This window comes from Phalacrocorax aristotelis, chromosome 3 (assembly GCF_949628215.1).
Source record: "Phalacrocorax aristotelis chromosome 3, bGulAri2.1, whole genome shotgun sequence".
Taxonomy (NCBI): Eukaryota; Metazoa; Chordata; class Aves; order Suliformes; family Phalacrocoracidae; genus Phalacrocorax; species Phalacrocorax aristotelis.
This window is the reverse complement of record NC_134278.1, coordinates 113,869,408-114,157,765: the sequence shown is the minus strand read 5'-3', so window position 1 is coordinate 114,157,765 and position 288,358 is coordinate 113,869,408. Positions and strand designations below refer to the sequence as shown.

General features: G+C 38.3%; 3 protein-coding genes and 1 pseudogene across 5 annotated transcripts; 1 reads left to right on the top strand and 3 right to left on the bottom strand.

Moving 5' to 3' along the window:
- Positions 1–54,710: 54,710 nt before the first annotated feature.
- On the bottom strand, positions 54,711–87,330 carry KCNK17 (potassium two pore domain channel subfamily K member 17). 2 transcript variants are annotated; one of them, XM_075089135.1, is made up of 5 exons: positions 87,240–87,330; positions 69,148–69,262; positions 60,980–61,146; positions 60,241–60,409; positions 54,711–57,256 (listed from the first exon to the last, which is right to left on the bottom strand). In XM_075089135.1, exons 1-5 carry the CDS (start codon positions 87,270–87,272, stop codon positions 56,961–56,963), a joined length of 780 nt encoding a protein of 259 aa, XP_074945236.1. In that variant the 5' UTR covers positions 87,273–87,330; the 3' UTR covers positions 54,711–56,960. The 2 variants fall into 2 exon arrangements, with proteins under 2 accessions (XP_074945236.1, XP_074945235.1); XM_075089134.1 differs by lacking the exon at positions 87,240–87,330 and adding an exon at positions 82,084–82,370.
- On the bottom strand, positions 87,257–104,265 carry KCNK16 (potassium two pore domain channel subfamily K member 16). Of its 2 annotated transcripts, XM_075089136.1 has the most exons (7): positions 104,178–104,265; positions 96,820–97,135; positions 92,499–92,613; positions 91,759–91,925; positions 90,813–90,881; positions 89,172–89,337; positions 87,510–87,856 (listed from the first exon to the last, which is right to left on the bottom strand). In XM_075089136.1, exons 2-7 carry the CDS (start codon positions 97,030–97,032, stop codon positions 87,633–87,635), a joined length of 954 nt encoding a protein of 317 aa, XP_074945237.1. In that variant the 5' UTR covers positions 97,033–97,135; positions 104,178–104,265; the 3' UTR covers positions 87,510–87,632. The 2 variants fall into 2 exon arrangements, with proteins under 2 accessions (XP_074945238.1, XP_074945237.1); XM_075089137.1 differs by lacking the exons at positions 90,813–90,881; positions 104,178–104,265 and adding an exon at positions 87,257–87,345 and having other exon boundaries at positions 87,440–87,856; positions 96,820–97,822.
- KIF6 (kinesin family member 6) lies at positions 104,178–283,093 on the bottom strand. Its single transcript, XM_075089133.1, has 22 exons — positions 282,787–283,093; positions 281,766–281,875; positions 278,401–278,475; positions 262,329–262,476; positions 257,666–257,775; positions 249,344–249,473; positions 239,580–239,786; positions 233,680–233,823; positions 229,886–229,972; positions 223,983–224,086; positions 207,508–207,613; positions 206,493–206,631; positions 204,195–204,407; positions 166,433–166,535; positions 160,808–160,863; positions 140,630–140,680; positions 123,453–123,537; positions 120,492–120,627; positions 118,813–118,901; positions 111,251–111,340; positions 109,191–109,297; positions 104,178–106,035 (listed from the first exon to the last, which is right to left on the bottom strand). The coding sequence occupies exons 1-22, from the start codon at positions 282,850–282,852 to the stop codon at positions 106,019–106,021; spliced, it is 2,373 nt and encodes a 790-aa protein (XP_074945234.1). The 5' UTR covers positions 282,853–283,093; the 3' UTR covers positions 104,178–106,018.
- On the top strand, positions 150,765–160,016 carry LOC142055528 (adenylosuccinate lyase-like; annotated as a pseudogene).
- Positions 283,094–288,358: the final 5,265 nt, after the last annotated feature.

The following is a 288,358-nucleotide window of genomic DNA, read 5'->3' as shown; positions in this document are numbered from 1 at the left end:
TTCGTTTACCAGGGTCCCAGGACCCTTCAAATTACATCTATCACTAAAGCACACTTTACTCAAAAACCCTTTACACATTTAACTACAAACTGATTTCAAGATCAAAGCTTGCAGAAATAAGATGACACACAGTTACAAAAAGGGGCTGGGAAATTCCATCCCTCTCCTTGACCCCTGTGTGTACCAGTGGGAATCAAAAGTGGAGATGCACCCTGCTGTGCCAGGCACCAAACAGGATGCCCAGGAACTGCCATAGGACTGTGGCAAGTCACTTTGCAAAGGTTGATGTAAATCCATAATGGGGAACAGAAAAACATGATAAATTATCAAAACCTCTCACAGGAGGAGAGATTGGAAAGACTGGTATTTTCATAGATCAGAGGCAAGTAGGAGGTATATGAGAAAAGTATGTAATACGACAAGTGATGTGGGAAAGGGAGACTAGAAACTAAACAAAAAAACCAGGAGAGTAGCTTTGATCTTACAGCCCAGTACTTAAACCTCTCTGGAGCAGATGGATTTCCATCTGCATGCTGCAGTCTTCTTCTGCCTGCCTTGTAAACCTCTGGGATGACCACAGTCTCAGGTGGGCTTGGACTAGCTGATGTTCAATCTGATTACTCATGGAAATTCCTTTATTCTTCTAATTGAACATGGGTCTTCGTTCAAGGTTCAAATCTTATTGCTGCAGTGATATTTAAGCACAAGTTTGAATGCCTTGCCAAACCAGGGTTTATGTCGGTGCCTGTTTTGGGCACTGCAGAAGTTGCACCACTCTTAAGAACAGACTTCTGGCCACTCCGGATGGGAAAAGATGCAGACACATGACTGCTAGCTCTGCTGGGTTGATTAGCACATGTTAACCACTTGGGTGGATGTTTATTTAAAAGCATCTGCTCAGTTAATCTGTGTAACTATCTGAAACAACCACTGAGGTCCATCTTTTAAACAAAGGGATTGGACAGATGGTCAGCTTTGCAATGTAGGTGGAGCACTCCAGGTTTGAGGAAGCAGATATAAGCTTGAACTACCCACGTCTCTTGCAGTTGTTGGATTGTTAGTTGTTGCATCAGTTTCCAGGCAATGCTTCTGGTAACATAACGGTATTAATTCATGCTGCTAGTAAGGTCTAGCATCTAAGAACAAACATTAGGCTATATGCATTTGTACAACAGTCACTGCTCAGCTTCCAACTACCGCCTCACAACTAGCAGCTGCTGCCCATTCAGCTGAAGAAGCACAACTATTTGAGTGTGGACAGCCTTACACCCCTTCTAGAGGACATTTAGACTTGCCTGCTTAGTTTGCACTCCTGTGACTGTTACTATGGCTGTGACCGGTTACTGTATCTTAGCTGGAGTGGGGTGAAACTAGCCTCTGAGGGCTGCTAACTCCTTAAATTTACACTAAAACCTGAAGTTTACTGAAGATAAGAGAAATCTGACTCTGCACACTTATTACTTCCGCAGGCTTTGGCTGGGTAGAGTTAAGCCAACAGTCTACCTACCTATCTCTCATATTCTGTATTTACAAAAGAAAGTGTTAGCATTTATCTGTCCCATCTGTGGTGCACACAAGACAATGAGTAAATACACACCTTTTTCAAAAACATCCATAGAAACACAGCTTGTTCTCCAGGTCTTGCAAGGGTACCACAATTTGAACGTGGAAATCCCAGCAGAAAAGGACAAGCTCTGTCTGGGTATTTTGATTGTCCTTGAAACCTTACAGAAATGTGGGAGCCAAAGGGAAGGTAAATAGTTAAAAATATTTGTTTGGCAATGATGTTATCTGTTTACATAAACACAGAGAAACAGTGTGATTTTTGAATAAAATTTGTTCTGAGCAATTTCAACAAACACATCTACTAGATAGATGTCCAAATAATTGATTTTGTGGATTGTCAGTCATATACAAATTTGAGAGAAAATTCAGAATTTGAATCTTCTTGCCAAACAAAAATTAGAAATGGATTTAATTTGACATGTCATGTTCTAGCTAACATGATTTTTTTCATCTGAAGGATTTTCACAAAGCAGAAATATAAATATGTAGAGAGGGAGTAGTTCTCAGAACTGCTGCTGGGGAGACAGCCCTTTTATTCTGTATCTCAAGGGCTGTAGCACTTACATAGGGCATGAGCCATCCAGATTCAGCTTCGTCTTCTTTCTCCATTGCTCACATCCCAGAAAAGTGGTATAATCACCACATGTGGTTAAAGAGCTGCTCTTCAGGTATCTGCTGATGCACTTTCACTTTGGCTAAGCATTTGCAGCTCCAGCCTTCCAGGGAGTTTATCACACATAAAATGAGTCCGGGTGGAGGCTCATTCCTGGACACTTTTCTGTGATCCTCATTTTGTAGTACTTCAGTGTTTCATGCAAAGCGGAGTTGTGGTGCTAACCCAGTTTGTAACAGCCCAGGTAAGCACTCTACTCCCAGGCTGTCAGATAGATTCAGTACTGTCACAGCCTCCTTTATCTTTGTGGTAAAAGAGGAGGAGGACCAGGTTCTAGCCAAAGGTGTCTGATGAATTCAAACTGAATTCATAAATAACATCTGGATAAATAATCCAAATACATGTTACTGAAAGTTTGTCTAGCTCCAGTAATTTCTTTGCAAACTCTTGAGGAAGGAGTGCATGTTATATATATTATCTGACACGGGAAAGCTCAGAGGATCTGAGGAGATAGACTGTGGTCAAAAAGTTTTAGTTTTAACTGCATTTAATGTATGCAGTATGCAATAGTCTGCATGAATATATGAGAGTTACGTGAATTAGATATAAAATACATTCCTGGGCTGGACTGGGCAAGACAAATTGAATGTAAAACTTGTATTAAACTGACTGCCATTAAACATTTTTACACTTCAGATGTCATATCTCCTGAAACATATATTCATGAAAATTCATTGGGAATATAAATATCCTAGCCTCTAAAATATGAGGTTGTCCATTAGCTACATTTAAATTCAAGAAACTGTGTAGAGAAGACATACAGAAGAAATTTTTAAGGGGTCACTTGAAAAAGATCTGAGAAGGCATGCTGTCTCATGTGTTGCTGCTGATGCACAAAAAAAACATGCCTGGAAGAAGCCAAGACACTGTCAAGAATGCTGGCATAATTAGATGAATGACCAGTGCCTTTGGGGCACTGAAGTTTCATTACATAGACAAAAATAGACAAGACCATCACATGCATTCACATGTAGTGGGAATGAGGAAAAGTTCTAAGACTTAATGTCAAGAATCTAAGCCAGGAGTCTTTTTGAAACATATTGATAGATCACAAGATGAGGAGGAAAAAGACTTTCATCATCTTTTTTCTCTTTCAAAAATCAATAAGTCAATAAAAATAAGTCATATTTTAGACCACACCAGAAATTACTGCAGTCTACTGCCACCATCATTAGACACAGATTGAAGCACAAACTCTGGTCAAAAGTGATATCAAGACCTTTCTACTTGGATATAACAGCTTTATAACTGGAGCACAACTTAGTGCTGTATATTCCAGGTGACTAGTGGTGGCAGGAAGGAAAAAAAACTCAACCAAACCAGCTTCTGCTTTGTGTAAAATTCCAGGTTGCTAACATTGTACTTAGGACAAAACACCAGCAGCCAAGTTTCCAGCAAATGGGAACAACCCACTCCATTGGCCAGCCAAAATACCTGCTCAACTGCAAGCAGGGAAGCCAAGGAAGTTGGCCAGTTCCCTAAGGAGCTAGCCAGATTATGAGCCCATCAGGCAGTCACACCTTTAGCCAGGCAGCCAACTTGGCGGACTTCTGCCAGAAGCTTTCAAAGTGCCATTGTATCTCTGGTTTGGGGGGCGGGGAGGAAAAAAGTTAAAAAGTTACCAATGAAAAAGAGTTATTTCCTGGAAAATGTGTTTTGGTGGAAAAATTGTGACCAGGTCAAGAGGCAATTCTGTCTGTGGTGCTTAAACAGCCTCCATTGCCTGAGGCCTGGAATCATTACAAAATATTTCTGATGCCAAAAGAGAGGTACACACTGGAAATACAGTACGTGATGTTGAAGGGCTAACTGGTGAGGTAGACGGCAGTAGGACTCAAAAGGCTGGCCACAGACAATGCACAGAAGCCTACCCTGCTAAAGGCACTGCACTGACTAAGGAATTACTTTTCTTCATATTCTCATTACTAGCTGTTTTACCCATGGGAGTAGAGCACTTGAGAAATTTTGCCTCTAAATTTGCATTCTTGCAAATACAGGGAAGGAAAAGCATTTGCTAATATTTACAAACTTCATACAGGGTATGTTTAATATGTAACAGGACTACACCAATAATCACGTCTGAGGTATAGTGGACTCCAGCCACAGTCCAGAAGTTGGACATTTTATTTTTGTAGAACAACCCCTTTATTATTACTTACACTTGGCTTGCGCACTTGTGTGTCCTAGGTTGACCCTCACTTGGGGTGAATATTGAATAGAAATGTCTTCTCATTTGCTTCACTCAGTCTTTTCCCAAATGTTCCTTTTATGATGCTTCCATAGCATGTCATAAAGACTTAATGGCTGTCACTAGAACTTTATGGGACTTGATAGTCAGAAATAAAAGGGGCCATTGAACTGTGATGGACCACTTACAGGCCTTTGAGTACCTTGGTGTACTTTCCACTGACAGATGCCAGCAGGAATATATAACAGAGATGAGACACGTTCTTTGCAGTGCAAATCACACAACCATGACGAGCTAGACAGTAAAGTGCTCTGTGTCACCAAGAAACAACAACTTTACCTTTAAAGAAAATTTTCACTAGTTCTAAATATTATTCCTGCCCTGATCAGAATTCACAAATCCTGCCACATATCCAAACACCAGCCAGTTTTCAGCTCTCAGAGGGACTGCTGTTGGTATTGGAGCCTTTGATTTAGCCAAGGCAGACCTTGACAGTATCCCCATTTTTGTATTTATGTAATAAAAATACTTTGCATTCTTCTAGCACCTTTTATCAGAGGATTGATCTCCTTTACAGACAGTAACAAATTAATGCTCGCAATGCCAATGTAAATGGGGATTTGTTTTCCTTGTTCTGCAGATGGGAAAGAATGAAGCATAAAGATGATGCAACTCATGTAAAAAAGCCTTGGCAGAGCCAGGCACAGAATCCAGATCTGATACCTTAACCAGTGCCTTCACCTCACTATCATTGCCCTTTCACCCGCAAGCTGTGCAACCGGCATTCAAGATTGACATAAATACAGATAAGAACTTCACCTGCTTTTAAAAATGGATGCCTAAACTCATGGGTCCATAGCTAAACACCAAGTGTGCTAAACATCCAGGACATCTTTGGGCATGAGATTTCATGAGTTCTGAAAAGCAGAACTTGGTAACTAAATAAAGATTAAGAAGCCCAATTGTATCCATGCATTTATTTTTTTTATTCTTTCCCTTTTTCTAATAAGCACTTCTAAGTGGCTGTCCTGAGTATGAAAGTATCACAGAAAAGAAAAAGATATTGTGAAAAGAAAAAGAATCTGCTTTTGTTTCCCTGGTGTCTGCATGTCTGAGATGTCATTATAACCAAAGGTGATTTTATCTGTAAATATTTGGCAAAGTTTCTAGGAAATATGTGCTTGCACTAGACATGACAGTTATGATTTTGGACATAGGAGCCCAAGATTTTTTGTAGGTTGACAAACTATCAATAGAGCATCCTGTACCATGCAATCACCTTTTTTACCTTGCCCAAGGACACTATCTCATTTCCCACTTACACCAACTCATATTAACATACCAACCATAACTGACATCATGTAACACTCAAATTCTATGTGAACCAAATACTTTGTTGGAGACTACAACTTGGGTATATTCCTTGATGCAAGGAACACATGCAAAGCAGTATTCCAGTGGAAATAAAACAGGTATAACCTCAAATGCATCCCCATGCCTGCCTCTCCAATAATTTTGTGTTCCTCAGCACTCTCTTTTCTTTCATAACAAGCTTGAGAGTGTTTCAGCTGCAGTCTATCTGTTCTTGTTCCTCCTCACACACAGGGAGCTGATGCCTGCATGAATCCACCGATTTGGGGGACAGAGGTTCAAATCCAACCTGTAATGTAAAACACTACTGGGCTGAAAGTTGTTGATTTTCAGCTCCTGTTGTTTCCTAAAATCACACTCAGAGACGAGCTCTCGAAATTCCTGCTAGTTTCATCCAGAGCCACAACTATCTGCAGTTAAAAAAAAAAACTTGTCAAGGATTTAAAACTTTCTAGCTTAAGAACAAGATAACTGGGAATAATAGACCATCTTACAACACAGGAAGCTTTCTTTTGCTCTTGTAGACATTATTTGAGAGGTCAGCATGGGTTTCCCCATGACAACACTAAAGAAAAAGTCTAAATGCCTCTATTTAACCAGTTGGGTTTTTTTAAACGCTGTTTGCTTCATCTTTTTCATAGCTACTGCTCTGTTCTGCCATAACTTCAAGCCATGTGGAGAGTACCTACAGAATGAGTCCACCCCTGTCAGCTATGGCTCTTTACTGAGATCTGAAGGAGAAGAGAAGTCCTAACTGTATTAGAATACATTATGAAAGCAATTCACTCTAGCTTGAAGGTCTTGTCCTTATTCTATAGAATCTGCTTTTTTACGTTAACAATTCTTTTTCTTTCCCATCTGAATGGGCTTTTTGACCTTAATATTACATTGTATTTCTACTAAAAATCCAGTCTTTCCAAGAGTCAGCTTTTCTGATGTTATCTCTAAGAAAAATTTTGGTCAGTCAATACACCAATAGAGTACCGTCCCTAATATAACTCTACTGTGAGGTTCAGGTGTTGGTGAGTGCACTGCTGTGCTATAGACACATTCATGCACACAGTCCAGTGTGAGAGCTGTTCAGGCATCCAGATCAAATTCACAAATTCAGAGCTTCCAGGTCTAAGAAAGCAAGTTGTCTGCAGTTAGGTGTTTGATTTTGTTGTACAAATACTTGATTTGGATCCGTGCTAGTGTTTTTCAGTTGCTCTGGGTAGGCACAAAATTGTATATGGCCACTGATTCCTTGTCTTTTTTTGGAAATCGCTCTGTTCCTAACAAGTGCTCTGATCCTGGCTTGTCCTGCCTTGGTCATTATGTTTTCATTAATAAGAGTGGTACTGCATCATATATTTGTACAGCAAGTGACCACCACTGTCACTCTATTCTTTGCAGTCTGCTTCCAGACAGATTTCTGCTTTAGTCCACCCCGAACCCCTTAGTTCATTCTGTACAAAGGATCTGAGGTTTTCAAGCTATAGCCATTGCTCAGGCCATAGACATCCCCCAATACCCTCTGATTTGTACTTGGTTCTTTCCACAGATATTCTTGCCACTTTTTTCCCCATTCCTCTCCTCTCTTGCTCATAAAACCTCTGCAACAACCAGCCCCTAAACCACCCCTGGGGAAAAGGCAGAAGTGAAAGCCTCACAGCATGCCTCTCTAGAGGGAGGCAATAGCCAGCAATCATGATACAATTTTTCCATGGAGCCAGACTCAAACTGGCTACCACATTACACCGCATGAAGGACCTCTGCTATAACAGGGATTTAGACTGCTTGGCTCAAAGCCCTTCCTTCGAGCAGAGATGTTTTTCCAGTCTTTTGATTTTCCTAACCTGCCACTGATCCCTGTTTTCCTTCTATTCACACTGTCACCAGCTCTCAAGCGAACCTAAAATGAGACAAAACCTGGACTAAACTGGAGCCCAATTCAGTGGCTGTAGTTTACACTACTCTTTGCCATGGGGGCGCTTTCTGAAAGGCAAGCCTCCTGCAGAAATGTTTCTCTACAGAGAGCACCTGTGTACATAGCAGAGCTCAGGCAGCAAAAATAGCCCATCTTTGGGACAGTGAGGTCAGGAAGGCAGGTCAACATCAGCTTGTTTAACCTAGGGCAGGGACAGAGGCATCTCTTTTTGGTTTGCAGGGCACCATGCACACTAAAGATGTGGTTTCTGGGCAGGAGAAAGCAACAGGGAAAATTAAGCACATATTTTCCTTTGTATGCTTGGCTTCATGGAGTACTTCAGTTCAGAATTTGGTTTTCCATCTCTCCTCATCTGTCTTCTTTCTTACAGGTCTCCCTGTTTAGCTTTGAAGAAAGTAATACCTAAATAGTTACTATTCAGCTCATACTTATTAATCGGTACTTTCAGGTGCTTTGGATTTTACATCCTGAAGTGTCTCCCCTAATAGTATGTTTAAGGTTCATAGCCATAACACTGAAATATTTCCAGACACTGATGAAGACAATATATTTATGCCTGGTTTTAACCCTGTTACAGTGCAGCCATCTTTATTCCATGCTAACAGTCTGAAATGCAGTTGCCTTTAAAAGCCCAGAAAAATATAAGTGGATTTTGGAAGATGAACTCCAGGACAGGACATTCAGTGCAGCTGGACAATGAGGGTGTGTACTTAGTTAATGCAATTCCAGCCTCACCATTCCTAATGTCCAAAGAGGCAAGTAGAAATTTATCATCCCATTAGTTAACTGTGTTGGCTAATCATGATCCCGGGTTATGTATATAGCAAGGTATTTTCTTACCTCATACAGAGGGTTAGAGGCTTGATGTTTGAGTTCTTTTTGTGGAAGGTCACTGATATATTAATTCAGTGTTGTGGCTAAAGATCCCTAGCTGTTGAAAATCAATGAGTGGAGGGTGGTAGTGACAAAATATATTCTTTCTGTCTTGCAAGGCAAGGTTGTGGGGCTTCTCAGGGACTTAAGCAGTATAGATAGTACTGATCAGGAATATGCCATTTCTAACGTGCAATTAGGAGCTACAACTGTAATCAATCTTTATACGAATCTGGAACTGTGCAGAATACCTCCAGATCTTCCACTCTCCATTTTTGCATTTCTCAGTGAAATGCACTTCATAAATATTGGATTTCTTCTAGCCAAAGTGCACAGTAATACTGAGCAAAGACATTCTCAGATAGATACCTGTAAATACACTTGTCTCATCAGAATGACTATGTCTGGGCTTTTGGTTCTGCAAGACATATTTTAATTTCACTTATGCTAGGGCATGTGCACACTAAATAATGGAAAGCAGTGCAGAGATTCCTAATTTAGCATCTCCAGGTGGCTCTGTGAGGAGGATAAATGCTCAAGACACTTGCTGAGGTCCAGAAGCAATATAGGTGCACAACATACAAGCTGATAAGTCCTGCCACTCCACAAGGCTTATTAGGACCTTTTGGGACAGTCCAGGTTTTAATAGCCCTGTCTAGAGTGCATCAGAGATACCTTGTGAGCAATTATAAGTTTGCAAATATCATCCGTGGGAGCTGGGCCCTGACCTGGAATGAAGCAAGATGCCACAAATCGGCTGTCCCACGCTGCTGAGCTCTGTCCAGTCAGGCAGCTGCTCCCTGGATTGCTTCACTGCAATCAGCACAGCTGCAGGAGCAAGGCAGTGGCAGAGCTGGGCTGGGAGGCTGGGGGACTGGGCTGAGGGGGTGAAGCAGGGAAGGTGGAAGAGCTGGAGCCTGGCTGTGGAAGTGGAGGAACCGTAGGCATATCAGAGACACGTGGTGACATAGTGGAAGAGGTTGCTGAGGATTCAGACTGAGGAAAACACAGTGTAAGGAGGGATAATTCCCTGTGCATCTGTGTGGGTCCAGATTTTCAGCAGCTGCAAGTGGCTGTCTTGGCTGAATGCCCTCCAGCAACAGCCTGGAGCAACAACAGCTCTGGTTCCTTTCACAGCTCTCTGCCTTGTGCCACAGACACCATACCAGGATAACTGCACTAAAATCAGTGGTCTTAACTGCAGACACCTGAGGGAAAATTTAATCCTGTGTGTTCAGTTCACAGCATATGTTTTTCATTTGTCTGCAGCCCTTCTGTATTCAGATAGGTACCTCCTGGGTACTTGCTGTTTACCTGCAATGAATCTGAAGCGTTTAGTGGCATGCCAGCATCAGGGCAATTTCTGCTGTGCTGGAGCTGCCCCTGGCTCTGATGTGATATCCTGTCTGAACAGTTGCCAGTGCTCTGGTCTTTCCATTTTCATGATCCATCTGAATTCGTAATATTCATTTGAAGATGAGCTGAGGCCACATAATTTTTTTCTCTGTTTGAAAAGACCAGTGTGCATCCTATGCACTATGAGATTCTCTTAGTTTCATCCACCAAATAGCAATGGCTTTTATGTGACAGCAAAAGGATGTCCTGAGACAGTCATCCTAATTTAACTTCAGAATTGAATTTATATCAGTATGGGGAAACTGATATGGACACTGCCATCACAGCTTTGACAGATGTTCACCAACAAAACTCACTGTTGTAGTTCAAGACTACTACTCCAGCTATTCCCTTTGGTCTTGATTGCCTTGTTCAGTATGAAGAAAACCATGATGGTGGATTACTTTATCTCCCCCTGAAGAGGGACTTAATCCCCATTCAGACAGTTATTTTGATGTATAATTTTTTTTCTGTCCAGTTTAGCTTTGGGTGCTTTGAATAATTCAACTTACTGTAAAGTGAAGAGAAACTTTTCTTCTATAAAATAAGGTGTATGAGTGGCATATATTCTAGTTTAAGGAGGGCTCCCTTTTTTCTTCATGGGAGCTCCCTAACAGAAACATTTGTGCCATGAAGTGCATGAACATTGAATGCAGTAAGGCTCAGAGGACTAACTGCACAAACCCTGTAGATTCGATCTGTACAAAACTAGTAGAGAATTCTTTGGCTTTTCCTCTTGTCAGACAGTCCAGGCAGAGCTGTACTATTGCAGTAACCGCACATCTGGATACAATATCTGGGCAGAAGGAAAGGACAAACCTGGGAAGACATGGAAGTATGGAACTCCTAAAACATAGATATCTAAGTTAAGTGTATAAGCATGTGTTTTTCGGAAACCTCCAGAGCATAACTGAGTGTGCCAATATTACTTGCCTGCATCAGCTGCATAATTGCCTACCTCTGTACTCCCTCTTCATGCCTACGTGGGGAAACTGTACCAAGGTTTTCATTAGCTAACTATATGAAGATAATGAGAAAAATATCTACCACGTAGGCAATCACTTTGGCAAATCTTTATCTACACTTAAATTAGCCAGTGATATTCTGAAATAGGAGTATCTACATAACCTTTTCTGTCAGTTTAAAATCTCTTCAGGTTACAGGAAAGTAGCTTTCCCTTGCAGAGAAACCATGAGTTTCATGTTGCAGTATAGATGAGTTGGTTTGCTCAATCTTTTATTGTCACAGATTTGACATTTTTTTCCTTTTCTAGGCCCTGAAAACTGCTTTTATTTCCTGATTTAGATTTTAAGCTATTTGCGGCAGAAATCATGTTTTTGTATGTTTGTACAGCAGAAGCAGGTCTTGTTGTATGAGTGTGGTTTGTAAACATTGCAACAATATAAATAGTACATTAATCATTAATTATATTGTTGATACATTGCTATGTCTTAAGCAGTGGCACTGTCTAATGACTTTGGTTCTTCACAGGGATGAGGTCAAGACACTTCCACAATCAAAACAGTTGTCTGAAGTCATGGTTGCTCCAGATCTTCCTGGAACAGATTCAGAGAGATTGACATTGTATTATGAAATTTAGTCACCTAAGGTAGCATCCATATCACAGATTGGCAGATTTTTGTGAAACTTCAGAACATTAAAACTTATTAGGTAAGGTATGTGCATTAAGTCATGTGGTATGTTCATTAAGTCACGTGCATCTGTACACATTTTGATGCATCTGAGAATCTCAAACTGCTTTGCACATATTATTTGGCTTTCTATAATGTACAAATATGTTATAGTCTCAATTTAACTCCATGATAAACTAGCATGTTTAGTCAGCACATTCACAAAATGTAAGAAAGTGAGCATACTTGTCTGCTTGATATATGTAAGAAATGGGTAAATGCTGGACTCCACAAATTAGGTGCAGATATATTCAAATTTTTTTGTGATAGTCAATGCCTAAAACATTGAGCTCACTGTTATTTGACCTGAACTGATTTGATTGCCAAGGTCATGCTGGAAATCTGTGGCAAAGCAAAATAAAGAAACCAGATCTCCTAACTCTCACTAAATTACAGTTTCTGAATTACAGCAACTGCTGGTGCGATCCATAAAAGCATTTAACCACATGAAGAGCAATTTAGGACAATTTCCCAAGTACTTGAGGCAAATAACTCAAATCTCATCTAAACTGCCTAGGGACACATAGCTTGGACTGAGAGGCAAAGTTTCACTCTTCCATCTGTAGAATAGAGCAGCAATACAGAATACCTAACCAACCATGGCCTAGGAGACATAGGTCCTCCCCTTGTTCTGAGTCCGCAGACACTGTGGTGCGTACTGTGAGTCCCTCTTGCCCTGTCACTCCTTGCCACATGAGTTTTGTAGTCTTGGCCCCTTATCCTCAAAAGGAGAGTGGGAGGTGTCCACCAGGAATGTCCACTGCCTAGCGACTGGCTGTCCTGCAGAAAGGGAGCCCTGAGTTCAATGCCCCTGAGGCTGAGGAGGGCCAGAAAGTGATTGTGCAAGAAGGAGCCACTGGAATGGGCTGTTCTTCCACATCATTTGTCTTTGTTCATGTCCATGACTGAGATGTTGAAGCTCAAGAGCTGGTTTCAGGTTCTGCCTCACAAAATCACCTAACTCCATAACGGAGTTAAACTACTAAATGGAGGCAAAAGGGAGAACTTCAGACACATCCCTTTCTTCAGCATTTCCTGCTGCCTGGCCTAGTGCTCTGAGTACTCGGGTGCCTGTTGTCAACCTCGACTTTAAACATCTGCCTTGCTTCCTTGTTGTATGGGACACCTCACTCAGCAGCTGGGGGTTCCCTTCCTGGAGGTGGACACACACAATTTAGGTCCTGAGGGCCACACGCTCTCAACATTTTTAGAGAGGGTCTTCTGAGATTTCTCAGTAGCTAGGCACTGTATTTCAGGTGCCCACAATCCTGCTTTGATATAGGAGATACACAGAGAAGATGCAGCACTTAGTCAACAGGGAAAGCAGGAAGTCACCGTGGAAAAAATGGCTGGACTAGTGATCAGGGTCTTAGAAAGCCTTGTTTCATGTTATTACTTTTTGCACAGTAAAGCTATGTGCAAATGATGTCTCAATGCCTTGATTCCTCCTCTACAAAAGGAGGCACTGGTGTGTCCTGCAGGAGTGCTGTGAGGACAAACTGAAGTGTGGAGACAGGATGGGAACAAAGGTCAAAGGCAGAAGTAGTAGTCTTTGTCATTATAAGTCAAGTTACATAGGCGTGTACATAGGGAGAAATTACTGTGAACAAGCTCCACCTTGGATGAGGCTTTTTTACTTTGTGCAGGCATTGTCATGTTGCAGCAGTTTATCAGCTTCTGGAGACACACTTAGCAAAATCATGAGTAAATTCTTTGACCTTTACAGGGAATAAGAATCCTCACCCTCAAGCTGTGCCTGCCTGAGCCTTTCCTTTGTGACCATTGTGATCATCTGCTACTATTTGACTCCCAGTAATCCTATATGTCTTCATATGTAAACTACAGTTCTGACCCACATTACCCTTGGGCTGCCTCCAAGTCAGTTGTCTCTAGAGCAGAGAGGTTCAGGCTTTGTGGGCTATCACTGTTTCACAGGAGATGCCAAGATGTTGATTAGCACAACATTAGGATCTGTATGAGTGCTTATTTTCTTTTCCACCCTTATCAGGCACATGTTTCCTTGAAATCAAGGCATAGGAGCAATATCATTGTTTGCTCATTATTAGAAATCACACTTATTCAGTAGAGGTGTTGATGTTTCTCAGAAGAGATCAAGTGCATCTGTGTGTCTGGAGGGGATACACCTAAAGGTCAGACGTCAGACAACCATGAAAAGCAACAAAGTAGTTGGACTAGATGATCTCTGAGGTCCCTTCCAACCAGTGATTCTATGATTCTGTGAAATGGAGGGAAGGGCAAGGTAGAACAAAGATGACATTTTTCAGATAGACAGCTGGAGAAAGTGAATACCCAAGTACTTTTCTACCACTTTAAATGCTTGTATTTGGTAGATAATGTTACAGAAACAAGGTTCTGGGAGAGGTCTGGAAGGAGAGACAACAGTCTTAGTAAGAAGAGAGAAGGGGAGATGTTTCATGGTGGAAAAGGAAACAGAAAGGTGAGATCAGCAGAGGCTTTTCACCAGAGAGACTTCATTCATGTTATGCAGACTACTGGCCTGCTCTTGCTGTTCATTTAGAGGAAACCACTGAACTTTTCTTTAATAGCAGTAATCCATTTTATAGGGGTGTCTTAAATTCATGTGCTTATCATATTCTACAAGTGTACTAGAAGATAATCAACCAACTCTAATGAACCTTGGCACGGCCAAGTATTCTCTTTCAAGATTCAGCTGGGTAAAGGTCACCGATTCTGAAAAATTAACTGCTTGATCTAATAAGGCCCTGCATCACCTCTCATTTTGAAGTTGAACTTAAGTGATTCTCAGATATTTTTTACTTATCATTTATGTAAGATCAATTCTATTCTGTTGTTTCTAGTGTCCTACCTCAGTTAAGCTCTTTTGCAGCATAATTTTCTACACAGTATTCACCTTATTCCTTCAGATAAGTCTTAAAAATATTCTCTTTTTCTGCCACCATAAAATTCAAACATTAAGCATTGAAGTCCTGGAACAATAAGGTGCTCATTCTTGTTGTTATTGGAAATCACAGTGATATTACAGTAGTAGTAAAGCAGCAGTAGCAAGCTAGGTGCCCAAGAGAGAATTCCTACTGCTGTGGAGGCTGGAATACACCCAAAAGCAGTGTGCTACACTGTGCAATCCGATTTCACATGCAGTCTAACTCTCTAGTCAGTACAGAGAGATAGGTTCAAATGGGAAAAGTCTATGGTTTTAGGGCACTTGAAAGAAAGAGAGGATTTAAGCATAGTTAGAATGAAGGGGGTGAAGCATGTGATTAGTACTTTCATGGGAAGAAAATGGAAGACCAGAATAGCACAGGCATAAAGTGCCTGAAGAGAGAAAAGACTAGGATTAGGTGTATAAGAATATAATGGGTTAGCCCATTTTAAAGATGTTCAGACTTGAATTCTTCATCTGAGTTACTGGTGGACAGTCTGGGGTTGTTTGAGCCATACCCTCATGGAAACCCTGATTAGTTCTGCCTATTCCTGGCAGGAGCCCCGAAACCCAGACATACACTGTAGATCTGGGAGGCCCACAATCACTGGTGTAAGCCTATTTGAAATAGAGGCACGCTTGCATGAGTTGTTGCAGGGTGTAACTCAAAGTTTTCAAGTCTTACAGTAGTTATCCCAGCTAGTGCATATCACTGTCTCTTTAAGGGAATCAATATCAGCAACCCCAAATATTTCAGCCCCCACTCCTATAAATAACAGAAGAATCACTTGGAGATCACATAGCTTCCTTTATATTTAACTAGTTGCCATAGCGTCTCTACTGTAAAACTGTGATAGCTATGGCTGCCTAAAGGATGTCTAACCTTTGTCAATCACGCTTCTCTCTCTGCTTAGAGAAAAGAAACAAAGATAGGAAATTAAGCTTTCAAATAATTTTCCTGAAGCATAGCTAAGACTATCTGATGAAGTCCCTTGCCTTTTTAGAAAGTATCAAGTCAGAAGAATTCAAGTTTATGAACACTAGGAATGAAGAATTAAAGTACATGTTCAGGCAATATTTACCCTGCCCCACTTGTGCAGCCCCTGCTCCGGGAATAGCTCCCATACGTGAGTGTGTCTTCAAACTGTGCAGGGGGGTGGCTACGCTTGCCCTACAGCCAAATTCCTAGCGCACCTCACCCCCAGAACACCAGATCTCTCACATTTGATAAGCCCTTTGCTTATTTTTGTAGTCTCTTTCCCTTTATGCACTCGATGCAATCTAACCCTACACTCACCTGTCAATAAACTTGTCATGCACAGTTACCCGCCAAGTGTTGACATCCGTATAGGACTGATTCAATGCAGTGCTTAAGTAAGGTGTGTAACAGCTCTTGGAGATACACAAGCCCTCCTTTGATCAAATGACAGTCCTGTTAAGGAATTTGCTCCCCCATTCATAGATGGCAACGGTCTATCCAGATCACCTTTTAACGCAAATCACAGCTCTGATGAACTGCTGCAGCTAATCCTTATGGCTAATCACACCTCCCACAGGCAAGGTAAATAGCTGATTTGCATATCATTCCAGTGCTATTGACAGGAAAGGAGGAGCATCAAGGTTTCACAGATATATCCTTTAATCTTTTACTTCCTTTTTTGTCAGATGTGGGAGTTAGACCTGAAACATGCTTGAAGGGCATGAAATACCAGTGGACAGCTTTAACTCTGCGTTAATGATACCTTCTCCCAGTGAATATAAGACCTGTCAATGAATTTATGAAATTCCCCAATGTGGGAGCTGGCCAAGGATTGTGTTTCTCAGTCCAGAAGCACCAAAATGAAGCAGAAAGCTGAGCTGGGAGATACTAAATCATCAGAGCTTCGTCGTTGTGATGCAAGGATAGAAGATCAGGGGAACTCAGAATGCCCTTTGAAGTAGATGTACACAGGAATTCGAATTAACATGGTCTGATTCTTTTTCTGCTATTATTTTTTTGATGAAAAGACTTAATCCCCAATAAGTCTGTGGCACACCATTTCTCAGCACTGTTGTCTAGAAAGGAGTGGTTAACCACTTGTCTCTTAAAAGTATGCTTCACTTTTTATACAAAAATGAATATTTGGTTGGGTTTCATGATTTAAAAGAGGACAAAATACAAAAGAGGATGAAATGTACCTCTACTTATGAGAGGCCTTCACTATTTTAGAGTTCACTCTGCTTTGGAAGAAATTGCTTTTAAACCATACGAACGGTAGTTTAGGTTTCCTCTATAGTATGTCAGTGAGCGCTTCAGAAGGTCTGTGGGCTCAAGAAATTATAAGTGAAACTAACTGTTCAAAACAGTAAGAATATCCTCTTGCTCTGCTGTGTTTCCGTCACCTGGCTGCTTGGTGTAGGCCTCTTCCTTATGAGTCACTGTGAGCGGGACAGTTTGCTCTGCTGAATTATCTACCAGAGCTCAGGCTGTGCTGTGAGCAATGCGTGTTATAAACGAAGTTATAGGCAATGTGATGCAACCGAATATTTGCATACCACTGAGGTATGTGCTCTATAAATACATAAAAGCAAACAGACATTATGTTTTTCCTGTGGTCACAATGGTTATTTACTATAGTAAATAACCAATAGTATAGGTGTCAGCCTCTTGAACAGTTAAGTTACCAACTAAGTTTAGAAATGGCTTGTATATTTATTTATGTCTGTCAGGTATGTGGGTAATATTGAGAAGTACCTATCATTAAAGGGCATTAACCAACACAGGCTTTTTCAAGCTAAGTCTGCTATATCACAGCAATACCCTGACCTGCCTCCTGGTATTTAATTTTTTTCATTAGCACATAAGTGAACATTCAGGTGCTGTTATTTGTTTTCCAGCTTTTGTGGGCTGGTAACAAAAATCAGGAGGAAAACTAAGATTATGATATGGAAATTGCTAATTAAGTAATACGAACACTTTCTCAGTAAATATATAAATTTGAGGTTAGAGCAAAAGTCCGAGAGCCAGGCCTCCTGGGCTTTCTTCTCTGGTCTGCTGCTAGTGCCGTGCATCCTGGAACACACCCCTTACCAAGCTCCTGAAAGCACAGCCAATGGTTACATCCTCCTCCGTCCTGCCACCGAGGCTGCATCTCAGAGACATAGAATAGATTAGTCCTGGTATGGTACTATGAGATTATCTGAAGGAAAGGACTGAACAAATGCAGTGTTTTGTTAGAAAATAAATATGCGTGTGTGCTCACGACTTCGCTTCTTTGCCCACTCCCCCTCCAACACAATAAAGAAGCAACAAGCACAACAGAACACTACAGACTCTAAAATCATCCGAAGCAACTCTGAACACACTACAGGGTTATCAGGACTCAGGATTTCTTCCTATTTGTCACATTTCGAAGTAGAATCACATTTTAAAGCACTGCATGGAGTTGGTCAGAGGCTGAAGTACTTCAAATGCTTAAGTTCTAATTGCATATTGACTATCTAAAACACATTTTAATATCATAAAGTCTGATTATGAACTTAATTTTAAGGACCCTCCAGCTAGTGTCAGAACAGTAAGTACAACTGTTTTCCCAGCTCTCTCCATGGTAAGCAGAGGACAGTAAGAGCTTGTTTGACTGCTGTAAACTTTTAATCTGAGACTTTGGGGTGTATCTGGATGCCAGGCAATCCAAAACTTTTTTCAAAGCTGATTGGTCCAACTTCTGTTCAGTCAAACTGAAAAAAATTTTTAAAAAAAGGAAAAAAAAATAGGCCAGTTTGGCTGTTTTGAATTATAATACTGTTTTCTTCTTTGCTCCACAGCTAAGCTGCAGAGGTAATGTCCTGCAGAAATAATTCACTACTGGGTTGGATCTGCCCTGAGAAAGATTTGAACTTCTCTTTTTGGAAGGATGTGTGCCAGCACCTTGTATAGAAAGAGCTCCATACACTTAAGCAGGAGATAAATTGGTTGCACTAAGATAAAATTCTTCAGCTGGATTTTACAGAAGTTGAACAAGAGTATTGTTACAATCTCTTCTACCATCATTATCTATTAATTTTTAAATGTGGATTCCTCAGAACATTTTTTTCTAACACTTTCCAGCAGCAAACGTTTAAATCCAAGAGAAGATGAAGCCTTTTGTGAACAAAGTGGGCAAATGAGATTCAGGTAGCAAAAGGTTCACAGAAATAACTTCCCAACCCATTAGGTGGAGCACCAGACCTTAATGAATGAGTCAAAAGGGAATAAATGTGGGCTTCATAACATCTCACGGTCTCATCCCTTCACAAGCTCTGTGTGGCTGACCTCTGTTCCTCTTCCCTCAGGTTCCCTCCTGTACTATTTCATTAGGCTATGATCTACCACTCATGGTGCTTTGATCAACACTTGGATTATCAGATGTAATGGTATATAAATTCAATGATATATAAATCAATTATATCTATTTTGTGTATTCAGTAAAGGGGTGTACCTAAAACAAGAAAGACCATCAGCACCCTTTCATTAATAGTACATGTTTGATCAAAGAACACAAAGCCTACATAAGAGGATATGTTTGGTCTGTATTTGTTCCCAGTGAGTTGAAGTTCAAAGCAGTCTATCGAGAGCAGTAAAGTTCACAGGGTTTCTTTGAGTTCTGCAGCCAGTGGCTTCATCTCTGACTGGCTTCACTTGCAAAAATTTTTTAACTTATCTCACAAAGCACAGTAGTTTCCTAATTGCTGTGTAAATTTCATGTGGCAGTTTTAGAAAGCTTTATAGCTTTCACTTTTATATATCTTTCAGATCGTCCTTCTTTTCCAAAACAGAGAAAAGAGGGCAATTAATTTTTTTTCACTAGAATCAAGACAGAGCCTGTGATTACAGTAGGCACACTGTGGTAGGTGGCAAGCAGGTCCTCATTTCCTGCCAAGGCTAACTTGATACCTGAATTGACAGTGGTATGTGGGGAAGGGGACTGCTAAGAAGTCCACAGTGGCAGAGGCAGTGTTGGTGGTGCAGGAGTCTGGAACACAAGAGAAACTTTGTATTTTTTTACTACAGATGTGCAGTTTCCAGATGTGAATGTCATCTATACCTGAATGTCAGTATATTGCCTGCATTTCTGTTTCAAAATATTTAAAAAGCTTTTTTCCTTCTGTTTCAAAAACACCTATAAAACTTCCCTCAGCTCCTCTCTGTGTTGGGCTGGAGCAACATGCTCTTCTCCCAGCAGCCCAGAGCTGTGGCTCTGACCGAGATAGGGCTAGAGCTGCCAGACCTGCTTCTGAGCTCCAGGACTGGGAGCCAGCAGAGAAGTGTCTGGCAGTTACAGTGCACCATTCAGCTGTGAAACACTCCTATCCTCCTAATGCATTTCACACTCAGCAGATTGAATTGCTTTCGTCTTCTCGTTTATTTTTCTTCCAGCAAACAAAACAACTTTTTTCCCTCATTTTCCTTGACAAAGAGTTTTGCCATATGCTCCAAATCAATTGCAACCTTTCTGATGCTTTGTTACCGCCCACATCTTGGGCTGCATTCAAGAAAAAAATGGCAGTTTAAGCATTTCTGTTTCTACTCCAACCAAACTAAAATTGAAACATTCTGTTCATTAATTCAAGGGTTAATGTGTCTTATCACTCCTCTCTTACTCTGTATACGAGCAACTTCTCAACTAGAACTCAACCAATTCCTCACTGTAACTAACATATCTGACACATTTTTGTCCTTCTGCATGGATAGTTGTCATGAAGAGAAAGGAATTTACTCATGCTTTCACCAATCAACATTATTTATTGACTTAAGATATACTTCTCCGATTATCTTAATTTGATTTAATGCTGCACTTCATGCACTTCTGTCCCTTCCTATGTGCTGCCGTCAGTCCTTGTGTACCCACAGAGTCAACAGGACCAGGGAGCTGATTTAGAGAGAAGCAAAACCTTTTTATTGGTAAAAATTACATTGAGCAGGGGCAGTTCCCGTGTCTGCCTAGTGAGCATCACTGTGGCCCAAAGGGTGCACAGAGGTAGGGGTGCCCTCTCATTTCAGTGGCAGTGGGGTCTTAGATGAGCCTCAGCTTCTGCCTGATTCCGGTGAACTATGTTATTCTAGGAGTTAATTAGGGCATAAGGCCTAATTGCATACCATACAAACACCTAGTGAGGACATATTTATAACAGTAGAATGGTCCTGCATTCAGATATGGTGAACTACCTATTAACCAACTGTGCTGACAAAAGCACTTCATCTGCGGAAAAATTGGGTCAACCCTAGGATATCTGCTGGCACAGCACATACTGGTGAGGAATCACACCCCTTTTCTGCCCCCAGCTGATAAAAGTAAACCCACAGAAATCTCTTCAGTACTTCAGGATGTGACTTACTTAGAGGGATAGGAATAAGGCGGCAAATATTGAGACAATGAAAAGTTAATTGCTTAGGTTTGACCCAAGATTTTTATCTCCACTACCCCACTTCATTCCTTTCCCCTCTTCCTCCAAGGGTACAGGCCACTGGTGTGGTCACTCTGTACCCAGGGATGGGAAGAAGCAATGCCAGTGCTGTCCCCCATGCTGTATGTCCGGCCTTGGTTGTACCATAGATATTGCTTTGTGTTCCACAGCTAAAATGTGTTTTACATGTACCTGGTTACTCCTTCTCAAACTGGTTTAATTTAATCATTCCAGTTATTTGGTATGTTTGGGGTTTGTTTTTTTTTCAGTCTCTGTGTGTAGTTGTTGTTCTGGGAATGGAGAGTTGCATTTTCAAGTTCTATATTAATTTTTTATTTATCTGCTTTTTGCTGCAAATTTGCTTTGTTTCTGTTAAACCGCTTGAATTTGCTGGTGAGAATTTTCATGGAAAGCAAAAGAGAAGGGATGCAAGCCCAGAAGAAAGAATGAAAGATAAAAATCACACCTCTGCTAATATAGATGTAGTTAAAATGCAATAAGGAAAAAGGAAAAAGAAAAAAAAGAAAATTAATCCTTTGGATCATCTAGTTTATTTAATTCAGCTAATTAGTTTACACCTGTAAGGTATGCCTCCATTAGGAAGATTGTCAGTATAGCTATCCTGGTATAATTTTATTCATGGACAAAATCAATTTAAATGTTGAAATGAAAAGCCAAAGATCTTTTTTTTCTCTACTACTCCAGGTCTGCATTTGCATTATAAGAGCATAAGCAGCCAAAGTAACCTAACTTAGTTCAATTTACATCATGCGATAGAAAAGTGTTTCTGTTACCTTTTAAATCATGGAAGTTTTAAAATAGCCTTAGTACTTGCCTTAGGTAAAATACATTAAATATTTCCTTATGTTAGTCCTCAAAGACACCATAGGAATGTTACATGAGTGCAAATAGAAGAAAGCAGGTCTTCTGAAAAGAAGGAAAAAGTGAGCCATTCACTGGAAAATTTGAGAACAGCTGAATATGATAGATAACACTTCAGGGAGAGATGCAAATTCTCCCCACCTCTTCTCCTCAGCTCAACACCCATCTCAGCCCAGTTGATCCTGTGGAGCTGAAGCCTATGGAACAGACTCTGATTATCTTTCCCTTGCTATCTGGAGTGTTAGGAGTTAAGTTATTGATGTTTGTATAGGAAGTTGGCTTCTGGAGACAAAGGCCCCATAGAAGTATTAGCACTTCAAAGAGGTCAGCAGCTCAAAAAAAGGATGAGCCGAAATGAGGCAGTGGGGTGAATCTGCATTCATCTGGGCAAGTAAAGGCAGAGCTTATTTGCATTCACTTCAGATTATTACACTTACAAGGAAGCATTTATAAGGAAGCAAAGCCCTGGTAGCCATATTCATTCGGTTCAGCTCAGTGAATTTTCCAATGGCTGCTTCCATAAATTTGCAATTTACAAAATAAAGGTAAGGACTGAATATTCAACCAGATTACATGGCTTGAGGTTTAACTCAGTCCTGGAGCTCAGTCTCCTAATGGCTTTGTTCCACAAATGTCTCCAGAATTCACTATGTCCTTAGGGCAATTGACACATTGTAATTACAGATGCACTGCACCAGTATAAACAGGGAGCCAGTGTTGATCATGCTAGCAACTTTCTAGATTCAAATTTTAAAATGCTGGTCTACGCTGGACAGGTTATAAATATGTTGATCAAAGTTGCAAGATCTTATTTTTTACCAGACAATTGCTTATGCCATAAGAAGCCCTAGATAAAGTTGCCTGACACTAATATAAACTGGATTGCTTCTCAAGGCAAAATTAACTGTGCAGCACTTTCAGTTGCCCTCTTTATGTTTGTGACAAAGTGTGTGTGTGTAATGTTCCTTGCTTTGACTATACAAATACAGTAAAAGCTGCAAAATTTCCTAGCACTGAGAAGCCTTTGCTCATTGAACCTCCTTTTCCTCAATGCAATGCTTGTTATTCTGGTGACTTTTTTTAATTTCGGTGTAGGCATGGTTTTATCATCCTTCTTTTGAGTGCCAAATGGAGAGGCAATTGCAATTAACCCTTTGTTGGCTGAAGCCAGCTGCAGGGTGTGTCCCTACATTTTCCAATTTTTCGTAAGCATCAAAGCTGGAGAAGGCCCTTTGCCTGCTCTGTAAGCAATAACAAACATGGAAGAGGAATGCTGTTTATTTGGTGCAGCTGGAAAGAATGAAGATGTTCTTCTTCCTTTATCCTTTTCAGGAATTCAGACCGCTGTTAGGTAACATGAAAACTATGCTAATAATTTTCCACCTAAGGAAGCAAGCATTTCACCACTGATGCTGCAGCTGGCTTCTCTCCTGCTGCTAATTTGCACAGGTAATGGATGAAGCTCCTATAGGGATCCCACATTCACAGAGAAACTTTTATGCCTAACTGCACTATAGAGCATTTAAAGATGCTGAGCAGAGGAATAGTCAATTCTCTTTTTTTTCTTTTTTTTAATGAAGCAAACATCATTTAAGTGATTAGCTTTAGGACAAGAGCCATTGCTAGACTGTATTCCTTCCCTTGCTTAGACTACATCCCTTTTTACACCATTAAATGTAAAACTTGTGTTTCTCCTCTTCAGGATGTGATTCTCAGAAGTAATATTTTTAGGCTCTTTACTCAGTTCCCTGGTTGCATTGGACTTAGGGCTGGATGTTGCTCTCAGTTTCAGGACAGCTGGGTATTAGAGTCTGCAGTATGGAGTAACATTCGGCTTTGTAGTTTTAGCCCTTGCCTGCCAGCAATGATGAGGGTGTCTCTAGACAGATGGGTGCAGATGGTCCCAGGGCTGTTCTGCTTGCTCCTCAAGCTGCCTGGACATGAGCCAGTTCTGATACAGAAGTAATGGCCTTAGCGTGGCACTTCCATCTGAGCTCAGATCCTCTGCCTCTCAGCAAGGCTTATGTGCTCAGGGGCAGGACCACAGTAACACGACTGCATGGTTTCTGATTTGGATCTGGCAGCCAGGAGAGACCATGGGGATAGCAGATGTGTGGATGTTTGCACTGGACTGAAGCTGTGCTTCAATTTGATCACTAATACTAAAGGATTCAATTTCAGAGAGACCTGGGAAGACTGACAGAGATATTTTGGTTTTGGGCAGATCGTGTTTTACTCCAAACCACAACGTGAAGGCCATGACTATGGAAAAGCAGCAGTGTGGAGTAATACACTCTGTAGACCAACCCATGAGGTAGTCGTGTGGGCACCACTATCAGAAGATGTGGCATGAAAGGGAGAGTCTAATAATGAGTTATGTGAGTGCCTGTGGAATTTCCAAAAGGGTTTTCATGGAGGGCCTGAAGAAAAGGATCATTGTAGTCAGGAAACAGTGCCAATGATGAAAGGTCCTTTTTCACTCCAGAAGATAAAACAGCAATAAAGTTTCAGGAACCTGAGATATTCCTTATAGATGTGTTGTGAAGGGCTAAGGATGAAAGAGAAAAGCTGCAGGGGGAAATGCTGAGAGGCTCTGTTATTCCCTTTAACATGCAAAAAAAGCCTGGTTTGTGGCTAACAACCTTGGTTCAGTACTTCTGTGGTTGCAGGCAACCCTCTACAATACCTCTCCTCTAAAAGACTCCACATGCCATCTGCTCCACACCCTACCACAGGCCACAAGTCTCTCTACTGTACCCTACAGCAAACTTCTGTAGGGAAGGCTACAACACAAACTGTGCCATAGGAAGACATCAGGGTATCAAAGGGTGTTATTAGTGCCCTGCATTACTGCCCTATAAAGGATATATTAGATAAACAATATGCCGAAGATTTAGGAGTGTGGCCCTGCATTACAGAAGATGACAGAGAGAGAGAGAGCGTGCAGTTCTTGGCAGGTCAAACTGAGGGAAAGTTCCTTCCAGACCCCACATTTGGTAATTGATAGACCTTCCTTACACACTGATGGGTTTTCTAGTGCGAGTATCACTGGAAGTAACAGTGCATGCCAGTGGTCATCTGGCTAAACTGGAGGTCACCAGTACATGCAGAGACCTCCCCCAGCCAAGTGATAGAAAGGGGAAAATTCTGAAATGGGAAAACTGAGCTATTATGTTTCATCCTTCAGGAGATGGCTTACCTCTCTGACATATGGGGAAAATTAAGGGCAAACACAGTATTTTCCATCATCTGCTGACTTTTGAAGCATTTGAAACAGGACCCATCTTACTCTGTGCATATAGCTGTTTGGCAAAATGGCATTCTGCTGTTAGTGCTACTGTAACACAACCCTGTGTCACGGTAAAGCCCTTAAAACACAGTCATATTTTCCCCTCAGGACCTTTGCCTGATAGATGGTCTCACTGTCACAGGAATAGCCCACATCTTTCCCTTTTCTCTTCTGAGTCAGCATGGCCAGCCAGTAATTCAGCGCTGATCTGCCAGACCTCACCTTCAGCTGGGACTGGGTGTTGGTTCACTGGCACTATCTGCCCAGGCTGCACTGCCACGATATGGTGATTTCAGCAGTGAAGCATTTGGGGAGCTCCTGCCCTCATCGCATCCATCTCCAGCTGCTCATTCATACCAGCCCCTCCAATGCGGCAACACAACTGTTCGTGGGGCTGTACTTGGAACCGCAGCACTGAAATGAACGTCAGTAAAACCAGTTCTTTGGGGGAAGGGAGAGATGCATCTATTTGCAACTGATGTCCATTCAGTGGTCTAGCTCATGGCATGGCGCAACGAATAGTTATGTCACCATGAGTGATGGAGCAGTCTGCGGAGGTGCGGGGATGGTGCTCCCCAAAGCATGAGAGGGCAGGGCCACCTTCACCTGGTGCTGCTGCCAAATGCCGTACGCTGCTGCATGACAGTCTCTTCTCCCATTTCTTTCAAGTACAAGAGGAAAAGTAAGAAGGAAATTGCTAATGATCATCTTGTCAGCATGTGCAAATTTGTAAGAAAAAGGCAAAGACTTATCAAGGAACTCTTGTGTACTGTTAATTACTTCCTTCTGACTGACTATAAATAGCCTGAACTCCCATTACCAGGTTGAGAATAATCTTGCATTTTGTTAAGAGGAATTACTTTGTTCATAGTTTTATGCGGAGGATTTCATTAAACATGGGCTGAAGTAGAATGCAAGAAAAATTAATTAAGCATATCTGGGTGTGAGAGTGGGAAGGGAATAGCAAACTCTAAACAGGAAGGTGTATCAGTTTAATAAATAGTACAGTGCTGCACAGATTTAGTTAAACAGTGTGATTCTGTGTAAGGACATTCTGACATTGGCTTATGTCTTGTTTTCACTGGATGTGTGCCACAGAAGACAGATATAAACTAAAACTACATGTGCCAGTACTGGGGGTTGGAATGATATAAGACAACAATATCATAACTTCAATTTAAATACATCAAACCCATTGAAAGATACATGCTTTCATTCTCATGTATATCATGAAACTGCATCTTCTAGTGGGATCTGATTAGGTCTTAATTGGCTAGGACATAGATTGATCTTGCATTAAATACTTTTAAGTAGTACATTTTAACCAGGTACTTGTATCTTAGTGCAGCCATTGTATAACCTACATCTGTAGAAGTTTGGGAACTTAACTAAAATAAATCTGCAATCGGATTTGTTCTATAACCGTGTTTGGTGCAGCCTGTGTGAACGGAATTGCATGCTTGTCAGCTGAAAAATGCCAAAAAATAGACCTACGGTATGGTAGATTTCTTGGTCTGTAATTCACAGGGAGAACAGGCAAGGCAAAGCAAGACAGAAAGTCACAGTGTGCTATTCAGTGGTCAATTAACAAGCAAAATTGTTTTGCTTGGTTGATGGCTGCTGACAACTGTGTGGTCGCAGTAACAGGGTGGTCCTTTTCCAGCTTATACAAATAAACACTGCAAATTCTGATATGGCTGGACCGGAGTGTCTGTGAGTATAAATCCCATCCTCACAAGAGAAAATACAGCATGTGTGCTTCACTGGCAGACATTTCTCAGGCTGGGCTTCCCTGGGATGCTAATTCTACTTTCAGCATAGATAGTCATGGACCAAAATCATTGCGGTCTCAGGATGCGAGGTGCTGAACCAATACTTGGTTCAAAGATGTTCACAGTGTTTTGAAGGAGTAGCTAAGCAGGTAAGATCTGCAACTCTTCTGCGACTAATCTGCTCAAAATAGCATCCTGACCTCATGACTCGTCCATATCAAATGTGCACTGCCACATGATCTTGCAGAGCACAGAAACTGGTACTGATGGACAGGGAAACAGGGAACTGCAGCCTCCTTGTTCCAGCTCAGCTAGATGTAAGGTGCAGAATTTCCTGTCCTTTTTAGCCGTGGCTCCACCTAAATTAATGCAGAATAATTTTGCAGTACAATTCAGGGCAGAGTGGGGGCTGAGTAAGCGACCTGACCTATTGCTTGTAGCACCTTGGAGATAAATGTGTCTCAGATTAAGCAGAGCTTACAGAAAGAAAGGGAATAAAAAGAAGTCAAGGCAGACTTTAAAAGATTGCCTGCAGTAGGTAGGTATGGGGATAGGCCCCTATGTTAAACATTGTATAATTTCTGAAAATAAAAACCCCTGGAGATGAGGACTGTCAGGGCTGGTCATTGTAGTTAGGATTCAGATCCCTGTTTGTTGGCTAATCAGAATTACAAAATAGTTTTACACTCAGGAGCCTGGTTCTGCTATTTTGGCAGGCTCTTGGCACAAGAATGAAAGTTACTTCCTTAATATGAAGACAGCATGAGGACAAATGCCTGAGATGGTGGAGGTTTGGCTTCACTGCTTGCTTTGGGGGTATTTGTATCATGTAACATTAAGCACTTCACCCTCTGGGGTCCGTCTATAATCAATGAAGAGAGATAAGGACTCCTGCTCTTCATCACTCTGAAAGGGCTTATCTCTCCCTAGTGACCATAGAGAAAGCCCAAGAAGATGAGCTAACTGACTTCGGCTGTGGTTTTACATTACAAAGAGTTTCACAGCTCTTCTGGTTTAAAGTGTCTTCTCCTTACAGACCCCTCCCCAGAGATGCCTTCTTTCATTTACACCCCATCCAGTGGCACGCTATCCTTCAGTTGTACAGCTGTGCTGTAAACAGCCTTGCGCAACCACTCCAGGGAAAAAAAATAACAAGGAAATTATTTTTCAGATGGAGTCTTCCAGTCTGGTTCACACAGCGCCCAGACAAGCAGCTCTATCAGCACAACTGGTGCACCCTTGTCAGGGGCAGGATAAAGCAGCAGAGGGAAGAAGCAACAGCACCGGCTTAGGGTAGTCATAATATCCCAGAGTGCCTTAATCTACTTCTGTGCTTCTGGAAAACACGTCCATATTCCCGGGGCTGGGATGTGTCCTAGCTATGTCCAAGGACCTTCCTTAATAGGGTAAAGCTTGGGCATGCACCAGGTTCTCTCCTCTGTCTTTCTCTTCCTGTTGTCCCTGTGTTCATGGGAAAGAAACCCAGAAGCATGGGTGAAACTGGAGCAGGGGTGTGCTCATGCACAATGGTGCGGGAGCAAGATCCTCTGGCACCTGTTGTTGAATACATATTGAATATGTATTCATGAACATGTTTAATACATGTTGAATAGAAACAGGTATCTACTGTGAGCCAAGCCTAGTGCCTAAAATTTAAGATGAGTGATTTCAATCGCTGCACTGCTGTGTCATCTTGGGTAGGCATTTTCTTGAGAACCTCCTTTTCCTGTATCAAATTAGAACAATAACACGTTTTCAGCTCATAGCAAGAGCTGCTATGAGGGCAGAGGCCACCAGATCAGTGAGGTTCAGGCAAGCTCAGAAAATCTAGATGTAGTCTGCATTTTCTTTGATGCCAAATTTGTTGATGAGAGAATTCAGTGTAAGTGGGAGCCAAATTCTGCTGGCTGCCTATTAAAGGGAGCCTCATGACAGAGTTTTCTTGCGATGTGGCTTTACTCTGTAACTGCTGATTGTCAGCCTCTATTGTAACATCATTCTGCAATAAGGCATCCATTCATTGGGGGCAAAAGAAAATGGATGCTTCATACCAGTAATGAAAGTGCCATTGATTTTGCTGAGAGTTGGTATTATAATTATAAAAAGGTCCCTTTGGACTTGCACATTGACACATGAGGCAGTGAAAATCAAAGTCTCCCTCTCAAATACAAACAAGCAGTGTGCTGTAAAGGGGAGCAGAGTAGTGGGAATTGACTAAAACAACTATGCAGTCATATTCTGAGATATTGCCAGAAGCAAAGTTTACAGGGGCTTTCACAAAAAGAGGAGGAGTAATGGCCTGAGTTTGATGGTAGGCCCAAAGTGTATCAGGACAAACACGTCAACTTATACCATAATGTTTAACGCCCTCAATGGAGGGGGGCACAAACAGTATTCAGAGGCAAAGCTTAGACAACATCATCAAAGTCCCTTACCTTCCAAACAGACTTCAATTCAACAGCCAGCAAATATGGCTGTGGAGTTCTATGATAGGAGGAAAACTCTGACAACCGATCGTCACAACAGATGCTACAATGTGCCCCTTCTCTGCCACTTAGGACAGTCACAGGATATATAGGCATGTAGCAGGTGCCAGTTCTCACTTGACAATGGCTTATGAAGTATGGTAAAACACATGTGGAGAGCAGGGGAAAAGGGTGAGTAAACTGCAGTTATCTTTGCAAACTATATCACTTGACCAGGAACTTGCACACCAGACAGGACTATGCCTGTGGAGAGAGTATGCACCTGCACCCTGCTACAGCTGAACAACTCCTTTCCACCATTAGACATAAAAGAAGAGCAAACCACTTAAAGTGATCTTTATTCAATAGCTGGATTTCTATTTTCTCAGGCTGAAGGGTGAGCTAGCACAAATGCATTCAGCACCACTGGTATTGCAGACAAATTGGCATAGAGTACATCGTCTGCAAACATTGGATTAGATTCAGAAGAAGCCATTCACAATTTCTAGGAATCCTTGATGCAGCAATGCAGAACTGTCCTCCCAGCATTGGCTGGGCTTTTTTTTATTTTTTGAGTGGGAAGCAAAAGGCAGATCTATTCACAGAAGCATCAGCATTTAAACAACCCCCACTGATCGCTCCTTTTCATTTGGTTCTGAAACACACACAGATTTACCCCAGTGAGAAAAGTCATTGTCACACTGCTGTGCGAAGCTGCTCCAGGCATGCATTGCCTGTCTGGAAGCAACCACCTTAGCGCAGAGGACTGGAAAAGTTACTGTGTCCCTGCTGATTTATCTTTTTTTTTTCCAACTGACCTTCTGCTTGTGATGTCTAGCTGCCATTTTAACCTTATTTAATCTTAACTAATATATTGGATCTTTTGCCTTAATTTCTTATGATACCTATTTCTCATATAGACCTGTAATCTGGACATCATATTCTATGTGGTTGTTTCTCTCCTCAGGCCGGCTGAGTCTACATCTTGCAGCTTCTCACAATATCACCACTTATACAGCTGAAGTTCTCTACTAGGCTATTGTCATCTCACACCTTGATGACTACCATTTCCTCTTTTTCTTCCTCCTTTAATATAATTTTTATTTTTAATTTTCATTGAGCTTAATTCTATGCCACTGGCTTCATCCCTATTTAATGCTTAAGGGTTTTCTGGCTTTCTACAGCATGGTGCCTCATAAGGAATATATCTTAGGGTGGAAGTGCTCAAAGGACCCATCTCTTACTAGCACTCCTATCCTGAGAGATGAGTTTTGCATATTATGTTTGCATCCTTCCAAGCCTGTGGACTCTGCCTGATTAGGAAACTTGCTGCCAGCGTTAGAGTGCAGAAGTAGTGCTTGAGAAGAGACTGTTACAAAGAGTATCCACAGCGGTATCAAGGACTGAAAATAATGATTAAAAAATAGGGTGGAGTTTAGAAGGATGATGCATAAGACCTGATGCTTTTACTTCTTTCAGGATACAAAAGCTCACTGTGAGCTCAGGGGTGCACAGGTTTATGCAAGGAATACAGGCACATACTGTCCAGCGTAGCTCCCTTTCCATATGGCCATGTTACAGGACAGGAACACCCACACAAAACGCTAGCAGAGTTACTGCAGTTGTGTAAGTACACTGATAAGGAAATGGCAGTATATTTTTGCATAGACAACTCCTACAGTAATCAAATAACAAATGTTCAATCTGGAAAGAACCCCAGAGTGTGAATGCCATTGAACACAAGAAATTGCCACATGTATTGTTGCTTCGGCTTCTTAAAACGGATAATGTTTGGCTTTAATATTGCTTTCCACATCTGTGTCTTTGACTCTGTAAGCTGATGTCCTACCTTTTTTTTATTAAACTCTGTACAGTAGTGTAGAAGAGAGAATCAGTCAGTCCTTTGGATGAGAAAGAAGTGCAAAGCTGGAGACACCATTCATGTGCAATGCACACAGGCTGTCAGCTGGAATGTTAGCATGGGTGGGACTTACACTCATGAGTAATGAAGCTGTTACCTTTTTATGCACAGGCTGATAAGAGTTTGATATTGATAAATGCCAAGAAGTAGTGTGAAGCATTAAAAGTATGTGGGGGAAGAGGAAGAAGAAGTAGTAAGACATGATATTTTCTATAAATCAGAGGAAAAAAAAAAAGCTTGCAAAGAATGGGAACTCTTAAGCTACAGAACATGTACTGTCAAGGCAAGGTGACCATCAGAGATGCTGAGGACTTTGAAAGCTCTTGTTTGTAGCATGAAGTTAATTACAGAAGGGAGCCTCTGCCTTAAAACTGATGGAACTGTCCTTTTGGCAGATGTACCCATATGCAAGTATCCCCCTTGAACAGCTTTCTTTTCAGGGCTGCAGGGCATCCCCAAATTAGGTGCATGGCAGTGATGTCAGTAAAATTTTGATGACACCATTGGAGCCAAAGCAGAGATCTCACTGCCATGTGGGAACTTGCAGGTTCAAGGGTCTGTGCAATCTAAGCTGTGCTGCAGCCAGGAGGGGAGGAAACTGGGCTCTGCTCTAGCATTGCACTGCCAGCCAGCTAAGGACAAAGTCCTAAGCAGCTGCTCTTATGTAAGACGTCTGAGGTTTGGCAGCTTTGTACACAAAAAAAAAGTTTGTAGCTTGTTTCTCGGCCAAGAGATAAGATGAACAAGGAAAAATGGAATTAACCTTTTATTAGAGAGGTGAATCATTAGTAGTCCATGAGGCTGCTAAAGGGGCTTTTCTGGACTCAAAGTCTGGGTATTAATATGAAGTGGAGTACAGAGCATCATATCATCAGGCATGCTATCTAAGCAGGATGAATCGAAGCACGAGTTAGGGTGTGTGTAAGGCTCTCAAGGGAGATGCATAGGAGTGGCTCTTTACATGACAGAAAAGAATGATAATATTTTGGGAGATTTTTTCATGAGAAGACATGGGAGCTCAGGCTGCTCAGTGAGGACTGAATTTGGATTTGGCCAACAGGAGGAAGTGTGGAGCTGGGAAAAATCGGCCTTGCAAGCAGGACGGTGTTCAGACACCACTGAGGAACTGAGGGGAGCTGGCTGCTGCAAGGACTCAGTGTATGGCGCTGCTTTGCAGAAGGTGCAGAAGACAGACCTGGCCTGGGACATCACACAGATCTGCTCTGTCAGAAGGCTGTTATTGTCCTTTGGCTGTTACTGTGCTTTGCAGAGCACCACCTGAGAGTGACACAGAGTACTCAAAACCCTTGGGAATATGCCTATTGCTTGTTCAGTTCCCCATTTCCTCCAAGCCTGGAAGGTGAGCTGAAACTCAGGCAAAACTCACTGAGACACATGAAGGAGTTTGGTCCCAGTTCACATTCAGAAGAAAGTAGATAGTTAATTTTACCTTCAGGTACTCGGGCTGTTTCTAGAGAGGTAACTTCTCACCTTTGCGCTAGCACTGGTGCAAATGTCTGCTGAGGGAATACCTGTGTGGCAACAGTTGTGCTGCCACTGTGTTAACTAGGATGGTCATCTTAGCTGGAAAACTGCAACTGTAACTATGAGACCCAACAGCAAATTAATAACAACCATTAATGGACTATTTTACCCTGCGCATGAGTATGCATGTGTTTGTGTGGGTAGAGAATGCATACAAGATGTTCCTACATAATCCTGTAGAACGGAAATTTGAAAGTGGAATTGAAAGTGGTAAAATTACTGTGTGCTGCGTGAAAGTAAAATAAGTGTGCAACCAGATGGTTTTTCCATAAGTCTTTGCTATAGACTGGTATCAGCCTCACTATATTAGTAAGATTATGCATGCTGGTAAATGTCCATACCAAACTGATGACGCATTAAGGAGCAGTGTTTTTAATCAATAACTATTTGTCTATCATGTCAATTTTATTCTCCCCAGCATATTCACTTTCGTGGTGGAAAGATCCTAAGATGAATGAGCTCCAGCATCAAAAGATGATGTCAGATGAATCTTTAGAGGTTAGCATCTTTTATGTGGATTTGGAGTTTTAGGCACTTGTTAAATTTAAGAGTTAAAAGAGAACAGCTTTGACTGATGATGCAATGCAATGCTGGGATTGCAGGAAAAGAAGATCCCAGCAGAAGGCCAGCACACAGATGTGTCAGATGATACTGCATTCCACACACCAGAAGTCACGATCTCCTCAGTGAGCCATCAGCAGCATCTCTTCAGACTTCCTTACATTTGAAAGCATTCAGACACACTGGAAGAAATTCCAGTCATTGCAAATAAATTTAGCCTACTGCTAAAAAGCCAGAAGGTGTCTTGCAAAACACTCTCATTTTTATAGTAAGTGATATTACCCATGTTCTTTACCTGGAATCATAACCCTCCGAACAACACTAAGCTAAGAGCAGAATAATCGGGTCCATTTAAGTAAGTATTTTACTTTCCTTGTTTGCTCTAATGGGGTAAGGGAATTATTTTTTGACTTAACAGTTATGTATACTTTCCTGACTGTCTTGCTCTCTTCTATTCTTTGGGAATGCACACAGGAAAGAGACCTCATGAAAGACTCTCCAGCTCCAACACGTAAGAGTCACAGAACCACAGACTAAATCAGGATGGAAGGCATCCCTGAGGCCATCTGACCAGAATACCTGCTTATGGCTGTGCTAACTTCAAAGCTAGGTGAGGTTGCTCAAGGCCTTGACCAGCTGAGTTTTGAGAAATCTCCCAGGACTGAGACCCCACAGCCTCTCTGGGCACCTGTTCCAGTGCATAGCTGCTTTTAGGATGGAATTTTCTTATATTCAGAGTTTGCCTTATGGCAAACTGCATATGTTGCCTTTTGTACCTTTCCTTGTGTATGTCTGAGAAGAATCCAGCTCTGTCTCCTCTGTAGCCCCCCTTCTAGGCAGAGGAAGATAAAAATTAGCTTTCCTATTCCCTTTCTCATTTTGAGGCTAAACAAACCTTGTTGTCTCAGTGTCTCCTCCCATGTCATGTGCCCCCAATCATCCCTGTGGTCCTCTGCTAGACGCCCTCCTATGAGGTGGACACAGTTCTCCAATGCAGCCTCATGAATACCAAATCGAGGTAATTGTCCTGCGCAAAAGTTCTTGCTAAGATCCTCCTTCTTGCCTTTCTTGGAGGTGGGTGTGACATTTGCCTTTCTTCTTGACATTGGAGACCTTAGCCAGTTACCATAATCTTTCAAATATGATAGACCGCGGCCTTGCAATGACACCAGCCAGCTCCCTCCTAACCCCTGGATCCATGCCATCCCATCCCAAGGACTTGTACACGTCCACATGCTTATGCTGATGCATTTGTTTATGCAATCTCTGACTTAATCTTCCCTTACCATTAGCAATATTTGTCTCCTTCAAACTCTGCCACAAGGCACGCAGCTCTGGGAGGCTGAAGGCAGAGTTTGACAGTGAGGACCGATGAAAAGAAGGAAATGAGATCTTCAGTCTTTTCTGGGTCCCCCTTTACCAGGTCTCCTGCTCTGTTAGGGATTGTTCTGAGCTGGCAATAATTTCTCCAGGGGAGGTTTGGGTGTCCAAGTTCTGTAATAAATTCTCACTTTGAAAATCTGGACTGTTTCTGGCATAATTTAAATAAAAAAGTTTCATGAGAAAAAAGAAAGCAGAAGGCTGTGTATGTTTGCAGAAAAAGAGAGCTATGGACCCAAACAGATGGTCTCTTGCTGGGCTGTTATTGGTCAGATTATTCCTCACATAATGGCGAATATTTCCCATTTTTTAAATACAGTTCATAAAAATAATCATTATATGGGGGAAAAACAAACAAACCCAACAACTCTTAATTCATTCCCCAGACTGTAGCTCAACACAAAAAGAAAACACAGATGTTTCATAACACAGCTGTAGAGTGAGCTTTTCCAGGTTTGTGAATTTGGCACCCTCCTGCCTCCTTGAGACCCAAATTAACGGCTCAGGGCAGATGGCCCCGCTCTGTAAGTGACAAGCAGGTTTCTCAGTGCAGCCCTGACTGTGCTGCAATAGGAATCAGGTGGTAAGCACAAGCTCCACCAGCACAAGCTCTTAGGATTCAATGGAGACTGGACTTAAGAGAATTTGTGCCATGGGTTTCAATGTTTATCCCACAAAATCATAAGTCATTTGCAACTACACAAGCAATAGACACTGAACTCACAGCCCTGTGCAGGCTACCCAGATTAGAAAGATGACACAGGGGAATTTATAGGGTCTGTCACCAGTTTAAGCCATTTGTAGAATACATATAGTAGAGAATGGGTGTAGCTTTTGCTCAGTCCTTTGTGCATTAGTTGGAGTTGTAATCCAGATGCCTGAGGGTTGCAGTGACTGTTGTTGGTATAGCTGTAAATTATTACTTGCTTCAAGTGAAGAGAGGGCAGGGAGGCTGCTATTGTCCAAAAGGGTGTTCCTGAGGCAGGCTGCCTTGATTGTTCCTGTTAACATATGTTACTTGCTGGAGGCAGGTACACCTAGTCACAGGGTGGCTGTCCAACATAGGGTTGCTTTCTACACACATTCAGTGACTAGACTGATAATCTCACTGCTTTACAAAGCATTACTTTCCAAATCTCTGCCATTCCCCAACTGCATCAAGTAACCTCCTTCGTTTCCCCATTCCTGCAGCCAGTTCCTTCCAGAAGCAAAGCCTGCAGTTCCCCTTTCAAACCACATACAGAATCAAACGCCTCACTTCAAATTCACCTTCATTTCAATACACTTTTTCATAGCTAAAAAGACTGGGATTCTCTGTCTAAAAACAAAACAAAACAGACAAACAAAAGACTTGATGCTGAGGGGACAAATTATAATTGTTGGAATGACTTGTCCACAAAGTAATCAGGACTATCAGTTCCCATTGCCCCCAGTGAATGTTCAGTGTCTCATGGGTTCAGCTATACTACATTACAGAATCAAAGTACTAACAGGATTACTTGTTGGGCTACCAAACAAAGATTTCCTCTGTGAAGAATTAAGATGAATAAGAATAATGATTTGTAGAGAGGGAGAAGCTCTGGGTACCAGGCAGATCCCCTGTTCTGTAGTCACTGCAGTTTATGCAAGGAAGCACAGCAATGCACTAAGCTTTCTGCCTTTGGGACCACGGAAATGGATCAGTCCTATCTTTTCGATGTGCTTTATCCAGATTTGTTTGGCACAGCAGCAAGCGGATGCATATTGATTTCTTCTGAGCTTACAGTTCTGTCATAATAGGGTCAGATTTTTCACAAGAGATTACTTAGCCTCGATGGACAGAAGGGGACAGGAAGACAACATGACATTTTTAAGAATTAGATATTGCTTTTATGCTAATAGAGTGCACAATGAAAGCATGTTTGATTTGCTTCTAGAAAATAGATGAAGAAAAAAAAATTGGATCAAGCAGAAAAGAATGGGATATGTGGTAGCAAATAGACAGCATTTTTCACCTCCTGAAATACCTAGAAAATTTTGCCATCATCCCCAATAAAATGGGCAGTTACAGGTTAACAGAGGCCAAGGATATTTGTGTATTCAGCTACAGAAGTCTGCTTTCTAGGATTTTTCAAAGCATTAAGTCTCCTGACTGTTGTTTGATTGAATACAAGTTAGATATTAAAGTACTTCTGAAATATCCACTAACCACTTACCTGCCTTTTTAGACACATATGTACCTTTAAAAAAGATACATGGGTGACTGCTTCCTAAAAGTGATATAGAAGCTTAAGGCTATGCCTTATGGTAGGTTTCCAGGGAGAAAGGTCGTAGGAGTTAGGCTTTAAGCAGCCTCAGGTATCTGGGTCTTTGCAAACCCTTTGTGGGTCTTTTCAGCTTGCCTGGTAGGTCAACCTAGCTGCTCAGCAAGGAACCTGAACTTGACTGTTCATAGATGGAAAGAAAACATGTCTGGCTGGTATAAAGATGACTGCAAAACATCCTCAACTCAGGTCCCCTGCTTTGTCTAGAGAACGGCTATGCATTACTGACACGGCGTGCACTACCTTCTCAGACTCCTTAAAGGTTTATTAAGTGGAGGACCAAATGTTGTTACAAGGCCCAGTTTATAAATAGGAAATGCTACATGCAGGAGGGCTGATTATTTTTGTCTGGCTAACTCTGTTGTCCAAGGAGGGAGGCCTTTCACAAGGACTCACTTGGCTTGGCCTTGTGTCTTCAGTTTCCCAGGTGTGCTTCCTAACAATAAATTCAGGGTCTATAAAATAACTCTGGTGTGTTCAATAGATTTATCTTGTTGAAAGCACAGACGTCCATTTCTTCAATGGAATAATAATAATAATAATAATAATAATAATAATAATAGCTTGTCTTCCTTAGAGACTGGAGTGGTGTGAATAAAAGCTCTGCTAGACAGCAAAGTATGCCAAATAGGCATATTTTACTAGATGAGAAAAACAGCTTGTCACTTCTAATTGTTCAAATTATGTGTGATTCTGTTCTTCCTGCAGGTTTTTTTTTTTTTTTTAATGTTGCTAAGAGGGTATAATGTGCAGCTAAGAATAAAAAGGGTGTGAAATTGTTAGCTCCCCTGGTAGGTAGGTGGTAATAATGAACATTTCATAAAGTTCTTGTTAACAGACAAATCTCTCTAGTGCTCAGGAAGTCTCTCATAGCATTAACAGACTCTCACTAAAGTAATGGTTCTTAAGGAATACACAGGGGTTTTGATCTGCTGCCTTTTTTTCCCTCTTTTTTTCTTAATTATGACTTACAGAAATGAGCTAAAATCAGGGTGAGGGGTCAGAACTCCAGGACAGCAAATGTTATGTTGGTGTCCCGAAATGGCAGCTGAAACTGCTGATTGGGACCCCAGTGCATGGTCTGCAGCTGGCTTGCAAGTCAGTAGTGTGCCTGTCCCTCTCCACGAGAACAGCTGTAGCAGACACTTCTCTGCTTGCGTGGTAGACCTTGTAACAGGTCTCACTTTCACAGCATCGCCCACAGGTCTGACATTTGGGAACGATTGGCTTAGACCTTTTCTGGCCTATTAACTACTCTTGTCCTTATGGGGGTATATAAAAGGCCTGCTAAAGTAGCTGGATTTCTCTGGAATATCAGAGGAGCTCAGCTCACACTGGTAATAAAGATATTAGCAAGATTATTTAGGTTACTGAACCACTACAGTTAACAGCCATATCTCAGCCCTACACCTCTGCCTAGCGTGGCAGAGCTGGGAGAGCAGTGGTCCTTGAACCAGATGGCCACGCCAGCAGAAGTCTCTTGTGCTGATGCAGTTTTAACAGCAGACTTGTGCTTCACCAGTAGAGCTTGGCTTGTCCTTCACCAAATCCAGTCCTTGATTTCCCCTGCTGCTGTTTTGCCAGGCCATGGCTGTGCTTACAGCATCTGCAAATTTATGGGCAGCAACCCCTGCACATGCCTGAGCTGTCATCACTGAAACTCATGTAGCAGTGCTTAAACCAACTTCAGACTTGTTAACATGGGTGCAGGCAGATATTAGCTTGGATGCTGGCAGTGTAGTTGTGCCATGAAAGTGCTCAGCACAAGTTATCTGCACTAGCACCTATCCAGCCTCACAAGTGTTACAGCTGTTGCTGTCTGCAGGGCTGTTGTGACTACTGATAGGGAGGTTTCTGTTCTCCAGGTAGAAAGTCCAGGAGCTTCATTTTAGATTAATTATTTGCTATTCATCTGTTCCTTCTGGGACACAGAAATGACTGTATGGAGCAGAGATTGAACCCTGGGATATGGAGGGGATAGAGAGATGGAAATGGCAGCCTGGAGCACAAGAATCAATGGAAACCTCAAATCCCATTCAGACTGTCCCAATGCCCTTGGAATAAGACTAACTCATAGCGTGGACAGGAAGCAAAAACTGTCCCTGCTACAGGGAACACCACATTCTCACAGGTACAAGTGCTCACAGGGCTTTGCTGCCTGCACCTCTGACATGGAGGCATTAACAGGCTGGGTGTATCAGTCTCATAAACATTGCCCTCGTTTGACTGACTAAAGGGCTTTTTTAGTCCTTGCAAGTCCAAGGCTCCTGCATGGTCTTATCTTGCTGACCTTTGTTCTTGTTCAAATAACCAACTTGGTGGATAACCAGAGTCCCTTCAGGCTATGCCATACCTTGCTTTTCTGGCAAGGATCTTGCAAATGCCAGTATTGGCATTTTAGGTGCAAACCTACTGCAGGCACTAGAGATTCTGACTGTGGATCCTGCAAGTGGCGACTTCTCCAGCATCCTGGAAACATAATCTCTTTTTCTGACTGTGAGCTCTGGCACTACGAAGTTCACTTCACAAGATGACCTCCACATTTGTACTCACCTTTTGTGTGGGATCTCATCCTCTGGGGGAGCTCATCTCATCGACTTTAGATGTTTATGATGTTAATCTCTATTTGAGATAGTCATGCTAAGCTCACTTTATAGCTAATGGGAATAGATACTTTCATAGTGAGATTTATCTGCTACCTTTTCACCAGCAACTTAGGAATGAAATGAACCATGCCCTAGCCCTATCTTTTTTCTCTCCATTAATTATCAGGGGCACTTAGTACCTCGTTCAGATATGAGTGTCTACCTCAGGTGAATGTCATCCCATATGACTCCCTCTGCCAGGTGTTTGTACCATCACCTGATTCTAATTTAGTTTTCATTGACATAACTGTAACTAAAAATCTCATGAGTTAGGTCTAGTTTGAGGTTAACGAGTGATATTCTTCCCATGACCAAGTTGTCTGGGTATTGGAATTGATCTGACCTACAAAGCAGAATGAAAAGGGTTCTCAAGGCATGGGAGTAGGCTAACACTTTAAAAAAACCTTCATCACATATCTCTTTAAAGAAATCTGGATCACATGTGTTTGAAAAACACATCGCTGAGTAAGCAATATTTTAAGACTATAAGAACTGTCATAGAGAGAGGACTTCTGAGTCATACGCCTACATGTAGCATTGACTTTGTGGCCTTTGGGTCACTTACAGCCAGCCAGTCTCCCAGGAGATAATGTGGATTTGCAGCAGAGACAATAAAGAAATGTAATGAGTTCTCAGTATCTTGAAAATTAGTTTAACAAAAGTCTCGGACTCAGTAGGTAAGTGTGATGAAAAACAGTTCAGAGAACTGATCTGAGGCTTAATTATCACAGCCAGAAAAGACTCTGTGACCTAGAAAAAGACAAGAAATAGAAACCTCAGTCCTAACCCTACTGATGGCAAGAGAATTACAGCTAGTATGAGCTGAGTGTCCAGACTTTGTTTTTAACCATTAGTTACTCCAAGCACCCACAAAATGCAAGGCACCTCATGGACAGTTCAATAAATATGTTTTTTTTCTTGGAAAAACTGAGCAGGCCAATCAGTGTGCAATTTGCCATGCTCTGCCATTCAGGAGCCAGTTACCTCTAAGGTAAAGGATTTTGGCTTTCCACCCTTTTCTGTAAAAGCAGTCCTTCTCGGATGCTGTAATTTTAATGGTGTTAGTAGTACCACACAAACTCGGCTGGGAGCAGGAAAGGGGGAGGGGTTTAGGAGTGCATAGGCTGAACTTTCTGCACAACCACTTAGGAGGAATGAGGAAACAACACTTAATTTCCTTAACTGTCCGGTCATTGTTCAGGTTGCTGGTTCACATTCCAGATGAGGGTTAAATTATAATCCTATGGGCAAATTACTTTGAAAAGAGTGATTCATTTACTATGGTGAATAACAGGTGTTTGTTTCATGGACAGAACACATCACTGGTCAGATTCGTATCTTGAATTATTGAGGCCCCTACTTAATGGTGTCAGGAAACAGCAATGTTTGTGGACAGATAAAGGGATTCAGGTGGGTCTTCCTACATCTCAACTCATCAGCACAATTGTCATCAATGATCACAGCTCTGGAGCAGGCAGAGTGAGTAACTGCACACACTAGCTGAGAAATTAGGGGCAGCAAAAATGTTAATTTTCAGACATGAAATACGTGATATTTGCCAGCAATAATTATTGAAAAAATAGTGTAGTACCACATAGTAGTGAAAGGGACGTATCTTAATCTCTTAAATATTATTGAAGCATTAAGAAATTTATGGAAGAACAGCAACTCCTGTCCTGCCTTGCCAAGAAAAGAGACTCAAACCAGCACCAGTCATGGATTAGACAGGGTGTGGAAGGCTTAACTTTCACAACACTCAGCTATCCCAAAGTCTGAGAGATAAAAGGCCTTTTTATCTACCTGAATCAGTAGATTTCTTTGCTAATGGTTGAAGCAATGCGTATTAGATAACACACATGGGCTACAAATTAGGAAGAGAATCCCTGTGGGGTGGGTCCCAGTCTGATGGGTGGGTTTTGGAAGGATGCTGCAGGCTTCCTGCCCTGGCACAGCACCTCCACTATTCCTGCGAGTGCGAGGGCAGGAGAAAGGGAGACATCTTAGAAATTCCTGGAGCCAGTCACACTAAGACTCTTCACGTTGGTACATGAGTCAGGTACACTGGCCAATAAGTCAATGACAAAGGTTGTGAGGCTTGCAGGGAAATGGGAAATTGCTCTGTACCTTACAAATAATTTTGGTCCCTGCTGTGCTTACCTGGCTCCGGCTTGGCTGCAACCAGCAGCTACTGTGTTACCCTGTGGGGCTGGGGTGGTGGCAGTGGTGTGGGAGAGCTCTGGGATACAAATGATTTTAGTCAACGGGGTTCTTGTCAACCCAAGAATACACAACAAAAGGCGTTCTCAGGAATCCACTGATTAGCAGTTGGGAATAGTTTGAGCTTTATCACTTAATCCAAGCCACACAAGCAAGATTTTTGTGCAGACACAGTAGTGGGTTTAGACAAATGCACAGGCAGGAGCACAGTTTAACACTGCAATGCATACATACCCTGAAACCCTGATTCCCTTGACTTGCGTGAGTACTTACCTCCAGCGCAGACTGTGAGTGAAACCCATCAATCTGAATAGACAAGATGAACAAAGAGGTCCCAGGGTCAAGCAGCAGGTCAAAATGAAAACAGAGAACAGAATCCAGACCTTTAAACTACCAGTTAACCACCCAGTTCACTGGTTTGCACTCATCTTCCTACAGCTCATCTCTGAGGTTAACATGAGACATATTCTGCCTCAAGTAATACAAGCAAAGAAAAAGCTGAATTTAGTGTATGAATGCACATCTTGTTGGTGTAGGTTTACATATAGGCATGCATGCTTTTACAACAGAAAGTATGATCCAAACTGATATCTGGATTGTCTGTGCGAGTGTCCATGAGTGACCCAGGAATAATAAACTAACCCATGCATAATTTGGTGTTCATGAACAACAGTACAATAAAAAAATCATAGAGGCCAGTTCTTGTAGGAAGCTCTGTAATAATGAAAGGGCAGGCATAGCCCAGCATTCACAACTCACCTTATGGTAATAAACCTGAATACCTTGTACATACGACTTCCCCAACAACAGCAAGGCCTGTACAGGTCCTGACTCTCATAAGTACCCAAGGATCCCAAAGGATCAAGAAATTCCTGCCAGAGATGGGAAAAAGCCTGGATCGGGTAACTTTGCTGCTGCAAGGCTGCAATATATTATATATAAAGAGAGGGGAAAGACGGTAATATTGAAGGCAATAGAAAATCCTTTCCCAGACGCCTGATCCAATGAACCGGGTGTTTTGTCCTTGTTTCACAGTTGCTGAGACCAGTAACAATAAGCAGTGGGATAACAGCAGCCCTGAGCCTGGCAGCAATAAACGGAGCAGTGGGGAAAGATGCATGTTTATGGCTGTTGTATGGAAGCCATTCAAAGGAAAATGAAGGATTTTACAGCCTGGATAACCTACATCCTTTAAAGCTGGACAATGCTGCTGCACACCCTCACTTCATACAACTTGTACACTCAATAAGCAGACAGTGTGAATGAGATTTCATCACTGCCTCATCGGCTTCCATGCACTTTGCCACTGGCATTACTTTGCCTCGCCTCTGACTAGCTGCTCTGCCATTACTGGACTCCCATTACCCAGAGCATCCTCAGCACGGCCTTCAGGACATCAACAGCTGTATGGCTCTGTAATGCCTTGGCTGCCTCGAGAGCGAGGTCTTCCCCCAGAAAGCAGAGCATGTGTCAAGTGAGGGAGCTCTTAGCTGTTCCCATAGCTGAAATCTCAGGAGAGGGACAGGGACCTATCTCAGGCCCCAGGAACATCTATATTTTTGTGGGCTGATCAAGGGAAGAGGGATGGATATAAAAACACCACTGCCCACTGTGCTTTAACTGGCATCCCTGCATCCAGCTGCTCGCTCCTTTTGTGCTCTATTCTGTTCAGGTAACCATGACTTCTGCGCTATGCTCATGTCTCACCTGCTAACCTGCTCATTCATGTATCTGTCTGCTTCCCAATCTAGCCACCTTAAAAATCACTTAGAAACTGACACAAGAGCATCCACTCAGACACTGATGTTAATTTAAATGAATCAATCTGGATCATCCCCTTGGGTGAGACTCTCATTTATATTTAAAATCACATTACACAGATCCAGGAAATGTAAAAATTAGATCTTTCCAATTAAATTGGCACGTTCCATTAATGCCAGAGGTCTGATGTTTAGTGCGGTGGCAATCAAATGAGGCCAACATGTTGATTTTTACATTCTCCAACACTGTGAAGAAAATTATCTTCAAAGAAAAGGCCTGAAAACATTTTAGCTGAGGAAATAGAAGAGGCGAAACCATTTAATACACCTATTACAAAAAAAAAAAAACCCCAGATTAGTCCCTGCAGATGACGTTATTTGCTTTTGGTGTCTGATGGTGTTGCCTTTGAGCTGATTCTTTCTCACATGCTTTCATCATCTCTGGTAGCACTAGAATTGCTATGTCTTTCTTATCCATAAGGAGACATCCAGCAGGCCTTATTCTCCTCAGTCTTGATTATCTTATGCAGGAGAATTCCATGCTCAAAAGACATGGGATAGTAAAACCTTTCAACTGTCTCTATATGGACCATAGAAAACTAAGAAAGCATCGGAACAGATATATTTCTGTAACACTTATCTCTGCCCTCAGAGAGACCAGAGAAACCAACATTACAAGTCAGGTTTGTCCAGCTTGTTAACAGCTGGGTACTGAATTATACGGTCAGATAAATACATAATTTAAAAACATTTTATTAAAAAAGAGAAACTGCTCAGGGTACAGATGGACTCATCAATGGGTTGGAAGTGGCTCTTGGGCTGCCTACAAGCACCCCTATATTTAGGTTATACTGTGCAAATGAGAATGTGCACATCCCACATGAAACATTTCTTAAACAACAACAGCATAGGCTGACCAAACTATTTCAAACAGGTAAGCGGTCTTGTCCAGATCCAGTGCCTGCTTTGTGTCACAGGGAGCCTCTTTTGCTTCAAGGGATGTACCAGCTGCTGCATCCACAAAGGAGAAGGAAAAATGGCAGTGGAAATCAGAGGTGTCCTTCCTGCACCAGGAACATATAAGACACCACTATTCTTGACTCAGGGCTTAAGGGGATGGCGCCCAGAGCTCCTACCTGGCCTCCAGTATGAGAAAGACTGGACAGCCCTGACTGACCCGCTATCTAAATCTCTTACATTTCTGAGTTAACTTTCAACCCCAGCTGATAACGTGACTGTAGGCCTACATTCCTGGCTGAGGTAAGTTTGTACAAATCTACATTGTTTGATGATGTGATCCACTGCCTTTAATCACAATATGCTCATTTAACCCATCAAGTATCTGGTGTATATTTAGTGTTCTTCCATTATCTTGATCTCTAGACTTTTATGAGGGGGAGGAAGCATGCAGATTGGATCTGCAACTTAACTGAGAACTTCTCAATGGGAAAATGGCTGAAGTAAGACTTAGCTTTTATAAATAATTTACAGTCAATGCCAACTTTAAACACTCCCTATGATTTCTCTCTGGAGTCTCCTAAGAACATATTAAGGCTCCTAAGAATGGCACTCTCCATTGCATGGTAATGAAGCGGGGGGTGACAGTAGTGCCAAGTGATGGCTGCTGATGTGTCTACATCACACAGCAGAGCATGGGTGCAGACACACGTAGCCCAGCAGCATTGCAGCTAGCAGCACAAACTTGACAGACGCAGTGTAACACAGCACCTGGGAGGAAGGGTCTTTCCAAGGAAGCCTGGTGCTTTTAAACCAAAGCTAGTTTCCCCAAAAACAGCTGCTGTGAATCATTCAGATGTACCAGCTTAGGTAGGAATAGGTCCGCATTAGTCCATGTGCCTGTGTTGGATGGGGTAGACACGGTCACACCTTTTCCAACTCCCAGAATGACTGGACCATTAAAGAAGACTTTTAAAAAAACTCCCACCTCCATCAAAACCAAGCACGGAACCACACAAAAATCCTGGGTGAAGTGTGGAAAGAAGAGATCTTTAAACATATGATGGGTATAGGAATAAGTAGTTTGAGACTGGAGCTTACATTTTGGGGTAGAAAACCAGAAAACAGTTTTACAAAATGTGAGAGTAAATAAAAATGTTTGAGTTTTTATCTCTTTGTAAAGAAAATAATTGGCTTGGATCGAGCTCCTCCCTGGGAGCGTTTGCAAACCAAACATTACAGAGCTGCCAAGTGGCTGAAAAACAAAATGTGAAACTGACCTAAAAAAAAGCAAAAGTGATTGCTTTATTTCCATCAACACAGAAGACGACTAATCAGAGGCCTAGAGGCAGGGCGAGTAGAGGATGTGATTCATCCGACATCTTCATGTACATGATGCCAAGGCCTCCCATACAAGCAACTGAGAGACGTACACACCGTTCAGGTAAAATTCATCTTATCCTAAAAGTAAGTCAGAGAAATCATACCCTTGAAGTGCCTTTGATTAAATTATACATAGATGCCTAATACTGTGTGAGATGAGTTCTTTGCCTAATCTTTAACATAAGTCAATCTGCAACATTATAGTGCCCTTTTCAGTCAAACTCAGCCTTTTAAAGAACAGTAGAAGCAGAAACAAGAAACAAGGACAAGATTTTAGAGGTGGATGAGGTAAGGGAAGCCTGGAACGGCCTTGTGGTATCTGTGCAGTGACAGTGATTCCCCTGGTTTCTTGTACAGCAAAAGATTTTACCAAAGCTACCTTTCGCCTCCCATTCGGGACTGGATGCCTACAGCCACATGCACTAGCTAGAGCTTAGCATGATGTGCCTGATGAGGCTTCAGGTGTACTCATTTTTTCCCCACAGAAACAGGAACTAGATTACCTCTGGGAAACTGGCAGCCATGCAGACTATGTCTCATAATCCTCCACAGCTGCGTGGACGCTGCCACCAGCTAGAGACAACACCTAGTTTAAGGGATTGTGGAGGTGCTCACAGCATGCTAACAGCACTCTGCTGCGTTAGTAGAGTGCAGTAGAGATCTTGTTTCTGAAAACATTGTATAAATCTTAAGTAGTGACTTCTCTCAGTATTTCTGGGAGCTACAGAATAAGCAACATTAATTTCATTTTATGATTAGCAAAATTGAATTATAGAGAAGTGGAAGGCTAAAGAGAGGTCTTACTCCTACTTCCAAGATTTGCCAGCTTAACTGCGTTGGTCCAGAGTGAATACAGCAGTTATTCCAGCAAGATAAGCCTTTATTTCCTTGGGGAAAGTAATATGAGCTTTGTACTTGTTAGGAGGGCTTCCTGGTATAGCAATACCAATTGAAGTTAACTGGCAAATACTTCCTTGTGCAGATAAGGTTTGAATTACTCCAGAAACATGCACTCCAACAACATGATCTTGTATTTCCCCCTCCTGTACTTCACTGTTTCTCATATATACAACCTATTGCATTCAAATTCTGGTTCCAACCTTATTGTGAACTATTGTTGTGTCTGTGCACATTTCAGCATCCTTCATGTCTCAGATTAGAAGTGCCCTGACACACAGCAACTTGCTGAACTGCACAGTGAGTTAACAGACATCTAGGCATCTAGGGCTGCAAACTTGAAGTTAGTACTTGTGTTTTTTGGTAGAGTGAATCAACAGATTGCTGTGCAGGTCTCAAACCAGATATAAGCAAGGTCAGTCACACCAGACCCTGCATAATCAGATGGCTTTGTCAGAAAGATGATAAGGGAGGGTAAGGCTGGGAGACGCAGCTCCTATTGGTAGTCTCTGACAGCTCCCTTTTATTGCTAAGCAAATGGTGTGGAAGATTATAGGTGAGAAAGTTACCTACCCACAGTTTGACTTTCTGCACGTCATTTATTTGTGTAATGGCATTACACAGTTGTTCCAGTTGTAGGTACAGCTACATCCTTTACAACAGATCATACAGGTCTGATGTAACTTAACTGAGCTCAGCAGAGCTTAACCATGCTCTGCAGTTCCACATCGTAGCTGGCATCCTCAGGGCTCTCCAGCGGCAATTGCTTTTCAGGTGCCTCAGCCCCACTATTTAGGAGCTAGTGACCTTCTCAAAATTGCTACTAGCTACTCAGCAGGTGCTCACTTGGGATTTGGGGCCAGGATTTGACGCCTCTGCCCCTCCTGCTAGGTACCTTGAGTTGAGTCTTTTTCAACCTCTGCAGGTATACTTCTCCCACTTGGTGTAACTATGTAACATTCATAGGAATGGACCCTAAACATCACATTTTCACATCCCCCATACCTTCACAACTGAGCTATAGAGTCAACAACTGGCTCTCTCCTTTCTATTCCTGCAACAAATATTTAGCTCAAGAGGCTGAGAAAGACTAACTTTTGTTTTGCCTGGAGCCTTTGCTGTGATACAGATTTAAATCCCTTGATTTTAATCACACAGAAATATGATCCTGAATCGCTCTGACCTAAGTGACTTCCCTAACCATTTGGCTGCTGGCTGTTTTGAGGTGTCTCTCTCAGGTTTCCACAAACAGAAAAATCACATGTAGGTGTCTGTCTCTGCCAAAGGAATCGTGGCCGAATGCTGTGTGGAAACAGGTGCCTGTCTGAGACAGCCAGGCATTTCTGCATCTATCCTTTGGTCTTTTCATTTGTTTGTTTTTGCAAGCTCACATGGACAATTCATTGCTAAAGAACATGGAAGGTGTCCCAGTTATGTATCTAAGCATTCCTATACATTATGGGGAACATGCTTAGCTTTCTTAGGGCTAAGGGCTCCACTATGGGACAAGTCCATCTAATACTAATAGTACCTGAGAACCAAGCATCTAGACTCATGAAAGCTAACTCAATGACAATGTGACAGCAGTTCTTCACACTGCTGGCTACTGCTATCCAAGCACTGGACTATTCTTTGTCTTCCTATTGTAGTCATTCCCTAAGGGCTAAATCCGCATAAAGATTTGCCCATGTATGATTCATCAGGCAAGACAGAGGGTAGGTAATAGTTCCCCACCTCATGGCTAAGTTAATAATTTATGAATGGTGAAACAGCCTCAAGAGTGGCTGAGATGGCCTGCCCATGAACCTTAGGTAGATGGCATTCATGTCACACTGCTAGCCTGCCCTACCTGAGTCAGAGTGGAGACTTGAAAACAGGTCCTTTTTTCCCAGATATAAGCACAAAGCACTTGATTTCATTTTTTCTAGACAAAGCACTGGCTTTACATCTAGCATCTGGATATAGTCCAGACAAAGGCACTTCACTATGCTTGAGTAAGAATGAGGTCCCGTCCACCTGTTTGTGGTTTTGTTTTTTTTTTTTTTTTAACTGGCTTGGTTAGCTCCTTTCATTATTTTCTGGATTCAGTGAATCCCACTGTTAGCTACTGCATGCACAGCAGGGAATATTGTACTGTTACCGTGAGAATTAGAGGTTATAGAGGGGGTCACACAGACAGAGTAGAAAATACCCTTATTTGTGAAATCATGCAGAAATTCTGTGACAGGTCCCAAACTTCCCAAAGTTTTAGACTAGTGTCATAACAAGAGCGCTATATGGTACACTCTTTTGTGGCTACCAGTTGTCATAATTATATTTCATGTCACATCAAAAGATATCCTCATATACAATCCTTATGCCTTCAAATCATTGCTGAGCTGAAACATTCTGTTCTGAGCTCAAAAGGTGACAGTATCATGGAACAAATAGCAATAACATCCAGGGTTGCTGGATCTCAAGAGAGATCCCTGGGGAAGACTACTCCCTGCTCAGTTCCCTAGGTCACTCATTGCAGCACAGTGCTTCCTGGATTACTGCAGCTAATGCAGTCTCAAAAGGAAGACAAACTTGTGTGAAGCCGTCACCACCTTCCTTCAGGCTTTTCCTGAGGATCTTAAGGGTTGCCAATCCCTTCAAATTCTCCACAGGCCAAACAAGTTTGGAGCATGGCTGCAGCTGACACCAAAAGCTCCAGCTTTCCAGTGAATTACAACCAACCTGAAACCCTCTCCAGAGCTGGGATCTTAAAGTTAACATCATTAAGTGAAGAGAGTTGCAACAGGGAAAGTAGTCCCCGCAAATCCTCTGCTCCTCCTCCTTCTCTTTGCTTTTTATACAGTATAGCAGAGAAGGACTCTGCTGTACATACCTCTCCCAGGCACAGGAGAAGGATTTGAGCACACAGAGGAAAAACAAGATGAGCAGAGATGATTTTGGCCCAGGAGTGGTGAGAGAACTCGTGCAGGAGCAAGACTGATTAGGCAGGAGCAAGACCAGAAGGAAGGATGAGAAAGAAATGCTTTATGAAGAGGAAATCATGAAAGGCTGTTTTATTTGCTAGGAAAGGAATTGGGCCCATGTGTGGAATGTGCTGTAGGAATTAATGTGACCTTAATATACTTGGGAATATTGGCAGCACCATTTCTTTCTTTCACACAAACATACAGAGGTACAACCTGTTGCTGTGTGTTGCAATAACGGTTCAAAATTCAAAAGGCAGACATTGAAAAGGGTGACTCAAGCTTTTTGGATCTCTGGGCTTGATAGTACAGTAAGACTTCAAAAGTCCTCTCATCTAAGTGATAACGATGCTTGAGTCTGCTTATTAAGGAAGATCTGAGATGGGGCATTATTTTGGGTGCATCCAAACTAGTTATGTGCCATTACAGTCTTGACTTGCATTCATTACTTATTAAGGAGCAATGCTCCCTTACTTTGAAGCCTGTAACTAATTAAACTCCTCACTGTTCTTTGCTGACAACAAAAACATGTAAGACCAAGCTGCCAGAAACCATCTATAATACTTCCAGTACCTCAAGCAGTCATCCACCCCATTTGCCTTCTAGGATTATATTTTTCTGTGCTTGTCCTGGTTTCAGCTGGGATAGAGTTAAATTTCTTCATAGTAGCTAGTGTGGGGCTGTGTTTTGGGTTTTTGCTGGAAACAGTGGTGATAATGCGGAGATGTTTTAGTTGTTGCTAAGTAGCGCTTACACTGGTCAAGGACTTTTTCAGCTCCCCGTGCTCTGCCGGGTGCACAACAAGCTGGGAGGAGGGGACACAGCCAGGACAGCTGACCCAAACCGACCAAGGGGATATTCCATACCATATTATGTCGTGCTCAGTATATAAAGCTGGGGGAAGAAGAAGGAAGGGGGGAATGTTTGGAGTGATGGTGTTTGTCTTCCCAAGTACCTGTTACATGTGATGGAGCCCTGCTTTCCTGGAGATGGTTGAACACCTGCATGTCCATGGGAAGTAGTGATTGAATTCCTTGTTTTGCTCTGCTTGCACGTGTGGCTTTTGCTTTATCTGTTAAACTGTCTTTATCTCAACCCATGAGTTGCCTCACTTTTCCTCTTCCAATTCTCTCCCCCGTCCCATCGGGGGGAGTGAGCAAGCGGCTGCGTGGTGCTTGGTTGCTGACTGGGGCTAAACCATGACAGTGCTATACCTTATAGAATTAGCATTTTAACATTTTAACCCAAAAGGTATTGATTTAAACTTGTATTTGGAAGGTACCATGTTTATCTATTTGAAGTGCAGGGGATCTTCAATACCAGGATAATATTCTAACTGGGAGGATCAAAAAGAGTAGTGGGAAAAGGGATTAACCACAGCATTAATCTGGAGGAGAACTGAAATGCTTTACAAATATTATCTTGCAACTCCAACTTGTAATAGAATTACTTCTAGAGTAATAGCAATTATGGTACAATCATGCCCTTTTGATCAGTAGTTACCCGAATTAGGTTAATCCTAACTCTTTATTATATTGAAAGCTCCCTAAATTATCCATTCTTCTTTTATCTTAGCCAGCTGGACAAATGCTGCCTCACTGGATTTCTGCTTGCTTCAACTCCTCTTTTCTTTTTGACCCTATCCTTACTGTGTGCCTTCCTGTTCCATTTCTGCTTCTGTGTTGTCTTCAGTTTTGCCTCTGGTGGCAGATTTGTACAACCTTGACCTTACACATTGGTCCTTTTTATTCACTCAGATACATGGCTGTCTGAAGCCTTTCCATAGTCACTGAATAAATACAGTCCGAATCATTTAATTAAGACATGTTTTTTAAAGGCTTTACAAAAAAAGCCATATGAACCCAAACAAGTTTGATAAGCAGGTTCCTTAGGAATGAGTAACAAACTCCACAGTCTTCTCTCCTTCTCCACATTTTCTTTCCTATTATTTTCCCTCCCTTTCTGTTTTCATCTGTTATAGCTTGCTTTGGTAAGCATGTTCTTGATTTAATTTAGAGATTTTGGAAATTTGTGTTACTCAAGAACTAAATCTTGTGTTCTGGTGAGTTTAAGTCAGTAGCAAGGAACATGGAAGAAATAGGTTACATATTACCATAAAAATTAAAACAGTTTCAAAGCCTCTCTAACTTACACTGCATTGCTTCTGCCCCAAGAGGTAGCTCCAGCACCCAGACTCAAGCACTACGGATCTATAAATTTTTTACTGGGAATGTAGTCTTGTACAACTTCCCTTAAAAATAAAGGTACTTCAGCTCAAAACTTGAAAAGGAATAAAAAGTTTTGGAGACCCTATCTGCACATATATTAACATCAACAGCTTTAGAATACAATAATCCTTTGAAACCTTGTTCAGCATTGAAGATCTTAAAATAGTTTTCATGTGTTTCATTGAAGTTCATTTTGTCCTATCCCAGTACGCATAGTTTCTGGATGCCACATTGCTGATGTCTCCTCCAACAAGTGACAGCTTTTCAGCAGCTCTTACTGCAACATGCATTAACCTCAGAGGTACCAGAGATCCTATTTGGCTGCTTAGATTTAGCTTAAAACACGTATATCAGTTTATCTCTGCAAAAAAACCCCAAACTAGCTGTTTGAATCTCAGTCCTGAGAGATGACAATTTTTAAGGGCACAGATATCGTTCCATTGTAACCACTCATCTTTCTGAGAAACCTTTGAATCTTTGTCCAGAACTGCGCAGCATGACAGATAATTGCCTAGATGTTCAGGCTAACTCCATTTCAAGTGTAAGCTTCCACATATATGAGATATATTAAAAAAAAATAGTAAAAGAAAAAAGAAACCTTCTAAAACCAAAAAGGTGCTCAATAGCAATCACAAAAATTATTTGCCCTGATGCTACCTCACACATAGCCAAGGACTACTGGTAGGGGAGACACTACCATGCACATGGTTCCCTAACCCATAGCATAACAGTACTGAAAAAGACCAGTTGTTTTTCTTTTTTTTTATTGCATCCCCCTCTCCCACTAGCCAGAATACTTTACAGAGATGTGAAGTATCAAGCTCATGTTATAAGACCTAATTACATTAAAATTTTGCCCTGATTCAACTGACGAGTAGCCAATTAGTACCAATGTAAGCCTTTAATTTAGAAAGGGTAAACTAAAGTGAGGTATAATTTGCCTTACCTGAAGTGTGTCAGCAATGAAGCGTTGAATCCTTTCGGTGGAACTTGTAGGCAGCTATATAACAATAACAGGAGGCTACACCAAGCTGAACATTATTGCACATTTTTGGAACAGCACATCACACCCCACAGTTAATTGTATCTCTCTGCACCATCCTTTGTATAAAGCTGTTCTCTGATTGTGAGATCTCTGAAAAAGAATTAGCGTCTACAAATTGCCCAATGCAACGGAACCTAAATCTTCGTTGATATCTGCATAGATAAAGGAAAATTCTGTAATTTTTTTGTAAAAAACGTACATAAATAGACCACCCCATTGAGCTCACTCAGACTGGAAAGATCCATTTCTTCTCTGGGAAGAATCATGTCTACCAAGCCCGCTGTGAGTACAGCCTGAATGCTTATGATTGCTTGGAAACAGTGGCAGACCATGGACTATGAGGAGGAGGATGGCTTGACCTTGAAATGCAGAATCACAAAATGACTGAGGTTGGAAGGGACCTCTGGAGGTCATCTGCTCAAGCAGGGTCACGTAGAGCTGGTTGCCCAGGACTGTGTCCAGGCAGCCTTTGAATATCTCCAAGAATGGAGAGTCCACCACCTCTCTGGGCAATCTGTGCCAGAGCTTCGTCACCCTCACAGTGAAAAAGTGTTTCCTGATGTTTAGGAGGAACCTCCTATGTTTCAGTTTGTGCCCATTGTCTCCTGTCCATTACAGGGCACCACTGAAAAGAGCCTGGCTCTGCCCTCTTTACACCTTCACTACAGGTATTTATATATACATTGGTGAGATCTCCCTGAGCCTTCTCTTCTCTGGGCTAAACACTCCCAGCTCTAAACTGATCTGGGATATCAGTTGTAAGATAAGATCTCATCAGCCCACCCCTGTGAGAAAAATGACATCCTGGATTTTTTTTTGACTCGGAGACCGTTATGGAGAAAGGGCTTTTTTTGTTGTACACTAGGGATCTTAAAATAGTCTAGCTTAATACAGTATTAAAAACTGTGCAGTTCTGAGCAGTCTGTACTATGCTGCTGTAACATCTTATTACATATTTCTGGACATATCTCTCCCCAAGGGATAAACATCTCTTTTGAACTAGCTGAAAGAGCCAGCATGAGAAACACTGAGACTGAAGCCAGGACTTGTCCTTGGAGTAGGGGAGCTAGAGAGAGGCCTATTTTCTTGCTTTAAGAATTGATTTCCTGGGAAACTGTATAAAGGTCAGAAGCACATTATGCTCTATGTGATTGTGAAAAAGCCTCTGAACACTGATGTAACATAAATATTTACAACTACTATTACTAACCAAACCTCTTTCCAGCCCCTGCTCCTCCCGAGAAAGAAAACAGGGTAATAGGGAAGAATTGACTTGTGAAGAATAATAGCAGTGACAGTCTAACCCGAAATCACTAATGGAAACTGCACACTTATCTGAACAGGAAGAGACGTTATAAAAAAAAAATATCAAGGAGCATCTGTAATTTTCCAATGCAGATCACAGAAGACTGCAAGTCAGCTGTGACAAGAATGATAACAGCACCATGCTTTTGTTTTCTTTATTTTACCCTTGAGCAGATAACCTTTCATATTTTGGTAGAGTAGACACATCAGTGATGATGTTTTTGTGATGTTGCAAAACTCCACTTTCTTCTCATCCCTCTGGGAACAAATTCATCCATGTCTCATTTAACCACAGCCGTTTTATAAAGAACAGAAGGACTAGAGGCAAAGCGGTTTGTAGGGAGACAATAATATTTACTGTCCATATTAAAGGCTAGCTGAGAAACTGTCAATAAAAGGATATTCGTAAGTGACAACATGCTAATTTTGCATCAAAGAATCCAGGCAGATACGGTGTTTGACTCACTCATTTCATATTTTTTTAGGTGATCCAGGACACAAGCAGGCAACTTGCAGCTCTGGAGTTATGCGTGGCTTGCAAGCTGTTCAAATGTGCCTCCTGTAAGTATGCTGCAACTGTCAGTCAGTGGTAGGACTACGCTGGTGGTAAGCAGCTGGTAATACAACAGCACAGCTGCGGAAGGAAGTGAATAAGCAAGGATTGCTGGGGCAGATGTTGAGTCACCTTGAGACCCAGCCACATGCTTCGGTTTGTGGCTGAACCCTGACATACAGTAGAAGCACTGAGATCTATGAAGAATTACTGTTTTTTCCTTTTTTCGTGACTACTCCTAGAGTTCCTCTTCCTTTTAGCTCCCAGAAGTGTATATTAGCTCTCCTAAGGCATATGACTCTGTGTGCGCTTCCGTGGGACCAGGGTTCCCAAACCTCTAAGGCACTTTTGAAAACCTCATTCACAAACTACAAATACATGGGAATGTGAATTAGATGTGATTAATATAATACACATTCAAATTGAAAAGAAGAAACTCTTCTTAAGCTAAGCCTTCTTGTTGAGGAGCAGAGCTGGTAGAAATCCCCAGAGCCTGTGAAAAGTTGAAGTCGAATCAGTTCCACCACATATCAACAATCAGACTGGCCTACTCTGGAAATGTTGTTTTCATGATACACATTCCAGAACTTGTGTTCCTGAAGACTGTAAACTTTTCACTCAGTGATTTTCTGTGAATCCAGCTATGCATATTTCTAATTCCTGAATCCTGTACTCCAACAGACTGTTTTCAGTCTTTTCTCCACTGTCCATGTAGAATCTTGGTCCAATGCAGAAGCTGAAGGCTCACCCAAATGCTTTGTTCTGGTCTACTGCTATGGTAAAATTTTCAGAGTTAATGATCTAGGATGCAAGTAGCACAACAGGAGTAAGAAAATGAGAAGATTAGACACTGGTATATAAATGGTAGCAGAAGTTAGACACTGTTGGGCCTTTATAAATGGCATAATTTATAAAATGATTTCTGAGAAGTTAATGGAATTAAAAAACCCCAACAGTTCTGTTTCATGATTGACACAAAGGCCAAATAAGCAGGTCTGACATTCTACAGATTAAAACATAGTTGTGCTTATATAAAAGTTGTTAGCTAGAACAGATACATTATTCATTTATGACATGAGAAGTTAATAAGAATAGCATCTCTTGATCACAGCTGAAGATACTCCAGTCTGTTTCTAGATTAAGTAGCCCTTGTTAATATTGGGCACAAGATAACATTGGAACTACTGGCAGTTAAAACTGCCTCTAGTCCTCCTTTTCTGCCTAGTCTCTTTTCAATATTAATGGACCTGTGATGTAGAAATTTCTTTTAAAAAAATTGAATTACCTGTTTCTACTAGGCACCTCTACAAGCTCTGCCTCGTTGCCATCCATGTACTAATTATCAGAGAGCAAAAGCATGTACTACCTTTGGCAAGCACAAGCATATAGGTGATGGAGCACATTTGCAGTGACTGCCAGGCGGCTTTAAACAGTGCTTTTCATTAAGTCTTTTAGCGACACGCAATTTGTTTCCTTCATTAAATGGTACTGGCTCTTCTGGTTGTTGTATTTGCAAAATGCCATACATACCATTAGAGGCTACAAGAACTTTGGAGGCAAAGAAAAGGACAGCAGCTAGTGTTGCGTGCAGATGTCAAAGTTTACCTCATATACTGAGGTGGGAGGGTAGGCAATATCTCTGTAAATCTATTTTTGGCTAAGAGTCCCAATGGTAATTCTTGGTGGTGCTGCAAATGAAACATTTTATTGTCATTGCTCAATTCAGAATAGAACCGTTTCAAGTTCAGTAAGCAACCTTTTACCCCATGTGAACGCCAAGGCAGCTCCATTCCCACATTTCTAAGTGGCGCATCTCTGGTGCACTAAAACCTAAGAGACACCAAGGGTATGTTTCTTCCCTAGAGTGCTTCTGTAGGAGCTGTGTAGGTGTGAGATTCATCTGGTACTTTTGGTTTTGTGTCTTTGTCATTGCAGATCTCCGCATTGTGAAGTCCCGTCATACTATTTTTCTTGTCATCAATTAAGTCTTCTGCCATCTCTTTGCTGTTCTTGTGGCACTGACAGAAGTCACTGGAGCTCTCTAGAAAGCTGATGCAAAATTTGATAACCAGTGCTAGCCATGCCATCCCAAAGAGGATCCACAGAGATATTACATTCTTGTACCAGCCTGGATAGGTGCGGTCTGGGTTCATCCCTATAAGACAATAACCAAAAACATTTCTAGGTTGGATCAAGAATGCCTCAAAGGAGACATTACATGTAAAGCAAAAACAGTGGAAATATGACCCAATATTATTGATTTCTATATAAAACACGAGTATGCCATCTACTTAGCATGTGAACAGATACTGTAAGCAAGTGTGTTTCGTGACATGCCAGCAACAGCCTAGAACTCCCTAGGAATTGTAAAGATTACCCATGAGAAATAAAAATAAATCCCAGATTACATCTATGTCAAAATGAAGTTATTCACATTTAAGCACACAGTTTCATTTCTCTGCTTACCACTCAACATCACAATATTGTATTAGTATGTAACAGGAGTCCTCTGCAGGCAGAGAGGTAAGTGGGTTTTATGTAGCTTGTTAAGCCAGATATCAGCGAGCAAGTGAGTCTCTCAGAGTGGGAGGGAAGGGGCCTGAGCCTCTAAGAACAACCAAGCCTTGGAAGACAACTTGAAATTACGCTACCTTTAGCTGAGCAACCAGACAGCTACTCTCTGATCCCTTTGGAGCAAAGCCATATTTTTGGTTGTGTTTCCACAATGTTTAGTACAAACAGGCTTCTATGTGCTAAGGTAGGGTTAGTAGTAATATTAATAATAATACAGGCAAAGCAAAGGAATGAGCTCAGCCCTATGAAGTGACTGGGCTGTATCTGTAAAGCAGGCTGGGGTACCCTTACAAACACAGGCAAGGTACAAGATACAAATCAGTGGCAGCAAAGTCTTTGCATGGGCTTTTTCTCTGCTGCTTCTCAGGTTTCATTATTTAGTTCCTTACCTTAGGAAGTTTTAGTTACAAAGTGAAAAATACCTACAGCACAGCAGATACTACAGAAGCCCTGATACTTTCAAGACAGAGTGTGAGGAGTTAACGTGTATGAGGTGGTACCTCCATGAACCTGGAGGCCACTCTCCATACCACATTCCAATGAAAAGTACACATAGGTCTGGGTTGAAGTGGGACATCCACAAAGGTGGGTGTTTAGGTATTTATCATCTGTGACTGGCTGTATGTAGGAGTACTGTACTGCGATTACCTGAACAGACTAGCAGTTTCCAAATCATGGTCCATGAACTGTTACTGTCTACAAGATTGTGATAAGTAGTAACTGGTTAGCAGAAGCATACTAAACACCCAATCCTTTACATCCATTTACTTGGTATTATTATATATTATGTAACACACACTGTATGTGTTTTCAGTATAATGGGACCACAAGACATTCTGAGGTTGTCACTAAGCCACTGGCAAATGTTTGGGACCTACTAACAACTTCTGCAGTAACTACTCTTTGGGCTGGCTTTCTACATCAAGGTGAACTTCAACCAGGAAGACTATCATATTCATTCTTCAAACACGAAGCTTCCACCGATGCTAAATTCAAAGGTTTAAAAAAATGTTTGTTTCTAAATAATAAATGAAGACAAGAGGGAAGGGCTGTTTGAGGCTTCCAAGGAGAATACTTTATCTTCAGAGACCATCTGATAGGTGCAGTCTTGGCGATGAGAAGATCAGAAGCAGTTTAGGACCTACATGGCATCCTCTGTCCAATAGAAGTGCTTACTGAATGTGCAAATTAACAGATTTCAGGGCTAGTAAGAGAACCTACATCAATATTACAAAATAAAACAGGCTAGGGACCACTCTGTGACTTCAAATCCAAGTGCCATGGCCTGGCTTATATTTCCCACAAAACAGAGCAGCTGTGTCCAAAGTGAACATCAGGCATCACCCCTGGCATGTGATATCCCCCAGAATTTACCTGGTCCAGAACAGTGCCAGAGATCACACTGGTGGGGGAAACAGTCACAAAATAGCGACAGCCACTTGAACCCATACCCTGGCCCTGCTTATTTTAAAGTTGAAACATGAACCACAAACACAGGATTGTTAAGGCAAAATGGTTTGGCATGTACGTATTACAGGTCACTGACGTAATCAGTTATTCCCATACTGAATCTACAGTGTCTATACCACACAGGTGAGGGTACGCCTGGATACGGGAGATATACTAGTGAAGAGGTTCAAAATTAGTTATCATGAACTGAGAGAAGTAAAGATGCTGCAGCACAGAGTTCAGCATCATCCATAAAATCAGAAAAATGCTGAACTGGCTAGGTTTTATTAAGCTCCATTTGGATACCCTTACCCAAGTTAACTTGACTCCAGCTCGTTTAAGCGTGCCTAGACAAGCTCTAGTCATACCTTTGATGCATTACAGACAAGTCCTGCTGTAACCACCACTAAGTTGTCTAAGCCTCATGCAAGCACTTGAAGAAAGGAAAATAAAGAATCTGTAATAATATGTTTTAGTCTTTCTGCCTCCCAGGGATTCAAGGGTGCACGTGTTTCTATAATCAATTTGTTTTTTAATCAAAAGTCTTTATCAAAAAGGTGTGTCTTGTGTTTCAGCAAATGCATCGGGCGTGGGTCCAAACCCATTTCCTCTGGCAAAGGGTTTTGGCAACCAAAACTAGGCTGTGCTTGGTGCCTGACAGTCTACATTTAAGTGACTTAAGCTGCCTTTTAGAAAGCAGTTGTCTGGGGTTTTGACAGAGGAAATGGTCACTGTCTGCTAATGGTGATGCAGAGTAGCATCTGCTTAAAATTAATCGCTGCCAATGCACTGGAGTGCACTGAGTGCGCCATCAGTGACTGCTATGATTAAAAATATAGCAACTCCAATCTGGTGTTGTAGTCATTCAAGGGACAGATCACCTGAACGCTCTAAGACTACTCATTGACTGGGAAACCATTTTTTTGCTCTTCCATAGGTGGCATTGCTACCTCAGAAATCAAGTCTTCTCCAACCTGTCAAAAGCCTACCACAACATATTTATCATCAGGTCTATGGATTGCTAGTGGTATAAGACTGCCAAGTTGGGAGCTTCATGTGCCACGTGTTTGGCTTTGATGTTTAGTAGGTGAAAGCAATGAAATGTGAACTACTCACCAATGACATAATCTCCAAACCCTATAGTACTGAGGGTAATGAAGGAATAGTAGAAGCCTTCTTCATAAGACCAGCCTTCTTTGTTAGAGAACAAAAGGGGAGGTAGCAGGAGGAACAGTAACAAGCCAGTTACCAGCGCACAGGTCTTAATCAGGAGGGAAGCTTTTTTCTAGTAAAACAGAAAAAAAAAAAAAAGAGACTGTCACAAGAAGGGTGTCAGGGAAAGTCCAGTTCAAGTCCAGTGCTTGAAGATAATGCTGGACTCCATAAAAACATACAAACATTTATGACATTCCACTGGAATAAACTGTGTGGCTCTCCCAGTCAACACAAACTGGGCATCACTTTCATGAGTCCTAAATTCATGCCAGTTTAAAGCCTATTCCACAAATATCCCCATGTAACTTACATATTCAGTTCTAACTATGACTGATGATAAACAGACCAGATATTCTAGGACTGTGCATGGCTCTAAGGTTCCAGAACTTCTATTGCTGTAGGGGAAGCCATTCATCACAGAAGTTCCCTCAATTAATAAACAACCTTATCTGACACATCATAACGCTGTCATAAACTAAATTTATTTGCTTCCAGTTATTCCTGAGTACTATTGCCTTTTTGGCCAAACAGGTAGGCAGGCTGTCCTTGTTAGTCAGAGGATCCCAAATACCAGACAATGCCCTTTCTGTCTTTTCTTTCCTGAACTTGAGGGTGGTGTATTGCTGTCCACATTGCTTACCTGCCCGTGAAACACCTCCTCTAGGCGATGGGCGCAATGCTGAGTCCCCAACAGCATCAGCTGCCCAATTTCATTCAGGAGTACAAGGTTCAAGGGGATCCCAAAGAGTGCAAACAAGATGCAAAAGATTCGACCAGCCACAGTGCTGGGGCTCAGGTTCCCATAGCCTAGGCAGGGAAGGAATGAGGTGTTAAATCTAAAATATTCTCTGCTTGCCCTCCTCCCCTGGAGGGGTGAACCTCCATCTTCTACAAAAGTTAGACAAGAAGGTCACTGCTCCAAAAGGACCTTTTTAATAAATAACTGTAAGTTACATCCATTGTTTGTCATATCCTATTGTAGGCTGGAAAATAACATTTCTTTCCCTGCCAGTTTTGTTTAGTTCCTTTTCCATTTACCAGTAAATTTCCTCTCTCCTACCCACTGTCTGGGCTGGAATCTGACGTAAATGAAAAACTTCCGTTTAGTTCAGTTTTTGTAAGCATTGTTGGCATGAGGTTTGCTGCTAAATGATCCTGCATGGCTGTCATGGTCTCTGAACCACAACAATAGTGTTTTAATTATAACAACAACCTTTTTCTACCTTTGTCCCACAGGACTAGTGAACTTAACCTTGCTTATAATGCTCTTTTGCACCAAAAGTACCAAATACACATTAAGCTTAAATTGTCAAAATGTTGCCTAGGGGCAATAAATCTGGAGAATTTACACCCAACTGTTGGTGCAGTGCAAGCACCACTGACACCTTGCTACCATGCTTGTAGGTGGTGTAGCCCCAGGGCAAGTGAGCAGCCCCCAGAGGAGAGAGGGAGAGGTCCACGGGCTGGGCTCTGTACACGAGATAAGTGAGAGCACAAACATCCATGGCTCACTAGATGGAGTCCCATTCCTTCACTAACCTCTGTCCCACACCAGCTGCAATAAGCCAGTGACCATCAACGTAGAAAGATGTGCGTCTACAACCTTGGGATATCTACACATTCTGTGCCAAGTTTTGTGCCAACAAAATCTCTTGCCACGGATGACACTGCAGTTAAGTGTGCACGTGCACTGACAAACTACCCCCAGAAAAAGGTCTGGCAGCAAACTGTTTCACAGTATGTATACAGGCTGTCTTTTCCTCTCACTTCTGCCCCCACAAATTCAAAATTTTACTATCTGGAGGACTTTCCCTTCAATAATTTTAGGCTTTGTGAGCCCCTGGGTTTAATGCATGCGGTAACACATAATGTACCTCCAAAGCAATGGCCCCAGCAGCCTGTCCCTGGGAAGGGCAGAGCATCCCCCGGAAAGAGTGGGATGCTGTTACATAACTAGAGGTTGTTTTGAAATACAGTCAAACAAAGGGGCTAAATTAAGACTGTACAGCAGCCTTAATTCCAGTGCTATGTTCTTCACTTACGAGCAGCTCTGTGATGTTTATGCACTCGCCCCCCACACCACGTAATTGCTGAATTCTGCCATCTTTCACCATTTCCAGACTAACAGGTATGATCAATGAGACGCAGGCAAGTACACCTGGTGGATGATCCCACCTAAGTGATTTAAAGTCTGTGTGCCTGGTGTGATCTGTTCCACACTGGCTGTGCCACATTTCAGTGGACTGGTTCCAATTTTACCTCTCTTACGGAATTAGGGTGTTTTGCAGGCCAGTCTGGACCCAGGAAAAAGAGCTGGGGTGGCATTTACTGTAAGGCTGGAGTCTGAACATGAGTCACATACATTTATGGCCAGCCATTGCCAAGGTTTTGTTTTCTGTAATGGTTTGGGCAGGTCTTTTTACCATAGTTTTCCAGATTATCCAGTCACTGGAAAAAAACATCAGACAGGAGAGGAAGGAAGGTCTACAGTCTCAGGTCACTGTGAAACACAGCAGTGTTCTGTATCTTGGGGGCCTGATACAGTGCTGACTGGAGAGCATCTAAGGGTAAGCTGTACATTACATTTAATTTGGTGCAGAAAATTCAATGATGTAAGAAGATCCAATGTGTACAGTAAAGCCAGCACACCAAACAACAGATCTGCTTTGCATATGATTTATCTAGCTCCCTTTCCCCTTGAAGACTTGGTGAGTAGTTGCTGTACATATGCCAAAAAGCCATGTCCCATTAGCTTTTTTTATACAGGATAAAGTTTGATTAAACAGCACAGGAGACTTTAGATTATGCAAAATGGACAGCAATTTACATTTCCTTGCCTTTGGACTAGACCAACAGATGCCAACCTAGGTGTAATATAAACCTCAATTGTTATAAAACTCAAGCAGGAATGGGTAAATGGGACTCACCCTCTTCAGTAAATGGTAAGAGGGTAATCAGTGTCTTATACCATTGTGGGCTGTACATTAGAAGATTTGAGCCAAGTTCAAAGACTAAAACAAACTACACTGGCAGCTGTGTCACATCCCTCATGAGCCTGCTACTGGGATGTCACCCAGTACATGCCTGTGCCAAGAGACACCAAGGATTGCTCACCAAAAACTACACAGAGGTCAGAGAGTAAGGGTTTTTACTGAAGCAGCTGGATTAAATGCTTGTATAGCTTCTCTCATTTTGAAATGAAGTGCAACGTAACTTAATCTTTCTTAGAAGAAGCAAAGTAAGAGTAGTTTTATTTCTAAGTGTTCTATCCACATACCTTAACTTCATGTGCTTCTGTTGCACATATTAAGTAAATTCAGTTTTGTTTTCCTGCTTGCCCATTACATTCCTGTACATAAGGGATTCAGAGGCTCTGGAGACTTGCTAAGAGGAGGAGGTGGATGCGTGATTAACAGATCATTAGTGAAAGATCTCTTCATTTGAAATATAGTAACTCTCTTGCAGTGCCCCTGGTTCAGCCAAGGCAACTTCAACTTTCTGCTACCCACAATGGGAGGTTTGTTTGGCTCCCATTCTCACTGCCTGGATGTAAAAGAGTATTTTAAGCAAAAAGTGCTTAGAATGAAAAAAAAAAAAAAGTGTCTTTCATACGCTGAAAAACATCTGCAAATTCACCAAATAATTTCAGCTGTGGGAAAAAGCAGGATTAGATTTTTCAAAAAAAAGCTGGAGGAAGAGTCACTTCTCTAACCAGTAACTTTATCAGTGGTTTGAACACTCACACACATTTTTGGGGAGATTTGGTTTAATTATTTCTCCTTCCTGAGTGGATACAAGCCATCACTTCCCACAGGAATGACCTAATCCCAAATTTACAGAATGTTCTTGTTTTGCTTTGAACACCCAGACACTCAGCGAAGCCTGGGAGCCAGGTGTCCCGCCTAACACACGAGTGTCTGATCCACAGGGCCACTGCGCAGTTCAGTGAAGGGTGCTTGTGCTAGGATTACTTTATTTTGCAGTACACACTTAAACACTCAGAGAAAGATGCTCCATTTGGCAGTTAGGGTGATCTCAAGTGAGCTACAATCCTGTTCTCCCAGGCACAGGAAGAAATTGCACACTGGTCTTCTACACACTCAGGGAGTGCTCAAAACACAGAACTGCTCCTACCACCAGCTCCTCCTCTGACACTTTTCTGAAGACCTAAACTTTTATTTCTCTTGTGCTCTTTACAAATAAACTGAATGTTTTAATCTCGGCTAAATGAAAGGTTTTGTTCATTACAAATTCAAAAGTTGCATAGACAAAAAATTATTAATATTCAGTTCAGATGGAAAAGATGTCATAATTCAGCAAAGTGGAAAAAAAAGACAAACCCAAAGAAACCTATCAGTTACTCACAGAGCCTAAGGTATGTTTGTCTGGTTCCTGAAAACGTGAGTATGGGACCAGCTTAGCTGGAAGGTGTCCCTGATTAAGCCCTCAGTAACCTGGTCTGACCTCATAGCTAACTGCTTTAAGCAGAAGGTTGCACTAGAGACCTTCTGAGGTACCAGGAAGGCTGAATTATCCTATGATCCTTACCAGCATTAGGATTTTCAAAGGTCATTTGGTACCACTTACATTCAACTGAACATCAGCAAGTTTGGGGTTCCTATCCTCCCTCATACTTTTGAATGGCTCTGAGAGGGCTAACTACACAAAACAAATGAGTGTGCTTGGCTTCTCAAGCGTCTTGTGAGATTTCACATTATACCCACCAAGTCTGCTCTAAGTGCAGGAAAGCTTGTCAGCTGGACACAGACGCTGAGCTCAGACATCTGATATGGGAAGTCCCATTTATTTCCAATTTATCTATCCACGGAGGATGACTTTGCTAAGGCCTCCCAATTGTGGTAGAGACAGAAACAGGACTCGGAAGCCCCAAGCAGGCCTAGTACTTGCATCGGCATCTCAATTTTATGAATAGAACAAACAAAAAAAGTTAAACAGTTTGATTTTAAAATCAATAGTGGTGGCAGAATATCAGGAACTGTGTGGGAAGCTATGCAGAATCCTTTCCCTAGCACCTTCTCTGAAATTATACCACCCTGTGATCCTTTGACTTTAGGAACTTTCATCTTGTGCCCCACTCTGAACTTGCTTTGACCTCTTCCCTGTTAGTCCAAACTAACTAGGAGAGTAAACACAGAAAGGGGGACTTTGTGTAGGCAAGGGATAAAGATGTCTGAGAGATAAAACCAGCAGCAAGTTACCTTCTCTTTCTTTAATCATGTTTAGTACTAGAGCTCTAAAGAAACTCTGATGATGATTCTTCAAGGCATTGAAGAGAGAGGGTTCCTATGGAAACGTCTGCAGAAAATGATTTAACATAGAAGATCTGGGATGACATGACATGCAAGAGACAGCAATGAAGAAAGTACAGAAGTATAACAGTGGGAAGAATGAATTAGCAGAAGTCCAGGGCTGCCCATCCCACATGATCAAAAGGTATAAATGCAGTTCCATTCAAATTATGAGATTGGCCAAAAACTAAGTAGGCTTTGGGGCATTTCTTTAAACAACAGATTTTTGTTCTTACAAATCTGTTCTTTAAACCTTTGGCATTAGGGTACCAAGTGTTCTAACCAGCAGGCTGGACACTTTGCTTTTAGCAGCAAAATTTGTATACTGCTTTCAATCACTAATGGAAATAGATGAGGCTCATTTAACTGGAAAAAACTGTGTACAGCACAGAAGATGCTGCAACAGGAGATGTGAGGATTCAAGACTGTATCAGTGGGAAAAGAAGATAATGTCCCTTCCCGTATCCCAGTGAGAGAGTGTTCTGGTAAAGACTTGAGAAACCAAGCCTTCTGAAGGGGTCAAAGCACCTAAAGCAGAAAACAGAAGCGGACAGAGTGGAAAGAACACCTCATAAAGGGAAGCAATGAAGGTAAAAGTGGTAATGGATTTGGCAGTGCTGTTTGAGAAGACTAAGAAAAAAATAGCTGATGCAAAAGCCACAAAGACATTATACTGCATAAGAGGCTGTCAAGGCACGAATAGCATTAGTTGCAGAGAAAAAATATGGAAGTGACAAACAGGATGAAGGATTGTAGCAGCCTGAACACATGAGGTAGAGTCCACCCAGATTCTTCAACAAAATCTTTTTGTAGTACTCCTAAATTCCTGAGAACGTCTCTTCTCTGTTACCATTTTAACACCATCCTTTCTGAACTAATTTGACAGAAGGGCTTGTTTTTTAACTATACATTAATCTTGTGAAGCTGGACCCGCTTTCAATTGTTCCATACTTACAGCCTGGGATAAGCTCTTCCTTGCCACACAAGGACATGAAAACCTCATCAAACCCTTCTCAAAAAACCTTCTGAACTGTGTCATTTACTGCATAGCCGTGCCCTGCACATGAAGCTTCCTACTGTGAATCACTCCTCTGAACTTCATTGAGTTCTTTGGAAAGGACTTTGCCTCTTTACTTGACATCATCAATTATCCTTCTCAGTCTTGCAGTGATGTCTGGGTCAACGAGGCTACACCAGCACCATCTCAAGAACTTGCATAAAAAGGATGGGTAACAGACGCAAGGTGAGGCTCTGACACCATCTGTATTTTCCTGTTCTACAACACTTATCAACAGAGTGTTAAGACACTAACCTGTATGCAATTAACAATTTAACTTGAAAAAGCAAAATCAAGGGCCCAGTTGTCTGAAGTTCTCTGCACAGAGGCAACTTGTACAGCATTCTCAACTCCACAACTGAAAAAAACATGAACAAGTCCCTAGAGTCACAGTATCAGCTTTAAAACTATGAGATACAGAAAATTGAAAACGCTGTAATATTTGGTTCTTTTTATTTGTCCCCTGCTATCAAGTCATTCCCTACACCTCCCCCCAGCCCCAAGCCATCAGGGAAAGGAGTTTTTATTTAAAAAAAAACAAACAAAAACAACCAACACAACAAAAACTGAACCAAGCCAACAAAAAAAAAGAAACCAAAAAAAGAAAACCCACACCATGAAAAAGAGTACCTTAGACTTTCATGGAGTAACAGCCAGAAATGTTTAGTCTACATCTCTGTCAACACAAAAAACCCATATATTTTAACATGACAAATTTGATTCTTCCTGAATGTCCTTAACTTAAATCCATTGTGGTAAAACAGAGTCGCTCTGACAGCTTAGAAACTGATCAAGATTAACTACTGAGGCAAGCAAAGCAGCTCTGAGCAGATTCTGCCTTGTACCAAAGGCTGGAAGGAACTGCCCAGGCTCTACGCTGGAAATGCACAGCCTGTGTGGCCCTGTCTAATGCGCCTCCACTGCCATCATCTGGTACAACCCATACCTGGTAGTACAACACATCAAACGTAGTTCCCAACCAGAACAATACATGTGCAAAAGAGCAGGGCAGAAGGATGTACTGAGTCACAGGAAGATGACACCACCCCAATGCAAAAAAAACCTCTCTGAGCTCATTTGGGGGCTTAATGTTCTGAAGTCAATGTATCACTAATAATGATCAGAGAAATCAAAAGAATGCTCCATCTGGGTGCACAAGAGAATTCTTGATCTAAAAATATACTTATTATTGAGGAGAGCTGACAGATTCAACACAAATCAGGAAACCCATGAGGGTTTTTTGAAACTCAACAGCCATCTCTCCTCATACTCTCCCCATACTCTCCCCACTACGGTTTTTATAATACTGTGTCACACAGTAAAAAAAAGGTGTTAGGGCAAGTTATTAATGGTTTTGGGGAATGGGGACATGCACTGACAATAAGTAACAGCATCTGCCTTTAGTAACACTGTGCATAAATACATTTTATTTTTTCCATTCCCTGCCCACCCCACCCCCGCTTATTCCCATCATTCCTTCATAGCTTTTCAGCTGGGAGAGTTAATTTTCTTCATAGTAGCTAGTCTGGGGCTGTGTTTTGGATTTGTGCTGAAAACAGTGTTGATAACAGGGGTGTTTTAGTTCCTGCTGAGCAGTGCTTACGCAGAGTCAAGGCCTTTTCTGCTTCTCACCCCACCCCACCAGTGAGGAGGCTGGGGGTGCACAAGAAACTAGGAGGAGACACAGCTGGGACAGTTGACCCCAACCGACCAAAGGGATGTTGCAGAGCATATAAAGCTGGGGGAAGAAAGAAGAAGGGGGGGATGTTTGGAGTGATGGTGTTTGTCTTGCCAAGTAACCATTATGCGCGATGGAGCCCTGCTTTCCTGGAGATGGATGAACACCTGCCTGCCCGTGGGAAGTGGTGAATGAATTCCCTGTTTTGCCTTCCCTATTAAGCTGTCTTTACTCATTTGCTGAAACTTGACTTAACTGAATTGTTTCATTTATCCAGCTGTTTGACTTTCACCTAAATGAGCAGGTTCTCATCCAACACAGATAGTAATATAAAGGAATAATTCATAAATATAGCCTCCAAATATTCAACAGCCAATATTAAGAGTTTGTCAAAATCATTCCCTCTCCTTGTGATGGGGAAAAGCTCATTTCAATGCACAATTCCCTTCACATCTCTCAGCCAGCACTAGGCTTGGGGAACTACAGGCAGTGCAGCACCGTGAATTTCTGGCCCCAAAAGCTGTGTAACTTAGGGATACATACCGAGCTAATTATCCCTGTATCTAATTAGTTAGAGATCGTTACTGCACTGCGCTGGCACTGACAAAGCATTTCTAGGGCTAGGTTCATGGGTGTTTACCTATTGCATGATATAGGCAAGCTACCTTAAGTCCCACAGAGTTGGAGCAGCATCTGGTAGTACAGGTCCTCATTCCCGCTCCTTTCCCACCTATGAGGCAGCTCTGAAAGCAGGGGACTCTTACCAATGGTTGTTATTGCAGAGATGGAGAAGAAGAAAGACCCGCTGAAGTTCCATCTGCCCAGGCTAGTGGTGTTTCCCTGGAGGGTTATGCCACTCTTGTAGGCTTGGACAATACCCTGCAAAGAGACAATAACGTGAGATCCTGCAAACCCCCTTACGGCAAGTTCACGTGACTGGCATTCCCAGTGCTGGCTGATAAAGTCACAAACTACAACTTACCTATACTGGGGAGGAATGTATATGGTGTGATATAGGAGACAGAGACCACACAGGATGGCCAGTCTACTAGTATTGGGCAATATGTCTCCACATCAGGACTATAAATATGAATAAATGGACTAGGCTAGCATGATGCCCGATTCTGTTCGATCCACCTGGGAAGGACTCAGAAGTCACTATGCTGAAGTGCACAGAGTTATGCCAAAATAAGATATCAGATGTTTTAACAGTGCCCACGTCCGACTATACCTTCTCATGCCAGTAAGGTTAATGACATTGAACTGACTGTGTCCAAACAACATTAATCACAGCTCATACACTAAACATTTCACATGTACTGACCAAGAATCCTTGAGAGTTGATGATCCTTGAATGCAAAGTATAGCCAAGAATATATACAATTCATCACCTCTGAGAAAGACATGCAGATACCACATAATACTATCCTTATCCTAACAATAAGGCTGCTGATACAGCTTTCACCGTTGATAACAAAAGGAATCTCTCAGGCTAGATTTGCATCAATTGTGAGTTTTACACAGAAGTTGCAATTTATACATCCATCAAGCAAACCAACACTTCAAGCCTGCAAAGCAAGGAAGCTTTGTCCCATTTTACTGATGTAACATTTTGTAAGTGATTTATGTAATACTATACAGGGCTGTGAATTTAAAATTGTTTCCAGAGACCCAAGCAGCACTTTAACTACACAGACTGTTATCTTTTCTCCAGAGCTACCAGTTCTCACACTTAGAGCAAGGAGCAGCTCAGAGATCAACACGTATTTTGATAGTAGAACTCTCAGAATATCTTAGTTTATGCATAACAAGTAAATTTAAACCATTCAGGGTCACATTATAATCTGTTAAAATCTGCCAACATGCTCTTCTCTGCACAAGACGGAGCAGAAAGCACTTGCTCTGAAAAGGGCCAAATACCAGATGCTATATTACATTATGCTTCCCTCTGTGAATTGTTGCTATAACTTGAATGGGGCAACTCACAGAAGGAATTAATACACAGCATAAGTGACATGAAAAAAAAAAAAAAATTGAGCCCCACCCCACCAAAAGACCAAAAAAAGAGAAAAGGTTGTCTGAGGAAGCCTCCAGCAGAATTTGTTTTGAATAGGTTGTGTGTAATTTCCTCCAGCCCCCCCACTCTTCTTTCAGGGCTGGTATCTACATTGGGTTTGTCAGGTTGTATGGGATGCAGGCTTTGACCTTTCTCTATTGACCTCTGGTTTAAGAAGTGTAAGAACTTCTGCAGACAATGGCCTGATCGGGAATCACAGTCCCCACAAACATAAAATAGCTCCCAAACTAAACCATACAGCAAGGGAGACACTGGGAATTTATACAGATGACCTATATTTTTTTTTTCTCCAGAAACTAGTGGTTACATTTGAAAATAGTATGTTTGTTATTCTCTCAACCCTTGCTTCTGTAGCCTGTGGCCTCTGCAGTTCCACGTAATTTGTCTTGAACGTGTATATGCCTGCTGGAACGGCAACAGGCCAGCTCTCCAGTAAGTTTATTATCAGCTTGATCAGATAGACTCAAAAAGCCAACAAATGCAGAATGTTTGTTGTCCATTCTCCTGCCTGATGTCCTGCTGATGCAAGCTCAGCAGCTGACAACATTACACAGGACATGAAGTTTTTAAAGCCAGAAACACTTAGGAACTAAAGAGGATTGATTGTAAGAAATTGTGTCTGAGTCGGCCCAAAGAAACAGAATTTCTTCATGTGGAAAGGGGAAATAAGCAGCCTACACAAGACATCACCTAAGAAGCAAGCAGCAATAACCAAGTCATTAAATGTTTAATTTCATGTCATTGCACCACTTCCATTCTGCGTGGTTTAGGACCAAGGGACTGAGCAGTTGGGAGCACCCATGCCAGCTTTGCAGTGATTTATAACAGCCCAGCCTCTCAGAGTTGTAACTTTCCCTGAGGTGCTGCAACTGCCAGGAAATACAGCGTTTCTCTTAAGAGCCAGCAGATAGGCTAAAACATTTCCACTAAAGGGCATGATGATCCTGCACTCATCTCAATGGGAAGGAAGGTACCATGTAACCATTACCCACTGGCAAAGAGCAAGCACTGAGCCTCGCGCGTGCCAGCTGTTTTCTGTTTCTGGGATTGAGGCACTTAATATATTTGTGGTGGGTCTTCAAGAGCCTTCAGCAGTAAGCCTCTAAGCATTTCTTTGTTAAATCTTGTTATCAGACATCCAGATAGCATCATAACCATTAGATCCACCGTGCCTGTCACAGCCTGATATGGGGACCAGTGAATACTCATGCAAATCAAAGCCACTTGAATAAACAGACACTCCCAGGAAGAAAGAACTACTGATACTACAATTAAGGGGAGTACTCGAAGAGGGTGGATGTAAGGATACCAGCTTTTGTTCTGGGGTTTGTTTTGGGTTTGGTTTTTTTGTTTGTTTAAAGTAAAAAAGTGTCTAGAATCAACCTTTGAGACACAGTGACAATGACAATAGAAAATTAAAGACTGATTCTTCTGAGAACAGTAGAACTAATGGAGCTTGCCTTCCTACAGGTGAACCCAGAGACAGATTCATGGAAGACAAATCCACAAATAGCTATTAATACACAGAAATTGCTTCTGGCACAGGAAGTCATTGGACTCCTGGAGGCTGAGAGTGTGTTCTGAAGGTAGCAGTGTATACTTGCCCTAATTTAATATGTTCCTCTAGACTTCTGCTTTTGCGTAGTGCTTTTTTTCATAGAAAAATTAAGTGGTTTATAATTTTTGTTAAAACACAGGAAAACCCCAGCTAATAAACACTCTAACAGAACAGCTGAATTCTCCCTGCTTTTCCCATTGAAAAGGCACCAATGTGTCTTGCTGCTGATTTTCAAAAACACCTGAAGTATATTTTGGCCTGTGGGTTCAAGATTAATTAAAGATGGACTGAATCATACACATTGGGTCATATCTGCTGGTTGCCTTAGCCTGCCTTTCTGAGAACCAGAGAGTTGGTTTTTTTTTTGCTTTACACTGATTTTGAGGTGACATTCCAGGGGTTTTTCTTTTTCTCTTAATTTATATTTATACGGTGTCTGCTTCAAAACCTGATGCATTAAAAGGCACCTAGAAGAAGCAGCATCTCAAATTCAGTGTTCAAAAGCAGGTACCTGCCTGCGCTAAGACGCCAGTCAATACCACCAGCTGCTCAAACACAACCAATCTTGAAATTGCAGAGCTTGGGCTTGACATTTTGGGAACATGAAAGGTCATGTGTGCAACTGAAATAAGAACAGGAAGGAAATGGGTGGTTAGAGTGATCAGAAAGAAACAGAACTCAGTTCCACTTTGGTTTCTACCGACAGACAAGCTATACAGTATAACTTCACTTCTCTGCACTTCCACCCCTCTAAGATGACAGTAATTTACAGTTCACAGCCACTACTACATTTTAGCTGACAATGCTTGTATCATTTTAACAACAGATAAAAGTTTCTGTGGAAACTACTGTAACTGCTATAGGATTTATAAATTTGGATCTTTAGATTCTTGGGCCTTCATGAGTCAATGAAGCTTTATTTGCAGGCTGCCCCATTTTTCTCATCAAGTCAGCTGTTCTTATTCTTGATAACACCATGCAAAGCCTACTTGCATGGTCAAACATTGTCATAGCTAGTGATTAAAAAACAGTATGACATCCATTTGAAGTAGCATATTTAAATGCAGATGTCTGCCCCGTTTCCTTTGTGAAAAAACATGCCCCAGAATACCCACATTTGGCCTCCAGCTCTGTTTTGCTCAACCACAGACTCTAAAGTTTCAGTTAGGAACATCATAAACTAATGCTTGCAGATGCCCACTTTATGTTAGAATATTATATTGCAGTACAAATCAAAGCCTACTTTTGTGCATTCTTCTGCAGAGAATTCCCTCCTTTAATTTAAGCTCACTGTTAACTCCCTGAGGAAGCTGTGGATTTCTGCCAACTCCCTTATCTGACATATCTCCGACTTATCAAACTTATTTTAGAGTGGCAATACCCCTTCTTTCTTTCTCTTCTACTCTCTATTAGCATAATCATTGCTCGTTCTTCCTGCAGGAGCATTCAAACACAACATTGTCCCAGTTTCCTTACTGGAATTAAAAAAAAAAAAAAAATCACTGCATCAGCCTGACTGCCTTTTAGCCCTTCACAGCTCTGGGTCTGTACTTCCACAAATGATTGATACTGCATGCTTCATCCATCCTGGAAAAGTACTACCAACCTACACAGCTTTGCACCAACAAGGCCAATGTAGCTACAGTGATACTAGCAAAAATTAAACCACGATTAAATTACACTAAAAAGATTTCTTTTGCTCATATTGTCTAGTTTAAAAAACAAACAACAAACACACCCCCAACCCCACCAAAATAAAAACCAAAGGAGTAAGATTGCTGGTTCTACCAGGACACCCACTTAAGTATCTAGAAGCTTAATGCAAACTCAGCCTACAGAATTCAGTTCCCTCTTGACATTTGAGAGTCACATCTTTTTCTTCCCTGCAAAATGTAGGTTTATTCTTTTTTATTTGCTGCGGAGACACTCTGTCCTTCACCCATACCTGTAGGTCTCTCATTTACAACGTGTGCTGTGTTATCAGTTCTGGGCAACTCCCAGCTTTCTCAGCTTACACACTTAGAATCATAGAACGTCCTGAGTTGGAAGGGACCCGCAAGGATCATCGAGTCCAACTCCTCTCCCTGCACAGGACAACCCCAAATTTACACCATATCTCTGAGGGCGTTGTCCAAGTGCTTCTTGAATAGCGTCAGGCTTGGTGCCATGACTGCCTCCCTGGGGAGCCTGTTCCAGTGCTCCACTACCCTCTGGGTGAAGAACCTTTTCCTAATATCCAACCTAAACCTCCCCTGGCACATCTCCCTGCCGTTCCCTTGGGTCCTGTCATTGGTCACCCAAGAGAAGAGATCAGCGTCTGCCCCTTCTGAGGAAGCTGTAGACTGCAATGAGGTCTGCCCTTGGCCTCCTCTTCTCCACTCTTCCTCTCTTCTAAAACCCTCTTATCACATGTGGGCCTCCCCACCACCAGCCTGTGGCTGCAGCACAGCTTCTGATCACCAGGTGTTGCAAAAGGTGACTATTTACTCTGACCTCCTTAACACCAGCTAAAAATTTTGTCTTACACCTCTGCATTGAGTCACAACTACATGTGACTTGGATACAGCTTTCAAAAAAAGTCATTTAAGATCAGCATTAAGGAATGAATGCATGTATATACGTACACTGAGACACTACTTCCCTTGCAATTTCTACTAGCTTCAGAACACTATGCTTCTCTTCTACAATCTTCACAGCAAAAAATAAAACTTCATATAAATGATTAATCAGACCAGTTCTAATCTATCTGCCCCTCCCATACCAATAGTGAGATATAAAGTGAAAAGGGGGAAGTGAAGCCCGGGAAGATTATGACCCTACCAAGGATCTCCATAAGAACTCCTGACTCTCAAGCACACAATTTCTTATGGGGGGGGAAGGGGGTGGGAGAAGAAAAAAAAGAAAGAGACTCAAACCACTTTTTTCTGGAGGAAAGTCTCATGTAGGTAGTCATATAAATGACCCTTTTATAAACCACAGCTCCAGTCACTGCCATTGCCCTGTGCTTTTGAACTATAGCATTTTGGACAGAGTTCACAGTAATCTTGAGACACTTTTGTGAGCAAAAGCACTATTTCCTTTGTATTTGAAAGCCATTCTCAAGGAAGGCAAAAGCATGCAAGTGGGCTGGGGCAAGAACCTTCATTCCCAAGTTTAGTTGATGTTTATATGTTCATACACAAAAAAATCCACTTTTCCAGGGAGTATGTGCCCTCCTGAAAATTGTTTGCCTCACTTCAGACACTTTATCTCCTCACCCTCACAATCTATCAGTGAGGAAAAGGAGCTGTTCCCAAGGCACCAAACTATTTGGATTAATGTGAAAATATAAACTCACATAAGCTTTTTGTCCTGGAAATTCTGTGTAATGTTGGTACATAAACATTCATTTATGTCTCACAGAACACCAGCTGTAGATCAGAAGAAAAAGTTAACATTAACCTTCGTCTCAGATTGCAAGGACAAAGGTCAAATAACTTCAAAATAATTTAAAAAATAGATTATGAATCACACCTTTCCCATCCATGAGCTCTGACCCCTTGTCCTTGCCTGGAGTGGAAACATATCTGAATTCTGACTGAAAGAAGAGCAGGCATTATGAATTCAGTGGAATCCGTCTTTTTTCCTAACTTCATGTCTCTTGAATAACCTGAGACCTGAACAAATAACTGCTCCCCCCCACCTCCCCCAGCCACATTTGCTAATGTCATTGGTACCAGTTCCTCCAAACTAGATGAACCCTACCAGCACAGGGGTCTGTTCTGGGTCCAGTCCTGTTTAATATATTCATTAATGACCTGGATGATGGGATAGAGCGCAACCTCAGCAAGTTTGCAGATGATACCAAGCTGGGAGGAGTGGCTGATACACCGGAAGGCTGTGCTGCCATCCAACGAGACCTGGACAGGCTGGAGAGCTGGGCCGAGAGGAACCTCATGAAATTCAACAAGAACAAGTGCAAGGTCCTGCACCTGAGGAGGAATAACCCCATGCACCAGACAAGGTTGGGGGCTGAACTACTGGAAAGCAGCTCTGTTGAGAAGGACCTGTGAGCGCTGGTGGACAACAAGTTGACCATGAGCCAGCAATGTGCCCTTGTGGCCCCAGTATCTGGGGCTGCATTAAAAGGAGTGTGCCCAGCAGATCAAGAGGTTATCCTTCCCCTCTACTCTGCCCTAGTGAGACCACATTTGGAGTACTGTGTTCAGTTCTGGGCTCCCCAGTTTAAGAAGGACAGGGAACTGCTTGAGCAAGTCCAGTGGAGAGCTACAAAGATGATCAGGGGACTGGAGCATCTCCCTTATGAGGAAAGGTTGAGAGACTTGGGTTTGTTTAGTCTGGAGAAGAGAAGACTGAGGGGGGATTTCATAAATACCTATAAATATCTAAAGGGAGGGTGTCAGGATGATGGGACTGGGCTCTTTTCAATAGTGCCCAATGACAGGACGGGGCAATGGGCACAAGCTGGCACACAGGAAGTTCCAGCTAAACATGAGGAAAAAAACTTATTTCCTGTGAGAGTGACAGAGCAGTGGAACAGGCTGCCCAGGGAGGTTGTGGAGTCTCCTTCTCTGGAGACATTCAAAACCTGCCTGGAGGCGGTCCTGTGCCCCTGCTCTAGGTGTGCCTGCTCAAGCAGGGGCTTTGGACAAGATGATCTCCAGAGGTCCCTTCCAACACCTACCATTCTGTGATTCCGTGAAAAGCACTTTTACTTTGCAGCTGGGCCTGCGCTACAGTTTCTAGAGTTCATCTAGACTTACTCTTCAACAGAAAAGGAGCAAGAGATTTAGTAAGTACAGTAATCACGCAACCAGTGCTACCCTAAGCCACTAGCACTTTTTCTGAAAATTAAGCTTTTATATCAAAGAAGAATCTGTAGCATGATTCATGGGACAAAGATTGCTCAATTCCAATCACTTCCCAAACCCCAATGATACCTTTAACTTGAGAGCTGGGCTGCAACAGAAATAAGTAGGGCCTGTTGAAGGGAACTGACTATATAATCTACAGAACAGAGTACAACAGGCTGAATTGCATCATCCTTGTAAAATTGAGAAACTCTTTCTCTAGTAGTTTTCTTTTAGTTGCATTTAAAAAGGATAGAGTATGATGAACAAGAACCTGTAGGAGTAACCGACACCTTCAAACAACTGACAAGAATTGCCATTTCTCTTTTTAGAGGGCAACCCTCCCAGTCGTTAGATATCCACTGCTAGTAGTGCCTCAAACCTGCCTGGACAGATTATTGAGACAGTTAGCAGTTCATTCCAGCTTGCCACACTTCCTTACTCATTACTTCCCACCAGGCCTGACCAGCTGTAACTAAGAATTTGATAATATCAAAGAACATACGATTTATATGGCTCTGCTTAAAGAGATAATAGGTTCCTGTACTTCCCTCCCCTTGCCCCCTTCTCTTTTTAAACACAAGTACTAGATGCTATATCCTTGACCACCAGACCTAGGAGTGAGTCAACTAACCAGAAACAACAGCTCATCAGTAGGTCTTCTCCTCACCTTCCAAAAAGTCCAACAATAGAGTGCTAACCTACTGCCTTATAGAATAAAGACTTCTCTTTAACAACAACTGTCAGAGGTATACTATAATAGGGTACCATAAGCACAGAATGCACGGTCTTGGTAAGGTATCCATAGTTCTTTTTAACTAATAGGTCTGGCAAAGAACAAACTGGCTATAACTTAACCAAAGTAGTAGTATATTTTGATAAGAAGGAAATTGGAAAGAACGACTACAAGGGATCAACCCCATTTCACCTGTGACTAGCCAATGGATATTTGACTAAACTGGGTTCTATCCAGATGTCACTGCTCCACAATACCAAGAGCCAATGCTGTTCCTTAAAGTCCATTATCACCAACAGGTGATCTCTGACGCTCACCTCTTAATAGTCACTCGCTGCTGCATCATCTGTAGGCAAGACGATTTTAGTAAACTGTATTTGCAGGGTTGTATTTCCTGACAGCTGGCACAAATCTCTGCTGGTTCAGTGTCAGTGCAAGCCAAGGTATTGATGAGGATCTTTCAGTCACGTGGTATCTTGTTGGTCTTGTAAACATGAACTAAACCTCTCCGTGTAGCTCTAGCTGTTGACTCTGGAGATAATACTATCTAGATCCACCTGCAGGCTTTGAGTTTATGGCCTGCCTTTTAGAGTTACATCCTTTTCACTACACCTTAAATCTTGCTAGACAAAAAAAAATTTATTTCATTTAGCTCAGCTCTCATTTTCTCCTTCCCGGTTTATGTAAGTAACTGGGTTTAAATAGCAGCTACAATAATAAAGAGTGGATAGAACAATACAATAAATACAGAAAACAGCTGTATTGGGGAAATATGTATACAAAAAAAGTTTATAGCAAAAAATGAAGGGTAGCATGAAAAGGATGACATGGTAATAGCCTAACTCAGAAAATGCACTTCCCCAAGCCTGGCCGTATGAACTGACTAGCGAGATGCTGAAAAGTACAACAGCTATCGCTACACTGGTGCCTGTAAACACTGAAAGTGGTGTAGGAAAAGGAGTGAGTTTGGAGGACAGCTCAGCTGGAGCACAACTATATATACACTCACCCTAGGCAGTAAAACAGACACTTATGCACTAGAAGTGCATCATGCTGGGCAGTGTGTCTAGGTGTCCCCTGCCCCTAAAAGGTCAGAGAGGGTCTTGGCTCTAAGAGATACGGCAATACAGAAAGTACCTTCTTTGTGTGCAGCCTTACTCCCTGGACACTTCTCAAGACTAGAACCAACATAATTTTTGCCTGGAGAGAGACTCTTAGGTACTTTTTTTACCCCCCCATCTGAGTCCAGCTACTGTTCACTGTACTGAGGGTATACTGCCTCAACAAACCTGCCTTATCATTGCACCTGCTTCCATCTTCTGCAAGTCTTATCATTGAGAGCTTCCTTTGATGTGACCTCACAGAAAGTAATTCTGGCATGTGAAGACACCACCGAATTTATAATAAAAAGCCAGATATTGCCCTCTTTGCGTAATGCCTAATGGCTCTTGAGGAACCGTTTGCTCTTGATTTTGTTCGTCACAAACACATGTTCATGTCACAGACTGTATACAATGTCAGAAAAATAGCCTAGGGTTAGATGGGTCAACAAAAGCAAACTTATGTCTTCCTCGAGCAGATGTTACTGGATGCACAGCAGAGAGACATGTGGCCAAAGTCCCTCTGTTGTCCCCCCTGCTGTCCTTGTTCTAAGTAACGACAGCCAAGAAAAATGCAAAGTCTTCCCCATATACATACGCACATATATGTATGTATAAACACTCAAGCATGTGTTTTTTGTTTGCTTATATGTAAATCATTCGCATGTGCTACCCTCAACTATTTAGGAAATGTGGAACTGTTCAGCATCCTGCAGGGAAAGAGCCAGCCAGTCCCTCCAGGCAGAAAACACAGCTGTGGGAAGCAGGGACCCACCACTACAGATGTCACACACTTCCTAACACTTCCTCCTCTAACATTCAGGTTTTTTGTTGGTCTTCTGTTTCCATCTCCTTTTGCCTCTTCATTCGATAACTAGAAAATTACTTCTTCCCTGGAAAGGATCTGAGCCACAGAAGTTACTGAAGGAGAATTCACTGGTCCAGCTACCACAGCATGGCCTGTTTGCCTTTTCCTTTCCTCCAGCCCATCCTCACGCCGTGCTCTCTTGCTGGATCCTCAAAGCAGGAGCTCTCTATTGCTCTCCATCTGTGCAAGGGCTGGAACAGTGGATTTCCACTCCTGGTCGGTTACTAGGAACTAAGTGATAAACAGGTTGTAAAATGATGTTTGTACATTGCTTAGCAAACTAGGATTTTATTCCATATTGGCCCCTATACACTTAAAAATAAACAGAGTTTAGAATTATCTAGGATGAAAGAGCTGTAAGAAAACAATGAGGAATTGCCAGTAACATTAAAGCAATTAAAATTCACACACTGCTTTATGTTTTCACAGACTTTATAGGTCTTCCTTAATTAGCACATAATCATCTGTGTATCTAGAATACAAGTTTGTTATCTGAAGAGGGCAGGTGATGACATTGCTTGATAAACTGTGCAATTTACTGCAATAACAGTTTACTGCACCAAAAAAATCTTGTTTTTTGAGCGCACTTACAGTATCCAAGCAATTGCCCTACAGGAAATCAGAAAAGAGTGTAGGAAAGAAGCAGTCCTGAGGATTATCTGTTTAAGATTAATTTCTCACTGTGAAAGTAATTAAAAATAACACACAAAGCTATTCAAACTCACACTACGGTTTCTGAAAGCATGAAGGTATGCACAGACACTCTGTAAAATGAAACAAAACTTCGTCATCTCCTCACCTAGAGCTTGCTCGGGTCACAATTAAGTACTTGCACTGCACATTGTAACAGTGTCTGGTCTAAGGGGATTTGGGTGGCTGGCCTATTCCGTTGACTACCAAGCAGTATCAAGAGTTAGCAGAGGTCACCCTGCAGTAAAACAAACCATCAGAACGTTAGAAAGACCTTTCTACCTGCTCAGTTGTGATCGTAATCTTCTCTCTACTACTATCACCTCATTATTGTCATTCATCAACCAAAACCCTTCAAGCCCAGGGCAAGATCCGTGCCTAGTGCCCACTGTTCAATGGGCCAGTGCCGAATGAAGCTCAGGTCAGACCAGCCTTTAGGAAGAGCCAGACTGGTCTTCCCATGCATTTCTCACTTCTCCCTATTTATATTCCACAGCTAGCACAGTACACAGCACACAATATTAACAGTAAGAGTAGATACCACGGTAGGTTTCAAGGGCCCAAATTTATAACATATCTTCAACATAGCACTGACGGCCACAGAGGATTTACCATCCAGAAAGTCAAGGGATGAGAGCCTGACATAGGCTATCAGCACAGGTTTGTCTGCCAGGGCCTTCTTGAAACTCCTGACAAGATAGTTTCTGTGTTTTTCTCCCTGGCAGGAAAAAACCTGAACACACTTATCCAAGTCCCTTTCAGGTCCTTTGTACTCTAGAGGCCAACTACCACAGTTTCAGCCAGCAACAAACACTGCTTTTAAAAAAGAAAAATACTTTTTGTTTGTTTGGCAACATCTATTTGAGGCAGATGCGCCAAAGCAAGCGGTACATATTCAACCACCGGCACCTACTGAACTAGACTGGCTTGGGTAAGTAGTCAGGTCACTTCAGTGTTGAAGTTTTTTTCTTTTTCAGACAAAAATTGAACAAGGAGAGAACCCATTTACCCCACTTTGCTCATGGTTGTATTATAAAACGCATCTACCTGCACTTTAATAAGATTGCATTTGGCCCTGCTTTGCATTTTGCAACTGTCTGGCAAGTATCCTCAGGAACATTTTTAAGGATGTACCTAAGTGGTGTCACCAGGATTTTTCCACTTCCCTTTATAAAAGAAGTAGAAAACTGAAAGAGTTTGACACTAACATAGAAACCAGTTAAACTTACTAGGACAAAGCGTTTACAGTAGAATTTACCCCTTGTAGGATACCATAGGCTACAACTCGCTCTTACTAAGCCCAGCAGCAAAGCGAGGCCACCTGCAGCCAGCCCCGGGTCACTATCACAAGGTGGGGGACGCTGCCACTACCCTCCCTCTGTCAGGGCGCGTCGCTTAAAGAGTCTCCAACGCCACAACTTGGGGGAAGGACGGCGGAGGGCAGGAGAAAGTATCAGCAGCAGGAGAACCCGGCTCAGGAAAAGCCCGGCTTGCCGGGAGGCACAGGGCAACCCGGCGCAACGCGCTCCCGCGCCGCCGAAGCTGCCCGCTTTTGCCACGCCGTGGGCTGCTTCTTCGGGGCAGGACGATGTGCGCGCAGAAGCGCAGGTAGGGAGAGAGCCTCAGCTGGGGTTGTTTTTTTTAAAAACAGTTACTGGCAGGCAGTGAGTCAGGTTGCTGCTGTCACCACACACCGCCCTCCCCCCCCCCCCCCCCCCCGCCGCCCCCCGGACGAAGGCAGCCCCCAGCCGGCCGGGCCCCTCGGTCCCTCCCTCGGCCGCTGCCGTGCCGGCGGCGGGGCCGGCAGCCCCCCGGGCTCACCTCGATGAGGCGCTGCAGGGCGGGCCCCTGCAGGCAGGTGTGGTTGGCGAGCAGCTCCCAGTGCTGCTGGAGGAGGCGCTGGGCCGCCCGCACCTCGGCCGGCCGCTCCAGCGCCTGCAGCACGCCGGCGCCCAGCCCCACATAGCTCACGTACACCACCAGCAGCACCGGCACCCCCCAGCGCCGCCGCCGCCGCTGCCCGCCCGCCGCCGCCGCCACCATCGGCCCCGACGCTCCCGGGGCTGAAGAGGCTGCCGCCCGCGGGAGGAAGGCTGGGCCGGGCTGGGCAGGGCACCCGGCCGGCCCCCAGCACCTCCCCCGGGCCTGCCCCCCCGGCCTGCCCCTTCCCACCCTCCGCCGCGCGGAGGGAAGCCCAGAGCTGAGGTGGGCAGCTGGTCCGGCTGCTCCCCCTGCGGCAGCCCGCCCGCCCGCCCGCCCGCCTCGCCTTCCTCGCCTTCCTCGCCTTCCTCCTCCTCGCCTTCCTCCTCCTCCTCCTCCTCCTCCTCCTCCTGCACCGCTCCGCTTTCCACTTGTCTTCTCCGGAGCGCAAAACTGCCCTAAGGCTCCCTTCTCTGTACCGCCCGTGTCCGTGCAAGGGCGGGAGCTGCTTTCGCCCCTTGGAGGGATGCTACCCAACTCCTTTCCCAGCAAGCCGAGCTGCTCATCTAACCAGCTTGTCACAGCAACTCGCGTAAATCTAGTTTCCTCCTTCATGCAGCTGCTAAGATAATTTACAAGGCAGTAAACAGGTGGCTTTGATAACTACTTTTCAACATAAACAATTAAGGTAGCAACTTTGTGACAGTCTTGTTATAATTTGTGGTTTTCCTATGAAAGATGGGAGCACTTTCTTCGTATAGGTAGCACATGAGACCTGATTAACTCTTTTCTTCTATAGGACTACACTGAATATTCTCTATTCTCTCACCAGTAGAAAAACAAATCACTTTGGTTGTATAAAAAGTTTGCGGTTTACCTATTTTGTTGCAGAATATGAGGTAAAGAGGAATAAATCCAGTAAATTTCTGACCGGGATGCCTTTATATGCTGTCAGGTGGTGATGTCTTCTCACGCTGCCTGTGATTTTTTTTTCCTTTTATTTTGCCAGGGGAGTGTTTGTACTATTACAAATAAGGCAGCCTTTGAACAGGTATTGTCCCACTGGTACAGCTTTGATAATGTTCTCATTTATGTTTTTTCTGGGATGTGCTTTAAACTGACTCTCATAAACTCATGATTTTACTAGCAAGACGCAAAACTTAATGTGCAAAGGATAGACCAATTCCAGTTTAAAGGTAGCGATATCCTAAAAAAAAAAAAGCAATTTTTTGCATTTTCCACTGAGCCATAGCAATGAACTCTGTGAGCTTGGCAAAACAGAATTTGACGGCCAGAGACGGGAACTGAGAGACAGGGAAGCACTTGTTTTACGACTATATCCTTGAGGAGAGCTGAGAGGCTGATCAAAGCAAACATCCCACCTCAGAAGGTGCTGAGAATGGGGTGATAAAGTGTATAGTCAAGGAGAACAACTAATTGGGATGTTGATAAGAACTAAAACAAAGTGCCCATTAGGGGAACTATCCTTGTTATAATACTAAAAATCAGGCCCATAGGCCAGGAACACCCCCCTCTAATAAGGCCTATGCTCTCTGATCATGCGTGGTAAATTAAAAGTAAGCTGTACCTTTACATCAAAGCGAGCAAGAAAGTAACCAATTATTAGCTGAGGCGTGTGAATATTAGATGTGATTGACACATTTAACGGTATAAATGCCTTGTAGTTCCTCAGTGTGGGGTGCTAGCTTTGTGGGTTACCACCCAGCACCAATCTCTGCACAAATATGAATTAAATAAAATACCTCCGCTCTGTGTGTGGAGTGGCACTTTGCATGCTGGGTGAATGAACCCACTTTTTGGGATAACAATATCATCCTGAACACAGTCTAAAAAATTGCTGTGTCTTTACTCTGCCTTTTCAATGTAGTCATTACTGAATGATGTTTAAAATGGAAAAGAAAAAAGCCTTCTATAAAAATATATGAGAAAAAAAAGATGCAAAGGTACTAAAAAGGATATATGTACTCAAGTTTCCTCTTTAAGATCAGGAAATAGCCACATCTGAGCTACATTTTGACATTTTAATTGCATTAAAATTACATAGTTTATACAAAGTGCACTAAGTATAACCATGCTGAAACATTATGGACTAAACATACAGCATTTAACCTTTATTCTAAAGTTTATAATATAAAACAAATTACAGGTGAGACTCAGGGTTTGTAACTACAAGCAAGACTGCGAAGACCCAGGACATCAAGCATGTGCTTGCTAGGAGGAATTTGGGGAGGAAGAGGAAAGATCAATATTCACAACAAGCCACCACAGAATCATATAATATATTAATGGCTGATTTTCTTGAGTACTCTCAGAAATGCCACTTGTGTGTCAGCCTTCTATTTACATCTCCAGAAAGAATGGCTCAAATATTTGCAGATTATATTTTGGTGTTGTCTGGAAGGTACCGATATATCTGAGCATGAGGAAGGGCTTGCTGAATAGGCTTAAAAGGTAAGTGTAAGTCTGGAAGGACATTTGCATCTTGTCCTGCAGGGGACTGCAAGTGGTAGCTGCTCAGGACAACGTGCTGCTTTTCCACATCACAGATGAACACTGCCTGGGCCATTGCTTCTGCCACAGGCTGCAGAGCTACATTCAGAAGCTTTCAGAAGTGCTCTTTTCCATGCATCTGAGCTGAGCGTCTTGTAGCAGGTTGTGTGATCTTCATTCTGTGCAGGATGGCACCACTGGTAAAATGGGTTATTAAAAGGGCAGAAGACTCCTTTTTGTGCACTCCTCTGACTCCTAGTAAGCCCTTGCGATTGTGCAGTTCCTCCACATTATTTTTCTTAGCTGGTCACTTGATACTTGTTGACTAACTACCTTTTTGTTAGAGGAAGGGTACTAGAAAGCACTTCATCCATCCATGCTCAAGAAATGGGCGGGTGCTCCCAGGGTGTATCTCAAAGTAACTTTGATTACAGATGTGCATGGCTGTTAGGATCTTTCCGGGATCTTGAAAAACTGGCAAAGTGAGCAAGAAATTTCTATTGCTTGTGTAACACAGAACAGCTCATCAGAATCTTTCTCTTTCCTGTTCCAATGTGGCCATATGCTTGATTTAAGGTATCTTTTTGAGTCTTCCGGCAGGCAGCTTGGGAACTGCTGCAGCTACTCTCAGCCTTACTAAAAGCAGCAGTAGCAAAAACTTCAGTAGATGGTCTCAACATTTTGCTACTTTGCAAAATCAGTATCAGGTACAGGAGCAATTTTCTGGACTGCAGTAAAAGTGATCCAAGCTCCCTGCTGTCACATGTCAAATAATGATTTTGACAAAGACTTTGCCAGTCAGTGGTGCATGCATGCTTTCTATCCCTGATTAATCTCATTATCATTTTTTATGGCATGCAGCATGGTGTAAAACACTGCATAGGATCACCTTTAGACTAGTGCATGTTTTGTGGCTGGCTGTGGCTAGATAAAGTAAGGAAGGCATGGAAAAAGGCAAGGTGAAGGGAACAGGTCAGATATAAAAGTCAGTAGATCTTTAGTTTTGCCTTTCACACAAATAGGAGTAAAATGTCTTGTAGTGTTGATACAAGGCAGGTACAGAGTACAGCGATGATGATGTTAACAAGTGCATTTGCAAACATTATGTCTAAAGAACAGTGAATACTGAGAGAGAAAATTTCCTGTGAGGTTTGCAAAGGTACAAAAAGCTGGACAGGAGAGAGTTGGCTGCTCTCAGTGAAAGAGGCTACAAAGAAAGCTGTTGCACAAATTTATGGGAATAGCTGAGGGCATAGAGGAAGATCAGTGCAAAAACTAAGGAGATAAAATCTGTGAGGTAGGTAGTGGTAAGACATGAGGGAAATCTTAGATGGGATAAGCATTTGACAACTCAGTTTTGAAATTAGTTGAACAAACCATAGCTGGCATTCTTATATGCCAGCATGTCAGATCTCAGCAGCCACACTGTACTATGCAGGAGTCAGCAACTAGCAAAGAAAACAAGCACCAATTCAGATGTAAGAACAAGTGTCTGTTGTGACCCGCCTCAAAGGTAAAATTCTAGCACAGAAGGTATGCGGGAACAGATTTGTGACCTACACACGTCTCTACATGTTTTATGGACACATCCCCAAAATGAAATATCAAAGCAGCTGCTGAAAGGCTGACATTTGATGTTACTATAGCCTGTCATAGCCTGGGGCTCGTCTATGCGCCCAGTCATATTTCACTTACACTTTACATTAAAGTTCCACTTATAAATGAGTTTAAAAGAATTAATTGGTGGTTAGCATGAGCTGTAAACATACAGAATAAATAGTAGTATGTATATAATTACAAGCATACCCATGGAATGTGTTAGTGATGGTTATAAGCAATCTAGTATGGTACTCAATGAATGGATAATTGTTTTATCAAAGTTTCTATAGTTTAGTTTAATACAGAGTATGACTACAATTTTATATCTCAGTGACTAGCCTGTTATAAGGTGCTTATATGTCCTTCTTGGGTTTTTCTGCTTCTTTGGAAATGGCTGCTGCTACTTTTGACTTACAGTAACTGTGATAAAATCCAACTGTTTCTCACAGGTGACACTATGCTCATGACCGAGGATCAGATTTAACACAAGAGCCTATCATCAGCCTTGTTTAGAGGTATGGTGCATGGTAGTTCTTCAGTGAACTGGCCCAAAGAAAAATGCCAGACTATAATAATATTTGTGATCTGGCTGGAAATAAGGAATTTTGCTTGCATTTAGATTTAGTTTAAAGCGCTGCTTTCAAGTGGCTGTGAAATGAACTGTGATAAGGATAAGGACCTGCTTTGAGCTGTCAGTTGGCTCTGAAATGAATTGTAACAGTCCAGGCAGTGCTGGATAGACACATGATTTCTGCATAATTGAAGAGAGAAGCATTTTAGCCCAGTAACTAAAGAAATGATAAAATTTTATATGAAAGCTGTTAATTTCAGACAATATCAAATGAATCTTAATTGAATGGATGTCATTAAGCAGGTGGTCATTACTGTCAATATTCCTCTGTGTTTTGATTTGTTTTCTGACTGGAAATGAAGAAAGATTTCTGTACCTGGCTTTTTCCACTTGAGATTCTTGGTGGCATGACTTCTCATTGGAGCTGAGAGGCAGTCACTCTGGATTTTTTGAAAACAAGTGACCATAAGAACTGAATTCCACTAGAGAAAGAGAAAGGATAACAATTGATTACTTTAGGGGAAGTTGCCTTTGTTGAGTGAGAGTGTAAAATGAATCCTGGGACAGTTGTTTTACCATGTGTGCTACTTCTTTGGAGGTTTTAATTGGCTGATGCCCACACAGTGTGTGGAAATTTCAATGCATCTGAAACATTTCCTCCTTAGGAAACAGTCCACAACCTGTGGTTTAGTCCTTTATCCACAGGGCTTGCTTAGTGTGAGGTATAGGTGAAAGATATACTTTCAGGACTGCTTTCTGTGTGCCTTGCTCAGCTATGGGTGTGGATTCTAGGCTGCTCAGGTTCATCTTCCAATTTGGTGGTGGCTCCTTCTGCCAAGCTTATGTCAGTTTTCTGCCACTTTTGCTGAAGGAATTTTTCCATCAAGTCAGCTCCCACGTTGAAGACCAGAGCCAGCCAGGCCAAGCCCAAAACAATCCAAATCGCAGTTAGGCTCCTGTACGCTGGGATATAGTGCTTGTTGGGATTTGTGCCTGAAAATACAGGAAAATTTGCATATTAATCTTGACAGCTTCAGTCGGCTAGACAACATGCATACTCGTACACCCTCTCCACCCCCTGCAAAAGTGAGTGTTTAACAAGTTTATGTGATCTGTGAGCATTCTTTTCCCCTCCTTTTTTATTTTTGTGTTCCAACTCTCAGATTAAGCTTAGCACAGCTGGCATCAAAACTCAGAAGCCGAGGCTATAATAAAAATAGCTGTATCTAATGTTAAAAAGGGACGCACAAAACTGAGTGTTCCTAGCCACTGAAAAAGAAAAAATCATCTTGGAAAACGAATGCTGAATCCATATTAGCCATATTTAACTCAAGAGACACACAGGGGATCTGAGGTGATTTAAAAAGATATAGTTTACTACCTCAGTGACATCGTGATTGCTTTTTGTAGGGTGATATACCTCTGTAACCAGGATTCAAAATCACCTGGAGAATATTACATGGAAAATGCAGCCATTTTAATTAAGTGGTTATGGGAATCTTAATTCCCAGTCTGATATTTCCACAGCATGGGCCATCGGTGCAGCTGACACAGGCACAGGACAGCACCACAGCCATCCATTTAATCTCTTTCATCCAGATCATCATAAAACTCCATAGTGCCCAGATTCAGCATGGGATGTGTTTTTAATCTCCTTTTGGGACATAGGTGTGACCTCTAGGAGAGGTGAGCTACTACTCATGAAGTAACAGACCCTGGTGTTTTTAACAAATAAAAACAAAATACATAATCTGTTAAAAGCATTTGTTCAAACAGGTGGAAAAAGAGCTCCTTGCGTGTCTCCGCTGCTATGTCAGCCTAGATCTGTAAAGACTATGTAATCTCATTCAGTTTGGTTTTTTTTTTTTACAAGCATCCCATGGTTGTCAGTAATATTCTCCTCATCGTAGGTACCGCTCACTTCATATTTGACAAGATTTCTTATTGGGAATAGTGGTAGGCACTTGCTGAAACAAATCACTGTTAGAAGAGGGTAGTTCAAAGGCTTAATACTGATGAAGAAATTTAATTTATATTCCACCTGTTGCTCATGGATCACATTTGTACCTGCTTGGACATAGTCACTGTTGAATGGGTGTTCAGTGGCATATGCGAAATGCGTTTGGTGACTCTCAGCTAAGCTGCCAAGAGAAAAATGCCTATGCTGTATAATACATTAGCTCATTATTACCAGTCTTGCTCAGCTTGCTCTTGTACCAGATTTATACTGGAATGGATATCTGTGCTCTCTGTATTTATCTTTATACTAATTTCAACAAAGCTCAATCCAGTACATCTTCTTTATTACCTACTACATAGTCCCCAAATCCAATGGTGCTTAGCGTGATGAAGGTGAAGTAAAAGCCTTCTCCGTAGCTCCAGCCTTCTACGTAACTGAAGACCAATGGTGGGAACACTAGAAAAAATAAGGTCCCAGCAGTCAGGAAGATGGCCACTGCCAGTGTTTGAACCACCTGAAAGATAAAGGGAAGATGGCAGCTAAACAGCACTGAGCAGTTGTCTAGTGAAAATTGCTGGGTTTGTTTTGCTCTTGAATCACAAACCCAATCCAGCTGGGAACAATGTCCAAAAAAGGAAGGATGAACCTATGCTTCCAAGCACTGCAAGCTGACCTTGCTGTTCACCCTGCACATAGATATTGTTCCTAATCATAAATCGAAAATCTCAAAATTAAGAAAAAAAGGAGGATTTTTGTAAAGCTTTTCGCAATGTGTTTTCAAGTATGCTCAAGTAATATTTTCAAAGTTATTATGGCAACCATAGGAATGAAACAGTCACTTTACAATTTCAATACAAGTGGAGATGCTCTCATAATCAGTTGGCTCCTGTCTTTGAGGAAAATCACCAAGTATTGCATAACTCACGATACAAAGATTGGCAAGAACAAATTAGGGTTCTCTTCACCATGACTGCTTCCAAAGATTTATAAAGTGACTTTCAAGAGCTCAGCCAAAAACATGTTTGGATGAAATCTAAGTGAAGTCAGTTTGCCTGCTTTTATTTTTAACTTAGAAGTATTCAGAGCTGAACTGTTCCGTCAGCACAGGGCAGATCTGTGTCTCTCAGTACAAACGTCTGCCTTCTGGGAGATAAGTTACAGCATATGTGGCTGCAATAGATAGGTACACAGAATGGTCAGTGGATGGGTCATGACAGGGGATTTTAGTTTAGGACTGAGGATCAGTAACTCATGGATTTCCAGGGAACACACTCTGGTGAACTTTTGACTAGTGGGCTGATGCAAACTCATTGCAATTGTTTAAAAATGCCCTCAAGGGCATTCAAACCGGAGTATGATTTTCTATGCATGTGCCAACTGTGACCGGATGAAAAGCCAAACCACTGTTTATGAAGTAGAAGGTCCAGGTATCATGTTTTAACTTCTCTGTCTGTATTATCTCACATATAAAATAGTCCACTGAGCTTGAGAAACTTGGCATGAGCCTACTGGGTGACTTTGACAAATCACTTCTGTATTATGTACCATGTCCCTTCAGCTGTATAATAATACTTACTTCATTTGCAAAGCATTTTGAGAATTACTGATTGACATGGTTATAGCTGATATCTGTTCTCATTTAGTTCATTCCATAAGTGTGATATCATTTAATTAGGTAATAAATTTTGCATAAAATTTTTTACTGAAACACACAATATTACTTTTTACTCTGGCTTTTAAGAACTTTCTGGTACAAACCTATAACTTAGGGGACAGTAAGTCAGGAATTTAAAAGAACTGGTTGTAATTAATTTCCCAAAACATGACTAAGTTGTGTTTAAAAGGAGATGAACCATTCTGGAAGAGGCTTTTCAGAATGAACAGACAGATACAGCTCCCAAGCTTTGTCTGATCATAGGAGTTCTGCCAGAAATTAGGTGTTAATTCAGAGGTGAAAAGAGAAAAAAAATAGAAAAAAAGATTACATACCTGAGATGCTGTTAGAAATCTCAGGAAAGATGCAGCTATGCTAGCATGAAAATCCTTCTGGTGGTAGAGCTGCATGTATTTGGGGAACAGACATATGTTATGCAGCTAAAGAACTTCTTGCTTATATAAACCAAGCCTGCATTTGACAGTACCTCTATAGCTTTCCCGGTGTGGTAAAGAATGTAGTGACTCAGAGATTTTACAAATGAAGGAGAGAAAAAAACTTGTGACAGAACACTGAAATGTTTCAACATATCTAACATATCTAATCTCCCTTTTCCCTGACTACAGGGGTCAAGTAATTTAACCTTTACTCAGAAACATGCACTAACTTTGTTATAAATGACCTTCACGTATTTTCTATTATCAGTGCTTCCCTTATTCCAATACATCTGGACAAGTTCAATGACTCACCAATAAACTATAACTAAGTAGAAGGAGTATTTATTTACATTTCAAGAAAAGAAAAGGAAGGAAGTGCTAATTTGGTGGCACAATCAAGAAACATAATTCAAGCCTGATTAGCAGACCAATAAAAATAAGTTGTCTTTGCAGAGTGTAGAGATGGATTCTGTATAGATGCTAACAGAGGCTAGATAATAAGAGCTTGATTCGGCAATCTCTGTATGTGCATGTATTCTGCTAAGGTCACCAGAGCTTAAGGATCCTGCTCAAAATTGAGGCCATGCTTGCTTAATGGTTTGGCTGAGTGAGGTTTTAAAAAGGGAGCTCTAGAGTCCCTCAAGCAAAAGCAAATTGCTTTAAAGCTATCGCAGATAAATAGGGTATATACATTTTCTGATATAGAGGGCCACATCATTGCTGCCATTCAGAAAAATGTAGGCATACAGAAGAAAACCCAGCCTAGCGATGGCAGTACCTATCTGAGAGGAGAGATTTAATTAGTTTTAAAATAGTGGAAATAAATGATAGATTGACACTGTACCTGGGCACGGCCTGGCTTTTGCACCCATCTTCCCAGGGTAATCAGATGAGCATTGAGGCCTTTCCCCAACCGATTAAGGAAGGCCAGGTTGAGAGGCACTCCGAATAAGGCATAAAACACACAGAAGATCTGCCCTGCCACTGTGCTGGGGGACTGGTTACCATAACCTGGAAAAAAAGAAGAAAACAGCTACATGAAAAGGCTTTACAGTCAGGCTGCAGGCCATCATGGTAAGTTCCTCGGCTGGGAAGCTCAACTACATTAAGCTTTAGAAATCTGTAGATCTATGGTTTCCTGCAGTTAAATCTGCCTACAAATTGCCATAGCTTATGATGGAGCCCTGTGCATTCACTACTACTAACAGAAAATTTAACATTAAAAATATTACTCTTAAAGAGTATTGTAATTTTCTGTAGGTCTCTGATCTTGTGGTGAGTGGAACTGAGTGCTTCAGAGCAACCTCAAGATGTGCTATGCGTGCACAAAATGATATTGCATGTACCAAGTAAGCACTCAGCTTTTTTTGGCAGGTGTAATTTGCTGGATACACAAGAATAACAGGTATAACTGGAAAACAATAGAAAACAGTAACCCACAATAGTCAAGAATATCTTTCAGGTGTATTCTGTCCACCAACTGCACATTTCTGGGGGCTTTACAGAACAGCTGGAGGAATTTATAAGGAAATTTATAAGGATAAATTTATAAGGATCCATTTATAAGGAAAGAGAATACCTCACCTATAGTGGTGACAACAGTTCCTGCAAAGAAGAAAGAGTTGCCAAAGTCCCAGTTACTGGTATTCATGGAGTTTCCTTCTGGGTTGACCCCTTTTTCCCATGCTTCCATGAGGACCTGAGGCAGAAGAGGTCAAAGGAGCAAAGTTGAGCAACCCATTAGACCAAATCAGGAAGAATGTCAGAAAAAAAGAGAAGTAAATATTGCTTTCCATCTTGAGCAAGCAGAGCAATAAACAGTGTAGAGTTTGACTAAACTGGCTTTGTGCTGACATGGCAAAACATGAAAATAGAGCTGGTCAGGAACTTGAACTCTTGTCACTGGAGAGCTGGCTATTGAAGTAGGATAGGTTCCATAACTAGTTGAAGGATAAGGGGAAGGGAGTGGAGGAAGTCCCCAAAGTGATCAAACTGGGAAATGAAAGTGAAGCTATGCCATAAAAAAAAAGGCAGTTCCTCTTCTCTCCTTCCCTAGTCTAGTAATTTCATTCCAGTTTTTAATCTGGGCTTGTGTAAACATATGGTTGTGTCTGTGGGGAGGGGCATGGGGAACATGCTTATTTCTGTTTCCTCCATGTAAGTACTAGTGAGGGTGAATTACTACTTTTGGCTACAATTTCCCTATACTTTTCAATGAATATTAGGCTTCTCATAGTCTGAAAGCTTAGCTAATGTAATATTCTCTGCTATTCCAGATAGCTCTTACCAGATGACCAAAAATACTATGTGCAAAAGAAACACTTCTCCTTTTATGCATCAAATATCTAACTAGCTGCCTTAGTGAAGAGTGTGTTGCTTTGCTCTCCCTGAGGATTTATCTGAAGGAGACTCGTTACCCTCTGCTCAGTGGCTGGGGTTTCAAGAATCCCCTTGTTTGGTAACACCAGTTTTGAAGTCCAGGTCACAGCCTTCATCACTTTGCCAAATGTCTGAAGAAATTACTTTTTCATTTCTTCTAGAGACTTTTGTATGATGCAAGACATGAGCAGGATTCAACAGCAACCCCAGCTTTGGCTGGTTCCAGGAGTATGAGACCAAAGAAGATATTCTTTCTTGATTCAAATGTTGACCACTGCCAGAAGGATTGCCTATCTGATGAACATGTCCACTACAAGGTATCTGATTTTTACATAGGTTCTACAATATTAACTGATCTGTGCTGGTGGATTGAGTATCCTAAGTTTAATAGCTAATATTTTCCCTTTAGTAAAAAATCCTACAGCATTGGTGAAGTCCACCAGATAGTGCTGCTAGGCATTGTCACATGTGATCTCATGATTGATGTGGCAGTAGTTTATTTCCGATATGACAAAGAACTTTACATTATCCATTAAAATCCTGTTTTTAGAATGGGAAGAATTTGACATATCAAATTATTTAGAGTTGACCATTTTATTTGCTGGTTAGAGGGAACACACAGAAGCTACTGAGGTATGAGATTTTTGAAACGTCTAAAATAATCACAGGTTGAATTTATCCCTGTGAGGAACACTTCTCAGTTCTATCCATTTCAATGCGCAAGAGTTCAGAGGAGCTACACTCACATCATGAGAGCCAACACGGAAAAGTAAGGCCATATTGAATGCTGAACACTTCAGACATAGTCTGACAAGGCCAGATTTCTTGTTATTTAAGTACAATCCCATGAAAGAAATGGCATCCTGGTGCCCAGGTAAATTGTTCCTAAGCAAACAGGTTCATGTGGGACAGTTATAATGACATCTAGCTCCTTTCAATCTACAGGTCAGGTAATGGTTATGGCTGGAGTGAGAACAGAGCAGCTGTTGAATCATTTGGTCAACATTATCTGTTGCCTCTGTGAGCAGAGGTAGCCAGTAAGTAAAAACAATGTGCTATAATTTACAGTTAGAGTATGAAGCCTACATAAAGGTATAGTAGGATGTGGAGAGAATAAAAACTGCCTGCCACTTTTGCTCCTGTCCTGTCTGCCAACGCACATTGCAGGCACTTGTGGTCATAGGCAAGGATTTGTTCCTCTTGGTCTATATTTATATCAGTTCCTTTGAGGCTGAAAAAGTATGGACATAATCAAAACAGGGATTTTAGAAAAGGTACCTTCCTATTTCATGAATCTGCTTCTCAGTTATGCTGTCAGAGTGGCATAATTTCCTGGCCAAAGTGTGTTTGCCAGCAACACGGAGTTTGGATTTGCACTTTCCCAAAGCTCCAGGCTGTTCAGTTTAGGAGCTGCAGCTCAGGGCCACCTCTCAGCCTGGCAGTTTTAGCCAAGCCAAGCCAATGAAGTTTTTGGACATGGAATTGCAAGAATTTGCTTCATGCACAATCAAGTCAAAAGTTAATGAATTGTAAGTGGTAACTCCATTATTAGTGATAATGGATATGCAAACAGAAACTGGAGTTGATTCTCAGATTAGTGGATTTAAGTTTAAACTGGCAGTAAGACAAGACACCTTATACTTGTCAGCTGAGGAGACTGACTCTAGTGTCTGTGTCTCACCACAGCCTGAATACTGTGACTTTTCAGACTGGAACTTCTGACATGATGAACAGGCCTCCATACCCATATAGCTAAAAGTACAGAGAGATGATTGCTTCCCTGCATTAGTTTTAGAGTTAGAGATTTAATAGAGAGACTTCTATTTCCTACTATTAGGAAGAGCTGGACAAATTTCTTAAGAGGTCTTATAAAAGGCAGGTGAGTCAGAGGGCACCTGAACTTACATTTACCCTGAGGACTATCAAGTCTAAGCACTTTGAAGCTTGGTGCATTGTTGATGATAATTTGGTGCCCTCAGCTGTTTTTGTCTGGAACAGCTTACAAGTTAAATGTATCTAATTCAGCAGACATGCAGCAAAATGTGATCCTCTAAGTGGCACAGCAGTGCTGATGAAGCTCCACTGGAGCCAGAAAGAGGGGAATCTGGACATGTGTGAACCCTCATTAAGGTTTCTAGGGTACCAGAGATTTAACTGAACCTTTCAATCCTATAAAGAATCCCAATTTGGTTTGGAATGAGAATCAGGGTTTTCTCCTCTACAGTCATTATCACAGAGATAAGGGAAAGATAGGAAAAATCACCAGCTGGTGAAGGTGAAAAAACCAGACATGCTTTTAGGCATGTAGGTTCTTGAAAACTCTAAGTCATTTTCTGGTCAATGCCAAGTGTTCCACAAGAAATATATCACATTAGCAGTAATCAGAACATTGTCTTTCAAGACAGAGGTTCAGGCACCTTCTCTTCCCTTTCTCATCTGAACTTCACTGTTTGCTTAAATCCATTTGCAGAATCTGGGCTTTTTGTTGATCAAAAGCATATCACAGAATCACAGAACGGTAGGGATTGGAAGGGACCTCTGGAGATCATGTTGTCCAAGCCCCCTGCTTGAGCAGGGACACCCAGAGCAGGGGGCACAGGAACACAGGAATGAAGGATTTTGAATGTCTCCAGGGAAGGAGACTCCACAACCTCCCTGGGCAGCCTGTTCCACTGCTCTGTCACCCTCACAGTAAATGAGTTTTTTCTCATATTTAAGTGGAACTTCCTGTGTTATATATACTTCCGTGGAAGTCCTCTGACTTATACAGTACAAACTTGCAGCATGTTTAGAATTTCTATCAGGTTTAATGATATGATAGAAAGAGTTCAAAATGTTTGGGAACCCAGCTCTACAACTGGATAAAATTTGAGCATGAAGAAAGTGGTAGTTCAAGGATTTCTGTCCAATTCTTGCAATACTAGAATAAGAATATGTCTATAATAATACGAAGAAAGGTCTAGCCGTTTTTGAGGAATAGATTAAAATGTAATTGAAGATACCATTAATTGACAACCCATATTAAACAAGAGCCTTTTATCTCTTATTATTAGTGATAGGTAACACAGTTCATGATGGTTGAAATCTTTTCTTTAGAGGCCTGAAAGTGCCTCTAAAGTACCACCTCAAAGGTGGTAGACAATTTCTAGTACAAAAGAAGGACAGAATTTGCACAGGTTTGGACTGGAGAACCTTGGAGGGTAACTTCTTGTAGGTTTGATTCTTGGTTTTTGTTCCCATGCATAATTCCCATGTAATAATTCATGAAGGAGCTGAAAACCATGAAGTTGAAATTATTGCAAGGTGGCATGAAGGTGCATCGGCAGATTTGAGTATTTTGGGAGTTCATGACTGGGAAAAGAAAGAAGTGCAATAGATCAAGATAAAGAGGTATATGACTGGGCTTGAGAAACAGTCCTTTAATGTCATGGACAGCAGATCAGTTTATGACATGCTTGGCTACAACAGTATAATTTCTAACCAATATAATGCTTGAGTCAAAATAAAGAGACCCTGTTTCTCTTACCTGTGCAAATTGCTCCAGGTCTTGCCTGTCCAAACACGTGTGGTTCTGCAGGAACTTGAGCTTCTTCAACTGGAACTGGTCCCGAAAGTGGCTCTCTGCCCGTGTCTCCAGCAGGTGGAACACCATAGCGCCCAGGAGGAGGTAACAGAGATACCCCACTATCAGCAGCAGAGTCCAGCTGATCTGCCGGTTGTGTATGGTGGGGAGGGGCATGCTGCTGCTCTGCTGATGCCAGTCCCTGCTCAGTACTTAGTAGGTTACTGTCCCAAGACTTGTGCTACCCAGGAATCACACACCCATGTTCCCAGCTACTGCCCTGGAGAATTTTTTAACAGAACATACCAGTATCAGGCCTATACAAAATGAGACTAACAGGCAAAGTTTATCCCTCCACATCTTTTGTCTATCCAAAATAAAGGGAGAGCATTAATGTCTTAATAGGAATATGAATCATAGTGGTTTTCACCTATTAAAACAACTTTTATCCAAAGATCTCAATCAAATGAATGAAGCCTGACACAAGCCCTCTGAGATTGGTATTGTTTTCCAGGCTAGGAAGCTGAAGTAAAAGTGTGGTTGAATGACTTACCCAGGGTCATATGAATATAGAGTCACAGATAGACTCTTAAAGTCTTGACAAGTAAAGCCTTATTCTAAACACTAGACTTCTGTACAAGAAAATGTTATAAACTCTCTAATTACAGCAGACTCTCCAGAACAAAAAAGACCATGGAGCTGAATAAATGGAAAAGTCAATAGCTGCCGTCTGTACCATACAAACATTGCTGGCACCAGTGAAAGCAGCATGATGAAGCTCATAAACATCTTGAATTCAGCGTGGTCACAAGAGAGACCTTCTCTTTCCTTTTTAACCCTAACAAGATCAGTCCCCTCACTGCCTGGCCTGCCGCTCCTGAACTCTTTGTCCGGTGACCCCACCCTTTAGTCCATGGAGTTAGAGAATGAACCACTCATGCCTACTGCTTTCAGTCTCTGTATGCACTTTTTAATCCAAATGCATAAGGGGAAAGGTTAATCGTTAGCTAAAAAAGCATCAGAGGTTCACTCATGGGAGCCTTAATCATTATCATGCACTGGAAATGAGCTGGGCTTGCATATTTTTTCTGTAGGAAGAGCTTTATCACTAGTACCATTTATGCCACACTGCTTCTGAAAGAAAACACACACACACAGAGCAAGAAGGCCATGTGGCAAGGGCTGCAATTTTGTTATTAAATTGCTTTCCTATTAAAATGTTCTGGATATAGATATCCCTCCTTTTTCTTAGTATTCAGATTGGTTTTCACCTACTTTCAAACAAGAGGTAGTGCTCAGAAGAAAAGACTGAAAAAATGGTTTCATTCATAGCTGTATCTGGGAAAACCCCTGTACTTGCCATTTGAACTGTGCTCCTATCCCAGGGCCAGCCATCTCCACCCAGAAGAGGATGGCTGACTGGCAGCAGCAGGCTACTTGTCACCCTGAAAAGTGAAAAGTATTGTGAGGAACTCCTAGAAGAACATCTGGGACTTTGTCTAGGACCACTCTGTTGCTGTGACTGGGGGACAGAAAGATTTCAGCAGAGAAGTGCAATATGCAAGGGCTCAGAGCCTGGGTGCTCTGGCATTTCTTTTCAGTTTAAGTGAAGCATCTGGGAGATAGAAGCTCTAGTGAGCTATAGTGGCATTGATATTACTGGGCACTGCAATAACGTTATGAAGCACACTGATCTGAAGCAACTGAGATGTCCAACTTATCACTGATGGAAGGCCTTCTCTTGGTCTGCGCTAAGGATGACAGTTACTTTCAGAGTACCTAATGAGAACTTCTCTTTTGCGTCTGATTTCCATAATGAAAAGGTACAGCTTGTTGTTCCATACCTTGTGAAATGTTATGGGTAGAAAAGCCTGGGATGTTGCACAACTGCCTGTTACACTAGAGGGCTGTCTCTGGTGAGAGATCCAGATGTTTGTCGTGTTGTACTTTGTAGGACCTGCATCTACCAGTGTAAGAGGTTGCTAGCCTACTGGTTTTCTGGAATGGAGGCAAACACATGTGCATAGCTGGGCTAAGACAGGTTCCCACAGTTGAAGCTGGTTTCACAATTAAGGGTATGAAAAATACAGCACTGAACGTCTTTTATGTCCCATTCTGTTCTGTTCAGTTCAGTTAACAAAGCCTTCCAGCTACTAAACTTGGCAGTCTAAATTATGCTTTAAGAAAAAATGTCCACTTAGGCTTACTTTTAGGATCTTAATTTTCTGAGGGTTTTGCAAATTGAGTCACTAAACTTGTCAAGGTGTGTTGACTTCTTTACTTTAGATATTCCTATTTAAAGTACTTCAACATTAATGGTGTATCCTGTTTGGTTGGCCAAGTGAAATGATTCTAATAAACTTTCAGATGAGGTATTATAACCTTTACCATGACTATTATTTGAAAAGCATTCAAAAAATGCAAAAAAAATATATCAATTAATAGGTAATATAACAAACAGCTGGAGAGGACTTCAAGGGACAGGTAGAATATGTAGTAAGATGTGTCCTGGGGCTAACACAGAAAGCAGTGTTTCTGCAGAAGGATACAAAAAAAAAAAAATCAATTGTATGTGCACAAGAAACTGCAGACTAAATATGCAGTTAGAGATGAACCACTTTATAGCTGAATGACCTTACAGATAAATGCAAGTGCAAAATCATGAAGCACACGTTTAAGAAAGTATTTTCATAAACATCACAATTCCATACAGGTGAGCAGAGTAGTGTGCACTGAATATGTGAAAGGCAACAGTCTGTAAGTAGATGCTGCTGCCATATTTACTCCTGTAGAAAAGCTACAGAAATATGTACCTATAGATTTCAAGTTATAGAAATCATCAATATTCTGTTTGCAAAGTTGTTATTTCCCCCTTGTACCAGGTTACAACATAGGAATAAAACAAAACAAGATTATGTGCAGTAGCCCAGAAGTTATGCCGTGCCACAGGAAAAAACCTCAAATATATACATTTGGAAGTAAACTGAAAACTTACGGCTTCTGACTGAGTTCTGCATCTTGAAGAGGGAGCTCAGCATGGTTTACCGCATCAGAAATGAAATTTGGCTTCCAGGTAAAAAGACATAATATACAACATGCCAAAATAACAATACAAGCAGGTGCCTTTTGAAGATGGGATGACAAAGCACACTGTCTCATCTAACTTCTCTTGTTGCTCTTTTGATGTTCTTCTGATTAAAAAATAAACAAAACTGGAGTTCATAAACTTTAGGAATAAAAAATGCTGAAAGCAAAAACTTCTTGAGAGTGGCTGAACTTGGAAGTTGACTGTTACTCAGAGGTTCTGCTCTTCCAGTGCTCCCTGCCAATGTTAAATGTAAGAGTGCATTTGGTCTCAAAGCTAAGGAAGGAATTCTCAAAAAACATTTTGAATCCAGAGCTGAACATTGTCTCCTTGATTATTCCTTCACTTATTAGATATTCCTCCCTGAATTCTGTTGTAATATGTGACTGACCCAGTACGATCCAGCTTTTCCCAGGGAAAATCCGAGCCATTTTAGAAAGTGAAGATACCAAAATGACACCCTGGTTTACAATCAAGATAATGAATCACTTTACATGTATTTCCTGGAGCAAATAAAAGTATTCAGGGTTCTCCAATTGCTTCACCTGTTGTTGTTACAGTCCCTAACAATTCTTAAACATGGACAGATGCTAAATAAAAGATAGCACACTTGGTTTCCTCACTTTGTATTTGAAAAGCCAGAAAAAATACCATTGTGACAACAGGGGTATAAGTTACATAGACACAAATAAACTGTTTCTAAAATAAGTAGTTAAACGGTTGAAAGATATGTTGGCTGATCCTGTCATCTTCAAACTTCTGATGAAGAGTGAATTTTTGGACTATTTTTTCCTGGAAGAAATGTTTCTGTACAGAACTAGATGACAAATTGGATGCAAAGATCCAGGGACCCATTCTTCCGCAGGGTATGCATTTCAGCCTGAACAGTTTGTACCTGGAAATACTGAATTGTTTTGCTCAGTGAATGATATTTAAACCCTGCACTTCAGAGAAGAGTTAAGGAAATTATTTTAGAACCATGTTAAAAATAAATGTAACACTGCATTTCTTCAGGCATGACACTGCCATCTGGCAATTTTCTACTTCTGATTTTGTTCTCATTCTGAATTTAAACCAATCATTTTGGCTTCCTGATTTACACTTACATAGGTGAAAACATGAAGCATTTTCAGATAAAAGTTATAAAGAGTTCCAAAATATCAATAGTATTTTTATCAGACAGGTTCCATGAAAATAAAAAGTTTCCTTGAATTCTGTAGTTATTGTATTGGAGGTAGACCTTGTTGTTTCTGTTCTTTATCTGTCTAAATGCATTTGAGTAAACCCACTGTTGTCTCACAAATACAAGTATTTGTTTAGTTCACTGTTTGTGTCAAATGAAGCACCTCAGCTGCCCAAAAAATTGAATAGAAGATAGTCTTTAGAAAATGTCAGGTGTGGCCCCTGATATTTCCCTCAAGAGAAAGGGAAAACTGAAGTTTTAGTTAAAAGTCTTCAGTTGTATTGTGGTGGTGTCAAATCAAGGCATGGATAGTAACCATTATAAATATCTAGTTTACATTGTTTGCCTTATTTGTGAGGTTTCGTAGCAAACATTGCAGGAAGTGAAACAGAAAAAATATTAAAAAAAGATCATTTAGCATTGATTTGAACAACAACAGAAGTGATTCATATTAAATCATACAAAACCAGAAGTGTGATTATTGTGGTTATTAAAAATGGACTTTGAAAAGACAAACAAATTCTATATAGAGCTACCAAACCTGCTATATGTAACTAGGCATTCCCAGATTTTCATCTTGGCATCCATATTCACCAGCTGGATATTTGGTACAGGCAACGTTTGCAAGATCTTAACATGTTACTACATTGAAGTGCTTTCAGTTTATGCTATTGACATAAAACACATGCATCCTATGATTGATTAAACCAGGTAAGAACAATAAAATCTTTTGTTGGAAAGATATTACAATGTTACATGTGTGAACCTCATTATTCCACTTCAAAGCCTCTTTCATGAAAAATGCAGGAATGAAAAAGGGAGATTGGATTAGGCATGTCTATCTTCCAAGCAAGAGAAACTCAACATAAGGTTATGTCATTTTTCTCCTTGGACCTGTCTGGAAAGCTGCAGTGGCCAAGAAGTGATGAAAATGGAGACAAATGCCCAAGCCAAAAGCTGGTGATCTCAACAGTTTCACTAGCATGGTTCCAGACTGCGTAGAGATCCCTGGCAGATTCAGCATAAATGAGAACAGACCCTTTGGCCTTTACTAAAAGTCTGTGTCATATCCTGACCCTCCCAGAAGCTATGCTGCTGTCGGAGAACAGCAGATGTCTATCTTCTCCTGAAATAAACTATATAGAAGGATTGGAAATGCCTTGAAATAAGAGATGAGATGCTCCACAATCTCTGGCATACATTAATCCTGGAAATATCTGTGTGATATCTAGCACTATAAAGCTACTTTCCCAAGAAATCTACACAAAAATAGATATTTGGATTTATTCTGGTTTGAGATAATAAATAAAATGTATTTACCATATAAACATTTAACCAATCAGTAGCTAGGTAACACAGTGAACAAACAGGAGTCAGATATGCATGAGAATATGCTTAGTGAAACTGTTTTAGAGGTGGCTTAGGCAGGAGTGAAGACCATTATAAATGCAAGCCTCCAATTGTTTCTTCAGTGTGGTGAATGCTTGGGTTCTTTCAAATTAATCTAGATTTTATATGAAGTTAGCTTATTAAAACAAGTAACTTTCTTCTTCTGTGGCCAACCAAGCTTTCTTGAAGCAATAAATGCTTCATGAAGACAAGAAGACTTAAGAGAGGAAACCCAGTAACCTTCTAACACCTGTGAGAAAGCCATCAAGAAGATGGAGCCAGGCTTTTGACAGTATGGCTTGTGGAGGAAGAGAGACAATGGGCGAAAACCAAAAGTTCAGGCTGGACATAAGGAAGAAGTTTTTCATGATGAGGACAGCCAAGCATTGGAACAGATTGCTTAGAAAGGTTATGCAGTCTCTGTCCCTGGAGGTTTTCAAGATCAGACAGAACAAAGCCCTCAGAAGCTTGGTTTGATCTAATAGCTGATGCTGTTTTGAGCAAGAGGTGGGATTAAAGACCTGCTGGCATCCTCTCCAACCCGAATTCTCCTATGAACCCAAGAGGCAACCCTTGAAGAGTGGAGGCAGTTTTTTAAAAAAGTGTATGCTTTAATTCTTAAGACCTTTATGTACCAAATGAGTGATCTCTTCTATCCACGATATTAAGAACATTTCCAAAAGAAGCCAGAAAGGCTTTATATTTATATGGTTTTATATATTTATATGGTTTTCTATTATTGGATGCACTTTTGTCCAAGCTTTTCTTATGTGTTTGGTATAAGCCTAGTCTCAGACCATTCTGCCAACCAGGTATTACTTTGCCGATAGTCATTGAATTTCACACCGATTTTACAACATTGTAAAACAAAGACTAGAGAATTTTGAAACAGGAGAGCAAGCAATTTTTTTCTTTCTATGAGTCAGATGTGTGGCAAACTGAGAACAAAACACTGAATATGTAATCATCAAGTAGTGGCAGTGTCACATGGATCATACCAGGATAGCACTGAGATCCTCCTCTTAATCAGTTACTGAAAGCTGCTGGAAATGCTTCAATGTCAAAAGAAATGAGCTGTTGTAACAGCAATTTTCTTTTGGCCACCTTCACATAAAATCAGCACAATGGGGATTTTACTAAAAACCAAAAAAGAAAGCTGCTTCACCCAGCAACCTTTTGGAACTTCTGGTTCTTCTCCCGCTATCTGGGTCGGATGGAGGCAGGATGGTGGCCCTGCTCTCCTTAATGAAGCTGTATAAATACCAAGTCAGTGCATATTTCATACAGTGCTTATATATAAAAGAGTGAGAAGAAGAAAAAGACAGGCAGTTAAAGATTCTGGCAGAAGGACATTTTAATATTATCTCCAGCAAAGGAGACAAACAAAAGGGGAAAGACCTGTGGATTTTCCCAACTCTGACCAAATCCTTGAACTCCCTCTTCCCAAAGCAACATCACCGTTCCTGGATTATTATCCACAGTGTGCCAGATCTTGTTTATTAATGCGCTTCACTGACGAAACGCCAGGTGTTTAACATACACCACAGTTTTATTAAATTTTCCACTGTCCTTAAGAAAGTCACTTTAGCCCATATAGTAAGCTCAATACATAAGACAAAAATTGGTAAAGCAAGATACATGAAGTTGGGGGAAGGAGGATACAACCTGTGTGGTGGTCCAGCAGCCCATAGCAAGGTCAAACGTGATCGGGGTCTCAGGCCAGCTGAGAGGAAGCTCCAGCGAGTTGCTCCCATTCTCCAATTTTATAAGCTGGTGTGAAGCCCCTAGTCCCTACATATCTTTGTACCCAGAGTCTTAATCACCATAGCACACCCTGCTATGACTTCTGGAGGTGAATGGGGGCTGCCTGGGTAGATAAATGAGGGGAAGGAGGAAGGAAAGCCTCATGGTTCAGTGAAAATGTTCACGCCTCTATAATTTAAAAGAGCAACACAACTAAACCCTCAACCACGAGTTGTGCTGGGTCTTGACATAAGTTTAGGCCTAATTTACTGGTAGCTGATAAGCAGCGTAGGGAGTGGCAGAGGCATATTATCAGAGTCTGCACAGTTGGGGCTGTGGAGCTAAGCAAGCAGTGACTACCAAGTCTTCACCTAGTTCTGCCCCTCACCTTGGCCTCATCATGGCATTCCCCTCTTTAGCAGACTCTCGATGTTAGTCTGATCCCAGGGTTGGGATGCCACAAACAGTAGATCTGAATTTATCTCACCTTGTACATCCTAAATTCTGCATAAAGCTTACCAATTTATTTGGTAGCTGTGCTGACTTTTACAGAAAACTAAAATGCAGAAAAAGTTATAACTTTAATATTTCTTAATTAATTGTATCTTAGTTGTTAATTTGATAAACATATACCTTCTGTATGCTCAAACATATCAATTCACCTTGTACTTCTGAACAGTTATAAATTTGCCACAGAGTTAAGTATCAACAACTTAAGGAAATATACATCCTTGAGAATGATATGTGAGTTCTGCCAATATATTGCTGTATTTTGATGTGAACAACCCAAATCCTTCCAAATGCGTGACTATAAGCTAATCGTTAACAAGAAAAATGATGGCTTTAATCTGGAAGTATGTATAACTCTGAGAAATGAACTGTAGTTTGCATTGCATTTTTGATTTGTTTAATCTGATGTGTAAAATAAGTTGTTGCATAACCAGATATTATGCAATAAAGTAGTACCGATCAATAATGAAATTATATTGTATATAAGATATAACTGCATTGAAATTTTCTCATCTCATTTGTGTTTTACAAGAATTTCCCGTGTTTTACTTTAAGACTATTAAGTGTCATTGTTTCTTCTGAAACCTGTATATTTTGTGTATTTTGCACAATACAATGTATTCAAATGAAAAAAACAGTTGGAAAATTTTGAACTCTAGAATTACTTTCTAATAAAAATTTATTTTCATATTACAATGCAATCTCAGTATTCTAATAATCTGATATGAAACCTACTATCCCTTGGGAAAAAATAAAAATCAGCAAAAGTTCTCAAGTGAAATTTTATAGAATTTTGTAACCCAGATAACTACTATTTTTGCAGAGACATCTCTGGATGCCAGCTAAATGTAATTAATAAAGCCTTATGCAATTCGATGCAAACAAAACTATGACTGGTAGTAAAAAGTGTTCCCCAGATTAAAGACATAGAAGAGCATTAATACATTAGATAATTTTAACATTTAAAAAACATTCAACAAATTCTCAGTAAACAAACATATTTGGCAAACTCCTGATCCATTGTTTTAGTTTTGCTTAATCTTAATGCAAGCTGAAGATACTGAGTGCAAATATTTAAATGTCATTTCCTGGAGAAATGAATTTTGCTGTCAAAGACAAATAATTTCTATACCTTTACCAATTAAACCTTTATTTCTAAAGTACTTACTCATATCTGTTTCTAAACAGAAGAGGAAGGGAAAGAATAAAGGTCTTTAACTGTTTGTAAATGGAATACTGGACTGCAACAAGTTTCATTTGTTCCCCAGGCCTGAAAGGAGATAAAGAATACATCAGACTGTATTTCAGGTTGTGTTGTCAGTTTAAAAATGAACTTCAGAGGCACAAAACAAAAGAAAGGAAAAAAACCCCTATTTTAATTCAAAACTTTTAAGACAAAAAATTTCATTGATTTACTCTTCTGCATTTTAATTTCTCTACCTCAAGATACAAAAAGCATGTTTGCAGAGTAGCCCTTTGTAAAAAGCTTTCAAATGTAGTTATTACAATGCTTTAACAATCCCAACAAGCTTCTGTGAATGTACCTGCTTTAGTTCTGCTCTGTTTAGAATGAAATTGGTAACAACCTATAAACCCTGAGGTAATCTTCACTGAGGCCTCTCATTCCCCTCCCTGCATTACTGTCAGTAAGGATATTGAGCATTCCCATGCTTTCTGTTTATGAAACTTATTTTCCACTCCATTGGCTTCTGCACACATTTATCCTTCCCGCCCCCACCCCCTTCCCCCCCAGGTAATGCAAGTGGAGCCCTCAGTTTGCTTCTAAGATACTGATACAACAGTTTGAAAGGGTCAGGATCAATAAAGGAAAAAGCAGTAAATATGCTGACATTTTCTAGGCCCAGCAGACTTTGGTTTGGCTGAACCTGTGCTTTCTTGTGTTGTTTCCTGCAGGGCACTCTGTGTGTAATAATCATGCAGGGAGTGAATACATTTGCTTGCAAATGAAGAAATGCTTATTGAACAACTCAGTTGAAGTGAGTTTGGGAAGGAGACAACAGAGCACTGGACTGGGACTTAGCATGCTTAGCTTCCATATGAAGCTGTCTGACTCAGCTTAGTGGCTCTGGGAAAATAATTTGTCTCTGGTTTATTTTGTATATGTTTGAAATTTATTGAGGAGTAGTTCTGTGTGAGACTGATCAAATACATAACTTTTTCCCCCAAAGTATTCAGCCAGAATACATTCCTTCTTCTTCTACTCTTCCTCTCTGCTTAACTCTACTTTACCTCTGAAGTGTTTGTTTATAAACAAAACCAAGTCCCCATCCCCACACCTGAAAAGAAAACTCTCCAGTTTTCCTTTGCTTTGGATGCAACTGTTATTGGAAGAGCCATATAGCTGATGATGCACAAACACTACAGCAGTTACTATGCCTCTTGTCTCCTTTCAGTCTAGAAACATGTCAGGTAAGAGTGAAGTGATGTGCTCACAGGAAAAGGGAACACATAATGGTATCACAGCTATGGGAAGAGCTGAGTCTCTCAGCCCATTGTCTGCTCCCAATTAGAAAGGCTACCACTGCACCTCATAAATGTCCTCAGGTTTCACCATGGTGCTGAAGCACAAAGTACTTCCTTAGTATTAATCCATAGATTTCACCCTCCTTCACCCTACTAAATTAGAATTTACAAACATTTTTTGATCAATGGTTCCTGCTATCAGTGGCTCCATCCTTCAAATCTGGGAGGTTTTCCTTCCCTCACAAGCAATCAAGGAAGGAAAGCCTTCTTTTATCTGCCAGGTTGACTCCAAATCCTTGTCAGAACTTGCTGTTGAGCAGTCTTTTATCTATGACACATCAGGTCCCTATGTTTGTAATATGTCCATCGTACTTATGAAGCCTCTTTACTTTTTATTCCCCTGCTTATGCTTCATGATTGGCTGAGTCATCCAGCCCTGCACTGCCAGGATGACTAAATGCTACTCCATTCCTTTTCAGCTACTTAGGGCGACATGTAGCTCATCTTGCCTAACCTAACTTCAGAACCATTTAAAAAGTGTTGACTACCCTTTGTTCTGCAAGAATAATTTTTATAATTTGGGGTCTAATAGTTGTCAATGTTGATAATGCCTAGTCCCTTCTGAAACTGATGGATGATGGATGATGGTAATAGTCTGAGGCTGGAAAACCATCAGGATGAAAAAGGCATTTGAGAGAGACATTCCTCTTATGGTCTGATTTAGGAGATGATCACAGGACAAGATGTGCTCTTGTTAGTTAGATTACTGTACTTCACAGAATGAGTCAGATTTGGACCTTCTAAAGGCCTGAAATGTTTGTTGAAAGACACTTCTATCTCTTACCTTCTTCTGGTGAGCTGCCTATAAATTCAACTTAATGTCATTTGCAGAAGAAACTTGACAACAGCTTTTCTAAATACAGACAAAAGGGATCCCAAAGCTTAAGTGGGTTAAGTGTTTGCTTTGGATGAGTCTAAGGAGGTGTTTTCAGCCACCCTGTGTTTACCTGACAGTTTTCTGATAAGCAGTGTGATACTGAAACCCCACTTTGTGACAATGCTAACAACATCTGCCAGGTACTGATAGCTTGCTGAATAATGCTGTCATCAGCACTCAAGTGCTGATGGAAAGTTATTGCTTCAGTAACTACTACGGCTTTCATCTTCCATCTAATTGGTTGCTGCCACTAAAAACTATTATTCCAGAAAAAAAAAAAAAGAAAATCATAGGTCATTTTTCTTCATCATGATGAATTACTTTTAGGCTACCTTGCAGTGCCACCTTTGTGTATTTATTGCTTTCTGCTTCCTGCCAATTTTACTTATCTACACCATAGAGTGAACTTTATTGCCTACCGTGATTGCTCTCAGTAACTGATTTGGAGACAAATACCCACAGAAAGTTTCACTAGGGCTTGATAGAGTGAAATACCTATTAAGGGCATACTCTGCTAGACATAGTGGGCCGGTCTGCTTCTTGAGGTAGGGTACACTGCAATCATTTGCATAATCTTTATTGGTGTCAATTGTTACAGCTAAATTTGTACCAGCTGAAAACCAGGCCAGACAGTTTAAAGAAAATGTATACAGAAAATTTTGACAGTATTTTAATCATCAGGAAACCACATTCAAACACTTTTACTTAAGTGTAAAGAAAAACACCATGCAGGCTGCACAGACATACATGCTCCAGAAAGTTCACTGATGGTGGCTGAGAAAAACAGACAGCCTTTATAGTTTTACTCTGCAGCATTGAGCTACTGAAATAAATACATGTGAAGAAACTCAAGTGTTTAGAACGGCTGAGAACATAATGTAATATAACTTAAGCCAGAATCAGTTCTCACTTGCGTCAGTGTAAATGTGGACTAAAGCTATTTTGGCTTTAAAATGCTGTACTGGAGATTTTGGTTTGGCTTCCTATTTTTTGGCAGGATTTACCTTTCTTTTGCAGGATGTTCTGTCTTGCTTTAATGAAAGCTAGGATGTCAGCATCAGCCTGGCTGTCTCCAGTCAGAGGAACAGACATACTTGAACTTGGTGGGGTCCTGAAATAAGAAAGTATGCTTGTGAACCCAACTGAGTAAGAAGGTTATTTTTCTATTCCACTACATCCTCCCTTTTTTCAGCATGGAGGACTTTGTTCTCCAGACACATTGTTAGAGATGCCACAGTTTAGAGGAGAATAAAGCTCAGAACTTCTTAATGGTCTTACGTAGATTCTTAAGATTAGCCAATATAAATTTGGTAGAGCTACATGCTTATCAACTATGAAACCTCTCACAAAGGGTTAAAAATGTTATATGGCCGAGTCAAAGACTTACTGCCAAGCAGAAAAGCCTAATGTAGTGAGTTTAGCAAAGAAATGATGGATGTGACTATGTCATGTGTATGTTTGCTTCAGGAAAAAAATGCTCCTATTTATTCAAACAGATCAATAGTATTTTTGCCTACTGTAAGGGAATTAAGTTTTCATACATACATAGAAGTAAACAGTCCCATGACATTAATGACATTTGCTGACAGATGCAACTCCTTTGTGCTGCTGAGTCTCCAGTCCCTGCTAAGAACTTGTGTCTATGCAGTTAAATCATTGACTGACTTCTGCTTATACCCTCTGGTGGTATAAGATGATGACATACAATGAAGCTATTCTAATCAGTTAGGAAAGCTAAGAATTTGGCCCTGTGTCTTTAGCCTTGGGTAAAGATTAAGCACTAATGGTGAAATGAGAAATATAGTGATAAAAATTACAATATGGAATATTGTAAGTATAAGAGGAACTGAAGGGAGAATTTTTTTTACATATCCCACCTTTGTTATTATAGTTATTTCCACTGTTCCTTACTGACTATTGCAGTAGAAAGTAATTGTGCCTGACATAAATAGAAGGCTGATATTCTTGTCTTTGTGCTACCAATTAAGTCCTCAGTTGCCGAATTAGTGAAACAAAATTAAAAAAATATAGAAATTACTATGAACTTAATAAAATATCTTTTATGTTATTTACAAGGTGATCTCAAAACACCAGTAAAAGACTATTCTCTTATTGATTTTCATTTGATTAGTAACAATATAAAAAATACACACGATATTTGAGAAGGTACTGTCTAAAGCTCTTTTTCTTCTCATTTTCTTAAGCACAAGTGTAATTTAAAACATTAGGTTCTGGGGGATGAAATGTTCCATGATTTTTTGCTGTTCTAGAAATAGATTGTTTTGGAAAATGAAAGAAAACCCCCGTGTGATTTGTTCTTACTAATGCAGTAGGAAAAATAGTAACTTAAACATATTTTCCTAAGGACCTTATATCCAGAACTGTTAAGCACAATAAGAATGTGACTTCTGGCAGTATACTGACTTGGCATGATGCTTTGGTGTGAGAAAAGAACATGGAAATGAGCACATTAGAAAAACTAGAGAAACTGTCAAAAAAAAAAAAAGTAGTTTCTCTTAACCTGTTAAGCTAATTTTCACAAAGCAGGACCTCTTTTGAGAAAACATGACACGTAACCTTTGCCAAGCCTCACACACTCAGGCTGCTGGTGTCATTTTATTTTACTAGATTAATTTGTAAGAGGGAGATTCAAAATATTTTAAGAACAAAATCACAAGAATGAAAAAAATCTCTGCGTAATTCCTGCATTCTGCCATCCTTATGTACTCTGATCCCTCTTCTTTTCAAATGTTTTTATTTACTCTGAAAGAGCCCCTTTCTCTTGCTGAGAAGACACAGTCATGGCGATTCATAAGCTCATGGGGAAAAAAAGCCTCAGGGCAAACAAGAAACCACCTCTTTAATGCTGATAATGCAGCTACTTGGTGTAAAGCTATGGGACAGCTTTGGTGTTGTTTTGGAAGTTGGAGGAAAATCTGCAATTTCAGTTTTATTTTTGTTTTTTCAAGGAGACGGTTGTTAAAGGAACTGACAGAGGGTTATCTGGCGTTATATTACTTACTGGTTTGCTTTTTCCTCCGAATAGCCCAGGTATGCTTCTTACCTTGTTTTTAAAGTAGGGTTACTAGAAGTGATTGAATTGTTTTTCCCAGATGGATCTTCATTAGGGATGGCTCTTGTGATCTCTGAAAAACTGGAATGGGAGCAGAAATGAAGGAAAGAATATAGCCCTTGTGGGGCTAAGTGACTACAAAGAAGCTGTTTTCCAAGGCCTTTTTATCTATATAAAGCACTTGTTGTTTACTGGAAGAGGATTTTCAGTTGAATCCATGTGATGATTAGGTTTATGTAGAAAATGTGGCTATGAAAGAATGACAAACAAGCTCATAAAGATTATACTTCTAGTATTTGCCTTCTAAGCAGGGCTTGTAAAGCACTTTGATGTATCTGATGTACAGTTTGTAATGGTATATTTAGTTCCCAAACTGACTATCAGCCAAGTGAGGCCTTAGCTCATTTTCCATTCTTTCTTTAGTCAGGCAAAATTATTACCAAAATCAGTGGGAGACTGGATAAAAACTCAGTGAGGACTTTGGGATGTGGCTTGTTGATGATAGCCAAATATATTGGAAACAGCTGTTGTACATTCCTGTCCCTGCAAATATTGTTATCAAGGAAACCCTCTGCTAGGAAGGCACATTTCTGCCACGGGACGTCTAGGGACTCTCTCCTTTCCCCGGGGGCTGTGTATGCTGCTGGATCTGGTGCCAATCTTAGAGGGAGTGGAAACATCAAATTACTCAGTTTTAGGATTTTTCCAGTAGATGGCAGGATTGGCAAGTTCTTGCTTTTCTAACTGCAGTAGTTTGTTCACTGTTGGCTGATGAATTGATATTTCTGGCAGAGAACTTGAAAAAGGAAAGAAATTTATTACTAAAATTTTACTGTATTACACTGTGCCAGGTTCAGTTTTGCAGAAGATATTGTGCCCAAGAGTATAAGTAATTTTCAAATGAACAGCTCCAGGTTTACTGAATGTTTCTCTTTAACTCCTCAAGTCCCATAGCATTCACACCTGCCTACATAGATTAAAATAACTTCAAGACTCAGCCTAATTCAACTAAAGCAATATCATATTTAATGTTAATAATATTCCATTCTTTATTATGCGTACATATTACAAGAAAGGATGTGTGATGTTATTACCTACTATGTGGTTTAACAATATCTGGGAACTTCACATTATAGATCTGCTTTAGGATTTCCTGAACATTTTTTCCATTGATTTGTCGGTTCTTAAAAACTAAGTGATTTAGGGTCTTAAATTCAATTTTTTAAAAGGACTCTGTGTCTGTGCCCTGAGATACCTAGGCATCCAAGCCATATAACCATAGTTTAATAAATCACTACACATCAACTGAACCATAGCAACCGCCCATGACTCTGTTCTTAACCTGCAACAAATGTGACTTAGTGTGATCCTTTTTCATTCCTTTCTTTTCATTGAAATAATCTTCTTGGCTTTTTATTTGCCATGAACAGAATGCATAATTTTATAAACACTGTGAATCAGCTGAAGTAATTTATTTTTAAACTGCAGTAGTTTATATGATTGAGCTAATTTTTTTCCATTGAATTTAAATGAAAATTATTCTCCAAAATTGTTAAATCCCCGTTTTAATAGGGACTTAGATCCAGATCCATTAAAAAATCTAGACACTACAGGTGTGGCACAATTTGACTTCCAGGGATCTCACTTTCAAGTGGATTCCTGGACCGAGGACAATATGCCAAAACTTGCCTTAGAGTGTCCTGGGAGAACTGGGCACTGTGAGGAGTGCCCCTGAGGAAGGGGATATTAAAAAAAACCCCTTATACTGAGTAAGGTGATGCCCAGAATCAGGATATTAACATTACTGTGCTCAAACATGGAAATTTATGAGGAAGCTTATAACAATTTTTTGTTATAACTATTTATGACTCGAAGTGCTGCTTCTATGTAAGAGGTTAACAATTAGAGCACTAATCTAACAAAGGAATCCCTCAGCTTGGCAGGACTCAAATCCATGTTTTACGTATCCCAGAGATTTATGTAATCTCTGGGCTAGAAGGGATGGCCTGTTTGGGGATAATTTACACGCTTCATACTGAAGCTCTGATAATGTTTCTATGGTATTGCAAGGTACATTGGATTATAAGAGGATGGAAGAGTGTAATTTTGCTGTGCAGTGGTTTGTATGGTCAGATGCAACTGGCTCCTAGCCTGTTCTCAGAAGCCAGGACTCTCCTCCTTCACCTGTATTAGATGCTGTTCCATGAGAAAAGATGAGAAATTTTACTAGTACTGCTCCAAATTTAATGGAAAGTAATTATGACAGCATGGGGTGGGGGTATATGATCTCCCCTCTCTGTGCGTTAAGCTTGAAGTACTGGACATCTTGGGATGCTCAACAAAGCCACACAAAACCATAGCTGCCCTGATTTAGTGTGACAATAGTCCTTCAAGCAAAAGGTCGGTCTAGAGATCTCTAGAGGTACCTTCCAACCAACATTTCTGTAATGTGTAAATAGGCACTCCTGGATCACAGTTTTGGGTTTGGATGGACATACAAGGTGTAGGAGTCCTGTCTCTTTGTCTGGCTCCTAAGCACTAATATTTTTCAGGTTCTTTTGACAATATACAATTCCCATTTTCATTCTGAATCTACTGATTTTTCCTTGAGTTGAATTTGAGAAGTCTTAAAGCACTGTTTCCTGACAGCTTTGGTAAAATTCGTGCTTTTTCTGGAGATTAAAGATAGTCTGTCAACTTCATATGTCTCAGTTCATTTTTTAACCTAGTACCTGAAGTTCCACTAAGTGGGTAACTTGATTTTTTGGGAGGGTCATCTGTTGGGCCTATAAGTCGCAGTCAGGCATGGGGCAGCAGCTAGAGAGATGTACACAGTGGTGCAGCAGTGTCTCCCTTGCTGCAGGAAACAAAGGACCAGAGACAACTCTCCCATAGACTGACCAGCTCCATCAAGCACATAAGGCAGAGGAGCTGGAGAGATGATGGATGTCATGGCATGAATGTTTGATTTGCCAGCTGAAAAAAAGTGGTAACTAAGCTAGGTTAAAATGGAAAGCATAAAATTTGAAGATGTGCAAGTTCTGCAATGTTAAAAAAACCCTCAGCTGCAGTTCTCCAGTCATGCGGGCCTTGGACGTGAGGGGAACAGATGTTCTGTGTAAAGGCAAGCAAGATTCAAGCTGCTTGAAGTCTGAGCATTTCAGTATTTGGTTACAAAATCAAATCTGGCCTAACTTGGAAATTCATGGATAAATTGTTCAAGTTAAATTGTTACCAACAGAATGTGAAAACCTTAGAAATGTCATTAATCAACGATGTTATTCCCAGATTATATTTTATCATCATGTAACACTGGAAAATTGGCAGGAGTGAAAAATGATTATGACAGAAAATACTGCAAAATATATAAACATTTCCCTTGTTTCACATAGCATTAAAATAGGGAGTAAATTTTGCAATCCAGGACAATGAATGTGAAAAAATCTGATGCTCAAAGTCAACAAAGAACATGAAGAGTTATCTGAAAATATCTCCAAGGGAATCTAAAGAGACAGAAAGATTTTGAAGAAGAAGCTGGAGAGCCAAGGAGGCTGAGATTGAACATACTGTGGGGCTTGCTGGAATAGGACAAAGGAGGTTAACTAAAAGGGAATGAACGAGGTTAAAAAAGATCTGACTAAATTAAAAAGGAATGCATTCCTTCTGAGAGAAGGAAAAAAAAAATTTTAGAAGATTTAAAGAACTGTCCAACATTTGCTTGATTCAAGGAAAATACAAGAACAGTTCAACACTAGTGAAATTAAATATTCAATGAAAGAAAGAACTTGAACAGCCAAGGATGTGATTAATTTCTTAAATGAAAGCCTATGTGGGAGAAGACTATATGAGGATGAACAAAACACTGAAGCAGAGCAGGCATGGAGGGCTGAGGCCAACATGCATTTTGAGACTTCTTGCAGACTTAGCAGGAACTTACTAAGCGACATAAACGTACACACAGTATAGGTTGCAGTCAGTACCACGCCTTTATGGTAGAGGCAATATGGCAAGTAGGGTATTCTCTTTCAAGTTTGAGGGATTTTATTAGGTATTCCTTTTGAATAAAATATTTTGATTATTATTTTAAGTTCTTCTTCCTTTCTCTTTGCACTGTGACCCTAGGATTAGACCTTTTTATGTCTGAATATAGAGGTGGGTCATTCTTCCTCCACTTTGCACAGTTCTTCATTTTAAGTAATACGTTCAGATCAGATGAGACTTAATATTTCTGCAACCTTCATATGAAAGGTGTATGCAAACTTTATGGAAACCTGAATCTACTCAACAGGTTAATGAGCATGAATCTGTAAGCCCCTACAATATACAAACTACTGGTTTCAGCTATTTTAAGTATATCAGATTTGGTAGTGTGATTAAGCTGTTCAGGAAATTACCTTTCTTATGCAGAAATGGTTTTTCTCATGCCAAACCCACTGATAGCCCTTATGTCACTCTTTTCCCCACTTCAGCTCTGTGGTCACTGAAACCAATGTTTTGTTTCTTACTCTAGTGGGAGCAGGATCAACCCAATGGCTTTCAAACCTTACTGACTAAGGCAGAAATGCTTACTGTTCAACTCTTTTATTAACACAGGCTCATTTTGACACTTAACAATTCAGCCTTTTTTTTTTTCAATTGAAAAAGAGACATGTTTGGCCATGAACCAAGTGCCTTCCATATGTGTGTATCCTCCTTGAGCCTCAAAAGGATTACCAGCTTCCCTTCTCTGTTATTTTAGTTATAAATTGATTTAATGTAAAATATGATTTGAGGCTACCACATTCCCTTCCCAAGGCTTAATTTTCACTGGGAACATGACTAAGGTGTGTCAAACAATAACAGTCCACATGAATTGTGCACTGGAAGGTGATCAGATGATTTGCTCAAACACATAAATCTCAAAAAAAGATTATGGAATATACCTATATCCTTTATATGCGCAGATAGATAATTTATTACCTCTAATCCTGAAGATTGTATTTATATCCATTCACACTCAGGAGTTTGTCTGAATGGTTTTACTGCATACTTACTCTGTCAACAGCAGTCTTAGATTTCTGACATGCAGCCCACTAAGTTTTAGATCTTATACCTATTGAACACACCTGTGAACTGAATTACATCTTGGAAATAGGTTTTATTTAAACCACATTATATCAAATATAATTTATGTCAATTTCTGCTTTTGTGACCGGTTATTCTGCTGGGTGAAGATAGCAATATCACTTCAGAAAAAGAGATTGTTGATTTCTAGGTGAGTTGGAAACAAAGAGCCATTTGTGTCTTGGGACCATGTAACTGAGAGGAGCAACTGTAGCCTGGACTCATCCTATACAATCATGGGAACTAGAAAGTAAAGTTCTTGCGTCAACTGGGGTCAAGCAAATCCTTGGGAAATAAATATTCTACTGTTTTATACTCTTAAAGCCTGTGAAATTGGAAACTTTTACTCTAAAATGTTATTGCCTCAAGTAGGGGGAAAAGTAAATATTCATGCACAGTGGGATGTTAAGCCTGCAGCTCCCACCTCACAAAAAGCAGAAATAGTGTTTCTACTTCCATATACATCACACTGGAAATGTACCTGTGTAAAATATGTTTAAACAGTCTAATATAGAATAAGATCAACTTTCTGGAACTGTAAGGAGGAAAGAGTAGTTAACTTCAAAAGACCATTGCAAGAATATTGATAGAGATAGGAAAACAAAACTAGGTTCATCCTGACTCCCTCTACAGTTTAAGTTCAAGAAGATGAATGTTCTGTGTCTGTGATATGTATGCAAGGATAATCCAGTCAACCTCAGTCAACATGTCCATTACTTAGACACAGAGAAACTGCTCATTATAAAGAACGTGATTATTTGCAAGAGACCATGTGGGGCAGTACAGGACTCTGAAGAAAGCTTGGCAGCTGAAAGCAACCTTTCTATTCAAAATGATAGATACACTTTTCTGAGACCTCTTCTCCAGTAATAAACACAAACAGTAAAGGCATTTGAAATAAAAGTTTAAAAGAAAATTATAAAGAAGCCATTAGACAATTTTGCTTCTGAGCTAGTGTCAGGGAAGGAGAAATCACCACTCCTGGAGGCCAGTCTCCCATTGCACTGGAAAGTGCCTGGGCATTATTATATGTTCTTTTTATTTCTAGCTTAGACTGCAAAAGATACCATTCTCCTGAGCAATGCATCAGCAAATCAACTGGAAATTTTTGTTCCCAGCAACAACAGGGCAGAGAGGTTGTGCAAGAGGTCCTTAGTTCAGTTCAGTACAAAGTTAGAGAGAGTGATAGTCATGGATTGCTTGACCTAATTTGGCTGACTTTGTGCTAAGCTAGACCAAAAATGCTCTCACATTCTGTTCCATCAGGTTTACTATGGGACAAGTAACCTTAAGCCTAAAACCAGAAATGAACAGCTCAAATTAACCTAAAACTTGCCAGCCATTTGCAAAGCAAATAGTGCCTAAGTCTTGAGAGAACACAGAATAAGAATTAAGGCAAAGTAGAGAAGACTGGAGTCGGTTTTTATCAGTTTGAGACATCTGAAAATGCCGTATCAGATGACTTTAAAGGATTATGTGATTCATTCTCTGTACTGATTATGGAGCATTTACTATTGATACCTGAAAGTTTACAATAAAAATTAGAATATATTTTACAGTTTTAAGAAAATCCAGGATTCATTATTTAATGGTATGTAGGATATGTTTGCTGCAAAGCAGGAAACATCATTTATGCAGAGTATTGTTATAAAATTATAGGTAAAGTCACTCATCAGAGAAAGATTAACTGTATAATGAGAAGGAGGAAGAGAGGAACGGAGAACAAGAGAACAATAGAGAGATGGGGAGGGAGAAAGGAAGAGGGAAGGAGAGAGAACACCTCCATTTATTGTAAATGGATATGGAAACCGGCACATTCCATTCAGGTATGTGTTTTCCTGCACTCTACTTTGCTTGAAGGCTATGAAAGATCTATTACTGCAAATTTAAATTACAGGTTTTGAAATCAGAAGTGACTGATGATGAAACAACTGAGATGTTTACATTTTCCTACTTTAGAGGATGCACCAGTTTTTTACAATACCAAATGCAATTTCATTGTGGAATAATATGCTGCATAAATGTAGCACCAGGATATTTTTCAACAGCAAATCTATCTAGGCTATATATTAAATAATCTTTTAACCTTTATTTTTTGTTGTTGTTCGCAGTGGCCTGAATATGTTCTAAAGGAGATACATTCTACTTATATAGCAAAATTGACTCATAACAGGCTTGCTATTCTTATCTATTTGTCATGGGGTCCCTAGTGAAGAGGTTTCCAGGGTCCCAAGAACAACAAGTCAAAAGAATTGAGTTACAATAAGCTACCTTCAATATGATTGCAAAATAACTGAATGATAAAAATTCATTTTCTACAGTCATTTCTCTTGTAACTGGAAATGTGGTGTTTGAGTGTGATATTTGCAAAAGCATTCTGGTGAACTGCACTTCCACTAAACCCACATTTTCTTACAAATAAGTAAGGGAGAGAAAAATGACCAATTTACCTGTTAGTTGACAGATGTTGAGAGGATTTGATAAACTGGGGATAAACAGTCGTAGTGTTTGGTGAGCTAACCATCTCCGGCTTATCCTGCTGGGTTTAGATTGAAAAACAAAATTATGTAGGATAGGATTTTTTTAGAGTGCTTAATATTGGCCTACAGGTCTCAGCAATAACAAGGTAGGCAATGACTCATTCAGAAAACATAGAGTCTGAATCACACAGTGTTTTCCTCACTTGGACAAACACTTCTGAACAAAGAGAAAAGTGTTTAGGATTGGTTCAAGTATTTTTAAGCTCAAGTTACAGGTTTTTAATATGTAACAGCATGTGTTCACCGATCTGAGTTTCTTAGGGAGCTCAGATCTATTGATAGGTCAGGATCCAAGAAATCAATCCCAATTATTTTTTCCAGTTTTCTAATCTTCTACTGATGAATCATGAGAGGCTGAATCCTGGACCTCTCCTGTTAAGGACAGAGAAAAATGTGCTCCAGTGGATTCAAGAATATTACTTGCAGTGCTTTGAAAAGCCAAAATATTTAGACAGGAGGTGACTAAAACATTATCCTATTTGCCATTAATATGGTTAGAGATTTTAACCTGAAAAGTGTTTTGCAATGATAACTTGAAGTTAAGCGAGTTAGGTGGCATTTTATGAATAACCAAGTTCCTTGTGCTAAGTTGCGTATTTACTTTAGGCTGTTTTCTTAAAAGTACAGTTTAAATTTATACTCATAAGAATTAAACAAAATACTGGCTGAACACATCTTTGTTTATAACAACTTTTCCCCAAAGAATAAATCTTGTCTTCCAGTTAATAATAAATGATATGGGATAGACTGCCCTCAGCAATCTTTTTCATTAGGCTGATGTGCATTTCATGGCAGTGCTTTGCTGTGAGATGCCATGTCACCACTCGGAATACATTAAAAAGTGTCAGAAAGGCAGAATAAGAAAGCTATGTTGTTTCAGTTGAGCCCTCTCCAGACCCTCTTGTACTGTCTCTTGTGTTTGTGAAACTGTAGCTTTCAGACCGTGTTATGAACTTCTAATACACTGTTTAAAATGACATCTCCTTAGTTCATTTTCACACAAGCCATTAAATTAGAGCAATCTTTCTGCTGGGTTCTTAAACAGGCAACGATGACAGTGGTGGGCCTCAGCTAGAGAGTGAGGGGACACATGTTCTGCGCTGAGAGGTGCTGACCCTCTGGGAACTTAGGAAAGCTGAAAGGTTACTGGAGTCTTTGCAAACAAAGGAAGTTAAACACCAATTACTTTTGCTGGGATTTGTCCATATTACAGCTATGACTGCCATCTTCTAATACACACGTCATAAACTTGATGAAGTCATAGTTTTGCTAGCAGTAAAAGAGACTTCTTTTTCCAATCTCTTTGGCATTTTGGGACCATTCTTGGCTTTCAACCAAGTTGTTTGGGGGAATGTCACAACAGAAAATAGAGCAGAAAGCAAGGGTTTTGCTTCGTTTGTGTTAGCTTCATACAAGCATAATTCACATTAGCTTTGTCTGATTTATATTGGCATAAGCACAGGTGAATCAGGCCCAAAATCCCATCCTTCATACTCTTTTCTGTCTAGTCAATTAACTGGTTCTTTTAAGAAATGATTGAAGATGTTACATTTATATGAAAATGGAAGAAATACAAAATTGTTTCATACCTGTAGATTTATTGCCTCTTCAGACCACCAGACTTCAAAGTCTTTTTGCAGCTTCACCTTGACTTTTTCCATAAGAAGCTGCAGGTGCTCAATCTCTATCTTCAGTCCTTTCAAGCGATTGAACATTGTTTTATAACTAATATGAGAAGAAGAAAGTGTTTTACAGATCTTCCAGCACATATCTGAACAAAGCTTTATTCCACCTAAACAGTTACAGATTTAAACTACAAAAGAATATGTAATAATCAGAGATGCAGGGGACACAGACAGTTTGGTGGTAAGAAGAGACATCTCATATTTTATAAAAGCTTCACTGGACAGTAAGTACAAGAAACTTGTCCCACAAAGCTTTTATTTCACTAAAGAGAGGAAGTCCTGAAGGGCAAAGGAGTCCAGGAAGGCTGGATGTTATTAAAGAAGGAAGTCTCAAAGGCGCAGGAGCAGGCCGTCCCCGTGTGCCGTTAAGTCGAGCAGGCGGGGGAGAAGACCAGCTTGGCTGAATAGGGAGCTTTGGCTGGAACTCAAGAAAAAAAGGAGAGCTTACCGCCTTTGGAAGAAGGGGCAGGTGACTCAGGAGGACTACAAGGACGTTGTGAGTTATGCAGGGAAAATATTAGGAAGGTGAAGGCCCAGCTGGAACTTAAACTGGCCGCCACCGTTAAAGATAAAAAATACTTTTATAAATACATCAGTGACAAAAGGAGGGCCAGGGAGAATCTCCCTCCTTTGTTGGATGCGGAAGATAACCTTGCCACGAAAGATGAGGAGAAGGCTGAGGTACTTAATGCTTTTTTTGCCTCAGTATTTAATAGTCAGACTGGTCATCCCTGAGGTTGTCAGGGCCCTGTGCTGGGAGATGGAGATAGCATGCAGAATGAAGTCCCAGTTGTTGAAGAGGTGGCAGTCACCGACCTGCTCCTTCACCTGGATGTTCACAAGTCCATAGGGCTGGATGGGATCCACCCGAGGATACTGAGGGAGCTGGCAGAGGAGCTCTCCAAGCCACTCTCCATCATTTACCAGCAGTCCTGGTCAACCGGGGAGGTCCCAGATGACTGGAAACTATTGAATGTGATGCCCCTCTACAAGAAGGGTCGGAAGGAAGATCCAGGGAACTACAGGCCTGTCAGCCTGACCTTTGTGCCGGGAAAAGTCATGGAGCAGATCATCTTGAATGTCATTACATGGCACATGTGGGACAAACAGGGGATCAGGTTCAGCCAGCATGGGTTTATGAAAGGGAGGTCCTGCCTCACTAACCTGGTCTCCTTCTATGATAAGGTGACCCGCTAAGTGGATGAGGGGAAGGCTGTAGGCGTTGTCTAATTGGATTTTAGTAAGGCCTTTGACGCTGTCTCCCACAGCATTCTCCTGGAGAAGCTGGCTGCTCACGGCTTGGGCAAGTGCACTCTGCGCTGGGTTAAAAACTGGCTGCACAGCTGAGCCCAGAGAGTGGTGGTGAATGGAGCCAAATCCTGTTGGCAGCTGGTCATGAGTGGTATTCCCTGGGGCTCAGTGTTGGGGAAAGTCCTGTTCAGTATCTTCATTGATGATCTGGATGAGGGGATTGAGTGCACCCTCAGTAAGTTTGCAGATGACACCAAGCTGGGTGGAAGTGTTGATCTTCTGGAGGGTGGGAAGGCCCTACAGAGGGACCTGGACAGGCTGGATGGATGGGCCGGAGCCAACAGGATGAGATTCAACAAGGCCAAGTGCCGGGTCCTGCACTTGGGTCACAACAACCCCATGCAATGCTACAGCCTTGGGGAGGAGTGGCTGGAAAGCTGTGCAGTGAAGAAGGACCTGGGGGTGCTGGTTGACAGCTGCCTGAACATGGGCCAGCAGTGTGCTCAGGTGGCCAAGGCGGCCAACGGCATCCTGGCTTGTATCAGGAATAGTGTGGCCAGCAGGAGCAGGGAGGTGATCGTGCCCCTGTGCTCGGCACTGGTGAGGCTGCACCTCAAGTACTGTGTGCAGTTTTGGGCCCCTCACTACAAGAAGGACATTGAGGTGCTGGAGTGTGTCCAGAGAAGGGCAACGAAGCTGATGAAGGGTCTAGAGAACAAGTCTTATGAAGAGTGGCTGAGAGACTTGGGTTTGTTTAGCCTGGAGACGAGGAGGCTGAGGGGAGACCTTATCGCTCTCTACAACTACCTGAAAGGAGGTTGTAGCGAGGCGGGGGTCAGACTCTTCTCCCTAGTAACAAGTGATAGGACGAGAGGAAATGGCCTCAAGCTGCACCAGGGGAAGTTTAGGTTGCATATTAGGAAAAACTTCTTCACCGAAAGGGTTGTCAGGCATTGGAACAGGCTGCCCAGGGAGGTGGTGGAGTCTCCACCGCTGGTGGTATTTAAAAGAATGGTAGATGTGGTGCTTGAGGATATGGTTTAGTGGTGGACTTGGCAGTTATAGGTTAGCGGTTGGACTCAATGATCTTAAGGGTCTTTTCCAACCTTAATGATTCTCTGATACTCTGATTCTCTGCTTCTATGATCTATTTTCTTTTATCCTCCTGGATACAGCAACATTAGAGCAAGAATTGGTTAAACAATGAGTATTCTGCATATAATTTACATGTCGTCAATCCTGTATAGCTTAAAGATTTTCCTTAGGTCAAAGAAGGCAGAATATTTCTGAATCAACCAAAAAGATTCACAATAAATTTGGATTCAAACAACAAGTTTCTAACACTAAACCTCAGGGCGGACATTAAGATCATTTTATTTATTTTTAGCCATTAGCCCAAGCATAAATTTTACCCAGTCATGTACTGTGGCATCTTACAGACAAACCAACAGCATATACACAAATTTAAAAATATTAGTGAACCACAAAGCTGACATTTTTAAAATGTCAGAGAAAACCCTGAGGGTAGCTGTGTGTACGGAATTGTAATTGGAATATACTGTCAGTATAATTTATCTTCTGAAGGATGGCAGAATTTTGAAGCAGAAGTAATACCTGGTTTTTTCTTCTTCAATTTGCATTCGAAGTTTCTCTTCTACTGGATCAAGCACATTTAGCTCTTCAGGAAGACTGGAAACAGCTATAGGGGAAATGATCAGATATAAGCAATAACCATATGATGTCAAAAGAAGCAACTTTTACTTAGAATGAACACTATTTTTTAAGAGGTAGGTAATGAAATGGGGGCCATTAACCATTACTATCTTTTGGAAATGTTTCTTCAAATTCCTTATTTAGGCCTTACTTAGTAAAAGAGACACTCAATAACTAGTGATTTGAATTAAGTTGCTTTTAATTTCTTTTTTTTTTCAGTAAAGACTGGAGTATTCATTTTAGATATGAATAAAAGTGAGTTTGCCGTCCATTTTACCAGTTCATCTTTTGCATAAAACTGACCAAATGCATTCAACCTGACAGTTTTGGCTACAAACAGAAGACCAGAACAGCAAAGTTGTTGTGAAAAGAAGATACAACAATGGCTGTGCTGGTGCCTGGAAATACAGTAACAGAAAGAAGAGTTAGACACAAATCCTGAAGGAGAAATTATTTTTGGTAAGCAGTAAATTCAGACAATTAATATAAATAAGGAAAATGTCCTGAAACTATGTGAGAAATTTTTCGAGGTGAAGGAGAACTGAGGGCATGCCTGAAGAGTAGCCTAAGCTAACCTAAGAAAGCAGCTTAGGATTTCCCTAACCTATAACAGAGCTAGTTGGCATACAATACACAATATGCTTATTCTGAGATGGCAAAACAGGTGCTTTATATGTTCAGCAGTGAAAGGAAATGTAAAAAGTTACCTACTAGTATTACAACAGTTTCTATTTCTAGGATGAATGATAACAGTTTACGGTTCCCAATAAAACTTGTTTAACCTTTTTAACTGAACTAAAATGAAAGAAACAAAGGATTTGCTGTACAATACATGCAAGTTTCCATCCCAACTATTATTTCTGCCAAGAAAATAAATTCTACGTCAACCTGTCATGAAGCTTGAGGAGTGCACCTACTCTTCAAGGAGGGGAATTCTGTCTGGAACAAGAGGGCCGTAATGACCCCTCTCCGCCTGTCAGCATGCCAGTTGAAACCATTAATATTTTTGTTGTAGCACCCTGTAGCTTAATACACATGAAGCTGAAAAGCATTTTCTTTCATTTAGATTACTTAGGTCAGGCATGTTAATACAGATGGCCAAGGTGGACAAAGCCCATGCACAGTTCTCCTTTCATACATCAAAAGGCTTTGCTGGATGTGCAGATTACAAAAGAAGGATAGGGTGAAGACATTTAAATGAAGACATTTAATGAAGACATTAAAAAAACCTGCTTGGAATGTTAAAGTGAATGCATAAACCAGGAGGTGCAAACATCGTGGCAAAGGAGTTGCTACAACAGTGGCATTATATAACGTTATACTCAAACACAGAGGATAATAAGGCGGCCATCATAATCACGCCAGAATCTTTAAGGAAAGCAGTAAACTTTTCAATAATTACAGCAGATCAGGATTTTCTCATTTGTCGATATCTTCCTTAGGAGTAGGCATAATGTGGGAAAGTGCAGAACTTCCCAGGGAACTTGGGGGGAGGCATACACTGCAGAGCTCCTGAGGCTTCACACTTGTTCTGACCTTCATGAATACATAGCAACCAGGCTTGAGAGAAATGTGCTCTGGTGGAACAAATTGAAACAATTTAGGGAGTTACTGGCTCCCAAGTGAGCCATGCTCATAGACCATGTGAGCATCCTTAATATATTTCTGTGCAAAGCCAGCCAGACTTAGCTTGGGCCATCTTCAGCAGTGGTTAAAAGGGACTCTCCTGAGCACACTGAAGTGCTTTTGATCTATCTGCACAATCTGTTACAGTGCCTGAGTTCAGGGAGGTAGTGGCTCTAGCCCCTTATAATGAATGGAAATAGTACAGAGTGGAAGATAGTAACATCTTAAAATGTTAATGCTACTTCTGAAGTGAGGACTTCCCTATCTGCAAATATCACCAAATTCTGGTAGTCATTACTGTGTGATGCAAGGCCATAATATTGCAGCTTTCCTTCCCAGATTTATGTGGACATCTAGTACTTAGAAAAATATTTTTGCACTAGCTCTGAAAGGGCAGCCAAACTTTGGCAGAATTTTGCCACTTATATTTAAAAATACCAAGAAAAATGTTTTACTGCTGCTGATTAACCCTGTAGAAGGGATTATTTGTTTGCAAGTTACCTTAAGAAATAATAATAAAGCATTTTATATGAGATGAGTACCTCTCTCACACAAAGCCCCAGCATCCTCAACACTGAATACAGAATCACAGAATCCCAGGTTGGAAGGGACCTCAGGGATCATCTAGTCCAACCTTTCTAGGAAGAGCAGAGTCTAAACAAGATGGCCCAGCCCCCTGTCCAGATCACTCTTGAAAGTGTCCAACGTGGGCCAAAAGAGAAGTGCCCAATGGGTGCCAAGTCCACGATTAGGGCCCCGCCGGGCCCTGGGAACACTGCCAAGGCACCTGCCTGGCTCCTAAAGAACAGAGAAAACAACCGAGACCCAAGGAAGGTCGGAGACACCCAACACAAAACACACACACTGCACAATAACACACAGAGCCTGGAACCCCCCTGTCCGGCACACGTTCCTGTTACATTGAAGAGGAACCTGCTCCTTTTCCCTGCTCAAAGGGGACTGCTTCCCAGACAGCCCGCTCTGCCGTGCCATCTTTCAAACCCTTCCCTCCCCTGACCCCTTCCCCCCCCGACCCCTTCCTCAGCACCATTGCCTCAACTTAGCTGTGCCCATTATCTCTGGCAATAAGCTGCTGATAAAAGCAAGAAACACAGCTGTGGGCAAGGTGAGCAGCACAAAGTTTTGTATATGTGCAGAATGGAAAGAGGTGAGTACACTGCAAGCTGATGGAGCCCCAGCAGCAAAGACAGCACGGGACATTTCATCAAGTAAATGACTAAAACTTCGAGACATTTGTTACTCTGTTCCAGTCACAAAAGCAGAAGAGGTCTGATCCCAGTGTCAGGTGAAGTCCAGTGGTAAGTCAAGTCCAGAACATGCCTACTTGGGCACTGCTTTGTAAGTTCTCTTATGTCTTCTCCCATGCTGTTACAGTCTCCATTTCAGCTTTTTGTCATACCTGCTCATTGCAACAATGTGTTTGTGAACTGAATAGCATTCTGCTCAAAAGACTGGACCCTTTTGATTCTGCCTACTGTAATATATACAGGTGAACATATGTCTCTATCCTGATGTTCCAAGAAAAAGAGATCTATGGTCTGGTAGTGTATTTCAACCGTTTTGTTTGCTGCTGCTTCTACCTCCTCCTCATTTCCTGATACTTCTTTTCTCCCCTCTCCCCTTTACCTTTCCTGAAATCCTGCAGTGGCCTCTTTCTGCCCCTGGGTTCCTGCTGCTGCTGCCTCACACCCCTCTCATCCCACCAGCCTGGGCAATTTCAGCTACAGCTGAAGCTAGGAAGCTAAGGCAGAGGTTACTGGCACTTGTATCTCATGGTTACGTGTATCTCATGTCTAATGTTAGCATTCTTCAGTACACAGGCTCAGTTACTTTAAAATAACATGAGAGGGACAACTGAGTGAATAGACAGGAAAACATAGAAAGCATAATACTTACAAATTTAAGACAATAGCTAAGAAGAAATACTTTCTTTTTGCTACATATTTTTATTCCTCTAAAGAGTTTTCTTTTATTGTATATATCTGCCTGTCCATGCAGTAACAGAAAATGCTTACATCAAACATCAAATCATTTTATCTATGTATTAACTGCATATATGTGAAGTGCATGTAAATTATGAAGAAAAAAGAAAATTCACAAGACCAACTTTTGCCCATATACTTTACAAGATTTGCAATACATTAAAAAGTGCAGAGGTGCTACTGCTGAAATCCTGACTATCAGATATAATTTCGGCAACTGCACAGAACACAAAGTGGTACCTGCTTTGTTCACTCAGGGCTGACTTTTAATTGATTAACAGCTTGTCATATGAAACTCCATTGTACAGTCTAGCTCTATGCTTTTAGTACATCAGCTGAGATGAGCCATTCAGCTGATGTGTGATATCACAAGCACTTCTAGTGCCCTGGTGACTTCCATGAAAAAAATGCAGTTGGTGCAATTTGATCCAGGATGATGCAGACCCAGGTTTGAGTGGTGCACGGGAGGTATGATGTGCATGTTTAGGAAAACATTGCCTCTGTGTATACTAGGGGTTTCTGTTGGCATGCCTCCATCCAATTCTGTAAACAGTAATTTTAGCAGAAGTCAGCAATGTACTCATAAGGAGTATTCGTTCCTTTACATTAGTGTAACTGCACATACAGCTGAGTGGCAAACCTTATGAATCCTATGTTGCAAAGTCTTTTAAGAGTACTGAGTCACATGACGTAAAGAAGAGATTTTGGCAGTGTTCCATTGGGTAGTGAAACAGCAATGAACTTCTACATTTCTCTTCAGGCTAAGTGTTCTTGCTTCATCTTCAGATACAAGCTATTTGGTGAAGTGAGGCACAGGATACAATTGATACCAGCTGCCTGCTTAGAGAAGGTGAGCTCTGTGTGAGTTGACATTCCGTTCATATCATAAAGGTTTGTGGGTTTTGGTTTTTCATTTTTTTTCCATAAGATTTTAAAAATATGCATTTTAAGATATAATTATTTTATTCTAATGAAAGGGACAGTTTTGGAGCACAGGAAGTAGTGAATTTTGCAACACATTCCACATCACCAAATCACACAGTACCAGAAAAAATGATGGCACCTGCTAACTGGATCACTATTTCAAAGCAATATGGCAAGCATGGATGAAAAACGCTATTTCTAGCATGAGATACCAAGTGTTATCACCATAGTTTACTGCAAGCTGGCAACAACTTGAAATACTCTGGCAGATTCTTGTCTACAGTCAGAAAATTTTGCAGGAAACTCTCTGTGACCCTGAACTTTATGCTCTCTGGGGTGCTCATATATTTCTTGACCTGTGTATCCTAGAAGTCAAACTCCTAGCGATTTACTGTCTTGTGCCTCAAATAACATTGTGCCCTGCCTTCCAGCTGTACTTTTGCAGTCAAAGATTTTCATTTTTTCATTGGATAGTCTTCTGTTTATCTGCTTAAATTTATAGTCACTTGAAGTAACCAAATTTAGAATTGACTTCAGTATCCAGTTAATATTTTACTGCTTTATTTATCAGCTTTGCAGCTTTTGGCAAACTTGGGCTTTAGTGCTTTCAGACTGGAGCATATGCTGTCATTTGCGTTTTTTAAAAAGAACTACCCACCCACTGTTATTCAGGACCAGCTTACAAGTAATTCTCCACTTTTTCTTTCTTATTGCTCTCCTGGGCCACGGCAACCTATGTTTGTCACCAGGCACCATGTGTATACCTTACGCAAAAGCAAAGGTGAGTATGCACAATGAAACTCAGGAAGAGATTAAAATACCCTAATGTCTGGAAGAGTTTATATTGTGGGTTTTAGAGCAATTTACCCCTTATCCTAATGTAATAGATTTTTTTTTAAATTTCAGCCACTTGGTCATGAGCATACATTGAAACAAACTGTCCTATTTTCAGCACTTTACAAGTTTGTGCATGTGTGGGGGAGTAAGGACACGTGCATTTTGCTGATTTTTATTTTTAAATTAATCACTGAATTTAGTAAAAGGGTCCATTGGTACGCTGCTTTTCTTTCTATCATTGTATTGTTTATTGTTTTGTTGGCTTAATACTGGCTCAAACTGACTTCCAACGCATACCTGGAATGTGGAGTTATTTTTTCCAGTCTCTGTGAGCTGTTTTGGCTAAACACAGACTCACACTTCAATCCTCTGAAATTTCTTCTTTGAAACTAGTAATTTATGTATTTGCTTCTGAAAATACATGGCATACGAAACAAAAGGCGTTGCCTTCGTGTCAGCTGCACTCAAGCCATGAAAGTTTCTGAAGCCATTGTGGCTAAAAGTTCTTAGTTTGTTTCTAAATATACAAGTACAATATACTGGGGAGGAAAAAAAAAAAAGGCAGCTTTAAGTTTAATATGTTCCATACATGCCAGTTGATCTAGTGGAATAGTAACATAGCTGGGTCATAGTCAGGAAACCCCTACTAACTCAGATTCTTGCCTGCACTTAATAAATGCATTTTACCATTTGATTACATGAGATTATTTTTACATCATTTATCTTGTTCCTAATATTAGATAAAACCATACTTGATCTTTGAATAATCTTTCTTTGCCTCCCAAGGAGGAGTGTGGTTTGTCATCCATAAGTTTTGAGGCTTCGTTAGCATTTGTTTCTACAACATCCAAGAACTTTCGTTGAAAAAAAAAGTCTCTTTGCTAAGTTTTGTCATGCTATTCTTGAAAGGAAAGCATGGAAAATATTTCTGCAGTTGTTTGCTTATCATTAAGCTCAGACATTAGGAATACACTGCCACAATTGTGCAGGCCTCAGTTGCAATAAGAAGGTACCATAACATTTGTAAAGCAGTGCCTCGTCAAAATAAGAACTTGGCTCAGAATAATATAGCACAACTTTGCTGAGAATAAGAAATATCTAAGGGTGCTACAGGTACAGTCACACTGAGTGCCACAGAGCATAGAAGAGATACTGAAGCTTAGTATATCCATATTTCTTGCTGGGGATTCTCACATAAGGAGGTGTACAGTTCTCAGTTCTGAGAAGTCCCAGCCTTACTGTGCATAAAGAATATACATAGGTATATACAGTAAATCACAGAATCACAGAACGGTAGGGGTTGGAAGGGACCTCTGGAGATCATCTTGTCCAAAGCCCCTGCTTGAGCAGGCACACCCAGAGCAGGGGGCACAGGAACACGTCCAGGTGGGTGTTGAATGTCTCCAGAGAAGGAGACTCCACAACCTCCCTGGGCAGCCTGTTCCACTGCTCTGTCACCCTCACAGGAAATAAGTTTTTTCTCATGTTTAGCTGGAACTTCCTGTGTTCCAGCTTGTGCCCATTGCCCCTTGTCCTGTCATCGGGCACTGTTGAAAAGAGCCCAGTCCCATCATCCTGACACCCACCCTTTAGATATTTATAGGTATTTATGGAATCCCCCTCAGTCTTCTCCTGTGCTTGCAGGTCACCTTTAGGAATCCAATGCACACAGCAACTGTGGGGTCAATTCAATAGGTGTAATGTTTTCTAAAAATAATGGGTATTTTACCTGCATTATGCATGGAACTCTGGCTGTGGTTGTCAGTACAAACACTCATGACAATGCACAAAAGCATTTATTTTGGGCTGTACACTGAATTTATAGCAATGCCATTTGAAAGAATATTAAGGAAAAATAAGCACACATGTTTTATATTTAACTGCTTCTGTTTCAGCTGTGTATAGGTATACATGGGTCATGCAACTGACATGGCACTTCAAGTTAGACAATAAAAGAGGTTTTGACCTTGATTCAAGAGGTGAATACTAACCAAACAAATGTATATGGTAGTATCAGCCTGAACAATTTTAATCTCTCTGCTATGAGGTATTAGTGCAAGACCTTTCATCTGCAAGAGAGAACCAGAGGAGACAGAAAACAGAAAGGAAAAATACACCATTGTTGGTGAAATCAATATATTATGAGCATGGGCTTGCACCGTACAGTGCTTAGTTTAACCCTTGCCACAAATAAGACAAAAGGTGTTGGGCCTGAGGCACCTATACCATGAATCTGATTTTTTTTTTCAGTGGAAGTAACAGAGAATATGTGCTGAGACCCCCACCTTGGTTAAGTGTACAATAAAGACCAAAGTACTACAGAAGCTTTGTTTCCACTCTCCAACATGGCTACTCTATTAGCCTTCTAAAAGAGTTTCCTGAATGCTTTTCTAAATGTTGGTATGAGTTTTCCAGAAAATTTGTGAAACCACAACCATAGGATTTCATGTCAGCAGGAATGTTTCTTTAAGAAGATTCATTTGGATGTTGTTCAGTGTTCTGGCACATGTGCTAGATCAGGGCCACATACAACTTGGGCAGTTGTGGGGACCAGATTATGTTATTGGGAGTCACTGTCTCTGCTGGTCACACTCATATCCCACATTGAATGCCACATTTTTGCTGGTCCTCCCATGCACATACTCCTCAGCTGCAGCTGCAGAACAGCTAGGCTGTCTGTGCTGGGCTACCTGCTCAAGAAGGTGTAGGAAATATAGAGGTATTTAAGCATTTCTCTTAACTCAGACAGCTCTTTCCTATGACCTATGAAGGAAAGGACATTGACCTTGGTGTTCTGGTAGCTGCCAGCTGAATTACACTGTACTGTATACTGAGAAGAGACAATCCTGACATATCCAGAAACAATTACCACTTATCCAAAATGTTCTTACCTGGAGAAGTATATCCCACCTCTGCACATTTGTGGGATACTATTAGTAACTCGTTGTTCCAAGTCATTATTTTCTTGGCTCTTAAACAAGAAAAAATTTTTGAGCAAAGAAGTAGTGAATTAATTTCTTTTAGTCATTTCAGCAAAATGTAAAATGGAAGTTTTTCACCAGATATGCAGCTTGCTCTAAAACACTGGATATCACATTAGCCATGCTATATCTCATTCACTGCCTGTCCTGTGCTTTCATGATCAGATGGAAATTGCTATTCTAGGTCTGACCTTTACATTGAAAAAATCAAAGCAAATACAGAGGTGAAAGAGCTCCATTTGTTGTTTATGGTTCATTAGATTACAGAACTTTTGTTTGTTACAAAGACCTCTCCTGAAGGAAACCTTGGCTGATACAGAACTAGTCAAGCTGCCCAACACACCTACTGGACGTGGCCAGAAGAAACAAGCTTGCAGCACCTTAAACTGTAAGTTATTCTTAGTTAACCTACCAGCTTTTTTTTAGCCAATAGAGAGAGGCTACTCTGAGATATACTGAAGCTAAAGCAAACAAGCTTAGGCCTAGAATCATTAGACTGGGCATAAAACCAAATTTATCTTTTGCTTACTCCACCTCAAGTCCCATCTTAGAATTACAGAAGCACTCTGGTTGGAAGGGACCTTAGAAGGCTGCATGGTCCAACCTACTGTTCAAAGTTGGGTGAAAATGGAATCAGACTAGATTGTCCAGGCATGTTGTGAAAAACTCGAAGGACAGACATCCTGCAAACTTATCTTTCAATGTGTAACTATCCTCATAGCATCTTTTTCCTAATATCTTAATTTTAGTAGACCAAATTAGAGAATTGAGAGCTTCATCTCCAGAGTCTGTCTTGCTTCCTTACTAGTCACCAGAAGGAGTCTGTAAATAATAACTGAATTCACACTGAACTTTTCAGTATTTCAGAATAAATACTTACTGCAAGAAAGCTTACAGAGCCTGCAAGCTGTTCCAACAACAGTGAAATGCTAAAGTCAATGTCAATAAAACTGAGAACTGGATAACTGTGCTACAAGTTCATGACTCCTAATAAAAATATCACTTGATCCAAAGATGTCTTTGCTCTTTTTTGAGATCAGATAAGCTGAAGTGGAGTGGGTCACATGGGAAACTTAATAGGAACACACAAATAATCTCAGAATTTTCTGACAGTTCAGGAGAACATTTCTGCAAAGAATTCCAGTAGAGATGCCATTCTTGAAAACACAATGAAAGAGAAAACTCATGGCCTGCCTCTGTAATTTAGCATTGCAACTAGTATAAACCTGCTACAGACTAACAGAAAAAACACAGCAACAAATAAAACTGCAAAAGACCCTAGAAAGACTGAAGAGAAACTTATGGAAAGAAAGGTCTGTGTGGGCTTGAGGCCTGAAGGGACAGGTTTAAGGAATGTCTTATTAGAATATACTCCTGCAGTTATAAACTTCATTCCTACATAATCCTGGGAAAACCCCAAAACCACCTAAGATGAACCTCAAGTACTGCCGCAAGGGAATCATCGCTGCTTGTCTAGCTGCTGCTTTGAATACATGGTTCTTTTTCCTAATTGTGATTGTCTTTACAGAAGAACTTGGTACATACAAAAATACAGAAGCTCCTCAAGAGTTCAGAGTTTTAGCCATATACTGTGCTGACTTGAAGCACAAAATGGCATGAGAATAAGTCTGTTATGGTGCCTAACTTCACAGTTACTATAGGCTAGAGACTACGCTTTTTTTCTCCAAGACAAATCTGGAATAACTACAATGACTTAAAAACACTGCAGTAACAAGAAGCTATAAAGATCCTCTATTCTATTTCCAATATCATACAGAACTACTTACATACATTTCCAAAACTAATTGCCCACCAGCATTTCAAACATTTGCTTAAAAATCGATTTGGTAAATATTTCTAAAAGCACTTCATATGTTACAATAATCGCACAAAGCAAATTCAAAAAGTATCTTTATCTTTGTCAGAGTAAAAGTCATTTTAAAAAAAGCAAACAGGCACTGGTTTCTGAATTTTCAGCCAGTTTTGCTATTGATATCTTTGTCTTAACAACAGTGAAAAATCGTCATCTTTCTTTAAAGGCACAATCTTTCTGTCAGTCTCAGAATTCCAAAAATAAACCTTAATGCAAAGCATTTCTGATTTTTTTCCTTTGAATGACTGAAGAAATGAAACCCATCACTAAAAAGAGTGGCCTTGATACCACTAGAGGCCACCCTTGGAATAAAATCAGTGCCCTGCATGCACAAAAACTCCACTGTTGCTTGAGATTTCAAGCAGAACTATATAGAAGAACATAACACACAGAAACATTGTCCATATCAAAATTGTGGATTTCTAAGAGAAACCTTTCCTTTATTCTGAGGCCAATGCAAACTGACTACATTGCTTCCCTCCCCAAAGTAGCATATTTTACAGACTGGAAATACATGAACAGTTTTAAAGGAAGCATCTTTGGATACCTAGCAGCACTGGGGACATGTTGTTTAATCTCTTGTAAAAAAAAAATCTTAAAATTCTGGACTCAGATTATTTCTCTGAAATGCTTTATTTAGCCCATACATAAGATATCATTTTTCAGCACCAGGAATGATGTTCTTAAAACAGGCTATCTATTATTCTCCATAGACTGTGTTGGATTTGTGTGGGAAAGTACAGACTGCCACTTTCCTCAGCTTCTGTCATTTTGTGATTGAAAACACTTGTGTCTCTTCATTTCATGGCATTAGTACAGATCAAGACTCTCCTGCTTCATATGAACAAAGTTAAAAGGCATCTCAGTTACAAGATGTAAAGCAGTGAAAGAAACTGAGCTCATGTTATTAAAATATGGATTTATTTAAATAGAAGATTAACTCTGATGCAAACCAGCAGTTTGGAAGTGCTATGTGCTTTCCATTCACACAGATCACAGCAGAGGAGTTCAAGACAGTTATTAATTATTAGCCTAATTAATGTTATATATGTCTGTAGGATGCTGCTATGGTTGCAGAGAGAACTACCACACACTTCCTAAACAAATCTTATATCCTCACCAGATAAAAAACATGGTGGCCCAGCATTTCTAGTGGCATGGTCTACATTGGAAGCATTCAAGGTCAGGTTGGATGGGGCTTTCAGAAACCTGATCTAGTGAAAAGTGTCCCTGCCAATGGCAGGGGTATTGGGCTAAATGATATTTAAAGGTCCCTTTCCACACACACCATTCTGTGATTCTATGATATCTAACTCTGGACAAGTGGGAGCAGCAGTTCCCAATTCTACCTCTCCAGATATGCAGAAATGTGTCAAACAACATAGAATCATAGAATCATTAAGGTTGGAAAAGACCAACCATGTCTCCTAAACCATGTGCCAAAGTGCCACGTCTACCATTCTTTTAAATACCACCAGCGGTGGAGACTCCACCACCTCCCTGGGCAGCCTGTTCCAATGCCTGACAACCCTTTCGGTGAAGAAGTTTTTCCTAATATGCAACCTAAACTTCCCCTGGTGCAGCTTGAGGCCATTTCCTCTCGTCCTATCACTTGTTACTAGGGAGAAGAGTCTGACCCCCGCCTCGCTACAACCTCCTTTCAGGTAGTTGTAGAGAGCGATAAGGTCTCCCCTCAGCCTCCTCTTTCTCCAGGCTAAACAAACCCAAGTCTCTCAGCCACTCTTCATAAGACTTGTTCTCTCGACCCTTCATCAGCTTCGTTGCCCTTCTCTGGACACACTCCAGCACCTCAATGTCCTTCTTGTAGTGAGGGGCCCAAAACTGCACACAGTACTTGAGGTGCAGCCTCACCAGTGCCGAGCACAGGGGCACGATCACCTCCCTGCTCCTGCTGGCCACACTATTCCTGATACAAGCCAGGATGCCGTTGGCCGCCTTGGCCACCTGAGCACACTGCTGGCCCATGTTCAGGCAGCTGTCAACCAGCACCCCCAGGTCCTTCTTCACTGCACAGCTTTCCAGCCACTCCTCCCCAAGGCTGTAGCATTGCATGGGGTTGTTGTGACCCAAGTGCAGGACCCGGCACTTGGCCTTGTTGAATCTCATCCTGTTGGCTCCGGCCCATCCATCCAGCCTGTCCAGGTCCCTCTGTAGGGCCTTCCTACCCTCCAGAAGATCAACACTTCCACCCAGCTTGGTGTCATCTGCAAACTTACTGAGGGTGCACTCAATCCCCTCATCCAGATCATCAATGAAGATATTGAACAGGACTAGCCCCAACACTGAGCCCTGGGGAACCACGCTCGTGACCGGCCTCCAACTGGATTTAGCTCGCTTCACCACATATTTGCATACTATCAAGTATAGAATATACAGTAGTGGCAGCTTCTTAGAGCACCACAAACTAGTACCTTGGAGGAATAGCTTGTTTGAAATTCTTTCCTACCACTGGATGAATTATTTCTGCAGTAGTACTCCGATGCAACACTGTCTGTCCCTGTTTTATTCTGGTACCGATCACACTGTTCTTTCAGTTCTAATTAATGAAAGGTGAAGAAGCAGAATGAAGCACACTATAAAGAAACACATACCAGGGCAGAAACTGGTACTAATGTCTTTAGAACATGTATGTAACTTTAAAAAGGAAATGATAATGTAGGCAAAGCTATAGAATGAAAAAAGATAAGGAGAACGCTCCCCATTTTTGCTTAAAACAACTGTGTGTTACAAATCCAAATACAAAAATAACAGATGCCAAAATCCTTGCTCTCAGGCATTTGCCAGTCTAAATCAAAGGCTGGTATGCATTTTCAGGGATTCAAATATATCTGTTATTTCTGACTCACCTAGTAATTTTATTTTTCATGAGGAATGGGCTTTTTCAAAGGAATTTTGCTCAGAAGAGAACTTGGAAACAGCTCTTTGAATAACAGCAAAAATATACAGTATTATTTTTAAAAGCCAAGTTACAAAGCCTGGGAAAACAAGTGTGGTTTTTTTTAATAAAATGTTGATAAAACTGGGCCTTAATGCTGAAATCCTTAAAAAGGATGCAGATTCATTACAAAGACGTGTATTTGCCACCTTTACCTATGTCAGATTGTACCTATTTTTTTTTTAATTTCAAATAACTCTGCAGAGACAATGGAGTTGGACAGAAAGAGAGAGATTAATTTGGTCCCAACAAACCTCCCCAGAAGCAGAAAGATTTTGCCATCTCTTGATGTTTTCAGGAGAACCCTAAAAGAACTGAAGGTTGTTAGTAGTCCTGATTTCAAAGCTCACATAAAAAGAGAAGGGAGGCTCATGAAGAACAAGGTGAATAAGAAAAAATATTTGAAATGGAAAGCTGAAAATCTGCATTTCATCCAAAATGATAAAGTAACTGCAGTTATCGATAATGAGGGGCATGCTGTGCCAAAGATGCTGCATCACGGGCCATAGACTGTACCACTCATATTAATTTAGAAAACATGTTTCATACTGCACATAATGAACGACCCTTCTGTATATGAAGCTTTGTCAGGATCTGTTTGAAGCTGACTGAACAGCCTGGGGGACTTGTAGATTTACTAAAAATTTCTGCTGATATGGACAGATTAGCCAGAAGTATGCTCGAGGGTCCTCCCTAACTTCCAGAGCTGACCCAACAGAGGCCTCTACTTGAGATGTAGTTGAATAGGCAAAACTGTGCTAGTCTCGGTTCAGTTGCTTCTGTTATGGAAAGTTATTGTAAAAAATATGCCTTTGCTAGCATGACTCCATCACCATGGAAGTATCTACCCATTAAAATATGTCATAAGATTTCCTATGTCATCAGGCGGGTCCAATTTAGGATTCAGTCTTCCCCAAGTGCTGGTGAATATTACTACATTAGCCTGAGTGTCTGTTTGTAATCATGTTCTATCAATGCAAAACTGGAATAAGATAATGAAGAATCAGGTCCTGTATTTTACTGAAATGCTAGTTTAAAGCATCTTAAGATAATGCTTCACTGGGATCATATAAAATATGGATTTTCCTCCTACAACATTGCAAATCCCAGGGAAAGCTTTTGTTTCCACTCTTTTCTCCCACCTTTTCCACCCAGAAGCACTGGTGACCCAATCTTTTTGCTTGGTCAGTATTTCAATAGTGTGTACATTATTTCACTTTAAAGACTGCCTAAAAATGCAGTTAAGCATGTTACTCTGAAAGATCTTACTGAATAAAAGAAGTTATTTGCATAAGTAGTTATTCTTACAATTAATAAAGGTGAAAGTTACACTGAGAGTGAATCCTTGCAATTTTACGCAAAGTATTTGGTGTTTCTGGTTGTGTTCTGAAAAATGTGGAGCACTCCCTTGCTTCCAATGAAACCTTCCATCTATTTGTGCCCTTGTTAACTCCCAGCATATGGTATTTTAAAACAGATAAGAACAATGGGCTAAGTAGTGGAGTTTTCCTGCAATGAGAAAGCCACATCTTAAGCATAGCCATGAGGGAAACAGCACAACACTGTTTAAAAACCAACTAGAATAGCTTCTTAAAGAGTTTTAAGCATAAAATGCTTTAAGTTAAGGAAAAAAAGGCAGCTGGAAGATGTTAACTTGGTTTCTAATTGAAACAATGGTGTGTTTTATTTAATGTGGGATTTCATCAGACTCTTAATTAGACTTTTTACCATGCAGTATTCATTTAAAAATATCTTGATGACATTCTGGTCATCAAGAAGATCCTGGAAGACTTGACACCTGTTACTCCTTGGAGAACATTAATCCAAAAGGCAGGCAGGCAAATAATATTCCCCAACTCATAGAATAAATATTAAGTCAAAGTATCCAGAGTATTTAAAAGATTAACAAAGGGGGAAAAAAGTCCGGAAAATACTTTGTGTAGTCCAGACCTAGTGATGATAAGCAGATAGCAATGCTCAAAAGCCAAAAACACATGGGTTGCCTGCTACATTGTGGAATACTAACAGAATATTTACAATGTGAATCTATAGCTGGTAAAGTCACTACTATGTCATTTCCTAAGGACATGAAAAAAACATGCTTACCTATTTTATGAAAAGCAGCTTAAATAGTTATTGAAAACAGCGTTTGCAACACAATTTTCTATATAGTAAGAAATCAGTATACAAGACCAGATGTTATCATGCAGATTGAGACATACACTTCATTTTTTGAAACACTGAGTAAAGAATTCTCATAAAAGACATTGCTACAATTCATCTTGATTGAACTTCTTAAAGTGGCATAAAATTAGTAAATAGTATTAAAATCTGGAGTGAATTAAAGAAAGAATTCCATGTTGCACTGAAGATATCACCTTTAGATTGAACTTCAGATATAGAACAGAACAGAATAGAATAGAATAGAATAGAATAGAATAGAATAGAATAGAATAGAATAGAATAGAATAGAATAAAACACAATGGTTGGATGGGACCTACAATGATCGTCTAGTCCAGCTGCCTGAACACTTCAGAGTTGACCAAGTTAAAGCATGTTATTAAGGGCATTGTCCAAATGCTTCTTAAGTGGCATTGACCACCTCCCTTGGAAGCCTGTTCCACTGTTTGACCGCCTTCTTGGTAAAGATACTTTTCCTAATATCAAGCCTGAACCTCCTTGATACAGCTTTGAACCATTCCCCATGCCCTATCACTGGATACCAGGGAAAAAAGATCAGCACCTCCTTCACTTCCCCTTCTCGTACTGATCAAAATGAACTGAGCTTGACTCCTAGGCCTAATTGACATGGACAGCATTAATCTTCAGTGCTGATTTTTAGATAAAAATCAAGAAGGATAAAGGCATAAAATAATAACATCACCAACAGAGCTTGAGATGCACGGCTAAATTAGAAAGAGAAAGGGGAAACTATTTTGCTACTCTGCAGTACCTTATTTTCCTGACTTTTGGGAGAAAAGAAAACCCCCAAATTTTCTCTTTCTTATTAAGAGACAAATATTGTCTGCTGTGTTATGTAGACGTAGAAATAAAACCATCAGCTGCAATCTGGTCTGAGTTAACTCCATCTATTTTTGTGAAGAAAGTCCATGAAGGCACGTTTTGGGACTCTTTTACGGATCTACATGAGGGGGGCTTAAACTGTTATTGCCCCAGCAGTTTTCTGTCACATTTTAGCTGAAGTTTACTGTCCCAAAAGTGGAATTCTCATATGAACACTCCTAGGCCATTTCAGTACAAAGCCAGTAGAGTCAGCTTAAAGCATCTTAAACCAAATTTGGATGACTTTACACTTACGTGAACAACTTACATAGACACTTTTAGCTTCACAGCTGTGTCAACAGAAACTGCAAGAAATAACTTCTCAACTTCTATAACTAGATGCGAAAGAAATGACCTGTATATGCCTTCAGTCCCTCTTGGAATAAGGAAAATTAAAAAGGATGTTAGACAGATTGTGGCGACATGGCTAGAAGCTCAGTCTTGGGACAAATCACTGTTGTTAGTGGGAATTCAAATTAGAGTCATAAGAGAGAAAAAAAAAAACAAAAACCCTAAAAATGAGGAAAGCTTAGATGTTCTGTTCTTGTTTTGGTCACCCTGAAAAGAAAGCAAGCCAATACCAAACCCCCAAACCTATGAGACTTTTGCATTATTTTTCTCACAACCCATACAATCAGATGCCTTTTGAGCCAAATCTCTGGTAAAGTGCAGAGTCCGTGTTCTTTATGGTAGGGACTACTGTAGAAATATTGTGGCAAAAACTGTCATAGAAAATACAACCTGCCCCAGAAGCAGATCCAGCCCTGGGAGAGATCTTGTGGCCCCTATTGTATCTGAAATATTTTACTCTCACCTAGAGCTGCTCTTTGAATGTGCCTCTGGGTTATTTCTCCTTTCAGATGGTCTGTAAAAGACACAAAATGAGAAGAGTTAGAATTCAAAATGTCAAAAATCAATGAAGCAATTGCTTATTTCCCACCATTTGAAAACTCCTATGCTGCTGGCCAACTTAAAGGCATTTTTTGTTAATCACAGGACACGTAGTTTTCTGAGCTCTCTCCTTCTCGCTACTGCAAGTAAACAAATAGGCACAATTTGGCTCTACATATCCTCAGATTTAACTTTGTCCAGTAAGAAAGACTGAAAATGAAGCTATTTACTGTCAAGCACTTTCACAGGATAATGATCTCCTGCTGCTAGATACAAAAGAAGTCCAAGTGAGGCTAGAAGACATACAGAATTCCAAGTATTTGTTCAAGCAGACTTATAGGCGCTAGCAGCAGAAATGAGATATTAGGTCATCCAGTCCACCTCTTTGCCAGTGAAGAATTGGTTCCCTACAGTCCATTTCTTCCTGTTCATCCAGCTCAGTTTTAAATATCCCATGTGCTAGAGCTTCTGCAAGTTCTACTGCTCAACATAACTCACTGTGTAGATGTCATTGCTCTTCAATTGAAATTCTTTAATTTCATTATCTCATTATTCCTAGTTAGGCTCCCATGCTCCATATTATTCACCTTTACCCTTTTTTTACTAATTTCCTCCTTGATCTATGACACTGTTCCAGTTCACCAATTAGTACAAACAATAATTAGATTACCACATGGGAAGCCATTATTCATAGATATTAATGGAACCAATAAAGGAAAAACATAACCCTAAATGTGCAATTCAGCAATATATGTGTTCTGAGGGAGGATGGGATTATGTCTTTCAAATTTTCAAATTAAAACAATTTCTAAGCAGAGTCCTGCTCATAATCTTTACTAAGATATACATCTGGATACCAGGGAAAGAAAACAAATTCCATGATGGATTCACTTTTCCCCCCCAGACCTGTGATTATGTATATTAGCATGCATTCTGAATTAAAAATATCCTTTTGCTTACAAGTGAAGACTTACAGAGTAAGCTAATCAGAGCAAATTAAGTCACACTAAGAATGTGAAAAACCATTTAAATTCACAGGTCATAAGAATTAGACTGTTCTATGAGCACCAAAGAATTATGAAAAAGTAAACTTCTTTCAGAATTAGAAGAATAATTCTTAGGTATTTAGTAACATTGTAGAATAGGTATTATATGCAATACGTTGTAGTATAACAGCCAAACTACATTGTTCTGAATGTTTTTAGAAAACAAAACAAAACAAAAAAACCCCCTGCCTACTCCTTGTCCATAAAACAGATATTGCAGATTCCTTTTTTTCTGCACTGGAAGTTTTATTCTTTTCAATTATTTCTATACAAAACAATGAATTCTTCTGTACTTAAAGTTATCTGTAAAATTAAGAAAAGCCTTCAGCTACTGAGAAACAGCTTAACTGAAAGAACTAATCTCACCTACCCCGGCTATACCAAATAAACCCTCCATTTCAGCTGTACTAACACTCAACCAAAAAACGCATTCAGTTAAGCAAGCTCCTGATTTCTGTAACTATAGACAAAACCCCATTCATTAATAATTTTTCCCAATAAAAGTCCAGTTAAATGATCAACACTCATGCTATTTGTGCTTTAAAAGCTTTATACAGCAACCCAGTTGATGTCAATACTCAGTAAAATGTGATTAACAGTACTAATTCTATCCACAGATTGCTTTTTGCTATTCTGGATATTCATATCCTTGTGTTCTATTGCACTGTATTGCACAGGGTGGTGTTATTCACTCAATATTGAGTCATGAGACTGTTATGAAACAATCTGTAGTAACCTTGAGATTCATCTCAATGGATTACCATTAACTTTGGTGTCTCAGAAAGCCATCAATACATGTAGCTTCACACAAGGGCTCAGAAACACCCTTTCTTTAGCACTGTGAACTGCAAAAGGCAATGCCACTGTATTTTGAAAAAATGGTTCTAGTAATGAGAATATGCTGTTCATCAAGAATCAACTGAAGATAAAGGTGACATATGAGTTCTCTACCCTGTCAATACCTGGTCTTCGTAGTATTATTTAGCTTTCTTTAACCTTGCTAGAAACAGGTCAGCAGCAATCAAAAATGTTTTGCATAAATTTCTATCAAGTGGCAATGAGGTCAACAGAAAAACAGCAAGCCAAACAAGTCAATGAAAGTAAGATCGAACAGATAGATAACAGCTTGCAGTCAATACAAATATGTGGAAACGGAAGAATATGGGGCCTGGTTTTAAATTATTATAGCCGAGAGGCTTGACTTCCAGTAACCTAGAATTTACTCTCAATACAGCTGGTACAGAGAGCATAGAGGCTGCAGAAACCCTACTTTTATTGCAAACTTTGTTAGGCCAGCCGTCAGCATGGAACTGTCCCAAATGCTCCTCCCTCCCTTCATTCTAGCCTTTGTACACTTCTGCTCCATCCATGACATGGACCATGATGTTGCAAGAAATCTTGTCCTTCTTCTACTTGGCAGCTTCATGAAAGAATGAGAAGTTGGAACCAGACCACCTGTAATCAGAGGGGAACCAAAGGAAACTTCTCCTTCTGCTAGAAAAATAAAAATCCTGTCTTACCATTCTTCTAGCAAAAGACTTTTCTTTTTCTTCTATGATTAGAAATAGAAAGGTGACATTTATCCAATTCACATAGTCCAAACTTCCCTTTTAGGGCAGCAAAAACTGAACTTCATTTCGCAGAAAACTTCCTGAGGAGAAATTGTAATTGTATTATGGGAAAAGTAGCCCAAACAGGAATTTTTGTTCAGAGGACATGACGGTATCTTGAGGCACCTGACTATAATTCCATACCAGGACTTAGCCAGATATGATTTAATCTTTCAATTTGTTTTAATCCAATTTGAAATTTGACAGTTTATTTAGATTTCCTTTGGAAGAAAACTGGTTTTCATGTAGAAACTCTTATTTTTGACAAAGCCTTAACATTTTCTGTACATGTTTTTGATTAAAGTAATCTTCTGTTTTCACTACAAATACTTGTGGGGGAAAATGAATGTTTCTGACCTGCTTTACTTTTCTGCCTCTGAGAACAGCATCATCCCAATGCAAGGCTTGAAGTTCATAAATGACAGAAGTAGGGGATGATTCCAGTGCTGTTGCCTGCACAGACCTTCCCATATCAACAAATGGAAGATTTTAGTCTTTAGTACTGCCAGTTCTACAGTCTTCGTAAACACAAATATTTACTCAAAGAAATATGAAGAATCACATTCTCATTAAAAAAACCCCATGTCTTCTGATTCCAACAGTGTAAAATTGTAGACAAGGTAGTGCTTGAATGTGGTTTGCAAAAATTGAATTTAAGACCTGGCAAACATATTTCAACACATGGCTAATTATGTTTTCTGAAGTTTCACCAAACAAGAAGCTAAAAATAGGTCTGCAGCAGATACCAAATAATTTTTTCCAGTGGAGTCATTCTTCATTTGGAGATAACAGTCCCAATAAAATGTTGAATGCTGCAACTCCACATGTTTTGGCAAAAAAGTAGTTTTGGGGAATTTAAGAATTCACTCAGCATGCAGCCAGCTGTCATTAAGGCTGTGATAAATCTGTTGGTTTTGGCCTGTGTTTCTGGACACATGTACCATCCTGAGGTATGGAACAGAGATGAACCGGTAACACAGAACTTCAGCTTTTTGTCAGAAGACAAAAGCAAGGAGGGAAATGGATAAGACAAAATGGAATGGAGAAGTCTAATTAAGACTGATGTAAAGCAGAGGGCAGTGTCCTATATGCTGACTAAATAGGACAGAATTAATAACTTGAATAACATGGCTGTCCTTTAACTTCTTGTCTTTGTGTTCTTCCAGACTGTTTTATGAAGCAGAAATTCTTTTCCAATTTATAACAGACAATGAATGCTTTGACAATACTGTATATGCTTCAGGGCAATACAAAAATGAGTATGCTACAATTAAAAAAATTTGATTGATGAAAGTAGAGTGTTTTGGTTTTGTTTGAGTACACATTATGGGTTTTAAAGCTTCCCTTATGTTTTATCAGACCTTCCATATTATACTATTATAAGGTTTCAAAGACTGTTAACTTAAAAGATAAAAGTACTGGACAAGCTAAGAGTACACATACAACCTTAACGCCCTCCCTCTGAGAATATTTGTTTCTTACCGACCTGGATAGACCTTTAACTTGATGCAGGGTCTCTTCTGACTTAATATTTGACAGGCTGGAGCCTTAATCAATAACCTCTCGTCTCTTGTTATTTTTTAATACTTTGCTATTATTTCACATTTTCCAAGCCTGTGTTTAGCTTAAGAATGGATTCCATCCAGGAGATCATGAAACCTTCACACCTCAACTAGGATGCTGTATCTCTTTCTTTCTCCATCTTTAAATAATTTTAGGTGTTACATAAAATATCTAGCAGAACATCCTCTTATACATGCAGGGAACCTCCAATTCCTGGAACTCAGCCTCCAGGGCATTTTGGGTCCCTAATAATGCTGTACAGTCTAAGCGTTAGATCTTATTTTTTCTTTTTTTGTGGGCTTCTCACACCGCCTCACCAGTGAGCAGGCTGGGGGTGCACAAGAAGTTGGGAGGGGGCACATCTGGGACACCTGACCCTGACTGACCAACGGTATATTCCACACCATATGACATCATGCACAGCATATAAAGGTGGGGGAAGAAGAAAGAAGGGGGGGACATCCAAAGTGATGGTGTTTGTCTTGCCAAGTATCCATTATGTGTGATAGAGCCCTGCTTTCCTGGGGATGGCTGAACACCTGCCTACTGAGGGGAAGGAGTGAATGAATGCCTTGTTTTGCTTTGCTTCTGTGTGGCTTTTGCTTTCCCTGTTAAACTGTCTTTATCCCAACCCACGAGTTTTCTCACTATTACCCTTCCGATTCTCTCCCCCATCCCACTGCGGGAGTGAGTGAGCAGCTGGGTGGTGCTTAGTTGCCAGCCAGGGTTAAACCACAACAGGAAATATGCAGGTTGTTGTCTGTAATGCAGTGCCCCTACATATGCTGTTGGACCCAGCTATCATCCAACCATGAAGACCTACTCAAGACCCTGGATCTGTTAAATTTGATTCATAAAGTTGCATGTATCCACTTGAGTCAGATAAGGAGTCCTGCTGAATAAGCACAAATTAAAGCTGTATACTCAGCCATTAAACACTGAGGTAGGCTTTTAGAGACAGAGAGGAGGGTAATCACATAACTTCCATGAACCTTGTAGAGATATATTTTCAACTGAGCTTGAGGTCAGAGTTCCAACAGTTTACAAAGGATTTCTGAAACTAGGAGACACTGAATCCAAATGGAGATATTTGAATGGAGTAATTTCTCAAATGGAGAATATAGTCACTGGAAATCTTACCAAATGTGTTAGATACCTTTGAAAATCTGGTACTGAAATTGAAATTGTATGAGAACACAACATATGATAAAAAGTATCTCACAAGAAAAGTCATGTAGTGAAAAAAAAGATTCTGTTCTAACTCAAAACCTTACAGCACTAAGAGCAAACAAACTGTTCAGCCTTTCTCTGACCCAGAAAAATATTGGGGGCAAATTCTGACTCTTTGCAACCTTTGTCCCTCTTGGATGGCAAAAACTTGTCAATTGGCTGTATTAGGACAATATGTAGGGGCAAAGCAGTCTGCGCTAGTAACCTGGCTCAACACTACTTCTGATGCAAATACGCTATTTTGGGATACATGGTTGGCCAAATCCCCATGTAATCTGACAAGTCCTAGCTTTCAGAAAGCCCTCGGAGGCATAAGGAAAGAGAAACTACTACTGCAGCACTCAGAGCCTCCTGACTACAGCCTACACATTCTTCAAGGTATGAGACACAGACCTCATCAGCATTAAAAATATATTAATGACAATATGTGAGGCAACATACTGTGAAGTACAACCTGCTGCAGCAGATTTCTGCCTTTTGTTCACTGAAGAAACATCTGCAGCAGTTTAAGATTTTACAGGCTCTCCTTTCTCCTTTTCCTTCTCCCTTCCCTCCTTCCCAAGGTTTGCTGTCAGAGGTTACTGCCCCCGCAGCAGAGCAGGCAGAAGCAAATGTCTGCCAGCATTCTGGCTACTCCAGCACAGTGTGGCCTCTCAGCACAAGCATACTGGCAATTTGTGACACTATCATCAAGTCAACTGGAATTTCTGAAACACAAGTAAACATTTTTTGCCAGCTGTGCTGGGAAGAAAGGACTGGAAACGGTAACTGCCAGCAAAGAGATGGGTCAAACAATTGGGAGCAAGGTAGCTGATAGTATTTAGTAGAACTCATCAGTCAGAGACCCCAGGAAAAATGACAGGTTCAGAATCGGAAGCACAATCCTGACTTCCGCACCAAATCCATAGCTGCAAACCAAAGCCTAAACTCAGCACATGAACAAACACACTTGGAAATACACATTTTTCCCAACATAATCTCATTCTTTGAAGTTTAAATATCACAGATTCAAATGCATACACTTTACTATGATGTAGGATACTGCACATTTTGAGATTACTATTTAAAATATCTGACTGGGACATGTTCCCTTCCTTGGTGTACTCAGCTGAGACAATCACAGTTTTTATTGACACATTTAATATCTTCAAGCATGATCAAACTTACAGACAGAAAGCTTATGAGACAGCACTCTCTGCCAGTCATTGCTATAGGATGACGCTGTATTTGACTTCACTGATTATTCCTTGAGTTACTCTATAGTCTTCCAAACCCTGTCCCCAGCTATGCATTTATTTCTAACCTCCATATTAAGTCTCCTCCCCATTTCTTACATGTTCTTGTTAGTTCTGGCCAGATTACATCATACTTTTTTTTTTCTCACAAGGTGAGAAAAGTTGTCTGATTGATGGACATTCCTGTAATTGTTCATTGTTTGGCCTGCATTTCCACAGCACCCTTTATCCCACATTTTTTTTCTAATAGCCTTTCATACCTTCTGGCTGGTTCAGAAAAATATGCTTTGATAGAGCTATACAGCAAAACTGTACAGAAATGGAATTTTTTTTTCTGAAGACAGCATTCTGGACCTCTCTTTTCCTCTAAGTACAGACCGTCAATGGCTGCATAGGCCTTAATAGTTGAGTTGTTCCCATTCTTCTAAATGAGGGAAATGGTAGCATGTACCACAGCTCCCATTCACCCAAAGGCGACCCCTTTCCATGGAAAGCAGAGTATGGGAAGTGGCTAGTGCACATAAATTCCTAACTGCCCACATACAGAATACTAGAATATCTAGGATAACCAACAGAAAGCCCTAAGTGCTCTAGACTGCAGTTCAACATCTTGAAACTAGAACTCAGAACCTGGATGCTTTCTGAATCTAGAAACAAATGCTCAGACCTTTATTCTATTGACCCAAGGTTGGCTGTCACTACCCAGCTGGGTTTTTTTAAGTTGAACCCAATGCTGCCCAGGCAGTTTCATCCAAGCATGGATGTTTAGCAGCAAGCACACTCCAAAAGACTTCAGCAGAAGGACACATCATTTCTGGATTCTCAGTGGGTAGGAGATAGGCAGCTCAGTCAATAAAGTAGTGCTTCTGTATGCACTAGCAAAGGCAGTTTTTTGTATTTCAGGAATTAAAGTGAATAGTTGGTTGTTTTTTGTTTCCCCCTAGATACCTCTCCTGAATTTAGGTGCCTAAATTTAATTTAAACTGTACCTTAGATGCCAGAGTGTTATTTTATGTGTTGTCCAAAGTTAACAAATATTATGTGTATCTATCTTCTTTTCATATGCTGGAAAGGAGACAGAAATGATGCACATCTGGAAACTGCTGCTCTGTTGTTTATCAAATCTATTTGTTCATGAATTAAATATGGGGCTGGGCCAAAAAGCATGGCCGAAAAGAAATGCCATATGGATAAGGAATCATAATTCGTGAATTTAGTACTCTGGATGCTCATATGACTAAATGCAGCTTATCTCTTGATTATTTCTGAGAAATTAATGTGAAGAGAAAGAATAAGGAAAAAAGGAAAATAAAGTCAGAGGAATAGCTTTGTATACAGCTCCTCTCTTTGTTTTTTAATGTCCAAATTTAAGAAGCTTAAAAAATAAACAAAGGGTGTTAAAGCAAAAATAGACAAAGTCAAAACCAAAGAATTTTACCTCCAGAAAGTTTTCTGGTAATAGTACGTTGGTCTCAGTTAGCATTTTGAACAGAGTGTGAACATATCCAAGTATAAGATGGACACAGTTATTTTCTGCTATAATACTGCCTTCATGGCTTTGTAATTTCTATGCAACAATTCAATGTCTAGTTTCATTTTGTGGTATTTTTTCTGGTCAGGGCTGCCCAACAAAAAATTAAGTATAGAGTTCCAGGCTTCACTGTATACTTCAGTTTCACAATCTTTTAAAATTTTGCCATCTTACCCAAGAAATTGCCCTGGAATTGGGCTCGTATTGCTCTGTGACTTCTGGTCAGATAAGACATACTTAGACTGATGTTAGGAGCCTAACAGATACGACACAAAATTAAAAATCAAATAAATAAATAAAAAAATTATGCTGCTGGAGCTGTTTAGATATACTACCATGTTTTGAGGGCATGTCAAGGTTTGAGGGTGATGGAAACAAGGTCAGAGTGAGATTGGCATCCTTTTAATGCTCATTTACTTATATATACCAAGACTTTGAGAAATGGCTTTTTGAGTGTTAGACACATATTAGCAACCCAGTAAAATGTGAAATAGCTTCCTGTAAAGACACAGTATATATTTACTGCTGTGATAAGCCTAAGTCTGCTTCTTGAATTGCTCAGCAATTTAAAACGTATCCTGATTCTATATAACTGGAATAATGATGTCATCAGCTCTGAACAGACACCTTCCCTCAGCCTTAACTAAAGTGCACGAGAATGTCTTCATAATACAGCTATTCTCTGTTGATTGCACTCCTTCTGCAACATTCACAGCCAGCTGTGGTGACATCACTAGTTCTACATGATTTAGGAACCAGTTTGATTAGAAAAGAACAGCTACTGTATTTTAGTACACGTATGTATGTATGCCTGTAATGCAAGTCTGCTTGAATGCTGTCCAGATGTGTAAATGAACCACAATTCCTATGAAAAACAATTTTCTGTTTCTGTGCTTGCGAAGGGGTATCATTCTTTGACAGCACTACTCTGAATATGCTAAAGCCTGCTTCTCTAGAGTCTGAAGGTTTCATTCTTCACTCAAAATCCCAGGCTATCCAGGACTAAAGACAGATGTGATCAAAGATAACTTTTTGTACAAAAGACTGTAGGATTTAAAAAAACCACTATAATATAGCATTAACTATCATCTAGCATCTTTTCTTTAAAGGAGCATATTTAATATACTGACTTAAGAGCATTAGCCTAATAAAACAGCAAAATGCAGTGTAGCAATCCAGCAATGACTACCTGTTTTCAGTCTGTAGACAGCCTGCAAGCAGAAAATCTGTTACTGGGAGGTACTTCCAAGTTCATAGTTATGGCAGTTCATAGCTTGATTAAATCCAATGACCTTGATCCATTTGCTTTTAGTTATTCCAGTGAAAACCTTAAGTAAAAAGTGTTTACTTCATTTCTTCCTGAGCATAACTTTTTCCCCTGAAAATACTTCTCTTTCTGAAGAACAGAAAATCATTTGTAATAATTAGAAAATGAAAATGTTTCCTACATATGTAGATTCCAACACAGATCCAAAGAAAACATTAACATCTTAGGCCCGGAGTGAATGTTACACTAATAAGGTTCCTCTGTTTAAAGAATAACACATCAGGGGAGCATAATAGAGCTGTTCAAATGAATTCACTCAGTTTGGTATTTTCTGAATAAGTCATTTGAAAAGTTGTGTTTTCTCATTCTAAGGACCCATTCAGCCTATGCACTGTCACCCAGGGGCATTGCCTATTGTTTGAAAGTAAAACCAAACATATGTAAGCTAATCTGAAACAATGGGCAATATTTAGCATTGGCATAAACGTATGCATTGGCCCATGAAGCCAAAAGACATCTACCTTCCAAAATAAGTTCCCTGAGTGCTGCTGCAAAGACAATTTTATATTACCGAAGATGGTATCCTCTTACAGGGAGGAGCAGAAAAAGGAGAAAGGCTGCCAGAAGCTGCTAGGGCTCCCTGGTTCTCTTGTCAGTCTCAGCTCTAACAGAGCAGGAAAGGCAAATCCTGCACTAAGGACTGACAGAGACAGAGGAATGTCATCTTCCCTTCTGTCTTCTCTGACAAATGCCCAAACATGAACCTGCGCTGGAGCAGCAGCAGAACAGACAGCTCTGTTACAGCTGCCATCAGTCTAGTGTACCTCTGAAACAAGACAAGAGCTAGAACTATAATGTTTACATTGCCCACAGTAAGTATAGCAAAGATCGATTTTCTCTCCTGATTTCAGAAAGGCACAGTAATGCTTTACAGGCTTTTATAATAAAGTTTGTGTTCTTGTCTGTTTTTTCTCCTTTTTTGCACATCTTGCCCCAGTTTTCTGGGGACTCCCATTCAGCTAAAAGTATTACTTTATTATTCATGCTTAACCACAGAGCGTTAAGAATTACACTAAGCAAATGAAACAGCGCTACTCCAACACAATGTGAGCCCTGCTCACATTGCAGTGACTTCTAAGGTTCTAAGTGAAAATTCTCATGTAAATAAAAAATACGATTTGTTGATTACAAATAAGGCAGTTAATTGATTACTCTGATTCACTATGAACACTGAGAAGAAACAAAAAATTCCTTAACATGAAACTTTCACTGAACTGCTAGCAAGAAAGAAAAATATATCCCTGTCACTCTCTGCTTCATATTATGAGTCAACTGGCTGCTCCTAGAACAAGAAAATAAGTTGTGGAAACTTTCATCACAGTGCTGAGCCTGCCCCAAGATGGTAGCAACCAGTTACCATTTTGTAGCTATCTGCCAGGCCTGTGTGAAATGTATGACATCTATTGGGCATTACAGCACCTTGAGAGAGATCTTATGAAAGATGCTGTGAGAGATCAGCATTTTTATACTGTGCTCTACAGATCCCTGGCTAAACTGAGCCACAGAAATCAGCCTGAAGTGAGCTGGGCATTGGTAGAAAAAGAACCTTAAAAGAATCAGGGTGAAAGTAAGTTATACTTAATAATGGAAAGAAGGAAATAAGTTAAAATGGAAGGAGTTGTAACCAAACATAAAAATAAGGTGTAGCATCCTGCAAAGCAAAGTAGAGCATGTTTCTAACACAGAATAAACTGCAGATGGTGACAAGGTGGTTAAGAAAATAAAATCTGCAGAAACTCAGCTGTTTATCTGTGTTTTCAATTCCATGCTTCCAAAAATCAAAATGTAACATTTAAAAAATAGATTCCAAAACTGCAGTCATAATGGCACGATGATTAGATATTTATCCAAAACAAACACGCATAGGAATATGTTTTTTTCAGCATTAGGTTGCAAAACAATTGGGCCAAGAAATTAAGGAGAAAGAATCTGAAGACTGTGTCACCCATGCTGAATGGCTTCAGCTTTAACAGCTACTGCTATTTTTGGTGGATGCATAAACATGCCTTGCTTATTACAAAATGCTTTGAAACTGACCTGGAGATCAGAAACAGACTGGGGCTTCTAGGCACTGGGCCACATTGAATAACATCCCAGCTGGGAAATTACATTGAGGGGACTGTTTGTCCCCATGGCCTGTTTTCCTTTGTGTTTTTCTCACAGATGGCTTCAGGTTTTGCAGAGCTAATGTGCTTTGTTATGTTAGTCATAAGTGACATCCCTTAGGAGTAAACAGCATAGTTACACACCCGAGATTAAATATGCTGGAAATACTACTTGTGTTCCTTTTCTGACACAACTGTTGTGTTCTGAGACCAAGATTGACTCTGTTTAAGTGGCAGAGGACATCTGCAATATGCAGGCAGCTTCTCAGGAGAGAAGAAATCAGTTGAGATTAAGTGTATTGAGGCTTTATTTTTATATATATCTCAGTGCTGGAACAGAAGTGGTGAAGCAGCAGGCAGGCAATCTTTTTTTCAGAGAGCTTCCAGTCTACACTGATATGTATTTGCCAAACCTCCTGCTTCTCATGGTAAACTACTGTTTCAGCTTGTTCTAGATTGCTGATTTGGCTGTTTGTCTGGAATTTGTCAGGTTCTGAGCAGTTCAGCTGGGGTAGCAGTTGCCAGGCAGCCAGAAATCCAGGACTCGTAAACCTTTGTACATGCAGAATGCATGCAGAGTGACACTGAGCAGGCTTCGTAAAAGTCATCTGGGCACACACAATACGTTTGACACCTACAAAATGTGCTGCAGGATGGCTTGCACAGCATGTGCTGCACGAGTGCCCAGGTGCACTTACTGAGCATATCCTGAGCATGTTAGATTCACCGCACCGCTCAGATTTCTGTCTGTGAAGGAAATCTGGGACCCTTCATTTTTTAATGTCAAGCACTGATGGATATGTTAGTGCTTGGTTCTCGTGGAGCCTTCCATATCAAGAACAGACTCTGATCAAAGAACAAGACAAGTAACAATCAGAAAATTCTCTTGCTGTTCTTGCAAGTTATGTCCCTTGTGACATAGAACTCAGTGTAATGTTTAAGGGCAGTATACAACACTTCCATAGGGTGAAAGTCTTCATTCTGAAGAATGAGAAAACATTTAAAGGTAACCACCTTTTAAATAGAGGACAGTCCTAAAGTGACTGGCTAAGTGCAGCACAGATTGCTCTCAACGTGAGAAGGTGGCTGAGCAGCCTCAGTGGTACAAAATTTGGCGAAACTGTGAATGCAGTTCAAGGAGGCAGCTTTGCAGACCTCAGAGGTGGACTATATTGCAAATATTTCACAGTATAAGTGATATTATTTGTCTGCTTAAAACAATTACTACTATATCTAATGCTTGTTGCCCTTTATCAACTAAAACAATAAAGCCAAATGTGGAAATCTTTTCAGAATTTTCTTTTCAATCCTTACACAAATAGAACTCAAACTGACCTCGGCTAGAATTTTTCTTGAGTGAGGACTTCAAGATTTCAAGTTCTATGGACTTTGAAGGTCTCTGCTGAGAACAGCAATTCATACTAAACCACCTGAAGAATGAAATGCTGTAGAATGATATTATTGAGCTATCTGTTCATTAAATCTGCATACTGAATTCATTTATTTATAAATTGTTTGCAACTCATTTGAACCAGGTTTGCCTGTGGAATGTAACGTTTCTTCTTGGAGTTTCTCAATCCCTTTTTAAGCCCAGTCTTGCCATTCTTATTCTCTACTAGTCATTTCCAGTAAAATTCACTGAGCACATATATCAGATATAAGTCTGTGTAAGTACTTGATACTTTCTGGAATTAAACTAGAACAGTGAATTATACTAATCAGCAGCTATGAGTCCCAATGTTTATTTCCATAAAAGAATAAGTATCTCAGAATATTACAGTGAAGAATGGAATGCATTTCAAAGCACAGTAATTTCTCCCTTATTATAGCCTCATTTCATTCATGGCTGAAACAGTCCAGTAAGCTGATGTCTCTGACTCAGAACATTTATATTAATCTAAAATCAACAGATAACACTACCAATAGTATTGAGTGTTAAGAAAGCAGCACACTGATTTTGATGAATTTTCCTTTCAAATAGCAAATCATCACAGCATTGTAATTTAATTTAGGTTCCATGTAAATCATGGAATTTTTCTTCAACAGAAAAAAGTTCTATCCTGCCTTAGTACATATACTTCTTCAGCAAAAGTTTAAAGTCATGTTTATGCATGACTTCCCTCAAATCTTTCAGTCCATATAATCATGACCTAAAATATGCATAACACTCCTAATTTCATCCTTGGAATTCTAGTTCTTAACTAACCGATTCTGCTTTCTCAAAGAAATTTATTGCCTTCATGTGAAGCTAAAACAATGTGGATATACAACACAGCCAACAGAGCGCTCTCAGACGACCTCTGCCTTCACTTCATCTTATTTCATTTCTTAACTATGCAGAAAGGTTGCTATCAGTTCCCTTCATAAAGTTGTGCAGGTATAAAGAAAAACCTTGCACAGAATATTTCTACTTTGCAGTTTAAAAGTAGGTCTACTTGGCTTACCTCCATGGGGAGGTAGAGTGACCATAACAAAATAATTTTTTATGTGTGTGTACGTAGAGTCTTGTACTCTAGGTGATTATAAATTCAGGTTTTACATTATTTAGGTTCTGATTAGGTTTTACATCTAACTGCATTCACAGAACTAACAGTGCGAGGTACAAGGCAGTGAATCAGAATCAATATTATTCTTGAGCACTGCTATGCCTTGTCCTCGCCTTCCTCCAGTCCTCATCGATTCAGTGTAGCACTCCATTAACTGTGATACATAAGGTCAATTATTTGAATAATTTGCAAGCAAATTAAATGGACACTCTTCAAAAATCTTGCTTTGCAATACTAGGACACGCCCTCACTACAGATTGTAATTGGCTTTGGTATCCTATGATCTTGTGCACTAAAATCAAAGCTTGAAGTGAGGCAGAGCAGTGCAACATCTCAGTATTCCTGTGGGTATAGATGCATCATCAACATTGTGTGCACACAATCCACCCACCTACCCTTTTCCATTCCAAGACTGCCTGTTTCCTCGCACAGTTATTACTCCCACATGAGTTTGCCCTTCCTCTCCCAGCTTCAGTCATAAGCTGATTTCTGGACAGACTAAAAACAACAGCTGCTTCCCTTTGGGCACAAAATTCCATTTAGCATGCTTTTTTTCCTTTAGGAAAAAACTAAATCTAATAGTGGTATAAATACCCCAAAATAGACAGACATTTATAGGGATGAACAGGAAATCTTTACTAATCTTAAATGCAGTTAACACGTAGCACATTCTTATATATAGGCAACTTTTTTACTTGCTAAATTCTGAATTAATACATCAGTTTAATTTACACTGAAAACAGTTTTAATTCCCCCACCCTTAATTTGCTGTGTGATCAATACAGTAGCAGTTGGGCCTTTTTGTTGTTATTTAATGCTTTGCAGTTTTTTCAGATGTAGACTTCTCCTTACTGTTGGAATCCTTTCACACAGAATGTTCTTGGTAATGGTGTAAAACCACCTTACTCATAACAGTGTCCTAGAAGTAAAACTCCTGCTAACCCTCATAAGGAGAGAAGTTTTGACTTCAGAAGTTTTGTCATTGTTTCTCACCATCCAGCTCTATTTTAATTGGCAATACATTAAATTAGTCTTCTCCAATTTGAGTCTGTTTTGCCTGTGAAGGTAATCAGTAAGTGATCTCCCCATCTTAAGGTTGACCCACAAGCTTTTTCTTCTTATTTTTTCTACCTGTTCTGCTGAGGAAAGGGAGTGAGGGAGCGGCTGGATAGGTGCCTGGAGCCAGCCAAGGTTGACCACTGAAAATGTGCTAGGCACAATCACTCAATATTTTGTGAGAAGAAATTCTATATCCTCACTATTCTGAAATCAAATCCTTGGCTTCAGCATAAAGTTTGCTTCACTAAGACTTTTTCACTAATAGCAAAAGAATCTATAGTTCTTGTTAGAGACCCTAACTCTTTGGAAATTATACAATACAAAAACACTTGCAGTGGCACAGCATTTATTTGGGTATTTTGTTTTCTTTTTTTTTTTTTTTTTTTGCCAGGGAAATACACATTTTTTAAGTTCTTTATGTTGGACTAGAAAGGCAAAAATTTACTTGTACGGCAGTGCTGGCCCACTTTCCACTTCTATGCTGGTTACAGAGTTCTCATTAGTTCCCTGACCTCTCAATTATTTCTTTCCAGTTTTACTTATGTTGGTTTTGGTATTTGTCTTTTAAACTCTACTCCTTTGGTACATTCTTTACTTAAATGTAAACAATTCTGAATTGTTCACTCAAACCAATCCAGACATGTCTACATGTTCAAAATCCATACTTGGTTTCTCTGCCTTTTGATAATGTATTTATGTAGTATATGGACTTTCAGATAGAAGTGCCCCTCAATGCTTGCACAAAGCCCTCTGCTCCTTTATTTGTGCCTATGCAGAGGTCTGTGTGATAATGCAGGAGGCAGGATCACTAAAATGACCTGTCTTAGAAACACTTCCCTCTTTTTCTTCTTTTTTTTTTTTTGGTGTTTTTTTTTTTGTTTTGAGTATCAGAAAAAGGCAATTTTCATCCTACAATAAAATTCACTGTCTTATTTCTAAGAGGTCATTGTGAAAAGTAAGTGTTATGAAAAATCTCATACATACATATTATTTTCCATAAAAGTAATCTAAAAATCTCTGCATTCTCTGCTGTGCTATTAAACATAAAAGAGATAGAATCCAGGAATATGTGGTATAGTAGCAAAGAGGCATGCTAGCCACAATGTCTCATTTCTGATATTATAGTCACTCTACACTTAAACTCCAGTTTACATCTAGACGTTGTTTTCCTTAATCTTTTTGTGCAAGCAGTAACACCAGCAAAAGCCTACCATGAAAACCTTACTGCAGATTTCTTTTTTCCAGCCCTAATTTCCTGATGCTTTTGAAATGCTAGTGTAATTGAGAAGTGGTTGGAGTGTACTTCTGTGTACTTTTTTTGTGCAAAACACTAATATTTCCAAAGTCAGAATGAAAGCGTATTTGTGAAATAAAAGTTACAGACAACTGCTGTCACTATCTCAAAATATAATCAGACTGCATGAAATGGGCTCTATGGCCTCTGTGGTGCATAGTTTTATACTATTAAGTGTAGCTTAGAAATAACAGAAACTGATATTGATGGGATCTGTTCTTGATTGTGCACAACAAGGCAGCCAGGAATGCTTAAAGAAACTGAAACAACAATAAAAGTAAATTAAAGCTCTGGTTGCAGGCCACAGATGACTCTTATTTCTCCTACCACATTTTCAGTAAAAATTTGGCAGGTTGGTAATCTTACTTAGCATCTTTAATGGTCTTCTGAGTATGTATGCTATGATGAGACAGACTTAACTGAAAAATTGTTTCAGGCTGCTAAACTACATAACTAGTGTAATTGCATTGGCTAAGCTGAAGAAGCCAGAAAGTGTCATACTGATGCACACATTTAATAATTGTTAGAGAGGTGCTAATATGTAGATTTATTGACAGCTACAATCAAAAAAGGCTAGATAGGAGAAAAGGACAGATGAACAAAATATAGTATTTATATTAACCAGAGTGCTCATTTTCACATGCTGCATGAAGTTACACAGAAAGAACTGAAGGAAGGACTGACCATATGATCACTCTCAAGCCTCAGACAGCAGTGCTTAAAAATCATACACAAAGTAGTGTATATCTGCATACTCTGCATAGACCAGCATATGAGTAGCTATAAAAGGATACAATGTGGATGGAATCTCTTGCTTATACTGTAGGATTACAGTATGAACTCAATGAAAAGACTATTTTTCCATTTTACTACCAAAATAAAAAAAATGGAGAGTAATGAAATTAATTTTCAATTAGAAAGCACCTCACTTGTAACTCCATTTTATATACCAAAACAAGATCATAATGGGTAATTTTGTGCAATTTTTCTTAGAACTATGTAGACATTTCCAGTCTGTTTCTTAAAGAAGCTTTTCAGTATTCATGTGGGCTACAAGTTATTACAATTTCCTATAGAAGGCTATAAGCATCATCAAGTTCAGCGCAATATTAGTGATCTGTTATACAGCTGCTTGTTTTGTTCAATGGATCAGTTTGGTTTTTTAGGTTACATATACATATGAATATGCACTCAGATTTTTGTATCATTCATGTTCCCCAAATATGCTTCATTGTTTTACTTCTAACACTGAAGAACTTAATAAAAAACAAATTTTAAAACAGAAGCTTTTAATTGCAGCAAAATCCATACTCTGCTGCACTATAGCTATCAGGAGTTTTGTGTAACTTACTGGGGAAAAACCCATAGTGACTCAGCCCAAACCAAAGATGTATTTTAGCTTTTGCTGGGATCCATGGAAACAGAGTCTTGAGAGGCTACACCTACATTGCTTTGTTTCATTATTTCTGAAATCTGCCGCAGTAGACTCCTGCAAATCTCAAGAGACTTACAAATCTTGTCCCAGCATGACACTATAAGTGGTACCTTCAAGGACTGACATGTGTCCCACTATTTCTTGTACGGTCTTCCACACCCTCCAAACATTTGTTCTTCCCCTAAGACATTTGCAACAGATATAAGGTGTATGTAAGGTGGCTGCTAGGCTCTTGACTTCAAGCACCTCAGCCTGCAGCCCCAGGCACTGGGAAAGATGTGCTTGTGTGTGGCTGCTTGTTGCTGGTGTTCACGATGCCTGCTCCAAATTGGATTTCAACTTCAGCAAGAGAAAGAAGTTTGACACTCAGTGCTGACTTTGGCTTTACCTGATTTAGGCCAAGAAATCTCTTGGGCTTGTCGCAGATAGGTAAATCTAGGAGGCAGGAGTAAATGAGGACAATGTGGACTTCAAGATGGCAGCAGAGAACAAGAGGTTGTATCCTGATGTGATGGCTCATGTTCACCCCTGTGCACACTGCTGCCTGAAAGCTGCAGGCATTATTCACCTTGGAGATGCTTCCTGTTACTTGAAGAATAACATGCATTGTCTTCCACAGTAGGCTGAACTCGCTTTTCTAAGTGTACTAGGGGAAAAAGCCTACTTGGCAGGATTTAAATGAGCTCATATGGACACTGGAGATACCCATAGTTGCAAGGTGAATATTGAAATCCTACTTGCATAGGCCAATCTGTGGATATCCATGCACAAGTTCTGTACTGAAGTTTATGTTCTGGCCAGTCTGAAGGAGGCAAATGAGCCTACTGGGGGAGGGCAGGTTGATTCAGCTGTCATGTCTTACAGAAATAAGCCAGTGTTCAGAACACTGCTGGAGCAGGGCTCAGCACCTGATGTCTCTGGCTCTGGATCCCTTCCAAACATCCTTTGCTGTGGTTTGAAAACACAGTGCCAACATGGGTAAGGCTTTCCTCATAGCTGGCATAACTTTAAAGATACTCTATAATATCTCTGAGGGACTTGTGGTGTACCTGAAGGTGATTGGGAGGGGAATCTGGGAGTAGCTACCATTCATGACCACAGAATAGCTATAGTGAAAGTACAGAGGACTTGTCAGAACTGCCATGAGATTTTTGTCCTTTCCCAGAAATCAACTGCTGTTAGAAGACAAAAAGAGATGATAATGACTTCATTGTCCATGTCTTTGCTGGTGCCACCCAAAGAGGAAGGAGAGAGAAACTGAGAGCAAGGTCTGCGCCACTGGACCTGGGTGACAGATTACTTTTAAATCTAGTCCCTTACAGCCTGTAATCTGGATGCTTGAAGAGACTTGGTTCACCTGAATGTGTGCGTACAGGAGGACATGGACCTGATCTCCAATTACTTCAGGGATAGAGGACAAAACTGTGTTTTACATCTGACAGAGAGCCTGGGTAACCAATTTTTAGGAAAGAAGTTACAGGCTTGGAATCAACAGGACTCAGAGATCAACCAGGACATATCAAAGGCTGCTAGGAGGATCAGATAAGTCCTAGCTTGGGGTTGAATGTATCTGTAAGTGATTTTTGCCTTTGAACAATCTGAAACTGGAAGACAAGCATATGCTGTTGGGGCCCTAGAGCGAAAAAATGACAAAAACCCTTACCAGTCTGAGGCACTCCTCAGAACTGCTCTAATTAATCTGTGCAAGAAAAGTGCAGAGGGTAGTTCAACAGTGAAATCTCCTTTTGTCAGAAGCTGTATCAATTTATAGATAAATACAATCCTCAATCCATAGATATGACAATTTGAAATTATGTTTTTGGATCCTTTTACCACAAAATAAAATTTAGAAAATCCAGTGTTAATATCTTAACTTTTCCTTCTGAGAAATTTCAGACATCCTGCCAAGTAAAGAAGGGAGCTGTTTTTCACATTATGGTATTTGAAATTATCAAAACTCATACACAGAATTATTACTGCTATCATCAGATAACAATTTACCTCACTGGAAACATTAGTAATGCATTGACTTTTCTTTCAGAAACTAGAGTCACTTCCTATATCCTTTGAATGCTGTGATTTCACCAGCTAAAGGTAAAATGAGGGTAAGATGTACTCACTTATTCTATTTCTCACTTCATTTAATTTTGCTTCAAGGCTTTTAGCTTCAGTAAACCTGTCAATGCAAGCATAATGATACAGAATTATTCTACAGAACAGCTAGTTAAACTAGTTAAACTAGTTGTTCACAATAAAATACAAAATTACCCAGGATTACTTTTTGATTTCTAAGTAGAACTAGTTGGAAACAATTTTCCATCAGAAAAGATTGTCTGGTCTAAAAGAAACCATTTCTGAAAGAAACCATGCAACAAATAGGTTTACTAGACAGACAAAACTTTTATTTGACTTTCTAAGTTTTAAAAATTACATTATTTCAATTCTAACAATTGGATTCTCTGAATATTCATATTACTCTATATTAATTTTAATATGCTACATTACTTGCAATGTTATAACATACAGCTATATAAAAGTAAAAGAAAAAAAGCAAATGTTTGAAAGTACAGAATTGTTCACCAGAAATTTTCAAATTTCAGCCTGTAATTTGCATATTGCTAACAAATCACTTTGTGCTGTGTGAAATTGCACATCCCCGTCACTATGAAATCTCTTCAACAGAAATATAAGAGTGTGACAGAACTAAATTATTCTGTTCTTCTACAGATAGTCCTTATGTGAATGCAGACTTTCAGATGATATTCAGTTACTGCTCAAATACCAACACAAGCCAAAGCTAGCCACATGAAGATATGCAAATAGCAAGCAAGAGGCAGGCTGAGAAGGATGGAAACAAATCAATGAACCAGTCTTGGGAAACTCCCTTTTTGTAGTATGCAAATATCTTGACTTTATATCAAAAATGGAAATATTTCTTTTTAAATGTGAAATTCCCACCAGGTATGTTTCTAAATTAATTCACTTACCACTTCCTTGTTATATTCAAATAATGAAATCTTCACATGCTATGAAAAATATTTTAATGATCAGAAGTTTCTTTTTCAGCTTGCAACATGGTGTTGCAGTGATACTCACTTCAGTGTTATTAAGCATCCTGCTCATTGTATGTCTTGCTCCTTAGGAAATGTGTCATATCTAAGTATACCCTTAAAAACAGCTGCCTACAGAGCCTTACAAGTTCACTTATATTGTCTACATTCCCTACAGTCTCGTAGAACTTGATGCCTTCTCCTTTTGTGCTTTTTTCCTGTCAGTTTTCTGATCTTTTACAGCAGTTGCTGTCACAATTATTCTCCTACACTTATTTAACTCAGTACTATGTAAAACTGTTTAGGACAAATAGCATACATGTCAGGCTTCAAATGCCAAGCATATTCTGCTGTAAAAATAATGTCAGTCAATTCAAGGTACAATGGCAAATTCTGAAGAGTCTCTGAGAGAACTGAGGCTTGTTCAAGGAAATATCCATTGTAATAGCCTAAATAGTAATAGTTTAAAATGTAGAAGGATGATTTGTTGCATTGTGACATTTGTTGTAGGACATTAGGCTTGATATGAAACTCTGAATTGTTACTTGGATGTGTACAAGTTGAATCTTGCTGAATGTGGAGGCAGAACTGTAATACTTAATTGTTATGCAAGCCTTCAGCTGATCTGGAAGAGTCTTGGTCTGGCCAAAGTAACTGAGGAAACCCACAAACTGTATTTCTGTCTAACTCAAATAATGGCAAAACAGAGTCAAGAAATACGACTTTCCCCTGGGGAGTTGGGGTTTGGAAAATTGCCCCTTCTCAGTTAGTCCATTTCCCTGTAAAACTGGAATGAGTTAGAATTTCAGGTGCCTGCATTCCTATCTACTCACAAACATTCGCTTTCAAGGCTGAACTCAACATGGCTAAATGGCTGAAGCTGAAAGGTTCCTCAGTACTTACTGTTTCTTACATAAAGAAGGTAGAAGCCTTTGAAGCATCTGTAAGACATTTATGTAAGCTTTTTCCACTGGTGTTGACTTAGAGCACCCAAGCAGGCCTTGAAGATTGTATAAATGTCAAAGGGAAACACCCCAAAGCACCTCTCTCTTTCTTTCCCTCAGCTCCCATGAGCCAAAGAGTAAGTTCATCAATTACTTAGTAATTCCTGAGGCAAATCTTCTGTTGACTATTGACTCTGATTTTTTTTTCACAGAGATTTAGCTAGACAAGTTGAAGCCAGCTATCTATCCAGCCCTTTTTCATAGGTTACTGACAATAGTTGAATGGGCCATGCATCTGTTTATCAACCACAACAGTTTGTAAACCAGCACAGTATAATAAACTGAAATTTGGCATTAATTTATGACAGTCCAACAAACTCCATCTGTGACTATGAATCATAGTCAAAAAAAACCCCAGAGACATAAGATTTGACTCTAATATTGAAAGGGAAAAGGTTATTTCTGATACTCCTCTAAAAAAAGGTGATATTATCCAGCATAAAGGTGATATTGCTATGAATAGTGATGAGTGAACAATTACATTGTTAGCTGAAAAGAGTTCATGTGTATCCTACATGGAGACCACTCCACAGAAAGGCTGAAGTTGCCAAATCATGGCTTCTACTACCTACAAGATAAATATTCCATGATGAATTCCCAAAGTGAATTTATCCACTAATTTTAGTGGAACAAGAGTTTTTGCAAAGATTTCACTCTTTAAATGCAAATGCCTGTAATTAAAAAGTAAGCATTTTGAAAAACAAATCTCTAATGCATATTGTAAACCAAGACAAACTCAGAGGCTGTCTAATGAGAGAATGGAGACATTTAGTGAATTAAATGAACATTCACTCATTTTTAAGTATTAGAAATTTCAACAAGTGACCTAAGCGAAACTCATCCTTTCCATGAAACTCATCCATAAGCACTGAAAAAACAAGTTAGCTGCTAACCAGGTGAAACACAGAAAGCAAGGAAACAAGAAAGTGGAAAAAATTAATGGAGAACAACAAAATGGAAACTAGACATACATCACATCTGTAAGCTTCATGCAGAATTTTACTACTGGAAATATTGACTAGGATGGGATTTAAAAGCTTCATGCAGGATGCAATATTACGTTGGAGTGGCTCAGCTGCAAATGTTTCACCAGCATATTTCACCAGAAAATGAGATGCATTTTTCTCCTCCTCAGAGAAACAATGCTAAGAGAATATGGTTGCATTGAGAAACAGGATATTATGAAGTTCTTTAGAAGTCAAGTATAGGAAGTCCAAATTGCAGAAAACTGATTCTGTCTGGGCATAGACACATATTTTTTTAAGAAGGGCAGGAGTTACTAATGTACAGAAGAAAAATGAAAATAAAAACTGCTTTGTATTAGCTGCAAAATAAGCTATGGAAGATCACCTTTTCTATCTTACAAAGCCACTTCCCATAGGCATCTGTCCTAACAGGATAGCTTGAATCTGTTGTCTTTCACTTGAACAGTAGGTCAGTAAATGAGCTTCAAAGATAAATTATCCTTAACTATGTAAGTTTCCCCACTTTTTAAATCCAGAGATGGTACTGAGTAACAGTACTGAGCTACTGCTCCTGTAAAGAGTGAAAAGTTTTATGTTAAAAACAGTTGGGTTTTTTTTAAACAAGACAAATGCTTTTCAGTATCTGATTTAATCCACAGATTATATTTGATTGTTTATATGCAGGTAGTTACAGAAAAAATATGTATATTGTATATGTATGTCTATGTATTTTCACATCTATATGAATAATTTCACATCCCAAGCAACAGCTGTGACCTTCACAGTCAAACTTCCAACTAGGCTCACTGACAGTTCACCATTCAATTAACGTAAGAATGATATCATTAGCCAGCCAGGAATATCTATCCAAAATACCCAAAGGAAAAAATAAGACAGCTAAAAATAAGTAATTTGTGAACCAAATACTGTTTGTGGTATGACAGAAGTGGTTATGCAACGATAAACAAAATTATTAACATGAGACTCCTACATATAAAGGGAAGTTATGGTAACCTTTAAACATGTGGTGTCCACACACTTCTTCCTGTGCAATTTGAACACTGGCCGGGTAACAGAGCTTTTGTGTAACTGGTAGTTCAGAGGCTGCATTCCAAATTACAGACTGGACTTGATATAAATCCATTTTAATGAATTCAGTAAACTTGGAGCTAAAGGCATCTTTGCTAAAAATGACTGCAAATGGCAGGGGAAAACTGTCTTGCTTCAGGGTATGAACATCCACAATTTCAGCAATCAGCTGATGCATATTAGAGAGGGGTTACCCGAGGCATTATTCTGAATCTCTTTGTTCTTTAGGGAAAGAAAATCTGGTGTCAAACTTTGTGGGTTCTGAAACCAGAAGGAAATACCAGCTTGCTTCATAGTAACAACAAACATAGAAAATATGGAAGAACTGTGATTAACTAGAGGAAATTCAGGACATGGCTCAGAACTGTATTACTCCCATTATCATGCTGTGACCATGAAGTGTTCTGCTCAATAGACAGCAACTCCAGAAATGATGGCAGTATAATCATTTGTGCAGCAATGACACAGTGATGTAGCATCATCTGATATATTGATCAGAAGAAAGGCATTACTAAACATCCAATTTACATGGATAAATTCTTACATACATTAAATACTTCAGCAATTTGTGTCCCTGTGTCTAAGTTATAGATCCAGGTAGAAACTTAACCAGTTCAGAAAGGTAAGAAATAGCAAGATCTTGAATAAGTCACACAGATGTAGAGATAATTTCTTGCCTCAATTTCACTGAAGTAAATAAGACTCAATGACCCTTGAAACAATGTCTTTCATACTTATTAAGTGGAAAAATTGTATTAATAAGAAAGCAGAAGAGAAAAGGAGAAACCTGGAGAAGGGGAAAACCCCAGGGCACAAAAAAAAAAAGAAAAGAAAAGGAAAAAGAAAAAAAATCTGTTAGAGGAAATGTTAATTACAAAGGTAGATTGAGAGATCTGCTTTTGGCATCTCCAATCTCAAAACCTTGTATTTCTCTTCCAATATGGGGAGGGGTAACACTTGAAAAACTGACACTGAAGCACCACTGTTATCCAACCAACATGGACAAATGGTGGTTTAATTTCTGGGATTTTTAAAATCTGCTTTATGAAAATTCATGTTGGCAATGTTTTGCCATTCTCACCATCTTTACCGGAAGATTTTGGAGTGTTTTGCCAGCATTAAGAATAACTGTGGGGGAAGAAAGTCTTATTTCTGGTTTTGATTGCAAAACTGGCAGAGAGAAGCTAAAATCACTTGGCAAACAAATTAGGAACAACAGACAAAAGCATATGTTAAACATTGCCTAGCTTATTGTCCAACTCAGTGCCAAAGCCAGTAAAGCATTTTTGACAATGGAAATTGCAGTCACATGCACCTTACTTCCTCTAGGTAATTCATGATTGTGAATGCCATTTACCACATTGCTTCGACATGGCTGTGAAGATAAGATTGAATAAAACCAGAGGAAAGATGCACTAAGATTCCTCATGCCACTTCCATACTCTATCCAAACTTTTATTCTCTCACCACTCAGTGTCTTCTGAATTTGAAATATTCCCAGTAAGAAACGGTGAAGTTTCTGTACCAAGTTCTCAATAGAAGCCTGGGGTGTCTGGTGTAAATTTACACATTCCTACCCAGACTCATAATGAACTCTCAGATGTCTGCCTTCAGCTGTGTCTTGCTGTGACACTCACCTCTGTTTTAGAAGCTGTTTGTTGTCCTCAATAGTTATACTGTCAGCATGGTCCCGCTTGAAAACTTCAAAAGCTTCCTGACATCCAAGTGACATCTTTCCTCCTGCCCCAAGAAAATTTAAAAAAAGAAACTACTTCAGAGTCATCAAAAGACAGACATTTTGCACTTATTTAACTCCTATTTAGACAAATACAGCAAGTCAGCCGAGGGATCTTAAATCACCCAGGAGACCAAGTTCAGTGTACCGCCAATGGGGAGGCATTTTTGACAAAAGATTTCTCTTATCTGACAAACTAATTTCATTTCACTTCACTTCTCTACAGTCTGAATATTTGGGCTGTATAACTACTCAAGACAACTGAAAATGTTCGTAAGTAAAGCTTCACTATGAGCCAGAGGTATTTTCACAACAGCAAACTGCAATTTGCTTCTGTATTTCTTTCATCCCTGTTTCATATTGGCCCCTAAACATACCTTGAATATTTTCAGTATTCTTGGAAAAAAAATTCAGGCTTCTTTTGTTTATGTCTAAGTTTCATTCCCCTTAGTGAATGTTTTTCATCCCCTTTTAAGTGAAACAGATATTGTACCTACAAAAATGGTTGGTTCCTGCCTTTTACATATTCAACATGGTGTTTGTTTCCCTTTGTGTGCCAGAAGGTCAGCACCTATTTGGCCTTCAAATCTTATTAAGAATCACTACAGAAAAGTATTACAGTCTGTATTATTTATCTGTTCTTATTGCTAGATGATCTACAGATCCAAGTAAGAAATCATGCATCTGTATTATCATTAACAAAAAAATTCAAAGGCTTAAGGAGGATGAAAGATTACACCAGCATCTGTGTTATCATGAGTACATATACGTCAATAAATAAGCAGGAGAAAGGATAAGACTTGTACTTAAATAAATTACAGTAATTAATATAGTTAGGAGCAGAAAGGGGGAGGAATCTCACAATCAAACCATGTGAAAAATGCAAAATAGCTCCTCCTCTAATTCAACATCATGGTTGAAACTTAAACCTCAAAATTATATTCCTTAAATTGGAATTTGATTCTCCTTAGTTTTTTTTTTTTTCTTCCCTCTAGAGACTTTCTTCTGTCGTACTCACAAGCCTTCCTGCCTGCTTCAGAGCTATAGGATCCCCAAATCCATTGTGCACAAGAGCTATAATGCTTCCTGGGAGCTCTGCTGCACAAGAGTTTTCTATACATCTTGTGCCAATGGACCAGCATTACAAATAACATATGTATGCATGTATGCCAATTATTTTCTGGGCTTCCTGCTTTGCAATTTTAGTGTAAGTAGGGATGATACATTAATGAGGCATACCTAAACAGGTTGGGATATGCAATGGTGGGATGCTATACCTTACTGTGGTCTAGCTGTGTAAGCTGCATTTTATAGTGACTCCAAATATATTCTGCCCTCATCATACTAATAATACCAGGATTACTCCCCACTGACTCCAGTGAGATTTCTGTGGTGTAAGATACTGTTTACAGTGAAGGCTGGTAATAAGAACTAACACTCAGGGTTCAATAATCAGTAAATATTTGAAAAACTTTATTCAAAATATAGTAGAAAAATTTGCCCTCTGTTTCAGTCAAAAGAATCAGCACATCTGTTACTAATTTAAAAATTTTGAGTTGAAAATAGAACCACCAGGAATGTTTGAATGGCAAAGCATGCATAAATGCTCCACCCTTTTTGAATAAGAAAATCAAAGAAAGATATAGAGTAGTCTTTACTGCTGTGTGATCCAAAAGAGCAAGAGGATTTAGGAAAATATATTTTTCTGTGATGATGACCTGAGAATATAATGTTCCTGTTTCATGCTTGCCTTGAAGAAAAACAGGCGGCTTTGCAAGCAGAATTTTATAGCACATTCATTCCATCACTAGCACTAATTTTAATATGCAGCCTGAATTGACCCTCTAGAATTGCTTTTGTTGCAGAAAAAAGTTTGTATTAAGTGCAGAAAGCCTGGACAAAATTCATGGCTGAACCTAAAATAAACAATGAAACACCCTTATTCATACGTAACACTGCAATGTAAAGTATTTAACCCTTCTGGCAATGTGCTGCCTTTCAGAGTAGAAGTAAAAGCAGTAGAAGTAAGTTTGGAAAATAAAACTATTACAGTGATTATTGCTTCTGTCTGGCAGAAATGCATCAACCAAAATTAAAGGTAATCTGATAATCATTTTCCAGCTCTATATTAGGAGGCAGGAGATTTGTACAGCCAAACAAAGCACACAAAAATAGATCCCCAGAACTCGGGAAGGGGAAATTTTCTGGTTTATGCAGTCCATTTTAAGAAAATACAGAAATACATGAAGTAGTAAACAATCACACTCTGAAAATGGTATCTAAGGAAAGGAGCTTAAAAAGGACCATTAAGATTGTACCTCAGCATAATATGAGCATAAAACAGCCACAGAAGAATGTTGCAGCCTGTGGGTAATGACAGAGATGTTTAGGTTGATAGGGAACACAGCAATGTTAATAGTAGTAAAAGACTGCAAGAAACATTGGAAGCTTGATAGAGTGGTTGTGTTTTCATTCTTCTCAGTAATTAAGATTATTCCTTCTCTGTGGCTGATGCTGCATCTTCAGTCATGCTGTTTACATGTCCTTAAATAATCTATGATTTCATAAAGTAGCTTCACCTTCTTTCAAATGGCCTCCAAGTGCAAAGGTGCACTAACATGATTGGCATGCTGTTTCTCCTGGGCCTAATTCAAACAAATAAGCTCTATGTTCTTTTAAAAGAAGGTGCTATTGAATTTCTGGTTTTCTCTAGCTGTAAACTGAAATCTATGCATAGCAATATGTACATGATATGAATACAAGCAGAACAGAGAGAAGAAACCATTGATGATAATGCATTTTTGGCAAAGTAGTTGAAAATTCAGCTAAAACTGTTAGAATTATAGAAAACTATCATTTTCACTCTTACAGGCCAAACAATTTCTCCTCTCCCTTAATGCTGTGGCATAGTATTATAAAATAAATATTTGAAAATTCTTATCTAAGGAAGTATCATCATATCCTACAGGATGAGAACCAGGAAACACATGTCATCAAGTCATTACAACGAGAACTGGAATAATCATTACCATAAAAACAATTCAGATCATCAGAAAAATCATAAAATTTTCTTGCAATCTCATTAATGAAAACCCAGTGACAGGGTTACATTAAAAAGTGATAAATTTTGTATCAACTTAATTTTAATTATACCTTTCCTGTTAGGTTGTGTAAATTGGCTTTAATACTGAAACACTCACTAATATGTCCAACTCACAATGTGAAATTTACAGCAAGTCCATCATTATTTACAGCAAATTCAAACAGCTGAAATTCTGTGAAAATTCAGGTTTGATCCACATCCTGAATTTGAATGTTTAAGAATGCTCTCATTGATTTCAGTCTGTACTCCTATCCAGTGCACTCCACCAACTTTCACATTAAACAAAAAGTTTCAGTTCAATTGGCTCCTCTCGTAAAATGTGCAAATTACAGCTATCTCACTGAATTTGGGTAAGTCAGAAAGCAGAATGACAATGACAGCTCACAAGCTCTAAACTAGAGCAACAAGACCTGAAATGACCAAGAAATAGAAAGCTTGCAGTAGTATTGATAATGAGCTAAACTCTTAAAATCAATAATAATTCAAAACACTCTGAGCAAAAATGTAATCGGGCTTTTGGATGTGGCTGATTACTTTTTGAGGTGGCATGAAAAGATCAAAGCCATTTCAAGACTCAGTTGTACGCCTACAGCAGGTAGAAGCCTGCATATTAGCAAAGTCCCTGACAGATATTATGCACCCTATTCTATTACTAACTTAGAGACCATTTATTCTATGCTGTTACATATAGAAATGCTATTTACAGCCATCCTAAACAACAACCGTTTAGTGCCTCACAAACTTTAATTAGGAAAATAAGTTAAAGTAACATGTAGGGTATAGTGTGGCACTGGGTGTTCAGCTGCCAGCAGAGAAATTATAGAGCTGAATGCTATTTTTAAGTTAAATAGTATCCACTGGGATTACTCAAGGACTATATCTGAGTAGGTAAGAACATGCAAGTGTATAAACTTAGACCTTATTTTGTTGCCACGAGTGATCAAACATGGTCGTACATATTTAAACGACCATGCTAGTCCTATCGTAGCTTGCTTTAGTGAGCCCAGTTTATAATTACTGGACAATTTTTAAGGACATTATTTTAGTACTTTTCATGAAGATTTCAAGCGTGCTCAAACCGGAAATGGCACTTCCAGAGTGCTGAGTTTGGCCACCTTCTTTTTTTGGGTTGCTTGTTGAAAAAGGGCTTATTGCTCAGAGGGAGAACTTCATAAAGTTTAATGTGTGGAACCCACAGAAAACATTTACATTGCTTTTCAATTAAGTCTGGAAAAATCTGTCAAACAATAGTATGAAATCGATATCTTGTCTGTCAGAAAGCAGAATCACAGTGTCTCCTCACAACCCCACAACTAGATTTTGGTCCTGGTATGAGAGGTCCAAGGGGGTTCCAGCAGCCCTCATGACAGAGGCTGCCAGTTTAACCCGCAAAAAGAATTGGAAACAACTCTCCAGGGGAGGAGATTTAAGGTTGCAAGTTGAGCTGTTCCGAGGGAGGAACATTAAGGCTGTTAACAAAAGCAAACTCTTGGGAATGGCTGTTCAAACCATGTATTCTGATGAGAAAGGCATCTGTTCTCATGTCTGCCCACATATCTATTTTGCAGAAACTACACTTCCACAGTAGAAGACTTTGCCTTTTCATTCCTACTAAGTGCTCTATGGGACAAGAATTGCCAACTCTTCCAACGAAATCAACAGGAGCAAAAAGTCCCCTTGACTCAAGGAAAGCTCTGATTCAAGTGAGGATTGTCTGAAGAATTTCAGGATGGCAGCTAGGGTGAATTGTGAGTCTTCATGCTTAAAAAGACTGTCACCTGTTCATGCTATTATGTATTTCCACTTATTATCAAATAAGAAAAAGGTAATTGTGGACACTTCCAAATGAAACTAAAGACAAATTTTTGTTAAGTCTTTGTCATAGAACTATGGTATTAGAAGCGTTTGCATGTAAGCATAATTTGTTACATCTTTACCAGGATGCCTCAAGATATTGTAGCCATCTGTTCAGAATGGAAAAAAGTAGATGTAACAGAGCTTGGGAATAATGAATCAAAAATAATAAATACTTAAAAATAGGAAAACAAACCCAAAACCAATATACAACAAATACTTCCCCACTGTAAAGTTCAGCTAAATTCTTCATGAAAAGCATGTGTATTACATATGGCTACCTTCATAAGACTGCAATTCAAAAATGAGAAAGACATAAACCAAGGTAGCTCATGGTAGCCCTGCAGTGTTGAACTGCAAAACATAGTCTTTGGGAAAGTTAGAAGCCTCAAAGGAAAACCAGAATATTCAGACTTAATGAACTAACTAAAACATCGGCATAATTTATTTTCTCTGGCTCTGGAGTTTCTTTGTTTATTTACAGGGGAGGAAGAGGGTAAAATGAGCAGTTTCTTGATATTATGAGCATGTTTATTGTGGTACTGAACATTGACCTAGGCAGGTTGGACTGCCCTCCACAAGTGAAAGTTTCTACTGTGCAAACCCTTGAGTTAATTGGTGCATGGGTCATTTACGTAGGCATAATTTTATCCACATAAAATTAGTTGCTTGAGAAGACAAACTATTCCATATATGTTGAAGTAATTTATAAACAGAAGAGAAGTCACCACTAAATTAAACACTGTAAATGCCTAACAGCAAAGAACAAACTTGTACAGGAGTGTGTTGGACACAAATCAAAGACAAGTACCATTTCTACTGCAATGAATATTGTTAGAGGATATGTGATCACTAAAACTGTGATTGCTTTAAGATTACTAAAATAAAAGAACAAAAATTAAATGTTACATACAATCCCAATTTTGTAAATTTTTTTGAAGTTCAAAAGTTCAACTATAATGCTTCCAAAAAAAAACCGCAACCAAACCCCACAATCATTTAGAAGAATCCCACTATGAGTAGGTTTTTACATTAATTCCTCTGCAGGAGAAGTAAGGCAAATATTTAACAGTATTTCAAAAGCAAAGGTTAAATGAAGTAGAAACTTAATTTAAAACAAGATGAAATGGGCTGTTTTAAGATTGTCCAGGACCACAGAACAACAATAACAACAACAACGAAAGTCCAAATGACTGAATTTAATCATGTTGAGTTTCTTCAGTTTCATTACTTTAAGAAATCTCAGGTAACAGTACAGGTAAGAAAAACATTTTTCACATTAACACAGCTGTATTTTTTAATAGGTCTACTTTTGCAACAAAATCCACTTGAACTTTAATGTCTAATGGTAGTCAGAAATGCAATTTTAGGCTCTTTACTCTCACGTGGTAAGCCTGATACCTGATTGAACCTTAGAGTGAGCTCAGTGTGAAAAGACTGAAACTATTGAAATCTCTTTCCCTCATTTTCCTTTTCTGGAAAATGAGTATACTAGTTTGCTTACCTGTCAAATATTGCAAAGAACAATGCTAGTGAGAATTACAGGATAAAAGAAAACCATTAAGAGCAACTTAATATACTGTCATCACCTTCACCTGATAGAGCACATATTTTCCTAAGGTGTGTTAGGCTCAGGTAACAGGACCATTTTGGTCTGATTCTTTTCTGTTAGTTATGGATTCTAATAATTTCTCAGACTACATGGCACGGCTTCAGGATGCTGTAGAAGGTCTGCACTAGCATTAATGATTTAAAGTGTGCCTACTTTTATGTTACCTAGTTATGCTTTTATATTTTCTTTAAAGAGCCAATGGGCAGCAAAGTTACCAGATTCAAAGTAGGAACAGAGGATGCAAAGGTGCAGTTAGAGGCGACTTAGCATGAACAAAGTTTTTGCAGATATCAGCAGTGAGGAGTGAAGTAACGTATCTATTGATACAACCAAGTTTTTTCTCATGTTGGAAAACCAGTATTATTGCAGAAATATTTTACATTTCATGTATGACAGCTTGTACGTCTCAAAAGAGAGAAAATCTATTTTCAGCTACCATTTACTTCTTTAAATCTGCCTGTGAGATCATATTTGATTGTATAACACATACACGCATTGAAAGTCCTTAATTAGTAGGTACAAAGAGAGAGCCTGAAATGAAGCATGGTAGGCTTGGCAGAAGCTCAGGGGGTGGATACAAAGGAAAAAATGAAGTCAAACCCACAAGAACTTTAGGAGACCCACCCAATGGTGCTGCCACTTCTAAATAAGCAAGATTCACTTTTGCTTCTGTCAGAATCACACATTTCAGATAACTTCTCACAAAACAGGACATATATCTTAAACTGCATCATGCAGTTTACATTAAACACTGGATACTAGAAAGAGACTGTGCAATTCCCTCTCATTGGAGGAGTCTGAGTCTGTTCCCTTCAACAGCTGATGCAGCTGTAAAAATTTTACTAAATATAAGAAAGGGTCAATCCATTAAGCAGTTGAATCATCTAACAAATTCAAGTTAGACTACTGTGCTAAAGATGAAGATTTCCATTAGGATCATATAATAACAAATGAAATGCATATGTTTTCACATCCTTCATGTATTTGCCATGTTGCAGTAGCAACACTGGCCACTTCTGTTTTAGACCTGAAAAAGGGCTTTTATGTTCAAAAACTTGTCTGCCTTTTTCAACTAGACCAATATGTTTAAAAAAAGATAGAATGCTATCAACAAAATTTGCCTTATTTACATGTTCTATGCTTTTTTGAGTGAATTATATTTAACTTCTCCTTTTCCATATGTCTTTTTCCATTTTAGAAAAAGAGCTCTACCAAATGGCAAACTACACCAATGGATTCATGACAGCTTGGACCAAATGCAAGTGAAGTTTTTGTGAGGGACATCTGTAGAGATCTGCAAGTATTTTTGGTGCTTGGAGAATCGTCTCCACCACCAATCTTGCCTGTAACACCATAAACCACAAAAGAGGCATACTTCATTTTCAGAGCAGTTTAGCAGAGGAAAAATGACTTGTTATAAACATCAGCCCGGTTTTGGAAACTTACTGTACTTTTAATTTCATATTACATTTTAGCTTTACTAAGATACTGAGGTTTTCTGAAGTAGAAGTCTGTATTCACTACATCTTAGGTAGACAAGAAAAAAATGTCTGCAGTGGGTACACCATCAATTAGTACAAGCTTGATGCTACCTTAATATTTTGGGCTATAAACTACAGGAATGCAGGAGCCGCTTTGTGAGAAATTGGTCTTCCTCCCCCCTGTCCCTCACCCACAGGAAGTCCAGCAGCAAAAGAATCAGATATGCCAAGATAGAGAGTTGGGAAAAGAAACCATGAGATACACTCCAGCTGTCTCTTCTCACCAGTCAACAACATAGATTAACTAATTTTAAAATTTGTTATCCATTTACATTCAAGATTAATAAGCTTTACTGATCTCATTACTTATTCATTTTGGCAGCTGAAAATTAGCCATTAAAAGATGAGTGAAACTTTATTGTAAAAGAATGAACTTCCATTCTTGCTCTGTTGAAGCTTTTTTGGAGTTTGCCTCTGAGAATGAACATGGTAGCCTGTTATGTACTAATGTCCAGATTTTAAAAAGTAATTAGGCATGTTATTCCTCAGCAATGACCACTCTAAATTTCAAGCATTCAGCTACTGAAGAAGAGTTTTCTCCCTTCCTGAACAAGTCCTGTAACTGCTACATTAGAGACAGCATCCCCTCTTTCTCACGTCACTGCTGATTTTTAAATAACAGTGGTCAAAGCAGTCAATGTATTAACTGTACTCTAAATATGCACACAAAATTGAGCCTTCAGGAGTTTTAACTGATCTTCTCAGATCTGAGGACTTCTAGGCATGTGATAAGCACCAGAAGTTCAGCATAGTCAAAATGGGAGTCCTGTGCACATATAACAGTGGAATTTTAGAGAACACTTGTGTAACTTTGCTCAGGTGCCTGCACGCTCTTAAATTACCTACCCTGACCATAAGCTGTTAAATTCTCTATGGAATTAAGCACATTGCGCCTCTGTGTTACACAAAGGGTGCACTTTATTAAACCTAAGTAGTTGGTAGTGCATGTAGAAAGAGAGCAGTTATTACCAGTACCTGTAATATATATATTTTTGTTTTCCATTTTTATCTGTAATGGTTTTGAAATAGGAGCCAAAGTAGAAAAGGAGGAGATAACAATGGGACCTGGACTTATACATAAAAACAAATTGGCTAAGTTATTTCCTGAATTTTCAATTCAGCCTTTCACAACTTTATCAAATTGTTCTTAGAAAACTTTCAGCTACCATTAGCTAAAACTTTAGCTCATTATTTTGGACTTTCCTCAGCTATTAAAGGCATTTTACTTCTTTTTAAAACTCTTTTGACCATATCTATTTTATTTTGAATTAAAATAAAGAAAATCTATCTTCAAGGACTGAACTGTAAGGGGAACGCTAAACCTTTGTACACCGTAAAAAAAAGATAGAAGATTCTGAATGCTATACGCATCCTCTTTTAAACCAGTTTTGCCAAACAGAAGTATAAGTGTACTTGCCTTCTAAATCAGTGTTAACATAGTCTAGAAGACTGAGGAGGTTTAAATAAAGCTATAATTTGCATTTTTAATAAAACATTTTTAAAATAGGCATTCATCAAAACATTTTATTAAAAATGAAAATTATAGCTTTACTTAAGTTAGGTTTACCAAAATCCTACTCACTAAAAATAGGATAAAGTAGAACAAATAGCTCAGGATGCAAAACCAATTTGTTGATAATAATGACAAATAGCATGCACATTACATTTTTAAGAACAAAATTATGCAACATATTAATATTATTTACTTTTAATATTCTAAGAATAAAACCTTCAGAAACAGATTTCTTCAGCAGAAAGACAACTTTGAACTTGAACATTCTTAATATACCATAGAAAGTTTACTTAAGTTCACATGGTTTCCAGTTATAGCCATTAGTAATCATTGTTTGCAACAGGAGAAATCCTGGCTCTATGGAAATACTGATAAATTCATCAAAATGGAAAAGATTTTAAGTAGTAACAGTCCTTGTGAAAAAAAAGAGCTGATCAGATTTTTAGGATACCAAAACGCACGTATATCAAGACCTTTTGCAATGTTGCAGAAAACTGTTAAAAAGAAAGCAATAGATCATTTCCATCCCCAGTAATTTCACTTTGTAGGGAGAAGCAAAGATGAGCGATCTTCCCTTTGTTTGTATTAAAATTCTTTTCCCTGCCAAAACTGAAGGCATTGGTTGTTTCCAGTGGCACTGGATATTCATGTTGATTTTATGTGAGCTGTATATTAAACATATATGTACTGATGTTATGTTGACGTTTAACTGTTGAATTCTTGGACTGGGTTACATAAAGTGCAACATGGAAAAATGGCTTCATGATAAAGACAACAAGAAGAACTTTTATAAGTACACAGGTGTAAAAGAAAGGCTAGGGAAAATATGGGCTCCTTGCTGAACAAGGCAGGGGACCTAGTTACACAGGACACAGAAAAGGCTGAGGTACTGAATGCCTCCTTTGCCACTGTCTTTGCTAGTAAGACCAGCCTTCACTTATTCCAGGTCCCAGAGACCAGGGAGAAAGTCTGTATTAAGGAAGATATATGCTTCATGGAAGAGGATCATGTTATGGAATACTTAAGCAAATGGGACACACGTAAGTCAATGGGCCCTCTTGGGATGCACCCACAAGCGCTAAGGGAGCTGAGCAATGTTACTGTGAGGCCACCCTTGATAATCTTTCATCAGTCAAGGTGACTGGGAGAAGCATTCAAAGACTAAAGTAAACATCAGTCCTATCCTTAAGAATGGCAAGGAGGACTCAGGCAACTACAGGCCAGTCAGTGTCACCTTAATCTCTGAGAAGGTGATGGAGCAACTAATCCTGGAAACAATTTCCAGGCACATGAAGGACAAGAAAATCATCAGAAGGAGTTAGCAGGTCTTCACCAAGGGGAAGTGGCACTCTACCAAGCATTCCAACAAATCAAACAGGATAAAATCAATGTAACAATCATGATCAAGAAACAGTAATCAAGTCTTCAACATGCTCTCAGAGACAAGAACAAGTTCAGCCCTAAAATTTTCAAACGCACCAGCTAATTTCTAACTGCAAGACCATTTCTTTTCTACCTTACTGTCATGGTTTTAGCTGGGATAGAGTTAATTTTCTTCACTCTAGCTGGTATAGTGCTGTGCTTTGAAATTAGCATGGAAAAAAATGTTGAGATAACACACAGATGTTTTGGGCTGTTGCTGGGTAGCGCTTGTACTAGTCAAGGACATTTCTAGCTTCCCATGCTCTGCTGGGTGCACAAGAAGCCGGGAGGGGAGGGGGCACAGCTAAGAGAGCAGATTCAAACTGACCAAAGGGATATTCCATATCATGTAATGTCATGCCCAGTATGTTACCTGGGAGGGGCTGGCCGGGGGAGGGAGGGAGCAATCGCAGCTCGGGGATGGGCAGCGTCGGTTGGCGGGTGGTGAGCGGTTGTATCGTTTGTGTTTCCGTGGGCTTTTTTCCTTTTTTTTCCCTTTCCCTTCATTTTCCATTTTATTATATTAACATTATTGTCATAATAATAATAATAATAATAATTATTATTATTTTATTGTAATCATTAAACTGTGCTTATCTCAACCCACAAGTTCTTTTGCTTGTCCAATTCTCTTCCCCATCCCACAGGGGTGTGGGGGGAGTGAGCGAGTGGCTGCGTGGTATTCATTAACACTTCACATCAATTTGGTATTTTGTAATCATTACTATTATTTGCCACATATAATTTGTCTCTGCTAGATATTTAGTCCAAATAGTTTCATAAGTCATAATTACATTTCCCTGCAACTTCCATTAAAAGAGGTAAAGGGTTAACTTCCTATTCTAAAACAACACTTTCATTTTCTTTAAGCACCTTATTTAATCCAAGGTGCTTAGATCTAAACATGACATTCTAAATGAGATCTTACCCATGACTTGTTAATTGAACTAATAAGCAACATCTCTTTCATCAGATCCTCAACTCATGACTTTGTAGTTGGTGCTATTTGATTTCACCTCATTTTGCCTGCTGTCATCCAAAAAATTATGTATCGCTTCCTGCAGAATGATCCTTTTGGAGATGTGCACCACCAAAAAAACCCCCCAAAATCCCAACCAAACAAACAAAAAAAAACCCCCAAACCCCTGTATTATTTGTCGTAGCTTTTTAATGCATAAAAATATCCTTGCTACATGGGAACTCCAACCATGGACATATATCACACTTTCATTTTGTGTTTGCTGAAAAGTTTTGCTTTTGTGATTGCACAAAAGAAAAGTTTCTGATAAAATTTTCCAGCCATTCATATCCACTCCTCTTCCACACTGGCAGAATTGTTCATGTCAGTAATCCCTAACTAGTTTCAGTCAAAATTTATCAATTTATTTTAAATAGCAAGTCTTTGCTAATCTAGTAAAGCCAAGATAGGCGGATAGGACAGAAGCAGGAAGTCTGGCAATTATGAACAGTCACAGATAGTAACCTTATGGAAGAGGAGATGTACCTGTAATAACCTTAAGGAAGGCTGGTGAGAAGGAGTCATGTGTTAGACATAGGTGGGACTACATGGTAGAGATATAAACTCCAGCTTACGTATGCTTCTTTTGCCATTCTTGCAATACAGCTCAGGCTCAAGTAATTCTAAGATAAATCTGTGGCTCTCTTTATGTAAGAGTTTACAGACAACTTCGAAAAGTTGCATTTTAATAAAATGCAATCAGACTTTACTAATATATCTACCTCTGCAGAGAAACATTCATGTATACCGAATGGAAATACTGCTTTTGTTGCCAAAAATATAACTGACAGCAAGCTCTGTGACAGCTAAGCCCTTGCGAAGTGATTTTTCTTTCTGATTATTAATTTAGAAGACATTAATTATTGTTACCAAATATCTACTTATATGCTTCTAAGTTCCTAATGTGACAACAGAGTTCCTATTATCTGATTGTATTTGCTGATATCCCTCTTTAGTTACTTTAGGTATGACAGTACTTTCGCTCTGGCAATTTCACAACAACAGAGATTAAAAATTGCCATGATAAAGCAACAGGACAACTGCAGAAGGTTAACTATGTAGATGTATTCTTTTCTTAGTGTTGATATATAATAAATTGAATACTCAAAATGTTTAAGCTCCTGTTTCAGTGCAGTTCAAAAACTGAGTTAATTAAAAAAAACCCAACACCTGAATGTTTGTGCATGTTTGAGTGAAGGAGGATGGAAAGAATCTGGGCCAAAGTGTTATAAGGATCAGTGTAAGTTAGTCTTGCACCACCAAATCCTGTCTATCAGCTAAAGGCCTCTCAAAACTTGTGTGTGATAAATTTGGGACTTCCTATGTATAAGGACAAATGTGGAAACACAAAATGATACAAACAAAAACCTCATTGCTTATCTCAAGACTAAAAGAAATATGTGGTAACAATTATGTTTTTGTGGTGTCTCTAGTTTAAATTGCTTGAAGGAAATAAAAAGTGTTTGAGAAATTTCATTAATATTACAGAAATATTTTTGGAATTCAAGCAAATATCCTTGTTTACTCTTCTTGGCACAGGCATTCCTCACAGAAGACCCAGAAACATTTGGAAAAAAAAACAACCAATAAGATTCTAACAATGCATCTGGTTTAGAAGCAATATTTAAAAATCTCTACGTTTTAAATTGAAGATGTAATTTAAAACAGGAATGTTAAGTTCCCCAACTAGTACTATCACTTGATGAGCTTGTAAACTTAGTTTTAATTCAGCATTGGCGCAATTTTGGCCTGTCATTTTCCCAAATGCATTTTGAAGTGCATCATTACAAAAAAGATAGAAGAATTTGCATTACACAAAACAAACAACCAACCTCACCTGAAGTACAATCTTTAATTTCCAATATTATTGTGAAAATATCCACTCAAATATATAGTTATCTCTAGGTTTTAAATTAATAATACTGAATGTGAGAGCTCCTCACTGCCAGTCATGTCATCTTCAAATGGCTAAAAATGGATTGTTCTTTACTCACAGTATGTCTAGCCCTCTGCAGCCAGATCTCAAAGCCTCTTCCCTTCAATCCAGGGATTCACCTGGAGCTTTTCTTCTTTGCACATCCATTTTTGGGCCACGGTACATCCACTCCAGGATGATGAATGAGGAACACCTTTTATGTCTAACTACAGTACTGTTCCCAGAACTGAGATAAGGGGGATAACATAAAGGGGAACAAAAGAGGACCATATTCATTAAAAATTAATTCTCCACCTGACAACCTCAGGCCACATACATCAGCTGCACAACACACTGGAAGCAGCACAAGGACAACACTGGACATGAACAAGTGCTTACGCTTTTGCTACTGCAAAAAGTTGGAGTGAGGGTTTTTTGTGAAATGTATCTTAGTGCATTTTAATAAAGAACTACTACTTAATGACAACAGACTTTTATATTTTGAGCTTAGAGTAAAGAACTTATCGCATTATGACATTTTCAGAGTCAAAAAGTTATGAGCGCTGTAAAATTACTGGACAATTAACTCCCACTCTCCCATACTCTGCGGGTGAAACCCAGCCATGGATATTGGGCCATTGAAATGATTAAGATACCTTCTTTAAGGGCAGGTCTGCTTCAGAGAATGAATTTCTCTGTTTTACCAAAGGGCGAATGAATAGGCAGAGACAGCTAAGACCTCATAATTGCTGCTAAGTTGACCAAAAGATCTGTGTTATTCACATCATTTTCTAGCCCCAGAGAAAACAGAAATAATCATGTCAGGTTTACAAATACCATTCTGAAACAAAAGTACACATATTAACTCCAAATACAATACCTGGAACCTCACCATGGTAAAATTAATTCAACTTTTTGATGAAGTTTCCATCTAAATTGTCCCTAGAGGCAGGAAGTGCCTTCTACCCTGTAGTTATGGGTTGGTGTAGTCTATCCCATTAACACTAAGTCCTACTGCCATAACAGTAAATATCCATATTTAGCAAAATAATAATTCCTTGTCTTTATGTGCAGAAACCATTCCCCATGAAACAGAAGTCAGAGAGCAATTTGATACTACAGTGTGGTCAAATGAAGTCTAGGATTCAGTAACATCTATTTGCTTATAATAGTTTACAGAATGTTTGCCTTCCAGAAACCTATCAGTGTGTCTTTAGCAATTTCTTGGCCATTTCTCTTTTTGTCTTTTGGAGGATAACTATTTATAGAAATATATTATCTCTTAAATTCCATGAGCCTACAAAAGATTATAGTGGTTACAGATCACTTGCTATTAGATGGATCTCTACACTACGTGATTACACATTTTTTGCCATCCTTAACACTCATGATAGAAAGTAAATAAATTTAGAAGCTAAATTTCTGATCCTGCAAATAAACGTGCTGGCATTTTTTCCCCAACTATGTTCATAGAAATCAGAGAGACAGCTAATATATGTACATGCACACAAGGATAAGCATGGAGATGCAAAATCTTTCTCCCTCCTGACAATGAACAAATGAAACACCTTTACTACTAGAAGGCAACCTTTATTATTTAAAATACAAATTCTTTTTCTTTTATAAAACATGTACACAACTGCACAGTAACATGCAACACACTTCCCATAACTTAAAAATGTTCTCTACAGAGTCCACTCCTACTAATTTACTGTCAGCTTTAGTTATTTTGATTACAGTCTCCACAGTACATGAAGAGAGAAAAGGAAAACTGTAGTTACTGTTATGATGCCTAATACTTGTCCATTGTATTAAAATTGAGAATAAAGAAAAAGTAAAATAATTTGTGTTCTTCTGCATCTTAATTATTGTCCTTTGTTTCTGTGATTTGAAAACCTCTCAGTTTAATCAAAACTGTTGACATTCTTGTCCCAGTGATACTAAGGACAAAACTGATTGCTCACAGAGGCAAGACTCCCCTGTTGTCTCTCTGACTCATCATACAACAGAGGTTTTCTGGTGAAAATTCAATGGTCTCAGTAGCTACATTAGGGAACTTCATTTAAACAAAAAATCATGTCATGAAAGTATCTGAGTGAAATTCCTTTTCATATTGGCAAAATTCCCATTGTGAAAAGCTACTTCTTTCGATTCCTTTTTAACTGAAATTTGTAACCAACAGAACTATATGATTAATATGCAGCAAAGGATCAAAAGATAAGTTTTGCACCAATAACCGCTGTAGCTTGTGTCAAGACAAAGAGTTAAGAGTGGTTTTGCCCCCTAGAAATCTGTTGAAATAAGTGACTATCACTAGAAAAATAGCATAATTCTTCCTGAATGCCAAGTACACTGTGTTTATTTGATGGCTTTCAACTGCTTGTTTTCCTTAGGATCAAAATGGGACAATATATTTTGGAAATTCCTTGTCAGACAAGCTTGCTTCAATATTAAATGTGCTGTATCTTAGAGCCATGAGCTCTTGCATTAGGCTTTAGTTAATTAAATAAACCTGCTGAAAATCAAAAGGATGTCTGCCTGGAACTCTGACTTTTTCTCCTAGTATTCCCTTATGTAAAATTGTTTTAACGCTCCTGATATAAAACGGAGACATTCTCCTTCTGTTTCCAAACACCAGCCATTATTCAACCTGATTTCACTATCTCTGTACACTTGAAGATTAAAGGAAATTTCTGAAATATTTGGAATTACTTCTCCCCAGAACTAAATCTGGATGTAAATGGCATAAATAAAGAGAGGTGATCCAAGTGGGGAGGTACTGCAGAAGAAAGGGTTCATAATAAAAGATAGAATCATTTTAACACTCAGAACTTCCCCAGCTGACTGTGACTGCTTTGCTCTGCTTTCTTTTACTAAGCACGTAGAGATGGCTTTGCATGAAATATATTTGTACGCAGCTTAATCTTAGAGTTTACAATAAATATCAAACATACTATAAATAGAAATGTTCACCCATCCTTGCATGGAATTTTAAGTAACCAACATAACCTACACTTTCAGCGAAGCTTCCCAGACAAATCAGGTATCTATAAAGGGAAGTAATTTCAAGAACTGTGTTGCAACAGTTATGCTGACTGCAAATGAAGTCAAGACTTCCAAGATTTTATATTGGTTTCTGCTTCTAATTCACTGTCTCACTTTCACAAATCATTTCATCTGCTCCTCAATGTTAGAAAAACAAGATTTTGCACTTACAGATAGATGGCCTTTGAACATGAAATCTCAAAGTGATCAAGAAAGATAAGCCACTCTAATTTATTTTACAGTTGAGGAAACTGGTTCAGAGAGATGAGGTCACTTGTATAAGTTCACAAACTTAGTAAATAATAAAGACTGAAATAAAAAACAGATGCCCTGCCTCTCAGTCTGGGATCTTATTCAATGCGAAGTATTGCCTCTATAATGCAATGAGAAGCTGAACTGTTTTATTCAAAATTTAAATCCACACAGCAGTAGAAGCATGCAAACAACAGTGAACATGAAGGAAAAAAATACGACAAACAACAAAAATAAGATTCCAAGCCAGCTGACAACTTCAGTCAGACAATACACTTTATCACAAATATTCCATGAGAAATCAGAAACATACAAAGGCAAATGTTAACAGAAGCTCATACATTATTCGGGAAATATGCTTACTAGAGAAGAAGTTTCATTTATTCAGGAAAAGCAAGACTGGCACAAGTAGTCAGTGCGCACAACTGCAAACAAGACAACGGTCTGAAGTTTATCTGTTTAAATAATGGAAAAGTGAACACTAAAAAAAAATTACATGAAAAATAAAAATATTTAAAGAAGTACCAAAAATATAAAAGGAAAGGCAAATCTTCCACCCCAACACAAAATTACAGCAGCTGCCATTTATGACATAGCGACCACAGTCTTTGCCATTTGGGAAAAGTATACAGAACGTTTGCTTAACTGCATTCGTGCTTTAATTATTGCACTGAACTACTTCCAAAGCATTGTTTTTGTCTCTTCATCCACTAAGAGAACCTTTAATAGCTTGAAAAATAATTCTACATAAATCAACAGGTATACTAAGTTGTTTCACATATTGTCTTTCTATCAGTACTAGAGTACTGTGTGCAGTTTTGGGCCCCTCACTACAAGGACGACATCGAGGTGTTGGAGCGTGTCCAGAGAAGGGCAACGAAGCTGGTGAAGGGTCTAGAGAACAAGGCTTATGAGGAGCGGCTGAGAGACTTGGGTTTGTTTAGTCTGGAGAAGAGGAGGCTGAGGGGAGACCTTATCGCTCTCTACAACTACCTGAAAGGAGGTTGTAGCAAGGTGGGGGTCAGACTCTTCTCCCTAGTCAAAAGTGATAGGATGAGAGGAAATGGCCTCAAACTGCGCCAGGGGAAGTTTAGGTTGGATATTAGGAAAAACGTCTTCACCGAAAGGGTTGTCAGGCTTTGGAACAGGCTGCCCAGGGAGGTGGTGGAGTCTCCACCCCTGGTGGTATTTTAAAGAAGGGTAGATTTGGTGCTTGAGGATATGGATTAGTGGTGGATTTGGCAGTGATAGGTTAGCGGTTGGACTCGATGATCTTAAGGGTCTTTTCCAACCTTAACGATTCTATGATTCTATGATTCTATCAGTACCCAACTAAATCTATTATTAAAAGGTATATTCTGATTTCTCCATTATCTGTGAGCTTTGTAGCATTTTTTCTGACAGTAAGATTTCTTCTGTCATAAGTATTTACTTTTCTCTCTAAACTTTAGGATTTTGCAATATTATTTATAAGAAAATGGCTATTTTTTTCAAGACTCCCATCTGATGCATCATAGTATGACTCATTGTTACATTTTTCAATGTGCTGTTTTGCCTATTAGCAATGCTGAAATAGCCCCTCATTTGCAATAACCCGTTAAGAAAAACATTTGACACAAACCAACTTTTGAATTACTGCTTTTCAAGCATCTGAAAAAGAACTATGATTCGACCCTAAGATTAAGAGCATAGGAAGATGAAGGCTGTGCTTATATTACAGGCAGCTATCCAGCACTGTGAGGAAGGTTGCAGGCACTGTTATTGAAATATTCAGGACAGTAATCTTAAGAGAGTAGGAAAAAAAGAGAAGGAAAAATAGAAGGCATCATTAGCAAGTCAGACCAAAAAAGATGACTTTGCAATAGCATCAGAAATAGCAGCTGACTGGCAGATAAATTTTTCATATTTTTAGCAGAATATGTTTACTGTTATATTAACTCATGTCTCCTTTTTAACTGAAAATTATACCTGACATCATCTATTATCTTTCAATTTTTTTTGCTTTTTATGGCAGTAAATAGAAGCTTACTAAACCTCAGATTGCTAATAGGCCTCTATAACATGTGTGGTTATACAACACATTCTCTTGTATCTCAACTACTTTATGGCTGCCTTCACAATAAACAATAAACGCTGTCTCCTTTTCTCCAGACACAAAATGGACCACTGCAAAATGGACCATAGTAAAGATAATAGTCTCACTAATTATGTATAGTTATGTTCAACTGATTTTTAATATAATTTTTATTATACAAAGAAAATATCATTTTGAAATAATAAATTATATGACACTGTTGTGACTATATCTACAAAAAATGGAGTTTGATAATTTGGGCAAACTTCTTTTCAGAGGTTTTTAGGGGTGATCTTTCCTCTACCCCTTAACATCCCTCTTTACACTTTCTTTCCTAAAGTCCACATTTTGCATAAAAGCAGATTCCAGGAAATGAAGTTACTTGTTTGGATACAACTGCCAAAGCCACTTCCTGTACGCACTTGGCAGAAATGCTTGGGTAAAAAAAAGCCTTATGACATTTTTCAGTCCAACCAAGATGGGCATTCCATTCAGCCACACAAAAACTCAATTTAGGCCCAGAATTGTATGCCAGTGTTATATATTTGACTGCTTAAAGTATTACAGTCCAGTAATAATAAATTCAATTTTACATTTGTCAGGAAAGATAGCATCAAACAGGTTCCAAACAACAAATGCACCAACTACTTCATCCGTGACCTGATATTATTCCATTTTTGGAATTTTATTGTTTTTCCTCTCTTCTCTCTGTACTGCCTAGCACGTGAATGCACTGTAAAGAGTAACTTATGAAAAGTCTGCGAACAGACCATTGATTGGAACACAGCATAACACAGCCATTGCTATATTTGGCATTGATAGTATTTATGCCTCATTCAGTAGCAGATAGAAAAGCAAAATTTTTTGAGAAAGTGTCTATAACAAACACCTGGGTTGCTGTTACAGAAAAGCATCAACTACATGATAGTCATCAGACAAACTGAACAGTCTTTCAATGACTGAATCTTATTTTGTTGGACTTTTTGAGCAGGTGTTTCACCAGGCCTTGCCCTGCACACTCTCTGTTATGACTAAGTTAGGTCTTTGACTGTAACAACATAATTGTTCTAAACAAAGTGATTAAAAGTATCTATAACGGAAAAAGTAATCTGCTACTAATCTGGTTGCTTTGACTCCAGACCAACCTGTTTATCTTAAAGACTAAAAAATTTGCATTAGGGATTGCAATTAGATATGCAGCAGTGTAAAATTTTAACTCTTCTTTCTACAGGTCTCCTAATCTAATGAAGCTCCAGCTCAGGCCACCTGTCTCTGAGCCTTCAGTTCTTTTTGGGGGTAACAGCTAAATTAAGGGACACAAGCAGTCACTTCCGAAGTACTGTTTTTGTTTTACTGTAGATGTAATTTCAAAACACATATTACTGTCTTTTCCCTCTAGCCATTTTCCATTCAGTAATTCTCTTGGGTTCACATTTTGTTCCCTAGTAACTCAGACTTTGCTTCCCTGCCACCCACTGTCTCTCTTTTCCTCATCTCATTCCCAGCTTCATCAGGAATACATCCTAAGTCACACATCTCTTTGCCCTTTTCTGCCCTGTTTATCAAAAATAACTCCAATCCATCCCTGCCCTTCCCTTTTTACCCCTTCCACAGCAGTTTTCTCCTCCCACTGTTTAGATAGTCAAGTGTGAGGCACCAAAGCTATTGAAATACCAATTGCTGCCGCTGTCTATTCCTACTAGTTTCCTGGTAGCCACAGTATTTTCACAAGACAAAAAGTAATATTCAGAAACACATTTGCTATTTGTAACCAGCTATTTGTAACTTGGTCTCTTAATGTATTCCACCAAAGAGATCAAATTCCTCACATTTGAATTAAAAAACCCCAGAAACATAGTGTGAGAGAGAAAATAAAAGGCCTATCATCTTTTTCAATTTTTCCTTTTTTATGAGTCTCCCTCCACTGCTTTAGATATTATCACAGAAATTTAAAACCAAGCATTAAAGTTAATTTACTCAAAAGAGCAAGACCCAATTTATTCAAGCTTTTTCACCTAAATACAAATTCAATGACTTTAATATTAAAAACTACAGCTAACAAGTTCACTCATAGGAATATAGAAACATATATCTCCTCTCATAGATGGCACCCTTCAATCTATTCCTTCCTTCTAAAATATGGAGAAATGCAGACTTGGAACAGTGTGGGAAGCTAGGAATAGAAACCTCTGGGGCACCTCATGAGGAAGCTAAGAGAGAAGACACTTCTTAAACAATGGCCTGACCACAGTTCTTCCCTTTTATAATAGATGCAACTTCTAGCAGTGTTTCTTAAGGATTCAGGTCCCAAATGACTGACATTTCTAGGCCAAGGACTTCATTTTGTAAATATCTGCAAGGAAGGAATGCTCTAGAACTGTGCCATCACACATACGCAGAGACCACTTCTATTTAACAGACAAGCAGTGACTTTTTACACCAGATTCAGTTTCTAAATGGTTTGAAGTTATAGCTCTTTAGAGAGTACTGCAGGGGTACAACTGGGCAACTTGTTCAACGTGCCTGTACACTTTAGGGCAACAAATGCATGGAATAGTGTAGCAAAATCCTTTATCTCAAAAAAGCCCTATTCAATTCAGTGCTTGTCAGTCATAGATTAAAACATACTTATTTATAGTATGTACTCAAGTGAGCTTGGAGTCTAAAAACCTACAAAGTTGTATTACAAATTACAGGCAAACTTTGTCTTCAAGACTGGTACTCTAAGCTCTGAGTAGTTCTTGCCATAGTAGTTCCCATAGTGCTGCATAATAATTATTTGGATTGAAGTGGGTATGTTAATTCTCATTTAAGTCCTAATCTCAAAGAAGCATATGTCAAAATTTTTAATCAAAACCAAACAGGTCATATTTCAATATACAGTCCTAACTGAAATCCATTCTATAAGTATTCAGAAAGTTCAGAAACTGATATCAGGGCTTTTTTACTCTGAAAAAGACCTTAGGTTTTTATATCCAGCTTGCTTTAGTCTTAAACTCACTCAAAGGCATATCTAAGAAGCAACACATGAGTGCAACCTGCAATGATTCATGAGGAAAGTTAGGCATGGAAAGAGATCCCTTTGACTTGACTTTGCCTCTTAAACAGTAAGGATAAACGCATGAAAATTCTAATTCACAAAGCACCAAAACATTAAAGGAACGTTCAGTATGTGATTAGGTCCAAGTGACATCATAGGGAAATAACAACACATATATGTACTTCCTCAGAGACTAAACACATTAGTGGTTTACAGAAGCTCTGACAATAAATCCTGCTTGGTCATGCAATGACACAATGAATCTGGTGACTGTCTTGGACATATTCACTTTCTAAGTGCTTATCCTTTTTCTGGTTAACCTTCTTAGCTTTATAGGCTATGCCCCCAAACTCTAGACCCCCTACAAAAGTGGGAGATAAGGTACCTTGTGCTATCCTCTTTAAGCCACGTGGATGTTTTGATCATCAAGGCCTTGATGGGGTGGAAATTGTTGTGCTCAGAAAACGAGTGTGTAAAAGATTTAACTACAAATGTCAAAGTACTTATAATTTTAAGTATGCACATGGCCCTTCAGAAACTAGAAGAGGACTGGCCACATACATATATAGAATTATCACAGCAACTAAAAACTGGAGGACATATTAAATCTTCTGCTTTGGCACTTCAGGTAAACAGTAAGTAATAGTCATCAACAAGAAAACAAACTGAACCACAGGTTATCAAACACCAGTCTATGTTGGGGTTTTATACCTTCCTGTGAAATATCTGACATTGGAACTGATGCAGGTATTTCCAAGACTTTTATGCCCAGGAGCAGGTGCTGCTGTCTGTTTTGGCACAGGAACATGCCCTTACAACATCCATGTCTAGGTACTATTTTGATGTACTGTTATGATTTTTTTTTTTTTTTTAATTTCAGGAATACAAGCCTGACAGGAAAAATGAGCGATTTCAGCAGTTTAGCAGTCAGAAGTGACAAGGACTTCATATGAAAAAAACCCAAAACAATTCTCTAGCACAGCACAGTTTCTCTGCTGTGTTTTCTACAAAAGAAGATTTAGAAATTCTTATGAAAAAGAAAAGAAAGTATAAAAGAGTTACACAAACTGTTAAGGCAATTTAAATATAAAGGACTCCAGTGAGATCTCCTGAAAACAGACAAATCTGAAGAATACATGACAAAACTCATCAATCAGTACTAACACAAAACCACAAATAACATTTTAAGGTATGTTCTCTTACTGCCTGTCCTCTGGAAGCAAATATCTGGTACACAAGGACTGGAAAATACATTTATTCTTGGGGAAAACATACACAGACACTTTCAAAGAGAAAACTCTTCTTTAATAACAGATTTTTATAACTTTGTCACTTATCACTTGGAGACATCCTTGAGAATATCTTCTGTATTATAAAAAGTTAGTTGTATATTGACTTCGTTGTGTTAAAGGCAGTGATTTTGAGAGAGAATGAAAGTTACTACTTCAAACTTTATTTTTATATCGCTTTCATTGACATTTTAGATGTGACATTTTAGATTGACATTTTAGTTTATATGCATTTCATACGATACAGCTTGCGAGTATTTTCATTTTGAAATGACCACTGGATCCTCATAAATGCAAAAGGAAAAAACTAGCCTGAAAATGTGAGTTAAACATAGTGTTAGAAAGTATAAACTAATGCAAAGAGAAAATAGCATTACAGTTTAAATGCTCCAGCTCTTCATTAAAAAAACACCTGCATGAGTCTGCCTTTAAGGGAAGCATAAGTCAGATATATATGTACTCTAAAGGATGCCAAGATACCAGTCTCATTTCTACAGTGAAAATTTTTAAAGCCAAAGATCTAATAATCTTGAACTACTGATGTGACAAACCAGACTATCTTTGTATTCTCTATATTGAGACATAAATATGAAGAAACTGGTTTGATTTCTTTTGAGGAATAAGCAAAAGAGAGACAGTGTCTTCCTAAAATAGTGTACAAATATACAGTGTACAAATATTTTAGGTCCAGCATGATAAACTGATTCTCTTAAAAGCTTTTATCGCTAGGCAATAGAAAGCCTAAAATGGCAACAGAAAGCAATAGTTACATTGTATAGACATGATAAAATAAATTGCAGGAGATTGGATTGTATGGCATCCAATATTAACAGCATCCAATTTTCAGATTACTTTTCAACATTAGTTTTGCCTAGAGCTGAACTTCAGAATATAGTTTTGAGTTGATGATTATTTGAAGGAATAACAGAATTACAATAAACATTCAAAACACTAAGATGGTAACAGTAAGGAAGTTCAGCACCATGAAGAGGCCGCAGCAGTTCAAGGGCCAGGAGATGACCAAATGGAAAAGGCTTGAGATTATTACACTCAGGACGTAACAAAGTAAAAGAGTGAGAATATTAATTACAGAAAATTATTGGAAACTAGATTCATGAATAGGAAATTAGAAAAGATAGTAAAAGAGGAAATGAATTTTATTTGAATGTGTGTTTAGTAAAGGTATGCTGAAAACCAGGTAGGGGGCTCACACTAGGAGTAGGACTATTTGTATGAGTATTTGGCATAGCATCATTAACAACAACAACAAAATCTTTCAGCAAATGTTTTGCTCAACACTCACCAAATGACTCACTTACAGAAATCATATTATCAGGAAAAACTGACAAAGAGGAAAATGGAAAAACTACTAAGGGGGAGAAGATTAATCATAACCACTGTAATATGATATAACAGTAGACAGTTTAGACCTTTGTCATGACTAGCTTCCACCATTCACTGTATCAGAGTCAGATATCAGTGGTTTGAAGAAGAACTGGAATTTCTGCTAAATGTTCACCAAAGTTAAATAATTTTTTTAGCCACACCACTTCTGCTACAGGAAAGTGGCCATAATTACCTACATCTCAGGGATCTTAGATTGCACACAAGTTTACGGAGAACCACTTCAGCTCTTTGTATAACTGCGTAATCAGTCCAACTTTCAAACTTGCCTTAACTTATGGAAGCGTTAGGCCAGCTCCTATCTGCCTCTAGGAATAAAAAGATTAAGGACTGTTTACAGTGTAGCTCGGCAGATGGTTACAGCAGAAGATTTCAGCCATAGATCTGTAAGACCAGCCCTGCAATGAGTATTAGTAAGAGCATTTACCAGACCTAGAAGTAAAAGCCACCAAACTTTCCACATAACACCATGGAAAAACAAATATCACCTCAGCTCTAATTGCATAGCTCATCTCCAATAATTTGTTTACGCTTTCACACAAAAGTCAATAATGGTCTAAATTTTCTCCAGTTAACCTAAATACCATATAACCCCCTGCTAACATAACATTTTTCTTTTAGAAACATGTTTCTGAACTTACAACAGTGGCTGAAAATGAACAAAACAAAGGCAGAGTTACTAAATAGATGTTCCAGAGTTAAAACTGTAAGACACAAAGACAAAAAGATGATGTATGTGAACAGCACAGTGTTTGACTTTTTCAGCAAAAGCATCCAAAACTTCAGAGCTCATTCTCACTGAGGCAGAAAGTCATAGCTGCACCAACTTTGATGGAAAAATTGTACAACAATGGAAGCACAAAACTGGCCTGAAACATTTGTATGAAACTTATCTTAACCTGGTAAATGTATTGCAAATACCAGGAAAAAAGTAGGGGTTTGTGGGATTTTCCCAATAATTTCAAGTTTGGATTTATATTGAAATATGCTGAGACTAGTCTCTCAAGACAATATCTGTTTCTGTCTGTTCTGAAAAGGCATTTTTTAGATTAAACACACAAACAAAAGTAAAACGGAACTCAACTGTTCTATTATTTAGCAGAATTAGCAGTATCTGCACAGAAACATCTGAAAATTAAGCCAATAGAAAGAGCTTCTAGTCTTTTGTATTACCCATCTGCATACATAATGTGCATGTAGTGGCTCTATTAAAAGGCACTGCAGTCTCTTGGGACTGATGTTCATAACAATAACAATATGGAAGAAGTTTCACAGATGCATTTGCCAAACCTGACAGTCAATATATAAAGGAATTCAATTACCCTTCAAGTACGCAGAAACTTTCAGATGCATATTTTACCTCTAAAATATCAAGAGAAGAATATGAAGAGCTTCAGTCACAAAACCCCGAAACATCTTTAAGAAGTTAGTCTGAAGGATCCAATAGCATTTTTAGACAGCCAAAATATGGCTAATGAAACAGTAAGCCAAAAGGATTTGAAATAGTAGAGAACTTCCAGGGAACACTAGGTTACATTTCAGCAGACTAATCTGGATAAGAGAACAGTAAACTAGCATAAAAATACTGGAAAATTTCCCCATCTAAACAGGCTCAAGAGGAAGGCAGTAAAAACTGCCAAAAGCATCTTTAACAAGCTTCCAAACATACGTTCCACATCAGAAGAGATTCCCAGCTGAGGAGTAGAAAGAAAGACATGATGGGCATCTTAGAAAAACCAGAGATCTTTTGTAAAACTAAATAAATGTGGAGAAAGAAAAAGCTGCTGATGGTCATATAAGCAGCAAGTGGTTTTACATAACAGCATTTTCAATATATAAGATAATTAAGTTTCAACATCTCTGAAAAAAATAATGAAAGTACTGCAATGATCCACTCCCCACTCTCATTAAATCCAGCTTACAAAGTCTGCCTTTGATGTTGCAAATGGAGACCTAGCTCCAAAAAGCAAAATCTGGGCTTCATCTCCTAAAAATAACTCTTACGTTCATATTTATAAACAGTTAAGATGACAAAAACCCCAACACACAGGGCTTTATCATGGAATACCAATTGCAAGAGCTCACTTAATTTTAAATCTTACATGCATTTACATTTCTTCGTAAGAAAGAATAGTCATCTGTTGTTGCTTACATAGATGTTTCTACAGAGCCTCAAACTTCTTAATGTATTCGTTTTTTACTCTTCACTAATCTCAGTGAGTTTAGTTCAAAGTCCTCACTCAAGCAAAACTCACAGTGGACTCCCTGTGACTTCTGACAAAATAAAGCTCTTGGAAGCAGTACAGACAGAAGAACAGATTCTGAAGAAAAACCCCAAACATACCAAAAAATCAAACCTCAGAAGTTAGTAGTCTCCTATAAATTAAGAGTCTTCTTGCTATTTATTGCAATCAATACCTTTTAAAGAGAGAGTGTTTGTTTCAGAAACTACTTTGAATTTAAATTTTTACTTTTTATTCATTTTGCAAGATTAAAAAGGGAAATAAACTGTGATTTTTAAGACAGTCAGAGATACCAAAATGTATAGAAACACATGACAAATTCAAAAATTCTCACAATTACATGCTACAAAACGTGTGCCTGAAGACAGACATGCATTCATATTCATGGCATAAATCAGAGCCTTAGCAATGCATGTTTTATCTGGTGACTTGAAATACCAGAAAATAACTTTGTTAAACTTATCAGAAGCAAAGCCCATAAAATGGTTCAAAAGCTTATGCTGACTGTTAACATTTGCTGAATTTATTTTGAAGGCTTTTAAAAACACCTAAATCTTAAGCAGTGAAGTCTGATACTTCCTGCTTGATCCTTAAACTTGGCAATAATGAAAAATTAATCTAGCGAATAATCACTCTATGTTATAGAAAACATTTAATGCTTAAGAAATTAGCAAAACAACACATTTTAAATATTAGCTACAAAAGTTTAACAGTAGCAATGAAATATTCACTACATCTTACTAAGAGCTGGTAGAAGTTCAGCTGGAGAGCAAATGGAATATGTACTTTTTCCTGGACTTGAAACAGAACATGTAGCACATACTTTCTTTTCTGACTAATGAGAAAGATCAACAGTAAGTCTGAACAACACCCTAAATGCATCAGTGAACTCTTTTGCTGACCAAATAGCAATAAAATGGGTACATCTGTTTGTTGACAAAAGGTCTGTCATGAGCACAGTGCCAAGTCTGTTCTGAGATATCCCCATGCACAATCAGACACAGAAAAGACTCCAGGAAACATACAGGTTTGCTAAGCACTTACTTTTTCTGGAGGGTTGAGACCTGCATTTTTCTGAACTGAAGGACACAGAAGAGATTCTGATGCAAAACCTCAGTCAATCCTTTCCATTAGGGAGCTTTCTGTGGGTTTTCCAACAATAAAAGAAAGCTTTTCCCTCAAATTATTACATAAATATATAAAATAGCCAAGATAAATATTTTGAGAAGTCTTAATACAAGATGAAAATATTTAGCTTTCAGAATTGAGCAGTTGGTGTGTTATCATCTCTACTTTCCTGCTATTCATAATCACCATCTGTTTATAGAAACCATCTCTCACCTTTCATTTTAAAGTCAGCTTGTCAGCCCTTCATTAGGAATGCTCTTTTTTTGTACATGCTTGCATAGTGCCTAGCAAAAAGTGATCTTAGTCCCTGAATGGGATACATAGCAGGTAAGTTCTTCATCAAACTCTTAAAAAACCTCACAACTTCTCAGTGAAAGATAAAGAAAATGGCTAAAAAGGGTCAAAACATGACCTTAATAAAATCTGTGTGAGCAAAATAATCCCTGTCAAACCCATCAGCCTATACAACTATTTGAAGCTATTACTAAGTTTTATTGTGTTTTTTGAGTGTCACAATATTCACACTGTTTTCTGGTAACCAAACTGTTTATATTTCAGGAGAAAAACAAATCCAGCAGGAGGAAAAATGGTATCATACATCTCGTATGCCGACAGAATGATGCGAGAAGCAAGCAGCAGTCTGAGACCTATTTCAAAATAAGGCTTATCTCTACAGAAGGAGTGATATGATAGAAGTGAAGTACAACAAAATGTTTATCACTCCAGTGAAATGTATGATGAAGACTGATTTTTTTCTTGTTTTGCCAGATTCATTCATACTTTGATTTATCCTGAAACTACTGATTTGTAATAATTGACACCACCTTCTGAGAAAGATTATATGTAGTTCTACATTTAAATTTGGAATTCACATAAAATATCTCTACCAGATATGAATTATAAATAAAACTAAAGCTGCAGTACACACTTTATGAAGAACTAAATTCTTGTATTAAAAATAAGTAATTTAAGCATTTGTAAAGCTCAGGTTATTATGCCAATAACTTATCTTTGCATTTTCTGGAATGCTCATCTGAAACATAAGTTCATTGGCAGAGAGTTATGTCTGTTTCAGATTTATGAAAGATATTATGATGCAATAAATAACAGCAGCTACTCAGTACGTTAGAGTGTTTTGCTCACTCTTAGTCATGTAGTTATGGATTTATAAAATTACTGTGTTCTGTGATTAAGATGGGTATTGAAAAGTAAGTTCTTCTCTTTCATGGTATAACACTTAAAGTAAGATAACAAGTTCTGGTCTGTTCACTTTAAGCTAACCGCCTTATGCAATCTGTAAAAGCTCCTCAGTGATGGGAGCTGGCTTGCCAAAATATCAGCAGCAGGCAGCCTTCTACTGCTTCCAGGCAGCCTACCTACCACTCCCTCCTACAAGAAGTCTTTCGGGATCCAAGAAAAACAGATCTGTCAGCACGTAAACTGGTATAATTTTTAGCTGAAGAATGTCATCAGCGAAACCTAGGGCATTACTAGGTCACTGCGCTTGTGTCTTCCTCTGCTCTAAACATCAAGAGCACCCTAATACACACTGTAGTACACACTGAAAAAAGCACAATATAAAACAGAGCAACAATCCACATGTCTGATTTCAGTCATTCTCATTAGGTTTTCCACTGATGTCAAACCTCGTGGATGACAATATTTTACTAGTGACATTATTTTTAATATGAGCCCTGATATTTAAACAAGCCATTAAATACATACCTGTTCAGAAAAAATAACATTTTACTTTAAATCAACTCTTTACAACTTAGTATGCATTAGTAGTTAGAAAATATGATACAATGGCGCCCAAAGACCTACTTGCAAGTCAAATCTGGGGTGTGAGGCTTTGTTTCTCTTTGATTTGCAGAGTTATTACCATTAAAGGCTGCTATTTAGAGTTTCAGGTATACGGGAGGTGGGGAAAAGATACAATGTCCAGGAAGGTAACTAATATGTCAAGCGTCTGAAGATGTATTGTATTCACTCAGTTTCTTCTGAAAAAGCATACGCATTCAATACAGCATGGATTTAAAAAAACAAAAAAAAATCACAGGCATGCCCATATACATACATACAGTTGTAGAGGTCACTCATTCACCTTCTATGTCAGCCTGCCATGGGAGAAATTTGGTCCAGGAGTTGTTTTACAGCTGTAATGAGCTCAAGATAATTTTCCACTTAACACAGATTGTTACCTTAAGCTCACCACTGAAACAGTATGGCTATTCTTCTCCTGCCTAATTCAGTGCCTGATTGGGATAGAATACAAACGTGATTACTTGTATCTTTCCACACAGAAACAGATCTAGATCATATGGGAAAAAATGATAAAAATAAGTTTCACAATACAGAAATAGCAGTTCTATGAGACAATACATTTTTTACCACACAGAGAAATAAACTTTGCCAGAGTGTTGATAAGGCTGCTTGTACTATTATCATTAGCCTACTTTTTGTAAATTTAGCAGCATAAATGACTTTTTCTGATGGACTGGGTAACAGGTGAGTAAACCTGGAGATTTTATGAAGCAAAAGCAGCGGCAAATCTAGCATGAAAGTAACAGAATGAACTTATTCTATTTGCTGTCGCAGAATGGTAAAGATCTGTTTCTGGGCGAACAAATGTTACAGCTACAGAACTTATCAACTGCAAAATAAATGAAAGGTTCTAATTTAGATAATTTGTCTTTTAAGAAACTAAATATTACCTAGGCTTTCCCAGAACTGCTTTACTAAGCTAAATATTTTTTTCCTTATTCTCTACTGATTTCCTAGGTTAATTGTTTTCAGGATAAGCAAATGAGACAGGAAAATGGAAAACACATCAGGTACATGATCAGAGACATTCAAGACACTAGAAATATCACTTTATATCACATTAAAACAGGCTGATCGTAGAGTCGAGACACAGAATTTAAAAAACAGGAAGCTTGCAAACTAAACTTAAAGTAAATACATGGCCTACATGCTGTACACTGAAATCTTTATAAATGATATAAGGTATGGGAAGTGTTTAAATGATGAAGAATACCTTTAATATTACACTAAAAGTTCTACTTTGGAGTTCTACCTTGGCTCAGGCCCAAGCCTTTCACTCATCTTTAGCAAATCCTTAATGCCTATAGACACAAAGACGTATGTATACAGTTCAGATGGATTTTGAAAGGAACGGATAACCTTATAATTATAAATATTATCTGCAGGTTTGCAAAAATGAGGCTCAGTGCTCAAGAGCTAATGATGTTTCTCCTCCACTTTTCTTGTATTTGGTGAAATGTCAGGACAGAATTTAAAGTCAGGTCATCATCCAAACTTTTTCTGAAATATTGGTCCTTGCCAAAGCAGAGTGGAGGAGATAAAGTTCAACAATCCAGTCATTCAGACTGGCATGCTGGTTCCTACTTTATGTTCAAAGAAAACTCACATGTACATAGACACACAACTGTTTGCAAAAAGACAGAGCAAGGTATCGAAGCCGAGAATTTGCTAATGCTTCTGAGATTCTTATTTAAACACTAAAGACTAAGTGGCATTTCCTAAAAGATGTAATTATACTAGTCATTTGTTGGTTAAATATTGCTAACATATTTCTGAGGATATCGAAAGCTTTGTGTTATGAAGACAAAATTATATTTAGTTAATTTTATTGCAACACCAAATCAAGCAAATTCTTCCTATGAAATGAGGAGGAGGATGATAAACAGGAAAAGTAGGAGGCAAAGGGATTTCCTCAGCAGGTGAGTAATTTGGAATGGAAAGAATCAATATGGAGGAGTATTCCAGACAGAAGCAGGAAGAAGTATAAGAAAGGAATCACCAAACAATTTCTTAACCTCTCCTTTGTTTTAGGATATAAATTAAGAAAAAACACACATAGGCATTGCCATAAGGGAACTGATGCAAGATCACTCTAACCTAGTATCCTGTATGGTACGTAAGTGGCAGCATAGCAATGTTAGATAATTCTAAAGAATATGTGAAACACCCACTATAAAAATCCATTATGTAAACTTCGGTCAGATTCATTCTGATTTTTTTTTTAACACTGGACTGGTATAAAATATGAAGAATGAGTTCTAATATTCTCCAGTTCAATAGCCTTTAGTATTTTTTTTTAAAGCAGTATTTTATGCCTAATTCCTGACTACTCAGTTTTATCAATAGCTTCTTGTGTGGGATCTCATCGTGCCTTTTGATAGTCTGATTATGTTAATGACTTAATTCTTTTCCTGAATCACACGTTTAAAAAACTGCAGAGCTTAGGAAGGAATACTTCCTTTGCAGAAACCAGGATAACTAGAAATCTTAAGATTTCATTTTCTAATTTTTTCAGCATTCTGCTCTTAGGTGTAGTTCTGGTTCTTTCACATGCGTGCAGTTCTTGATGTACAACTCTTGTACATTCATCTGTTCCTTCTAACTTCTCTCCTGCTTATTGTCTATGATAATTTATCTCCCATTCCTGCATGCAATCTCTTCTACAACAATTAATAGAGTCACAATCCTACTAAAGTTTGAGAGTACTCAAACAAAATAACAACTGCAACAGTACGCTGCTCGTTCAATTACTAAGCAATTTTAGAGGATAATTGGCAACCTTAAATACTTTAACAAATCTAGTCATGGTAGGACAGTAGCAAAATCTAAGATTCTACTTGCCAGCTATTCTATTTGAATTGCAAGCTGAAGATTCTCCTTTCAGTTAAAAAAATCCTCACAAGTTGTATAAAAAAGAGTATACAGAAATTTAAGTCATTAATATATAAAAGTTGTACATGATAATCTAGGATGAGGCATGTTCTTCTTAATTAATGAAAATATAAGCACTTCTAGAACCTACCCACACCAACAAATCTTTTTATTTGAGCAATTAAATTAGAAAAAAATAAAGAACACATGCAACAAAAATCTGTCTACTTTATTGGAAGTTGTTTTACGTGGGTTTTGAAACTTACAATTTGCTAGAATATTGTTATTTATTGTCATAAATAACCAGCTCAGATTATGTAAGGAAAGATAACTGCAATGCTTAACAGTTAAACCTTTTCAGTTAACCACTATAAAAACTCTCTTACACCATCCGTGCTAACTGGTGAGTATAATTAGCATGTATTTGTTTGAGTTGCTGTTTCTATAAAGATTTAAGCACATACTTAAATCCTGTGGTATTATATGGATAAAGTGAAACATATCCTTAAAATCCTGTAATCAGGTTCTAGGGATGGTTTCAGGTAGTTCTGAAAATTTGGTATGCAGAAGAATACATTTTCCAAAATATTAGCAGTAAATATTGCTTGTACCTCTGCATCTTTTAAAACTCACTCTTCTGGAATCGAATGATTCTAACATTTAATCTCATCTTTTAAGGTGCATGATGCAGTATTTATAACTTTTGGGGCTGACACTATAATTTCTGAATTTCTTTTATAACCGTATTAATTGAAGAGTGCAGGACAATATTAGAAGTAGTATTGTATCGCCATCTCAGGATTACATAGAAAGTACAGGACAGTGTGTTTGTTTTAGCATGGGAAGGGGAGGGAACATAATTTGCACCACTAGTATATGCAAAAGTGAGTTGTGCAGAGTTTTCCATATAAGAATTAAATCAGAAACAGAAGCATAATAGAAACAAGGTACACCAATGTGTATATTAAGAAACCTAAGAGATTTCAAAATATGGTGACTTTTTCCTTTAGATATGTTGTATTTACCATTTCCTGACCCACAAAAGTGCTGGAATAGTTGAATATGTGTTTGTGTGCATGTAGACAAGTCCGAGAGTTTTAGTTATGCTTTCTGATTTTCAGTATTTTTAGGTAATGTCACGATTCATTTTAAGAGGTCAGCCTTTTTTACTACTATTTATTGAATTTCAATATCAATAACCTCTAAATGCACTTTCAGTTTTTCAGAGATTACACGAGTTTGAAAGCTTTTTAGGACTCACTAAAAGTGCAGGGTGAGTATGGTAACTATGGTAATTCCTAAGTCTTGAGAAGAGCGTTTCATACCTCTGTAATGGTCCCTATTAAACTTCTTTCCCATTATTTCACAAGCCTCCCCAGTCAGTTGACAATTTCATCAGTGCAGCAAGCCCACAGCTGTCAAAAAGTTACCATGATGAGAAAGCTTTTCAAGTACATACAGAAATTTGAAGGTTAAAAGGAAAACCTTAAGTCAGAATATGCATTTGGTGGATATCAGAATATTAAAATTACATATTTGCAAAGAACTTATTTTGCTGTGTAAGTTGACCACTCTGCTTTTCACCAGATGGTGTTATTTCAAGATATTTTCTTCATTCTTAGATAGAACAAATGGGATTAATAAAGTCTGAAGCATACAAATGTGTCCAGGTCTGACTTCACTAGGAGACAGAGCTATATCCTAGCCATTAGCAGACAGAGGTAGGAGATTTTGGCTGCCAAGAAATGTACCGATGTATCTTTGTACTGTCATAGCTTTGTAATAAAATAGAAAAATAGGAATAACCACTTAAGGTTTTATGGTACTTTGCAACTAAGGATCTCAAAATAGTAACTTGCCTACAAAGAAAGTAGAATGCTTCAGATGGAGACAGTCTTTTTTTTCATGTGGTGTTGATCACATGTGATGCAATTTATAGTTTGATTATTTTTTTTTAATCATGGTATAGGCTGCTTGTCCTAGTACTGGCTTTCTTTTTACTGACTTTGATTCTCAGAACTTTCTTCTTTATTTTTTTCTTGAGCCCTCTGTCTTTATTACTGCATGCTCTGAAATACTTGTTTTATTTTTCCGAAGTTCTGTGTCATCCATTCTGGTATTTTATACATTATTTTAAATCTCAGGTATGATTTAAAAATCTCAAATGTAATTCTAAAGACGACAGAAAAGCCCTAATAATTCTTAAAAAAATATTTCAGTTTCATTAAAATTCTTCTCATGTAGCAAAACTTTACATCTGATATGATGGCTTTATGTATACTATGCAAAAGTACGCAAGTACACAGTGAGACCTTTTTCAACATTTTCTGATGAACTGTCTGTATATGTCTGAAAGTGTTATATAGTGAATTCTTCTCAAATATGTCCCTTGGTACCGCGGAGAATCAAACTGTGAAAACCCTACAGGCTGATTTGAAAAATATATAATTTCCAGTCTACAAGAACTTTTTAATATAAATAAATGTTAGTTACAATATGAAGATAAATATTGAAGCTTGTTACTTTCAGAACTTTAAGAAGTAAAACAATAGAAAGAGAAAAATAAGTTATTTACACCTTAGGGAGAAAATACTGTCGTTTTTAGAGACACAAAGGCATGAAAGAGCCTGGACACTCAGTTATATTCTTGCAAAGGTAATTGGTCTCCTGAGGTTGTGTTTAACGCATACTGGCAAGGCTGTACGTGTTGCATTATTAATGGTGTTCCTACTACTTTTTTACATCTGCCATTTTAAGTGTTCCCTGAGCACAATAACACAAGCATTTTAAGAAAAAATGTTTTAAGGCATTATCATTATAACAGCTATACATTACAGAAGATGTAATGTTCTGTAAAAGTTCAAATGTCGCCAACATTACTGGACTAGACTTGTAGCAGAATGTCAGGCCCCTCTAAAGGAATGCAGACATATAGGGCCACCTAAAATAGTCCCAAAGTAATGTTTTATTTACCTGTAGCCCTCAAACAATACAACTCAAAAGTTTAAAAATAAATTAGCTATAAGTGAACCTAAGGGAGGACCTTCACGTTCACACTAAGCATCTTGGTTATTGAGGACTTCGTTGTTTTCATGTCCACACAGAAAGACACTGAATATCAGAATCTGATCCAAAACTGACTGAAAAGAGGACTGGAAGGAAGGGAGTAGGTTCCAGCTACTTTCAAAATGAGGAAATCATATAATGTACAATCCAATTATATAAAAAAAGTCTAATCTCAAAACATACTACCTTCTCATCCCAGGCAGATGTCCATTTAAAACTCATTATCTGAACAGGATGGGAATCAATTACATTTACTTTTACTTGTTGACCAACCAAAGACAATACTTCATCTTTGTGGCAGATTCCCTGTGCCAACAACCTGTACCAAATAATTCTTTTTTTCAATGAACACTATTTGATGTGCTCGCCTATTAAATTTTACAAAGCAAACAGTTAATTTAGAATAAAGCATGAACAACAACACACTGCCTTTACTATAAGAGGTAAAGACCTTTTACATTTACGTATGGACAAATAGTACTCATCTTCTGACAAAGACATTGCACATGGTAAAATGGTGTTGAGTGCATTAGCTACCCTAAATGAATGCATTATTTATGAATTCAGCTCTAACTTGTTTGCAAACTGTGTGAATTATTAAACCACTTGAGAAGCAACTGAAATACATATTTTTAAAAGACATCAGCATAAGAATTTTTACTTTGTTCACACTTACTAAAGTCTTGCTCCAGAAATGTACTATTTCACTAAAGCTACTTGTGTGCACAAAAATGGAGCTATTTGTCATTTCTGGAACTAACGCCTCAGTTCACTTAACTGCATTCTTTCTTTTTTAAACAATATAAATAATTACCGTGCTTTATTAAAGATGCTAAATAAAGCCCAGATATCTAAAATGTATATTATATTAAAAAATATCTTAAAGATAATCACAGGAAGTGTTGTGTTTACAATCTGGTATCAGAGCTACAAGCACAAATAAATAAATTTTATTTTATTTGAATATAAGATTTCTCTCTTAGGCTGGAAGAGTAAAATAGAAAAAAAATATGTGTTTACTGGTGTTTAAGGATACTGTGCAATTAATAATGCCTGCACAAAAATCCTCACAGTATCTGCAGTTCTGGTTTAGATATTTTTTGTTAGAAGTCAGCATTTTCCAGGGGAAAAATACTGTTTCCTACTATTTTTTAATTAATTATGCTCAAAAAATTCCTTTTCTGAGAATTCACTCAAAGATTCAAGGGCCAGCGAGTGAATTTATACTCTGGTTTTGTAGGACTGTTCAACAGAGTATTCACATCAGTTTGTGAAAGCCACCAGAACCTTGAGAGGGCTATAAATTTAAATCCCTGCATTTGTGGATACAGAACTAGCACAGTACAGCTGATATTGAAAATAAAACTTTCCTGTTCTAGTACAGGAAATGATATGCTGTAAATCATAGTGTAATAATCCAGTAACTGCTCTCTTAATTAATTACACTAACCTGTTTGTCTGGACAGAAAAGGTAGCCTGTGAAATGAAGACCTGAAATCTTTTGCCTCTTTCAGACTAAAACAGTTAGATGGCCTCTGACTTTCTTCCAAGTTTCTAGAAAGAGACTGCTCCAAGACTGTAGAACCAGCAGAGGCAGCATTAAGCTGGAAAAGAGCATCTTGTGCTTTCTTTTTTTCTTTTTTTAGCATATTTACCAGAATATCTGCAAGATCAGTTAAGGAAATAATTTACGACCTCTTTTTTATAAAGCAACAATCATCTTTGTTTATCCCTAAATCTTTTTTTTTTTTTCCCAAGTGGAACAATTAAAGCTATGGAAGCCTTTATGCGAATGTGAATTTGGAGTTGGGCATATTCTTTGCAGTCACCGTCATCCACACTGGTTTTTCCAAACAGCAGATTCATTTTTACTAAACAGTAACAAATTCACACATTGACCGCAACTGTTGATCCCGTTCAATCAATGCCTGATAAAAGCATTTACAGACAAACAAGAATGAAAACTCTAGTAGCTTATAACACTCCCTTTTTATTTTTTAAATTCTCTAATGAACAACATTCCAAACAAACTCCTTAACTTACAGGTAGCCTGGCAAGCGTACCACATGTGTAAGCTTTTCACAGTAAGAAGGTTTACTAAAGTGCAGAACAGGTCTTTCAGAAATTTCTTCCAAAAACACTATATTTACTTGAAGTATATTTGGTATAAATGTTTTGCGTAACAGCTTATAGAAGGCTTACAATGAAACACTTATGTGCATTCAGCCAAAACCACAGTAGTCCCTGTGATGTTTTTTGATATGCTATTCATTTTAATCCTAATTAATCTCCTAAATGAACAGCAGAAAATCTAAGTAGTCTCTGGAGAATATTATTAAATAGACTAGTTAGTAAAAATAAAACACTTTACAATTCAGTTGTTATGATAAGAAGGACCTCGTAGTTTATTGACTAATCAGCTTCCATACTTCCCACCACTTCATCACATTAGACGTGTTATTCATTTTCTAATGATGAGTCACTTAGCAGCTGCAGCATCTGTAAATCAGTTTTGTGTTCAAAGTCTTAATTTTTATATTCTTCCTATATCGTTCCTAACGTGGACTTACACAAGTTGCTTCCTTGTACTTCTGCAAAGCAAGCTGTATATATTTACCAAGCACAAGTGCATTTGATAGATGTTTTGCTTTTCTTCATTATCAGTGCCATACTATGAAATAATTTGTTTCAGGAAGAAATGTTTCTGGGAATCCAGATCTTAAAATTGACATGAAAATGGAAGAATTTTTTAAAAGGAACAGTAAGTCAGTGCTATAGCTAAATTTATTTGAAAGCGCACCTTGGACAATGAACATTTTATCTTCCATGACAGAGAAGAAATAGAGAAGCTTTCCTGCCGCCTCAGTTCAGACTGGTAGCATGGTACGCCCCAATGTAAAATGTCATTCTCATTTGATATATAAAACTGATCTGGGACTGTTGAGCATAAACAATGAATTGATTTTGCTTTTTACTAATAACTGTGAAAGAATCTCTGTTATTATACACTCGAAATCAGAACAAACCCATTTTTTACAGTTTTCTGCCATATTCAAATTTTACCGACCAAGTAGCCATGAAGTTAGGGACACACTGATGCTGCAGTCTGCCCACAGTTCTGTCAACTCGCTAAAAATAACTCCCACCCATCGTGCAAGAGTGCAACTACTCCCGTGTTTCCTGTGAGGCAGGGAAATGGACAAAGCATGTCTCTGAGCAGTTTAGTATTTTTGTATACAAAAAGCTTTAGCTTTAATTTAAATTTTAGAGTTGCATGTAAAGAGTATATGTTTTATATTTATTCTAAAGGCAAATAGCCCATAGTCCCCAAAGTAGCACTTTCTTTGGCTAAAAATAACACTTACAGGAAATTTTATTCTTTGTAAGGTAATAAATTGGTCTTTATATAGCATCAGAGTTTTCCATTCTAAAAAAATGGTTTAATTTGCTTGAGAAGAGTGTTTTAGGCGTGGCCTGATCCACAGTAATTGGACTGTGGCTGGACTGTTCTAAAGCCAAGTGATGCTTTGATCCAGGATTTTGGTTTGGGTCACAACTGAAATAGAAGCAGGTGGAAAGCAGGAGCCCTGCCACATAAAAATTGGGAACTGAGTAACTGCTTTAACACAGTGGGGTCAGTAGAGAGAATTTCCTTCCGTACAGCTAATGCCTATCTCACCCACAAAAAACCCATTGTAACCAGATCAGCTCAAACCCATTTATTATTTTCTTTTCTCACAAAGGATACTGATTTCATTGTCTCTTTGCTGCAGAAGTTCTTTCAGTTTTTTCACTTCTTCTCTTGCTTCTTTGTTAGTGTCTTTTTCTTCAGAGATGTGTTGTGAGAACAGGTTTTTATCAGAAATCTTTGAATGATTCATTAGTTGCTATTAGGAGAAATGAAAAACCACACTCTCATAATTTTACCTCCAGCTATGTATTTTTTCTACTCTGAGACTGCCTAGCCATGGTAGATAACATAAGGACTTTCTAGGCTCTTGGCAAAACACAATCATGCCACCAGTCAACTGTCAAGTTATATGCATTTTGTCAAGTATGGGACAAGTTGCATTTATTGATCTGCACTACCAAACGTACCATTTACTTTACTCTTTCTACACACAAATTCCAGTGTTCCCTAGTATCACAGAGCTTTCAGTATTAACAATATAACTGAAACCTAATTACTTATAGACAATAAATTAAGATAAGGAATACATACATTATTATACTGGAAAACTATATCCCAAAATACAGAAGAGTATATATTATCGTCTATTGCTTTCCCCATTAATTTAACTTTTTCTTCCTAGTTTAAGTGTATCTTGTTTGCCCAATAATTTAGAAGGGCTTACAACACTATCAGGAGAATTAGTGTAACAGATTCAGGGATACGGTGCTTTTACTCTCTCTCTTTCACATAGTTTGTCCAAAATAAAGCCTTTATAGTGTTGGGAATACAGACGGATACATCTATCCACATACAAATAACTTGTCTGTGTTGATTCCAGTAACTTCCAGTGCACTCTTATAATTTACTGCATGCTGAGATCCTTGCTGGGGTTTCCACAAAGCGCGGATGAATTTTTCCAACTAAATTTCAAATTTCTATCAGTCCTCCATGCACTTCACAGTTCAAATGTTTTACCCTTTTCCAATGCCTCTCAACTGTACTGCATTTTTTTGACACTTTTTAAACTGTGAATGTCTTCAAGTAATTTTCAGAGCCAGCTGGATTTAAAAGAAATTTTTAAAAGAAATACCTTCACATGAATGAAGCAATACTTGATCTTGCGCATGTCAGCCCCAACATCCAGAGTGCTATCAGGATCATTGTCTTCAAGAAATGTTTCAATTAACTCATCCAACCTGCAAATACATAGCATTTTTAAGGAAAAAAAAAAAAAACCACAAACAAGCAGACAACTCTGTAAAGTAATATTTCAAACACAATGCAAGATTTACCAAGCTGACTGATATTAGTAGGCTATTTTCCTTCAAGATCCACGCTTTGTTCCTAATACTAGAACCTGGATTTGATACTGGAGATTCTACAACTCCATATTGGAACATACTTGCATATGCTAAGGAATAGTTCTAGAGCTAAAAGCTTCTTAGAAGTAATCTTTTCTTTTTGTCATTTATTTTATAACCTCTGTTCTTCTGCCATCTCATAATTGAAAAGACCTAAAGCCTGCCCTCTCAGAAGACTAGATTTTCATAGGCTTTGGGCATAGGATTTTTTAATATATATGCTTATTTGTGCAAAAGAAAAATCTTCTTCCTTTCCTATTACAAGAGTCAGTAGGTTTTATAGCTTTCATAAATTAAATTACCTGCTCCAATCACCGAGCAATGTAACCTATCTTTTGATGCAGATATTTATAGATTTCTCAAGGACCTACTGCTCTTCTTCTGATTAATGAAATGTAGTTAATATTTTATTCTCTTGCAATTTGTTCTTTTTTAACATCTGACAACATCTTCTTTACGGAGGAGCAATTCTGATTTTGGTAATTCAGTCCTTATAAGAAAATATGTCACACAGAAGAATCCTTTTGCTTTTTCAAAACAAAATTAAAATATCCAGAATAGAAACCTACACAGGCATAATATACCATGCCTCTGGGCTGGATGTCACAGCTATATGGTGAAAGTCAGATTGCCTCTTGCATGCTCTCACCAGCTCTCCAGGTCTGGCTTTCCAGGTTGCATGGCAGATCATCCTCAAGAAAAAGGGCAGAAGAGTTCTAAACCAAAACTAGCCCTTAGGCCACTTACTAAGGTATGTTTCTGGAAAATAACAAGTGCAAGTTCAAACTCCATCAACTGGAGATTAAAGGCTTCCTGGTTCCTGACAAATGCTATTACCATCAACTTAGTAGGCAAATGGTGGGCAACAATGTCAGCTATATGCCCTGTAAAGCATAATTCTATGATTTCAAATGTTTGTTTATGTTATCCTCAGAAGATGAACCTAGGTTCTGAACCTGAGTGAGCCAAGGTATCTAACGTACCTGCATCAAGTGCCCAACTGCCAGAGAAGGGCAGGGGTTCAGAACCCTCTCTGTGCCTAGTGCTTCGTTTGGACTAGTTTTGTTCAGCTCCTCACTTCATATGCAAGCCTTCTAAATATCACTTAATAGTAATTTATCCTCTTCAGTTACAGGACTGGAAATCTTGTTGCCATTTGATTATCTGAATCACTTTGCTGTAACCACATACCAAAATTTTAGGCATCACAGTATCTAAGGTTGACCCTAAAGTAGGTGGTTGGGATATTACCCTGCTTTTGAAAACGTTTCTTACTGAGATTCCCCACATTACTGTACTGCAGTAACAATTCCCTTCTGGAGAGAGAAACAATGAGATGCACAACAAACAGAAAAAAAAATCAGTATTTTCAGGAGATAAATATTTGAAGATCAGGAGCTCTAAGACAGCAATGAAAATTGGAAAACATAACTGGTAGGTTTGGTAAGTTATCTCCAGAGCTCACCATGGCAAAGTGTCAATTCTCAAAACAGGAGAAAAAGGAGAGAAAAGAAGAAAGAAACCCTCAGTTAGTGTCAGATAAACTGTGCTTTCCCATCATCATTATTTCAGTTAAATGACAAAAGAAAAATATGTTGTCTATATCATTCATCATACCTGCAAAACTCACAGCTTCTGAATTTATAGAGCACTACCTGAAGTCAATGTGAGCTGTACATGTGGAGGGCTTAAAGGAGAGGATATTTAAAGAGAAATATTACTTACAGAAGCATTACTGGCATTGACTTGCTTCTCAAGTCAAGAGACTACAAAAGTCAGTGGGTAAAAGAGACCAAAGTTTTACTTATTGTTACATGTTTTTTTCTGCATGAAGAGTCCAACAGAATAGAGGCCAGTAGTACAAGATGTTATTCATACTCTGCAGACACACTAAGCACAACGAGCAGGAGAATGAATCCTTCATATGTGGAGGTAGGCATTTGTGTAAGCACTGGGAAAAGAAGCATTTATACTATTAATGAGAATGCTATAGTGATTACACAGACACAGAGAAAGTCTGTGTTTGTCCCTATCTAAAGCACCTTATTGATTTCAGTGAGTAGAAGGAAACAAGTAAAAAATAATTTTTATAAGTAGACTGTCTAGACTGACTATATGATGTCATCTATAAAAATGGGCCTTTAATCTTCAAGTAGAAATTAGAAAGGAGATATTTTAACCTTACTAAGATTACTTGTTTACCAGGGATTTACCCATACTCAGATTACCAGAGATTTAGGCTATGGGAATCAATTAAAAAAAAAAAAGGCACTAACTTGCACCATTACCAGGATAACACTGAAGAAAGTTAAAATATTTCAAGAGAAAGAAAAATAATATATAATTCTTGTAAAATAATGTTCTATTTTCGAAAATTATTATTATTTGCCAGTCAAGAGTCAAGGTTAATTTGTCAAGAGTAACAAATTAGACAAACTGAAGTTATAGATATGAGCTGTTGTTTCCTTTCTCTTACAGTACCTTTAATGTGTTTGGCATTCTTGAAAAAACACAACTGCCCAATTCATTTTTCTGTCCCAAGGACTACATAGAAGCCAAAAAACATTTGAGCACCAGAAGACTGATTCAAGTCTGAAATAGCAGAATGCAAATCAGAAGTTATAAACCAATCCAGCCTCTTTGCCAATTCTAGGAAACAGCAGTATCTTCAGTGAATTTTTAGATAAGTTTTTAAAATTTCATCTTGAGGAATTAGAACAAGAATAGGCCAACCTAGTGAAAATGCTACAGACAAAAACAAAAGAAGAAAAAGAAAAGCAAAGAAGAAATGAAAATCCTCATGAATACCAGCAAAAGAAATCACTGCATCCCTCACAGATTTTAGGTTTCCATATAAAAATTACCAGAACTACTTCTAAAATAAATAGTCTGACAACACTCGGGATATTCTGGGAGTTCTTCCAGTATATTGAAGTATTAAACAAAGGTAAAAAATAAACTGACAATGTCATACAGATACAACTTGAAATTTCTCTTCTTAATGAATTGATCTTAGTTAATTGAAACATTTTTTTTCCCCCAAGTGATTTATCAGCTTCAGGACTATGAAAATAATTGAAACATTCTCCTATGAATTTATACAATTAATATTTTCAATTAATTTCCAGATATGTTCACAGAATAAATCAAGGAGACAATAAAGAAATACAGGAGGAGGGAAAAAAAAAGACAGAGAATAAGAGCAAAAAAGGAATACTGAGTGTTCATTTTCTTTTTTCTAACATATGTTAGATAAGGTAGATCTGCTTGCTATGGGACTCAAAAACAAAGGACAATATAATTCTACAAGATGAGTATCCTTTTCCTTCTCATATACCTGAGTCAGACAGTTTATTATATTTACCTCTATAAATATCCATAAAAGTAAAATTAAATACATGAAATATATGAAAACTACAGTACAGAGTTACATAACATAGGGCTGTAAAAGATTTAAGACATTCATGTGGGGTATCTACAGTTAAAACTCCAACACACACTTTCCAGCCAAAAGAGCACTCATGGGCTGTAGTCATCCTCCTATTGAAAGAGACAAGGCAAAAAAAAGTCTTTTTGTAAGCAAAGGAGAAACAAAATGGCTTTTGGTTTTCATTCAGTTACCTTCAAGAGATGGACAATACCTTTCTCCTTAGCAATAATAATATCTTCTGAGATAGTCACCTAAGCTTTGATCCTTAGTTCTCTACCAGGGGAATGCATATTAAACAGTTTTCCTCCAAAGACTGTTGCAAGAATATGTCAACAAGAATCAAACTGGAAGAACACATACAACGGCCTGGCACTGAACAAAGTAAGGCCCAGATGTTCAAAAGGAACAAGAAACCCACAGAGAACAAGAAATCCAGGGAGCTCCCTAGAAATCTTGCTTTAGTTGATTACTCAGAGGCATACATATGCGGCAGAGCAAAGGTAATATGAAATCAGGAGGTAAAATAACAATGTCCTTTTTCTTAAATACTTTTTTTTTTCACCTCAGTCATAGTAGAATAACTAAAAAAGCATAGGAAACAAAATATTTTTGGTCAATTGTGGTTCAGCCCTGAGACCATATACCTAGACCTCTCTTAGAAAGTCAGTACGTTCTACTTCCTGGAAGAGTTCCTAACTACAGTTTCTTTTCAAAAAGACCTGAGCAATCAATCCTTACATTTACCAATGACCAGCTTCTACTATAATGCCAAGGATAATGGTTAATATTTGCATGCCGTCTCAAAACAGAAATTAGGAAATAAAGCTGCCCAAAGAAGGGAGTTTTGAAAATGAACTTCAAGAAGAATGAGCATGTTTAGCACAGAATACATAACATATTTGAAAAATTTCTAACTTTGTGACTGAGCTTTTCTTCTCCCAGCACATCCCAGGCTGAACATTAACCTCCCCACTACACCCATTGCCAAAAGACAATGGGAAAATAATTTAGAAAAATCAAAGATGTTCATGTAGATAAGTTCTACGACATGGCTGAGTATGCCAAGGTAACTAGTTCATAAACTAGAGGGGAGAAAAAAGCCCAACACATTTTCATTAAAGCTTATGATGAAAAACAGATAGGATCAAGCAGAAAAAAATAAATCAACCAAGAAACATAAAAAAAAAACCCCTTCCATAGTATTTATGAACACTGTTGTTGCATGCAGTATGAGATTTTTTTTTTCTTTCTTTACTTTATTTCTGAACACTATCACTACAGCAGTGCCGGACTTTATTGTTCTTATGAGACGGACTGCAGAAGAAGTAAGTTCCTGTTATGGTATTCTATTTCTTTATTATCAACTTACAAAATGATCTTATTACAAGCCCTCTGTAAGAAATCCATCAGTAGCGAAAAGAATAATCCCCCAACTAAAATTAAAATTAAAGATAATCAACCCAAAGCCCTAGTAATGAAATAACAACAAAAAGCCTAGTAACCTCAGATACCTCTCACTCACTGGAGCAGAAACCTGAATAAAGAGATGGTCTCTATACTATCATGTGAAGATCAGTGCCAGGAATTCTATTTTACCATGGAGAGACCTTTATAAAAACTACTTAGTCCCCATTCTCACTGCTCAGCTTAGACAGTCAAACTGCACTCAGCTTGATGGGGAAAAAGCAATGATGGAAACTGTTCAATTAACTGAAATTCAATTAAAACCTAATTATGGGGTTAGCCACAAACAGATAACTGAAAACTACTGAATTGCTTACGAGTCACACTTAATTGCTTCAGTGGAAATACATGGCATGTATCTTTATTTCAGAATTTGATACTCTTTTAATGTAAGATGGTCAATTTAAGTTATTTTGATTTGAGATGGTTTTGTTATACTGACAAGTTACATCAGAAAAGGCTACGTTAATCTGAAATAGAATTACCTAGCCACAAGATACTTGCACTGGAAGTACTAAACTAATGTAAAAAACCCCTAAAAGTATGTTTCAGAAACGGTAAAATCTCTATTTCTGTGTAGAAACAAATATTACACTAGTAGTCTTTTATTTGTTTTAGTTAACAATATTAGCAAGCCAGCTGCTGCATTCTTCATTAGGTTTAGCTTACTAAGGCTCTAAATAATGTTTCCATGAAGCATTTCTGCTAACCAAATCTGGAGCATGGATAATCATGGCTAATTTCACATGACAGGAAAAAAATATTTAAAATCAGTGTCAGATGAAGATATGTCTTCTAACTTCTGGATATTCAAAATGGTTCCCTTTTTTTCCTTTTCTCTTGTATGTTTTTAAGTAAAGGAAGTTATAGACCATTAAATAGTTATTATTTAATGTTATTACAGTAGATTAAGCCTAATAAGGGGATTTTTTCACACATCTCCATTCTTCATTTTAGGACTGGGAGGTTCTGCCCTAAGAACCGCAGGCTTAACTTACACTAATAAGAGCAAGGGTGTGCTGAAGCCTATTGTCAGAACACTGCTGTCTCAGGAAGAATAGTTTTCCCAACAGAAATTTCCTGAAGAAGGAAGAATATGAGAGTATCAAACAAAGACCCATTTTCTGTGAAAAAACAGTAGTAAACAGAGAATGGGGTTTTCTTTCTCAGTGCTCATCAGAAAGACAAAAAAAAGAAAAACGGAAAACATGAGTAAAAAATTCCACATAAAAAAAAAATTTTCTAAGTCAATGCCAAGGGTACAGTATCACATCATTTATGAGATTCCTTTAAAACTCATTTCGATAGTGGTCTTATACATATTAACATAGTACATAAAGAAAGGTACTACAGTGCTGATACAGGTGAGTTTGAATCATGATATCAGACTCTGAAAAACACAAGCTGTGTCAAACAAGTCTGTTCTTATGCTGATGCTGGGTAGGAAACTGACAGAAAAACAGTCATAAACAGCTGGGCTGGAAACATGTTAAACTAACGCTGCTCTCTGGATAGTGACTGTGAATCAGGCTTGAATTCTTGGTCTAGCATTTCCCTTTTTATAGTTTTTTTTTTTTTTTGCAAAGAGTCTAAACACACACTGTACTGCAGCTCACAGACAGCTTTTACTTTATCAACTTCATTTCTTTTCTGTTACTTTCCATTCTTCAGGAATTCTTTTTTTAATGAAGCCTGCTTACCATTTAGGCCACACATAAATCACAAAGCTTTCTATCCACATGACTTTAGATTCCATGCAATTTTTCTGACAGACCAACCCCAGAATGATTAGATGAGCACTGTGCTACTTCAGTTTTACCCGTTCATTAAATAACAGACTTCCATCTTCTTAAAAAAAATCCACTTCGGGATCAGTCATATGTTTGTATGAACCCAAATGCAAATTACACAGCTGAAATGCATCAGAAAAGCACTCCTAGCCAACTGAGAGTATGTTTTCAAAGTTTAGAGCTCTCAATAACACGCAGGATGCATGGTCTCAAAACACAGTTTTGGAAGGACTCATTTTGACCTTGCTTTATATGCCATGATTCATTTCTGGGAGAGCTTTCCTTTTAACCCCTGATCACTGACACAGTATATTATGTATCAAAATTAAGTTTGCTTAAAGAACAACTAATTTTGTGTGTCAACTGCAAACTCTGTGACAAGAAAAATGGAGATCCAAGTTTATGAAAAATAGGCTGCAAGCAAAGAAGCTACTGAGAAATTTGAGGTAGTTGGAGAGGTTGCTTCAGTTGAAGAAGCTTGCTTACTTAGACTTTTGCAATAGGTTTCCGATTAGTAACATACTCCAGATCAATTTTTTCTTCATATATTCATTTTGAAAATTATTTTTACATTTAATAATGATGCTTATGTTATTAAAAAAAGTAACTCCACATCTCCACATATTTTATGAATCTATTAATCTAATAATGCTTGATAGTTGAAGCAGAATTGCCATTATATTTAATAAGAGCTAACCACATAAGTTAGCTTCAAATGTGCATCAGTATGGGAAGACCATGGAGATTCTAAGCAGCAAATTTTATCAATGTTATGAAGGACAGGAGACGAAAGGGAAGGTTTTTCCAGGCATTGTTGTTAATGGCATGACAAAGAAGATGAAGTGCACACAATGCTTCCAAGCTTGCCCTGAGAAAAGCTGTAGTACATTACTGATGGGTAGTGGACATGACAGCAATTGCCTAACACATAATTGACATATAGAGAGGATAATGCTGTATTCTGTATCCAGAAATGACTGCTTAACCTCTAATGTAACAGAAGTGGGTTAAGTCCTGGGTGAAATAATTAAGGTAACTAAAGAGTGGTACTGGCTACTTAAGCCTTTGTACGATTCCCCCAGTAGATATTTGTAAGAATAGTTTTATTAATATAGCCCTGGAATGGGCTCCATTGATTTGGTGCAGTCTTAGAGCAGGGAAGTAAGAGCAATAAGACCTTGAGAGTCTTCTGCTTCTACAGTCTGGGAGATTTTTACACTTTTTTTCACTTTAAATATCTATACAGTGCTCTAACAACTGAAAAAAATCTATTACAGGACAACAAAGATCCTCTTTCTGCTACTGATTGTAACAGAATGAAAAAGTCTAAACATAATACACTTTATACTGAAGTGTTTACATGTGTATGTATGAGGAAGTCAAGCAATAATAAAGTTGCATATTACAAATTTGCTGTGAGGTTCAGTTTCATCCTGTAAACTGAAATACATTTGAAACCAGTCTGTAAATAATGGTATTGAATTACAGTAGCAACTGTGTTTTAAGAAACAAAATTATGTGTGAAATTAAATTAATTGCTGCAAGTGACAGAACTTCTGCTTTTTTTTTTTTTTAGGACTTCTTCTGGAACTAAAGGCTAGGTTCTGAGGCACCTCTTGCTTCCCAGGAGTCATTCTCAATGGCAGTCAGTCAGACAGATGAAGCTGAACTGACACTTCTGCCAGACATTCCTTCACCTAACTCCTACAGAATAACTGTGAGAGAAAAAAAGAAAAAAAAAAAGCCAAACCCCAAAAAACAACAAACCCCAGGCACAATATTCTTGGTGAGGTAAAGTGAAACAGAAGTAGGTCTTCATGAACTTTGATAAAATATGCAAATCTTTATTTTATTGCAGCCCTCCTCCCACATTGTGTATTTAACAAAACAAAACAAAACATTGGGGGTAATTTTCTAGTATTATTTCCTGTTTTCGTAGTAAATTCTTCAAAGACAAAAAGTAGTCCAGAATGATTGGACTGTTTCCTATAGCCAGGCAATAGAAAATTAAATGAGAATAAGGAAATGTAAACCCTAATACTGTTTTTTTAAATCGACAGACATTTCACTTCCTTTGTCTGTACCTTAATTTGTGCACCCATGAAATAGACAATTATACCAAGATACCTAAGGGATTCCCAGCATATTAGATTATGTGAACTATAAATCATGCACAAGTCCACAATTTTTAACGCAATGATATTATATATCTGGGGACTGATCCTGGAAGATGTTAACCTAAACTCCTTAAAAAGCCTAAGATAATGAGTTGGAAAACCTCAGAAATACCACTGGAAATCAGCTGAAAGCAAAGTACTATAAACCTAAATTATTCTTGAAAACAAATGCTTCAGATTTTCAAATTTTTACCATTGAGCATAATGAAGCAAATCCTATACTTCCACAAGCAAATACTACAACCTTTAAACTTTAAGTCTCTCTTAAGCCTGAATGGATAGTAATTCTCTTAAATGGTGAAAATAAAGCTTGTGAGTAAGATTGGAATGATGTCTCTACAGTAATGTTCCTGAAGAGGAAGTCATATCTCACAAAACAAAATAAAAAACAGCCCAAAGTCAAAGAGGTACAGACATAGTAAAAATTTTAAGTTCTCATATTTAGAAGTGTAAAAAGAACAAATGAAAATAGACAACACAGCAATATGGTCAATGATTTACATGCATGGAGATAAACTGATTTTCATAAATATTCAAGTTGTCTGGTATTTATTGGTTTAACACGAACATGTTTGTTAGGCCAAACAGTCTTATCTTTCTATTCCTAAATATCTAATATTTTCAGCTGGGGGCCAAGTGCTTATAAAATAACTGATAACAGAGCTAAAACACACCCCTCCCTATTGATAATAAGTAGAAACGTGGTTTTGAATACCATGTGCATTTTGTTAATTCTGTAGGCAACGATTAGGATTTATACGCTGCCTCTTTACATAGCCAATAGGTTGGCATCCAAAGAGATTACCTAAATTCAAGCTGGCATGGAATGTTTAGATTTTTTTTTCCATTTATATTAAGTTCAATTATTTGGGGGTAAAAATTTTGAAAATAGATCTTCTAATTTTGTAAAGCAATCAAACAAGTAGTATCATACACACAGATGAATGAGTACAATTAAACACTTGCATTGCACACTAGAGAAACATGCACCTCCTATTACTGATATAATCCACCTTTTTTTTTTTTTTTAATTAGATATATAGCAAAGCTGTTTTTGCTAACTCCTTATGTGAGGAGATTCTTCTGAACTAGAAGGCTACAATGTGGCAACCAGATGCAAACAGGTTCTACACAGTTGAAAATCATTCATTCCAGTGGTGAAATGCACACAGATCTAAATATTTGGATCAGTAAGTCAAGGGGACATTTGGCATGGACCATAAAAAGACCAAGACTAGCTTATACAGGGAAAAAAAATGCCTATGCTAATACTACACATGCAAAGTTTTTGCAGAGAAGAAACATGTCAAGTAGCTTGCGGAGTAGATAATTTCCTCCTTTAACCACACTTTATAATTACAAACCAAAAGCACATACGTAAAGAAATGCTACTTGCTACCAGCTAATATTTGTGGTCATAACAGTAGTCATATTCTAATCATTAGAGTATATCTAAAATTAGCGAGAGAAAACTAATTTTCAGTTTATCAAAATTTGAAAAATATAAATAACACTAAGTAGAAGGTAGCAAGAACTTGAAAGAAAAAGAAAGAACATAGGACAAGCATAAAAACTACTCAAGGGAGTCAGAAGGACTCATACGGCTGAACACTGAGACATTCCTACAGTATATAAAAGAGAGGTAGTTTTGAAAAAGTTGTGTCAAGTGTCACATGTTATAAATTAGATGTAAAGAATCAGAAAAGGTTTTCAAAAAGTATTTAAGATGCCAAAAGATGCAAACAGGTTTTTAGTGGTAATTGCAGAAGCAATTCAGCTGACCAAGCACTCAATGCATTTCAGTGAGATTCAAAAAGCTGCTCTGATCACTTTTGAACATATATATTTGGAAATTGGCTCCAAGATTTTTTCAAACATCTAAATTATCAAATTCAGCTATGCTATCTTTTATCCACAAACCTCGCTAATATGAGTTATACTATACTCCTTTATCTTTCTTGAAACCATGTGACATCAGATGACTTTTGAACATTAGAAAACAGGACGTAGTATGTAGTCTCTATTTTTTCCCATGGTAAAACAGATTTGCTAATCCTTGAAAAAAGCTTTAAATTATCTCTCAATAGTTTCAATGTGAAAGGTGATTAGTTTAAATTATATAAGAATTTTTTTTCTACTCTTTAGGTCAGTGATCTTGCAACAAAATAGCAAGATCAAAGGGAAGTATTACACTTACTTTAAGCATCCAGTGTAGGTACCTGCACTGGGACCCTGAACTTCCTGTGCTGTCACTAAAGATTTTATAACATGTAAGAGAAAAAATGTCCTCTAGAGAAATACATTGATTTAATAGCATTCTAAATCAGGCGTCTAAGCTAGATGTTAATGTGAGATTTTAAGACTATTTTATAGTTAAGGTAGCTTCTCTTCTCTTGACTATTGCCTGCACAGCTTGTATCAGTCAGTCTGCTAACTTCTACACAAATCCACTGTCTGCAAAGCTGTGTTGACATAAGGCAAGGTAATATGCTTCTATTTCTTCCACCTTGCAACTGAAACTGAACACTGACATCAGCAAATAAGAACATTTGCTCTGCTTTGTAAATGAAACCATTTGTTCAACAGCTTAAGTATGAGTAACTGTTAAAGCTCTATATTGTACAACAGTGCAATATTGTTAATACCATGATAGCATACAGATGTCACAATGTTGAAACAGAAAAATGAAAGACAGAAAGAAGTAATGAGAAATCCAGGACTTGAGTAAGATGAACAATGTATGACTGTTGAAGTAAAAAATAGAAGCGTCTGTAATAACATATGTATCTGAAAGAAATAAGGTAAAGTTATTAATAAATTGAAGTGCTAAGCCAGTACTTCCGGTCCTGTTCCTAGAGAATTCCAACTGGCAAAGGCTCTGGAAGCGTGGGTGCTCTGGAACACAGGACCCTGATTCGAAAACCTGACTTTCTGGGCACACATTGAAAATTGTTAATGAGCTCATTTATAACAATTTATAACAACAACAACAAAATAATCCCAAAGGATTCAAACAAAATGGACTCTCCCTTTTACTTTTGGCATGCTTCTCACAAAAAAAAAATAAAAATTAATTTAATTCTATTCTAAAGCACAATACAGAAGCCTGTGAGAGTACAACTTCATTCTATTTGGGATGTATGTTGTTATATTCTAAATTTTTTAAAAATAGTTTAATACATTCCTTTCCCCCCCCGCCCCAAACAAGAAACTAATTCTCCCGCTCAAAGAATATTTAGACATCAGCCCTTTACAGCTGAGGAAGTAGATGGTAAGATCCAAAGCAAGCAATTCAGATTTTAGAAGCATTTTATGAACTATGTTCTGAACCACTTAGGTAGTCTCGCTGAATTTTTTATGCTGTGCTTTTTAAGTAAACAAAATGAGAGCGACAGAATTCATGTATGTTTAACATTTTAGAAAATAAAATAATAAAGTAAAAAATACAACATAGTAATGTAAATGCTTACCATTTAACACAGAATTCTGAAGTAAGAATTCCAGACAGCTGTAGCTTTATTCACAGGACTTATAAGTTGTGTTGTATTATAATTTAGCATTCATGAGAAAAGTCAGGAGCATTTGTTTTCCATTTTGTTTGAAACTTAGTGAATGACAATGTGACATTGTAGTGGTTATGAGGAAGCCTATTTGACAGATGTTTTTTTCCTTCCATTAAATGAATAAGAAGAAAAAAAATATCCCTGAAGAGACTTCTTTGATTTAAGTGAGGAAAAAAACAATGAAGAATGAACTACAGCTTATTCACATATCAACTTCAAACACCTAGCAACACTTAAGTGCACTGAGTAGCCCAGTGATTTCATTTGAAATGCCTGGAGTTTTTCATTGACGTGTTTTGTACCTTGGATCATCTGTGTTCAGAATCAAAGAATAAATAAAAAAGTTGGCACAGAATGCTTTCAGAAAATTAATTTTACTCTGACTTCCCTTGAAATACATATGATGAATCAGAAAAAGAATTAAAACACATCTATTTTTGATGAGACTATATTTAGTAACATTTCTCCTTACTAGTTAATTACCTTATTTGTAATAAAATGATTCACAGTAAGACTTTTGTTAAAGCTCAAAAATTTTGAAAAGAAATATATAAACTTGATTGTTTATGTGTGCGTGTATATACACACACATATATATACATGTTGAGATACAGTTTATTTAAGTTTAAGCAGAAGACATCCTAACTAAGCAGAAAGGTCTAAATTCTATTCAAAATCCATAATGACCCAAATTATAATTTCCTCTCTGGGAATATTAAAAAAGCATCAACCCTCCCCCCCCAAGAGATTATTCTGTCTGGAACCCCCTACAGTACCACTCCCCTAAGGACCATTCTTGGGAGACACCTCCAAATAAAGCGCAACACACTATGTTGCATTATCACCTATACCATGTTTCTTTCCCCATTCTGTCTGTCATAACAATCTGATCAATATATCTCCTGAGAAGTAATGTTATTTAGGTTTCTTTATAGATGCAAAATTAGACGCAAACTGCAACATAGACTTTTTCCAGTAACAGTAAATCATTATTGTATCAGCCCTCATCTAGGTCAATACTTCTGTTTGGACAACTCACTTGTATATTTATTCTTTAATGTGAACAAACTCTTCAGATAATGAGTAGCTCCAAACTCAGATGGCCAGTCTCAATAAACAGAACTGTCATAAAGATTTGCTGTGTTATGCATTGATAGACTCTAACTGGAGACAGAACACTTAGATGCTATCTGTTGATTTTCACAGATGTTCAGGATATTTATGGACAGGAGGCTTAGACAGATGTAAACCAGCATGGTCACAAATATTATCGCCATATGAAAGTGAGCTCAAAATGTATATGTATTCAAAACCACAGAAAGATATTTTTATTGAAGTAGTGGCTTTTTATACTATCATTTCATCATACTTTCATTTGGGTGTTTAGTCCACATCAGTTGTTTACGTGTGAAGACTCTGCTTGCAAGAACACATACAAACGCAAAAGTCATAAAACCTGACATTTGATATTTTCCCCCACTTGAACCATTTACAGAAAAAGATTGACTTATCTTCCAACATTCCATTCAACTACAGCATACAGTATTAATAAACAAGTATGACTCATGTATATGACAGTTATTCTCCAGTAGTATCTTCTGTTCTCTGCTTGAAACTATGCTACCCATAAAAAACACAGTATACCCAATTATTTTCCCATTTTAAGTGTATATTAAAAATAACAAGCTTTGAACAAGGCCATTATATAGCATTTACGACTGACAAAGTTAGTTGTTTGACGACCTTCCGTTCTGTATTTTAATTGCAGAGCATTTGTTCCAAGAAAGAACCTATTTCTGAAACAATGAACATGTGCTACATGAGTCTGAGTAAACATAAAGAAATGATAATTTTAAAAAACGTAAAATTTTGTGTTGTCCTAACATAGCTGAGGTCCTTGAAAGTTATTTCTCTTTCTGTGTCTTATTACAGGTAGAAACTCATTAAAGTCTCCTCCTTGCTACTTTCTGGAGGAACAGGATGCAAAATTCCTCACTATGGTCTCAGAAAGAACCTTTTCTGACAATGTAACAGACTATATATTGTACTATATAGATAAAAAGGAAAAACTTACAACTGATACACTTTTTACTCACATATTTCTGAAACAAGGTCTCACAGATGTATGTTATAGTGCAACTGTATGCAGATGGTATATTCCTAGGTTTCCTGTGCATATTCATACGAAAAATTTTTGTCAGCAGTGAACCCAATCCTATTTGTAAGATTGCCATTTTCATGGCAAAAAATCAGGTAGGAAATCTTAAGAAGTAAGATCCATGGGTGTGGCCTAAAAAACCCAAATGATTTCCAAAAACCCAGTTTCCCTATACAAGCTAAATAGCAAACAAGACCACAGTGGAAAATTAATGTGACAGATTTTTACAATAATGTTAGGGAAGTACATCTTTAAATTACTATATAGTTTACTTAAGTATATCTGAATAAAGTCACTGAGAGTCACTCAACTTCTGAAGGATTAGTTCTGTCAGGTTAAAAAGAAACTAGCTAATAAGGCCATTTAATTTTGCATATAAAGGAAAAGAAGCATACTCCACTGTTCTTGTTTCTTCCATTTTCTTCCTATAGATTGATTTTGTCACATCCAGTGCTAGTCTGTAATGTTCTTGGTGCATTTGACTCCCATACTTTTGGGTAGAAGGATACATAAATATTAACCCAGTAGGAACTGAGGGGACATTTCTGGTTAGAAGATTATACTGGTAACTGCCTATGTGGAAAATTCACTCATATTAATGGTGTAAAAGGTATATACACATAATGCTATCTAGCTCCTCATCCTTGATACAGATGTCATTTATTTTCTGCATTAAAACAAAACAAAACAATCAAAACCAAGAATTAAGAATGACAACAATCTAAAAGAGGTAGAAGCTTGTCCTCCTGTCCTCCTGTCTCCAGAATCTCCTGGATGTCAGTGGAAATTGTTAGCCCTAGAAGTTTTCTTCTGGACCAGTTCCAAGAGAGATTAAAATAAGACTAAAAATTCTCACAGCTTTAACTTAGTTACTATTAATAGGCTAACCAAACAAAATCTCTATGCAGTTACTACTTTTTTTATACAGATGAGATTAGAAAGAGAGATTAAATAGGTCCATCCTAGAGAATCAATTAATTTTTCAAAGCTGGGAATTGAATTTAGTTATTGTAAATGTTTAGGCTTAAGTGAATACGTCTGCATTATACATAGAAAGTTCTTACATGCTGTACTGATCTGTTACAAAAGCTGTGAGATGTTACAACTCTTATGTAAATTAATCATGCACTTTCAATAGTATGCTCAGGAAAAAATTTGAACATTTGCCTTTTAAGACATTGATTAATTGTGTATCAGAGATGCCAGTTTTCTCTTGGCCTATGTCAAACTAACACTGCAGCAGGATATTTCTCAGCACAAAGAATATTTCTTGAATTCTACTCAGATCGTATATCCAGTTGTGAGAGAGACTGGTTTTTTTTTTTCATTCTGCACTATTATACAACACTTCTTTTTGCCTGGCATCTGACAGGCATTCCCATCTTTTGCGTTTACTTTACTTCATTTCCTCAAAGCTGAGGCTGCAAAATCACAGCCAGCAGCCTCATACAGCTTTTCGTGGAAAACTGCCATTCTAACCTGGCACCTAACTGCATTTTATTATTCACTCAGAGAAGTTTAAAACTCTGAGATGAATTTAAATATTTATACCAAGAAAGAAACTGATGAAAAGTATCACCACAAAAAAAAAAAAAGAAAATGGAAACAATGTAAGCCATTACTGAAGTATCTCTTCTTGCGAAAGCTCTGACGTTCTTTGCTTGCCAGTCACCATCTCCAGCTCATCCTTCAACTCCTGGATCTCCTTTTTCAGCTGGACAATCATCTACAAACAGCAAGGCATAAACTAAGCATCACCTACAAATTAATAGCTAGTTTATGATTTTTGCATTAGAAGTCTGAGTTTAGGGAAATATTATACTTTGGTTTTCTCTTTTTAAAAAACACTTCCAATACCTTAAATACACTGAACACTTTTTTTCCCTTTCCATTTACAAAAACGAGAAAAGTCTTCTGAACTCAGTAACTTCTATGTGTTAGAAGACATGGCTGTATAGAAAGAGTTCAAAAGATTATTTGCAAAAAAGAGAAAAATAATTTGCCGTAGGAATAAAAAGAGCTTTCTGACTCATTAGTTTTGCCTGTTAGTAATGAAAACACATTTAAAATAGAACTGATATCTTTGTTAGAGAACGGACAGCTACACACCAAGTAAATTTTTTTTACCTTCCCTTTAGAAACAGAAATTCCAAAACAATATCTTAGTATTTTAATCTTAACTTTTCTTTTTTTCTCATGTAACATTCCACTCTTACTACAATTATAGCATACTATAATTGCAGGACATATCAGTTACTAACAAGTAAATAGTAAAAACCAACATAATGAAATTAAATTGCATTGGTGAGTAGTAATGATTGAGAAAGTGACTTGGAGAACTGTACTAAATTTTTAAATTCTAGTTGTTCATTATTGGAGCCTGTACTTTTGGAAAAAATGTCTGTATAAAGCTATATTTTACAAATCATTGGCCTCCCAAGGCCAAATTCTACAAAGCAGGGACAATATGCAAATCCCTAGGTCTAAAAGATGAATGAGTTCTTGGATACTTTATGATTGATTATTTTAATGACGCATCACCTTATAATGGCTTACATGTATCAGGAGTCCAATGATATTTTTAGATCGATATGAGTACACTGATTCCATATGCAAAATAAGTGTTTAAGAGAAGAACGCTTTTAAGGAAAAATTAATCGTTTTTGATTGCACACACTTTCTAGAAATAAGATTGTTGAAACTGACAACACATTTTGACTGGATGTTAAAATTCCTTCAAACATTGGTATTTCTTTTAATGTTTAAATTTAACCTTGACTTTCTAAACTTTGAACGGTTATTTTTACTTTAAAAATAAAAATATTCTAAACATACATATGATTATTTCTCTTAACTCTAAACTTACTGGTAACACATCTGTTACTATAAAGTATAAAAGGCTAACTTACAATATTTTAGTTCAGAATCTATTAAGGTGGTGAACTGTCAGTTAGAGATGTTACAAGACTGCTTCATTAATTTTGCAGGCCAAACATTTTAACCTGATTTTAGTCACTCTGGTGACATACACTGATGTGGTCTGTGCCAATTACTGGGTAAATAAAATAAAATTTGGAGCTGGAATATAAAAAGGCAGAACACTGAACTGGTAGTACCATCCCTGTTCAATGTTCAAATTTGTTAGCATGATTAACCTCAGTCTGACAAAAACAGAAATATCAGTTTCAGGATACGGATAAAAGACTAATTTTAATTATTAAGACAAAAAATCTACAGAAGCATAATATTTTCAATTTTAGAGTCATAGAATCATAGAATGTCCTGAGTTGGAAGGGACTCACAAGGATCATCAAGTCCAACTCCTCTCCCTGCACAGGACAACCCCAAAACTCACACCATGTGTCTGAAGGCATTGTCCAAGTGTTTCTTGAATATCGTCAGGCTTGGCGCTGTGACTGTCTCCCTGGGGAGCCTGTTCCAGTGCTCCACCACCCTCTGGGTGAAGAACCTTTTCCTAATATCCAATTTAATCCTCCCCTGGCCATTCCCTCAGATCCTGTTGTTGGTCACCAGAAAGAAGTGATCAGCGCAGGAAGGGCAGCCTTACTCCTCCCCTTGTGAGGAAGCAGTAGGCCACGATGAGGTCTGCCCTCAGTTTCCTCTTCTCTAGGCTGAACAAACCAAGTGACTTTAGCCGCTTCTCATACAGTTTTTCCTCTAAACCATTCACCAACTTCGTGGCCCTCCTCTGGACACTCTCCAGTAGCTTTGTATCCTTAATATACTGTGGCACCCAAAACTGCAAACAGTACTCAAGGTGAGGCCACGCCAGCACAGAGTAAAGCGGGACAATCACCTCCCTCGACGGGCTGCAATGCAGTGCTTGATGCACCCCAGGACTCAGCTGGCCGTCTTGGCTGCCAAGGCACACTGTTGGCTCATGTTCAACTTGGTGTCAACCAGAACCCCCAGATCCCTCTCTGCAGAGCTGCTCTCCAGCCTCTCGTTCCGCAGTGTGTATGTACATCCTGGGTTACTGTGCCCCAGGTGTAAAATCCAGCACTTGCCCTTGTTAAACTTCATATGGTTGGTGATTGCCCAGCTCTCCAGTCTGTCCAGATCTCTCTGCAGGACCTCTCTGCCCTCAAAAGTGTCAACAGCTCCTCCCAATTTTGTGTCATCAGCAAATCTAATTAGTATTCCTTCCAGTCCTGCATGCAAGAGATAACCCTTTGATCCAGACCCATCAGCCAGTTGCTCACCCACTGCATTACATGTTTATGCAGCTGTATGCTGGACATTTTGTGCAGGAGGATACCGTGAGAGACAGTATCGAATGTTTTAATGAAATCCAGAAAGATGACATTGACTGGCTTCCCTTGGTCAACTAGGTGGGTAACCTTGTCATAGAAGGAAATCAAGTAGAACATTCCCCTTGCGATCCCATGCTGGCAGGGACTGATGACTGTGTTGTCTTTCAGGTGTTTTTCACTAACTCCCAGAATAATATTTTCCATAATTTTGCCAGGCACAGAAGTGAGACTGACAGGCCTGTAGTTACCAGGGTCATCCCTGTTGCCCTTCTTGAAGACTGGGACACTGTTTGCCAGCTTCCAGTCAACTGGCACCTCTCCAGATTCCCAAGAGCATTGAAAAATCATTAAGAGAGGTCTTGCTATGACATCAGCCAGCTCTTTAAGTACCCTTGGATGGATCCCATCAGGCCCCATTGACTTTTAGAGACCTAGCTGGAGCAGCAAGTCCTGCACAAGTTCAGGGGTTATTAGGAGTTTACCATTCCCACAGTCATAGTTCTCTAGCCATGGTTCTCTGGGGGTCCCAGAGCCCACCACTGGTGTAGAAGACTGAGGCGAAGAAAGCACTAAATGTTTCTGCCTTGTCTATGTCCCTGTTTGTGAGGTGACCATTCTCATCAAGCAACGTGCCAATGTTATTTCTGGCTTGCCTTTTGCCATTAATGTATTTTAAAAGCCCTTTTTGTTGTCCTTCGTAGTGCTGGCCAGCTTCAATTCCAACTGAGCTTTGGCTGCCCGTGTTTCCTCCCTGCAGTGGTAAACAGCATCCCTATAATCCCTATTTAAATGAATGCTGGAGGAGACTAAATTTAATTTGGGCTCAACAGTTTCGTTTTCAGTTTAAACTAAATCCTTTGGTCATGAGTGAGAGAGGTTCAAAGCTGAGTTTCTTAAAAAGTGCAATGGGTGCAAGTTCATCTTCTTAGCAAGATTCACAGTCAGGAATTCTCCATTATGAAGAATAATGTTTACAGAACAGTCAGACTTAACTCAGAGCTATCAAGAGGTATTATGACTCTCTTTATAAAGCATGCATTCAACTTACAGATGATAAATACTGTAAAAAATGGCACTTGATTTTATGATAAAAATCTTAAATCCAGCACTTTACTGAATAGTCAGGTTGCACCCTGGGAATATACTTTAGGTCGTTAAAATGGGCAACAAATTCCACAATGAGCACAGAGCCATATAAAGTCTAGGTACCTGTGTTCCCCTGCCTTTTCCACAAAAAGGGATGTTTTTCTAACTCTCACGAGTCCACTATTGCTTTACTTGCTAAATGATCCTGCAGAGCGAGACATACCAAACTCATGGAGTATAGCCCCACAGGATGTAGTAAATATTCAGGAGCCTGCATGTGTTCCACCTCAATCAAAGGCTTCTGTGGCCATTGAAGAAATGTTTTGCATAATTTGCTACTATAAAGCCTACAAAGGAAAAAAAAAACCAAAAGGACAGACAGACAGAAATGAAGAAATTGTTCAGTGCTACTGGGTTTCTTTGTTTACTATTTGGCGGCTCTTTTTTTTCTTTTGTAATGCTGTTAGTGTTAGAAATTGTTTGGAAAGAAAAATATAAACACTAATAATAAAATAAGAAAATCAGCAGAAAACCTGACAAATCTCCTATTCCCTTTGAACTTCACAAGACAAAAGAAAATAAAAGCTCAAACATTAACAGTAACTGAAATATGTTAATTACCATCAAGTAACAACAAATGAAATAATCAACCATCTAATCCCCCAATTTATAGACAAGAAATGCTTCTTATGTTTTATAACCTAGCATTCTGCAGTCCGGCATTCAACAGGAAAGCGTTTCCTAGCCAGTTCAGAAGGTCATATGAGAACAACATACATAAAACTTGTAATTACAAATTAGTCATGAGAAATCTAGAAATACGGTAATAATTTTGCCCATTAAAAAGGATGACCATGCGATTAGTATATCATAAAACATACAGGACCACTGAAATTAGGATATTTCATTCAGATTTTATATTTTTAGAGGTGAAAAGCTATAGTTCAAATTTATAATTCTGTTGTTAAAAACTATGTTTTAAATATTGCCTCTTTATATATAAACAGAATAACATAATAGCTTAACGTGAACTTATTTTTCATCTGATGTCTCTGTCACAGAGACAGAGGGTATGCTGAAATGCATCCGTAGTTCTTTCTTCATTATATCCATACATGCAGCTTTGGCATGACTCGTGTAACCTTAGTCAGACATTTCCCATATCAGAAAACAACTTTGATATACAGCACACAACCCAGCTGGTCCAGTAACTATCATTATCTGCAATACAGTGTTGAATTATTCAATCCTTCATAGGTGCACTTAATATTTACAAAGGAAATAAATCTTTCAGGTAATGAAGAAAACGACATTAAATTAACTAACAAAGGCCTTAGTATAGTAGAATTTAATTACAAAGTACACCTTTGAGCAAATCTAGTATGTAACAAGTTAGAGGCATATAAAATCTTTCAAAGGAAAGACTAACCAAATACTAGAAAGAAAAAATAAAGCACATTTTTTTAGGCACAACAAAAGAAGAAACTTGTTTTCTTTATTTGGCAATGCTTCGTGCTTTACCAATGTGGATTCTTTGTAATTCCTAAATCCTCAATGCATTCTGCAGAGCTCCTCCATGACTCTTTGGGATATGAACATCAGCCTAATGCTTTAGTGTGGAAGTCCTATTTCTACATCTCATTTACTTGTCTTCCTTTTTTCTTAATGCTAACTTCACAGAATTCTTTCTTCCTAGCTAAAGTGTTCCTTGGACCAATCTCAAGGAAGGACTGTAGCTGTATGTTTCTTAGCTTTTTAATCCACGAACAGTTTCAGTGTAGCGGCATACCTCCATCAAGTGACTAAATAATCTTAGTAGAATTTTTAGGAGTTTTAGGGACATTCAGTTATCTGTGACTATGATTTAGAAACTAACACCTTAACAGAAGCAACACAAAGATAATGGTGAAAGTGACCATTGCTCCTCAGATACCTTAAGAGCTGAGAAAGGTGTTAGGGATTTTATAAAGGTCCATTTAATTATAATTATGTCTAAAAGAAAAAAATAAAAATAATAGTTATTTTATTATAAAAAATTGGAACTTGCATCTAAAAACAATTTAATGGAATGATTCAGTATAAAATCCTCAACATCCATTTGACTATTATTTATTATTAAAACTTGAAAAAAGCAATCTCCTTCCCTCTCTCCCCAGTCAACTCACCAGTCTGGGGTCAATTTCTTCATTAAGAACTGCTTCATTCTTAATAAGAGCAACTCGCTGTGCAAATCTGCAGGTTGATATAGATTCCTAGAAGGAAAAAAAAAAAGAAAGAGAGAAAAAAAAATAAAGTCAGTTAGCTTTGCACCAGGTAAGTAGAACAGACTGCTAATGAAGTAATTGAACTAAGTTTCTGGTTTTTTGGATATGTTACAGAACTAATCTACCATTTCATAGTCCAAAACAACAATATTTAATGAAAAATAAGTTAGCATGTTAATGACAGTGACATATTAAACAGTCAAATCATAGTATGTATTTTATTGACCTAGTCAATCCCCTGATCAACTATGTTTCAAATGAGTCCCCAGCTGGCACTAAAGGATGAGAAAGCCGCACTATTCAGAAGGTAAAAAATTTTGTATTATGAGAAAATGCAAAGGTCAACTAAAACCAAATTTTTATTTTTTTTTTTTTTAATGAGAAAGGGACTAGGGAAGCCTATGCAAAAGAAGCTGGGAAAAAAGATAAAGGGAAGAAGAGTGGAAGTCCAGGACAAATGAGAAAAATTTTGGGAGACTTGGAACTAAGAGACATACAGGAGGAGGACTATGATACCAGATCAAAAATTGTCAGATGAGCTAAGATGAGGTGCAAGAGGGCAGGAATGTAGAAAAGAAAAAAGAAGATACAAGGCTGAGGTTGTGGAGGAAACTCTGTGACAACCAGTGCATACTCTCATCTAGGGCACAGAATGACACTGAGGATCCCCAAGTATTGTTCCGTCCTTTGAGATCAGCCGATACTCACATGCCAGACCCTGCTAGGGAACTTATCTACCTAATGAATAAAAAGCCAGCAATTGTTCTCAGTTACCTCAAAGAATAACACGGCATGCACCAGTCTTAGAAGTTCCAGTGACGCTTGATAAACTGTATGATAAAATTTTCTGTGATGTGCCAATCTGCATGTGAAATGTAAGAATTTACACATAATGCCTGCATTAAGAGAACTTTACTACTGCTACAGTCTTGTATTTCAGAATCAAATTCTGCAGTTTCCAGTCCTCCAACACATGAAAATACCAATTTAAATATATGATCACATACTCCTTTTTCCATAGGACTTCTGTCTCTTTCAGTGCTTGCAGGTGTGGTATCTGAATTAGGGTTGCATGATGAAAGATACTACTGTTGCCAATGTAAAGAAATGGGCATCTCTAGGATATGATTCACCATGACCTTCATCTTAAATATGAAATAGATTGAAACCAGAACTACCATTGGCTGGCTCATGAGGAGCAGCTAAAGTCACTTGGTTTGTTCAGCCTAGAGAAGAGGAAACTGAGGGCAGACCTCATCGTGGCCTACTGCTTCCTCACAAGGGGAGGAGTAAGGCTGCCCTTCCTGCGCTGATCACTTCTTTCTGGTGACCAACAACAGGATCTGAGGGAATGGCCAGGGGAGGATTAAATTGGATATTAGGAAAAGGTTCTTCACCCAGAGGGTGGTGGAGCACTGGAACAGGCTCCCCAGGGAGACAGTCACAGCGCCAAGCCTGACGATATTCAAGAAACACTTGGACAATGCCTTCAGACACATGGTGTGAGTTTTGGGGTTGTCCTGTGCAGGGAGAGGAGTTGGACTTGATGATCCTTGTGGGTCCCTTCCAACTCAGGACATTGTATGATTTGATGATGTACACACAGAATCAAAGAAGAGTTTTCAAGGGAAGGAAAGGAAGGCCTTACAATTAAGAGAGCTGGACTCTCTGTTTACCTCTGCTGTACAGTTCCTGTGTTATGATGATTAGCTAATATGTTCTATACATGTATTAAGTACAATTATATGTACAGTACACGTACATACATTTCCACCAGACCTCGTTACCTTGTTCAGTGTGAAGCATATGTTAAATTAATGAGTAGCTAGTCAATTCAGTCTTCAGTGTTCAACAGGTAAGCTTATGATCTATGCCATCAAAATGATAATTAAAGCTGATGGCTACTAATTCCTTAACAATTTTTTTCTGCCATGCTTATCATTACAGTACCTCTATTTATTGTTTTGCTGCAAGTAGGTGGAATGATTAAACAGACAGGAAGCTGAAGTCAAAAGTACAAAAAAAAAATTGATTATTATATGATCTTTTGTTCAAAACAGCTTCCATTCCACTTCAGTTACAGCTATAATAATTAATATATCTACAACTCAGAATCAAGATCTTTCAAAGCACTCTACAAAACTAGCACAAAAAGTGTAATATAAGTGAGGTGAGTAGTTGTATATTAACTCTTTGACAGAAGTAGGAATACAATCTAGTTCTCTAAGATAATAATCTAGCAGTTCTCTTCATAAGAGTGCCCTTTCCTACTTTGAATTCTGTGCCTCATTGCTTTCATTGCAAGGAACAAATCTAGGACTTTAAAAAGTTACTTTTATTACACAACTTCAATTCATACTGGGGGGCAAATCTGTCTTGCGCTTCCTTTATGATTGAAATGTATATCCAATGGAAAAAAACAAATACAAAAGTGAACTAAACACAGCTATGTATAATGACTTAGAGGATTCCAAATTAAAATTATGCAGCTATCTTAATTTTCTAACTTTTAGTAATTGACTTAACATCTGTCCTAATATGACTCGCACATATCGGATTCTGGGGAGCAGGGTAGGGACATTTCTATTTATTTTTGGAGAAGAAGCTCTGTTGTGTAGATGGTATATGTTAAATCAAGAACAAGAAAGCTGTCAGTAGCCTACTCTAGATAATTTCTTTGGGCTAAACAATCCCAAAAAAGAACCCCAGATTGCAATGTGAGATATGTACACCTGAAGAACTGATATACGAAAGGGTGCTTATCCCACACGCCTGAAAAAAAAAAATGTATTAACAAACTTATCCAGTTGCATTTGTAACCAGACATTATGCTTGCATAATTACATGTTTACAAGTCTGAAAAATCTGTTTTCATTTAACAACAAAGTCCATTTTGTAAAGAAAAAAAGTCTTCAACTAGATGAATTATGCTTTTAGTATAATGCTTTCCACTGTATTTCAGAAAACAGTCTTAGTCTTAGCAGATTTTTTTCTTGTTTATTCACATTACAGTGCTTTGATGTTATGGAAAATCAGGAAATAAATAGATCATAAATGGCTTTGAGCAAGGTACTATGTATTCACATTGCAACACACTTTGGTAAACAAAGAGAAGAAAACATCACTACGTATAACTCCAGTGCAGGAAATTGGTGAAGAGAGATAAAACTATTTGAAAAATTTCCAAAAATTCCAAGTCACCCCGCCCAGTTCCCTCTCTCTCTCAATGAACTCTCCAGTTGTCTACCATACTCAATGAAATCTCAACTCTAAAGAAGTCTACAGAAGTTCTGCCAAGGCCTTCAGTGTGATCCGTAATCTGTGTATAGATCTTACCCATATGTCCCCCGGAAAAATCCTTGGAAATGCCTTTTCATAAGTCTAACATTCATTCACCAGAAGAACAGTAAATTTTAAAAAAAAAAAAGGTTAATTACTAGTTCAAGTTGTTTCCCAACTGCTCCTTGACTTGAGATTACTTAGAGTAATGCACATCTCACAAAAAGGATTTGCCCCCATCCTACTGCAACTTCTACTGAGGAAATTGCCTCCCAGAAACAAAGTTAAAATGTTTTTTTGTAAGGATAGGAATAAAAGCATACACACTTGAAATGCAAACTGTAATAAAAGTCAAGGGAACAGGATCTTTAGAGAAGTAAAAACATTTTTGTTGAAAATAGATGGAAATAACATACATCTATGTTTCTTTTGTCTATAGAGAGTGTTGCTATCATGGTAGTCATGCAGTTTCCTCCCAGGCTGTCTCTTAGCACTGAGGTCATCATAGAGTTTCGGTAAGGGATGTGGGACCGGTTTTTCTCTGCAAGGGCAATTATTACCTGAAACAATAGTAAAAATGAAAAAGACTTGAATTTATGTGTCTATTAATGACAACACAGAAAGAGAACAAAACCAATCTGCTCAGGAACCTAAGCTTCTGATATAACAAAACTATGCTCATGCACCCGGTTAGCTGCAAACGCAAACCCACTGATTTTATTGAAATAATTTCAACTTAAATTTCAGCATGTTTATATGTCTTTGTAGAGGATGGACCTGAAAGACCAAATGAATTTAATTTTATCATACCCTAGCTTTACAGCCTCTCAGCAACACAGAAACTGAACACAATAAACTAAAAATCACAGACTTTCCTAAACAAAGGACCTTACTGAAATCTTCCTCATATTTTTTCTATCATAATAATAAAGTATAGATAGTATTCAGGTAAAAAATTCCTTAATATTTGCTAAAGCATGCTTTTAAAATTACACATTCTTAAAGCATATGGTTCTTAGAGGGGTCAATACATTTATTTCTGAGAAAATGCCTTGAAAAGTAAAACACAAATAAAAGGGTGCACAATTACAATGTACTGCTGGAGAGAAATAATTCCATTTAGAATATACATGTCTTGGCCAGAAAGGAAATGGTACACCTACTATTCTCAGTTTCCCTCTCAGTTGTTTACATTATGGGACCTAATTATTATTAAATAAAAAGCTAGATTACTCCATGATTTGTTGTGATATAATATATTTGAACTGTTAACTGGCCAAGCATTGTACTGAAAAACTGTAGCTATATGCATTGTGCAAACTCCTAAATGATTAGGAGTTGTTTTTCTTTTAATAAATGTTACACACAAACATATATTTTGTTTATGCTGCACTTAAGAAAATTGTTACTTTTGAAAATTTAATAGAAACTTTTTTGTTGGCACTAGGTTTCTTAAAGGTCTTCGGAAAGGTAAAATTTCTTAATATAAATCTTACACTGGTAGCCCTGAGAAGGATGCATGTATTGTATGAAAATTATCATCTTTAAAGGAATCGGGAAATCCATTCCTGGATCAAGGTTTTCAAATCTCCTATATTACAACCTGTTAGATGGAAACACATTATATCTCTTTTCGTTCATGATATTGCATAGAACCCTCATAGTAGTCTAGTGTATAGATCAATAAGCAGACTCCCAGACTCTGCCACACAGAGACTACAACCTGAACAGACACCATGGGAAAAGAGCCAGAGGAAAGACATGTTATTTCCATTAGAAATGGGAACTGTGTTATAAAGAAGTTCATTTTTTCTGAAGTTCATGCAGGAAGTCTGTAGCCCAGGTAGAATTTGAATGCCCCCCCACTGACACTGAAAAGCTAAGTGACCAGCTTTCACGATGACAGCCACTGCACTGTCCTGTTAACAGAGTCACATAACACAGAAGATGATGACTTTATGTCCCTTTAGTAAAACCTCACCTAAATCAATCTTTACAATCCAGTCAAGGAGTCTGGAATAGAAAAAGGAGATATCTGAAGGAGAGGGAAGTGATCTTCTTTCACAAAGTGACTGAGACCACCTGTACAGGATCTGAACCTGTGTTTTCTAATAGCCAACCAAATGTGACAATCTTGTCTCATTTTCACATGGTCAAAAAGAAGGTCTTATTATCCTCTTTATATAAAACAAAAAGGGTTTGGGGTTTGGTGTGGGGTTTTTTGGTTTGTTTTTAATACTGATAGGTCTAATCTTAAAAGACCATAACAACAGTACTGAACCAGGACTGTAATATGCTGGTTTAAACCAACATAATTTAAGGCAGAAAATTTCATTTTGAGTGGGTCCAAAAAACCATTTTAAGACCTAATTTATTTTTTAAAAGTGGAAGCTGTCAGAACTATTGTAACTTTTTTGTAAAATTGCATCCTATAAGAAACATAATAGCATATAGCAGGTACAACCATTCACTGAAATATTTGGAGATATTATTAAGCATAAAGGAAGGCCTAAGACTCAGAAGTGGTTATGATATGATCTGAAGTGTGCCCAAGTGTCCCGGCTCCTGCCCACATCCTTTGTGCAGGCAGTAACTTCATATAGGGAATAGATTTGTACCAGTACCTCATGCCAACAGGCAGCCAGGACATGTTCTCAGAGCATCCTCAGGAGATGAGGATTTTGGGGTGCATCGCTTGCAGGTACAGAGCTATCAACTACATCGATATCTTGCAGTTTAGTTTATCACATACTCTGAAGCCATATGCCTGATCCAGAGGTCTCCTTTTTTCTCCTGTCTGTCTGCAGTTACAAGACGTCTGACATTGCCTTTGATCCATATCCAGAATCCTTCCAGATTCCTGCACACATCTCTCTACTCTTCAGATTTCTGTCAATTAAGTCTCCCATCCCCCCTCCCATTTCTAGCAGAGTTTATCAGCTTAAGCTCTGGTCCTTACAGCAAAAAGTCCAAACTCTACTGCTGTTGTCTTGTAGTTGATTACAAGTATTCTTACTTTTTGGACAACATATGCTTGTCTCTGGTATATACTACAGGTCTCGCTGGAAATAATTCACCCCAAAAATAATGATTTGTTAATCAGAAACAAATTAATGTATTTCACTTTAAATTATTAAAAAGTTCTTGGTTTTTTTTCTATTACAGTAATGTCTGTATATTTTAATTAGGAAATAACAAAACCAGAAAATTACTTTTTCTACAGGATATGAATAAATACAGCATTTGATGGCTGGCAGTGATTTCAAATTTTATTAGTAAAAACTTCAGTAGGTGTGGATAGCAATCATTCACTAATCAAGAAAACCTTTTGGTGTTCCCTAAATGGAGCATGTGTTAAATGACAGTTAACAGGCACATTCGTCAAAGCAGTGGGAACATTGTAGTCTATAATTTTGAGGAGATACATACATAACATTCTAATTCTACTAATAGTGTCAAATCATGTGGCTGTGTCACTGTTAATTTGTAACTCTGCGTTTGGCCCAGGATACCCTAGGTTGTGTATCAGAAGGGAACATCTACACATGCACAGAAAAGCAGTTGTAATTCCATAACATGCTACTACCTCTTACAGATGACAATAGTTACCTGGATATTGTAGTAGGGACTTTGAAGAGCACCCATGCATCAAGTTGCTGTGGACACTAAAACTGAATTGTCCCTACTGCCACTGCAGGTCAGCTGCATGACACTATCTCATCCTCATTTCACTCTAGATATATAGGCCACTTGGAGAAAAAGTGCCGTTGATTTAAGATTTTTTTTTTTAACTCATTGTGGGTATTTAACAAGTAGACCAGGTGTGGTAACACAGAACCGTGTTCCCATTGTCATCTGGACACAAATCATTTTAAATGACTATTTTATTATGCAAGGTGTTTAGAAATGGCATAACTCAACACTAAACACCAGTAGGTAACTAAATAGTTGAGCTTGTAAATAAGCTGATTTTGAGGACTCCTTGTACTTTAATATTAGTCACTGCAAGGTCAGGAGTGAATGGCCCAATGCCCACTGAACAAAAAGGTATTTTTATTGTCTTCAGTGGCCTTTTATTCAGTATTAGAAAATATTTTTATTAATAATACACAATCCCAGACAGAATCTAATGTGCTTATCTCCAACTGTATTTATCCTAAAATAGGAGTGAAAAGTTGCATGACAAAACATTAACGTTTTATGCTTCTACAGCACTTCAAACCTGAGTATCTCAAAACACACTACACAGATTATTAAATTCAATCTCGCAGAAGCTCATGCAATGCTGCATTATAAATAAATAAAAATCATACAGCAAATAGGAAGGATCCTATTGTATTATTCTGAAGAGATCCATTTTAGAATCATTTATCCTTATCACTTGCCATGAGTACAACTAAAATACAGACATTTTTCTTCAACATAAAATTTAAACAAATGGGGGGGTATGAAAAAAATTCAGTGTAATAGTAAATGACTGACTGCCACCTGCTGTGCCTTAGGCTTCTTCTTTGGACAGATGAAATAGCTCTGATTGTAGATTAAATAAAATGTAAGATATAGTTCATGTTAGCACAAAAACACACAACACAAAAAAGAAAAATATTCTTCCCAGTAAGAGGAATAATCAGTTATATTTCCCAATCATAATTTTAAAGAATTTTCACATATAGACACCCAGAAAATTTTCTCGTTTAATGGATTTCCCCAACTGTAAATTTTTCTAACACATATACTGGAGTGTAAATTAAAAGGGACAAGTCTGAATTAGTGTGAATTTTTTGTACTCCCCCACCTCCTTATTTCTCCCAGGAAATGACAGCCTCACAAACCTGTTATTTTTGTATATAAGAATTTCTAACGAAGCCTTAGGAAACAATACTGTATTCTCCAGCAGAATTCCAAAAAATAACAAATTTCTGGCAACAGAAGAGTGTGAACTGTACTGTGAAAACAGTATGCAATCTTAGGAAGAACAATTTCTCTTACAGGTGTGAGTTCTGAAATCCATACATGAAAAACTTCAGTGATTGCAGCTTAATAAGACAGCACCCACAAAATAGATTTCATTGATTACCAAATGTTTCTTACCCTTGCTTGGTGTTTTACAGCATTAGATTACAAAACATCACAGCAGATCAGGGAAACATAAATGTAACATACACTAAGTTTTTATAAATAAGTATCTCTTAGCAATGCCACGAATACTAATCTGAAAGGAAGGAAGGAATGCAATGGAATACAGACAATGCCTATAAACCTGGTGGAAAGAAGAGATGCTGGAAAAGAAGATATGAGTGAGTGCAAACAGCCTTCACCACCATACTTACCACATTCATAAAAACTACAAGGGTCATAAAGATGCAACATCTTGTTTTTCCAGTTGTGAATGGAAAATTATTATAACAGATCAGTGGAGGAAAAATAATAACGTCCCCAATAGTAATAATATTAATAATTATTATTAACAATAATAATAATAAATAACAATAATAACAAATCATGGTCTGTTAACCAAACCTTTCTACTGGAATACTTCGTCCTCAAAGTTTTAATTCACCACTGCTATTTTAACTAATTCTTCGTTTCTTTTTTAAAAAAATTAGTATGATTAGTAAGGATTAATCTACTTTCCCAATATCTGCCTTTTCTGAAGAGGAAAATATAAAGCAACAGTGAAAGGAGGATAGAGATTTCAGTATACATTAAATCAACAGGCTAAAACTTTTTCAGTAACAACAGCTGAACGATAAAGCTTTGTGGAGATTTATTATTATTGTAGTTGCATCTATGAGTCCTATTGGTATATAGCCAATTATGGTAGTTACTCCACAAATACATTAACAAATTTAACTCCTGTCTCAAAGAGATCGAAGATTGACATTGGTAGAGGAATAAAACAACATGAGAGCCTAATATTTTACCATTTTACAATGTTTGAATCACATAAAAAGCAATCAGTTTAGTCCACTGATTCTTGACTGATACATCCCGATCCCAGCTGGGGAAGGGGGAGAAGGTGACAGAGAACATTTTTAGCAGAAATACAGCTGCAATCTTGTAAATATCCTTAGCATTCCAAATAAAACAAGAAAACTATTTTTTAAATACTAACCTGTATATCTCCTATACCCTTACTGTTCCTAAATTAAATGATGGTATTTCAAAGGAAGAGCTATCAACTCAAACATTTTAAGAAACTGCAATAAATATCCTAAGACTAACTGAATATTGGAATCAAGATTTCCAAACCATTGCACATTGCTAAACAGGAATGTAATACAGGGAGAAATATTTCACTCTATTCCAATTTTACCTGTTCCAAATAATGTAATGACAGGTTGATGTATTTAGCCTCTGTCAATAAGTGACCTCCGACTCCAGTCTTTGCAACACGCTCTGATCCAGCAAGGTCTACTAAGTGTAACTTGGAGCGTCGGATAGTTGCAGATCCAGGTTCCTTGCTGGAGATGTGAATAGTGAAAATGCAGTGAGATCGGGTTGAGGCTTGATTCATTGGTGTCTACAATGAAAAGAAAGGAAGAGTCCTCAATGTTCATTTAATAAATAAATTCAGTTTTTTATAGCTCAATAATCTGGCAATTGAAATCACCAGTTTTTTAGCTATTGCACCTGCAATAAATATGCAAGAACACAAAAGGATTTACCTGGCACTCACATTCTGGCCAAATAAGTGGATAATTTTGATCTGGACAAATTATAGTGCAAGCAACTATCCTTGTTCCAAGATACTCTAAAGTGAGTACACCAGCAAAGCAGCTGGCTTTACTATGCCGAGGAATACTAGAAAAGGGCATGTTGATTGGAGGAAAGTTACTAATTCCTGATCTCCAAGAGGTTATAAATATCCTCATTGGTAAGGCTTTTATTTTTTTTTTTCCTAGATAGCTACTAGTGTAATTAAGACTAGGACTTTCTATAAGGCTTTAGACTTCCACATTTTCCTTACTTTTAATGAAAATATTTAACTTGGCAAATCAGTATCAGAATTTTTGTGGCATGACATTTTCATGAAAAGTTCGGTTTTAAATATATTGATTTGGAATAGCTACTGCCATACTTGCTTAACTAGATACATAGAAAATCTTGGTGAATTTTAAGCCATGCACAGCTTTAGTATGACTCCAGCAGTGTCACCAATATATTTGAAATGCAGAACAGAAAATTTTAAACAGCATTCATATTTAATTTTAGATTTCAAATGAGCACACGCCATCACACATGCACCTTTCTTTTCTTAAACAATGTATATGAAAAACTTTAAGCCTCTAAAGCCTCTTTCATTTAGTTATAGCAAGCTGTTGTTGGAAACTTAAAACTCAAAGAATTCCTTAGTATCCTCATTTTATAAATAGCTAAAGCTTTAGAATATTTTTTGAGAATATAGGCTTACCATACAAATAATAATTTTGTTTATAAACTATACCAAGTATTACTAAATTGTTATCAGGTCATAAATACTTGTCTTGCAGAAAAATAGGGTAGTGAAATACATTAATAAATAAATATTGTTCAGTTAGCACCTAAATCTATATTTCTTTATAGCTATTTAAAAAGATGATTCAAAAAATTCTGGTTAAATTGTATATGTTAATCTGTCTACACTTTATTCCTCTGTTATTCTAGAGTAATTATTTACCCAGGCATACCCTGTGATTCAGACTAGATATACCAACATGTTGCTTTTTTTTCCATAGTCTGCTTTGGTATGAAACATTCTAGATGTTAAAATAGCCTGCTTGTTGCAGGTGTTGAAGGTATTGTTAATCCAGAAAGGACAGCTCTTAACAAAAAGACTGCAAGCTGAATATTCCTTTACCAGGAATAATATGAACAGCCATACCTCTTGGTTGAATTGTCTCCCCTTCAATTTCCCAGAATTTTTTTTCTAGCCTTAATAGTGCCAGCACAACTGAGCTGTTTTGGGAACTGATTCAGCTCAAAGGAAAAACAAACAAACAAAAAAAACCACAAAAGGTCTGCAAACCATAGATATTTGAACTGGATCAGTTTCCTGATTCGGTCACAGCACAGCTGTAGAAAGCAGTTCTGCTAGAATAATTGAAAATGACAGCATACAGTGTGTGAACAAGTACGTGCTGTGTAGGAACAGCTACACTTGTAGTTGGTAAAAATTCTGTAAAGAAATGACAGCCTTAGCACTATTTTATTTTGAGCTGCTTTACCTAATAAAGCCAAGCTCAGAGAGAAAGGGAGATTTTTCATCATTAGTTTATACAGACAAGGAATTTTGGAATAACATAGGCAAGTCACTGGCTCTGCTTAACCGCCTGGTTTCTAAGGATTATTTCACAATCCTGTGAAATGAGCATCAGAGTGCAGTCACATGCTATTGCTGTCTTCAGAGGTGAAGCTGAACAAATGAAGGGGCAGTGAGTTTAGCATGGGAATGAAAATAAACAGGCTCAGGGAAAGGTGTCAAGCAAGAAAATACTCCCAAACTTATTTGAAATGCAGTTATACTAAGAAAAAGTTATTTGCTGTTAAAATGTACTTTATTCAGCAATTCCGATTCCATGAATAATCAGAGCCAGCTTCACTTATTTTACTAGGAGAGCTATGATTTTACTACTTGCAGCTCTGTGAAGCAGGACTGGATATTTTATTTTTCCATCCCCAAATCCACAACAGATTTAATATTCAAGGACAACAGAATTGATATTTGAGGACATTTTACACTACATTCATGGCATCAGTCTCACTATACTGCAGACAAGTCTAAGCCAGATCAAATATCAATACAGGTCTAACTGTGGAAGCACAAAGTAAAGGTTGCTATGGAAGAAGCAGAAGAAATCATCATACTTTAGAATAAGCATTCTTAAGAAAACTTAAGTTTCACTATGCAGCAAACCCTCTTGTATTTTAAAATGTGCTTTTAGTCACACCTGTTTAACACCAACAGAGGCAAAAAAATAAAGCATAAAAGAAAATCATACCAGGACTCTGAGTTCCAAAAGGCCCGGGCAATATTTGGCCTATTAGGTCTTTATTATAATAGCAATACACTAGCCACAACTTATTTTTCCATGTTCCGAGCAGATTCTGCTGGACTGGTCATTAGAAATTCCTACGCTTTTCTCTCCACAACTTCTTTTTTCATGTAAAATGAGTGAAACTGATTTGGAAGTCATTGGCTAGAATCCCAAACTGCTATTTTTATAGACCTTTTTCAGAGTAGAACCATGCTTTAATCAATATACCAATACTCCTTTTACAATATGATTCTATCGCCACTTTGCAGTTCCCGTACATAGAAAGCTCTATTAGAACTCTTGCAGGAAGTGTAAAGCAATAAAAATTTAAACTGTTAAATGGGATGTGATCGTGAAATATTAATTGTAGTCATAATCCCCCACACTTTGCTACTTCTACCACACAAGAAGATGCAGAGCACACAGCAACAGAAATGACAACTTGTCAGCATCTTCAGTCCAAAAATAAGCCTTTTTCGTTTGGTTGGGTTTTTTTTGCTCTTACGTGTGCACTTCTCAGTATCACCATTCAGCTGTTCAGAAAGTTTGAAAACTGAAAACAAACAAAATTCTCTGGACAGTGTCTCAGAGCCTACTAAAAGGTTCCTTTAGTGGCTTTCAGAGTTCATTTTGGCTTTGTTAGTGATATTCAAACCATATGTATATGAAATCATCCTCACACTAATTTCATGTGATGAAGGAAAAAAGAAAGAGGGGAGTGGCCTGGCTCTCAGCAGATGGTTGCTATTGTGAAAGTTATATATAGGACAATTGAGGAGTTGCAGTTACTTACAAGGAAATAATTTTTTCCAGGAATTTTGTGACATCATAAACCACATAAGCAGACTTCAGATGCTTTGTGATATCACATGAACACTACAGAGGAATTAATGCCAGGTCGTCTGTTGCTGCCCATTTGTGGGATGGTAAAAGAGCAATTCAATAACATTTCTTTCAAGACCATGATTTTGTAAAGCACCAGTGTTTTCTTTGACCTTGGAAAATATGCACAAGAGATATTTCAAGCCATACAACCCAGGCTCCCTTTTCTCCAGGACCGGGATATACCTGTGTTTGCTGAAATTAAATAAACTAAATAAAGGCTTTGTGACTTAAACAATTAAATCTCTTCACACAAAAGTTGCAAGAAGGTGATTTCTACTTAAACGAGAGCCTGCAGCCCAGCCATATTGCAAGAAGCATTCGAGTCAGATGTTTCCATCAAGGAATACAAGGTCATGAAAAGTCCAAAACCTTGCTGGAGCCTAAGATATCTATCTTAATATAATTGTTAACTACCTTAAATCATCAAAACACTGCAGGGCTTCCTCCCTACACAAGATTTTATGTATTTCTCAAATACCTTATTTGTTGCAGCTGCTATTGTAAATGTTTTCACTAAGAAGAATAGCCAAAAAAAGGATGCTACTGGTCTAAATAGAGTTCTTAATAATTGAGGATATGAGAAGGAGAAAGTTTCTTAAATAGGAAAAAAACATATGAAAAGCTGTTTGACAATCACCATTAGACTAACAGAAGCTGCTACTATCTGGAAGAATAATGTGTTGATCATGGCTGCCAAATACACTCAGACAGAGAAAATACAGAAAAGAATTCAGGACAGCTGGGACAAAAAGATTTCACAGGTGATAAATGCAGTCGTTCAGCCCATATTGCAAACCATCTCCACTTGGCAATTTATACAGTTCCAGTGGAATCTTTTCCTCTTTGAATCAAAATATTTAGACATCAGAAGAGTATGATTTTCCTGTATGAGTGAATGAGTGACTAGTCAAGGCATAAATGAAGAAAGGCTGATTCTGAATGCTCCCTTTTTTTGAGAGAGAATGTCTTGGTGAGAAGGTACAAAATCTTGTTTTAAGGATGGTTTATTTTTCCTCTGCAGTTTTTCTCGCTTTTGAACTTTTTGAAGAAGGGCAAGGGAAAGAGAAAAGCACTGATAGCATCCAAGGCTGATATCAAATTGATTTTCTCCAGTCTCAAGCTACAATCATATGGATACCTGTAGGAAGAAGTTCTGACAGCTTCAGTCATTTCACAGTTCAGATGGTAAGAAAAGAGCCATTTTGTCCTACAAGAATGATAATAAGGCAATATAACACAGTTTGTTTTTCTGGTTGAAACTCATCCTTAGAATATTCTGATACTTTGACAATGTTGGGTTATAGCACAGAACATCATAAGTCTCTGCAAGGCTAAAGGAGAAGAGATTCTTTGTTGAAAAACAGTGGATATATCTGTCTAATTAATATCAGCTCCACACGTTCCAACAGGACCCTGCTATATGGAAGGGTATGTAAGCTGAAGAACAGGAGGTTCCTGCCTTTTTATCTGGTAGATGACAGTTTAATATATATTTAGTTTCCTTTCTGATTAATATGGTACAAGTGAAGGGGTTCTTCAGGTGTACTTAGGTACACTTGGCGCTGCTGAAATTGAAAATTTATTGCTATGAACATATAAGAATGAGAATAGGTGCAATCTGACACTTCCCTGATTTCTAAAAGCAATACTTTACCTTTCCATACTTAATACAAGTACAGTTTCACAGCTAGACCATGGTAACTGAGGTAACTTTTAAAGTAATTACTATTCCCTGGTGAGGATATTATTGAACTTTACATTATACGGTGCCTTTTATCTATATAAATCCCAAAGCGCTTTAAGGACTATTCAAAGTAGTACATATGACCAGTGATTGTTTTACCACACATTGAAATGAAAGCACATGTGTGAAATGATGATGCCATTTGGTGCTAATGATACTTTAGAACAGGTTTGTCAGAGAGCAAATATATGAACAACTGGCACCAATGAAGAACCTAGGAAAGCAGGATGAAGTTCTAATGTGGATAACATGCCTCCTTGGCAAAAGTGTCATTTAATCTCATATGTTCACACATTCAAATCCTATTTTTCATATGTTATCCAAGAAAAAAAAATAATGCATTCTAACACTACCAGTGGCTTTCTAAATATATTCAAGAGAATACTAATGGACAATAAAAATAAACACAAAGGGAATGAGTCCAATTCAGAGGTCATAAGTCAGACCCACAACTGTCTTTAAATGTTTAAAAGTTTCATCCTTTCTTGAAATAAACATATTTAAACATTGCCAAAAGCTTACTACTTGCCCCATGTGTACTTCAAAGATTTTAAATGATGGAACAAATACTGTGTAGTACACACTGTCTTCCAAATTTAAACAATGGAGTATTATAGGTATAAAACCATGCACTGAAACATTTCCTTCCTCATTAGAATGAAGTAATTTTGCATTAGAGGAAAAACAAATGCTAACTATACATGCAACTGCACTGTTCAGACATAACAATCTCACATAAAGATTTTACAGTTCTGAAATCGATGCATGCCCTTGGGAGGCTACCACCTCTACCTTTCTCTGCTATTTTGAGAGGGATACTAAAAAAAGTAATAAGGATTCTCTAAATCACAGAGGTTCAGGCATATTATTTTCAAGGACAGCAATCACAAGAGATTCCTATCACAAGAATTTAGCAAACAGCACTTCACCTGATGACATATTAATAGTATATCTACCAAAATAAAATGGTTTGTGAACACTACCTAAATGGCCACTTATTTCTGTACATGAGCTTTTTTAGATGCTGCTGCTACCACCTGTGTCATATGTGCAAATTAGATTTTGGAATCCTTTGTTTGCATGTATTTGAGATACCGAAATCATAAATTTGGCTTAAAAAACTAAAACATAAAAAATAAACCCAGATTATATTTTTAATAACCTGTTGCTGAGATTCTTATGCATTCAAATGTAAGAAGAAACTGTGTTTTATGGGAAAACAAAGGAAAATATAGCTCTTACAGTTGGAAGAGCTGCCAAAAAAAGAATCGTTGTTTTTTTTGGGTTTGTTCTCTGCCTATTTCTCCCTGGCAAAATGTAAGAGACAAAAATTTCCCATTTGGATTTTACATTATTAAGTATTTCTGCACAGATGTCTCCCATTTTACCATTTCCACAACTTGTAGTACATGTCAAAACTAGAGCAAAGGATTGGTCCTATACTGACCTACAAACCAGTCCTGCACAAATTAGATTAGCTTCTCCTTTCTTCCTTCTCATGAGCTATATAGTTATGTGTGGGAAAGAAGTATTTGGTTATAAATGTTCCCTTAGGTTCTGACATTTAATGAATGAGTGAATGTAGCCTACAGAATACTTTTAATATTATGACCACTTTCTTTTTAGCACAGTCACTGGTGAGGGCAAAATGCAGCCCTCAAATCACAAGTTAGACTCCGCTAGCAGAGTCACTGCAGAAATTAAACCACCATTCTTATTTTCAAAATCTTCAAGTCTTCAGTGAAGGGTTATCTCAGGGGTAAAGCATTAGATTGCAACTTTAGAGGCCACAGTTTTCATATGTGATCTGTGACAGTGATCTTAGTTTTTCCTTAGCCAAACTCCTCAGCATTAAAAAAGATGTATCAAGCATTTCTTTTACTTTCTTCTCTATTTAGGCTTATTCACCTTGTATCTTTTTCTGTAAAATTTACTTAAATAGGGTCCTAATCTTTTTTGAGGTCAGGAAGTGTTATCATAATTCAGTTAAGGTTTAAAAATATGGATCTCTAGAGAAGTTATGGTTGATGTTGTAAGTCCTCTTCCCTAGACCTTTACATTAATTCCTCATTTCTGCAAACGCTATTTTCTCATTCTGAGAAGTCATCATATAAAGTCGCAGAATCACCTAAAGCCAAAAATGCCAAATGATAATAGGTGATAAATTCTGTAATTCCTGAGAGGAAGCAGCACTCAGCAAGCTCACCGTACAGTATTGCAACATACCTGCTGCAGTTGCAAAGGAACAATGTATAACTATATAGTAAATATATATATTAACTCAATAATAATAATAATTATATATAATAACATGTATAATATATATTACTATATAATAAAAACAAAACTTCTACAATGAAATCCAGCTCACTTAAAGTTTTCAGAATCATATTAGCATTCAGACTAAGCAAAGTAAATATTGCTGCAATCGGTGCCAGTTATTCCAAGCAAGACTTCTCTGCATTTTTTTCTTTTAAGTACTCTTCATGAAAGACCAACGGAACAATAATTCTGTAATGTTTATGCAACAAAAAGGTCTTGCTGTGGCAAAAGCAGCAAAAGTGACAATGGCATAGCATTCGCTAACCTAAGCCACCCAAATTAGTGAATTCTCTGCTACTGGGGTCCCACACATTCTCATTTCTATTCTTATGTTTTCTAGCAAGTACTAGCATGCCCCAATTAAAAATACCAAGCTTTAGATTAAAAAACAAGCTAAAGGATATTTTTATTCACACAGTCCAGTTAAGTCATGGAACTTTGTATCACATGAGATTTCATTATAAGAATTTCCTGAGGTGAAAAGAAAGCATCTGGGCAAATTCATGTAAAGAAAAAATACAATAAAAAATATTAGCTCTATATAGTGTGAAAGAAAAAGTAATGAAGATCATGATTTTTTTAAAAAAAGTATCATCATTTACTTGGTTTATCTTTTACTCTTCTCTATATATTTGTTCCCATTGTTCAAAACAGGAAACGGGAGCAAACATATCTTTGGTCTGAACCATTAAGAATATTCTTTCAGTTTTACTGAGGATTACTTCATCTCGACCTGTAATGACTTACCATCTTCATTAGCCCTGTTATTTGTTCACAACTTTCAGAGTTTGCAATATATTTTCTCTTCAGGCAACATTTTCCAAATATGTAACACAATTGCCCTTTACAATTACTGACTTATGACCCTGTCAGCCAGCAGCACACTGTTCTTTAAATATTCTGGCTCATTTTCATACACAGCTCCTCTAAACTGATGAGAAATTTCCTGAAGATCTTCCTCCATGCAATAAACTTTCTTTTTCTGTTTTCATTACCAACTATCATGACAGGTTTTCAGGCTTCCGAACTCAATTTCATTTTTTTTGTCTGCTCTATTACACTTTTTAAAGTTCCTTTCTAAATTGTATCGATTTTTCTATTTCAATATCATCCTTGCTTCAATATTCATATTTACTAACAGCCCTGAAGTACAGCTTGATTATGTATTGCCTCGACCTCTTTCTGCCTCTCAAAATGTCACTGCTGCAAGTGTCTCCCTTGAGAAACAGAGAACAAATTAGTTTTATGCCTATTTATATTTTATAATCAAACACTTCTTTCCCTGTGCCCAGGTGTACATAGTCAGCCAGCAGGAACAGAGAGCTACTTGACTATGTAATATACTTTAAATGTCTTTCTCGTCATTGATTTATTATATATCTTTTTTGTCAGACAGAGGAAGGAAACTCAGAAATTTCTAAAATAGAATTAGCTGTGTTGTAGTAAAGACACATTGAGAGTGCTCACATTATACAATACACTTTTTGTATTTACATTCCACTTCCAAGTATGAAGATAAGGAAAAAACTCTACAGATTTTGGACATAGAAACATTTCATCTGAATTTTCCAGAATCAGCAGAAACACCCTTGTCTTTGCATATTGACAAATGTTTATTTTGAATGTGTTTTGCACTACCATTTGTTTTTTTACATATAACAGGACATGTTTATACGATAAGAAGAAAAGAGAGGGGGCTGCTAACTCTTACTGTAACAAATTCAAAGACAATTTAGTGCTTCTGTGGGAATGTTTGACAATGCTTTGTAAGGCCATGTTTTCTAATCTTTAAATGTGTATGCATGTTGATACATGCCATGTTCAGAAGTCAGTCTATGGTTTATGAGAAAAATGTTTTCTTATTTATTTTAATTGCAGTAAGTTACGACATCAGCAACCACCAATCAGATTCCTTAAGGAAAAACAGAAAGCTCTCGCAAAGTGAAAGCTACCATTAGAGAAATGTTTATTGAATTTCACTGTGGATATACACACAGAAAGAAAATATTTATTTATCTCTAAGGACTTCCAAAATATACATCATATGTAGAGATGTTTATGACCATTTTAACTCTGGTGGTGTTAAGTAAGATTTGTAGCAGCAATTCTCACCTCAGCAATCATTCTGTTGGTGTCGCCCAAGAAGAGCAGGTTTAAGGCTTCCTCTTCATTGGTTGCTTGCTGAAGCGACAAGTTTTTCAGATGAATGTTCTGATCGGGGTCTTCCATTATTGTCACTTTTCTATATGGGAAAAGAAAAAAAAAAAAAAAAAGAACCAAAATGAAAACTAGAATTGTTGTAAGGCAATATTTGTTCCATATTTTCATTTCGATTGCGCCTAAAAGGTGACATCTAAAACCCAAAACCAATCATAATAAAAGAACTAAAAACACGAAGAGTAAACGATGTACATTAGAAGTGCTGAAATCTTTTTTTAACTGTTACCTCCTTTTTATTCCTTTATTATAGACCTCCACATAGAAAAGGAATATATAAAATCTATAACTATGACAGAAAGCTTTAGGAGTTTTTTTTATGAGATACAGTAGAATCTCAAGGGTAAGACGTTAGGTGAATCATCACAAACAAATAAGTAGGGGTTTGTTTGCCACTACCACAGGTATTTAAACACAAATGATACATAAAGTGTACCATAATCTTGATGAACAAATAGGCATGGAATATTTCAGAAAAAGCCAATATGTTTCTAATAACTTCGCATTTGCCAAGATTATTTCTCTTTTAACTATTCTCAAATGGTAATAACTGCAAATGTAAATGATCCCTTTCTTAAATTAAAAGCAAGCAAACAGAATGACTTTATTTTCACTGAGGTTAGAAATGCTCTTAGTTGTACTTCTTTAAGCCTTAAAGTTCAGAAAAAGGAAGTTAGACAGAAGTAGCAAGAATATGGCAAAAGCTCTAGGAGATCTACTAAATACTACTGAAACTCATTTTCATTTCTTTAAATGACCTTTTTATGTAAGAATTTTTTCCTTGATCAGGTTACTGAGAATTAAACTTTAATGGCTTTACTGAGTAGCCGTTAGGGTCTCCTCAGTTAGGACATTCTCTAGTATCCAACATGGAAGCCAAGCAGTTGCATCACAGCATTTGGAAAACTCCCAGAGTCAAGACTCTGTTAAAATTGAAGTACACTAATTCTAAGGATGAATGACATGTCCTTCAGGGTGAATTACATATTCTGAGACAACTTACAGCAAGCAAGTTAGAACTTTTTAAAAAGTTATACGTTTTTTTAAAAACACTTTTTTCCCTGTAAGTATAGATACTACCTTATATACACACACACATATATGTATGTGTGTATATATATTTTTTCATATTCTTCAAGGTTAACCACAAGAGGGAGTATGGGGCTTGAGTTTTTATCTGTAGATAGCTCTTGCATGTTAATTACTCGAAGCTGCTTCAAAACCACACAGGTTGGGTTCTGTTCTGCTTTGCTTGCCTTTTTTCCCCTCAAATCTGACAGAATCAAATCGAGCAGCTAAGCAGCATTCTATAGTATTAGGGAAGTGGTTCACCCTCTGATGGTCAAAACACTGGAATGGATATACAGAAATAATCTGAACACATCACAATACACTCACTATTTTCAAGAAAAAAATACATGTAGAAGTACACAAAATGCTTCTTTCGTAGTCATAACAATTGTTTTTCCAAGTATGATTGCCTCCCACTTATAGCCTTATTTTTGTGCAGCAGGGTAAGACAGCACTAGTACAGTCATGAAACTCTGCTTCCCGCATTCAGAGCATAACCCCAAAGGCACAATTCTGCTCTCACATAACAGTGTTTTGATAATGTCAAGTTGTATTCTGTCCACAATTCCATCTGTGCATGCATCACATGCTAAAGCCCAGAGTGGTTCTGATTACAATATAATGCTTTGACTAACTTTAATATTTTGAAATTGCACAATAAACATAATCTACCTCTTTTTATAATTTAGGAAAACAATGTTGTTTTACTACGCACACTTGGCATAACATTTAAACCTTTAAGGATCTTTTCAGACTACATTTTGACTAAAGGTTATAAATAATTTCCAGACAATTAAGGTATTAGTTTGGATGAAAAGCTCTGGAGGATTGTTATATCAGAAAGGAGACAGTGGAGAGATCACAAACCAGTGACAGCCTCCTATACAGTGCCCTTGCAGCTACTAGGAGGATTTCCAGATCGAAGTCTAAGTTTGCACATCTTGAGAGGCATCTGTCAAAACTTCCTCAGAAAGACATGTTCCAAAATGACAACAAAATGGTTTACTTTATAGTGTTATAAAGTTACTGTATAATATGATAACAGATTTCTATAGAACATTCTCTATTTTAGTGAAATCTTTACATTTCCTAGCTTGGATCTTGGAGTGGAAAAGCTCTGTTAAGTTATCCCTAATGACTGAAAGAAGGCAGAGACAACGTTCTGTTTTCTTTATAAACAAAGAATCTTTTCCATTTGGCTTAATGGATGGAATTTGTGGCTGACTAGGAAACCTGTAGGATGGAATCAGACTTTTTTATACTGTTATTAACTCAGGCCCTTTCCTGTATCAACTGAGCTGCCATTAATGCAAGACAGCCTTGCACATCGAATACTTTAATTTATTAAATTCCTGTCCCTGGCAAACACTGAAGTTAAAGCTTTCTTTGATTAATTAATACCCTATCATTAATTTGTATAATATAAATAAATAAAAAACTTAAAAGATTTTGGAAAACAAATGACAATTTAAAAAATCAAGTTTCCTGTGATTATATCTGTCTCTAGGGCTTAGTATTGAAGAAATCTAAAATAATGTCAAACCTTTATAAACATTTAAAAGTTATTAATAATGATGTAAACTAACATATGAGGACACATAACTTCTATGCAATACATTAGCACAGCATAGTGATACTAGTTGAGCATGAGGAGGAGACTATACAAGCAGTAATAAATTTAGGAAAAGGATAAAAGAGAAAAGCAGCAAGCATGCATCTTGGAGTCTGTCCAGAAGAACAGAATAAACTAATGGATAACTATAGCTAATCTTTGTGTAAAGTTGCGAGGAGCTTTAGGTTTTAAGAAAAAAATGACCAAGATCATAATTTAATATATCATCCAAAAAAATTATCTTTCAGAAGTATAGCTCCCTGAATACCACATCAAAGGACAAAGTCAACACTGATTCAAGAGGCAAGGTTACAAAGTTATTCTGCCACCAGCACAGCTTTCAGTAGCAAAGAGATTTTCCATTCAAGTATAGACCTAGAACATAATCTCCTTGGCTTGTAACACACCACAGAACTATGAGATGAGTAAGTATTGGTGCAGACTGTTCTCCTGACATGTCGTATTGTGATAGAAAATAGTTCCCACTGTCTCCAATGAATCCAAATGTGAGACAAGAAAAACACAGTTTGCTTGTTCTACACTTCATGGACATAGGAGTGTACTGATACTGATTGAGAGACTGTTGCACATTTAGGAGTTAGAGACCCACGTAACAGTTAACCTGAGCAGGCGCAGCCTGTGCTGTGCTGCGTGCACAGTGTGGCATTCAGGCCTGTGTCATGCTGCACAGACCCCCTGGCTGCAGGATATATTCAGCAGCTCATTGTAACAGAAGAGCCTGGAGATAGGCAACAGGTTTATTTGCATCAAAAAAATCAGACTGAATGAACTATATTTCCTATATATTGAAAATTATTACTTTAACTGCCTTTCCCCCCCGCTTCCCCCCTTTCTTTCTTAAGCAGCACAGGAATTATTATACTAGTTTGTCTAGCTTTGCCTGTCAGTAGCTTGGTAACTCTTAAAGCACATGTTACTAATGTATATATTGATATAGGTATCGTTGTTGATGTTTGAAGTTAATTGGCTCTGAGCTTAAAGTGTCTTCCTTTTCATAGAATTGAGTTCACTTAATCTATAGTTCAAATAAACTTCATCTTTCTGGAGCATAAGCTGGGAATGAAATCTCAGGGGACTCAATACGAATTAGCTGGGGTTTTTTGTTTGTTTGATTCTTTTTTAAAGTCAGCCAACTTCATACTAAATCTTACACATTTCCTTATCAAAGAGGACTTCAAAGAGTCTTCACACAAAAATGAGGAATCACTTATGCTGGCTGGAAGTTTAGATTAATTTTATCCTGTTCACATCACTTCTGATTACTGGTTGTCTGAGCTCCCAGTGCAGTAGCTCCTCAAGTACTGCAGTTTAAAGTCTGACATTTTAAGGTAAAATAGCATTAATTTTAGTTTGCCTTCACATGCAAGAATGTCACCTGCCATAGTTTGGACAGGGAAAGTGGTAATTTATTGGTTGCGCTGACTTAATCTATGACTAATGGTTCTATAACCTCAGTCTTTACTTTTGTGTTATTGTTCAGTGCCATGAAAATTCTTACTTCCTAGTAAATAATACAAACTAGTTAGGAAGAGTTTGTACTGGTAGGTTATAACTAAAGTGAAGTTAGCTTGATTCAGTGTCATGGATTTATATAAATTACAAATACACTGTACAACAGAGAACCTGTTAGAGGAGAAAGCCTCCTGCACAACCTCAGAGTAAATAAAGAGCTTCAGAAAATTTTTCTTAATTTAAACAGTCCTGCAAATCTTTTATGAAAACAAGAGATGGCAGTAAGAATTCAAATAGTCTTCTACCAGCTATTTTTTATAGCAATAATTTTATACTTTTTTCATGTTTGAAAACAATCAGAATTTAGTTTTTATAAACATGGAACTCTCTGCAGCTACAATCAGAATTAGATCGTCAATATTAAATTCAATTTTTGCATTCTGACAAGTAAGATTCTTCAAATATATTTGCATCTGTATACGCGTGTTTCAGCTACAGCGTCACAAAATTAAAAGTCTGTCAGCTTTCCATAAGCAAAACAAGTTACAACTGTAAGCTAAGACATATTGTATAGGAAGCATTAAGGTATATCAAATGATATCTTCTATGGACTACATGTCATATTACAACTAAACGTCATGAATACCCCTCTTTTTCTGTGAAAAGTTCAATGGGAATTCAAAACCAAACTTAGCTGATGTATAAATATCTATACCTATTAGAAGCATGATACGTATTTATGGAAACAAATAAATATGCATACATAAATAATTATGTAATTCTATCTATGAATCTATATACGTGTACATATATATGTATATGTCTATCTCTATATGAACTACATTCACACATTTGCCAGGAATCTATTTCCAGAAAAGTAGTGATTTTTTGTGAGAGCCTCTTCCCTTCTCATCTTGCAGACTCTAATGAAATGATTAAGCAGTATTAAGTTGAAAATTGAATTGTCTACAGAACATAAAAAGGACGTCTACACACAATATCTTGACTTCAGGATCTGCGATTCCAAATCTATCCATGCAATGATTAGATGCCATGGGCAATTTTTAAATTTTTTATTATTCACTTTGTCTTAAACAACAAATGCAATTTAAAAACCTAATTTATCAAGTACTATCAAGAAGTCTGTTGTGCCCCTTTCATAACTTCTGTTAACTGAATGCCATCACTTTGTGTTTATTCCTTCCATTGAACTGATAATGTAAAAGCATTAACACAGGGTTTGCTAGACAGAACTACGTATCTTTGATTCAAATTGCATCCCCTTCTTTTGCAGAATATGGATAACAACACTGTTCCAAAACAACCTGCACACTTTATGAGGCTAACCTTTTGCTTACTCTTCTAAAAAAATGACACATTTCTTCCACACTTTTCTTGTCCATCTTGTATACTCGGGAGAATATTAGCACAGACTGCTAATATTTACCCAAGTACAGAAAACTTGCATTTGGCTTTGTGTGGTGCTTAAAACCTTGATGATCCACTGTGGAGTTCAACAGGAAATTATGCATAATATGACCCTTTTAAAGTAAAAAAACACGTAAATTCTTTTTAATATTATCATTAAATACATGCTTTCAAACAAACTTAAGGAAGTTAGATTATTCTGTATTTTGCATACTACCACTAAAATCTTAAAAGATCTTAAGCACATAAAATTATCAGAAAAATGAAATATATATTAGGTAATAAAAACCCGATACATTTTAAAGTATGTGATTCCTATTTCTTTAAGTGTAACTCCTACTTACTTTGTCATTTACAAAAATTAACCAAGTAACTAAAATATAGTTAACCATGCAACTACCCTTTCCTGCAATTTGTACTCCCTTGTTAGCTCAGAACGACACTATATATTTTTAAATGTTGAATCCCTAGATTATGATCTTAAAAAAGAAAAAAATATTTCATTAGTTAAATACTTTTATATAATGCTAAATATGAGTGGCAAAGATATAGTTTTAGTGTACAGTATGTATTTTTTTGACAAATGATGTACTGGAAACAATAATGACCATGTAAAGTAAAACCATTAAACACTAAGATTAGTTACTCTGCAGAGAAAAAGTTATTATCTCACTAAAACCCATCCTGTAATAGCATACACTACATAAGTTTACAGGGAATTATGATTATCCCACTGTGCTCTAACACTAATTTAAGACCAAATTATCTGTCAGCTTTTAATTTTTAAAATAGATTAATACATAACAAGGAGTTATTCTTTAGCTTAATTGAATCACCATACACAAACCAATTTTGAGATTCTAAAATTAATTATTAGCAAACATTCAGAAACTAGTTTTAAGAAGTGACATATTTTCCAGGGCATATAACCCCCAAATAATTGTTTCAAATAAAGTTGCAATTAAATTAATCAAATTCAATTTAGTTCAATTGAATAAAATCAATTGAATAAAATGAATTAATGAAATGAGTTCAAATAAAATATTGCAAATAACAATAAATGAAATTTCCTGTGCCCCCTACTCTAGGTATCACTGCTCAAGCAGAGGGGTTGGACAAGATGATCTCCAGAGGTCACTTTCAACCCCTACCAGTCTGTGATTCTGGGAAATTAATAATTTAATAAACTTTAATAACTTAATAGCATTAACTTCAATAAGCTGAATAAAAGTGTAACAGACACAAAATTGTGAAAAAATCTGCACCTGTTAAAAATGTGCACAAAAATTAAATTAATATCCAAATTAGTCTCTGATTTAAAATTTTTCTCTGCATAGCACAGGAAGCAGGTAATAAATCAAATTCATAAACTTTAAGATGAAAGACATCAGTAAAAACATACAGTCCTTATAGCACCAATGCGTCATAAAGCGATAAAATTCAGTTCCATTTTATAGATGAAGTGAAGCAATGAGACCAACTTACAGCCCAGTCTCATACTCTGACTCTGTCTGCTGCCTTCCTTATCTCTAGACTAGCTTGTTTTATAAAGATCAGTCTTGCAAGTACCAGTGTTGCAAGTACCACATATTGTGTAGAAAACTAAAGCTGTATTTTGACGCAACTTGGAATATTTTTTAATAATAAATAAAATGGTTTCAATATGTTAATAACATAATTAGCTACTTTGATATAAAATTCTATTGATTTCCTGTTATTGCTCCATCGGCAGTTTTTAGTATGTTTCCTGCTCTTGTATCAGCAGTGATTGAACTGCTATTTACATGTTTCAGTCACCATGATGTTGAGTGAGAAAATTTATGGTTCCCGCATTATTTCAGGGCATTTGCAGATCCAAGCAGTCAACAATTTCCTCATTTATTCATATTTACCGTTTGCTGAGTTATTTTAAGAATAACACAGACTATAAACTGTTTTTTCAGAAGAAACATAGAAACTGCGATTTGGATCTCCTGTAAATTATAAAATCTTTAAATTCACCAGGCTTACATGTTCATGACATACAAACCTTTATTTACTACACTTCTCCGTGTATTAGTAGGTGCTAGTGTCTTAATGATGAAAACTATTATAAGAGTCATTCATTCTGAAGTAAATATATTGTCCTCTGGAGTTCCTTTTGGCCTTTTCTATCTGTTACTTATCTTATTTCATAATTGCTTATTCTAGAAAAATAGTTATCCTTGAAGGAAAAGTCCAAGTAGAAGCAGGGAGGTTTTCTCCCTACTGTTGCAAGGAAAGAGTGCCTGTAACATATATCTCTGCCACATACACATGCACATACCATATAAAGAGACAGGTGTCATGAGAAAAAACAAAGCCTACCTTCTTTTTTGTTTCCAGTGGCTGCAATAGATCTCTTCTACATAATATCAACATACATTTTTAATACTTACACCTTCAGTTACTCCCATCTAGTTTCCCTAGCCTCTATACACACAAAATAAAATTTAGACAGTGTTGATAAAAAATTGAGAAAACAAAGTATTTTGACTTAATTAACGCTGAGATCAGTAGCCCAGTTTAAAAAAAGCCCCCAAACAATGCAATAGAGCATATGAAAATGATTTCTGTTGGTGTTTTTGATGATTCTCTGTAGTTTTATTACTTACGGCAAATCTTCCAATCTGGAGGCCTCGTGTCTTGGGTCCAGCAGATCATAACCACATTCATTATAGATTTCTAAGTAGGAAACATGAGTTGTATACACTTTACTGCTATCCTGGATAAGAAAAGAAAAAAGAAATAGAAAATAAGAATAGCTATTAAGAGAAGTCAGAGATAGATCAGATGTCAAATTAATCACTATAGCTTTTACGTTGTTTCCTCACTGACCTTTTCTTTTCCTGGGTATGATTTACATTTTCAATTCATGACATTTTTATGTTTTCTGTTACTGTATGTATAAAGGCTCAAGAAGAAAATGGGGAAAAAAAAACCAAACCCCAAAAGACTCACACATACAAAACCCCAAAACAAAAATCCCCCCAAGCCCCCAACAAGCCCATGAGTTTAGTCTGGGGTTTTTTTGTTGTTCCTTATATCTAGAAAAGTCTGTATACACTTAGAACATGGCAGGCTGCTTACAGAACCATGCAACATGCCATTTTTCACTTCTATGACAAAAAAAGAATGTATTATAAAGAGCTAAACCCTCATATTATGGACAGAAAGACTATGCTTTAAAAAAAAAGGAACAACAACAACAAAAATAAATCAAAGATTTACTTAATTTAGAAACATCAGTGACATACTGCTTTCCACTCTCTTTATCATAATATTTAAGCACTGTATATGATGTTGGCTGTTCTCTGTAATCCTCATTTTTCTTTGTACAATACATTGCCAAAATGTAACTTAACACAACTGGGTTTTGTAGACAGAACTTTCTCCTGCACTAAGGCCAAATCTAAACAACATAAACCTCAAAATAATGGGCTATGATTTCCAAAATAAAAGAAAATTAGTCACTTCTTTTCAGCAGATGAAGCCACTGTGAAATCACTCACATCACACTCCCAAGAGCAGTTTAATAATCCAACCCACTACAGTTGGTTTGCAAAATACTTTGAGATATGAAATTTTCATTTTTGTTGAATAGTTATTTCCCATGTTTTTTTTACTGATAATGACAGTTCACTATTACAAGGGACACCATTTAAAAAGATACACTACAGATGGATGGAAAAAATGTAGTAACTAACTGTTCAAACAGAAAGCTGTGGAAATAGAAGAATTTCTGACCAATAAATTAAAAGGAAATATTGTTAAAAACAAAGGGCTTGATTTGCTTCTCATTCAGGGTAAAAAGTTTTGTTTCTTTACTTTCAGATTGCACTGTCTTAGTGCAAGTAAGAGCTTCAAAAGTCTTGTGTCCTTGCATTCACTTTCTCTGGTTCCATCCGACTTAGGTTTAGAAGGCAGATGACTCTTTTACTGTGTCAGCACTGTCCAAAGCACAGTTGTAGATAAAAAGAAATGGAACAAGGGAAAGGTATGAAAAGAAATGTGGAAAGGTGGAAAGATAAAACACCAAGAAGAGATGCTTCAAGATGCACCAAGAAAAAAAAAGGTATGAAACAAAGATTTGGAAGCAGGCAGGCAGAAATACCCCTATAAGCATAAGTAGAGGTTTTGATCCAAAGCCCAGTCTGAAAATGGAAAAACAAACATTTTTATTTTTGTTGAAACTATGTGCTGAGAAGGCAGCAAATAAACTATTTATTCTTCCACCCTATTTTGTTTTTATTACATAATTAGCACTAGAAAATAATGTTGATGTGTTGACACCGTACATTGCTGGCAATTGCAAGATCAACCTGTTCACTTTCCACAGCAAAAGTCCTCCATGGGGTCATGTGAGTGCAGCAGAAGGTATATGGCAACATGATCATGTGGGGTTTTTTTCCATTTCCATTCCCACAAGTGCAAACTTTTGTGCACCTGCAATATGCTGTGTACATTTACCTGCCAAAACCATACTTTGAAAGAGCCAAGGCAATTATTTAATATTGTTAACCCTTATTCTGACGGGTCATGTTCATGTGACTGAGACATATGCCCTTATGAGTAAGAACTGGTACCGTGTATTAGAGGAGTGACAGAGTACAATGTATCAATCATCAAATAATATTTGATTAATTAAATAGCTTTGTTAAAATGTGAAGATTAATCTTAAATGCACCATAGGCCCAGTGAAATAAATGAAGAGCTAAAACATATCACACGAGACTCCTCTCCTGCTCTTCACTTTTGCCTCCTATACTTATAGAAGCATCAGAATGATTGACTGTGTTCACTCATATTAGTATTACAGATACTAAAAGATAATTAAATTTCTCATAAACATAATGAACAATCATCAGTGCACTTACTCTGGCACACTCTTTCACTTATTCACACATTTCATTGTATACAAATCTCAAATGAAATAATTCTACAATATTTTGATTATAACCTAACACATATACACATACATAACACACATATAAATGCACATAACACATGACCCTACATACTCACGTAGAAAAAAGTTTATACCTGCAATGCCAATCACTACTGGTTTTTCTCACAGTCCTCGTATATGTGGCAAAAACCAGGATATGTTACTTAAGCTTTCTTTCCAATCTGTAGGCTGCAGGTCAGTTAGAAGACTTATGATTTGGAATGACTAACTTAAAATTAACTTCCGTATTCAATGATAGATTTTGTTGCTGATATCTTATTTGAGTTTCTGATCATTTACTTATTAGAAAAATTAATATAAGGAGATAATAAGACATATTCAGGTGTGGAAAGACCTTTAAAGTTGGGGGTTTTTGTAATTTGTATTTGTTCTATTTCTATCGTTGCTCTTCAACATTGAGACACTACAGTGTACTTGTAGCATTTTAAATTTTACTATTGGCTTCTGTAAAACAGAATTGATGTAATGTTTTCTGTACATAAAATAAATAAGTTGCCAAATTAAGGTTCAGGTATCTTTTCGGGGGACACAGTAGATCCAGAAGAACCATACAATTAAATTGCAGTCAGTTTTCTCCTTCTCCCAGATTCAGCCCATTTTCTTTCTGCCAGACACCATTAGCTCCCCTGCCCAGGAAGCAACATCACATTCTTGTTTAATTGAAAGTAAAAGACTTCAAATTCACTGGGGTACTATGATCTGTAAATCAGTTTGATTAATTTTTAAGTGCAACAATTACACTTACGATTTCTGCAAGGCATTTTTTCTTTTTGTAATCACAAAAATATTTCAAGACTATTTTATTTGCTCCCTACTTCCACAGCTAGAGTTGTTGAAATATACCATTCATTTTTACATCACTGGATTCACCTAAAAAAGTAAGTTTCTAGCTCTTTGGTTTGGGTCAGTTACCACATTGGAATGATGTGTTTTGCCTTATAAGCTATGTAAAATTCAGTATTCATAATGGCAGTTGCATTGAGCTGTCAGTGGCAGGAAAAATCTTCTGTGCAGTATTTAAAAAATGAACAGAAAAGCCTTAGGAAATAACTGGGACAGAACTGTAAGACCCAGAAATACTCTAAGATGAGGAAAAAGGGAAGAGACACAGGAAATCGTATTGGGCAGCATTTACTACTGCCTAAATTTTTGGTAAAGCCCAATCAATATTTTTAGAGTGTAGTGACTATTTTTCCACTAGAAGTTTCAGAAGTAAAGTACATGCCAAACTCGTTTTCAGAATACAGTTTACTACCTTTGCAAGTGTTTTTCTAGTCACTGTTAACTAGTGTTTATGTACTGATATTGGTTTAAAAACAGACCAAGGGATTTTTTTTTTCTTTTTACTTCATTTTTGAAAGAATGCATTAGGAATAAATGAATGAATGAATAAATAAATAAAATAATTACAACAGCAGCAACATTTCTGATATTTTACTATTTACATCTTTACCTGTTCATATGTTATACATATGTAATTATGCTAAGAAATGTGCCTAAATGTTTCTATCCAACTATATTCAGTAAATAAGACTTTTATTACTAATACCATATACACATAAAACTATTCCATAAAAGTGCGTAATTGGAGTTAAAAGGAAAACAACAGAGAAGGAAAATTAATATCTATTTTCTTTCAAATACATAAAGGATTTGCATTACTGACTTTAAAAAGAGCTTTTCATCGTAACTAGATGTATTTAACATTTTCATTCTATAATATATTCTAGCTAATAACTGACATTAGGTAAAATAAAGACAGTAGATAAAATAAATAGATGAGCATTTAGAAATGCTTAATATTCATTTTACTACTGTAAGGATTGGTTTTTTTCCTGAGCATCTGTCCAGCACAAAGAAATTAGGTAACTTATGAAAAGTGAAAGTAATGCTCCATCTTTTTTTATACAGGATTGTTGTTTTACATAGGAGTCAGAGCCATTTTTGTACCAGATGTGTGATGCAATGCATACAACACAAAACCAGAGTGGAGCTAACCTATGTGTTAAGACACGGAGAACCAATTGTGTGATCTGAATGTACACTGTACCAATTAAAAATAGCATGGTTTTTAAAACTACAAAAAAAAACCTTCAATGATGTCTGTTATTTTCAGTCTACTGCAACAAATCAGGTAACCAAAACTATTACCAATGTATTCTTGCAAAAGACATCATGTCAAGTTAGATATTTTCTTCAGCATTAATTTTAGTGCTTCCTCTAACACTATTATAAAAACAACCTTTTGCAACATAGTTAAGTATTTGTAAACCAGACATTAAAAATTAACAGAAAATAATGTCCCATACCTTCTGCAATTGATCAAAAATATACGATAGAGTCCTGGGAATGATGCCTCGGTCACTGTAACGTTCTGCTCCTCCCGTGATGGTAAAAGTTTTGCCACTGCCTGTCTGACCATATGCAAAGATAGTACCATTATATCCTGCCAAAACACTATAGAATAAAAAAATGGGAGATAATTAATATATAAGGCATAACATATTCTTCATGATCAACTTTATATATCACCAAAATATAATTAAAAGTAATTCTTAATTACATAGCAGGTGTCTTCAGTAATACAAGAATATAGTTCAAGACATGTATTCTAGATTCAATGGAATTTAAACTCTCTAGAACTGAAGGGCTTTTGATGCCTTGACTTACCCCATTATTCAATATCATCATTAGTTAATCATATTTATTACTATATATATTACCTTTGTATGCCTTTTTCTTTGGCTGATGATTTTTTGCAAGGATGATATTTAGTCTCTTAAAAGACTTTGGATGTCATTGATACATTACAGGTAAAGAATCTAGAAATATTTCACATATGACTTCATTAATTGCAAACAGAGAAGGCTATATAATGGTTAGAAACTCATGTAGGGACACAAGTTATACCAGGGGCCTTTTTTATTTTGAGAATACTACTATACTAAACTATCAGAGGACTCCTAGCTTGGATAAGGGTATGCAGGAGAACCTGTGCTTATATCAGAGTAGTAAAATCTTCATTTACTATGAAAACACAAAACCACATTGGTAAAAGCCAATATTTCTGTTAGAACTGTGTCTGTACAAGAAGTTTCTGTGGAACAGCAACTGTAGCTATGCAATGGCATAGCTTGAAATGACATTCAGAATCAATCATCTTTTTTCACACCTCTTCTACTTGCAGAAGAGCCTAAGAAAAGTCTAGTTCAAATATCATTCTCTAATTCACCTCAGTCTCACTGTTAACTTCCACCTGATTTCCACCAAACAGTAGATAAAGCTTAATGACAGTAGTATAGCTGTACACCATGGAGAAAACACGGAACTTGGCTGCAGCTGACATACAGCTTAGGAGCCATGGCTGACTAAATGGAATTTTCAAGTTGTGACTCAATATATTTTGAGACTTTTGGTCCTGATTTTGTTCTAAAGGAGAGGGCTTTTAATGCAATGAACAAAAAGCAGTCCCCTAAATTATGGTGATCTAGATTAACAAATGACAAGTCAGTACAATTTGAAGGAACTATTTTTACATGTGAATATAGCATTTTTTTCTTCTTAATATATGGCAAAATTTATTGCACTATTTATGAAGACAGTGTCATATTTCTCTTTACCCTTTGATGGGCTGATGTCTGAAATATAAACATAACATTTCATTTTTCCCTTGATATTAAAAGTGAAATTTCGGGTATCCAATGTTCAAAATTTATATTGACATTCACAGTTGACTATCATGCATTTCCCTTGTACAGCTCTGTCTCAGAAGTCAAAGATGCTAATAATGTATTTCCACATTTCTAATTCCATTTCTTGTTAATTATTGTGAACTGTCCTGAGCTTGAAGAACATTTTAAGTGCTCTAAAATTTTATACTTCACACTGACCGTATATAAACAATGAGATAAAAATGATGCCTGTAAAAGGAAACCAAAATTGAATAAAATTATCAAAAATTATTAGAATCATAAATTAAATAATGAAGAAATCAGTTACTGACTGTAACATTCAGATGGCAAATCAAACCAGAACTCATGAGAGTCTATAGTTGACAGGATGTATGATAAAGAAATCAGACTAGACTGCCAAGCTTTTTTCTTTCTTTTCAGCAGCTGTAAATTACAAAATGTTTCCTGGATTCATCCACCTCAAAATTGTTCTACCAGCAGCTCCTGACAAAATATATGAAGGGAGTATTTGAACACAAATAAAGTAATCAAGAAATAATTCTTTTCTTGATAAAGCTTATCAGAGGCAAAATCTACTTTGGATTTGATTCACTATGCTTAAGGACCTACTAATTTTGCTAAAGAAAAAGAAAAGCTAAAACTATTCTTGTGCATTTTGTTTATCAAAAAAGTGATAAATAAGCTAAGATTCTAAAAAATAAAAAGAGGGCAAACAACCCTTGCATAAGAGGAAAAGAACAATGTATAGATAGCTGCTGGTCTGGCGCCACAAGAGATGCAATGGTTCTCCAACTTATTAAAGTTTACTTAAAGGCCTGAGTAGGTGCCAAATTGCTTATTTTAATCCATTACAGTAGGATGTCAGAGACAAAAACAGAAACATGTTGAAAGGAACTACAGTGAACATCTGCTCCCAAAGTCCAAAACGCCCAAGACAGAGTGTATATAGTTTTTAGATTCCAGATGTTAAAAATCAAAACAATTATTATTATAAAACACCTCATTCATCTATCTTAGTAATTTCTAATGTCCACTGTCACGGTATCTGAATGCTGAAGACAGTAATGAGTTGTCAGAAGGCAGGGAGTATCAAAAGAAGCTCAGAGATGGCAGATTCAAAACAAGGAAGGGGAAATGATTTTTCATGCAAAATGCAGTTAAGCCGTGAAACTCTTTGCAATGGGATGTTTTGGATGCTAAAAGTTCACACAGACTTCAGTAGAGACTTGACTAATTCACGAAAAAGTAATTCACTCAGGGCTACTAATCACAGAGAAATCAGTAAGTCCCTAAATTACAAACAACTAGAGGTTAAGAGAATACTTGGGAGAAGTAACTATACATGTTTACAATGTTGGGGGTTTTTGGTTGGTTGGTTGGTTTTGGTGGTTTTGTGTTTGGTGCAGTTTTTACCCCCCCTCCCCCCTCCCCTGAGCCTTGACTGTTAGTCCCTGTGAGAGATAAAACATTGAGCTAGATGGAACTTTGGTGTGATCCAATACAGTTGCTCTTCTATATTTATGTCTCTGCTTTTTGGTTCTTCTAGATCTAGCACTTTGGGTTGTTGTCTTCTTGCTCCTCTTCTTTAAAGTTGTTAAAGGTATGCATTTTCAATTACTGTGACATGGCCCCTGCAGAAAGGTGTGTTTTGCAATGTGTCTAAAAAAGTGGTAAAGGTTGTGGCTGTAAACTGTTGACTTGAGGTCCCTGTACTTAAAAAAGCTGTTGATTATGATCACCACAGGTGTAAACATAGGATAGAGTGTCACATACCATACACTGTCAAAGCAGGTACAAGAGTCTGTTAGTTTTCTTTGTGTTATTTGATTCATATATTTCTGATATTTATTGTAGTGCACTAGCACAGCTCTGAACAGTTTTCCAGAAAACATCAAAAGTTCAGGAAATATAAACATATCAATGTCAATAAAGTATTATCTGATGTAATTAAAGGTAATATTAATACTGCAAGGTAATATTAATACTGCATTGCACAGATGCACTGCGGAAGTGCTGGTTAAGGTTCCACAATTAAGCTGCACTTTAAAATCTAAGACAAAAGTTGATCATCTTTTTTATATATTTGTGTATAATTACCTATATAATTGCATCCTGTCTATGTTTACAGCACTTATTTCTTTCATTCAGAGTGTATTAAAACTAGGAACAAAACTAATTTAAGAAAAGCCTGCATGAGGTGCTAAGGAAGCCTGTAAGGAAAAAGGACTAACAATAATATCAGTGTAACTGCTGGCAAAGCCTTCTAAGAGTGAAGTGCAACCCCCATGAAGACAGGATGGAGAATAAATTCCCTTTCTAAGTCTAAGAAGAAAACCACCTTTATAAAAGACAAGGGACTAGGAGTTCATAAGGACTGATGAAGCTCCTTTGTCTTAGACACTTGACAAAGCCAAGTGTCTCTCAGATGCTAAGGGTTAGTATAGTGAGAAGAAAATATACAAATTCTCCCTTTTGTCACAAAATGTAATTGCATCAGGTACCTGAAAATGTTGGCAACACCAAATATGAGATGACGAGACGACAGTGTGTTTTATAAACAGTGTCCACCAAAAGGATCCTTGAAGATTCTCATCTGCAAATTAAGCTATCCTTAACAGTAGTGGAACTGATTTTCTACTGGGAAAGGTGGTAGAGAATCAGAAGCTCTTTTCTGCCTATTCTGCAAAATCTACTTTGTGAGATGTCAGTTCACCCAGGCAAAGCCTGTGTCTTTGCTCTTTAAATTCTCTGAAGAAAAACCCCAAACCTTTGTTAAAGGTAGTATTTGAAAGTACACAGTTGATGTGGTTATTGATGGTAGTCTTGCAAAGACTTTACAATATGCATACGTAAAGATCATACACTAAAAGGACATTTTCTGTCATGCTCCCTAAGTGTTACCAGAATATCCAGAACTTCGCATTTTTTTTTCCTCCCAGGAAGCTGAGTTTTGGCATGGTAAGGAGACACTTTGTTGATTAAATTGTCTCTTTACTACTTCAAACAAAACACATCAAAGACACATAACCCAAGTAGAGGCTTTGCTGAAAAGATCTTTCATACACTTATGCAATGTTGTATAGCTCCCTGTTCAGAAGTTCATGGACTACTTCCAGACAGATTAGCTAAAATGTTCCTGGAGAAATCTGTCTCCGGTGTATTTTTCTGAAGTTACTCCTGTTATGATTGTTAGAGTGCCTGGAGGGCCTTCTTTTTATAACAATACCAAGCTCAGAACTATAAATCCTGTTACAGAGAAAAATAAGTTTTTAAAATACAATGACTAAAACCTGTCCAAATGTGTACTTTGTTTCACTGTATTAGGAAATTCGGACAGTTAATTTTCCTTACATGCTAAAACATGCAGGCGTATATTTGTAACACTTTGTGATAGACTTAGCTTTTATAAAAAGAAGAAAAAAATGCTATTCATCACAAGATACATAAAGCAATGTTTACATAGCAAAATGCATAACAATTTTAACTACAGAAATATTTAGGGTTAGCTTTAAACCAAATACAGAAAAATAGATTTTAAAAAAGTCAGTTTCTAACAAATAATTTGTTGTTTCACCTTTGCTTCTATTGCTTTACAACTAGGTATGCCATGTTCCTATCTGGAAAATATAGACCAACTTAAATGTGTAAAGGAAAACTGTAAGTTGTCATGTACATGAGCAGTAAGTTTGACATGTTGGATTTTGTACCTGTGAATGACAAAATCCGTTGAATATGCACAAGTGCCATTGGCCTGAATTTATACATGTAAAGTACTCAAAAAAATTGCCCAAGACCTCAAGTTCTGTGAAGACAAGCTTTCCAGAAAAGACGACATTTCAGGGAAAACACAGACATATAGTAGTTCTGCAAACAATCATATTTCAATCTCATTTAATACACTGAGGTGTCTTCATATCTTATTAGTAACATGTAGGAGACCTCAGTTACATGACTGCCAAGAAAGGCCCAGAAAGGTCACTTTCTGCAAATTCAAATGGATCAGAAGAACGAAACAAATTGAATCTTAATGTGTTAGATTTAAATCATGATGCTGGAATATTAGGATTTCACATATTTTGTACCATAATTAACAATTGTGTCAGTACTTGGTAAATATATATTTTAATACTGTATATCTATTTTTGTGTTTCAGTGACAATACATCTTGTCAAACCATATGAAGACTCATAAAGCTGCATACAAAGAGAAAAGTGTAATGTTTGCTGGATATAGTAATTTGAAACTGAAACGTGTGTCTATGTGACAATATATTTACCTATGTATGCTATATTTAAAGGTGTGTTGGATGATAAATTTTAGTCTTGTTGTTTTTAATCACTGTAAGAGAAGTTAATTTAAAGCAAAATATTGGTGAGGAAACATCACAATTACCTTCTATTCTGAATTCATCAACAAGTATTTATGCAAAAAACGAAATATTCATAAACCAACAAGAAAATGGTAACAACAGCTAATATCAATGTTAATGAAATAGTAACATTAATTGCAGACAAACAACTTCTAATCTGTGGATACGTATTGTTTTATTAGAGTCCTAAATCTTCTTTAAGCTTTTATTCTGCAGTATAATTAGATAATTATAATATTATAATCTAATTATATGCTCACCTCAAGATGATTTTAACATGGAAAAAGGTTAGATCCGTTCTTACATTTTGCTCAAAGAACTGAATGCTTCTCTTCTGGTTTAGCACTGAAAAAATATGGCTGGTTTTCAGAAACACACCAGCTTGTGCTTGACCTTACAAAGCCAATCAGCAACATTTTCTAAACACAAAGTAAGTATTGAATATGCCTCGATAGTGCATACAATTGAAAGCACACCTTTTCCAAGTGAGAGATAGTTTGTGCACATAGCTGACTAAGGATATTAATTTGATCACACTGCTGTATGAACCTAACCATATATATTATGGACAGCAACATAATTTAGCATGATGTGATGAGACAAACCAAAAATCTTCAAGTTTTACCACCACAGACTACCAAGAAATCTCCCACAACGACAACCTTTGAGACAGAAATTATACTACTTTCAGTATTTTTCCAACCAGAATATTGAAATAACCAGCAGAGACTTAGAAAACACACTGAGAAAGAGTTCTCCACCTGCAGAGTATCATTAAGTAAGACCATGATCCAAAGCTTATTCAAGTCAATGACCACCTTTCCAGTAATCTCACTGAGAGTACCCATTGATCCAAGGTGTGGGACAATTTGATGCAGATTTTTTGCTGGTGTAAATGCTTAAACACACAACAGTATTTAAACATAACTGCATGTACCAAAACTACATGTAATGCTTTATGAACTCCCAATTTACATTATACCATTCATGTTTTCCAATTAACTTTGAATACTCTCAATTTTAATACTCTTGTTTTGGAGAAGAGACATAATAAAAAGCAGCAGCAATCTGAAGTAAATGTTCCTTAATCAGCCCACTTTCAGCACAACCTTAAAACAGCTTCATAACCCAAGTACTGTTATACAAAATCTTACGTAACGATGCTTGCTGAAGAATAACCTTTTGCTGTATGAAAAATAAATTATAACATGCTTTCTCTTCTGCCCTTAGAGTTTCTCAATTTGAGAAACTGATGGGAAGAAAAAAAAAGAAAAAAATTATTAAAATAGCAAGGGTTCAATATTTTAAAAGTTCCCTTATCAGTGGTAAGACAGACATGAAAAAATCCTCAGAGTCCAGAGGAAAAAAAAATTGTTAATAAGAAATAGTCATTACAGGTAAGGATTAGCCAGTAACAGATTAACAATAAACAAATGCTGTAACACTGTAGCTGCAACTACCATGGTCTCAAAGTCTAAGAAAAAACCAGGCATTTAGAGAGGTTGCATCTTATTAGAATCACTAATATAACTGGGGGAAAACAAGACTAGGCGCAGGGCTTCAGTGGATTACTGGTTTTTTAGTTGTTTAGAAAGACCCTGCCTCTTGCCTTACAATCTTGCTAAGCAAAAGCTGTCAGTACAACTTTGTATCAACTTTCAGGCATAGGACAATTCTTTCTAGCATGGACTCCTATATGAATGTAGTTAAAGGAGAGCAAGGCCATGTGTTCTCTTCCCTCCAATTTTCTTACTCAGTTACCAGTTAACTTGCACTAACTTACTCAAAATCAGTGGTGATTTAAAAACATACACAGTGAGAAATTAACTTTTCATTTAAAAATTCATTTTAGATCCCTATTTAAATAAATGGCTGTTACAGAGTTGTGTACTGGCATTTTCAGTCACCCAACTGACTTGACTCATGCCTGAAAGATGTCTAACTCCTAAATAAAGGGTGTGATACAGAAGTCTAAATCATGCAAGCAATTCCACTTAAATTGATAGGTAAGTTTTGTTTATGACTGCTGAACATTCCTCAAGTAAGAAATTCCTCAAGGGAGAGCTAGACAATTTATGGGTAGTTACTACAGTTTAAAATATCACTCAGTACTTTGTCCTTGAATATCTGAGACGATATAAATAGCGGTATAAAGCCCAATGACAGTAGAGAGAGGTCAAAAGCAGACTGAGGTTGTTTTATTGTGGTTGATTTTTCTGACTACATTTTGTTTTAATTTCCAGTGAAGATCATTTTTCTATTTAAAGTTTATGGACACAGAACTTTTCATTTGTTTCTGTGCTCATTGTTAATGAGATTTCAGGCAGGCTAAGTATACTAAAGAACTCTGTGCTTCCTCTGCTGCTACACTGGTATAATAAAAGAAACTCTCACACTTGAGTTCTGTGTCCAGTTTTGGACTCCCCAGTAGGAGAAGGATACTATAAAGAAACCAGAGTGAACCTGACAGAACAAAGTGTGGGCTGAAGCACATCACACACAAGGGCACGCCAAGGGAGATACGGAGATGTTTTCTGTCAAGCCGGAGAAGAGAAAGTTATACATGCACCTAATTACCACCTTCCTTTATGTAGTGGATTGTTACAGAGGTGGACTCAGACTCTTCTCAGAAGCTTACAGTGGTAGGACAAGAAGCAGTGGTCACAAGCTGCAAGAGGGGAAATTCCAAGTGGGTGTAAGGAAAATGTTCTTCACAGTGACAGTATTTAAGCCCTGGAACAGGTGCCTAGATGGGCTGTGGGATCCCCATCTTTGGACATTTTCAAAGCTCTACTGGACAAGGGCCTGAGCAACCTGATCCAACCTTGAAGACAGACCTGCTTTGCTCAGGAGGTGGGACCAGATGACCTACACCTTCTGACCTAATTATTCTAATTTGTTAGCGGTAGGCATAATTCACATCGAATCACCAGCAGAAGGAGGAAAAAGTACCAGTCCTTATCAGTCCTTGAAAACATGCTACAAAGTGCTGCAAACTTGGTTCTATTTCAGACTAGTTTCAATGCATCAGTTTTATAACCACCAATATGTCTTCCTTAGGGAAGTCAGAATGCTCTGATTACTTGTGTGTTACTCCAAACTTCATTATGAAAAAGACAAAGAAAGAGTAACAATCTTGTTCTCAAGTTTTTGATATTGGCAGGTATTAGAGACGAATGTGGAAATCTTGTCTCAGCAATTGGTAAATGAAGCCTATCCAGAACACCAGAAGCCATCACAGCAACGATCAATGTGAAGTCTAAGCAAAACGATTTGCTTGCTCTGACACTTAGTTCCTATTGCAAGACACATTTCTCAGTCTTCAAAAGGATTACAAAGGTCACTTAAGTAGATGCATTTAAGCCACCTGTAATTTTTATTATTGTTTTGTTTAAAATTAAAAGTTCAAAGTGAAATGTTTTTACTAAGTTTATAATATGAATAAATAAGACATGTCTAAAAGTTTAAATGAAAAAAAGAGGCCTTGTTAAGTAAGGACTAACATCTGTGAGTGTTATATGTAGGTAAGAGAAAATCCTGGGAAGAAGAAACAAATTCAATCTTTAACAATTAATTACTTTGATTTAGTTAGTTTATTTCAGCTTCATATTATTATTTTAACCTGGGTTCCGACATCTTCATTTTAAATGACCGGTAACATAAATGCATGTGGTTGGAACAAATATTCAATAACTATTAAAATACTAGACTAATGAAAAAAGCAGAAAACACCAATGTCTTTGATCTTGGGATACTGTCAGCCCTCTCCTCATCTCAGTCCTTGCTGACCTGAAATATTTTACCAATGTCCTTCACTTTGCTTCTTTTTATCTCAGAAAACCTCAATTCACAGTTATTTTTTTAAAAAAATCAACACAGTCCTGGCAAATCCAGACTCCAGACACGATACTTAAGATAAAAAGAAGGAAGAACTTCATTACGGGATCTGGAAAACAAGTTTTCAGGGAGGATTTGTCTTTACAGAGACTCAGTATTTAGGTATCTTCTATCATTTGGAGCTCAGATTAAAGTTTCTTGTAATCAAAATAAACAAAGTATCTCAGTATGACATTTTTTCTTTATGCCTTTGCCAAATTTATGGAACAATTCTAACTTGGTAATGCCTCATCTTTCAAAAAACACCACCAATTTCCAAATGCACAGATAATTCTGTCTTTGAGAGCTTAGTGCAAGCAAGTTTCCTTAGAAATTTCAGAAGGGCTTCCTAAAAAAGATTAGGTGCAATGAAATTTCTTATTTTAACTAAAATAACTAAATATATTTAGAATTCCACCATAAGCACTACAGAAGTAAGTGACAAAGATACCCTGAAACTAAGCTATCAAACTGTAACCTATAATAAGTGGCCTTCTTGACCAATTCTAAACTGTGCAAGTTAAGTCAAAATAAACATGAGTAACTAATAATCATTTGAGATGAAACATTAATGAAGCTTTTCCCTTTTTATTGCCTCATAATTGTACACACTTTCAGGAAGAACTCCTAGCATTACTGCTCCAATTTCTCAATTTTGGGAAATTTTAAGCTACGTTTGTTTCAAGCCGACATCCAAAAATGTAAGTGTCATTTACTACATATATAGATCCTACAGGTCTTTTGTACCTAATGACCCACACTAGCAATAATACAGCTGCGATGCAAGGTTGCCTGCAGGTGAGCAATGCCACTACTTCCCATACTGTGTCACAAATATATCCAGGTGTGAATGGATAATTGTTCATACAAGCCTACCATTTAATTAGTCAACAGGGACTGTCTTCCAGAAAATCCACGTGCTTACAGGCCTGATGCTTACACTTTAACAAAATTCCAGAAAAAAACCGTTCCACTACTACAGCATAGTTCTTTTACTAGGCATTCTTCATTTTAATCATATTAGCATGAAGATTTAACAAGTCTTTATAGAAAGGCCAGCTTTGATCATGGTAGGAAATATTGTATCATGCTGATAATACCAAGAGGTTTTAACCGTATTGGGGAGTCACTGTGCCAGGACTATAAAAAGCATGTAACTGACTTGTATCACAAGGGTGTTACAACATTTTAATCATTAATCCTTTTGTATCGCAACTTAAGTGAGTTGACACTTATGTTGACATCACAGAACCAAAACTGTACAAGTCTTCACTGAGCTTACTGCGCTGGAAGCAATCCTTCCTATCAGGGCACGCAGCAATCTGCTGTACCAGCCAACAGTATCTACAAATACAGAAGCAATATGCTGCAGTTCCACTAAACAAGCCTAAAAAGAAAGGAGGGGCAGAGGGGAAGGCAATGGGGGTAAAAAGGGTGGAGAAACAGCTTCCTATACATGACACATGTACAGGAAGATACATAGATATAAGTAAGATTTTTTGAATGCCCAGGTAAGATGGGTCCAAATAAGAATGGAAGTTTAGTGCATCTCCTAAGGAACTTAATTCAGATTATTTCCTCACTAAAGCAGAGAGTTACAGGTAAGGAACCTGTGCCTGTTTCAGGTCTCCTTGTTAAAAAAGCTGCTGTATTTGACCCCTCAAAAGGATGAGTTCTGTGCACTTCTTTTGAGGTGTAATTTCTTTCAAGTGGAAAATAGTTCTTAATAAGTTTTACTGAGAGGCAAAACAACAAATAACCAATTTAAGAGCGGGTTCTGGTTATTACATAATGAATAAATAATAATGACTGGCTTTTATGTTCTCCTGTCACATATACTTCTTGCTGTTGTAGCTTGAAACTTTCCTGAAGACAATTTGTACTCTTACAGCTAATGTTATTAAAACTATTTTAAACATCTAACATGTTGCACGTATATAATTATACTGTTAAATACTTAAAAAACCCCACCTTGTATTTCAAATTATATGAAAGTAAAAATAAAGTGAACTAAATAAATAATCTGGAATTCCAGTTGTGCAATAATGGTCTTTTCCACAAACACCAAACATTTGCATGAAGCCAAAGTTTGCATAATTACTTTATACAAGAATTGAAATTAAGGAGGTTCTGAAAGTCCCATGACAAAGCTAAAAGAGCTATATATTTCCCTATGTAAAATCAAATTTTTGTAAGATTTTGGATATTTGGATTTTATTTTTCTTTTTTCAAAATCTAAGGTGTATATCACAAGGAAAATGCAAATTGCATCACACTTTGAAGCATGACAAAGTCTGCAGATTAAGTACTATCAAAGGAATAGGCCCACTAATTCAACATTCTTCTTGTTAGGAGAAACCTATACTAAGGCATTGTATATGATAAGGGCTTCCAAGAAAATAAAAAAAGTGTTCCTTTTGCTGTAAAAAGGTGTAAAGGGATGACTTTTATCTGTCCCTAATAATTACCTTTAAAAGTAATGATGAACCATTAAAAAAATCCAGAAATAAGAATCTAAAGTTTTTAAGAATCACAATTTCTTTTACTCTATGGTGTTCAAAACCAAATGCCATTATTTATTTAGAATCTTTTATTTGTAATAAATAATTTATTTATTACAAAGCCTTGTAAACTAAGTCAGATTTCATGTTTCAAGCAATTTCTTATCTAATGGTTTGTATTTCAGAGTAATTATTAATCCACAATCCTGTCAAAGTCAGTAAAAGTAAAGCATATTCAGCATTACTCTAGCTTAGATGGTCAAAAAGAGAGCACAATTTGAGAGAAAATTTGTATCCCTTTACAAATTACTGAAATTTCATTAGTTTGAAGAAACTTGTAGCTATTTTATTTTCCTTGTATACATAGTAAAACACAAATCCTTAAGCTGTTAGTGAGAGAGAGAGAAAAAAACCTAACCCCAAACAACCAGAAAACATCAGGTCCAACTACTTTTATTATATCGTCTTATTCACAGACTTAAACTGGAAGAAAAAAAAAATAGCAGAATAGCAGAGGATCTTCACGGGCTTTCTCTGAGCATATTCAGTAAAGCTAGAAATGTTCTGTTAGGATGTTTAGTCTACATCCTGTGGCTTTGTATTACAAGGCAATCTAATGATGTAAATATGTTTTCCAAACAGTTTCAATCACTGGTGAAATATTTTCTAAAACTGGAAAAAGAGACATTACAAAATATAGTCAACATTATAACTATGCTGCTCTGCAAAATATTTTGACTACATTTTCTGTAAGAATAAGCAGCAGAAAAAAACAGAAAAGAGTAAAGGGAAGTTTGTATATTACCGATGCTAATTCTTAGGATAAACACAGCACAGGAGAAGAAACTAAAATCTGTGGCAATGCAAGTATTATCCTGGAGGCTATCAGATCTTCCAAAAAACCATAGGTGATTGCCACTGGGTTTATAAACAGCTGAGCTGTTTCTTATTTGCATGATATATCTGCAGAGAAAATATTTTCAATGTTATCCTTTAATGAATCAAGACAAAACATTGGCCATATTAGAACAGAAAACAAAACTAATTCCAAAATACTAAGATTTTCTACTTAATTTCTGATTGCACACATCATGATAACACTAATATTTGAAGCATTATAAGACTAACCTTATTCTGTTGTTAGACTATAGCAATGCTTAATTGCTAGCAAACTGTAAAAGAAGGATATTATTTATTTTCTCTATTTTTTGATAGAACAACAGTTAGTGTTGCTTCTTATAGATCAAGTTGACTCTGCACAAAACAAAATTATCAATAATATATATTTAAAATGAAAAGGAAAGGAGGAAAGAACAAACAAATAATAAAAAGAAACCAAGTAAGAGATGACTCAAGCATTAAAAAAAATAAATCAAGGAAATCACATGCTTATAATGGTTTGCAGAGGCTGGCACTTTTGACTGAAGAAGCAAATTAAATGAATTAATGTCTGGTGCCTCTGAAACCACAGGCAAGATGACAATGTAACTGGACTTCAAGAGAGAAAAGTAGTGGCCCAACATCAAAGAAAGCACACTTGAAAAGAAAAAGGGGGGGTGGGGGGGGAAGTTGCCTCCAGTTTCTATCCACTCAAGAACTAACTATAAAGATTTTAGAATCCTGAACACTGCATTGCTGTTATTAGTTTAAACAATGCCCAAGATTTTTTTTTTCTGAGCATTGAAGTCTAACTGATTTTTCTCATGACTGTAAGCATGCATGGCAAAGAGCCTCAGAATGCCACTGAACTGTTTCATTGATACTTTCCTGCTACTTTCTTTTCCCTGGCAATACACAGCAAAAACCTCTTCCCTTAGTAAAGTGACTCCAACAACAGAAATAGTGCATTTTCAACAGTTTTTCCCTGCAAGAGAATGTTGACTTAGAAAGAAACAAATAGCAAAGAAGATTTTTCTGTGACAGACTGCAGTCTTTAAGAGTGACAGGGCAATTCTTATTGTTCTTATTGTCCCACAATGGAAAGGCAAATTGAGGCATTAACTATAGGGTGAAATAAATTTCAGGCATAGTTAAGGACTCCATTAGCCAAGGAACCTCATGACTGTGAAGACATTTTGAAATACATATTTTTGCCTAAGAAAAGGTAAAAATGAAGGAAGAGGATGAGAAACAGGGACATGCTTCAGGTGTTGTCTACTCTATTATAAAGACACAAGCAAAATTATCCTTCAGTACTATCAGTAACAATAAAAACATCAATTAGAAAAGAAGCTTTAACACGTTATAACACTCCGAGTGAAAATAGTCTTCAGTTAAGAATGATTTTATAAATCAATTTTAGTGTTAAAGACTCAGCTATTTGGAGATTATTGTATGCCTAAACATCACTGATTTTAATGGCATTTAAGTGCTTAAAAATCCCTAAAAATCAAAACTAAACTCTAAATAATGGATCAAATCGATGTATAAAAATCTTGTATCAGCCAACACTGAAGCAAAGGAAAACAATACCAGTTTCTGTTTATTAGAGCACTGTATAGGTGAATTATTCGACTGGAAAACCTATCCATGTTCCAGCAAAATACTCCAAAGGAAAAAAAAAACCAGAACAGTCAGTCTGTTGTTAGTTAGCTTTGATACTGAGCTTTTCTGGAGGATAATTCAATCCATTGCATGTAACAATGAGAGTTTTAACCCTTCTCTTCCTAAGCACAGTCAAGCAAGATACAGAAGTTTTTGTTTGCAGTCACCATTAAATTTAGTCGTATTTAAAGTTAAGTAAATGAGTTAACCTGAAGCTATACGTTATAAAGTCAGAGAAGCAAAGAAATCCGTTCTGGGCAAAAGAAGAATATAACCTTTTTTTTTTTTTAAGAATATTTAACTTATTCTAGTGAAGCTTCAGATTCACTAGCTCTTCATTTTCACTGACAATCACCCTCCTGCTTTATGTGGGACATTTAAGAAGAAAATAGGTTGGGAGGAAGGGGAATCAAGAAAATGAAATTGTAAAGAGCAAGGTATATTTTCACTTCCAAGTAATGATTTGAGAAAGACTAAGTGTCCAGCTGAGGACATCAGTTTTCCTACAGTGCAAAACACATGGCAGTGCAATAGGCTGAATAATAACTTCAAGAATCATAGCTTAAACAAATAGATGGGTCACACAATGAATGAGAAAAGTTGGTACCTAAAGTAATACTTCCCAACTTACTACAAGTTTATATTCTGAGCAGTAAGTTTGATAAACAAACACTATGCAGCAATTCTGCTTGCCCCAGTGTGGGATTTTCTCCCCCACTAAAACCAGTACTAACTTCAGCAATATGGGCATAAGCTGAGCAAAGAGAATGGCATATTGGAAAATCCACCCAGTTCAGAGTGGTATTCAATCCACACAATGAAAGAAGAGGGCTTCGACACCAGTCTTAAATGCTTGCCTCTGCAATCTCTAAAATATGAGTATTGTCTGATTATTATATGGAGGATAAAAACAAAACCAGTGCCAAAATCACTGATCTACAAATTAAGACAAAAATAATGAAGGCAAAATTTTAGAATATTTCCAAAGGTATTAATTAATGACTGTCCCTTACTTAATAAAAACTAAACAGGGGGATAAGATTTTCATTAGGTTTAGTCCTTCATGGAACTATACGGGTAATACTTTTCTAGTGCAATGAAGTGAGCCTATATTATAGACAAAAACCTAATTAGACATGGATTTCTATGCCTATGCAACAAAAGGGGCAACAGTAGCAATGTTATTTAGGAGTCAATAATGGAACCTTACCATATATAAAATTCTCAGGGGATTGTTGCATATCTCTTAAGTTCAGACATGTCAGTATTTAGAAAATTAAAACATCAATCCACTTTTACAACAGTGAGACAAACACTTGCCAGCTCTCCTCCAAGTAATACAATGAAAGCTATTTTTGACACTGTGTTACCCCAATTACTTGCAATATCAACAACGTACCATTCTGCTACTGGTTTGGCGATGCTGTCAAAAACCACATCTTGTTTTGCCTCTTGATCAAAAATTTTCTGAAATCTGAAAATATTAAGCAAATAATAATTGCTCAGAATCTTAAAACACTACTTGATTCATACATATTTGTTTGTGTTTGTAATAGTCAATGTTTACATCATTAGGCTTACATAACTTAGTACAATGTTTTCCCTGTAGTCTTAACCACAGCGTGCTGTTGTGCTATTGTACATAAATAGGCTGTACACAGTGCTGCTTTGACAAGATCTGGACAATAAAATCCTCTGATAAAATGATGTGGCTTAGAAAAAAATAAACCGTATTTTAAATCTATCAAGAGAATCAGTGTTTGTAACTGGCACCACACTGAAACCTGGATAAATAGATTACACTATAACCAAATACAGCACCCCACCAGTGTAGCCAGGCTAACTTTTTTTTTGTAACTAATTCCTTTATTCTGCTGCACAGTTACTCTAAGTCAGAGGTGATATTTAATTCAATCCAAGTTTTGGCACTTCCAATATAAAATATCTGCAGTTGTCTTACAGAATCAAAGAATACTTCAGGTTGGGAGAGACCATCTGCTCCAATCCCCCTGCTCAAAGGAGGGTCAGCTAGAGCAGGGGGCTGTACAATCAGGTTTTGAGTATCTCCATGCATGGAAGCTCCACAACCTCTCTGGGCAACCTGTTCCAGTATTTGATCACCCCATGGTAAAAATTTTTTTAAAATATTTCCTGTATTTCCGTTTGTGCCCATTAACTCTTGTCCTGTCACTGGGCACCACTGAGAAGCATCTGGCCTCATCTTCTTTATTTATTTCCCCAATCTCTATCAGGTGTTTATACACATTGATAAGATCCCCTTGAGCCTTGCCTTCTCCAGGATAAACAGTCCCATGTTGATCAGGCTCTCCTCACATGTCAGATGCTCCAGTCCCTCATTCATCTTTTTGTCCCTTTACTGGAGCCCAGAACTGGACCAGAACTCCAGATGTGATCTCATTGGTGGTAATTAGAACGGAAGGGTCAACTTCCTTACCTGCTGGCAACACTCTGCCTAATGCAGCCCAGAAGCCGTTGGCCTTCTTTGCTGCAAATGGTGTGTTGCTGACTCATGTTCAAGTTTTTATCTACCAGGACTCTAGTTTCTTTTCTGCAAACCTGCTTTCAGTCAACTCTGAGCCTGTTCAAGTTATTCCTCACCAGGAGCAGGACTTGGCATTTCACTTTGTTGAACTTCATAAGATTCCTATTTGCCTATTTTTCCAGCCTCTTGAAGTCCCTCCAAAAGGCAGCACAACTACCTGGTGTGCCAACCATCCCTCCCAGCTTCATATTGTCTGTGAACTTGCTGAAGCTTTACTCAGTCCCATCAGCCAGGTCATTAATGCTAAATGGTGTTTGATGGCAGTATTAATTACACCACTAGTGATTTGCCTCCAGCTGGACTTTGTGCCCTTGATGACAACCTTCTGAGCCCAGCAGCTCACCTCATTTTCAACACCTCTCACTGTGCACTCATAAGTGCTTTCCTGATCCCATTCCTTAGACAGCCTTCCTGGGTTGCCTGACCCTGCTCCCACCTCTTGTACACTTCCTTTTTATGTTTGCGTTTAGTCAGTAGATGCTTGCTCATCCTCCTGCAGCCTTTTTGTCATTTCCTGCTCATTGGGATGGACTGTTCTTGAGCTTGGAGGAGGTGACCCTTGAAAATCAGCCAGGTCTCCTGGACTTCTCTCCAGGTCTGTGTCTCATGGGATTCTTCCAAGCAGGTCCTTGAACAGGCCAAAGTCTGCTCTCCTAAGTCCAGAGTTGTGATCCTGCCTTGCCCCCTTCTCTCAGGATCCTGAATTTCACTATCTCGTGGCCACCGCAGCCAAGACTACCCCCAGGTTTCACATCCCTGACCAGTACTTCCATGTGTGCAAATATGAGGTGCAGCAGAGCTTCTCCACTCATTGGCTTTTTAACCATATATTAGGAAGTTGTCATTAATACACTCCAGAAACTTCCTGGACTGCTTATACCATTCTGTGTTGTCCCTCCTATCTGGAACTGTATATTCACATAGAACTACACAGTGTATATCAAAAAGCACTATGGACATCAGGTATATAGAAAGGCATCACGGACTGGAAGGGATTATGGAGCACATACAACATCACAGACAAATGTAATACACAAAGTACAGAGGTATATATTCTACTCTGCTAACCCTTAATCAGTCAAATCATTCAAACAATTGTGTTTGATTGCCCTATAAAAAAGTATGAACAAAGGAGAATAATGTTTGAGGTGACCAGGACAGACCGACTGCATAAAAGTATGAGTTTTATTAAGGAAACAGAAATGCTTGCTGCATAGCATTATTTTTGCATTGTCTTAAGAATAGTGAGGCATAGTGTCTCTCAGAAATAATCTCTACAGATTTTTTAATAAATTATAGAGTCAGAAAAAAATATCAGCATTTGTTGCAGCTGGCTTGGGCATCTGCAACCTAAGCTAGTTCTGCATATTAATAGTTGGAGAGGGCAGTTCCTCTTTTCCCAAGCAGAACAGATTTCCTTAGCTGACATAAAATGACATCAGTCTGAGCTGCAGATATTTATCTGGGTCTCTTTCTTTTTAATAGCATAGAGCCACAAATTTACTTGATTTGGCATTATAAAAAAATAAAGATAATTCAACTTGGAAAAAGACAATCTCAACCTCGTCATCAGAGGTGGTTATACATCTAGCTTTCTTCAGCACCAAACCCTTAAGATGTTGCCTCCAAGTTTTCTGCTAAAAAGATAAAAAAGTGTTTGATTGATATTGCTGGTACTTATTTTTGGATCCTAAAAACTATTTACATTTTACAACCATGCTTTTTTTTTCCTTTCAGTGACCTCTGCTTTTCTTTACTGTGTTTTGGTTATGTTTGAAACAGTTTCTAAACAGAGTGTTTTACATCAAGACATCTTTAGCCAGCCTATGCCAACTCATTAGATCACAAGAGAAGATGCAGTCCTGCATTCAATTTTCATACGCAAATTCAAACAAGCTGTAAAAATGGAAGAACTGATAAATGAAGATGCAATCTTTGAGATGAGACTTAGAAATGAATAATGACTTGCAACGGATAGACGAAAAACCCACAACTTTAATGAATGCTATCAAACTCGTTCAGGTGCAGAGCATAATATGCTGGAGTATTCCTCTTGTTAATGGAGTTGTATAAAAAAAACACCTATCCACACCAAAGCTTGATTTTGAGACTATGCTTTTCCAGGTTCTATAGATCTGTATGACTACTCAGTGATATCCATTGCTAAAGGTAGAAGATATAAAGATAAGAATTTTACTTACTTGAACTTGTAGCTCTCTCGTTTGTTATTGACAAACCCATCTGCTAAATCATGTGGCACGATAATCTCCAGACTGGACAGAGATTTCTCATTATCATCAACTGAATAAATCTAATAAGCATGAATCAAAAAAAATTATTTTACCAATAGAACAGCATAGCCCTTAGGTATAATGCTTATGCAAGCTTACTGCCTGAAGAAGAACTTCACGCAGGTTTCAGAATTGCATTGGGTACCATGGCTATTCAACAAACCAGAATAGTTCTGCCTATTTCAAAAGACCTTAATACATAAGCAGATCCTCCTTCCGCTACCATACAACAAAACAAGCACATATGAACTCTGTTACCATGTAAACACTACAATAAGATTTGAACCAGAAATGTAGCCTCTTTGACATAATTATTCATTACTAAATCACTTTAGTTTCTGAGCTGTTATAAAAACCAAAGCACAGCCCCCATATCAACACCCTCCAAAAAACCTAGAAGAACATAGGAAAGACTACGACAGAATGAGTGAGCTGGTTTAAAACAAGACAACGAAGAGACCTAAACACACAATTTCTGAGGAACGTTTTCATTATCTTTATTATCCCTTGCAAGGACAGCTAAATACCGGGAGTTACACATTCCTCTCCAACGCTGAGGACGGTGTTAAACTGCACAAACCCCTGGACCAGCGTCAAATGCTTTTCCTGTAGAGCCTTTCTCTCACAACTCGGGGGGAACGCAGTTCCTCGCCCCCTCCCCCGAGAGCTACAGTCTAAGCTCCCACACTTCGGGATTTTATTAACTTCTCCAGGCTCCGAAGAACAGTCCCCGGCTGCGGCTTCCCGCTCCGCACCCGAGCACAGGCGAACCCCCCGGCCCTCACCGCCGGCCGGGCCGCCGGGCGCAGCAGGGCCTCTCTTGCGGGGCGGGGGCACGGTCACGGCCTGCTCCCACGCGCCGCCCGCAGGCCCACGGGGCGCCCTTCGGGACACCCCACGCTCCCCCACAGCCGCTGGCTCCCCGTCCTACCCCCGCCTGCTGCCGCCTGCCCAGCGGCTTCACCCGCGCGTACACCCGGATGGTTTCCTTCACCATCGCCGCTCGCCTGGCAACGGTAACCAGGGCCGCTACCCGGCGTGCGCCGCGGCGGGACCCTGTGGGGAGGGTCCGGCTGCCGCCCAGGCACCTCACGCCCTCGGGTGGCTTTGGCCGGGCGCCCGCTTGCCGCCGGCGAGGCCTGGAGGAGGAGGAGGAGGAGGAGGAGGAGAAGGAGGAAGCAACCGGGCTCCATCTGCGAGGTGGCTGCCTACGTGGCCGTTAATGGCAATTCCCCGCCAGCTCTCACTCCCCCTCCCCGCCCCGAGGCTGAAGTGTCACGGCTGTGGGAAGAGGGAGCTTGTAAATGCTGCTGGACGGACCGTGTTCCAGGGAAGAGTTTGCCGTTACCCAGCTGAAAGACCTGGAGGGGAAGTGGAAGGAAAATGCCTAGATCGTGTGTGATGAAGACATCAGTTTTTAAAATTCTAATACAAAAAATGTTCTGAAAAAACTGCTAGTGGGAAACCGTGGGGGATGTCTTGTTACAAGAGCTAAACTTATACAGAAGTAAGAGTAGGACCACCTTGTCCTGTGAAGTGGCTACCCAAGAGTCACACAAACAACATGATAGTATTTTGGCCTTAGTTTTGGTGAGACACAGTTGTAAAGATCAGATTACAGTGATTACAAGTCCACTAATTACATTAAGTGGAAAATCAGGGACTAGATTACGGAGGAGGATAGAAATGTCTTTAACTCAGTTATGGTAAAAGTACGTTGAACTTGTATTCCAAATAAGAAAAACAGTAGGGGAAAGGTTTCCAGTCCCAACTGAACAAATAACTCTCTCAGAAAGCATATGAGGCATAAGTAGTGACCCTTCAGGGAGCGAAATGGAAAAGGGCTAATCACCAACTAAAATCGAGTGCAAAAGTCAAAAGGGTAAAAATGAAAACAAATGGAAAATATTACTTAGTGATTAAATAGAGAGTGAAGGAAAAACAGGACATTGGAATAGGATAATGGAATAAATACTATCATCTCAGCATTGCTCCAAAACTACAAAGAGTTTTATCCCTTGTCCGTAGCGATGGGGATGCTGAAGGCGATGTTAAAGGCAGAAGTGACTAACAGGAAGGAAGTGTGAGAGGGAAATAACTGAAGCCAAGAGGGAAGCTGAACCCACAGAGCTGAATGAATTTAGACTGGGAGATGGGGATTGGGAGGGAAGAGTAGATAATATCAGTCCTAGAATTCTGAAAGAATTGGGATGTTTAACTGAAGGTCCAAGAACTGTGTGTGTTGGTTTGTTTGGTTTTGTATTGAAACAGATGCAGGACAGTATAGTGTTCTTGGAAAACAGCAAATGTAATAGTCATCTGTGTTATTTAGCAGCTTAGCTGGATTGTGAATTAACTGGGCAGTGGACACTGGAACACTGCAGTTAGAATCATAGAATGAATTATAGAATGGTTTAGCTCAGAAGGGACCTTTAGAGGCCATCTAGTCCAACCCACCTGCAGTTAGCAGGGACATCTTTAACTAGATCATGTTGCTCAGAGCCCCATCCAACCTGACCTTGAATGTTTCTAAGGGATGGGCCCTCCACCACCTCTCTAGGCAACCCGTTCCAGCGCTTCGCTACCCTCACTGTAAAAAATTTTTTCTTTATATCCAGTCTAAATCTATTCTCCTTTAGTTTAAAGCCATTACCCCTTGTTCTGTCACAACAGGTGTTACTAAAAAGACTGTCCCCGTCTTTCCTATTACCCCCTTCAAGTACTGAAAGGCTGCAATAAGGTCTCCCCACAGCCTTCTCTTCTCCAGGCTGAACAACCCCAACTCTCTCAGCCTGTCCTCATAGGAGAGGTGCTCCAGCCCTCAGATCATTTTTGTGGCCCTCCTCTGGACCTGCTCCAACAGGTCCATGTGCTTACTGTGCTGGGGGCTCCAGAGCTGGATGCAGCACTCCAGGTGGGGTCTCACCAGAGCAGAGCAGAGGGGCAGAATCACCTCCCTCGACTTGCTGGCCATGCTTCTTTTCGTGCAGCCCAGGATACGGTTGGCTTTTTGGGCTGCAAGTGCACACTGTTGGCTCATGTCCAGTTTTTCATCCACCAGTACTCCCAAGTCCTTCTTGGCAGGACTGCTCTCAATCCCTTCAATCCCTTCATCCCCCAGCCTGTATTGATACTGCGGGTTGCCCCGACCCAGGTGCAGGACCTTGCACTTGGCCTTGTTGAACTTCATGAGGTTCTCACAGACCCACCTGTCCAGCTTGTCTAGGTCTCTTTGGATGACATTCCATCCTTCGGGCATGTCAACTGCACCGCTCAGCTTGGTGTCATCTGCAAACTTGGTGAGTGCAAAAATTAGCTGTGAGGAAAGCCATTTTGTGTCTACTTCTGTTCAGTAGATGGAATATGGAGTTGGGTGAATGAGGCTATATTGCTTTTGGTACAAAGTCTGATCTACAAAGGGTTTAAATACCCTTTGACACAAAGTGTGAGCTGTAAACTATATACCAGTGGCACGGTGGAGAGACACCCAATGGGGTTTGCATAGGACTAGTCTGAATATGTTGTGGCCTGCACAGAGAAGCCAATGAGCCATCTCAGACTCAGTTCCATTTTGCTACAATCTGCATTCCATTCAGCCACCAGTGTCAGAAGATTTTCTGGTTGTGGAAGTCCAGGTGACAGCTGCCAATGAAGAAAGGCAGCTGTCATTCTTCAGTGAATTGTGAATATGTCCTACAAAGGAAACAAGGTATTCACACTATTGTACAGGGTCCTGGTGAGACTTTCAGCATACTTACTGTGTGTGTTTATGGTCAGTTCTTTTTATTTCTTCAATTTTTTGAACACAAGGGTTACTAGAATGATTAGGCTGAAATACAGTATGACTGCTATATTTCCATAGGCATTAGGCCCAGTGAAATTGTCTTTAAACTAGCATTCTTTTTCCAGAAAAGTTATATGAATGATGGAAGTAGTATGTACAGGTATATATGAGGACAGAAACTATTCTGTAAATTTGAAAGCTACTTAAAAGATTAATTAAACTAATGCTTTTTTAAAAAGCTTTAAAAATAACACAAGTAACAAAATAATAACACGAAAACCCAAAATAACACAAAACTGTCTTTAGCCAAGAGATTAAGACATCTGTTTCAATCTCTTCACTATTCCGTGATAAAACTTAATTTTAATATGAACAGGGATTTGATTAGAGTCCCCACTGTGATGAGTCTGCACACCAGGTCTAGTGCTTGCTAGAAGCAAGAATCTTCACTCTTAAGGAAAAAAAAACCAAAATCCAAATCCCCAAAACCAAACAAACAGAAAAAAAGAAAAGGAACAGCGGATTTCCAACCTTTGAGAGAAAACAAGGTAGAAAGATACAAGAGGAATATGATGAACAAAAGCCATTCTTTTTTAATCCACAGAGTTGCTGATTAACAGAAATCTTCTCTTGAGGCCTAGTTAAAGAATGAAATTGGCTTTTAAAATTTTCCTAGGATGTGCAAAAGAGGACCATTATTATACAAAGATGCAGGAACTGTAGGACATCTTTTTGTTATTACCAAAGAAAAAGAACTGTTTTCAGCATTTGTATTTCCTAGAGCTTTGAAGAAAGTCTTGGAAAATGGAGCCTGAAGGTGACAGCTAACCATTTCAGGTAATGTGCTGGTCTAAAGATTACATGTTACGCTGGAGGTCTGAAAAGTTTGGGTTTGCTTTGAATTTACTGTGTTTAAGATCTTCTTTCTGTCTTCCCTGGGAAATTACCTTGTACTTGAAGAATTTTCAGCATTTGCATTTATGCTAAACCTCAGAGATAAGTGTCAAACTTTCTTCGGCTCCAGTATTTGAGAAAGTGCACCACAGAAAATGAGCAACCTATAGGCTTGAAACAATTATGCGACTGTATGAGTTATAGGATCTGGCAATTACATATTTTAAAAAGGTCAGCCATCGCATAGTGAATTAGTAGTTACAACATCACAACTAATCATCTGCCTTTACTGTTGTAGTTTTCTTCTGATGAAAAAAATAATATGGGTCATATTATATACTGAGGCTGGCAGTTCAAGGACTTGTGCTCCATTATGTCACCTAGCAACTTAATATGCTTCCAAATAAACAGCCTTGTAAGTTTTATAATAGCACAAACTTTCAAGTCCTTTCTTTTTTTTCCAAAGTTTTACTTTTCATAGACTTTACTTTTTCTTGGCAACTATCATACCATTTGGCTGAGATAATGATTAGAAGCTAGAACATTAAAATCTTTCCATAGATCAACTGGACAGGATGAAGAGCCAAACCTCTTGCCAAAGTCTGAGTTTGTCTCATCATCCAACTCCTGGAAACATTAGTGCCAAAATGTATCTTCTACACGAGCAGAAACCCTTCTTAAATGACCAGAACTTAAGATCTAAAACTTGGCCTAAATTTATGTATAATATGTGTTGAGTATGTTATATAAACTCTGCCAGAAAGAGTACAACCTTTATTTATAAAAGGTGTGGTAATATAGAAACATAGGTTTCTATATTTGAATGGAATGTGAAAACGTCATGGCAATATTTTTTAATATTTCAGGTTTCACCCCAAAGCCCTTTAACCTTTGTTTTTTTCTGCTTATGTGTTCAGCATTAAAATTTAAATGCATGTAAACTGCCTTGTTCACCTTTGATAGTCCAATCCTGTGAGAAGAGCAGGGACATTTCTGTCTTTTAGGCTATTGTTACAATCTGTTTCTTAGCAAACAGTGCTACATCTTCATGTATGTTAGAGTCACATTTGGAAAGTACCTTAAAACTTCACTGCTGTTCTGACATTCTTACTAAACACATTTAGATGTTTCTTAAGAATGTATGTCCTGGTAGACTCAGCTGAGACAGAAAACATCTCAATATCCTCCTGAGGACTTAGGTATACGCATACATCTACACATACATGTATTTGTGTGTTTGTTTGTTTAGAGGAAACCAAAATTCTGTGGAGAATTTTAAGGATCCTTAGGATTCTTGACTGCAACAGGGAACAAATCTCTTTTCCAAGTTGTTTTTTATCTTTTCTTTTTTTTTTTTTTTTATTCTCTAAATGATAAACTGCATCCTTTGTTGCAAACAACAATGTAAGAAGTGTTAGCAGGAGACATTCACATATTTCTAATGCAATGCTGATGTTATCTGCACAATTTTCTTTACCTCCCTCTGCAATTATCTTTAGCATTATTATTTTTCTTATTCGTTATTTTGTCATGAAGCCTTCCAAAGCCCATTATTGATTTGTCACTGACCAAGGGACAGATTAACTGCTAGGTGACCATGAACAGAAAAGACTGTGGGGTTTTGGGTTTTTTGATCTGAAAACTGGTAAGAAATTTAGGTTCTTGTGTTCAGTTCTTCTCAACAAATAACTCCTTTTATAGTCATTTTGTGACTAGTTTGTGTATGCTGTTGTTTGAAGAGGATTTCAACCCATCAGCTTCAACAGAACATTATGAAACAGAATTATTAGTCATTGTTCATTTATAATAAATCTTAGAAATCGAA

Coding starts and splice junctions, on each gene's coding strand:
- KCNK17 (XM_075089134.1), bottom strand. CDS start 82,305: ATGGTGGCGGCGGCGGCGGGCGGGCAGCGGCGGCGGCGGCGCTGGGGG. Junction 61,147..69,147: donor CTCTGCAATAACAACCATTG/GTAAGAGTCCCC, acceptor TTCCCTGCCTAG/GCTATGGGAACCTGAGCCCC. Junction 57,257..60,240: donor GTTTGGAGATTATGTCATTG/GTGAGTAGTTCA, acceptor ATTGTCTTATAG/GGATGAACCCAGACCGCACC.
- KCNK16 (XM_075089136.1), bottom strand. CDS start 97,032: ATGCCCCTCCCCACCATACACAACCGGCAGATCAGCTGGACTCTGCTG. Junction 91,926..92,498: donor AACTGTTGTCACCACTATAG/GTGAGGTATTCT, acceptor CTTTTTTTCCAG/GTTATGGTAACCAGTCCCCC. Junction 87,857..89,171: donor ATTTGGGGACTATGTAGTAG/GTAATAAAGAAG, acceptor CTGTATTTTCAG/GCACAAATCCCAACAAGCAC.
- KIF6 (XM_075089133.1), bottom strand. CDS start 282,852: ATGGTGAAGGAAACCATCCGGGTGTACGCGCGGGTGAAGCCGCTGGGC. Junction 257,776..262,328: donor TTTTTGATCAATTGCAGAAG/GTATGGGACATT, acceptor TTTCTTATCCAG/GATAGCAGTAAAGTGTATAC. Junction 140,681..160,807: donor TGAAGTGAGAAATAGAATAA/GTGAGTACATCT, acceptor TGTCTTTTACAG/ACCATCTGAAAGGAGAAATA.